Genomic DNA, 288,358 nt, shown 5'->3' on the forward strand with positions numbered 1-288,358 from the left:
GGGCTGTGAGACAGCACTGTTTTCATGGCCCTCATATGTGGCATTTCTCACCCTTTCCTGAATCTGAGCAACGTTTGAGAATGAAGACTAATTCATAATGGCATCTCAGCCAGCTGCTGGTGGCTGCCACCTTGATTCAGAGCAGCATCTCTAGTCACACTTGACACCAGAGGGGAAGGAGAAAGCAGACAAAATTGCAAACCTGTGTTCCCTGTTGAAAATTACAGTTTAGCACTTAGACTGAACTGTTTTGGCTTTAGGACTGCTTAGTTTATATTTTATGCTCTTAATTGTTGAACCAGCAGTTCAGCATTTTAGTCTCCTCTGCAGTTTTCACATCCCTTGTGTCAGGAAGGATATCACCCAGCCAAGTGCCCACTGGCACAGGCACTGCAAGTGTCCAAAATGCCAGTTGCAATTAGGCATTGCTGTTATGAAGACCCACTGTTTGTGCATGGTGAGAAGATCTGTGGAAGCCTGCTGATCTCAGCACTGAGCAAGACACTTGTCTTTCCTCAGATACTCACACAATCAACAAATGGAGGCACACAGCACAGAGTTCCAGCGTGTGGATTTAAACACTGTATGACCCTTTTGTGCATCCATCCACTGCTTACAGAGAGCACAGAGAAGAACTAACTGCACTTCTGTCCTCAGATTTCTCTCCAAAAATCATGATTTACTGAGGGCTTTCTTGACTGTTCTGTTATCCCTCTATTACCCATCATACTCAACTTCCAGGACAGAATTTCTTTACATTTCCTTGAAAACCCAACACGTCCACCCAGCAGAGCAAACACAGCCAAGAAGAGAGTGCACTGGGTCTTAATGTCTCTTGTAAGAGTCATAGCTGACAGATGTTGCATGTTTGTGTACCGTAGTGATGGACAAAAGTGAGTGGTGTATTTTAACATGTTTGGCCTGTAAGCTCTAAACTGATCAGGGACTGAGGCAACGAGCCCACCCATTCCAGTGTCTACTACTGTTCATATTCATTTATCTTGAGTTTGCAGCACCAGCAGTTAAAGTTGCCAGCATTTTACTTGCAAAGCAAGCACATTTGATCTGAAGTCTTTGTAATGCAATACAAAACCATGCCTCTTTCAGTTGCTTTTGCTGTAGAATGGCCCAGGAGGCCCCTGCTCTGTTCCTCAGGGGTTTTATGGGACTCAGTTACCACCTCGGGTAGCTTAACTTATCTGGTTGTGATAGGCAGCTAACAGTACTTCATCCTATGCAAACAGAAGGTTTTTCTCCTTGCAGCAGAGCAAACAGGTTAGATGGTGCAGATTTGCTTCCTTCAGGGATGAAGGGGACAGAAGGCTGGAGCAATAAAATCCATTATATATATCTTTTTGTATCTCCTTGTCATGAACTTCTAAGAAAAGGAACTAAGAGGATCACTACCGAGAAGAGCACTATAATTGTAGCTGCTGAGCACCGCATGTAGAAAATTGCCAAGGCAACCAATCATTCCACAGCAAGGGCAGAGGTAGTTGAGTTAAGATGAGGTTGTTACAAACCCCTGCTGTGCATAATCATATAGTAAGCAACATTTTTAAAAGGCTCTTGTAAAAAATAGGGCAGAGGGAAAAAGAAAAAGAGGAAATTAATTTCTCTTGTTCCGCTTGCTCTCTGATTGAGGTACAAGAGCAAATTATATGCATGTCCTGCACCTGAGGACACAGAGGGCTGGCAGGGAAAAGCTAGCTGCTTTCTTCACAAATTCAATGTAGAAACTGTGACAGGTAAGGCAGTGAGCTAGGTTTATCTGGAAAAGACACAGTTTAGTTTCCAATGTGTTTTTAAATGAAGTCTGTGGACAAAAGTGCTCTTTAATGCAGATGCTTAAGTCTTTGCTTTTTAAAAGATTAAATTTGCAGGGGTTTGTTTGAAGTCAACAAGGTTTTTTATGAACAAGATTTATTGATGTATGAGATTTTCAGATCGAAACCCTAAGAGTTAAAGGGTTATGTCCACAGTACCCCTCCATCAGCAGCAAACTTGCCCTAGCTTCCCCCATCCCACTACTGCTAGCTACTTGTCTGAGCTGCTAGAAATTGGCTGTCAGTGCAATGATTCAAATAATTTCTTCTTGCTCTAAGTAATCTTTACAGGCAGCTGTTTCAGTCTATACTGCTGCACCACAAAGAGTTAACCAGCATAACTGAAAGCAGCACACAGGGCCATGACTAGGAACCCCAAAGTCAGATTCAGCCCAAAAAAACTTTGCCATAATACTTTACTGAACTTGTCACTTCTAATCCTAGACACTGTTTCCCTCCAGTGACCTTCCACTTAAACAGGGAATAATGATTGCTTCACAAATGGCTGTTTCTGTTGGTTCACTCCTTTCCTGTTTTGAGTCATGTTCAATTGCTGGCTCCTTTGCTGAATTGTTTGCAAACCAGACTGGTAGCATTCTAGACCCACTTGTGCAGATTCCAATTTCTACAAGTTCAAATGACCTGCATTTTCTATAGTTAGATCTGCATCCATCAGATTTTTCCACTCAAGAAAGAAAATACCACCCAAAAAAAAATTTCAACTCCTACTGATGCAACACACAAGTTGCTGAGTGGCACTTACTGCTTGTTTCCTCTACATAGGCATCGTGGTTTAACCCCACAGGCAGCTAAAACAACCACACAGACATTTGCTTGCTCCCCTGTCCTGCTGGGGAGAGAATTGAAAAGAAAAAGGCAAAGCTTGTGACTGAAGCCAAAGACAGAAGAGGGAACGAATATTATTGACGACAAGAGAATATACAAAACAAATGCACAGCACAATTGCTTACCACACAAACCCAATGCTCAGCTAGCTCCTGAGCCACCTGCCTCCTGGCCAACCCCCCCCCCCCCCCCAGTTATATACCAAGCATGACATCATATGGTATGGTATATCCCTTTGGGCAGTTTGGGTCAGCGTCCCTGGCTGTGTTCACTCACAGCTTCTTGGGCACTCCCCACCCACTCATTGGCAGGCCAGTGTGAGACTCTGAAAAGACCTCAACTACTTGGCAACAAGTAGAAACAGCACATTACCAACACTATTCACATCCTAAATCCAAGCCACAGCTCTGTATCAGCTGCTAGGATGAGAATTAACTCTATACTAGCTAAACCCAGGACAAAAGGACACAGAGCATCACCCCCACAGTCTAATATCAAAGACAGTACTTGGCAGCACCAAAGGGAGGAGACTCAGAGTGGAACTGCATTTCTCATCCTGGCAGTGATACCTGATATACACTGCACAAGTCAATTCTCCATTCATTTCTCTGCCCATTTCTTGCTTACTAAGGACTGTTGGTGGTATCAAAATGGTGACTTTACAGGGGAAGGGGTCACATACACAGACAAACTCCCACCAGCCCCACTAGAATGCTCCCATATCCAGGGGTTTAGCATGCATAGAACAGTGTTTTTCCTTTACATTTGCAGAAAACAGAATTGCCACGTGTGTTTTCCTTACCATTAGCCAACTGTATTTTGCACACAGGTCCTTCTCACACAGCCCATTTTCTTGGTGTACTGCCCCTGCCTGTTAAAGTCCAGACAGTTATCCCTGTGAAACAAAAATGTGAGGATCACAGGCATCAGAAGGAAGATGCACCTATGATCGCCCTACAGTGATACTGTTTGTGTTGCATACTTCAGCTGCAGCCACAGCAGTGATTGATTTAAATAAAAGCCTAAGCATTTTCCAAGGATGGTGTTTCTGGACCAATAACCTGTGCCTCCAACACCATCCATGGCATGGTATTTGACAAATTCAACAATTTAAATTGTCCTCAGGAAACCTCAGTTTGTACAAGATGGTCACCCTCTCAGGGCCTTTGGTGTTGCTCTTCTGTGAGTTGAACTAACTCTTTACAGAGAACGAGGGAGGACTTTCTGCTGCTGCTTCTAAGTAGTCTTCCCTATGGTGTTAGGCTGAAGGTTCCTCCTTGATGCTATAGTAAAGCTAAGTCAGAGTGTAGGACACCAATGTACTTTGTGGAACACCAGTCAAGTTTTCTTTTGACTAAAGTGTGCTGAGAAGAGCTAAGACAAGAAAAGTCTTACTTGAGACCACTAAGCATTGGAAAGGACAAAAAGCTGTGACACATCAGAGTACAGCTCAGGCAGATGCACAGCCTGGTACAAAGCAGAGGTACAGCTATTTTTAAGCTCATTGTCTGACTATGTGTCTATGACCTGAAATGAAACAACTGATTAAGTATACTCTAAAAAACTGAATGTAAAACCTTGTGGAGAAACAGATGCTGGTTGAAAAGCCACACTTGAGCAGCATCCTATCACCTGTGTCTGAAATTTTGCCTTAGAATAGTCTTGCAGTATCATATGTAATAAAGCCTATACAAATCTTCACTGAACTGGCATTTAGTGGAGCTGATTAGCATCCATAGAGGTATCTAGTGTCAGACTAACCACAGAGTTTTCCTGCTCAGCCACATTACAGCTGAACAGAGTATCACTTGGCCAGACATTTCTTTTACTGAAATTAGACTTCATCTCATTCTTAAGCTTTGTTGCAATTATAAGCCAAGTAAAAACTGTCAGCAACTGAGAGAAGTTCTTCAGTTAATAGAGGGTCCTTGAGGAAATGACCAACCATAAGATACCAAAGTTATGGATGGCTCTCATATGTAATATTCTGAACCTCTGCAAGTATATTCAGTTGTTTTGTAGTTTAAATTCCATTTTAATATTGATATTTTTAAGCCACCAACCCTTTAAGATCTTAAAAGTGAACTGCCTGTCTTTTCATTGCCATATTCTATTCACCTCTTTTACCTACCTTTATTTTCATAAAAAATGGGTCCCTATTTCACTGCTATTCCACTCTTCCTTTAAAAAAGGAAAATCTTTCCTGTTTTCTAGATCCCCTTCAGCCTGCATTGCCCCATCTTTGCCATAAAGAATTTAGGTGTGGGTTTGGTGCAAAAGGATGCTTTTATGTTGAGGCAGACAACTGCAGTTCAGGGTATTTAGGCTCTGCCCACAGGGCTTTTCAGTTTGCTGTGTATGTGGCAAGTCATTACTTGACTTCTGTGGCCTTGCTAAGAAAGATAAGGATAATGCCTCACTATTTCAAGGCCATGCAAAACTAGTGCACTGCTTTTGAAACCATGCTGAAACAGTCTCTTTTCCTTCAAACAGAAGGTGCAGTGAAGGCAGTGGTTTGTTATTGTTATCTATTTACCCAATCTCATCTAGTTTTTACATGGTTTTGCCCTGTGGTTATTTATGTTGAATAGGTAGGAATACTGGAAATATGATTATATGCTGTGAAGTAAATTGCTCTTATTTGCTGGTTTGTCCATAAAAGCTTCCCAGAGGAGCTCAAAGGTAATTTTGGCTATGGAAGAGTTTTACACACCAGTGAAAATTTTATCCTTTTTGCTGTCCTCATTGCTACCCCAAGGTGTCCACCTCTTCTCAGCTAGGTTAGTGAGTAGGCCAGCTGAGGTGACACAGCTAGCTTACCTAGTTATAGCTAATTCTTATACAAGTTGCACTTACAAGTTCATCTGTACAAGCAAACTCAGAGCCTGGCAAGATCCAGCTTTGAGATACAGCTCTCCTCGCTTGAAGGTGATTGCAGCCAAGTTCCCTTCCAGTTTGACTTGGGCACATAAGTCATCCAGTTGGTGCTGCTTGGGCTCTTCTGAAACCAAGCCAGAGACCAGTTGGCTGTTTTCTGGCAGGTTTTTGCCTTTACAAAAAAAAAAAAAAAAAAAAGAGGTAGGCCACCTCTACTTTATCACTGTGCTCTGCTTTACCCAGATTTCAATACTAATTGTGCCTGAGTATGCACAAGAAGCAAGAACTGTCTTGAACAAAACTGTAGAACTCTTGTCTAGTTCTACAGGCTTTACAACCCCAACCATGCACACACACACTTCTGTCAGCCCAAAGTGCATAGTAATGGGTTGGACTGAGAGGACAAAACTCTGCTGAACATCTGGTATTACGGCTTTGCTTTGGCTCAGAGAAGTCAGGGGTAGTCATCCTCTTGAGGCTGAACACAACATTCCCACTGCAGAGAGCAAGGAGTGGGAGACAAACCAAGGGGTTCTACACACCAGCACAGTGAATCCAGCCAATTCCAGAGGGAGAGTCTCATGTTTATACCAGTGAAGTTTTGCCATGAAATGAGAACTTATTTCCCTTCCCTTATGTTTGAAACAATGCAGATGGGGCTTCAGCGTATCAGGCCCAAGATGTTACAAGCCTGTCTCCTATTTCTCACCTGAAAGCCATGCATTCTGACGTCTCTCAGGTCAGCCTTTATCTCCCCAAATACATTGTAGGAGCAAAAAAGTTATTGAACTCCAGGGAGAAACCAGTTCCTTTTCTGAGCGATTTTGTTCCCTTTCCCAGTCCCTGTGAATGTCACCATATCTGCTGTCTGCTGAGCAGGAAATGCATTATTAAAGCAGTTTCTCCTCCATAAACTACTTCGCATCTGACTGTTTCATTATAAATCCATAGCCACAAAGTCAGGCCACCTTGGGATAACCCAACATGAAATCTGACCTGATGAAAGTGGTTCATGCCTCCCGGCCTGCATTGCAACCTGTGAGAAAGGCTTTTATTATTTATTCAAAACCCGTTTAAATCCCTCTTTTTCTGAAACAACCATTTTAAAAATATTAAAACACCACAGCTAAGCTGGGAGATTAAACAAGTTTAAACCTTATCATCGCAGGTGGGATATTAGTTCCAATAAAATGAGGAGAGATGGCAGGCTGCATGGTAACTGGAGCCCCTTCTACTCAGTAACTAATCACCGAGAAAGCATTTGGTGAAGGAGGGGGAGAGGGGATGAGGGAGTGAGACAAGCAATGCATCCAAGCTCCTGGCAACCCTAACTGTTTACCATGGTGATGCACAAAAGGAAGAATGCCATGCAGAGTAGCAGACCTGGATCTGTCCCCGTAACACTTGCCCTAGATTCAAGTGCTTTGGGAAGCTGAAAATGACCTTCAGATATTTTTTCTCTTGTGTGATGCTGCAGCCGGACAACACTGTTCCAAAGCTGTCAAAAGGCTATAGAATATTTACCTACATGCCTTCCCTTGCACATTTTTCCTTTAAATGTTTAGCTATCAACTCCTCTCTACCAGATCTCCACTCTTGTACTTGCAGTATTTAAAGGGAGCCACAGTGTTTGTGCGTTTAATTAATCTATAATTCTGGGTTGATAATTGAATTAAAAACCATCAAACTCCAGGGTTGGGGGGGATTAATTTTTAATTTTTGTTTTCTTCTCATAAGAGCAAGATTTGCTAATAGTCCATTTCTGTTCTAAGGCACCATGCCTTCAGTTTTCCAGACAAGAGCAGGTTACAAGAATGACTGCAATGTCCCACAACTGGATCAACCCTCACCTTCTTCCCCCAGGGTGCCCTACAGACAGAGGCTTTTATCTAGGCCTGTGATGCAGGAGGACTTCAAATGGAGCTACAGAAGACAGCTGGGTGAGTCCCAGCAAGCAGACTGGCCACTTTTAACTCTGAGGCACATACATACTGAACAGAAGAATCCTGCACTGCCTAACAATATGGTAGAAGCAGAGAGTCTTGTCAGTAGATACTTGACCATCTGAGTGGAGAGGGAATCATTTACACCAAGAGGAACTGCATTGGTTCCTTGCAAATATTAACCTCCTTTTGTCACCAGCATTGAAACCTATGTCCTTGGTCAATTTTTAGGGCATCTTCCCACACACACTTGTAATGGAGAAAATGCAATATAAAAAAAAAAACAAAACCAGTGCAAGCAAGGTTTTGAACAGTCCTGAGCAAGGGGCAGTAGTCACTCAGTATTTCAGGAATTCAAGTGCACTCTGATCATGAGAAGGAAAATTCTAATGTGAAAAACTTAGTATGATGTAAAGCAGCTGAAGACAAAAAAAGGTCTTGGAACCACAACACTACACTTGTCCCTCATTGTTGATTCTGAAAATTTTTTCAAGCAGAAACTAACACTCTCCATACTCCCTGTCTGTCTCCCCCTCTTCCCACTCCCCCATTCAGGCAGTTGTCCAAAAGAGAAGGAAAGTTCTGACAGTTGGAAGCTGGCTAATTTGGGCTGGACAGCTTTCATCTGGTCATTGTTGATGAAAGCTCTGGACATATATTAGCTTGTTTTAAACACAAGCCTGTTTTAACAGAAGAATTTGTGCTCTTACCATGTATCACATACTTAGTTCCTTAGGCAGGCAGTGTGATTTGTATAAATCCAAATCATTAAATAGCCCTTGGCCACTGCTTAAAGTGAGGCAAGTACCTGCCTGAGTTACATGCTTAAATTCTTAAGGGAAGAAACAAGGGGGGCAAAGTTAGTAGAATCTCAGAGCACTAAAGCACCAGCAGAGCTCCAAGGAGAACTGCTAGATGTTGTATACAGAAATACTTAGGGGAAGCAATCAGTAAAGAAGGCACTTTGATATCTCAGCAGGGCCACCAGTGGGTGTCAAGGACTGTAATGCATTGGTAGAGATTGATGGGCAAAGTCATATATAACCTTGCTGGGTTGCTTGAGACAGGAACAAGGGACAGAACAGCATTAACAGTGCTGCAGATCAGGAATGGACAAGGTGTGCAACCAGCTATCAGGGTGTATATGAGCATGAATAGCTGCTGTCCATGTTGCCCAGCCACTGGTGATATTTGATTGGGCTTTTCTTTTGTTTGGTTGTTTTTTTCTGTTGGGGTTTTAGTAGTTTGTTGTTTGGGGTTTTTTAAATTTCTCTTCTTCTGTGTCTAGCCTCTGCAACCTGGGATGTTTCCTTCTTCTGAGAGTGAAAGAGGTAGTTCAGGCACATTCAGTGTTACTATACAGTTTAAGCAGGAGATAATCATCACTTCACTACATTTGCCTGTTCCCCTATACCAGCAGGGTATGATTGCTGTTTGGGATGTAAAACACGTTCAAAGCTTGATGCTAAAATATTCATTGTCTACATCACTGTGATGCCTGCATCAGAGAAGCATATGGAAAGACATGTATGATTACAAGTCAGCACCCTAGATTAGCCACGGGTGCCCACTTTGCACTTAGAAAACGCCACAAGACTGGCCAGTCCTGACACTGCCGTACTGCACACTGCATTTAAGTACAACATTAATGAATCTATAGCGACAAACACAAGTGCTGCACAGATTTCTGTAAGTCAAATGGCACTCCTGACACCTGAAAGTCAACAGATTGACTGCCATGGCCCACGAGATGCCCAACGCCACCTTCCCATGGCCCAGCCCAACGAGTCCACAACCACCATGTCTTCAGTGACAGCATTCTAAGTTTGTGTAAAACAGATCGTTATCAGATCTTCCATATGCAAAATTTCAACCCTTTTCCAGGGTGAAACTGACAGAAGCCCCTCTATTCCGGCAGGCCCGATGCCGCAGGGAAAGCGTCTGGCGGGGGCAGCAGCCAGGCCCCCACCCGCGGCCCTGCCGGGAGCGCCAACGGCTTCGGGAGCGCAAATGAAAGGTTTGCGTGACGACCCTGGGCCGGCCGCTGTCCGGGCCTGGTAGGACACCCCCGGTTGCCGCCTGGCTGCAGCATTTGGAATTCAGCCGTCCCAATGGTTTTCAGAAACCCGTTCTGCCAGCGCGGGCAGGAGGCACCCCTGAGGTGGGCGCTGAGGCCCCTGTGAGGCCGCGGCAGCCGCAGCCGCCGGCCGGCCCCGCCCCGCTCCCTGGCGCTCTCCAGCCTTGGGCTGCGGCGACACCTCCCGGGCGCTGCCGGGAGCGACCCAGGCCGGGCGGCTGGCAGACGGGCGGCACGGCACGGCTGCCTTCCCTCCACCGCGGCGAGCTCTTGTCCCGTACTCAAATACACCATCTATAAAGACCCTTCGGGGTTTAGAAGGGAACGCGGGGCCCAGGAACTTCATCCCTTCCCGCCATGTTTTATCCAGCCTTGAGAGACACAGACCAGGCAGGACTAGCAGGTGGGGTCTGCATTCCACACCAGTGTTGTTTGTAGGAAAAGGCACTGTGTAAGGTCTTTTCTAAGCAAAACAGCTGAAATCTAACTGCTAAGATAGTGGGAAAGAACACTTGAACTACAGTAATGAAGAGCCCTGTTGCTTCTTGACACAGTGCAGAATTGTCAAAGGCCCAGGACACGTGTCTGTCAATGAGCACAGGCAGCTCTCAGGAGCTGATCACCAATACAAACAACTACACACACACACACACGAAGCTGTTAAACCCCAGTTCAGCCCAAAGACTCTCCCAAGTTATGCAAAGTTTTTGTTCTGGTTACAACCTTAGAAAGATGATGTAGGAGAACTTTAGATGCTGTTGGGGGCTTGCTTAAGCTCCAAACACTCTTTTGTAGTGATTGGGTAAGTTATTTCCCCATCAGCCCTGTCACATTCCCCTTACTCATCTGTTAAATTCTCAGTGTAAGACCCCTGTCAAAGGAAGAACTTAAAACAGGCTGAGCAGCAAGGAAGAGCACAAAGCATCTGTACCTTCCTAGCAATGACTTAAGCTTCACTTAGCAAAAGCAAATGCCTTCTATACCCCCAAGCCACACACCACCAGTGGGACTAGAATTCTCTGTCCAAGTCTACCACACAGAACAGCCTGGTGATTACTGTGGCTCAGAAGCATCAGTGCTAGCTGATCCTGAGGGAGCTTAAATGTTTGTACACCAATGTGGATCCAAGGCTGCATAAGTAGCCTGCTAAGCTGCCTCTGTAAACAAGTCCTGGAATTTCACACTGGCTTCAACTCTGAAGTTGTGGCAAAATTGGATACTGACAAGAGGAAACAGAATTGACTTCATGCCACTGCAGAGACCCTTTCTGTCATAACTTCTCATATCTCCTCAGCACCACATTGCATGCAGTAATAGTTCTTGCTACTCTTCAGGGAAACATGTGGCTGTACCCTTATATTCTGATATACAATAAGCAGACTAAGGCTTCTTAATTCAAGATGAAGTGGGATTCTAAAGTGGTTTGTAAACTTGGACACATACTGTCAGTTACTACATAAAGAAGAGCACACCACCACTGGCTGTGGAACAGTTCTCCAGTTACTCACGTTAACAAACACTCCTTTCCAATGGAAAGGTATAATTGCAATGGTGTTCCTAGATGCTTGCTTTCAGTCTCAGCCCTTGTCTGTAAGGGTTTTCTTCCCCTACTGAGCAGGGTGGCACAGATAGCTTAACAGAAGAACAGTATTACAGTTTCTCTGAGGCCTCTTTACAATCCTACAGGCTTTTGACACATTCCTGAGGAAGCACAAGGCCTCATCTAGTGAATGGTTCGGATAAATATCAGCCTGGCAGCTAAAGATGGAGCAAGAGATGAATATAGAACTGGCTCAAGCTTTCTGGAACCTCTTTGCAGTCTTCAGCCTCCTCCCCTGGTTCCCATCTCCTTTGGAAAATAAACAGCTCTGATTGTTGTGCACTTGAGATTATGAAAACATCAAGTCCATTAGTATTTGGCAAAGTGCTCTCTCATTTCCTTCTGATGTAATAATTGAGAGAAGGGGAGCAGAGACTGCAAAGATAGCACAAGGCATGAGTTAATGACCTTCTCGCATGTATGTGTGGGCTCTTTTATAGCGAGCCTTTTCCAACCCCCATCTCGCCTCCACTCATACTGTTTCAGCTGAAACACTGCTTCAATGTGGCTTTTATTATTTGATCTGATGTCCCTTGGCCAGCCTTCAGAGGCAGCTGAATGGCAGGCAGGTGTGGGGGTCTGGGAGACAAAAAGCAAATGGAGCCAGTGCTTCAGCAGGCCTATTGCACATGGTCATCCAAGCTTCAGTCACAAGTGGCAAACCTCACTGTTGCTGAGTTCTTGTTGCTGGCTTTGGTTTCTGTTACACAGTTAAGTCAAGAGGGGGGAGTATGTCCTGCTTCCCTTTTGGGGGGAGATTCTTTAAAAGACTGAAGGCCTGATAAAAATCAGAATAGGGATAAAATGAGTTAATGTAGAAAGGGATCAACTGTTGAAAATTAACTAAGGCCAGTGGTTGCTACTCTACAAAGTATTGGACTGGCCACCCACTTACTTGGTTGTCAGATCTGTGGCTTGGCTTTAGATATCTAGAGCCAAATTAAAGTAACAAACTCCACAGAAGGGTATAGTGTTCCCTACTGGCTTTCTAGAAGCTTTACTTTTGTCTTTTGAGTTGCTTCTAAAAGCCTCTTAGAGACATGTAGCTTTTCCAGTTAGCATAACTGGAACCTAAGCCAAAAAACTTCATCTCATTAAAAAATTCATTTGGCACCTCAAGTTCAGGGAAAATAAAGATTACTTCTTTGCAGGGGTCTTCAGATGAGTGCCCCACCTTGAAGTAGCAAGTTACTAGGCTTCCTAAGCCAAAAGATGGTGGGGTAGTAGGTACTCCTCCTCTACCACACTGAAACCCAATTCTTCCTTGTACCCAGTGTTCTGTTCCCACCGGATTCACAGCAGGAAGGACCCCAGAAAGACAAAGCATGAGCAGGGTAACAGGTAGATTGCAGTGAGGGACTCCCTCCTGTGGATAAGGGGATCTGTCAGGGGCAACAGTAGTGCCAGAAGGCAAGTCACATATTTCCTTGGTGCCTAGAGAAGGAGACCTTCCCCTTTTCCCCCCAAACAAGGGTATGCATACACTTCTTCCATTGGTATCCAAGAGTGTTTTAGCAGGACAGTTAAGCAAGTTTTTTTGACCTATCCCAAGTCTCAGCAGGGTTTGGGCTGCTCATTTTTTTGCCACAGAGGCACCCTGGGCTTGCACTTCCCAGAGCAAACCACATATCCTTTGTGCAGCAGCATTAGAAGACTGGCAGAGGGAATCAGTTTTACCCTCTTTCACCTCCACTTCCTAAAAGGAACCAACAAATGGATTACAGGATTGATCTGTCCCAGAAGAGACATGATTTTTGAAAGGCCCTTAGAAAGGGCCCCCAGCTGATTTCAAGGCTGCATAACAGGACTTTCCTGCCAACCCAATACCCCCTTGTATTTTGTCATGAAAGTTTCGGTATCATAGAAAAATGGTCTTTTTTCCAGACTAGCTGCAAGTACAGTTTCCCTCTTCCCTGCACATTTCCTCCCCCATATTTTATACATGCAAAGGCACATGCCTTCTTACTCCTTTCTGACATACTTACATGGCTTCAGTTTTGATTTCATTGATTGCACAAGCCAGTGTCTGCAAAGCTGCCTTAAGTAAGTTGAATCAGTTGGGAATTCAAGGTGATTACACTTTTCTCCTTCAGATACATTGTTTTAGTTAAAAGCCACTCTGGCTGCTCCATAACAAAACCAGACACAGTGGGCCCCATTGTCCGACTCTTGGCCAAGGTAGCATGTATGGATTAAGTGATGAATTGCAAAGAGGGCCTAAAAGCCAAGCTGTAACTTCACAAAAAGGCCATTAAAAGTGAGTGCTGTCAGTAAAGTGCCCATTTAGAATGGCTTTTATGACCCTTGGTCTTCCAAAGACATACACGAGCCACAAATCGTTCAGTCTCCCAGACTCTTGCTGCCCAAGAGGCAGGAGAAGCCTTCTGCAAAGTGACAGATTCTCATCTTAACTTGGCTGGGAGAGCTGCTTGCTGTGGGGATGGTGGTTATAACACCAGGACTACCTACTCCCAGCAAAATCTTGGTTCTGGTCAGAGACAAGCAATGAGTCTTTAACAGCACAAAAGCTTCAAGATGGAGAAAAAAATGTGTGTGGGGAGGCAGATGGAAAGAAAAAAATAAAAATCAAAGCCCACACTTTTCTGCCTTTTCCCCTCCCAAACTTCACCCCATCAACTCTGCATAAGATCTAGCCATGTCTCCTTTTCTACATCATTTATATGGTTCTCAGTGAATCTATAAAAGCATTTTAGAATGCCAAGTCCTTCACATATTTCTGGTTATTAGAGGGGAGGTGCTTGGCACTTGAAAGCAAGGTAGGACTACAAAATAGATGTCAAGTAGGACAGAAGAATTCCTGTCATGCAACTTATGGTTGGTCTCTCTCACTCCTGTCATTAAGAGCATCACCAGTTCTTCAGCGAGTACTTCTTGGGAGGAAGATTTTTACTGGATTGAAATTTCAGTCCATTAAAGATGAAAAACAACTATTTATCCCCAGAGCTAATTCTTACAGGTGAAGGTAAGAAAGAGAAAGGACAGGAAAGGGGACCCAGGAGTGTAGGCCTGTGAATCCAAGTTTAGGTCACCACCACAGATTAGTCTTTCCAGATGTCCTGAGCAACTCTCAGCAAGTCAGCTCATTTTCTGTGCCTCAGTTTCTTTTAGCAAGAGGTTGAGGTTATTGCTGGAAAATGCCAGCCAGGCACTTCAGTCCTGACCTTAGATTTCTTTCAGGACCTTGAATTAAAGTGGCTGTGATTGCAGAGTGCTCGTCATGTCAAGGGTAGATTGCCATTGTGTGATCCAAGACATTTCCTTGTCTTTAGGGGTCCAGTCAAGGGACCTGATTGTTTTTCCATATGGAAGTTAGAGTAATATCTGCTTTTGATTGTAAAAGCAAAATATAGACAACATAAAACATTTCTCAAGTTCCTTCTGGAGGAATATAAGGAGCTACTACAGAGAGAGATTTCTCTTTTGTAGAGAAATCCAACACAGCTTAAAACCTGACCACACTGGCAGTCAAATTCAAACCTAACTGCACAGAGAATCACAACCCAGCTGGGACAAGCATGTGCCCTACACAAGGCAGAAACCCACGAGCCTGCTCCCTGCACTCTCATTTCAATAGCCCCAGCACACAGCCCCTGTCAGCCCTTATTTTTCACCTGAGCTGGAAAAGAAGAGAATTTGCAAGTCTAAGGGGTGAGGACCACTCCCCAGGAGTAGTGACACACTGTATGCCCTCCCTACCATTCCTGGAGCCTTTCCTTTTATGCTTTGGATAAACACACAGGAGCAGCAGTCACAATCCCAGACAGAAAGCCCAAAACCACTTCTAAGTAACAGCATTCAAGCACAAGGGTAGGCAGCTGGTAAAGGGAAGGCTTCTTGTCACTTTGGGGAGGGAGCAGTATGGCATTTATGGCAGCTGAGCAGAGCATGGGGGATTCACTACTAACAGAGGTGAAGAAGAGCATAGGAAGAGCAGAGCATGTCAAGGATATGCGTGATGTTACTTAGGCAGGAACCTAGAGAGAGACCAGTCAGCAAATCAGATTACTTAGCACAGGGTAGTGTAGCACTCCAGCTTTGGTTTTAGTCTCAACTCCTCCATCAGAATTCAGGGAAAAGTTTTCAGAATGACTATGTTTATCAATGCAGGAGATTCTCAATTACTTTTAACAACATGGGGGGCACAGGAACTGTTTGCTTCCATGTATTCATGAGCAAAGGCAGCTTCTGTAAGCTCACACGAGCTTAAGGCTTGCCCTTCAGACAACATTTTACATCAGAAAGATTCAAGTAGCAGTCCAAACCAAACCAGTCTCTTAACCAAAAAACAACAAGCTATTAGCAACCAGGTGTATGTTTATAATCCTTGCATGGCTCCACGTGAGAAAGCAAGCCTGCTACATTTTTGTCTGGCACATGTCCTTCCAAATAAACAAAAACATCCCAACCAAATCACTGCACAGGACAGCAGAAAAAATACCAACACACATGGAAAGTTTCATCAGCACAAAAGTATTCTTACCTTACAGGCTGCTGTAGCTGGAAACCTATTCTGGAGATTAGCAACAGCTCCTTAAACATGAACTGCTTAGAAACCCCAAACAATTTAAAAAAAAAAAAAAACCCAAAACTGAAAAAAGATACCCCAGAGCCTAACCCCCAAGGCCCACAGAGCCAGGAAAGGCAGAGGACAGCTGCGTGCATTTATATAGGTCTGTGTGTACCTGAAAGGCTGAATGGGATTGATCAGCAAGAGAAACAGATGGTAATTTAGGATTGGCTGGCAGCAGAGACAGGTGAAAACACTGAATGTAGCAAGTCCTTTAACAAGAAGATAATTGAAATGGGTTGAGCCTTGCCTGGATGGGGGTGTTTTACTATAACAACATATTTACACATTGTCAACAGTACAGGATTTCTCAGAAAAACTCAGACTGCTGTGTCTGCTCAGGCAGGCGTGCTGGCTACTTCCAGATTTGGTTGGTAGGATGGAGGCTGTTTCAGAAAGTTTAATCACTTAATTCAAAGGCATTTCATCTCTATCTGCTCCTTCTGCCCATTCGAGGGTAATGGGACTTACTACAGCTGTCTGTAACAGATGATAAAAAGTTCAGGACACAGATGGTTTTATTCTCCCATATCAGTTTATTTTTTAATTGCTAGAAGAGAAACTCAGTTTATGCTGCATTCTTTGTACTTAAATCATTCCTGGCTGTATAGATCTCATCTAGGGCTTGTTGATTAAATTTTCATAGTGTCATAGATACTTCTTTGAACTTCCAGGGCTTTCTCAGTTCAGGATATTTCACTAGAATTTTACTCTGTAAAAAAAAATCGAGTTGTGGGAAGACTTCTGAGGGAACCAGAAATACCTTTTTGCTTTTCTGTATAAATGCAGCGTTCTTCAAAGTTGACACTAAGGCATTTTGAACATCCCAAAACAATAGGGGAATTCTGAGTTTCTTTCACTGAAAGTTTCCAAAGGGATTGGAGGAGGAAGCAAGTTTGTTCCCCTTCAGGACAAGATCAGACTTTGAAAGCCTCTTACATAATGGGACCTCCACCTCTCATATGGCTTTATATGTACCCCAATATAATTTCAATTACTGCTACCTTTTTAGGCATGTGCAGAATGGGGATGTCTACATAGCTTATGTGGAAGACAAAAAATAGCTCCAAGTGTGGTATCAAAACACCCTTCTCTTTCGTGTCTCCCTTTTCCCTCTGCCTCAAGTAGTCAAATTTCATTACCTATTCTTCATCTTGAGAAGCAGAAGAGATCACATGTACTGTAATAGGACACTGTAGCACCAGTCCAAGACCTTCACCCAATCCTTGTTCTCTTCTGTGGAAAATTAAAGGTTTTAATTTCAATACTCAAAGCACCTTCCAAGAGTATATTCCACTCCAGCAATTTGAACCTGCTGTGTTTGCTATGGCATGCAAATAAGGGCTGCTCTGTAGTATAGTCCATGCTTGGCTATTATGTAGATACACTGGTGTCTTCAGCTTGATAGCAGAGATTCTGAACAGTGTCACGGCAGTGATTTGGGCTGTGGATATGGTGTGATTACCTGGAGTTGAAGACAAGCTTGTAAAGCACACACACACACACACACACACACACACACACACACACACATACACACACACACACACACACACACAGCTCAGCTGGCAACACATAATGAGTGTGAGTAGGTTTTCCTGATCTGCAGGCTCACCTTTGGGCTGCACGTACAGTAATGGCATAGACTGTCTAGAAGCTGAATTGTGCCCGAGTTTCAGTGCATGCTGCATTAGGAATTACAGAAGGTGAAGAAGTGACTAAACCTAATCCTGTTCCTGTCAAGCTTTAGAAAACCAGTTCACAGAGCAGCAGATTCATTACAAATATTTTGATCACTCCCTGAAAGAAAACCACGTGGCTGCTCTGAAAGGAGCAGTTTGTTGACTTCTGCACGATGCTTTGAAATCTGTAATTTGGTGGACTTGAGAAATGTTAGGGGATGGTGGCCTGAAATACAGAGAGTTCTACAACCCAGAGCACGTGAAGCCTACCCAGAGACTGGGGCATCAGGTGCCTTGGATAGCTGAAGTGACCGGTGGGTTGTCACTTTGGGATCAGTAGCTGAGAGCTGTTTCTTGGGTAGCTGCATTTTATTGTGAAATATATCCCCTGCTTTCTGCAGCTGTTGACTGAACTTACTGTTTCAGACATCAAGGAAGGGAAGGGTTTTGAGGATATTTCATTCTCCACAGCACCAGCTCCTCCTCTAGCGCTGCTGTTCTGCCCCAGCTGGCTTTGCTGACATCCCCTTACTTGGACCTGTGTTGGCCCTTAAAATTTTAATTCCTGCTTGGGTCAAGGTGTAATTCTGAGCTGTAGAAAGAAAAGAAAACAACCTCTCATTTGACTTTTGACTGAGAAGAATAGCCAAGGCTGTGTGCTGTAACCAGCCAGGGCAAATCCTAGCAGTTTGATTGCACTTCCTTGCTCCAATGCGGTTGTTTCCACACAAGCGCTCCCCTCCGCACCACCCACCCGGACATGGATGCTTCCCCTTAGCCCTAACGAAACCAGTCCTCTTGGCACAGTGCCTGTGTTTGGGGCTTCACTTTGACATGTCATAGCCTCACACGTTGCTGTGAAGGTGTTGGAAAGGCACCACAGCCTCTCTCAGAGCGGTGCTTTTTAAACTTTCCACTGATTAGGGGCCTTTTAGCACTCAGCTGGCTTTTCCTAATGGATTTTTCCTTTTCAGTGAGCCTATTTTTTTTAAGCAGGCGTCGCCAAAGTAAACAGCTGTGGATGGCTATTTGGAAAGCCAGGGAGAGAAGAAAGGGGCAGAGAATCAGAACTGGTCCAAATGTGTCCAGACAAGCATTATGTATCAGTTGATGTGTGTTGAGGGCCAAATGCTGCCAGGGTGAAAATCGCTAGGAAAGGGAGACCACTTGTTGAGAGGCAGGCACGACAGACAACTGCAAGGTCTTCTTTTGGAGCAAAGACACCATGCCTGGGTCCTTGAGCCTTTGGGGGAGCAGGGTGTGAGCTTGCCAATAATCAGCTCCTTTCTGATTTATTTCCAAAGTCTTGAAGTCAGAGGAGGCATTTGAGTAATTCAGACCTTACAGAGTTCAGGCACATCAGTCCCTTGCTGCTCTGAGGCAGATAATTTAAACTTTACCAGCTTGCTGCGTGGGAACCTATCAGGCACTATCAGTAAAGAAACTCCCTCTGTGCTGGTGGGAGGAACCCCCCTGTCACTCTTTGGAGATGTTCAGAACTTGGTCCAGGTGACTGAGGAAAACTGCCCAGTGGCTGTGTTCCTGGCTGGAGAAGTGCTCACTCTTGTGTGGGCCTAACACACTGCACATGTCTGGTTTGAGTGTAACACTTCCATGGCCTTCTTTCTTTTCTATCAGTCAGGCAGGGCATGGAGCTCTGAAAAAAGTTGGCCTAGTTTTTGCAGTTCCTCCTCTGATTCCTTGACACAATGTAAAAGAGAGAAAAAGCAGACCTTTTGTAGATGAAGATCCTCCTTCCCTGTCCCATCTCTGTACTGATCTGGTCCTTAGTCCAGCCAGCAGCTGGATGCCTGATCTCCTGTTGCCTGCTCAGATTAATCTCAAGAGTTCACACTTTGATCCTTCAGCTGGTATTTGCTCCTTGCTGGAAGCTTCAGCTTGGTTTCACAATGCAAAACAGTAAAGGTTCACCTGGCTCGTTGTGGTCACAGATCAGCAAGCTGCCTTTGCCCCATGTTATTCTCCTCCCCAGCCTCTCCACCAGCCAGAGCATAATTCATGGATAGAGAGTTTGGGCTACAGACAGCTGGACGTGACTGGAAGTCTCAGAAGTAGCCCAGTGCTACTTTTTATTCATGGAAATGCCTACAGTGACTGAGATCTTTTGCATGTTACATCCTACTTTATCTTACATCCTAAGTTTGTATCCTGGTTCAGACACAACTCACTTCTATGTGTTTGGCATGAGCTTTTGAAATGTTTTGTTGTGTTACTATGAATTCCATCTGACATTTCAGTGGGTGGTTGCTCAACATCATGGTGTCTTTCTGTAAGTCTTTGCAAGAAGTTCTAGTTTCCATTGTCCTGCATAATCTTATACAACCTTACTCTATTGACTGAAGGTTGCAGACTGATGCTCTGCATTCCTCTGTCTGAGGCTCCTTCTCTTACAATGGACCACAGATCTAGACAGGTGTATCATTATCAGGATGATTGTTACACAGATGAGGAGTAACAAGGCCAACAGTTTGCCCAGTATCACACACCAGTTCTGGAAGAGTTTAGATTTTTCCTCCCTATCCTTTTAGCATGCTTTTTAAAATCCTAGTGGATCACAGCTGCACAGGAGCTTGGAACAGCAGTTCCATTCCGTGGCTGCTTGGCCTCAGGCTAGCAGGGTTATGCATTAATGCTTATTGCCGGTGCCCCTCACCTCCATAGGTACCACAGGCTGCCTCCTGCTTGCCTTCTTCATTGATTTGATGGTAATGTCTGTGAAACTCTATTTCCAAGCTGTATAAAAGAAGGAAAACCTAATTTCTGAGTTGCTCATTTCAGTGAGGGGTTTTGCTTTCAGGTTTTCCTTTGCAATGGCATTGGATAGAAATTTTTTTCCATTCTTATTTTTTAAGGAAAAGGGAGTGCAGACTGAAGAGGGGCCTTGGGTCTTACACCAAGGTGCTTAGAAAGAACGTAAGGTGACAAGTGTCAAAAGCAACAAGAAAATAATTGTGGTGGAGGGCCCTACAGATTAGAGTCTTGCAAATGTAGCAGAGGCCACCCTCAGTCCCACTGCTTCATCAGGAAGCTGCAGACTGCACCAAAGGGTTTGTGTTGCCTGTAAGAACAGAGGGATGAACTCTTGAGTTCCCCTACTAACCTAACAAAAGTTACTCTGGGAAAATGAAGCCACAGTTGGTAGAATGGGGCCTCTTCCTACACACCAGTATTCTCAGGTTAGTTGTTGAAACATTTTAACTCAGCTTCTTCCTTCTCTAATTCACCTTTCTCTGTTGTTTGTCTGTGACCCCCGTGCTCTCTCTGCTCCTGACTGGGATTGTTTAGGGATGGAAGGTTCCCCCCTCCCCATGCAAAAATGTACTTGTGGAAAGAGTACTGTGTGTTCACTTGCATAGGCTTATAGGAAGAATGATTCTTTCAAGCAGAAGCAACATCTCACTAGCTTAAAAGGCCCAACATCAAAAAACAAGTCAGCAACATAACGTGCTAGGAAAAGGGCAAACACGCCAGGGGGGAACCCTCTCATGCCACTGCTAGCAGCAAAGAAGGGGTGTCCTGTCTCCCGCTGTCCTGTGGCAAGGAGAACAACATGGATCTTGATGAGACAGGCCCTCTCTGAAGCATGTGTTGTTTTCCACTTGGACTCCCTGCTAGTTATGTCTAAAGTCACCCTGAGCCCGGGCTCCAGCGCTGGCCGTGCCGTGTCCCCACTCTGGTTTCTTTTCTCTCTCCTGCCCGTTGCTGGACAATCCAGCTGTGCACTAGTGTGTGTCATTGCAGCACAACGCCTTCCCCACACGCTCCCGGCTTCTGATGGGGAAAGAGCTACAAGGGCAATTACTTGTAACAGCGAAAGGCTGCGCGGCCCCGCAGCCAGGAGGGCTGCTCACAGCACCTTTCTTTTAGCACTTCCACGGCCCATTACGCTGCTGGGATTAACGGCCTCCCTGCCCTGCCGCGCACACCTTACCCCATCGCCTGCTTCTCGCCGCTTTTCCTCAGGCGCCGATGGAACGGCCACCAAAACTCATTACAAGCAGGGGTGGAGCGCTTTGACCAGCGACCCCGGCCCTGTTCGCGTGGTTGACCTTTAATGCCGGCGCTGGGTGCCGGGCGCAGGGTGCCGGGGGTGTTCCCAGCCGCTGGCCGGGGGCGCGGGGCTGCATTCGCCGTCAGAGCCTGACCCCTGCTGGAAGCCCAGGGGCATGGCGGCGGCGGCAGCGCAGCAGGCTCGGCACAGCCGGGCCGGGGCCGGGAGCTGACCCAGAGCCCCTCGGCGCCAAAAGGCCAACTGCAACATTTAAAAACAATGTGAAAACTTTAAAACATGTTTCCTCTCATGCGCGGGGTCAGGTGCTACAGACCGGCGGGGACCTGTGAGGTTCTTGTGCTTCAGTCCTGTTCCATTTTTAAGTGGGACTCTGCTGCTGGGCACGTTGGCAGGGAGTGCTCAGAAGCCTCCAGGTAGTGGTGATGTGTTTGGGAATGCGGTTTGTCCCTAGAGTTATGCCAGCCTGACTTTTTCAGAACGGCACAATATTGAACTAGAAAGCCAAGAGAGCGTCAGGCTGGTAGGACTTCTTTCCAGGTGCACCTGATGTATGGTATAAGGGAAACGAATGCCATTTGTGAAGGACCTGGCAGAGTCTGGGCGCTGTGTGCAGGTTCTGTAGAGGAAGCAGGGGTAACCCCTGAATTCCAGCAGGTGTTGCCCTTGTTGTTGGAAGACTATGAAAGAAAGATTATTGTGCTAAGACTCTGTTGTAAGCTCTAGCAGTTAGCGTGGACATGCTGGCTTTCTGGAAGGGGCCTGGCCGTGAAGCATTGTTTGGGTCTGGTTTTTAATGGTGTCATAATTTTGAAAGGCCTTAAGCAGCTCTAACAGGCCAAAAAGCGAATGCTGATGCAGATAAATAAGCTTATATAAGGTATTTTGTACGTGCTTTCAGCATGTCTGCAGTGCCAGCTGGCTGACAAGCCCCAGTCGAGAACCAGGGTGAAAGCTGCTGTGCTGAGTGATGTGGGAATGGGAGTCCCAACGCTGACTTGGGTGGGCTCCTCGGTACGGTGGATCTGTCAGTGGCAGCTCAGGGCAGTCTGCTCAGAGGTGGCCTCGCACACACGTTGGTGTCATCTCATTTTGGGTGTTTGAAGAGTAATATTTCAGAGTTCATGAAAACAGCACCAAGGATTCTACATGCCCTGGAAAGCCCTGTGGGACTGCTGCTTTGGCACCTGTGGGGGGAACAGTCTGTTCAGCATCATACCAAGTCTTGCTGACATAAACATTTGGTAGCATTAAGGTTCTGATCCCTTGCTAGCAGTGCCAGAATTGCTATAGGCTCCTGCTGTTCCCTGCCTGGGCAGGGCTGGGAGAAGCTGAGAACTGGGATGAAGTGACAGCTGCTGGAATTTAAGACCTTGTGTGTGGCTTTGCACACCCAGTCAGTAAAGCTCCCCTTCATCTTCCCAGTAGCCAAATGGGAATCACATCGCAGCAGGGCTGGATTGCCATCTGCCCTGAGGAACCAGCAAGGGATCCTTCTGCTAATGAAGTGCAAAGATAACAGCATCTTCATAGAGTTTGCCCTTTGCTTTGTTTCTCTGGACCAGTGAGCCCTTGCAGAATTCCACCCCCCCACCCCCCCACCCCCCCCATCCCCAAGCTCTGTAAGGACCCACTCATCTTGGGCTTGATCCAGATTCCACCAAAGCTGGTGCAGAGTCTCCACCTGGACCATGTAGATTTTTACCAATTGTTAAGATGGAGCTGGAAAGGGTGGGTAGGTAGAGGCCAAACAGTTCTGTCCCTCCTCAGAAAAACCTCCGCTCATGTTTCAGATCTGATCCCTGAAATGTCCCTCCATTAGGGACACACAGGAGCAAAGCAAGACAAGGAATTAGTTCCCCACTTCCCATGGGCAGGGAGGTGTCCAGCCATCCCAGCAATGCTCCATCATGTGCATCAACATTAGTTAAAGTTTTAAGGTTCAGTTTCAAAATAGGGAAGTGGAAGCAGCACAATGTTTTGACAGCCTTGCTTTGTTGTCAGAGACCAAAAGACTTCTCATTTTAGGATCTCAGGGCTGTTTCTGTTTCCTCTAGAAATGGTGAGATACTGACCGCACAGCTGGGGTTGACTTTCACAGCTTCAGATGCTTTCAATGTACTTACACTGTTTTCAGGTGGATGATTTGCCAAAAATAGAAACAGCATTTGGAAAAAGAAAAGCAGTTTAACAGCAGCCCTGAGTTTTAAAACCCAATTTCTTCATTGGTCTTAAAGAGACCATTCACCACGGTCTTCATAAATATTCCATTGCTACAAACCAACTGAGATTTTAGTGTTTGCATTCACCTTTTCCTTACAGTCCTCTTGGAACAGAATAGTTACCTGCTAGTTTTACCAAAATATATGCATATATGCAAATATACTGCTCTGCCATAATGCCATCAGCTTGTAGGACTCCAAATGGAAAGCTGAAGTGTAACTATTCTATAAGAACAGAGTGAACATCAAGAGAGAAGCTTGAACTCTTTGGGACTGTTTTTGTAACTGGAATCCCAAGTGGCCAACTAAGCAGCCATGAAACTGATGGCAATCCCTTGATACTGTCACAGGAGCTGGAGGCAAACGTGGGCCCTGTCTCTTCAAGGAAAAGGAGTTCTTGTAGGACACTTCACAAGAGAGTGAGCTACAGATGTTGGGTCTTTTCGGGTCTGTGGAAACCCTCGTCTCATTTTGACAGGCAGCACTGCTGATGACAGAAGGCTCCCACCAACAGCACAGGCAACCCACAGCTGATGGTGTAGTTGCAGCTGGAAGGAAAGGATGGGCAGGTTGTAGTTTGCTTTGATTTGTTTCTTGTTCAAGAGTAAAGCAAGGGCTGTGGTATTTAAAATACACCAAGGTGGGTCACAGGTTTGTCATTTCTTTAAGCTCAGATATTACATTACCTGAGGATTCTCAGTGTTCCAGAACTACTCTTACATGAGATGAATGCAAAATAGACCCTGGGCTTTGTAAGGTGTCACACTGTGGAAGGGCTCAAGGTCAGGTTGTTAATTCATCCTGTCTCTGTTCAGACGTGAACCTGCTCCGTACTGAACACTTGCTTTGGAAGGGACCTTCTGGCGCCTCTGTCCAACCAAGCTCCTGGCTCAAGCAGGTGTAGTTTGACCAGGCTGCTCGAGGACGTGTCCAGTCAGCTTCACCTCCCCCAGGATGGCGACTGTACAGCTGCTCTGAGCAGCCCGAAGTGGCAGATCTGGTTTTGTCATCCTCTCATCCAGAGCTGACTTCAGTTACCCCAGGGGAGGAGGCCACCAGCCTGGCATGCCACTGGAACCTCTTGCTACAGACTGTGTACAGAGACAAGTGTATACAGAGACATCCCATCTGTCCCTGCCAGGCTCCTGTGATTGCAGTTGGGAAGGGAGAGCAACCACAGCTCACGTGTCCCCCCCTCAGCCCAGGTCACTTCCACCCACCCCCCAGCAGAACTTTCACACGTTCATCTCGCCATCTACACGAGTGTTGCTGGATCCTCCCTCTCAGCAGACAGGACTTGAAGTAGGACTCTTCTCCTTGGCTTTGATGGCAGTTTAGGGAAGCCCCTGTTGCAGAGTGAGCCCTTCTACGTTCCCCTGCACCTCGTTACTCTGAGAGCAGCCCGGCCAAGCTGAGGCTTCAGCAGCACATCGAGACTCAGGGACAGCAGCGCTGCCCGTCTCAAAAGAAACTGAACTTTAATTAATGAGCCTTTAAATTGACTTCAGTTCCATTCCCATCCCATGCACTCTATACCTAGTAATGCCAGCCTGCCTTCACAGCAATGCTTGTAAGAAAAACGCTCATAAAAATAAAACTCCACCAACAGTTTCAGTAATTCAATAATTTATTCATCTAAAAAAGTGTGTAAAAGTATATAGCTCTCATCCACAAGGTATATATGAATGACATTTAAAATGGAGGTCTTTATTATTATTGTTTCTTTTTATCAAAGTCTTTTTTTAGTGTATTGTACCAGCGATATACTGTAGATTTAAAATGAACTTCACATTTTTTTTTTGTTTTCTTTCAAATTGTCAGCTATATATAAAAGAAGCTCACTGCAAAATGCTCAGAGAAAAAAAAAAAACAAACCAAAAACAAAAAACCAAAAAGAAATTCAGAACTCCCCAGAAATGTACAGCTTTTACATTTAAAAAAGGTTCTGAAATATACATACAAGCATGCTGGACATTCCCCGCCCTCCCTCTCCCTTTAGCTCAAACAACTGTAATAATAATTCTGATTTAGGCATGAATTTCCAAAGTTAGAAATTAAAAAAAAAAATAAAATAACTTTCTTCACTCTGTAGGAAAGCCAGGGCTTGTACATTTCAGATTAATTCAGTAAAAAACTCACAAGTAAAATAATGCATATTTAAGGGAAATATTATACAGAACTTTTCACACTGAAGTACATAAGATTTTTCTTTAAAATCTATTGCCATTCATTTATTTTGCACAAAAACGTATAAATATGTCACCAGCTTCTCTTAACTTAAAAAAATTAAATAAAAGACACCAGATGAAAACTACTCCTTGCTGCCCTTTTTTTATTTTAAATTTTTGCTTAGAACCAGGTTTCTGGGGAAGAAACGCCCCTGGATAAAAACAGCCCATTTAAAAAGAACAAACAAAATAATAATCCAAAGTTCAGATGAATCCTGGGAACAAATAACCCCCAAATGGTAAAAGATTACAAACGTCTACTTTACATTTTTTTCCTCCCCAAGTTAAATTTTTTTATACAAGTTTACAATCTTCATCTTTTTATGCTCTTCAAAAGGCCTTGAGAATTTTTCTTTTCTGATTAAGAAAAAATAGTACTGCAATATTTTTAAAGTCAATTTTACACTGTACACATTAGATACAAATGGTTTGCTATCAGATTTTTTTTTTAACCTATACATTGCAAAGAGGAAACCCACGTGGGGGGCTTGGTGCAGAGAGCGAAATAATCCATTTACAGGTTCCTTCTCTGACTTCACCTTCTCATTACACAAGCAATTCTTTTTTTTTTTTATTTATTTTATATAATTTGTTTTAAATGTTACATTATCTCAAGAAAAATACTTTTTAAAATCATAGAATTTCATTTTTTTAACCAGAACATGAAAGTCTTTTGGAAGAACTTTAAAATTGGTAGGTTTTTTTTTTTTTTCCACAGATAGATAACTAGGTCACACAGCCTGATCAAAGTGCCCGACCCCTCGCATAAGGCAGTCCCTGCCTGCTGCACAGTGCAACAACAAACATTAGGAAACGGGGTTTAAATATAAACCCCTTGAAGCCTGGAATGGAGGAGTCATAAAAATACTTCAATTAGCCATTAACCTTTAAAATGGCAATCATTTTACTACACAAAGTAACTTTTCCACCACAGTGGTATAACTTCAAGTACTAATTTAATGATAGAATTTTTAAAAATTATTTCTTTGAAATAATATTCCTATAGTCAGAAAAAATACACCAGATTTGTAACTGATTTAGTGTAAACAAAAACCATATTTTTTGGATATGTACATGGACGAGTCTGCCCGGAATTACAGGGCGACTTGGGTCTCAGTAAATAGCTTTCTAGCATCACTAAATTTACTGGAAATATATTTCAATCATAGCTCTACAATAGATTAATTTGCCACTTGCCATTTGCCCTTACACTGGGCTTTAAAGTATTTTTCCTCCCTACCTCTCACTCACTCTCTTCCATTAGGTAGTGTTATCCTTCATTAAACACTGGCCGGTCCTCGCTTTAACCAGGCTAAATGCAGGTGAGAGTTCCTTAACTCCAAGCACATCCTTACCAGAACACGCTCCTTCCCAGCTTGGCCTCTGATTGTTAGTAGCTTCACTTTTCATTTCTAGGTCAGAAGAGCGAGAGGTATGTAGATAAATAACCCTACAGTGGAACGGAGCTGGATTTTGAAGATATTCTACTGTTCCTGGTCCTTTATAATTTAATCCCTCCCCTCCCCAAACCTAAAAATAAATAAAGTATCTCCAGACCATTCATATCTACATGGACAGGTAACAAATGCATGCATTCATCCCAATCCACTCTGACAGGAACTCCAGGTAGACAGAAAACTCCAATATTTATACGAGACTACAACTGCGTGGGGTTCGTGGGGATTTTTCTCCTGCAACGTCCCAGTTCACGACGATCGAACGACAACGGAAGTTTTGGAGAACCCAAACTGGTCACTACACGGTGTTTTCACTTGCAGGGCTGAAGCTGCTCTCGGTTGGTTGTCAGAGTTCCTAATGCAAAAAGATCCTGTAGTCTTCCTTAAAAAAATAAAATATTAAAAAAAATAATCACACTGACCAGTAGTTACTGGGCCACCAAACTAACACTGGCTTGAGGTTACTCCGTGTTCACTGTTCTTGGATGTTCCCAGATTTTGGACTGAAGCTGCCAGAGATGTTAATGGGTAGTTTAGTTTTGAACACTGCAGAATTCACATGTGCTTTTGGAGGAACAGAAGCACAGCACAGGACTGGTCTGAAGAGAAGCGAAACTGTGATCTTTGCAGACTGTGGCACGTTTCTCAGGTTGAGGGGAGAAGAAGCCAGAAGAACAAGTGCTTTTCTATCTATTACAGTATATTCATGATGGCATTGTACAACTGAGTGAGCACCACGAAATGGACAGGAAGGCAGGAGCTGCGATCCTGAGTGGCAGGGTTACACGTAAGCCAGGACAGTGCATTGTACTGCTCCAAAACGAACCTGTGGGGGAGAAAAGCAGAGAGACATGAAACCGGGTTTGCTTACTCCTTCTCGCCTTTTCTAGACACTTTAGTTAAACTTCTCCTTGGTTTCTCCTGGAGACACAGTGTCATGAGCACTGCCTGGCTGTGTTAACACTGGTGGTGTTGGCAAAGCAGGAGACTCACTGAAAAGGGACCGGGGGAAAGCACCTATTTTTAGTTTTAACATGTTTGAACTTGAATGGAGCCACCTGAATGTGGGCCCTCCCCAACTCACAGTAGACATGAATCATAAGTTAGGTTGGAGGGAACCTTGCACTCAAAGCCTTGCATCTTGAACACCACTACAGATGGAGGTTCCACAGCCTCTCTGTGCCACAATCTGGTCACACTTTTTGTGAGATCTGTATCCAATTAGAATTTCTCATGCTGTAACTCGTGTCTGTTGTATCTTGCTCTTTCCCTGTGCAAGTCTGACTCCAAGTCAGCAGCACCTCAAGACAGCTGTGATAGCTCAGTCCTCTAAGATGATGCACATTCAGATCATCTGGAGTAATACAACCACCACTGATTTTCTCAGGTTCTACTTGGGGAAGGGCATGTTTGTGCTCTGCTGTGCTCCACCCTGTATGCTGCCTCATAAACCAGATCTTTTTTCAGTCCCCAACAGGTGGGATGGAGCCAAAGAGTCCTCTAGTTATCTGTACAACACAATACTCAACCTTGTATTCATTCCAGAGAACATCTCCTTTATATCCCAGTTCCTAAGATACTGCCATTAGGAGAGTTTCTTTTATCTCCGACTACCAATCGCATTGGTTTGGTGAGTAAAACCAATTATTGACTCAGTCCAGATTGGACCATCAGCTAAAGAGCACAATCTTTGGGGGACAAACCGAGGTGTCCCCTTGGTAAGGCAAAGCTGTTTCTAAGCCTCTGTCACATAGTTTTGCATATGGTAAACTAGTGAAGTGACCCTCAAAGTCCTGCTCTCTGGTGGTGGAAGTAGCAGCTGTAGTAAGAGATGTGAGACACATGCGTGGGGCAATGCAGAGTTACAAGCTGTTGAGAGACCCAAGAAGCAGTTTTGCAGGAGGAAAAGGTCCCTCTGAAATTTCAGAGCTCAGTCCCCAGAGCCCAAGGGAGGAAATGCCAAACCTGAAAGGCGTTACCTCAAGACATCTGATGTAGTTTTAGAGTCAAGGGGGTGAGGGACTCGCTGAGAATTTCTGGCGGGTAGAAGCTCATCTGTCTGCGCCACAGAGATATGGTGATGTAACGAGGCCTGTGTGAGCAAAGGAAGCACAAGTTAACTCCTCACATAGCAAGTACTTCTCAGGATTCACAGTGACCAAACACACTCTGAATTGTCTCAGGGCAGCACGGGAAGTTGACAGTTCTTTGTAGGACCTGCCATTACCACATGTATTCCCGAGCTCCATGATTGTATTTGTGAATGAACTGCCTTCTCCTCCTGACTGGGATCCAGGCTCTTTAAACGGAATGTTGGATTCTGTTCTCAGTGAGGCACAGGATGTGTCAGTGGTTCCCTTCAGACTCTGCCCACAGGAGACCCACCAGAGATCCCCGCACAGAGGTGGGGTGTCCAGCCAGAGCAGCTCTGGCCTGCTCTCTGCTGGTAGCTTTCTCCACCCCTCTCCTCTTTCTTCCCGAGCAGGGCTGGAGCATCAGTTTACACAGGAGCAGGAAAGGGATTACATATTGATCGTGTGCTGGGGGCAGAGCAACCACGTAAGCCTTTCAAGTGGGCAGCCGGATACACCGCACTGCCTGTCGAGGCAAAACCTCTAATTGATACTCCTCCTATTATGGCTTGCACATTAGAGGTGAAAAACTTGAGCTCAGGAATCCCTAATCCAAAGGTGGTGAAGATGACTTGCATCGCTACGCCTCGCATGCCATACAGGTTCCCTAATTGCAGCGCCGAGCGGCACAAAGGAGACAGCACCAGCCGCTCGCTGCACGCGGAGCAAGTTCCTGCACGAACCCAGCCCCGCGCGCCTGTTACAAACTGTCCAAACCCAACCTGCGGGTTCCAAGCCAAATGAAACGTTTCGTTCAGCCTAGATCTGAGAGAGCAATTGTGTTGGGCTGGGGGAGGCGGTGTGGGGAAGGGTGGCGGCTCCTCTCTAGTGCAGATCTAGTATAAGCTTAGGGAAGGAATTCTCCAAGTTGCCTGGAGCTCTGCTGACTGTTTTTACTGCTGGAACTGAAGCATAGTCTTTGGATTACTCATTCACCAGAATAAAAGTAGCTTTAAGTTTAGCACAGAACTTCATCTCTAGCTCCAAACCCAGGGTGGTTTGTTTTTTGTATTTTAAGATCTCCATTCTATGGGTTTAAAGGAGGGAAATCAATCCATGAGGAGTGCAGAGGGTAAGGAATAAGGTCCAGGACTTTGCCTGCCATGCTGACTGCAAGGCGGTCACAATCTTTTTGATTAATTCAAATAAGCCCCAGACACTCCACAGGATCAGGAACCCATGGGCTGTACAGGCCTCTGGCAAGCCCGTGGGTCCTGGCATGCAAGGGATCAGGCTCACTCACACCACAGACTCCCCTGTGTAGCTGGTACAACTAGGGAATAGCAAATGCCCAATCTGAAGGTGCTACTCTCCTCTCCTGCCTCATGCTGAGTGGAAACAAAAACCGGGGGCACTTCTGTAAGACCAGCTACAGCACTGATGGTTCTGTATTTAGAAGGTGCCAAACCATTCCTTTTTCAGGTCAGGGCTTCAGCAAAAAAATAAAACCCAATTACATTTGAATAGCCAGCTATCTTAAGTATTTAACCTAAAATTGGAGTTCCCTTTCCAGTACTGTCACAGTTGTGGTAACATACAATGCCAACATTTTCAAAGAAAATTCACAAACAGGGTGGCAGTTCTCCCTGCCCTGTGAATGGATACCAGGACAGACCTTCAGGAAGAGGGGACACTGGTTTTGTGCCTGAGGACAGGATGACCAGAACCACTGGGGAAGATTCTCAGCTTTGGCAGTTGATACGAAGTACCCAAGAGCAAGAGGCTGCTGCTTCAGTTCCTCAGGGGCTTCTCTGGAAAGGAGACGTTCCCCTTGGCTCTGCAAGAAGAGTTGAGAAGGCAGGTTTGTTGCTTTATGTCGTTACATCCCACTCCAGTAACACTCATTTTGCTTCCCAATTACTCAGTCTTTAATCCTGTTCTGCTTTGTTATTAATGAGCTACCTTTCAGCCATTAATGAATCTTGGTCAAAGCTGTCTAAGCCTTTCCTTTTTTCCCCTGAAGTTGGGTTCTCCAGGCTCGTGGTCCCGAATTACTTCAGATTCCCAAACATCAGTGTTCATTTCCTACATCTAACCGAGTACATGTGGAACTTGATGCTACAGAGCAACTCAGAGGTACTGGGCTCTGGCTCTGGCTACAACACAGCTGCTTATGTGCATGCAGAAGGCAGATGGGTGTTTAGTTAACTTGAAAAAGCCTCACAGGCATTTCCTGTATCAAACCCCACAGTTTGCACTGCAGACCCCCCTGACTTCGGCCAGTGGAAGACCAGAGTATCTGCATCTTGGTACAGTCAGTGTTTGCTACTTACAGCTTAGAAAGAACCGCTGTCCTTGCTATTCCTCGCTATGGACACATGGACAGAAGATACTACACTTAGTATTTGTACCACCAAGTGGTGAAGGGTGGGGAAAAGGAAGCAGCTGTTCTGCTTTGCAATTTCTATCACTTATTCATTCATTTCTATGCTGTGTTTCTGCAGGATGAGTTACTCATATTCTTATGTATGGACCAAATTGTTACTGGGAGAGGAGAGAGTTAAACAATGAGGAACCAGCTGTAAAACAAATTTCACCAGGCCCAGAGCTGCTGCCTGCAGCAGGTATGTTTGTGATTTCATTTCTGTGACAAAAACCTACATCAACTGTCTGCACTGAGGCTGATGGATAGGAGTGCTTGGTGTGAGCTCACTTACCTCATCCTGTGTGTGCATGTAGAGACAGACAGAGAGCTATGTGTATCCTTATCCACCATGAACCGCATTCCCAAACCCACCAGGGTCTCCTCAGCTACCAGAGAGGGTGACTGCCCTTCCATTCCAGAGAGCATTCCTATGCTAAATGCATTTGGGGTTTTTTTTGGAAACACCCTGCATTATTTTGCCTTTTTATTTCGTAGAGGAAAAACCTATATGATGCTTGTGAATTGTTTTATCTTGAAACTTATCCCAGAAGAACCGGGTAACGGTTCACTTAATCCATAAACATCTTAAGTCAACAGATTGAAAAAAAAAGTACAAAGTAAAAGATTCCACTGCAGAGAAACTGGCTTAAATCACAATGCCTTCCCTGCCAGCCCTTGAAGCAGGTCCTTCTCCAAGAGCAATATCTTGATCAGGAATCAAGGAAAGTTAAACACTCCATAAAGCTGGGAGAAGGTTGCAGCTCACCTGGCTGTGGGCACTCAGAGAGCCTAACGGCAAACCTTGGCAGTGGAGCAATCGGGAGTTACACTGCTAAACTGCAGCAATCAATTACGGTTACACGGACGAAGGCCTGACCTTCCCCGACCCACAAGGTAATGATCACACGCTGTTGCTTTTTTAAAACCAAAAATTACACATCAATTACTAGGCCATTGTTAATGGTTAAACTGAATTACTCTGACAGGTTCATCTAGAAAAGGCTTGCTCGGGTCTCTAAGCTCTTTGGTCGTTGACCTTTCAGTGCTGCTCTTAAGCCCCTTGGATGGAGTTCCAATGTGAGCAGGTTCTGTAAGCGTGTTTCTGAGAGTGGTACAGAATGGAGTCTGCTGAGTGAACTCAAGAAGAGAAACTGCACTGAGTGTGGTTGTGATCTACAGCTGGAGGGTTTGGTAGCAGAATTTAGAACCAGTCTGAAATAACCAAGCGACAGCCGTGTGCAACCCTTTGCAAAGTGGGCTGGGGTATTACCCCAAGGTAAGGTGCTTGTGTACTGAGGTCACAATAGACACCATTAGCACTTCTGTGGCTGACAGTTTATTTTCACTCACAGACAGGCCAGTGAAGCATTCTGGCAGAGGCTACAAGGAAAATACAGGCAGGACTTTTTCCTTCCATGTGGTGAAACTACCAGCGCTTCATTCAGCATTTTCAGGGAGTGAGAATTCTTGTCATAAGAACCCTTCCTTACACAGAGAAAACCACACTGCTTTGTTACAGGGGCTGAAGTAGCACCCTTCAGGGCCAAATCTTAGGTGTAGCTGTGCCTCCTCTGAGCAGCTATCCTGTTCTTCCTTTGAACCAGATTTGTAGTTTCCCTGGAATCTGTGTCAAGCCCCCAGTGACAATCACAGATCCAGATTACAGATCACTAAACCAGAACTTGTAAGTGCATTGGGTTTTCTGTTTCTCATGTAAAAGTTAGCCTGGTAGAGAAGTAATGTGCTACTTCTTTATATGCACTGTTTCTAGAATAAAACTTCTCCACAGGAAATGGTTCAGTGTCAAACATCTATATACTTGTGATGGAGACCGTTCTCAGTGTGCAGCTACGTCTCGTACACAACTGAAGGTGTGAGGAAAAGAATTCCACCAACACAATCCAAAGTATGCCAAAGCAGATTGAAAAAATACCTTGAATTACCAAAAATAATTTGCCTTTTAACTAATCACTGGTGTTGGAACCAACTTTATAAAAGCCACTTCAAACAAAATAACTTAGAAACACTATGTGCTCTGGGCTAATTTTTACTAAGAAAACAATATTTGCATAAACATCCAGCACCTGTGGAGTTCCTATGAGTAGGGTTTTCTTATTTGGAGAGTTACCGCCCTTCTTGCCTCTCCTAGAAATTCATGTGAACAGAGCTGCCCAGTCTTCCCCTATCTCAAAGGCTTGTCACATTCCATACGATTTTCCAGAAAAAAAATCTGGATAAGTACAGATTAAATTTATATGGGGTCATTAGATACAGCTCTGCTACACAGAAACAAAGCTGCTCTCTCCTCCTCTCCCTATTATCTTGCACACTAACAATTAGTTTCAGAGATGTCAAGAGTCAAGGCAGAAGCATCTTCTGCAACCATGTTTAACCAGCACCTTCTGTTTTACCATTAACTTCTGCTTGCTGCTGACCTAATTATGCTTGATAATCTACAGGGAAAAAACCACTTTGTTGGAGGATTTGGGTCTTCTGTGTGTTTATTTTAAGTCACATACGCCCTGAAGTGCTGCAGCCTTACCCTGCTATGCTGGAAGTGAGATCCCACTCCAATGCCAGATGGTGACCCAGGGGAAGGAACTGGGGAGGAATTTGGTGAAGAGTGAAGATTCCCTGTTATTAAAATCCTGATGTCATTGTCCATGTCATCTGGGAATGGGAGGTCAAACATGTCATCTGAAAAGGAAAAGAAATTATTTCCAATGTTCTGTACTCAATTTTGTCAAGAATTTCTTGTAATTTATTACCATTCCCTTTATTCTAAATCCTTTTTTTAAAATACTCTTGAGACCAATGGAAGTGGAGACAAACACTTTACTGCTTAATCCTTCTTCATACCTTTACCTGCAACTGCACAGACTGGAAAGGGAAAGCTGGGAGACATCTATCAACCTCGTGAATTTGAACAGTGGTGACGGAGCGAACACAAATCCTGTCACACCAGCTTACTGAAACCCCAACTGAACTTTGTAACAGAAAAAATGACACCTCTCTGCAGCGGGTCACAGACATCCAGTAACAAATGCCTGAAATACAGGAAACGAACCCACGGCTGTTGCCCTCGGCAGGTGCTGCTCCTCAGGCTTCCCAGCGCTACACGCCAGCGCCTGGCACATCAGGGAGCTGCAAAGCAACGGCTCCCAGAACTGGTAAGGGCAGCAGGGCCTGTTCCGTGCGCACACAACGTGACTGTTCCAAACCCTGCGCCAGGATGTCCTACAACACAGCTCGTAATACTTCGCTTTCATCTCAGAAATTAAATACAGTTGTGTTATCCTAACTCCCTGTTATCCTAACTCCCTGTTTTACTTTGGGTGGTGCTACCGTGTGGGGAGGGTATGAGGATACAGTGAAAACGTGTTTGCATTCTGTGAGGAGTACCTGCCGTTACTCAGTCATTTGAAACACGGGCTATGATACCACGAGTAGTTTATGTGATGGAAAGCTAAGGTGTTATGAACAGAGCAAAAATGTACAAGCATCACAGAGTGGGTTATTGGGTTTCTCCCTTATCCAGATTTCTCATCAGGCAAATATGTTTAAACATTATAATGACATGTAAAGTACATTTTTGGGGACAGAAGGGACAGAGGGCTCTCTGCATTAACTGCACTGATTAGAATTGAAGCCTTGTTTATACTAAAACACATAGAGCCCTAAATAAGAACTGCATTGCTACATATTGTAAGGAATAGTTTATCTTGAAAAAGAAGAATTTACTTTGCATGAAAATAGAAAGGATGCGTGTCCCCTGAGCTCATTTCCTAGTGCTGAAATAGGCAGGTGGTTGTTTTCCTTCATCTCACGAAGAGGAACACTGCCTTGCAAGAGCCATGAATTAACTTAGTTTATTAACTTCTGTCCTACAACCTCAGTAAACAAAACAGAACTAATGTCATGCTCTGCTTCGCCCCCAGAGCATAAATGGGATGGCTAATAGCATAGGAAGCAGTTTAATCATTAAGTAGAACAGAGTTAAGAAAATTAAATTTAACACCATTTTGGAAAGCGCCAGTTCTTGTACCTGATTCTAATTAGCATCTGAAGCACTAAAGGGCAGGTTAATGCAGGTTAAATATTTGTCAGCACAGCATTCAGCCAGGATTCTGGGGCCTTGAAAGGACAGCTGCTTAAGTGTTAGGAGGGGTAACTTCCCTTTGGTGAGGCCCTGAAATTCCAGGAGGAACAGATCAAAGCAGCCTCTTTCATTACAAATAGTGGGCCTTTCTTCCGTGCTGTACCCTAACGTCCCTCTTCATGAAACACTTCTAACGTAAATGTTTGTAGTTGCTCTCATTTTAAATCACTGTACAATTATTTTGTAAGGATCAATGGCAAAAGAGTTCAGAAAATACTTATTTAATGTAAAGTATTAATGGCAGTTTGCTGACACCAGTTAAATGTGCTCGAGAAAGCTCACTGCCAACAGAAAGAACCCGCGGGTCGGGTTCTGCTGCTCTGCAGGAAGATTAAACTTCTAAACCCAGTGACTGTATCCTCACAGGCTGGTGTGGGGTCCGTGGGAGAACACTGGTCCACCTGGGGTTTCACTCGTGAGTGGAACAGCCCCGCTGACGTTCTGAACAGGCGGCTGCACGCTCGCAAGACCTCGCCTCTCACACTAGGCATGTGCTTACTCACCATTAGTAGGGCTGAATCCATCCTCATTGGGGTAGTTTGCTGGTGCTACCTGGATAGTAGCAGAGGTTGGGAAAACCAGGATGTGTGTACAGGAGGCATCCTGAGGGGTGTTCAGCTGAGAGGACTGCAGGTTGAGCGCAGTACTCCGGCCAAACACGGATCCCATAGTGACGGCATCTTTCAGAACAGAAGCAAGGGCAGAGACATTAATTTGCATCATCTTCCAAATATATGCACTGTGTTCAATTAAATTTCTGCTCATCTAATCTGGGTTTGCAAGCTAATACACGTGTTTAAAGGTTCTTATCTTAAAAAGAATAAATTACTAGAAGAGCTTGAAATTAAGATCACAAGTTGTACAGATAATGTTTAGCAATGTGAATTCCCATGCGGTGCCCCACCTTTCCTTTCATTCTGCTGCCCCTTTATCAAAGATTTACTTGTTAAACGAGCAAGTTAAATTGATTTTTGACACACATGTCTATAATTATGCAATATAACCCACTGTGCTTGACATGAAAAAAGCATAACTTGCCATCTATTTTCTCATGTTCCAAAAGCTCTGTTTTGAAAATTATTCCATTTGATGATTAATTTTCAAGCTCGTTTAATTCTGCTACATGTAGTAATCTTTTATTTCTAAACTAAACCCCAGAGTAGAGTAGTTTGTAAAGATGTGTCACCTCGTACGCGCTTAGGTAACACAACACAGAAAGGGAACCCCAACAGTTCGTTTTACTTCAGCTTAACTCATCGGTCTGCAGCTTGCAGCAGCACTCCGTACAGAACGTAAGCATGCCACAAGGCAAGTGGGTTTATCCTAGCTCCCATTTACACAGACTCTACTCTTCCACACTGCACTCTACAGTGCCTGCAGTCCTTGCACCAGAGTGCCCATATCACATGTCAGCTGATGAGAACTGCTCTGCCTCAGTCATGGGTACAGTCACTAGTCTGCCAGTGATCTCCCCAAACTAATGTGCTTATGTGAGAAGTACGACAGAAGAGGAGCTTCACTGGCAGTTAAACAGTTGGATAAAACTTACCTGGCATCACAACAAATGACCCCTGTGGCTCCATGGCGACTAAGCAGGCACTGAGGATAGAGGGAGAGTCTGCAGATGAGATGCCGCACATGCGGCACACCTCCTTCAGTTGTTTGCTGATTGTCTGCAGGGAACATTCCCCAAGGAGGATACTCCAGTCTGAAAGGAAGAGTATCATGAGGGTTCTGACAGAGCCAGCACTTGTGTGAACACAGAAAAATATTGGTAATGCTTGGCCTTTCTTTAATGTTGCTTTTCTGGGCTGCTTCCCCAGGGATACAAGGTGGATGGGAGCTGCAAACTGGTGGTCAAGCAGTTACTGCAGAGGATTTGATTCCGTGGCAGCCTGTTGCTTTTCCCATGAGCTACCTGCTTTTCTCTGACAAAGTGACGTGTTTCTTTAAGAATGAGCCTGTCATTCTGCCTGTCAGATAGCAGAGGTACTTATCTGACCTGAAACAGGGCAGCGTGCAAGGATTCTTTTATTAAGATTTGTAAAAGGTGTTTGATTTGCACACGGATGGTTTCCTGAGCTGCACTGATTCTGATTTGAAGGACTGCTGCTTATCCCACAAACACAAGCAGAGACACTCCAATTCCCACGCAGAGAAATGTGGTTGATCTTTGCTGTGAATAAAATGCACTAACAATGCATAATTTCACATGCAAATTTCAGTGGAGGTGCAGCTAGACATTCCAGAAACTACTTTTATGACATTATGTGTCCAAACAGAGGAAGGCAGTTGTGATGAAATCCTTAATCCATGTAACTCCTGTGTTGCCTGTAGGGGCAACAGCTCGTCCCAGCAAGTATGCTATGGCAGACGGTGTTTAATTACTGCCTCTTCCTTCCCTGCCACGGGTACTTCTCTGTGCTTTCAGGCTGAATTGTCACTTATCACACACCATTTTCAACTTTTTTCCCATCTCATCAAACACAGAATCTCTGTCGGTAAGCAGCAAGGCAGGACAAGCACTCATGAAATAACCTCACCCTCCTGCCTAATTTACTTTCACACCCTGTCTCAGGAGATGGGAGAAGACTGACAGCACCCTCTCAGAATCCCCTTTTCTCCCAGACAAAACCTGAACTGTGGCCACAGCCGTTAGAGGTGGGAGATGCCGAACACGGATGTATGTACATTAGTGAGAGGAACGCCTGCTGAGGGAAGGGAGGCAGTCCCTCCCTCTCTCCCTTGCCTGCAGGGCTGGGGATCTAGACTTAACACACTCCTGATCTCCTGCCTGCTTCCTGTGCAGAGCACCCAGGAGGGCTGAATCTGGAGGGCTCTGCAGGCTGTGCCTTACTGCTGATTCACAGGGGCTATTGGGTAGGTGGGTGTGCTACAAGAAAAGAAGGAAATTTCTTGTTTAGTAACTTTTTTTGCAAGAATGTTTCTATGTTTGCATTTAGGAATAAGAACTGAATCATGTTTCTATTCCTGTGACAGACCCTTTTCTAGCATGTGGTGAAACCCATGGCTTCCACTTGGCAGTACACTGTGCAAACACTTGTTAATCTACACATAGACAAGACACCCAGTGTACAAACAAGAGAACTGCTTATGCAAATCCATTCAAAATCCAGGGCCAGGGTAGGACTGTCACTCTCCATTTCCTGGTCTTGAAGGCTTGTGACCAGTTCTGTAAGTCATCCTGCCTCATACACTGAGGCCACATTTTCACTGCAGAACAGTGACAGCACTGACATTTCCTACCTTTCAACTCCCCGTGACCTAGGCGTCCGAGCCGCCCGATTACAACTCTCCAAGGCAGTGATGTCATCTGTACAATACCAATGCACCATTCCCACAGCTTCTGCAGACCAATTTTACGTGCAGACACCTTGCTCCTCCTTGTCCTGGAGGTTAAGGAAAGAAGAAAAACAAACTAAGAAGAGAATCAAGGACAATATTCAGATTTTTATCCTGTAATTATTTTGCTGCTCACCCTCTACAGCAGTTCTTACCGCTCTGTGGAGTGCCCCACCTTTTACTACTGAGCAGCAGCACAAGTATGTGTCTGCTTTCAGTCCTGTCACTGCAGGGGCAGGCAAGAGGTGTCAGTAGGCTGAGCAATGAGCAGTTGTTCTTAAGGTAGGGTTTGCAGGTAGGGTTTGCAAATCATGTGTAGCACAGTAACTTTTTTCCTCTGCAGTTTCTAAGTTATCAGTAAGTGCAAATTGAAATGTTCCCCCTGTTACATTAACATGATCCCATCACAGAAAGTATCATAGAAGGGATATGCAGGGAAGTGATGAGAGCAAGGGATGAGCACCCCAGTCCAAGGCACGGTGTGAGGAGGAAAGGTTCCTACCTGTTGGGTAAATCGATATTAACTATGCAGGTCTCCAGCAGCTCCCCGTGGAGGTCGGTGCAGGACGCCAGAAGCCAGCGCTGATCATGAGACAAACAGTATCCAACAAAAAGCACGTTGTACTTCTGACTGGCCTCTCCAAACGTCTCTCCCAGCTCTGTCTGTTTGTCTTTGATGGGTGCCAGTATGAAAGGAGGCGAGTATAGCTGGATTGGGCTGGGCCTCTGCAACACAGTCAGTGCAGTCATCAGCAGGTATGTCAAAACTACGTAATGCAAGGCACCCAGACTGGCAGAAGAGTCTGAGTTGGAAACAGTAACTAAATTCAAGGCATTCACAGTCAAGGGAGCTTCTGGGAAAGGGGTGGTTCTAGACCATTCATTCTGCTAGTTAAAAGACATGCACTTCCAAAATTGTCTCAAGATTTCTTTTTGTATCCAAGGGAACCAAGGTCTGAAAACAGCTTTTGGCCAGAGCGAGACCCATCTCTGAAGGAGTCAGGAGTTCAGGCCCATCATTCTGCACAGCCTTTTGCTGGATGGCACCTCCTCACCTCCACTTAGTCACCATGAACAGCACAATCTGATGCGAGCTCACATCAGGGTGGCACAGCTCACACTTCACAGACAGTTTCTATCTAGGCATTAGGTGTAATATACTTCACAAAGATCAGTCATGATGTCAGAAATTCTTTAAGTCTTACAGTTCACAAGTTAATTTCAGACATACTTTGAGTTTTAATCAGAACTGAATTAATCCATCAGTTTGGCTGTACATGTCATAGTGCTGCACTTTAAGAAACAAACTGCCCCTCAGCCTGCAGAAGACCAACGTGTAAAGGCTGTAAGACCTCAACAAGATCTCAACATAGATCTCATTCAACACCATTTAACAATAAGCAAATGAATATTCTAAGTAGCCCATGTGCAGTCCTCCTGCACAGTCTGACAGCAGTATGTTATTAAATCCATCTGTCATTTAAAAAAAAAAAAACATTAAAAAACCAAAATCACAGGAGGCTGAGACTGGAAGGGACCTCTCATCACCTCGTCCCATCCTCCTGCTCAAAGCACAGCCAATTAGATCAGGTTGTGCATCTGAACATCTCCATCACTGGACACACTGGGTAACATCTCCAGTGAGGGACACGTTCAGTCTGCCTGGACAACCAGTTCTGGTGTTTGCTCACTCCTACAGTAAAACAATTTCCTTGTGGTTTTTTCATTGAAACAGAATTCTTAGTATTTTGGCTTGCACCCACTGCCTCTTTGTCCCATCACTTTATCCCACCATGGCTCCATCTCCTTTACTCCCTCCCACCAGGTCCTGACACACACTTGTCAGAGCCCTCCTGGCCCGAGAGTGCTCTCGGCACCTCCTCAGGTGTCAGATGCTTCCATCCCTCACTCATCTCTGCAACCCTTCCCTGGATTTGCTCTGTGTCTCCTGTGCTGCAGAGGCCAGAGCCAGACACAGCACGTCCCAGGTGAGGCCTCACCAGTGCTTAGGAATGGAGAATCATCCCCTATCGCCCGAGTGGCAGCACCCTTCCCAACGCAGCCTCTCTCAGCTGTGAGGCCACGCTGCTGCTCAGGTTCAACAGGGCCAACCACACCTCCAGCTGCTTTTGAGATGCTCAGCCCCAAACCCATCTTTGCTTTCTAACCCCTCTCTGAAAGAAAAACATGATGGGCCTGACAAGACGTGCTCAGCAGCTCAGAAATGGTCAGGGTGGTTTCTGCATTTCTCAGGCAAAGTTTGGAAGTTGCACCACAAGCATGTGTAGAATGGGAAAAGGAGACACCTGATTAATTAAGCATGCTGGATGCAAGCTGCTCACGAAAACATCTGCCCCCTTTTTGGTGCCTTTTGTGTCTTCAGGAAATTAAACATGAAATGCAAAGTGCAAGTTAATCAGCTTAGAGGAATATTAAGTTACGGTGTTTTCTTAGAGACATTAAGGGAGACATAAGGGCTGCTGTTTATGTCACTTTCTAGAAGTTTCCACCCTGGCAACAGTGCAGGAACACTAATTCAAAGGGGAGTGGGAGCAGGGGGGAGATGCTTACAGAGATCTTGCAAGTCTACTGCTCTTCCCCTTACACCTAAATAGTCTCAAGTATGACTGTTGTAGCTTGCTGCAAATCCATCCTGCTGAACAGACACCTGATGGAAGCACCAGGAAGGAATGTGAAGGGGATGCCGGGGGTTATACCGCGTTTAGAAACTTCCAGTGAGAGCTTATGGTGTTATGTGAGTAAGAAAGTGTGCCAATGGCTGGCTGGGTTTATGATGATTTTAAACCCTAACAAGCATGCCTTTATCCCAAGGTAAGGGTTTAGGCATTTATTTGGTCCACTAAATCTAAATAAAACAGTCATTGTTATCTTTCAAAGAACGAAAAACATTCATGGAAAGTAAGATGGATTATTCTTCTTTTGAAATCCCTGAAGTTCCAGCAACAGGGCTTGAATATTTATAGCTTAAAAAACCAGATGAAAGATAAGCCCACTGAAATAGGGGGAATTCTCCATTACCTCAGGGAATTAATATATCATCTCTAATTAGGCACAGGAACTTATTTCATATATATGCATATATATATAGGTATATAAATAAAGGTTGGTCGCAATCACTTTCATGTAGGTGTACTATAGACTGAAACTACAGAATGTCACAGAATCCCAAGTAACGACAGATGCTTTCTTCTCTTTCCACACTGAACTTTAACTTAACCTTTTACTTTATGACTCAAAACTAGGAGCTTAAAATGCTTTGAAAGCAAGCAGTCTGACATTTTTCTTACTATTTTTCATTGAGTATTAGCTCACCTTTTCCCATCACACGGTCATTTTCTTCTATACTCTCAAGAAAAACTCCTCAAAGTATTTTCTCTACTCTATTTTGACATTTGAGAAAAGTGGGTACAGTTTTTGAGCAGGCTTTCCTTTTCTTTCACCAATACTAACCTCAGGGTTTTTGAGGGTCATCTCGATGCTGGCAGCGGGCCCGAAGCCTGTGAGCGACTTGATGTGGATCTGTGTGGGCAGTGGCCTCCTGCACTGGCAGTACACTGAAAATGCCAACGACTTCAAGTGCTGAATGTAGAAAACCTGCTCATCCTTCATTGTCTGCAGCATGTACTGGCAAGGCACAATCTAGATAATTCATGCAAACAAGAGAACATGACTGAGAGCCTTCGAAGAGCTGTTTGTTAATATCCAACCAGATTCACGCGCTCATTAGTCCATCAGCAGCCATGACAACCTGATGTCTATCCAGGTATTGGCATTGCAGTACCTGGAGTATGAAGCTGACACAGCCAGCGACCATGTTCCCTGATTCCGTTGCAATGATCTATTTAGGGCTGCAAAACCTCTCAGAGAGCAAAGGCTCCTACTGTCCAATACAATGGACACAGGGCAACAACAACCCAAGAGTTCCAGAACACCTCGATGACAGTGGGACAGAAACTCTACATGAATTCTGCTTTCTGTGACACAAACCTCACTGAATGTGAAACCCAGTGTACTGCACAAAGGAACAGATTTGCTTCCTTGTCACCTTGTTTTTCTGAAGTCCACTTTCTCATTCTGCAGTTTGGGAAGGACATATAATCAGTTACATTACAACATCCTTCAAGGTGTACCACAAGTAGTAACTACCAGCAGCTTTTAAAAGCAACACCTTAAAACTCTGGGGTAGTTTTACTTTGAATTTTTTAATCCTCGGTCCAAAACCCAAACACCCAGTCAGACACCTCTCTCTTCCTGACATTTCATTGGCAGGCAGGCTCTCCTATATCATCTCAGTGCTCTGAACCTTGTGCTGAGGCAGGTTTGGGTTTGTAGTTTGTGGTTGGAATTAGTGCGTGCGCTGTTCACGTGGGAATCAGCACTAAGGAGTGAGAGAGCAGAAGATTCTACTGTCATGATTTACATGGTGGCTTCTCCCTCTCAGTCTAGTCAATGGGAAGCTCAGCAGCTCAGTGTCTGTACCATGCACCAGAACTACAGCATGATTTGCCAGTGAGGTGTGATTGGTGGGTAAGACCCATCTGCGCAACAACAGGAAGAAACACCACAGCATTCCTTCAAAACAAGCCAAGTGTGAGCCAAATAATCTTTTCAGTTCAAATCCTTTGAAAAATCAGAATTAAATCTCCATAAGCTCCATTTTTTTTAGCGTCCTACACGTGGCTGTGGAAAACATTGTCTCTTCTTCTGAACAGTGAGATCTCTGGAGCACAAACCATGGATACAGGACATTCACTTTGTATCAAATGCTATGAGACCCAACAAGATTCTCCTAACAAATACTTCCAGTAGTAATAAAACTTCAGTGTCACAAAACGTAACAACTCTGGTTTTTGCTTGAGCCATTGGAACTCTGGTAGCACTTCTAACTTAGTAGATGTGACCACTTGTTTTTAAAAGGCAACTTCTTTGTCCAAGAATTGTAGAAGCTGGGCTTTTTTGCCCTATCTATGAAGTGTAATCAATCTGTAAGTGTTTGGAATGGATTTATTTTGAAATAACTGTATGTTTGTGTGTGGTGTGGGCCAGCCTGAGAACCCTGTGCTGGCAAGCTATCCCCTTACCCTCTGCTTAGAGAAAACTGCCTGCTATTTTGACTGAAACTGGCAAAGCACCAGGTATTTGGGGAAAATAAACAGTACTCAAAGAGCTGGGAAGCCCCGAGTTGTCTCCTGCAGACAAAGACACAGTGTCACCTGGCAGTTTACACAGACACTGTGGTATCAGTGGCTATTTTATCTTCAGTATCTGCAGGCCCACATTCATTACACCGCCTGCAGCCCACCGTGGTATGAAGCTGTGACTCTGATTTCCAGTTCACCCCCAAGCCCGGAGCATCTTGGTGACAGCCTCCCCCATCGTTTCAGGGAAAAGGGAGGTCAGGATTACCAGAAGTGACCAGTGTTTGCTCTGCCAGTTTGAGACACTGTCACAACTTCTAATTATTATTTTTTTAAAGCCATTTAAATTAAAATGCTCTTAAGCCATGTGGACTATACAGGAGTAAGTCTACAGAAATCACTTCTGTTGTATGTCTTGCACACCTACACAGTTTGTAAGCTCTGCTTGCTCACCTACACACAGTTTGTAAGCTCTGCCCTCCCGTCCTCCCCTGCTTATTCAGACAGAGGCACTGGAGAGAGGGGGCGGCACGGCGAAACGCCGGAGTCTGGGCGAGAGGCCAAGCTCTGCTTCTGTCTACACAAATTCAATTCTTAAGTAATTCCGCAGTAAGTAACTATTATTACATGCCAAGTTACATGGTAAATTATTTTTAAGCAGCAGATAATAACAACACAATAGTTAAATTATGCATTAAATGTCTGGTTTTGCATACTTCTTTTGGATTAAAAAATATAAATCAGGGAGAATATAAAAAGCAAACAACTCTGCATGTAAAGTAATCACAGGAGCAACTGGACATTTTTGGTGATGGCAACCCAACTGCAACTTAAATAATTAAAGTCCCCCCTCAGGAAGCACCCTGCGTATGTGACTGCTGGAACTGTGCAACAGACACTGGCTGCCTCAGATGGATTTCCTCATCAAAACTGAAGCAAGTGAGTTTCTAATACACAGCCTTGTACTGCCAACAAAGTAATGTGCAAACATCACCTAAATTGTCTGTATTATCTTCCATGTTGTATCCTTTAATAGAGCATTCATATGATACTGTGATAGAATGACTCTCCACTGTGAAGATAAGTGAGGGAGGCAGAATTACCTGGAGAATGAAAGAATTCCTCATGTTCTCAGGCAAGTTATCCAACATTTCTGTGTAGCATCTCATCAAACTTAACAGCCAGAAGTTGGTGGAGGCAGATTCTTCATCTGCAGTGTAGGTGAACGGATCCACCATGTAGATGACGACTGCTGGAGGATAGGCATTGCTGTCTGCAGACTCTGGTTCCGTGGGAATCCCTATTCTCTCCCTCTCTGTAACACTAGAGACACACACGAGTTAGTGTCAATTGTGTCCCATTTCATGAGCGAGGCAGCGAGAGCAGCGACGCAGCCCATCCCACACTGCCCCCCACAGTAGGGTGGGGAGAGAATCGAAAAGGGAAAACTCATGGGTTGAAATGACAACAGTTTAGTGGGACAGAAAAGGAAGGGAATTATATAATGGTAATAGAATAGAAATACAAAAATATACATATAATGTATGTGAATGTAACGATAGAAGAATATACAAGCCAAGTGACACACAGCTAAGCTGTTCATCACCTGAAGGCAGCAGGGCGGGATGAGGAGCTCTAAGTCCTCAACTGCTCAGTAACAACTGAAAACATCAGCGTGTAATCAACACTATTCCCATCCTAAAGCCAAACCACAGCACTATACCAGCTGCTAGGATGGAAATTAACTCTATCCCAGCCACACCGGGCCAAACTGGTAGTAACTGTTTTTCTGTAAGGTTTTGCAAGGCTGAAGCAGGGGAGGGGAAAAGGGGAGTATGAACTGACTCTTACGCTCAGCAGCAAACCTAAACCAAACACGACAACAGTGAGTGTGGAGACACGACTTCTCACAGCAGCTCTTAAACCAAAATACCTTCCAAGATACCATGAAGTCTAAGATAATCTCATTAGTGCAATCAGAAATGATTACACCCAAGGCATGTGGAAAGGCCAGTTTACGAGCTGTGTGAGTTTTCTTTTTATACATGTGCTGGCCCAGGTTTTGGTGCTGTTCGGCTTTTCTTTTGGGAGAGGTGGAAGGGATAGAGAAGGAACTGGGAACTGGGGAAACGTGGCGAAGTGATATCCCTGGAGACTGAAGCGCTCTGTTTAGCTACTGAAAAGGTTCCAGTGGTAATGGAAAGAGCAACTAAATATTTTTACTTGGTAAAACACTTCTCCATGCCTCGACCACAAATGGGAGGCTCAACATCTGCAAGTGATGACAAGCAGCTCGGAATGACACTGTCAGAAGCCATGCTGCAGTCGATGAAACAGTATTCTGCATAGATCCAGTGGACAGCTGTCTTAAGGACAACCCTCACTACAGCAGGATGTGGGCTTTTCACTTAGGATACAGGAACTCCATAACATATATCACGACTATTAGCAATATGCATTATTATCAGACTAATGAAAACCATCTTCTGTCAGGCAGTTATTTATATAAGATGTTAAAAAACACCCCTTCCCTCATTTTTGTTTCATGACTATTTATAAAATGAAGTCTTTACAAAAGTTTAAAATCACAGCAATCCAATCTAATCCTGTTTCCTGTCCTCACAGCTTTCCTGCTTGCAAAACAACACTTCCAATGCAAGCAAATCAGAAAAGAAAATAATCTACAGATTGTGTTTGGTATCTGTGAACATTCTGGGCGTGATGGAGTCACCTGGGTTGAGGCGCTCGGTGCCGCGGGAGGGATCCTGTGCTACCTGACACCGGGGACCAAGCTCACAGGTATGGCCCAGAACCTTGGAGACACCTCGTGTTTGTCCCATATGGCAATGGTGGGGTGTCCTAAGGCATCTCAAACCGAACCACAGCACCCGTGTTTGTGCAGATGAAACAAGCTTTGTTTCTTGTAATGGAAAAGGGGAAGGTTTGTTCTTTCCAGCTCCCCTTTACCCATAACTGCTACAGCAAATAAAAACGATTCCTGCTCCCTGTACAGCTGGTCAGTAGAACTGCACACAGCAGAGCCCTCTCCTTCTGAGGACCTGTGTAAGGCTTTAAGGTTATGAGTTGCATAAAAGCAGAACAGTGGATCCAATTAGAACTACTCTGAGTCACCAGAGCACTGAAGTAACTTACCCTTCCTGTCCCTCCTGCTGCTGCTGTGGTAAGTTTTGACCTGATTCTGTGTCTCCTCCAGGACCTGTGCTTCCTTGCGAGCGGTCTGCTGCGCTTCCCCCAGCACTGGTGTTCTGTCCTGAACCGATGTTCCCACTAAACCCCGGAGTAGAGGTGGTGGTCATCTGGTTAGCACTGGGCGTTGCAGAAGATGCTGAGAGCTGTGGCACAGAGGATGCAGAGGATGAACTGCTACTTCCTGCTGGAAGGCTGGTGGTCCCTCCGCCGGGTGTGGAGTTAAAGGAGTTGCCTGTTGGTGGTGCCCCAGCAGCTGAGAGACATGTTGAATTTGAGGGTACAGGTCCAGTGTTCCCAGGTACTGTCTGTGGCTGGTTGGCTGGCGCTGGGGTTTGGTACTTCGGTGGTAGCAGTAGGCTGCTGTCAAGCTGCAGAGTGGCTAAGTAAGGTGCTGAAATAGCGGATAAAGAGGAAAGAGATTAATGACAGTCTGTCAGATCAAAGGGAACTGCATTAACCATAGAGCCATATGATATTTTCTGCGCTTTTAGAATATTCTGAGAGTATACAAAGGCTAAGTGACTATAATCTCCATTATAAATATTTACTTTGGAATCCATTCTTCAGGGTTTCAGTTCTAACTGATATGAATCAAGTGCCTTTAAAAACAGGACTGACTTTGCAGAGCTTTGTGAAGCCAAGTGGGTACTGACATGTCATTACCTCTGGCTAGATTGTGTTGCGATAACAGTTTTCTGTAGTGTTCAGCTTTGCAATTTACTACAGGTTATCTCTGTCTGACTGAAAACCTAAAAGCCCTATTTATTTGAGCTACAATAATGGCAAACTTAGATTATTTCTGCTCCTCAATGTCAGAAAAAGAGGTATCACAGTGATTATTTTCAAGTAACCAATTAATAAACCCCAAGTAAATCGCTATTTATTCTTTGACTAGTGCCAGGGGTAGTAAATTGCAGCAGGGGCAGCTTCCAGGTGCCTCAGGTGGGAATTGAACAGCTCAATTCCTTGACTGGCTGTGCTCACGGAGCATACTCTGCATGTCAGCCTGGTGTGTGCATGTCATGTAGTGCTGGAGTAACTCCTCCCTCCCTGTTACCTGGTAAATTCAAACTCAAAGCAGACTGAATGAGCAAGAGGGTCACTGGAGAGAGCTGAGTCCCAGCCTGTCCTGCCAAACCTGGCTCAAAGGGCGGGATGAGCACTCACCAGGCTGTGGAAATGCACAGCTAACTCTGATACCTGCTTCCACTTTTTCCTGAAACTAGATCAGCAGCTCTCAAAGCCGACCTAAGAACCATCACACCTTGTTCAGAGCAAGGCAATCCAACACCTTTCAAGAAACCACTTAAAAGTTCCTGGCCATGTTTAAACAAAACCCAGTTTGCACATTTCAGCTCAAGCCGAAACATTTCCATGGCTGGTGGTTCATGATCACCACCTGTCCCAGTGATCATCAGATGTATTTCCAGGGACGTTTTTGATAGGTCTGTGCCTTGTGCTAGGATCCCATTTCTGTCACATCCACAATACATGTTAAGCTGCCTCTGGATCCACTCTGGAATGTAACAGCCATGTCTCTCCCCAGGGTGAGCCCAGACCAGCGAACTTTGTACCTTCTGTCCTCTCGGATTCTACACTCCTGAAACAGGCACACCTGACATGATGCTATAAAGGAACAAATGTGGCAGGTTGCCATAACAAAACAAGACAAAGCTTTCAAAATGCGTCACTGTTTCAGGATGAAAATTGGCCTACAGGAGTGCCAGAGGAGTCCATGCCTTCAGGGAATGGGGTTCCAAGTATCCACTTGAGGCCCAGGCACCAAGGACACTGATACTTTCTACTTTTCACCTGTGTTCATTCATTCTTCCTCTGCAGAGTTTTAGTGAACTCATCTCTCATACAAATAAACGTTATGCTTGAAGGTGCCATGGACATCGTTCTGTCACACTGGCACGATGGTGCAGTAAGCAGCATGTAAACTAGATCAACTTATATGTTCAGTCTTGTGTGGAACATCTTTGGGACATACAAACATCTTGTACCAAGTGGACTTTTCTAAAAAGATAAGTATTGGTTTTTGAATCTCTGACATGATCACCAGACTGTTAAACTGGCAAACTCCACTTGGAAGGATTAAGGAATTGAGATAAAGCCTCATCACACCTTTTTTAGTCTTACGCAGTTCATCGTTTGTTAAGAAAAGGCTCCCTGATGGCACCTACTGCAGATAACCTCTGAGCTACCTCCAGAGGGCAAGAGAGCCTTGCCAGTGCCATGGTAGTTGACTTACCTAGGTGATGCCGGCAAACTTGCGCGTAAAGTTTGAGTCTGGAATGATTGTCGCACTCCTCGGTGCCCCAGGGCTGGGTAAACCATTCGCTCACGAGCTCATCTGTTAGCTTCTGTGCCACAGTCTTCCCCACCCGCATGATGCCATCACGTAACACTTTGCAGATTGGTTTGTGCTGGCCAAGTCTACACATCTGGTGGGGAAAGAAGAAATGCTTGTAACTACCTGCCAGGCACCGCAGAAAGCTACACAGGCTGGTGTGCAGCACAAACCCTTTGCTACCAGCACACACCTGGTGGCCTCTTAGTGTAAACCCAAAAGGTTATGTTTACCTGTTGAAATGCACATACAGCACATGTAAAGTTACAGAGAAATCTTATGTATTCAGTAGTACACAATGTGCACATTAAAAAAAAAAAAAGTAAATGGGTTTTCTCTCCAGCCCAGCAATTACAAGAAAGCAACAGCTTCTATAATATACTCCTTGCTCTTTAGGCTTGGTTGGGCATTAGGTTGCATTAATACTCTCATTGTAAAGCAAGAGAACCTGTACTGGAGAGAGCAGATGGCAACAAATACCCCAAAATGCAGAGAATCACAGTGTAACCCAACTAAATGGCAGCTGGGACTCTGCCCAAAGTCCTCAAAATGCAAGACAGCCTTATTGAAATAGTTGTTACTTTTAACAACATGGATGGCTCCCAATGAACATGCAGTAGAGCAGAAGCGACACTTAAAAAGAAATAATTGTGTGGTTCCTCTTTCCAACCTCGTATACAGCACTCAAGTCCCTGAAGAAAGTTTTGGCTCCATCGAGCAAGGCCTCATTTTCTGGACACACCACGATATAGGCGACATCCCGATGGCCCCCGTATGGGTCTAGCAACAGCCTCTCCCAGAATGGCAAGGAGAATGGAGAGATTGTCAGGAAGTCCTTGTCATAACCCACTAGTAAAGTCGGGATCGGAAGAGGCTCAGGAGATTCCTCAGAGCCTTCAGAGAGAAAAAGAGAAAGAAAAAACATGTTAAAATATCTGGTTTCACTGCAGGGGGGTCTCTGATGTAGCAGGAAGTGGGCTCTTTTAGGGGAATACTGGAAATAACTAATCCCTTGCCAAGCCGAGTTTCCTCGAAGTGTGACCATAGCATGGTAACACACACTGAGGCTGTATTGTGCCTGATAAACTGTGTTCTCCCACAGCCTTTTTGCTTGGAAAAAATATTTAATAAAAGAGAAGAAAGATTTATATTGTACTTAAGAAATGTCATAAAATCACTCAGCCAAAGTAGAGGGAGCTGATCCAAGCACCATTTAAACTTTCCTAGAAAGTTGCAATAAAACATCTTTCTGTGTACTGTAAAGACATGTAATGCTCTTTCTGAGGCTTCATCTCGTGGTTTTACTTTGTCATAACCATAACCACATCTCATGAGTTCCTCCTCAACCAAAAGTAGTAACACGAACACGTAAAATCTGATTTTACAGTTCTTCACCTACCTCGGGCTAGGGGTGCAAAATTACTCAGTACAACGGTCAGGCAAACAGCTTCCCAGGTAGAAAATACTGGGAAAGCTCATTCTAAGAGCTGCCTCCTGCTCCTCTCCAGAGGAGGGGCTCCAGTGTCACGGCTGAGAGGATTACCACCCAGTTTAACGTGGCACCTCTCAGATGCTTCTCGCTAGAAGAAATACTGTTCAAAGTTTCCAGCAAAAATACAGCCAGTAGCTTCTGCAGGCTGTAATCCAGCTTTATTAAAAAGCCATCACTGAGTAAAAGTTACTGAATCTGTCTCAAAGGCTCTGCTACTTGCTGTACAGTAATTTTGGGTTTATTCTCTGGTAAAAATTGGGAAATCCTAACTGAAATGCTGGAAGAATGATTAGATTAGAAGTACTCCTCCTGGAGCACAGTAGCTTTGGGCAGGAATTGTAGTTCCTGCAAGCTGCCCCAGCCCCAAAGTAAAGCAGCAATGTATTAAATATCAACAGAGGGAAAATAAAGCACGATGGAACTGGATTAAAAAACCCCCAAAACTAAGCAAGACTGGATCAGTTAAGACAAAACAAATTGCAGGTGAGAAATGTGCATCGAAAGGCCAGTCATTATTTTGCACATGTGCACATACAGAATCTGTGTTGGAATTTGTATTTTCCAGAAGTGTCACTTTTAACCATTAGATATGTAAAGTGAAACTTCTTATTAAGACTGTGGGAAAACCTTAGAACAAGCAAACCTCTTTGCACAGAAAACATACCCCCTTCTGCACATTTGGGTAGCTTGGAAAGCCCCTTTCCCACTATGACTCGGTACAACTTTAACAGCTTCCTCTCTTCCTGTTATTTATCACCACAAGTTTCAGTACAAGCCAAAATGCAGACGCAGACAGGGAGCTGGATCCTCACCCAGCGTTTCTGCACCCTGTAAATACTCATCAATCTGGAAAGGTAAAACCTCCCCTGCAGTATTCAAGCGTGTGCTTCAACTGCCTTTTAACCCACACGTTCATCCTAACTGTTGGCAGGTAACACAATACGTACCGTAGGTTCCCCGTCCTGCCATCTTATGGAACTGCTGCCAGGTGAGTGGTCCCTGCACATGCTGGATGTTCTCCCAGGTCCTTCCAGTTCGCTTCTTCTGGATAGCATCCTGGAGAAAGGGCTGGAGCGACAGCAGCATGCGCACAACATCCTGGGAGGAGAGCATGCTGATATCCAATACTGCAAATGAAAAGGAGCATCGGTCATTGTCAGTGAGGAAAAGGAAGAGTTATTTAGAGGTAGCAACCTTTTTTTGTGGATTGTTCCTTTGCATTGCTCTTCACAATGTGAACACTGTGTACATCTTTAATTAGCTTAATAACATTCAGTGTGGCACTTCATGAAAGCACTGCTGAAATGAAGCTGTTGGCAGTCCTTTTCACATACCTTTCAATGTTGCTGGTGCCCAGCTCAGTTCGTAAGAAGTCACAGCATGCTCAGCACATAAATAGGTAATATTTCATTACAGAAGCACTTTTGTTTTTTTTCTTTCATACAGAGCAGTTCTTTTCTACTGACTGCTTATCCCCTTCTCCAAAAAAGGGGGCCATAATTCTGCCTTCCCCCCAACACCTAAATTTGGTTTCCACCTCTGCTTCAGATTTCTTAAGTTCTACAGACCACAATTTAGACCACGAAGTCTAAGGACAACCAGATTACTGGCACTTCAGGTGTAATTACAAAGCTTTCTGAAATCTACTTTACTTCTAGGGTAGCTTCATGTCTATCACATCCCACGTAAAGACTAGGTGGCTCAAAACTGTCAAGTTTCAAATTTATAGAGGTGTCACAACAATTCAAAGGGAAGGAAAAACCTGCTCTGACCCATACCGTTGCTGTGAGGCCAAGAATGAACAGTGGCACTTCTTACGAGGGCTTCGTCCACTTTCCCACCAGTGGGGTTGTCCACGTACTGCCTGCCTTGCTCAAGGGCATTGAAGCACTCTATCCAGGAGTCGTTGCTGTCCGCCTGCAGCCTGTCGTAACTCCAGTTCGTACACGGGAGCGTCTGACGATTATTGGAGGACATGTAATCCAAGCAGCTCAGAGATGTGAAAGGCTGTGTGTGCTGATTCTGGAGGAGGAGGAGGAGGCTCATTGGAGGTTCCTGTGTCCTTCTAGCTCCCTCTCCCATCTGAGAGATCAAGTTGCTTTGACATATCATCAGTCGTCTTTCTGCAGCTTGGCCAATGTCTGAGGTCTTGCCAAAAATATCCAGCTCGTCCTCAATGAAGAGCCCGGAGTTGTAACCTAATTTGCGGTTCATAATAGCGCTAAAGCCACAGGTGCAACGGTACTGATCCTCATTAGATGAGTCTGGGATGTACAACCCCACATCCGCACCTTTAATATTCATGTTACAGGCGCATATACAACAGCTGTCAAAGTTACGGTCTTTGAAGATGTTCAACACAGAGTCAGAGAGAATCAAGGTGACGTACAGGCTGTGGGCTTCAGGGATGGGCTGGACAGTGGCTGGCTCCACAGAATTAAGCGGTCGTGTTGTAGAAGGGGTAGAAGCAGGTGAACCTTGATCTGTGCTGTCGTATTTTACAGATCCTTGACCGCTTGCGGTACCCCCACCTCTAGGAGTCCTTGGGGTCCTGGGCGTGCGTGGGGTAGGGACAGAGAAGCGGGGAGTTGCTGGTGACGGCAGAACTCCTGCTCCACTGTTGCTGGCTGGAGCAGTACTATTTAGCGTCACTGGTGTATTCATCTGAGGAGTGTTCATCTGAAGATAGTCTTGGTCAGCCAAACTCCCAACACTAGGCACATTGCTACAAGAAAGAAGTGGAAAACAGTCAAACACCATCACAAACTGGTTGGCTGTGAAGACTGGTTTTGTCAAAACTTCTTTATAAATGAAAGGGGATGAAAGGATCCACAGTAACTGCAGACACACATTCTCTCTAACCTCCTACTCATGTCTCTCAATTAAAATCGCAGTTCTCATAATGAACACCACTGTTTCTTATCAGTGCAACAAACAGGTATCAGCTCAGGCAATTAGCCCTATTGAAGAGCATTCCCATGGCCTAAAACTCAAATGTTTTTGAGAAAAATCTCAAGATAAATTATGAAGTTAAGATTTGAGGATATATGGAACTCTTTCAGAGAAAGAACTGCAGTTGTTGTTTTAAACACAGCTATCTAAGAAGAGATACATTAGTGGAAATGGAGACAATCATTCTGGGCCATAGGAATCTATTTGAGAAGTCTACACTTCAAACAGCTGTCAGAAGCCATGCATCTGGTGCTCATCTGACACTGCCTGGTGGTGGCATGCAACCGATAGCAGCATTTCAGATTCTGGAACTGCAAATACTCATTTAGGACTCCAGAGCCTACAGCACAATATGACACAGTCCGTTACAAACTCTTGGGCCAGTAAAGCCAAGAATCCTTGCTTTGAGCCATCTCCTGTCATAACTGTTTTGTTTTTTTTTTTAACTCTATTTTTGCATTTTCTGCTAAATTCAAGTGACCAAAGCACAGTTTGTACATTCCCCTGAGATCGATCTTCTCTTTGGAATGACTCATATCACGAAACAAGTAATATGGGGCTAATCAAAAGGGTAAGATCTTTGCTTTGCTTTTCTCTTTCCAAGTTGCTAATAAGCCGCTCGCTTTTCTTGAAATGTGTTAATTACCTATCAGGGTGAGGAAAGAGCGTAAGGACTCAGTGAGTCTCTGGATAAAGGAGGGGAAACACGTTTTTTCCTGTTCTTACTGCACAGTTCATGTGGGGTTTAAAAGGAATACTATTTTACTGCTCACATATCATTAGTGACTTGAAAAGGAAAATAGCGAAGACCTGATTCCTTAGAATCATTTCCTTACCTTGAACTGATGTATGTTCAACTCAAAGCAAGAGAGGAAAAAAAAAAATGAACAAAGGTTTGCAGGAGTTCTGAATCTGAAGCATACTGAATGCCTCAGACTAATAAGAAAAGGTGACCTAGAAACCTTGATTGGCAATCACCACTCTGTCGGAAGCCTGCAGTAATAATCTTCACTCTAATTGGATTATATTGGAAATGAAAGGGGTTTTTTCCCCAACAAATACCTGAAATTAATAACCGGCTCAGGCCTGGTGAATCAGTTACTTCTAAGAAAAAAACTGAGAATTAAATTGCTCCCGAGGCACTATCAAGGGTTTACAATTTCTTTTTTGCAATTCTTTTGAGAACACTGAAGGATCCTTTGGAGCTGGAAAAGCACTGATTTAAAGGATTTACAGACTGATTTAAAGATACAGGCTACTTCCTCTAGAAATGAATGGAGTGCAGCAGGAGACCTCTGTACTGTTATTATGCCTTTTAAGAGGTTTTATGAATTTAATTTCTTGATAGCTTTCAAAATCTCCAGTAAAGAATTTCTTCCATAAACACTGCTAATTTCTGAGAACCGAGTAAGGAATACAAGCTTTTAAATTTAATGGCAATCTCTGCTGATAGGCTGCAGCACTCTCATACCTGGCATCTTTTCTATCAGCATTTAGAAAGGGGAGGATAGCAAACATCTGATTGGCATCTGTCCAAGTAGCAGCTCTGTATGTGACCCATTTGGGTGAAATCACAAGAGCTCAGTGGAGCTAACATAAGCACATGGGGAAGAGAGCTGTCACAGGCTTACTCCAAACCTGAAGAGCCCTCAGAAGGCAAGCAGGTATCACCAGGCGCAGCTAGGTCAGGCCGAAGCTCACACCTGAGGGATGCCTAGCTGTAGGCTAGAGAACTGGGCACTGCAGTGGAAGGACGGAGCCATGAGAAGTTAAGTGCATTCATTTCATTCCCTAACACTTCTGTTCACAATTAATTCAAGTACTTCATGTTACTGCTCTTTCAGAAGCACTGAGAGTACAGCCGGACACGCACTGTAACAGCACCCACTTCCAAAGGCTGGTTTGAATTCAAACGTTCCTGCTAACAGAACTTTTTTGATCTCAGACAATGACATATTTAAAAGGTTTACAAGACATTTGCAGGTTATTTTATGGTTCTGGTGTGTAGTAAAGCACTGTTAATATATGCAAACATTTTCATTAAAGACCTATTTTAGGTATGGGCAGGAGCAACTACTTTCCGACAGGACTGTACTTACTTGTAGCCATCTCTAATGAAAGTGGCTGCAGGCGGCAAAGGAAGTTGTTCAATTTTAGGAGGAACAGCCCAAGAAGGCCTGAAAATGCAGGCATCTGGTATCTTCAGAGGTAGGAGGCACTGACTTGGCAGTATCTTCAGCGGAGCAAATATGGAGGAGCCCACGAAAGGTTGAAATGATGGAACTTTGTGCACGTACGAAAAATCCTGTAAGATCCAAGCGACATCGTTTACAACAGCATGGTACAGCTGTGCTTTATAGGATTTATTTTTAATTAAAACCTATTGTACTGTTTGAACACTCTACAGCTGCATTTGTTTCCAAAACTACGTATATTTATTCATTCTACAAAGCATTCAAGAACAGTTCCTTCAAGGAAACTCAGCTGAGGCTCCCTGTTACAGCGATGTGATGAAACTTTAATGTCAGTAGATTTCACAAATAGATCAGACTCGTTTAAGACAAGCTATGTCTGAAAAGCAAGGGGTGTACAATGACATTTTCATACCACCCTAACTTTAAGCACCTAATTTAGGCACTTAAAAGATGGATCTTAGCAAGACTTCCATACTGGCAATGGAGTGAGAGGCCGATTCACAGTGTGAAGAATCCTTACATGCCTTAAAACAGCCTCTCTGAAGAACCCCCACCATGGGGGGTAATATAATACAAGCAATGAGAGTGGACTCTTCACACATGCCAAATATTAAAGATAAATACAGAATCAAATATAAATGTAGAGGCAATCTTTTAAACTTAATATTAAATACGTAGTCCAGTCACACTGGATTTTGATTGACTTGTCATGTTTGTTTGCAGAGAATGATGACAAGAACTTCAGCCAGAGTTTCTGCAGCTATTCCAAGTTTCTCTCAGAAGAAAAAGAGCCTTTTGAGGCACTACTGCAAAGTAAAGATCAGTATTAAAATAGCAAAAGCGGTCTCTCTCAGAGTATCAGTATTTAACATCTCATTAGATCTTTGCATTTTGTCCCTTGCGCCTTGTAAAGCGTTGAGAGATGAGATGTGTGGATTCCTATCTTCAGCCGCTGAATGCTCAGCACGAGAAATCTACTTCCATGTTCTCCAAATGATTAGCGATGGTTTAGGTGCCTGTTTTCCCCACTGGTGTGTATGAGCAGGTGTGACACACTTATAAGCAAGTAGATTGCGCTGTTGGAGATGTTATCAGGCAGAATTAAAGTATGTATTTTAATACTCCTAAAATGGTTGTGAGGGAGATTAAAATAGCTTCAGTATCAATGATGCCCTAGAATCTGTTCCCACTCAAAAACTTCCAGCCTAACATATTCCATTACAGATTTTCCTTTCTGGGCCCAAATTATCCTAGTCTGAGGCAAAGACTTTATGGCACAAATGGAAGAAAAAACCCAGCAAGGTCCATGGCAAGGCAACGTCTTACAAACCTGACAGAAAACTTACTTCAAGCTTCTGCAATAGTGTAAAAATTGGCAGATACAGGGACTGTGCAAGGCGAGTGGACAGCTGTACTTCAGTGAAGCCTCTAAGACGCCTTTTCTTATCATGCCTTCAAGTCACGAAGTCAGGACAGAAGGAAGAGGAGACCTTGCAGTAACAAAGCCAGCTTGCTATCTATGCCTAGCTCTCCAGGCAGGTGCCTGTCTTCACGAGGGCACACTGATAACTAACTCCCTTACACTTCCGCAAGGTCTCTTTCTCAATAGAGTTGTTTGCAAAAGCTCTCCACCAGCTCAGCCCCTTCACAGGCATCGGCTTCACAGAATCACAGAATCACAGAATTGTCTTGCTTGGAAGGGACCCTTTTTAGATTACCAAGTCCAAACAACCTGCCATCCACTACTCTCAGGACCACATCTAACCATCGTTTAAATGCCTCCAAGGATGAAGACTCCACTACTTCCCTGGGCAGCCCGTTCCAAGGACAAACAACCACCCTGGGAAGAAGTTTTTCCTAACATCCCATCTAAACCTCCCCTGGGGTAAAACTTGACGCCATTTCCTCTTGTCCTGTCACTTGTCACTAGAGAGAAAAAGTCAGCCCCCGCCTCTCCACAACCTCCTTTCAGGTACTTGTAGAGAGCTATTAGGTCCCCCATCAACGTCCTCTTCTTCAGACTAAGCAACCCCAGGTCCTTCAGCTGCTCCTCCTAACAGTTACTCTGAGTCCCCTCACCAGCCTCGTCGCCCTCCTCTGGACATGCTCCAGCACAAGGTCTTTTCTTAGAGAGGGGCCCAAACCTGAACACAGGAGTCAGAGTGGGGCCCCACCAGCACTCAGGACAGGGGGACAATGACTTCTCTAGTCCTGCTCACCACACTATTCTTAATCCAGGCCAGGATGCTCTTGGCCTTCTTGGCCACCTGGGCACACTGCTGGTTCACATCCAGCCGGCTGTCAGTAAACACCCCCAGATCCTTCTCTTGCAGGCAGCTGCCCAGCCACTCTTCCCCAGGCCTGTAGTGCTGCTTGGGGTTATTATGACCCAAACGCAAGACCTGGCACTTGGCTTCATTGAACCTCATGCCATTGGCCTTGGCCCATCAATCCAGATGCCTCTGGAGAGCCTTCCTACCCTAAAGCAGATCAGCACTCCCACCTAACTTAGTGCTGTCTATGAACTTACTGAGGGTGCACTTGATCACCTCATCCAGGTCATTAATAATGCTATTAAAGAGAACTAGGCCCAGTACAGAGCCCTGAGAACACCTGTGGTAACTGGCTACCAACTGGACTTAACTTCTTTCAGCACCACTCTCTGGGCCCAGCCATCCAGCCAGTTGTTTACCCAGCAGAGAATACACCTGTCCAAGCCAAGAGCAGCCAGTTTCTCTAGGACAGTGCTGTAGGAAACAGTGTCAAAAGCTTTGCTCAAATCCAGATAGACATCCACAGCCTTTCCCTCATCCACTAAGTGGGTCATTTTGTCAGGTTGGTCAAGCAGGACCTGCCATTCATTTGCAGCCCAGTGAGTTGGTAGCTCCCGTTTCTGACTTGATGCACTTGATAATGATAGGGAGACATAATCCCTCAATGTGACAAGCTGTCTTCCCTCCCCCAGGGACAGTGGCTTCCTCCTCTCCCAGGGACCAAACTGAATGCTCTTACAGAGAACATCACCCTCCAGCTTGCCTGTGCTTTACTTTCCCTCTGCCTAAGGAATACTATTGTTGTCATGCAGGAAAATGTACCAATCCATAGCCAAATCCTTTTTGCCACGATAAATGTTTATATCTATAGGACTCTCACGCTGATATATAGTCACTTTGTGTCCATGCAACTGCCAGCGCTGTATCTTTCTGTGTACAGCTCACTCAGCAATGCAGATGTGTAAAAACAAGCCTTCAGTTACTTCCAATATCCACAGGAGCACAAAACAAAGGGAAGGAGGTGGTGCTGGGGGGAGAAACGCCTGCTCAAACTGAAGGAAAACCAGGCTGTGGCTTATTAGGGACAGGGTGGGCCTGGAGGAGAAGAATCAGGCTGTAAAATCAAGGGTTGGGGACTACCAGGAAGACAGAGTAATAGTGTGTGCCTCCCCTTTTATTGCCTGTCTATAAATGAGCTTGCTGCAGAACAAGGCAATGTGTATTTCTGCATGGAAATGTGCATTTCTAAATAAAAAACCCCCTCAGGCTATATGCATGGAAATATGGTAACAGCAACTTCTGACAGAAGTGACAACAACTGCCCTGAGGAGTCAAGTAATGCAGAATACACACAAGCAGGCAGAATGGTCTTATCCTACCTCTCCACCTGAGCTAAAGATGGATCAATGGAATACAAACCAATGTACGCCAGGTGCTTATGTTACGTCCTTTTATGTGATGCTATGGAAAAATGGATACATCTTGACATGTAAAGTCGGGGAGGAGCGACTTGTACCCAGCAGCAGAGTCCCCATTAAAAATAGTTCGTTACTCAGATACACTATAGGACTCGATATAGGAGTAACTATGTGACATTACCTGACCTGTGTTATACAGAAAGTCAGATAAGAATGGTCCCATCTGGCCTTAAAACTTGTGAAGTAACATCAGCTGAAGAAGAAACAGAGCAAGTTCAACCCCTGGGCTTTCTCAGAGATTTTCAACCCTAACCAAAAAAGGCAACATTTCAGAGAGAAAAAGGCAGCCTTCTGCATGCACGATTTTATCCTAGCTGCACCCCCAGAGACTGGCAGCAAGGAGTGGCTATACATAAAAGGTGCTACAGAAAAATTATCTGAAGAAATAAATCATTTAACAGCTACTTAATCACAAGTATGGTGGCTTTTTTCATATATGTACATTTTTTCTGTTAGGCATAGGGCTCATTTCACAAACAATACTCTTTGTTTTGTGAGAACACCCAAAAACATTACAAATGTAAAATTACAAGATGAAAAATACCTACAGGTCAAATCAGGGAAACAATTAAAAGCTCTTTTACTAGAGGTGATATTTTTTTCCAACTAAAGACCGATATGTACTTTAGGTGGGTCTGGTTCCCGTTTGTTAAAGCAGTCTGCTACACACACTGCAATACACATCACTTCTTTATAAAAATCCAAACACAGAGATGAGGTTAAAAGAATACCACCTCTTTGGCTTGTTACCTTAATTTCTTCAGGTTTAGGGCTACCTAATCCATCTTCCACCTCCATTTTAAACTCAGCAAGCTGCGTTGGAACCATGTTGACCATGGGACTTTCCATCATTCCCAAGGTAGTCACAGTCTCTGAACTGATTCCATCTTTATAATTCATTACCGGGGAGAAGGCAGGGTGTTGTTCTAAAGAAGGTGGTGTTGGAAACATCCTTTGGAGATCTGCCACAGCTAAAGATGATGAAATAATGCACTGTTAATCATGAAAATACAAAATCTCAAGGAAATCCAATAATCAATGCAAAGTTCACTGCAGCAACTGTTACTAAGGAGATACAGAGTAGTTTCTTCCCTTTTTAGAGCTGATGCCAAACCCTAAAATGGGAAGCTTTTAGAATCAGTGTGCACTTAGCTGCATTTTTCCACTGACACACAGTCCTTGTAGTCTCATTTGGTCCATAGCGACGTAACTCCTGAAGACAGGCTACTGTTGTTAACACAAACACAGGCGATTTTGCTTAAGAATCAGACTGCTGGGCAGCCAAAGTGACCAGAGTCAGAGGAAGCCACAACATTGTAATAATAATTTTGTATTACAAGACATTAAGCCAGGAAAATTGCTACATTACTTCTCGATAGATGAATGTAATGTTATCCCACATCATACATTCTCCTCTTTAAATAAAAAAGAAACAAAATCTCCCAAGATAAACGTTTAATAAAGTGTAATGTGGCCAAACAAAAATCAGAATAAAGCCCCATATTTTCTCCCCAGCTGTGTACTTTTTCCTTCCAGCTACCAGCTTCTATATTTCTTTTGCTTAAAATTCAGAATATGTGCTATCTTTTCCTGACTGGAACAAGGACAGGTACTCTCTTGGACACAGCCATCATTCTGGGTGAACTCACTGCTGAAACACCCAAAATAGAGTAGGGCAGATTCCACCTGTGTCTCTTCTAAAATGCCTTTGCTGACAGTTTAAACACCTGATCTCATTGCCACCCCTACACATCCATCCACCCCCATTGATGGGATGCCAGGACACGCTTGTGCACAGAGATTTCTGTAGCCTGAGGAGGATGTCAGATTCCTAAGCAAACACAGAGGGAGTTCCTAGGTGAACCCTGCCTTGTGGAGATCCACACTGGTGGCACACAGTGCAAACTCACTGAAACAGACACAAAATGGTTTGCAGTGTCTGAGTGCTTACACCAAGAGCACATCTTTGAAGGATGCAGCAGCCTCAAGATGTGTCTCCGTTCTGCCTTAACAAAGACAAAACCTGAAGTTTGTTCTTTTCTGCAGGGAGAGGGGACAGCTGGGGTATTTAATTCTTTAGACAAAGTGAAACAACTCGAGTAGGTGAAGCCCTCTCAGAGTGGCATTCTGCTGGTAACAACAGCCAAGGCTGAACCCAAAGTCTTTCACAGCCTGGAGTAGTAGAGTAAATAACAAGCAATGAATTATTCCCACTCAGCTGTTTGGTTTCTCCTTTCTCAGTCTTTGAATTAAAAGGCCTGAGTCTTGGCCTGGTACAGAATAAATTAATGCTGAAAACAGGTTGAGTGGAATGGAAAAAACTCTTTTCCATCCAATGCTAATATGAAATACGATCTTCAGGATGGCAGCAGGACCAGCTACTGCTTCTGCTTTTCAAGGAAGAGACTTGTGCTTTGGAAAGTGGAGAACAGGGAGCAAGGGAGGAAGGTTAAAGCAAAACTTAGTCCGTCAGGCTGTATTATGATGTACAAGGCACTTCAGTTCCCTCCAGACACGGTGTTGCCTCGACAGCTGGTGCCAAGGGGACAGCTACAAAGCAGACGTGGAGCACAGCTACTGAACTTATTTCAGACAGCTCTCTAGTATATCATTTTCTCACATTCAAGCTCATCCACAGTTAGCAAAATTCTGCAGTGCAGATTAATAAAGAAGTTTAATTACAAAAAATCCCCCAACCCTACAGCAACAGGCTAACTATCATCATTCACTTTCATGTGTGTCATGCTTGAAAAAGCTTTGCATATTTTAAAAAGCTATGGATCAACTAAACCTGTCAAAATCCAATCTCTGTGTACTTCAGGCTTCCACATTTGAGTAAATCAGCACAGCTTTTATGGGTCCATAAAACTCTGACTCATCTCCTTCAGCCTGGGTTTTTTGGTTTTTTTTTTAGTTCTCCTCAGTTTGTTCTCATTACCAGCTAAAAGTTAATGAGAAGGCATTAAAAGAATGATTTGCAGAGAGATTTGATTTCTGCTTATAGTGGCCACAAAAATCAAACATTCTTCCTCCTCACCACTAAGTAATTTGTAATTCATAATTCGAACTGTTAGTATTATACCAAAACTTCTCACCTTCCTCCTCTCACACATACATACACACATTCCTCTTTCATCTCAAGAGAAATGCCACCTCTATAAATAATGCAAGGAAGCCCATATGTCTCAGAGAGTAAAAGTTATCATTCCCAATAGTTGTTGGCACAGTCCTTACAAAAAAGCCCTATTGTTTTAATCTGCATTTCATGCACTTTCAGCATACTAAATCTCATTTCAAGGTTTCCTGCACTCCCACAGCCTTTCTTGTACTTGTGTAGAGCCTGCACAAGCATCGTACCTACTACAACCCTCTGTAAAAGGTTTGCAACGTGTCTTGTTAGGACCTGGTTCCCCAATTATAATCACACACTTCCACCTCTCAAGCAAACCCTGAATCTTTCATACACACAATGCAATTTTCTTCCAAGACACCATGATGGCCACCTGGTAAGTCCCAGCTTCAGATTCTTTTAGAAGAATGATTTATACTTAAAGAAGGATATGATAATGGTGTGGCTGAGATTAAATACTGAATTGAGAAGAAAGGGATAGCTTCTAAATGAAGATCTGTAACAAATCCCTCCCATAGTTCCAATCTAAACCAATAATGCCAAAGGAAGAGCATCTCGAATCTCAGTGGGCACATTAAAAATGTATGTCTGTATCACCATTTACTGTTTTCATTAAAATCTGCTTATCCTCTTTTAATACTGGCACCTGGTAATTACAGAACAAAATAAACACACTTCCTATTGGCCCTGATTTTTCACACCTGTGACATCATGATAAGCCTTCTACAAAAAGGGAGTACAGTAGCTGTAAGGACATTTTAATCATCAACAAAGCGTGAATCAGTTGTTGCTACTTACTTGGTGGGTAAGGTACTGCTGTTCTACCATCCTTCCCCACAGGGCGCTCCTCAGACCCTACTGTGGGCATTTTTGATGACCGAAGAGCTGGTGATACAGCCTACGACCAGAACAATCACACACCGTATTAAAAAACACACAAAATATTAGAAATCATAAGCTACTAAAAATGCTGAAAACTCTCTGCATGAGAGTTCACAAGAAAGGGAAAAGGGGTGCTTTTCTACTCTCCAACCACTCCCCCCACGGACTCTGGATTTCTTTTGCCTCCCATTCAACGTAAACCAAAAGTGCCTGAAATATTTGCCTGTGTGTATACCCCACCCCCAGATACAGACACATATAAGCATATGTAGCTGTGCACACACCAATGTTCATGAAAATGTGATGATAAACACTGAGCTTGAAATGAATGTGGCTGCTCTATTGGCTCCCATGCCAGACTGCACTAAGGTAATGAGAACATGACACCCAGAGCAAGAATGTCATAAACTGAGAAGCACAGGGGACAGCTCGACACGCGCACGTTTTAAGCCAGGAGGAACATTAGGTCTGTCCAGGCCACCTCACAGAAAAAGGCAATCTTTTATCTTGACAGAATAGCCCTCCAGTAGATTTACATGATAACTGTAACATCATAAGGGCAGTTTATCCCTTGGCAAGAGCCACAGAACAGGAGAAGTGGTAAATAAACTGGTGTGCTTGAAAAGTACTGCCAAGAACCACACATTAAACTTTTAAACCCTATTATGTGCTCTCAGTCAGTTTAGGATCACCTTCTGTATCACTACGGCTACATTAAATTAAGCTTAAAACCAGCAGTTATTCAAATCTTTGCTTTTCCATGGGTCTTGATTTTTTTTTCCCTGGTAATTGATGTAAATCTCCTTTTCCTTTGGCATTTCCTAATATTAAGCAAGTTTTCCTCTTGCATTGAAATAAACTGCTTTTAGGGATACAGACACGCTTCAGAGACTTGCTGAAACTCAGTACAGCTGAATTTGTATTTCTTTGGGCAGCTTCTCAGACAAAGTAAAAGACCAAATCACCAGTTAATGAAACCAGAATCTTTTCCCTAACTCTGAAACACACACAAAATGCTGACAAAGCTAAGGACACCAACCCAGATATAATGTATACCTTGCTTCGCCTGGGGGAGTGTTCCTGTAGCCTGCCTACGCAATGCCCAATTCGAGGCAGCTGTATACAGGTTCCCCTGATGACTGACACTGTCAGACAACACAAGTCTGATGTCACCTAACTCCTGTTCTAGTAGTCCTGACCGATAAGCAGTGATGAAACCTCTCTTTGTTGGATCTCCTGAAAGGATGTCTCTCTTTGCTAGCCATTCTTCCTAGTTAAAACCCAAACCTGATTACCTGGAAACTCCCTCTCCTATCTGTTCAGGCTAATCACTTCCCATTAGGATTCCATCCTCCTACAAAGACTTACACCAAGCTCATCTTCATCTGAATTATCAAAGATATTATCTAGATCGTGAAGCGATGGAGCCAGATCCGTCACCTGTGTGAGGCTACTGGAGCCTACTCGGCCTGCAGCATTGTCTTGCCGGGTATCTATCAAAAAGAAAGGGAAAAACACATGAAAAATGGGTGCAAAGTAAAGAGACACAAAATCAGCTTTTGCCAATTTTACTTCTCCCTCTAAAGATGAGACAAGCAAGAATCACCAAGGCCCCTTTTCTATGACCCAGCCTAGAAATAACCTCGCAGTCAAGTTTTAAGCAAGCACTGAAGGTAAGTTCAATTAATTAATTAATTAATGTGGAACCTGCTCCACATTAATATTATAGATAATGAAATGAAACATGTTATCATAAAAAGGACAAGCAGTATCATGTTTTGTCCATGTCAGAAGCTGTCTGTAGCTCTCGGGTACAGTCAAATACTCAGTATGTGATTTTTCCTTTCAGATTTATTGCACAGCTTTAGGTATTGCTGCTTTGCAGAGCAAATTCAAGAGTTTTTACTCACCAGCCTTTGGAGCAGAACTGAAAATAGACATGGCATCTTTTCCATCAGGAACTGGTGTAGAATGACCTGTTGTGGGGACTTCCTTGGTACCAATTCCATCTTCTGACTGTACAAAAAATCCAAGAGTTTTGGATTTTAATGGGTATTAATTTAAGCTATGTAAGAATAACTGTTTTCCTTTGTCAAGCCAAACTCAGAGCTCTTGATTGAATGCTTTGAGAAGCATATAACATTTTAAGAAAAGAAAAGAACATATTTGTCTGCTCTTTATCTGTGCATTAGGAAAAGCATGAAGTAACACTGCCTATGACTTAGAAAGGGTTCCATACACGTAGTTAACCTGAGGGCCAGTACAGATGATTAGCCACCTCCATTTCTCAAAAAAACACATCCTCTGGAATTTTAAGCTGGTGGCTACCCCCAGGAAGAACAAAGAAGGGAGTGGCCAGATGGGGAAGGAGCTTCACAATAGGGAAGATGCATAAAAAGAATCATGCACAGAGGGCAGGTGACACCCAAAGAAGGGCAATCTTCAGGTAATCAATTTGTTTTCTTTCCCATGCAGAAGGACTCTACAGCAATGTTCACCCCAACGCAGCGGCTCTGCCGCAGATCCTCTCAGCAAAAGGCTGTACTAATTTTGCCCAAGGGAACTAAACCAGAGTTGGGCTGGATAGATCTGAGATTTGCACAGAGCTGATATATCAAACTGGAGCCCAGTAAATTCTTTCATCTCTACAAGCGAATAAATAAAAGGCTCAGAACATTTTAGTTCTTAGCTTAAATCTGGAACCTGCTGCTGGTCAAACTGAATATATGTAAACAGGAAGGATTCATTGCAACAGCAGTGTTTTCATACAGGTTCAGAGGGATGCCAGCAAATGCCAGGTCAGAAATACCATAATGAAAAAAAGTCTTTTCCTGAGAGCCACTGCGGGAGAGAAACACATAATCCCTCTGATTGGGACCTGCAGAAAGGTTTGTGTCTTCCTGAGAGCTGTAGAGCAAATACTCTGCTACAGTACTGCAAGTGCAAAAAGCAGGGTTAGGATTTAGGCCCTGGATTTACATCTTACCTTGTTCTTCTTCAAAGGATCTTTCTCAGCCCCCAGCTTGCATTTTTTATTGCCAGTGAAGCTGTACTTTATATCGCCATCTTCAAACGTGTAAGGATCACTAGCGTCTCCCAAGCCTTCTCCAGGCTGTTGTATTAGAGGCAACGGGTCAAGATAGTTCAGTGCCTGCACTGGCTTCTGCTCTTCCAAAATTTTAAACCTTTTATTAGGTTGTGCTAAGAGCCTGAAAGTAAAAAGATGCAAGGAAACAAAGCCATCAGAAACAAAGTGAACATACTCTTTACAGCAAAGAAAAATAACAGCTCTTAAGATCTGTAGCCGTCACCCACAAATACAGCCCACGTCCCACTCCATCCTCCTTGATCTAGCAGAAATGGTTTTTCCTCAAACAAAGGATGCATTTGCCTACATTTAGCATTAAACATCTTCCTGCACAAAGAACTTCTACTTGGAAACAATGAAAAAAGAATTAATCTTGTCACTGTCTAAATCAAAACATTCTGAAGTACATGGAACCTTTCTAGCCAAGCAAGCTGCAATGCAACTACTAAAATCAATGTTGTCATAGCTCAAAAATTAATTCTCAATTAATTTTAGCTTATACATTTTCATTAGCTCCTCTCTTTGGTACATTTTTTTCTATGCATTGTCAAAACACAGAAGTAACTTTCAGGCTGACATAAAATTAATTCAAATGCTCATGCTAATGTTAAATGTTTGGTCCCAACCCAGAGGGGCTGAAGCAACCAGTAAAGCTTCTGTCCATTTCAAAGACCCCACAGTGGGTTTACAAAAAGAAAGGCAGTTGCTGCTTATAGCCAGTGTGGTACAGCACTGTTTGAAACCCATGCAATTGGACAAGCCACACAAAAATGCCTCTACAGTGCCATAAAGAGACGCATTTCTGTAGCTGCAAGGTTGCATAACTAAACACAGATTTTCTTTTTTCATGACCAAAAGCTATAAGCTTAATAAAACTTTAAGATTTGCCTAAATTACTGTCATACAGGTGAAAAAGATTTTTCAGTTTTTATCAAGTTCATCAGGAAGCCAGATCCAAAAAAAACAAGGCATACAACCACAGCACATTCCTGTCCCAGTATTTAATGTTATCTCCACATTACTGACGTTACACTTCTTGTCGATTCAGCTGCAAACACTGGCCATGCTTATCATTTAATACAACTGCCACTCGATTTGCACTCGTACCTTTTCAGTGCAGTGCTGTCCGAGTTGATTTCCATCTTGGCATCGTATCTCTCGCAGGGAAGATCTGGAGGCCTGAACTCTGGATCGTCACTTGACGGGACACTGTAGGTCCTCCACATATCTAGTGACTCATTGTTCTGAATTAACCCACAGTATAATGCTGTCTCACTGACCTCGGCCATCAGAGGTAACCTCTGTCCAACGAGGACTGTCCTATCATCTAAGCTGGGCAAGGGCTGAAGCTCCAGCCCGCTGCCATAGAGTGCTGGGTTTACCGGGACGGAAGGCGGGTCCAGGTTCTCTGCTTCCTGACCTCTGGGCTGGGGACTAAGTGTGGGAGGCAGAGGGGAAGTAGGGGAATGGGGTGAATCCATAGGATTCATATTAATTTGCTTGCTTGGATTTCTAGCAGGTATGGATAGCGGCTTCTCGTATTTTCTGGAATTAGGGACTTCTAAAGAGGGTTCCATTCCTGCTAATCCCAGTTTCTGCCCTGACGTGTCCTGCTCCATGCATAGCTCTTCGCTCACAGAGGGCCGATGGTGAAATGGCATCATAGGCCTTTTTTGCAGTTTATCTCCTTTTTCCTGTCTCTCTGTCGTTTTGTGCTTTGAAGAGGCGGGAGGTGGCAACGATGAAGATGATGATGTTCCCACGCTGAATCCTGGCTGATTTATCGTTGGGGGACGGCTGGAGCCAGCAGCACAACGCTGTTTGAAAACCTTGTGCCTGAAATCAGAGGCAGAAACAAGTCACTGCATGGTCTGTACGGTTATCAGATCTAGTGGGGGAAAAACCAACCCGAACTCAAACAGCACTGGGAAATCTCGTCTATCCCTGATCTTTTAACAGCTTCTGGAATGCAGTTTCTCCAACCTAGAAAATGGAAGACAGTCTCCAGAAAACAGCATTTGAAGGAAAAAGCTAATGTTTCTAAAAGCTTAATACTGCCCATATGGCAGGTAAGAGAACAAAAAAATCCAAGCTACTGTTGTTTTCGTTACCCTAAAGAATGATGACAGCTTTTCAAAAGAAATGACTGCTGTGCAGCTACACCACTACTCCTGCACCCTCCTCACCCTCTGTTACAACAGATACAGGTCAGAGTTGGTTTAGTTACATTCACAGACACGATACGTGGCAGGATGCTTCTATGGCAGGTAAGGAAAAATAGCCACAACTCTAGTCCAAAACCAAACACCACCACACACACACAAAAAGAAATGAGAGAAAAAGCAACTACTAACTGATGAAGAAACCAGGAATAAATATTTTAAAATATCCAAGGAAAAAAAAATGCACCAACATACAACCTTATTACCAGCTTCATATCTTAACATGGCTTTTTTCAATTTTATCCAGTACCTGCAAGATCAGGAAGCACAGGACTGGATTGCAGTATTGCAGGCATCAGCGAACACTGGTTTCATCACACAACTGATGGCCTCCAAGGGAGGGACATCAAGCTCTGTCCATATTTTTGTTGGCCTTGCTTGTTGTTTGGGTTTTTTGTTTAGTTGTTTGTTTGGTTTGGGTTTTTTTTTTTAAGCTGTGCAGAAATTGGAGGACACATTGTGCCATTGGTATTTCAAGTTAAATACCACTGAAAAATAGGTCCCTCCATCTCTGTTCTTGCTTATAAACAGTAGCATCTAGGACAGAAGCACATTTCAAAACGTACAGCAAGCTTCTTATTCAGAAAGGTGAACTCCATTATTGCAAGTAAAGGGGACTAGTAGACTGAAGAAAGATTCTGCTTTTATGAGCTAGCTCTGAAAAGATCTGAGTTCTGCAGCACACAGGGGCTGCCAAACAGGACAAATACCATTTCTGGCCCTTGCGACATCTCTTCCCCGTAACCACCGGCGCTGTGTGCCATTGTCCTGCTTGCTCTGTGGGATTTGCTGTTAGCAGGACACGCTGCAAATTCTCTGCCGCAGCAGATGGTCCTTAGCTGCAATCACCCATAATGTGGAGCTAATGCCCTAGTAACTGAAGATTTGCCTTAAGCATGTTCTTGTGAAATTTCATTGCCTTAATTCTCCATCACTCACCTTATTTTAAGGGACCATGGAAAATTATTTTAGACAGTCTGTTGTGCAGCACACAAGTTGGGGCTATAGAAGATTGGATTTGATGCCGAGTACCAGGCAACCCTTCAAGATTCCATATTTAAGATCGCAACTTGACATTTATACTCTCGTTTATACAAAACACAGAATGGGCACAGTAATGACTAAACCAATATCTAGATGACAGTAGCTCTCTGGTTTCTGCAGCCATACAGAAAATTTTTATTGCTCTTTGAAATCAGTACTGCCTTCACTTAAAGATGTTTTCATTCCCCAGTTGCTGTGTTTACTAACTCCAGCACGATGCAGCTTTCACTGGAGGCATTAAGAGACAGTGTGAGATTGCAAATGCAGCTGAACAGTTCCACAGAGTCAGGTTTCTGTTGTCCAATATTGATGCCCTGTGCTTTCTAGGCAAGGCTGGACCTCAGTTCTCCATAGGAAACATCTGCCATCCTGACAAAACACGTCTGTTCTGCACTCCTGAGTGAGTACACAAGCAACATATAAATTGGGGGTAAAGGCAAGGCTGTGCAAGAGCAACACTTTCACTTTGGCTAGGGCACAGGGTTTCCAAGCAGAAAACCACTCTGCCCTCTGTATGATGCACAATTCTTCTGCATCCCTTTGTCTCTCCTAAATTCACAAAGAAGAACTGGCTTCATGAGAAGTCAAACACAAAAGTTAGGAGGACACAATCTTGCTTCACTCAATTTTGGACAACAGAAATTTCTAATCAACAACTGTTCAGAGACTCTTGAGAACACTACATCCCTAAATTTCTCTGTACAGCTAAATCTACACAGCAAGCTCATTTAAGGAGCTGGTTTGACAATATATTAATTTAACTATTATTAACAACAGCATTTCCTTGAGTTTGCCTTGCTGTTAAAAGCAAAAAGAAAACCAAGCTATACCTCAGCCAGCTGAAAAGCAGAGAATCATTGCAGCCACATCACTGGCTGCTGTGTAGACTAGTATTTTGGCAAAGACCCCTACTGCAGTTGGTGTGGGGGCCATGGGGGTGTGGAAGGCAGGAAAAATAAATACCAAAGGGGTTAACATAGCTCAATCAGCATTTCTGTTTGATCGTACAAATGACATTTACATCTGTGCATACTTAAGGAATAACTCCTTTAAATCATGAAAACCTCTCTACTAATCTTATCAGTAGATGACCTTAGGAATTAAAAATTTCAGTAGCAGCTGTTTCACAGGACTATTTCACTGGAAACTGCTTTCTAGCCCTGTAAAAGCTCTCTGATATTGTACAAATGGTAAGCAGAATTGGTGGTGCTGGTTTGCCTTTCCCGAGTGAGCACCTGAAGATGACAGATAATTTAATAAACTCTTCAAAGTGCTTTTATAAATGAGGTGTGATTTCTTTCGATCAGCTGACAGTGATCACCATGCTGCAAAGGTTTTATATTCTCTTGGGTGTTTTTTGGTGTCTGGCAAGTCACAGCAGATCGACTGGAGGTACATGAAGTAAAGTCACTCTTAGGGATATTTCTGCTCTTCCTTCAAGCAGAGAAAACAGCACTATCCCTCAGTCAGGATACTCTGAGACTTCGGCAGCTTCTGCCCCTCTTCATGCAGGTCTTACCTCTCCAAACTTCAAAGCTCCTGTTTCTGGAAAGCCTACAGGATGAGCTCATTACAAACCAGAAATGTTTGAGTGATTCTAGTCTAGGATCCTTTTTCCACTCGAGTCGAGTACTGCATCTGACAGCGGGATCAGATGCATATTAATCACCTGAATAGGTGTGATGATCACAGTTCTGATATTAGAGTTTCCTCTTCTCTCAACTAAACATCATTCCTTTTTCTAAGTGTACCTCTGTCTGAATTAACAGCACTCTTCTGCTACAACAAACACTTACTCTCTTCAAAGCTCACCTGGAACAAGAACAACTGACTCTTTGGACTGGATCCACAAAATCCCAAGAAACAGTGTTGTCAGGAACTTCCTCTTCCAAATTTGCAGCTGTAATCTGATTCCTCCTGAAGAAGATAACATTATTTTTGTAGCTACCAGCTTTTGTAAAACAAATTTTTAATAAAGCATATGCATAAATCCACATATGTTCCCCTCAAGTAAATTACTTCCCTCTACTTCACCTCTGACACAGAACTCTATATTTAATACATATAGTTCCCTCTACTACTCCTTAAAACGTGCAGTTTGAGTTATGTGGGAGGATGGTACCAGCTCTACATCAGATAGCTCTGTCTGGAGTTTGAGCACAAGAAGTAAGGGGCAAGCAACTTAAACTGAATCTAGAAATTCTTATGACATACCCAAAGAGGAAATTGCATGAAAATAATAAAAAAATAAGATCTCAGGGCCCATCACGCTACAAATATACTATAAATTTCCAGTAATAAAGGCCTCTGATACTAACAACATTAACTTACCATATCCTTGTCGACTGGAATTTTAGTCCAACACATACAATGTTTTACAAATATCACCCTTCCAGATCTAAATATCAAACACACACTATTTGTTCTTCAGCCACCCTACTTCCAGTTTAATAACAACTGCAGATAGAAACTGCAAGCAATAGATCTGAAAGTAACCAGCTGGAGGCACAGCTGAAGGTTGGATTTGTAACCTCAAAGTTCCAGTTAGGATACACACAACTGCAAATACAATGCTAAACATTAGAGGAGTTTTCAGGTGAACACAGTTAGAAATTTTCTTTGATAATGCTGTTCTGCATAATTAGCTTCAATTAGTGGACAAAAGATTCTGTGAGGAACAGCGTTATCTAAGGCAAAACTATACAATTGTAACTATATATTATGTATTATTAATAAACAAATCCATGAGGACTACTGCCTTACTTGGACTGTGACCTGTTGAGAATGCATTCCTTCCAGACACGGTGAACCATATGATTGTGAAATTTTGGAGTAATCTTGCCTGATTTCTTTGGACTGTGTATACTGACTGTCCCCTCCTGCGCAGCTGGATGGCTGATACTGCTCTGAGAGCATCCGCTTTCTCCTGCAATATAAATTAAGGTTTAATGTTATAGCCATCCTAATGTTCACGCTTGATACACTTCCCTGAAAAGACTTTCCCCCTTAAAAGGCTGCTGACTACACAAATGTTCACATCCTCTAGTAAAGGCTTAAAGCATCACTGCAAAACACCGACTAATCTGCATTTGAAGGCAGCCCTTACCTTTTGGGTAACGAAGAGGGTGACACCAGGTACATTTGCAATACCTCAGATGAGAGAACATTCCTAACTCCCATGTACATGGAGGCAGTTTAGATAGTGCCCTGCAGCCTTGTATTGAATCATTATGAAATAGTGCAGATAGAGGTTTTTCCCAATTATCCTGGAAGTTAAACTTGAATTTATAGAGTCTTCGGTGAGTTGCTTTAAAGACTTAATTCTTTATAATATGGATGGTTCTAAAAGCATCTATTAAGAGAGCAAATAATCTGTGTAGATTATTTCAAAGTGAGAATCAGTCCTTTATACTCAAGATAAAGCCTCACTGAAGAAATGAATACATCAGTGCAATGCTATTTCTTTATGATACACTTGAATTGAAATATCAGAATCAAAACCTGCTTTGGTAAAATTGAGTACAGTTGAGATGTATACTACTAAGTCAACTGTTCAACAGCTGATCAGTGGTATGTACTATTACTGTAATATCTGAGGTTCCCTGTAATACTGTACGATCACTATGACTCCAACATGTCAATAGCCCAAAAACTCTGATTTATGTTCTGCACTTCCTTCCTTTCTGTCTGCGACACAGAAGCCCTACCAGCTCTTGGATCAGCAGATGTTTCTACTATGAAATACATTTTTATTTTAGATGAACTGAAGCCAGTCACCTTTACAAACACAGGCTGGAACAGTAGAGGGAGCTTTAGGCTCGTTTGGCCTGGGTACTGAGTAACACTGCTCTGCTCTGGATGGAAAAGTAAGTAAGATTATGCTGCATTTTAACAAGGTCAAATCAGTGTACAGAACACTTCGTCCTTCTGCCTGACGCAATTTAAGAAGCCTTAAGTATGAAAAGCTGAAAGGATTCACTGCTATCCATCACTGCGTCTAACAAGGTAATTCAGCAGATTTCTATTAGGTGACTTTCAAAATACAACTTTTAAAATTGTGCACAAGCTGCCGAACTCTGGGTCATCTTTGGTTCTTCACACTTAAAATTTTTTTGCTCCCATTAGATCTTCCCTGATTTTCTTTTTGTAAGGAATTCAAAATTAGAAAAAAGAGGCAGTGAAGCCATAAATCCCTAGACATGCTGAGGTCTGTGGCACTGGCTTTCAAATGTTCTACAACATTGCGAACTTGACAGATGATCAAATAAACAGATCACAGCATCAGAGTTAGTAAATCTGTCCTTGGGGGAGAGGAAGGGATGTGTGTATGTAAACAAACATAATACACACACACACACACACATATATATTGCATGCATCAATAGCAGGACAGCTACAACTGCCAGGGGAAAAAAAAAGAAAAAAGATGGAAAAATATGGATCAGAGGTATGGGAGGGTAAATAAGGAGCTACCAGAGCTTTCAAGTTACTTTTGAGTGCACTGATTATTGTTTTACAGATTCCTTCACATTTTTCACTATACAGGGCAGCAACACATGGCATAACATGAAACACAACTTTTTGGCAGGCAAAACCATTTTGTTCTCATACACTGACACTAATTTTTATCCATGAAATCACTGGCCAAAACACTGGAGCATACACAATTAACTATGCCAGGTAGTGGGACAGACACTGGAGGACACCACCAGCCACAGCCCAGAGGTCACTCCATAGTCCCTGTGGTGCAGTGTGCTTCTACGTGTGAGTAGCACCATTCCTTAAGTCCAGTAGTAATCTGTTTCATTACATACTTCACACGTAATCATCAACAACATGGTGGAAAGAGACCTGAAGAAATCACACAGTCCATCCCCTGCTTCCAAGCTGGATCCATATATGTGACAAGCCTGTTCTTTATAAACACACAAACACCACCCAACAAACCCCCAGAGCCCAAGGTATGCACCCACCTCTGCTAAGGGAAGCACTGCAGCTTCCCACTGGATAATTTATTCTAACATTTCATTATCTTTCCTCAGAGGAAGTTTTTCCTCATATTTAACCTAGTTTTGCTTGCTCCAGTTTAGGTTTATTACATACTGGTTGCAGACAAAAGATTATTCTTTTCTTCCTTTTATGTCTCTGAAGGCTGTCTCTCCTTCAAATTTCCCTTCTCTAGACTAAACAACCTCAATTCTTTCCATCTTTTCCAGCAGGTCCTGTTTGCAAAAATCTATAATTAGTCTCACTGCACCCTCTGGACTGCATCCAATTTGTCCACAGCTTTAAGTGTTCAAAACTGGACATGGGACTACAACCACATTTTTACTAGCATGGGAGAACTGAAGCATTATTCACGTGCCTCAGACCAATCCAGTTTATGTATGCCCTTTGCTGATTCTGAACTGCAGGACATACTGTTTTTTCCAATCCATTTCTCCACCTTTTCAAGTTCTTTTAAACCAGCATTTGGTATGACAGAAGGTAAAGGAGTCCTTCCATTGTTCACTCATATGATTTCATATTGCCTTCAAACAATAGCAGAGATCAAACAGAAAGTGTGACTGCCAGTCTGGACAATATGAACACTTTTTAGGCATTAATAGTTTATCCATAGTCTAAAACAGAATGCCCTTGTAATATTGTACAAGTTTAACAACAGCATGCTAAAATGCCACCAATTCTCTGTTGTTTACAAGTTGACATTCTTCTCAATACATTATTTAGAAGTTGAAGGTCTTGCTTTGGTTAGTTAAAATAAAGTAGCAAGTAACTTAAGTTAGTTAAAATCACTTAAAATAGGCTTTTTGCTTATTTTAACTACCAGCTGCTTTGAACAACACTGTTCAAAGTGGATTTAAATCTTGCTTCCTATATTATTAGAAGTAAATACAAAACACTGTTATTGTCTTCATATACAGGCACTGTATATGGACAAGTGAATCCAGACAAGTATTTCCATGGAAATGAAGCCAATGATGATTAGGTTTTTTTGGCTTTGCATCAAGATTGGTCCTCTTGGTGTGACAGAACTATCTAATAAAGGCTGCAATAGCTTGGTAGCTCCTCAGACCTCGGTCTGGGTATAACAAGGATTATTTATCCCCATCTGGATGTAGAGTGTCTCATAAACTTGTAGGAACTTCATGTCTTCCACACTTCCATTGCTGTGAAATTTTGTAAACTCCAGTCAACAAGTTCAAAAACAGTGCAAGCTGAAGCAGGAGAAGGTTGCCTGGCGGTAAGTGGTCTGTAATGGTTTTGCTGATGTGACTCAAGTCAGAAAATCTTCTGTGAACTGAGAACTCAGTTCCAAATAAGAGTCATTTGCAAAGTATAAAACATGCCAGTACTTGTGAAATTATTATTAATAAAGGTTACAAGCAGAGGCTGAGAAACCTGGGGCGGGAGTCTTAGCAATACATACAAATACTTGACTAGGAGAACAGAGAGGATAACCAGCAATATCCAGTGAAAGGATACAAGGTGATGGGCATAAATTGAAATACAGGAAATCCCTTTTAAGGATAACCAGAGATAAGGAATTTCTGTCCTTGGAGATATTCAAACTCTGACTCAAGAACGTCCTGAGCAACCTGCTCTACCTGCCCCTGCTCTGAGCAGAATGGTTGGCTTAGACAATCTCTGGAGGTTCCTTCTGACCTCAGCTGTCTTCTAATTCTGTTAGTGACTGGCAAGTCTGCAAAGAGCAAGTTCAGAAGACAATATACCAAGGAAAAAAATCATTAGTTGTAAACATGCTTTCAAAAACATTTTTGACCAAAAAAAATAATCAATGAATTTCTTTCTGAGGTATCAGATTTTTTTTTAACTTTCTTATTATTTTAGAAGTTTGCACTCAAACAGACATTTGACTCCTTCATCCCTTAGTTCTCATTTGAAATTGCAGTCCTGAATTTGTTACAGCATAATGACACTGAGAACAATTAACATTAAGGTCTTGTCTATACGCCAGATCATGAAAGGTTATAGATGCTTATTTTCATTTCTGAGGAACAACAGGACAAACATACTCATTTCAAGAAAGTCAGATATTAAGGATCTAGTATCTCACATACCAAGCATTTGGATGACTTCTCTGATTAGAATTACTGTGGATCCAAATACTTGAAAGAAGCATGCTCTATCCAGACAAAACACGTAACTCTCTTGCAAATACTAAGCAGCACTCCGTTTGCCATCTGCAGACGATGCAAGCCTATCTCAGAACTCATTTGGAAAGCCCAGCAGTTCCAGAGACTTCTGCATTTCTTTTGAATGGCCCTTAATTAAAACCCAACTGTGCTGGGCAAAAAGAGTAGCTAGCATCCGCAAATGTTTATTATACCAACATGAATGCCTAGTTAAGTGCTGTATTTCCAGCTTTTTACAAAAAGGGCCCCATACTCTTCTGTGTTCACTTGTACTCTTGTATCACAATGAATCAACACCCTTCTCCCGGCCCCAACACACAAAAAACAACACTCGATAAACACGGGAGAAATCTGTCTCAACAGTGACAGCATGTAGCCTCTCAGGGATTCTCTTTACTGCCCACAGATAATGCAGCTATAGAAAAAGAAGCTTCACTGAATTCACGAAGTTTTGTTTACAGATGTGTCTTCTCTAGGGGCTTCCATTTACCTCAGACCTACAGAAACAGTCATCTTCTAAATGTCAGTCTATCGCCCGTCTTCAATCTGCTACTGTCCCCATGCTTACCCTCACTTATCATGAGCTATGGAAAAACAAATGCCTGATTCCAGCCTCCAGCCTCTTTTTCTTGCTTACCCATAACAGCCTGCTCTGGAGAAGTGGGTGGAGTGAGTGGCATCCCACAGGTACTAGCAGGATCCTTCACGCTTCCGAGCCCCTGCTGTCCCACATTTATATGGCCTCCGGTAGTGGCAGCGTTCTGTGACACAGGGATGTCACTCTGGGAGATGAGAACAAAGGCTGAAGGATATACCATCCTTACCCCACCTGCAAAGACACGGGAAAAGTCTTAAATGTACCTGATAATATTCAGCAGCCCTGGCTACTTCGACCTGTCTTCAGTGTCAATTAGACAAAGCTTATTATCTGAAATACAACGAGCTGAGGAATTTAACTTATACACATCTAACCCTCTATAACCAGTACAGAGCTGAAACAAGTAGCTTGACACTGTGAATAATAGCATGTGGGATACAGGGAGTAGAGAAGCTTGAGGCAAGATAGCTAGTCAGATGTTCCAGTGTCAAGAGAGCTACAAGAGAAGATAGGAAAATTATAATGGCTGGTTCTGATTAATTAGATTTTTTTAATTTTATTTTTAAATCATGTGGAGGAAAATAGTCCTTTGGGCAGAATACTGAAACTCACCAACAATGACTTCAACTGCCACAGGGAAATCGTTGTCATATCCCAACTCTTCTTCCTCTTTCATGCCTTCTTTTTTCTTCAGCACCATAGGGTAAAAATACTGCCATTCCTCCATCAATTTACGAGTTGCCGGGTCTGACATCTTATATGACTGGCCCGTGAGTGTACCATTTAAACCATAAGGACTCACCAAAACTGCAAAGTAAGAAAGCAAAGTAAGAAACAACAGTCCCTACAGTATGTGTATGTCAGCTATGGACGAGCCAGGCTCTGCCTTGAGTCACTGTTCCATTCACACCTTACAGAGGACAGCTACTGAAGAACCAGGTATGGGTGTGAATTTAGAGCTAGGATGTGCTTTACGAGCTTATTGAGCTAAAGCTGGGCCTTTCTGCAGATTAGTTTAACAATTTCCACAATGGACTAATCTAAGTGCACTAAACCAGCCCTCATCATGGCAAAGGGATGACCACACATGGAAGAAATACAAGCTAAATACTCAACAGGGCTTTTACCAGGAAGATACGGTACTAGAGACTCCTCAGCATTAAAAAGGACAGAGGTAACAATAGAGGAAGACCAGTCATGACAAATAAGAAGAACTAGTTGCTCAACAACAGGTATTTCCATTCAGACTCAATTTTGCTTTTAGTCATATTTGATTTGAGAGAGTAATGAATTTAGCTGACTGAAATTAAACCTTTTATGATTTAAGTGTTAGAGCCTTGGTCAAAACTTTACATTTGAAAACAAAATGTTTTTCAATAAAGCTTCCATAAATTAATGTCTTTATAAATGCTCATTTTATAAGCCTCTGGGTGTCTCTTTACTGTATGTTTAACTTCATAACTGCTTCTTGCTTTAATTGCTTTGAAATTGTAATTTCAGACTGTAGTAAAGACAGAATAACTCAATGACTCCTATACCCTTAGTTTTTCTGATGTAGAGTATTGCACCAGAATTGCATCATGAATTTATTAAGCCATTAATTTATTTCTGTGAAACCCAAATTTCTTACACTGGCAAATAAACAGTCACAGAAACTGTTTTTCATTGCTTCTGATACATTTTTACATACACTCCCACCCCCCCCCTTTTAAAAATAAAAGTTGACAATCTATGAATGAAAAGTATTCCTGACTTAGATAAGCTCAGTGTCAGAGTTACAGATCTGAGCCCACTGACCTAGACACCATGTAAGAAAATCAAATCAGACCACTCAACAAATCATTTTTTAAAAAATGGTTCATTTCTTTATTTGCTATATGCATGTACCTTTAAAACCAACGGTAATGGATAGAAAGCTCTGGAAAATTCCCACACCATATACATGGCTGGCTATAGTGTTCAAGTCCTATCAACATTTTCCCTTTTGTCCACAGCTGCCTGCACAGAAATGTAACCTGTCTGAAGAGTTGCTTAACCTTACTTTATTTCCCCTCTGAAGGTGAACATCAATGACCAGGAGCCCTGTTCCTGCTGCACAGGAGGGAGGTCAAGCACACAGACACCCAAACCCAGCTCCCTTACCTTGGAACGGTGACGGTGAGGACTGGGCCATATGGATATGCTCTTCGTTGATAAGGTAGATTGGCTGGTGTTGAGCAATCTCCACGCTTGTGCACACATTGCTTTCCCCATGGAGAAAGAATGTGAAGGCACACGACAAATGTTCACTGGAAGAGGAAGGAGACAAACAAGAAACAGACTTATTAGCATGTTAATGAGCTCACAGGATGTAGTGATTCCATAGCCTTAAAGGCTAGATATATACTCTTCTGTTTTGCCACCTGTGTTCATAACAGACTGATAACAATATAGGACAGAATGACCTGCCACTAGACAACTATTTGACAACATTGACAACTACCTCAAATATTTGTTTTCCTACTTATTTCCATTAGTGAGAACATTATAAATAAATTGGATTTTAACCAGGATTTAAGCAGTAAAATCAGAAGTCTTCAGAAATTCTTCAAAATTCAGTCTGCAATGGGTTCTGGATAAAAAGGAATGAAAAAGGAACGAGAAAGATATTTACCTAACACCTCAAGAGAACCTTCACTGAAAAAAATAAATCTACATGACTATTACAAAAGGTTGACAATGGTCTAAGATGAACCATGGGATTGCCACAAACTTTATTTGTAATGATATTTAAAGTTCCCACTTTATTCCACCCATTGAAAGACCTCCTACCATAGCTTAAATATTTGCTTAAATATTCCTTACCATAGAGCCACCAAAAAACCCCAAACAAAACCAAACCAATCCCATTTTATGCTTTTTATCATCAGTTTAATCAACTAAAAACGCAGAGCCCTGAAGTGGTAACTGTGCAGGAATTTTTCTGTCCACTACAATAGCAGTGTAGAGTTTTATGGCTGTTGGCTTTGGCACTGGGCCAGCCATAATATAACCAGTATTTTAAAGACAGCCCTTAACCACCTTCACCAAAAAGAAACAACACAGGCAACTATAACCATTTCACTTTACTACTTGAGTAAACAAACTGTACTACTGCCCGCTGCTTTTAAACAAAGGCACTGATGCTCTAGAGTAGGAAGCTGTTCAATCTCACTCAGTCTCTGAAGGATTCTACACATCATGGAGAACCATTTTCATCCTGTACTACAAGTTACCCTTCTGTGAGTCTCAAATACTACCACAAAAAAAACCCAAAAAAAGGGTGGGCTGAGAAAAATCTGAGGCGAAAAGGTGATTTAAATGACACATGGCAACTAACCCTCCTTGGTGTTGTCACCCTGTATTCAGAAGTACTTTGTAGTAATAATTTCATTCCATGAAATAAAACGTTACATTAGATTCCCTTTTCCATAAGGGAAAGAGATTTCACTATCATCAGTGTTGCAGAAGTAAACTGGTCATTAATCTGCATGGGGGGAAAGAGGGAAGGAATGGGACATGGGACAAAAGGGGTCACAGATGCCAGGTTCTCTCTATCCAGCTCTCTTGCCCCAAGACGAAAAACAAATCAGTTCATGTAAAAAAACCCCAAACAACCCTGAACAATGGATTTCTGTACATACCAGAAATAAAAAATATAGAAGCAAAGCCTGGTTATTTGATCAAACACCATTAGTCTCCTCCCACAGGATGATATCCCTTACTATCAAAAAGGTCTCAGTAAATAAAAAACCCATGAGAAATGTGGTCTAAGATCAAGCAGGGATAATCTCTGCAAAGAGTTCAGCATGCAGCAGGTCAGCCTTTCTGAAGCAGAGAGCAAAGCTGTTTGTAAAGTAGTCATTTTCAACTCCTGTCTTTAGGATATTACACACAAATCCTCCTGATTCTGCAAGCTTCCTACAGCGTTTGACTGTGAAAGTTGCTTGTCTTCTATTGAACTGACAAAAAAAATAGCCTTCTGGGACCACACAGGGACTCTTTCAAGTCTCTGGCAAACGGGGCTGGCATGAACAAATCACCTACAATCTTATGCAACATTCACAACTGCCCGTAAGCACCGACAGAATAAGGAACAGCAAAATCAGAGTTTAAAAGGCAAATGTTTTTGCAGGGCAGAGAATTCCTGCCACTAACTTTTTCAGCTGAGAATCTCCTCATACCAAAATTAATCATCAAGTTCTGAAAATAAAATAGCCTGGGATTAAAAGGGTATAGAAGTAATTACAGGAAGAGGGATACACAAGTACAGCATTAGCCCAATTTACTTTCCTCCACATATGACAGGTTAAAGAATAATAATACGCATGAATATTACTTCTCATGACAAGCCATAAATACTTCATTCTGGAAAGATGGATCATTTCGAGCACTGGATCCAAAGTAAATCAGGCTCCACTATGGAAAGTGAACCAACAAATCTCAGTCACTCGAGCACCCCACACAGCTGACAAGTCCTTCTGGTAGGAAGCTCTCTGCTGAGTAAGCAAGCCTCCAGCCTCCTGTGCATGGCCAGCAGTAAGCCTGCTTTCTGCTCCCGGCCCCAAGTCTTCCTCCTGGGGTGGTCTTACAGTGCTTTGCAAGAGAAGAAACACTTACATAAATTTATGTTCCCTCTGGTACAAGTCATTGCTCTAAGCTCAGCTTTCAAGACCAAAAATAATAAAGATCAAGGCCTGGGGACTTCCTATGCTGCTAATAAGCTTCTGGCACATTCCAAATAAAATGTTAACTTTAGTAGCAAATCTGAATTTTATTTCAAGCAGATAGTGTCAGCACACTCAGCGATGTATTCAGGGTGCACTCAGCCTCCTGACAGTCTTGCCTGAGTGCATCTCACACAGTTCCTTAAATACCAAGCTGCACAAACCGCTCTCGCTACGAATGTGAGACAGAGCTACACACAACATTCAAGTAGTAGAAAACTTACCGAACTAAAACCTGTCAGCCCTCAGAAGCAGGCTGAGCACAGAGGTTTTGCTTTCACCACCCAGTTAGCAATAGCTCCACAGTGTACATCGAGACCTACATACTTCAAACTAAAGCTCTCTAACACAGAAATTCAGGTCCTCAACATGGTCTGCCAACAGTGTTTTATCAACATCCAGCTTTCATAACAGATCTACTCCTCTTTGTGCTAACGAAGGCACCATAAAAGAGCTAAGCACAACATGCAGATCAGACTCAGCTCTCTAAAAATGGTGAGCACCACAGCCAGCCTGAGATTTTTTGTTTTATTGACATTTATTCCAACCTAGTTCAGGAACAGAAGCTGACAGGCTTTTGGGAATCTTCTACTATCTCTTCAGGTTTTTGAACTTCCCCATTCCTGTACTCATTCTCAGCTCCCTACCATCAAACTTCCAGATGTGAAATGGCTTCCCCTACTCTACAGAGTCTGCTGGAATACTTTGAGCTTCAATTTACACCTGTGCAGAACAAGCACAACAATAGAAGTACCACCAGTGTTGAGTAGCTGCTTTATACGTTCACTTTGCACATCCTGATGGATTGCACAACAAAACTAGCTTCAGAGACATGTTTTTGAGCCCATACTGCTACCCAGAGGGTGGGAAGAAGGGACAAAGTCTCTGGGTGAGTGTGAAAGCAAGGTGACTGTCCTGAGCAAGTCACCAGACATTTCTGATCCTTATCAGGGGAGTACAAGATGCCAAACACTCCTCAGCAACAGCTCCTCGGACTGAAGCACCTAATGCATTAAAATACAAAATTGGAGATTTTTAAAACTATTTATGCCTTGGGTGTTGTACAAAGTGGAATTGCTGTAGCCATGAACTTACTACATGACATACTTCAGGATTAATTCAGCTACCTGACATTTAGGGTTGGTGGTTTATATTTCTTTCCTTTCCCTGGGTTTGTTTTTGGTTTTGCCAGGCACACAAACAGTGCCACCAGAGGCAGCAGTAGCTGCAGCATTTTTCCATCAGAAAAATTCCAACACAAACTTACTTAAGGCTTCTTCTTTTCATCCTGTTTTATAAAAATTAGAAACATCTAAGTGAGATGTAAATCACTAATGGTACTCTCATCATGCTACAGGAATTGTCTCTTCTCAGGAACCTTTCTTCCCACTACAGGTGACTGCTGGCTGCCTCAGGATGTATGTCACCTTCCCAAACAGAATATATATACATGTTATTTCCAATTACAATTGCATCAAGGCTGAGGTCTCAAAAATGCTGAGCCCTGTGGTCACAAGCCAGCAGGGACACTTAAGCATACACTTGGAAGAATATTTCTACTGTATTTACTGAGAGAGACTTAAGTGCTCAAATTAAAATATTTGTTTAAATAAAAGGTTTCCTTAATAGAAATACAAAAAAAAGCAAATCACTCCCCCATTACACAGTGACAAATATTCTGTGCCATTTCCCTTAATTTTATTTTGAATCTGCTCTTGGTATTTTGATTCCTTTAGAAGCATGGGAATTGATAGAGAAATGCTGCCCCTCCTCCAGGAAACAGCAATGTCATGTAATCGTCTGGAACAAAAGATCTCTGTCCTTGTCCTAAGCACTGCAGGTTTGTTTTCCATCCTGAACACAGAAAATCTTCAAATAAAGAGTATTTATATTAATCAAACTTTCAATTTGGCACCTAATCACCTGTAACGGGCAACAACTGTCTTTCAGATATTTCCTCTGGGATCTTTATTACTTTTAAAAAACCCTGAGATGCTTAAAACTCTATCTGAATACCCTGTCAATGGAATATACCCTGACTTGGCTGGCCCTGTGTGGAACCAGGAGTTGGACCTGATGATCCTTACAGGTCCCTTGCACTCAGGAGATTCTGGGATTCTATGTCCCACAGTCTTTGAGTGTTAATCCCACTGTTACTATAAATCACTTAAATAACATTACAGTACATTCACTTATATATACAAGTCAGATGAGGATTAAGAAAGCATGACTACATTTAAACTACACAACACTGGCAGAGAAAGAACATCTGATTTACATATATTTTCCCTTTATTATCAAGTTTATATAAATACCCAATGAAACCGTGCTGGTCTGCATTTAAAGAGATTGGTTCCATTTAAATAGTCTCAATGAAAAAATGCTGAGGCACTGCAATTCATAACTGAGTTCTGAATGTATGTACTGAACGTACGTCTGGCAAACTGTACCTCAACTGATTGCTAAACACCTCATTTTGGATGACAAATGTGGAAATTGGTTACTTCAGGAAAAATAATTTTAAAAACCAATAACAATTCCTTTGGGACTGGGGGAAACACCAAGAAGAATCTACTGAAAAACTTAAAAGAATATAACTTTTTTTTCATTATTAGAGGGACATTCAAAAATCAGTTTTATGCTATGAATCAGATCATTATTATTCTAATGACTTGGAATCATTCACTGAGCGGTGCTTACTCACTCTGAAGATGACTTGCTGCTCTGCCACATACAGTTTCTAAACAGGGATTTGTCCCAAACACTCCAACACACCCAGTAAGTGCAACGGAAACAGCTGACAAGACTGACAGTGAGGGTTACTTAGATTGTGGAAAAAAATGGAGAATCCTGGATTGGTAAACATCTGCCCTGTTTTAAGAAGAATCTCAAGGATGAGAATGTTTCACATATTTCTGTACAGACGAGCTGGTGCTCCCTTCCCTGCTGCAACCTCTCATTTCTCCCTCCAGTTTCTAAGCGATTGTCCATAAAGCCACCGACTGGGTACAATTAATTACATTTTATAACCAATAAATTGTATTGCTGTTCTAATTCCTCTCAAAATTAGGGTTGGGATCTGCAAACCCTCAACTCACCGTTACCTCAAAATAGCTTTACCTACTCTGATCTCAGCAACGAGGCAGCAGTAAACCCTGTGCGTCAGGGCAACAGTCATGCCAATGAGACTGATCACCTGTTGGAGATGAACTATAGAAACAGGGCATGAAAAGGCTCTGCAGAGATTTGGGATGTAAGAGTGAGCTGAGAGCATAGTAAAATAATTTCCTTCAAATTTGTCTAGAGCCATAAGACAGTTGGTCAGAGTGATGGTCTGGACAGGAGGTGGCAGCACCTGGACACACCTACAGCCAGCAACACGCCTGAACAGGTGAGAGCGAGCCAACAGCCTGGTATGAAAACTACCTCTTCTTCCTAACTTGCAAACAGACATCCTCAGTGAAGCTGGAATTTGAACAAGGTCCTACAAACCCACACACTGGGTGTAATGGGAGGAGAGAAGGAAAGGCCTTCTGCTATAACTGTAGACAAGTCAGAACTTCTGCTCCAATGGCCTGTGTATTGTCCTTAAATGAAACAAACGACACATCCTCACAGTGCCCAGATCTCCAGTATGTTCCTCTAAGACATACAATGGGCCAATTTAGGAACCATGGTGACCTGACAGGCAGCTCTGTTAGTAAAGAAAGCTTCTTCACATATACTGTAAGAGCAAAAGAGGACCTGGAACCACAGCAATAAAGACCAGGACAGATTTTTCTGGCCTTTAGGGGAAATAGCATGTTCATACAGTTAAACGTCTTCATCCCCAAAAGAGAGACAGTCCACACTGGTTTACTGGAAACAGGCCTTGGCTGTGCTCTCCCCAGAACCAATCCTGGGCATCATCGCCTTGGAAGCATTCTAGCTGCCACTGCTCAAAGCCAAGCGGGGAGCATGCAACAGTAAAGCAGCCTGGATGATGGCACATGGATTCCTGAGATCATGACCAGTCTGGTCTACTAAGCAGTGAGGTACAGTCTGAGAGGCAAAACATTTCTGTGGCCTTTCTCACGCTCACAAGTACCTTGGAACATGCTCTCTGCCTGCTGGATGACTTTGAATGTTGCCCAAGCTGAAATAAGATACAGTTATTCACAAGTACAACTTCAGTAGTTTGCAACACACATTTAAGAAACACGGTAGCAACAGTTTATTGCAGAAACCACAACTAAACCAAACAAGGAAAGCATTTCCAGACATGAGACACTTCCAGAGTTTTCTGGATACAACAGCCTTCCAACAAATGGGAGGCAGCACCCAGCTGGCTGCATTTCTGTCCTAGATGGGAATCTCACATTGCCGGTTGCTCTGCGCCGTGGCCTCAGATGCAGGCCTCCATTCAAGTATGGGAAGCAGCACCCCAGAGCCTGTTTTGTGTTCTCTAACGCCACTGGCAGTCAGAGACTTGCAGTAACCAAGGGACGCTTTATTAGCCGGAGAGAGGGGGTGGCACTGTCCTGCAGCAGCCCCCTCAGCAGAAGCCTGTCTGAAGGCTACTGAAGACCCAGCCGTGTGTTGCTGCCACTTCACTGTATCATAGGACTTGAAAGGACACACGCCGCTGTCTCATGAACAAGGGAAACCTGGTTATACGGGGGAAACAATCTGCGCTTCTGTAGCCATTGTTGCACAAGGTCCCAAATTTTGCATGGCAGACAGTAAGAATGCAGGAGACCCAGTTGTAGATTCAATCATATTGCTTTGGCAATCCCTCCTTTTCTTTGTCTTTAGTTGTGTCTTCACCCTCCTGTAGCCCCAAAAAAGGGGGCAGAGTCCAGCAGTTCCAGGTGTTTTTCACTGCCTCTATTTGGTAAGTTAATGTCTCATCTGTCTCACATATTCTGTTGGATTTTTTTTTGTATGTATGAAATGTGTGCACAGAACCTTGATATAAATATTAATTACCTTTGGTGTTTTTCCAGTGGTGGAGTAAAGTACTAAGATAACAGTTTCACAATGCAGCAAGCATTTAGATAACATTATCTAAACACTTTCTGTGTTACAGACTTATTATCTCAACACTTCTTCAGTTGTCACCAACAAAACCTCTTGCCAAGGCTAATACACGCCTCACTATCGAGACTCTCTCCCTGATCCCATCTCTAACAACCTTCTATTCTTTTCTCTGTATAAATGTATGCACAAGATGACCTGCTAGCCTGGAGGGATACCAGAGTTTATACTTCAAATGGATACATCAATCTGCTGCATGACAGGGCTAACAGCAGTAAGAACACCTCCAACAAGTCAAGGGGAAACTGCTGCACATCGCATTAACTAACACTTTGAGGAGTAATTACACTGCGGTCTCTGGATGTACAAGACCTACTTCCAGCCTTTGCTGGAGGAAAGGTCACACACGATGTACCTAACCTTTACAAGAACACAGTACAAACTGCTCTGCATTTTCTGCCCCGGCTGGTTATCAGGTCTTAGATAAAGACAGTTCCATGTTTGGGTTTTTTTAAATGACCTTAATAAAGACAGAATGGACTACAGATGAAACAATGTAACAGGGCTTACACTCTCCTAAGTAAATTACACTGTAATGATGCTCAAGCTTAGGAGGAGAGAAGTTTTTGTTTTGGGAAAGAAGATCATTGAGCTTTTGCTGCGTAACTTGTACAGGAAAGATCATGTTCTACAATAACAGCCACCTCGCTCTTTCCCTGGAACCTACACCCATATAGCAATAAGTATATTTTTATAATACATTAAAAGAGTGTTTAATATTTAGTTTGGTTTTTATTAGTGGATTATTTTAAATGTAGGAGTAGCTCTTAAAGATGAAGGAATTCCTGGACTGGTGATGGTTACTAAAGAAGTAATCCAAGCTGACACAACATCCATTAACAGCTGAATTAAGCAGTAGGCTGCCATGACCACTGCTATGCATTTCCTTTCTCCATGTCCAGGGACAAATCCTGCTCCTCCCATCAGTCAATACCAGATGCAACATGGAGTAGGAAGGCAGGCTGAATGCCCCTGGACCAAGGATAAGGTTTATCCTCGTGCCATGTGTGTGGAAATGTGGGACGATGACAGATGGCATGAAAAGGTTGGTCAATACATCTGCTACTATAAAATTTAACTGTTTAACTGGTTCAAATCAAAGTATGGCAATACAGGTATTTTTTAGTCAATACTTCATGCCTAGAAGCACAACCCATTCAAAACAACATCACATGATTCCTGCTCTGCAAATGGGACGTGATTGGTCTCTGTAACAAGATGCCACCCGCAGATCAAACTGCGGGAATCCAAACAGTACCACTAAATATGTGAAGACTGTGTGCATCTTCCTACTAATAATTAAAATTCATGGACATTTAAGGTACTTCAGGTTAGCAAATAAGACTACCTGCAGATGAGATGATTAGATAAAGGGAGAAACAGTTCCTCTCTAATAAAAATTCAGATCACTTAAAAATTAAGATTCGCTGAATTAAGATTTTTAAGTTTTTACTAAATTTAATCAATACCAGATAAAACTGACACACAAAAAAAGAGAGAGGTCTCATGGAACTATGAAATCACAGCCAACATCCTTCCCTTAGCAGCAGGTAAGTGATGCAGTCAGCATTTTACAGCAATGTATAGCTTGAGGCACTAATGATTATTGAATGCTTTTTTTTTTAACATTTGTGCTACACTCCAGAATAGTGCTGATTTAGAGCTACAACTACTTTGAATTATTTAAAATGTCAGTACCACAAAATGATTCTGCAAGTTTGTCATATTCATTGTGAACAGAAATTCATTGTGATAGGTCCCCGGATCCTGTCCCATTTATGAAATACAAGTTATGGTGACCATATTTCGATTGTAAGACAGGATACAAGCTTTACAATAAAAGTATAGTACAAAATCCAACATGAAGGTTTGTAAAGGTACATTCGGGTAAATGCTGAAACACACACATTTTCACTGGAAATTCTGTGTCTTTAGACATATGTCCTTAACAAAACCAGGAACTTGATCATATCTGTACCAGCACTACCAGTTATGCTAAAAAACTGTAGCACCAGCTGGCAGTAACTACAAGATGAACTGGAGTTAATTAGAAATTGGTCACAATGGATACAACCTTTCTTGCTTCAGCACACTCACAAAACCAGTATCAGGAGAAATGGTATAGAAAACTTCTAGAATCACTGCAGTTCCCCCCCTCCTGACATCTCTCTCCTTGTCTAAATCACTGCATTTTCACACAGAGCTTGAAATGGAATCCGTTGGAAAATTCCTTTCCAGAGAGGATCTAATACTCTTTAAAACAGGAATGCAGCCAGATAAGAACATCTATTCAAAGTGACACATAACTCACGGCACATGAATTAGTTACATGTTAAGCTACATGTGGCATCTCCTGAAAAGCCCTCTTTTTGTGCTGTTAGCCTTAGCATTTTATTAAACACCATATAGGCATAAAATCACCTCAGAACTGTCATAAGCACTTGTGCTCTGGAGATCAGGACTGAAAAAAATCCTTTTGAATATTAATAACCCAAAACTCAAGAACAAGCCAGACTAACACTGATGGAGGTTCGCCAACCAACTCTTCCATTTCCCAGCCTAAGGCACAAACTGACCTTTTCTTAGCAGCTCAGTACTGCAAAGTTTAAACCCTGGGTCTCCGTAAATTTAAACTTCCCTGGTAATTTTGTCACAGATAATACAGCTATCAATTACTCTGTCACACAAAGTGAGCTGTATTCGAATCACTGCCTGGCACGGTTGCGTAAGGATTCACCTGTGGGTCACGGACACACGTATTGCTGAAGCTTTGGAAAAAGGAGGCTTCCCCTTACCCACCCAAAGATGTTTTCAGCAGTCATCAAGTGGGTAAAAATACCATCCTTTCCATTAATATATGTGTCATGCTGCTCTAGACATAGCAGCTGTTGCGTGCTGGCTACTGCCGGGCTAGTGAAATGTCTAATACCAGGCATCTATTCTGCCAGCTGTGGCATCTGTGCTCTGCCCAACATCTTAACCATGAGGGCAGAGTCCTGCTTCCCCTTTGGAAAAAAGGGCAAGGGACACGTTGAGAAGTTCAACATCTGATACACGACAGGCACTAGCAGGTATCGAACTGGTCGGGCCATGCAGTCTGGATGAGGAAAATAAGAGGCCTTTTTTCAAGTTAAGGTAGCAGAGTTTTCAATACTGCAGCCTAACAGCACTGTTCTTATGCTAAGTCCGTCATGTTCAGCTTATAAACAGAAAGAGTATTTTACACACAGATAGGTAAGAATCTCAAATCACATTTGCATTAGGAGCTTCATTTTCATACATTACTACTACTCTAGAAGTAAAGCCGTGAGTCACGAGCAATCAGTCCCTCAGTAACTGTGTTAGGCCATTCTGTAACGTGTCCTTGTGGCACAGATTCACTCAAAGCCACAAGGAAGTTTGTCACCACATCTTTGCTTTGTATCCTACTAGATTCAAACCTGCCCATTTTCAAAAGACCATTAACATGGGGTAACACAGAATTTCTTTCACAACACCAAAAATCACCTAAATCCTGTCTTGATGGTGATGTCACAATGTGCTCTCGAAGTTAAAAATTTAAGACATATGATAACCTGTTTTGCCTTAAAATGGCTTTGATCTGAACAGCAGTTTGGTAGAAATGGTTACTCTCAAGGCAAACCGTGAAGCAGATAAGCATTACTGTATGCATTTTTGTAGGGTTACTGCCTAACTACGCATGCAAAGTCTCAATTACCACATTATTTGTTTATATAAGTGCGACCTTCCTCCTACAAACAACATCACTCTGGAGTTTTCTCAGGAACTGACTGGACATTTTGGCCGTGTGGGCACACCTAGCTGACACCACCACAGTATGTTCAAACAAAGCTACAGGGGCCTAAAAAGTAAAGGAAAATGAGAACAAAACCAGCTGTCACCACTCAAAAGCAACCCTAACTAAAAGGTATAAAGTACAAGGCGAAATAATACTGAATGTTCTCAGATGGCTAACAGGACGAGGAGAGAAAGGGAAGCATAGTCAAGATGCTGCCACTTCAACATTCCTGTTCACATCGTGTTTAAATACAGGAAGTGGTTGTGTGCAGCTTTACAAGTATTTAAACGAAACTCATCAAGGATTTTACAATTGTTGAGCTTAGATCCTAAAAATGGGGCTCAAAAATGAAACCTGACCTCTCATAAATATATTTCTTATAATAATGGAAATTAATTTACTAATAAGCATGGAGCCATCTTTGTCATTGCTGTCTCACTAACAGGAGAAGCTCTGGCAGAGCAGTATCAATCCATAGTCATTCACAAGTTACAATTAATTTGCTGCATCTCCATTTAAATTACTTTTCCGCTCAGTCACAAAGATGCTCTCTAGATACACATGCAGGCTCTGTCACCACAGTTAAGATACCAGACCACAAATCCACAGCATACTTTTGACGTATAAGTTACAAAAATAAAACCACAGCATATCAAATGCCACTCCTCCTCTTAGCAAGGCCACTGAACACACGCTTATTTTTGCTGTCTGCTAATGTAGGTTAATGCATCCTTCTTCCCTTCGCCCCACGAAAGCTGAATGCTATTATCCAAAGTAGCATTATATTAGATTAAGGCCATTCAGAAAGGATATTCTTGAAAAAATACAGCAAAGTGAAGGGGAAGCACAGACATAAGCCTATACTTTGTTGTCATTAAGTTCACCGAAGATGAAATTACATTTATCAGTTGCGTTCACAAAGCAAGTGCGTCACCAGGGGCAAACGTGGATACTTATTTTCTTCAACACAGAGAAAAAAGAAGGAAGAATATTATTCTCAAAATCTGAAAACCGTTGCTGCAGTTTTGATTTGGGCTTTCAAATAGTTGTGGAACCACGGGCACCCCGAGGGAAAAGTAGAAGTAATAAAATTATGTCATGAGGTTGATGTCATAGATTCACACAACCTTAAAAAACCTGGTCATCAGGTATGAAACCTGTGTACCCATTGTCCAATATGAGCCAATTTTTAGTTGCTCTTGCAGGTAACGTTAAGCAGTGGGAGCTCTCCAGTGAAGAAGCAGCCACGCTCTCAGAACACATGAACTAGGTAACTTCTGACCACCTTAGACTAATATAAAAATGGCACCTGGGAACAAGATTTGCCAGTGCTGGAATGAAGACTTGATTCCCCTCTACATTCGTTTCTCCCCCAACACCAATTTTCTGGTACCTTTTCAGGATTATAAACCCCCTATTTGAATTACAGAACATGAAGAAACATGAACCTTGATGGAGAGCTTTAATATTCCTCAGACTTGCAGATAAAGTTAAATTTGGCAGGATGACAGCACTAGTGTAAAAGGAATGTCTTCTTTGTCCCCTAAAATGAAAAAAACACCTCACCTATACCTTGACTGAACTAAAAAAAACACTCAAACACAAAAATAATGCCCCACACCGCATGGCACAGCATCTAAAACTCTCTACATGTCTCTGTACTGCAACTGCACACCTTGCTCACATAACTAGGACCAAGTGTATGATATCCCCACACTTCAATTCAAGTGCTCAAGGTACAGCTTGTTACACAGAATGGACCCAAATTTTTAAGAGGGGCCTGAATCTTGTCAATTTTACAACATGGTTTCAGGGCAAATTTCTTATCCTTTGGTGTATTGTCTGTAAAAGAAACTACAAAAGATGTAAATACCTACTAATACATGTTTAAATTTGTGCTGTGAGCCTGCCACCAGCTGTCCTTTAGGAGGATGGCTGCACAAAATTATTTCACACACGTCCATTATGCAGCATGATCACAATTCACAGAATAAATTTTATGATCCAAAACAATATTAAGCAACATGTAGAAAATATTAAAGCCATGAAAAATGCATTAATTTATTCATTGCTATGCTGTTGTGATCTTTCCACATTCAGAGTACAGTTTAATTGACTAGTTTAGAGACCAATTAATCCCTTTACATTTAAGTCAATCACCGATTCCTCTCCAAATAATTTAGCTTCTACATGCTTACTCCCATTTGATGTCCCTGGAGAGTGAATGCAGTTGAAACAGGTGGCACACAAATCACATTTAGTAATAGAGAAAGAACTGCATTAGCAGGGATATGAAGTATTAAAAATAAAGACTCACAATTCAGTCAACCATATTCACTCTATTCTCTAGAGCTCCAGCTCCCAATCACATCCTCAATGTTTTCTTTTTTGAGAATGACAATTGCAGGTCCCAGATAATTATTTTCATTTTCATTAGCTTCTAGTCCTCATCTACCTACCTCTCCTCTCTTCTCTCAATATAGTTCTACAGGTTTTTCTCTCTGTCATCTTAGTCTCAGCTTTTCTATTCTTTGTTTATGTAAAATTAGTGCTAAATTGACCTGAATTAATTCTGCAAGATAATGTCTTGTTTACTCTCTCATTTCCTGACTCAAAAGCCAAAAACTTCAGATCCTGTAATCTCCACGTTCTTTCTAGATCACTCCTCTGCATTCAGGGCTTCATTTCTTCTTGCCAAGCACACGTATGTACTTTAACAAACATGTTCTCCCTGTTATCGCATCGCATTGCTTTCCTACAACTACAGCTTCCTTTCTTTGTGAGGTACTGGAAAACAATTTGACATCAAAGATAGGGAGAGCTGGACCTATCAGCCAAGGAAATAATTACTCTGATGTGTAATGCAGGTATCCGACATCACCCCAAACCAGCAAACTCCAGCAACACAATCTGGGGGGGGAGAAAGGGAGAGGGAGTTTTGGGCATATTGAAAGCACTCACAGTCTCACCTACAGTAGAACTGCATTGGATGTTTTACTTTCCCACAAAACAACACACTGGAGGGTATCAGAATGAACAGGAGATTTAGCTATTTAAGGGAAAAAGCAAATTTCACAATGAATCATGGGTTTCACCATTTCTATAAGCTGCCTGAGCAAACAAGACGTTTAAAAAGAAAAACAGCTTTGTTGCATTTTTAACATTTACATACACATATAATCAGCAAATTATCTGAAAGCGAAGGGAAGTATGTTCCAAGAACACAATTCAAGAAAATCACAAGAAGGAAAAAATTATATTCTCTCATACTAAATGCAAGCTTTCTTGTTTTCAGCTCCACCAAATGATTTTATAATATAAATGATTTCCTCCCTAAATTTTCTCTTGAATTAAGAACAAGTTTCGGTCTGAAACTGCTGTTAAAATTAAAAAAATACCAACTAATAGAAAAAAAATCCCAACCCTCCTCCACACACAACAACATGTTTGCGGTGACAGGTACCCTACAGAAATGCCTGGCATACCAGTGTGTGCCTTTGTGGGGCTGAAACTGCCAATGCTGCTGCCAGCACGCTTCCCCAGAAAGCAAGCTTTCCTAACAGCACCCATTCAGCTGGGACAGTGAAACCAAGTGACCACCAGAGAAAGGAAAAACAGTGTCATTTATTCATCTTTAATCTTCAGGTGCCATAGGCTGTCACTGCTTTTCTCCACGCTGAGCCATGAGACCCTTGTGTGAGCCCTGCACAGGCTCTTTACCCCGGTGCCAGTGCCTATATCGCCATCCATACTGCTGACTCAGGAGCTCTGCCAGTTCAAACAATTCCTTGGGCAGGAATGTGCTGCAGCCACCAGTTCTGCACTGAATTCTCACCCACGTAGAGAGAGGAAACAGTTGAAGCTTTCGGCTGGTTCTGCAGCGCTATTGTGATGGTAGATGTTTGTGTGCAAGTGAGAAATGAGGCCGTTCAAAATGACTGTGATCCAGAAATGGAAACAAAACGACAGAAATTACTCTAAGACCTGTCTTGGTGTGTTAATTACTGTGCAGCAAAAGCACATACTGCTCCATGTGTATGGGCCTCACGTGCAGAGATCTACACGGATGCCATTCGTTGCTGCAGTGGACAATGCAAACCCCCATGTAAGTAGCACACAAGGAAGAGAGACACAGTTTGCCCTGATCTTCAAATCAGCAGATCAAACACTGAAAGGGAATCCACATGAAAAGAAAAGCAGAGCTCTATAAACTGTGCACGCAAGCTATCCTAAAGTCAATTACCCACACTTACACATACCTCTGAGTGTTTGGATTGTACAAGGTTCACAAAACTTTGCTGAAAAGCCCTAAGACTTCATTATTTCTAACAGGTTACTGAGCTTTGGTAGGATTTTCCTCAAGGTCAGAAACATTCTCTTCATGCTTTCAATTAAATACTGTTAAATTCTGACTGAATTATAGGGTGAAGCAAAAATAAATAACCACTTCCCAATAGTGGTTCCTCCTCCCTCTGCCCGGTAACTTGACAGCCTGCCAAAATTTCTGAACATTTAAACTCAAATCCATGCTACAGCTCTCACCATCACCATCCTGCTCCTGAAGAATCCAGAAACAGAGTAAACACAGGTGCTACCAGTAAACGTGGGAGAAGGGAAGTGAGTGAGACTGAAATCACAGAGATATCCTTTAGTATAGCCTGCAGCCAAGTTTTTTCAGTCTAGCTTATAGAAAACATCTCAGACTGTAAGTAATAAAATAGCACCAAAAGCAAATGAGTTGTACATCCATTTCCACTACTCTAGTTTTAAGCTTCTCACTTTGCAGGTCACATGAAGCAATGCCTTGTTAGCTATTAAGCACAAACTCCATTTTATAAAAAGAAAAATCTTCACTACCAAGGAATCAACTTCCACAGATCCACATTGCCCCCTGAAAGAACCTATCGTAGCTTTGCTTCATGCAACGTTGGCTGTCTAGAGGTACCTCCTCCATCAGTGGCTGGCATGTCATGTTTATGCTATGGGGACCTGCTCTTCCACTGTGGCTCAGAATGAGCAAGGCAGCTCAGAATGTATTTCTTTGTTGGTGGTTCAGAATTCCTGACACTCTTCCCAGCACCTTTATTACCAACGGAAAAGACCAGGTGCTGCTGTACCTAGTGGACAGTTAGAAACATCCCCAGCTACAGAAAGGAAGGGTCACAGATCAGCCCCACCAGGATATTTGCACACTGTATCAGCAAGAGCCTCTGTTGCCTCTTCAGGCTTTGGTCTCTGTATTGACACATCTTTCCCTCTGTGGCACAGACAACTATTTTATGCAAAGTGCAACCTCCCCCAGTACTCAGTTTGCCCTCTAGAACTATCTCTCAAGCCTGAGCTGTTTGGATCCACCAAATCACAGCAGTTTCAGCATATATCCTGTTCTGGTATCCCTCTGCTCCAACTGGAAGAGCTAACAGCAGAAAACAGAAAGTTCTCTGGAACACTGAACTGCTCATTTTTTCAGCCCTGGCATCTGAAAACAGAGTCCTCACAATGTTGTGTTTACATGCCCTACAGAGGGGGGAGTCACTTCCTTTTGAAAATATTCTGGTAAATGTTGGGATTGTTCACCAGCCTGATTTCTATCAGGAAACACGAGAAGGTCTGGGAAGATGCAAGTACAATAGGCTGCGTAATCTCAGCGCTGTTCCCACAGAGATGTCAGGCTTCCATCGCACACTTCAATAGCTGTCTACACACAGACCTTTATTGAGCTCCTTTGTTTTAGCACAATCAAATCCTGCATGAGATACATTCAACTGTTCTAGAAAAAAGGAGACATAAATACATGTGAGCAGACGAGCAGAGAGGCAAGTCAGCGAAGGTTATCATGTGTGGTGTTCTGTGCGGAACAGGTTGGTAATATTATGACTGAAAATGAATGAAGAGTAAAGAACATGCAAATTATATCACTTTTTCCTTTAGGGCATATGATTTCCTCAATACGCAGGCTACCCACCCAATTTAGCTCTCAGGAAAACACATGCTGCCTTTGTTGATGCTTAGTGACCTATTAAAAAATTCCACTGCAAATGGAGACTGTTTTCAGGTGTTACAGAAGCTCCCCAGGATCAGAGATGCCGTTATTTACAGATGGCCACAGATGCGTTGCCCAGAAAGGTACTACTGAGTTCCTCCATTCTGCCTTTAAAACTTTCCTGCCCTCACTGTCATGGACCTGCTGGAACCAGCCTGTGGAAATGTCTGTATCAAAAGGATGGCGAAAAGGTCAAGACCACACTTGCATTTTATTCCAGATTTTAAGTCTAAGATGTCAGAGGCAATTGCTTGCACAAATCGGGTACAGAATGGAGGCACACGATGCTGTTCCAAAATGCCTGTAAATTCACTCTATTTCCAACTTGAGGGGCAAAAAAGGCAGTGCTGCCCTAGTGACATCACACCTGCATCTTTACTACTTAAACCCTGTTACCATAGCAACTGCTACGGTCTCAGTGTCACTCTACATAATCACTAACTGGAAATGGAGTGTAGCACAACCCAAACAACTAAATACTTGAGAGAGAGAATGAGACAAAGTCTTATTGCACAAGTCCTAAAACAAAGGCCTGAGTGCTTTTGTTTTGTTACCATGGCCTTACACATACCTCCCAGTAAGCCCAATTTTAGAGACTGTGAGTGTTTGTGATCACATCCTACGCTAGATGAAGAGCAGAACGGGTGCAGATGGATGCAGCTTTATTTTTAGGCAGGGTGTATACTGTTCCTTTGAGAAAATCCAAAGCTTGGGAAGCAGTACTACTGATAAGAGCTCACTGTGGTGCCGTGCTGTGCAGCCTGGGGAAAATCTAAAATCCTCCTCGAGGCTTTGACCTAGAATTTCCTGAGAAATGTATTATTTTTCCCTTTTTTTTCATGACAGATGAGAAATACCTAAGACTATACTGAGTACATACATACACAACCCTGGGGAACATTTAGTCCAGAGGTGTAACCAGCAAGTAGAAAACATTCAAGAAACTCTACCAGCATCTTTTGTTTTCGCTCATGAAGTGACTCAGATATTAAATAAGAAATCTAAATATGTGCTTTAATTTTTAAGCACGTCATTTTACAACTGACACATAAAAGTAAGTGTATTTACTGAGGCTAAAATTGTGGGAACACTTTACTCTAGGTGTTTCTGAGAATCGCGCTACCAGTATTTGTCTTCTATAGTCAATTAGAAGACAATTAAAAAACTCCTCTTTTTATGTTCTAGTTTTACCAAAACATTAATAATAACAGTATTTGCTTCACAGAGACTTGGCTTTATTTTCCTTTTGAAAAATAACTATTGGGAAGATACAACAGAACTGTAAGCTTCGATATGGCCAAGAGAACAAGAATGCTTAAAGGCTGTAAGCATCACTCTTAAAAGAGAGGGGTTTTGCTTAGCACCAATATTTAGTGTTGAGGTTTTAAAGGAATTAATCAGAAAGAGCAGATTCTTCTGGGACTCCAGCTGAGAAGAAAACTCTTAATGGGTCTGGGATTTTTGTTGGGTTATTTTTTTGTTTGTTTGTTTGTGGTTGGTTTGTTGGGTTTTTTGAGAGGAGGTGGGTTGGGTTGTTGGAGGGTTTTCTGAGACCTTGACTCTAAGCTTAGCCTGGCAGACTTCAACTGCTTGAAGCCCCAAACCTCTCTTCCCACTTGTCATCTTTACTGTTAACCTTGTCAGAACAAATCCAACAGATCTGGTGTTTCTTAACATTTCTCTGTGCATGTGAGAAATACAGAACTCTCTTGGTACAGAAAAAAGTCTCAAGACCTAATCGTTCACAGTTACATGGTCAAACCTGGAGTACAAGTTAAATTTACATTGTGCAGAGGTCCAGTGCTCTTAAAATTTCTTAATATAATAATTTTAATTTATGTATTAAATCCAAAGCAGAGATAGACACTATCAGGCTTAAATACCTTTAATTTCTGGATGGAAATGTAAAATATTATTCCATTTTTCATGTTATGCCACAACAGACTCTTCTCACTGTCAGAATTTCATTCTCCATGAAGACCACCATCACCTCTTCAGGCCAAGGGACTCTCTCAACCACTCTCCTAAACGGGCCAAAGCCTGCCTGCCCAAAGTCCAAGGCTTCCACCTCCTCCTGTGTGTGCCCATGCTGCGTGCATCGGTGTAGATGCACTTCAGCTGAGCTACTTTTTGGGGAGCAGCCCTAATTCCATTCCTGTGTGACCACTCACATAGGAGCTTCCATGGTTTCTAGCACATCAATAACCCTGGGTCTCTGCTGTTGCTCAGTCCTTCATCCCCTACTATCCCATCCAGTGAGATGGCAAACCACAGGACCTCGATAACACACTTGTCCCTCAAACACTGGTGTGCCGCCCCCAGATTTTATTCCTTTTCCCCTTCAAAACTCATTTAAAGCTCTTTCAATGAGTCCTGCTGACTCCTGTGCAAAGATCCTTTCCCCCCCAAGCCAGGCATTACCCGTCTGCTTCCAGCAGGCCCAGTGTCATGCAAACCCACCCGTGACGAACCTCCCCAACAATCTGCCTGTGAATTCATCACAGGGTAATACTGGGAGGCATGGCTGTGGGTAACAACTTCAGGTATGAATAGTATGAATTCTGATTCAAAGCCAGTCTACTGTTTACTGGTAATGTATTTGTAAAGAAAATCCTGTGAGTACTTTCCGGCCAAGAGCAGAAAACATGTCAGAAGCTATGAAAGACTGAGCTGTGTTCCTGCTGAGAACTCTGCTTGTTAGATGCAGCATTCATACGTTTATGTCTTATTTTATTACTAATAGGAACAGACAAAAGTAAGCACACCCCTGTAACAGTGCCTTCCTCTTCGGCAGAGGAGACAAACTAAACAATCCCACTGTAGTGCTGCTTCAGTCACTGAAGGAAGTACCTATCTGTACTTTAAATAACACTGGAGGAAAAGAAACTCAAACTGCTCTTAAAATAACACTATAGCCCTAGTAAACCCATCACTAGTTTAAATAAAAGTTTCTGAATGTGCTACATCAGTTTTCAGCAGTAAAATACCTACACAGAGTTGAGAACTGCCACTTCGAACTATTAGTGCTTTGCAACTTCCTATCCACTGTAATAAATACACAGAATGGAAACATAAGGAAAAACAATACTACTAGAGATTAAGAGAAGCTAGAAGCCAATCAGTTTAAAGAAATCCCCTGAGCAACTGGCTTCAGGAATGTTTTCTGATAAGCTACATACCCTGTTCCAGTGAAGAAGAAAAAATTTAAGCCTATGCCATTATTGGACAGTTCAAGACAATTAGTACAACTTTGCTCCGAGAAGGTAAAATAAATCTAAGGCTCTAAAACTGCTCATTAAGCTAAGGCACTGCTGTGAGTGACTAAGCAAACAACCAAAATGGAGAAAACGTTTTGTTATTTCCTCTTATACTCAAATCAAAAAGCAGATGCAGAAAATCATCCTTCGGTTCCTTCCGCACATTACATTCAGGTAGTCGAACTGCACAAAGGCCAAAATAGCCACAGGAGTGTAGGAATTCCTTTAAGATATGGCAAACGCTGCAGAGAGGAATGCAGACAAGCAATAAACAACTTCACACAAGATTTGCTTCAACTTCATTCCCACTGCAGTATTAGCTGCCACTTCTGACAAGCTGACAAGACCAGTACAGGTCTCTCAGATACCCATGCTCTTGGTACTTAATGGAGACTTAAGTTTTGGGGAAAAAATAATAATCCATTTCCTCATGAGCACTGGCCAAAATCAATCAAGCCTCTGGAATTTTACTCTGTTAGGATTTAACTTAAGGTATTTATTAGTTCCTGTGATAAAATGGTATTTGCTAGCACTGTACGGTTTCATCTGATTTGGTACTCTCTTTTTGGAGTAAACATGAACAGAACTACACGTCCAGCCCCGCGGGGTATCCAAGGGCTGCTGACAAACACCAACGTCCCAGACCCACCCAGTGCACAAGAGGGGAATCGGCTCTTCCTGCACGCACAGCACAGCCCTGCGATTACTTGCAGACGGGCATTGCACCCTTGTAACAACTCTTACCAGTCTTTTTTCATTAGGGCTGGATTCCATGAGAATCCAATCTCTACACATGAAAGAGAGACTACTGAACACATGAATGTAAGAAAGAATGAATTCAAAGAATTTTTGCAAAACAGAAGACTGGCACTTTAAAGAGAGAAATAAGAGAGCCTTGAAGGGTGCAGACAACACCACAATTAAAAGCCTGGAGCGGGCAAAGGAAATGGAGTTATGTTCTCATCGCAACATCACAACTTTCGGTGAAAGACAATCACTCAGATTTAAGCACACAGCCTAACCCAACTGCATCTACGTCTCTTGACAAAATGAAGGTTGTTAAACAACTTCCTAAACCCCACTGAGAATTCAAATGGAGGGAAAAAAAATAACAACCAAGGAGCAGAGCATTTATGATCTTGAGGAGGCACAAGATCATACACCATGTCCTACCTCCTCACCAAAGCCCAAATAATCTGCAGCATCAGTCCAGCAGTTTGAGGGCCTGAAATTTTATTCTGCTTCAACCAGCAGCAACACAATCCAATTGGAACTGCTCAAACTTCAAAAGGGAAAAAGTGCCCTTTCCCCCATGTCAAACACAAAAAGCTCTGGCTAAATCTAAAAGAGACGCCAGTGTTTCTTTCCTGGTCCTTCGATGGCCTGAAAAGTGCCTGCATTTATTATGCATTCTGTAGACAATATTTTTCCTCAGAATACAGAATTTTAGGCAATCCTTCTGTAAAAATTAAGAGCAAAATTAACATTCAAAGTGTTAGGGTTTTGTAACAGTGGCCACTAATACAAGTGACAGAAGTTGTGAACATTTTCTGTTTAGACCGCCAGCAACTTGCAATGAGTGCTGGTAATGAGATGATTGTCTCTGTCGACATGTACACATTACACAGGAATCTCTAACATTGTGTAAAGTGCTGCACATTTGTATTATATATATATATACTTCAACAAATTACATTCAGAGAATGAAACATTTCAATTACAAAAATGAAATGTTTGTGGATATATAGATATATAAAAAGTATTTTTTGCCAAACAAGTAGCTTCAAAGCGAGAGCTGCATCAAAAACCCTGTGTGAATGGACTCCTGCTACTGTCTAAGTGTGAGAGGTTGGCAGCTGTGTGATGGCTACCAACCACCAACTAAATATTGCCCATAACCTTCTAGAAGGAAATTTTAGTACACAGTGACAGAACATGATGTTCTTAATTCAATCACACAACTAGTCCTCCACCAAGCTTAAGGGGAAGATGTTTTTTCTGGTACTCATAACAGTATCTTGAAAAGAGCAAGGAGAATTAGAACCTGCTCATCTCAGTGAAGAAATCTAGTCAGTTCTCCTGACCCATTTCATTGATTTGTTCTGTGAAAAAAAGACCAAGGGAACAAATGTGATTACTTATATTAAGCTGAAAAGAGTACAGAACACCCAGAGATGATTTTCAGGTGTAAAAACCTTAATGAAACATAGCCGACACTTCAAAACATTGATGGCATAAAGAGGAAAGCTCAAATCCCCTCCAGTCCTCACAGACATAACCATGCTGGCAACATCCCCGCTGGAAACGAACCTGTATGAGCCAAGAGTTCCCTTTTGCTAGTACAGTTTCTCCAGAACTGCTTTAAGTGATCTGAATACAATAATTCTTACAAATTTAAGCTGCACCGGCTTGGGGGGTTATTTCTTCACAAACTCTTAGTAAAGAAAGACTTCTCAGTAGCTGCAGCTGTTGAGATACCACAGTCGACATTAAGAGGTGGGAATGGTGAGGTACACTTATTGAAAATCCATCTTTTTCACCGCCCCGTCGTCGGGGCTGCTGAGAACAAGGCAAAACCCTGTCTGCAAAAGTACACAAATAGTGATCGTAGAGAGTACATGGAACTGCAAGAATAAGGTCATCTAAGAGAAATAACACACCCATAACTGACTGCAAAATACTGCATCTGTCTGGGCTTCAGGAAGAGGGTAACATCTCTTAGCAGTACCAAATGACTGGAGTAAGACATGTACTGATTTAAAGAAATGACCAGTACTGGAATGACTGGCAATGACAAGAACAGTGCCTCACTGCAAGTACCAGCTAGTACTGTAACTAACTGCTGATGAGTACGTACAAACTACTGCACAGCTCTGGTGGGGTACGTATATGCACCACAGCTGCTCTCAAAGAATTAAACCATATGAAACTCATTACAGACTAGAATCTGTACCCTTCTCTTTTTTCTTAAGCAAACAATACCAAGATTCTTAACGTACCTAAAAACACGTGTCTCATGAGGAATTGCAGTTAACTATGTTTTTCCTTGCAATTTGTTCTTCTATAACATAACAAAGACTGATGGTAAGTAGTGCAATACTGATCCAAGCTAGCCCTAGAATTCCCATTTCCGAACCTCTCTTCATAAACCAGAAAGGATTTCAATTTGCCAGCAGCCACGAGAATTCAAAGGAGCAGAGGGGGGAAAAAAGCACTTCAGATAGTTACTGAATTTTATTACATGTGGAAGTTTGAAAGAAATCTAAATCCAGGAAAACTATTTCCAAACAGACACAGCCTGGCTTTGTTAGAACTATGCAGATTTAATACCAAGGCAAGACACCACCGTCAAATAGCTTTAGCAGGTTCTGTTTTCCTTGTGTTAGGATCAATTCATGAGTTCAGTATGAGAGAAGACTTCCTTCAGGGTTGAAAGGGTAATTTAGTTTCTATGGTCCATTAATTTCTTGGCTTCCTTCCCCAGTCTGCTCATTAGTGTGAAGTGCGGTGATGAGTTTCAGAACATGGAAGTTGAAACAGCATCTACAAAATTCCTTCACACAATGACTGCAAAACATCTATCAGAATTAACATAGCTCTGAAATGTTTTGACCTAGAATTCATACTGGTGGTGTGCATCAATAACCATTTTTACCTTTAAAAATGACACAAAGCCAGTTAATTACATTATTCCTGGCTTCTCACAGTTGGTTATTCATCAGCATTTAAGCCAACAGCCTCCAAACAGACAAACTAGTTTTACTTCAGCTGAGTTAGGAACAGATGGAGAAGATTCATTACCTTCAATCACAAGGTTAAACAGATAATTATGAAAAAACCCTTCAAGTCTTGGATATTACCTGACCCTATTAATGTTGCAGAGTAACACACTGCTGAGTTTAGGAATAAGAAGAATTATTGGAAGAAAAAAACCTCAAAAAACCCCAAACCAGATTTCTCTATGATTTCTCTCCTTCTAAAAGCACAGACGGCAACCACTGAGCTGAAGAAACCAAATCTGGCACAATGGAGGCACATACAAGCCATAAGCCTGGGTGCACGTTCTAGAATCCTAGGATGAGGTACTACTCTGTAGCAGTATGAGCTAGGTTTCAACACCATGATCTGACCCTTTTGTTCCAGAGGGCAGGATGGAGAAAGCCTTGCAGTTGGTTCTGTCAGCCTACTGATGACAACTTTATGCTGCATCTTTATATACTTTATCTGTAACACCCAAGTAAGAGCCAACCCTTCTCCTATGAAAATAAGCAGCCTGGGTTAGAAAAGGGTAGCAGCATCAAAGCATGAGGAGCAGTCAGAAAGAGATTTAGGATTACCAGTCATGCACTCCCACCCTTTACCTCAGGGCAGGGTCATTCTTTTTCTTTTTCAAACCAACAGCAAAGAATGGTATAAACCCGAGGAATGAGTAATTCTTCTGTTAGTGGCCACCTCCAATCTCAGCATTTTAAGTGGATTCTCAGCAGAATAAAGGAAAAAATTAAGTACAACCAGGCATGAATCTAAAAAAAATTGAATTCAACCACTTCCTGGGATGTGGCTGGCTTGACACTCAAGGAGAGAATATAGCTTCAGAAACTCCTGTGATCCAAGACAGAGCAGGATGTCCTGCAAGACGTACCATTTCTAACTCAAGGCACCTGGCTGGGTGGCAAGGCCTGCCACACACTGCAGAAGAAAGTTCTGTTGCTTGAAGAGAAACAGAATTGTGACCACTACTGCTGCCCCTCTAGCCCATTTGGAGTACTGTGTCCAGCTCTGGAGTTCCTAACGTGAGGAGGACATGGAACTGTTTGAACAGGTCCAGAGGAGGCCACAAAGATCACTACAGAGCTGAAGCACCTCTCTGAAGACAGACTGAGACCTCTGGGCTTTTTGAGCCTGGAGAAGACTCCAGGGAGATCTTACAGCAACTTCCAGTGACTGAAGGGGCCTATGAGGAAGCTGGGGAGGGACCTTTTAGAAGGACAAGGAGTGATAGGATAAGGGAGAATGGTTTTAAATTGGAGCAGGGTGGGTTTAGATTGGATATCAGGAAGAAGATATTAGGTGTTCAAGGCCAGGTTGGATGGGGCCTTGAGCAGCCTGGGCTGGTGAGAGGTGTCCCTGCCATGGCAGGGGGTGGGATTTGACGGGACTAAGGTCCTTTCCAACCCTGACCATTCTGTGATTCTATGACTTTCTGTTGGGAAAGCTTTCTACGACAAGCTCCTCGTGACAGATGGGGTAAAAAATTATATCAGCAAGCACATCTTGCCAGAATCCAGCACCACCACTAACAGAACTAAGCCCCAGCTACTGAGCATGGCCATAATTCACTGAATGAGCTATTAAACATAGCAAGAGTCAGCTAGGAAAAGCCAGAGAGCGTATTGCAAAGTTAGAGAACAGAATAATGTTCCTGTGAATTTTGCCTTGATCTTAGTTTTTCAGTCCCAGGCATATCAGTACAGAGATAATCCTAGTGGGTGTTATGCTGCTGCTTGGAGCTGGTCAAATTGCCATCAATTCCAGAGATCAGCCCTGTGTGACAGTTCTCCTACATGGCTTCAGCTATTTCCTCTTGTGACATTTTAGACATGGTAAGGTGGTTGCTGGGCTTTAATTGATGAACCCAGCACAATGGGATTATGAATTAATAAATAATACTATAGTATTCCTGCTTTTGAAAATGCAGATACAAACTATGAAGTCCACATTAGAATAATTTATTTCAGTGGAAAAGAATCAGACTGCCCACATTCCTTTCTTACAACAGCACTGTCCCGGTATTAAAATGACCTGGATGGAACAGCTCAGCTAACATTTTTCAGCCTTTAGCAAATGTTTTCAAACTGCTTCTGTTGAAAGGCAAAATTTTAATCAAAAAGATTTTGTAAGAATTCTTAAAATACTACTAGCTACTATGAAGACAGTCAGAGCAAGTGGCAAACAAGAAAAACCTAAATATTGACTTAAATTGTAAGTTACCCAGCCACAAAGTTCACATCTAAAATTAGGCTCCTAAAAATATTGACTATGGCTTTGAAGTGCTTCTTGAAATGCAAGCTATATTGTGTTCATTCTGCCAACCAAATCATTCCAGAAAGTCTTATTTTAATTAGAAAATAATAACATAACAGCGATGAGGCAATCGTGGTATTTCTGAGCACACATACAGATATACATACTTCCCCCCTCAACATATCAACCATCTCAAATAATCACCTGTACAAACTCTAAAGGTGATACAAGGAGGAGGAAGCAGCTAGCTCCTTCTTCCTGAGTAAATATAGCCAAACATACAGTGGTTCCAAAGAACTCAATGTTGCCTTGGGAAATTCTTAAGATTTTATAGGCACATGACCAGTATATAATTAATGAATTAATCACAAAAACATGTGAATAATAAGTATCTAGCACAAGATAGTAGAGCTGGAACATGTAGAATGAACACACAATTCTTGCTTTCACGTGTGTTGACACAGCCAGAGAGGTTTCCTTAACACAGGTTGAGGATCTCTGAACTGCTTCACACGTGGGCAGGCCAGGAGAGGCTTCGGCAGCTCATATGCCAGTCAGGCCCTTACAGCGTATCGTACAATCCTGTATTCCAAACATAGCTGACACCCACTTTAGGAAGCAGTCCAAAAAAGTTGCTCAATTTCAAATGGAGAATTTGATTCCACTGAAGTATCCCTGGCAGGCTGTCTGCCTGGGAAAAGAATCTCTTTGAAGCTGCTCATGGGTTTGGAATGTACAAATGAAGGCTGCATCCTAATTCAGCCAGACAAGGAAGTAAGGACATAACTTTAATCAATCATGTGGTTACAATGGCTTCAGTGGAATGTGATATTCTGAAATTATGTGCGGCTCAAGTGTTTTTTAAATAAGAAGTTGAAGTAATCAAACTGCAGATGAGGGAGTCAGAGTACTATTAAAACCAGCATGCATCATCTAAGATACCTCTTACATGATGTTGTAACTGAAACATTCAAATCACATTTCTTATCTCATTATTTGCCCTGGTTCACACCACACTACACCTTTGCCTTCTATAATACAGATGTGTTTCGAGTTTATGCCCCCTGTGAGACATTCACCCACAAAACCATGTTTCCTGACCATTACTCTCATCATTTCACTTTCATTTCCTATGAGGCCTACCTCACCATAGCACAGTAAAATTAACTTATCTTTTATTTGTACCTAACTCATACGAAAGAAAAGTGACTGATCAGTGGTTCCATATTCTTTTGCTCTATCGTTTTTAATTTTTTTAGGACGGGATGAGGGCTTGTGTGTTTGGATTTCAGTTGTTTTAATAACATCAATTTACAGGACATACTAGTACAGTAGGCCAGTGGTTGGCGTTTTCCAGCACCAACACAAGTAAGTGAAATTTAATTCCTGAAACATACCCTTATAAGGTTTTATAATCTCAGTGGAACTAATAGTGAAGTGCTTACCACATCTTGATCTTTAAGCGATGCCATTTGGCTTCAGAATTAATTCTAACTGACGTTATTTAGGTTTTTACAGACATTTCTGTAGAAAAAAAATGTTTATTCAACTACAAAATAGAAGAACAGCTCTATAGATGCATTTCTGGTTTTCTCTAGAAATATCTTAACATTATTTTCCTTACCAAAAAAAATCTAGCTATAAAGAACAGCGGCAGCACGTCTCTATGTATAGCTATGTACAGATGATGTCATGTGCGTGTATATGCTGGAATGGTCCTGCAGGCAGGGGCTGGGCATCTTGCAGGCATTGTATTTTTGTACCATTCCTCCAGTTTATTTCAGTGTAAGGGGCCTCTAAACTAATAAACAAACAAAGCAAAAAACCCACGGGGTTGTTAAAAAGATAATCACATGCAGATGTGTCATCTCTATTAAGGCAGAACTTTAGCATAATTTGATCAGTGCCATTCTTTGGTACATCGAAGGGGCTGTCTAGTAGTTAGAAAAGCCATCATCATAGGAAATCCCTTCTACTTCTTTGACAATACAGATAAAAAGCTTCTCAGATAGGGTCAGGCTTGCATGGTCAGCAAAAAAGAAAGTAAAAACAGCTTTCCACTCCCACTTCTCCTGGGAAGGCTGAATATTAGGCTATTAGGTAGTCAGATATATTATTTTATAGCTAGCAAAGCCCCTGGGTAATAAAGAATGAGTGCAACTGCCACAGGCAGCTTTACAGGAAATTGTGTGAAACAATGACAGATGCTCCAGAATTGTTTCAAAACAAAGCAAGCCAGGAAGAGCAGTGTGTCAGCTGAGGGTTTTTTGCTCGTGAACTGTATTCTCTGAGCATGCTGACAGCAACTACGTGCGGAAAAATTCTATTTTGAGACTATGTGCACATATGCACACACACCACCATCTGAATGCAAAGTTAAATAATTCTATCCATACCTAAAAATTTTAACAAATGCCCGTTTCTACTGCCATTCTCAGAAAGAGTTGGAAAAGCCATCCTCATTTAACAGAAACGGCTTGAGAATCTGACTATGAAGGAAAGCCAACAGGAGCAAGTGACAAAATTAAAGCTTTCATGTAAAGCGTCCAAATAACAAAGTTTAAGTCCTTTTTCAAAAAACGCTCGAGCACTTAAAAGTACTAAATCTCACAAGCCCCTGAACACAGGATATACATCACCAACTAACTCTGGAGCTACATTTTAAAAGCAATTGGTTGCTGTAAGACAGAAAAAGGCACCAAGCAGGATCCTAAGGAAACAAATACTGCCCAATTCCAACCGAAATAAACACAAAGTAGGTGCCTAAACATGCCTGAAAACCCAACAAGCAGCTACCTGCATATTAAATCACAGAGATGCTATTAACTGTCCCCCCAAAACAAGTTTCTCAAGATTCTCAACTACAATGAAAAATCACCGTATGGATTTAAGAACAGAATAGAGATGAGTCTTTTACACAGTTCAGTTGGCAATCTGCTTGCTTTTGGCACAATGACATTGATCTTATTATTTTCCAGTGCCATCTGATTGTTTAATAAATACAGCTCTCTCTGATCTTTTCGTTGTTTTGTGTGCGTATCTAACCACATCTTTTTCTTGCTTAATATGCGTTTACATTTCCAGTGTACTTTTTGCTATGAAAGGCTTTAATCTATCTATTTGCCTTGATACACTACCAATGTGGTATTTAAAAACTCATTTGACCGGCTTTTATAGAGACCTTTATAAAAAGTAATAAATGTTTAAAAGCTTAACAGTAAAATCACATCAATAAAGCCAGCTCAGTACTCTTCAAAACAAAGCTGTGCAATTGCAGTATGCATCTGCAAAGTGTAAAGACAGGTGAAATGACTGTAACGTTGCCAACTGCATAAGCACAGGGTTTCAGTTGGGATTCTAAGTTTTTATTAATGTTTATAGAAAACATCGTTATTTTCAGAAAACTTTGGTCCAGATTATTTCTTCAAATTATAAATGTTGTCATTTAAGGAGTAATGCTTAACACCCTTACAAAAGCTCTGAGATTTTTAGAGCACAAACTAACTCTATCTCAGAAGTTCTTGAAACATGGCACAGTAAAGAAAGAACAGTATCCTCCTCCTGGCTCCAAAGGTGCAGGCAGCCAAGGATTCTTACTTTGATCTCTTGAGTTTTTGCATCAAGGAAATTTTATGCCCAGCTTTATTAAAGCAGTCCACAGCAAAACAGGGAGTGGAAAAAACCCCAACACACCTGCTAGTAGTAGACAGGTCATATGAGCGTGTAAGTAATACAGAGCACGCTGTCAGAAAGCAGGAAGGCATCATGCCAGGCTAAAATAACACAAGGCTATATTTAATTTTTTGTTGCTGTTGATTGCACCGTACCAGAAATAGATTCTAAAATAAGTATGGAGGTTCGGTGAAGAGTTTATGGGTCCATCTGTTCTCCAGGAGAGTTGGCTTTTTCTGTAATACCGCACACACAACAAAGCTGCAGTACATGAATCTGTTCGTTAATACGTACTCAAAAGAACTTTCATAAAAAATACACCATAAAACAAAGTCAGCCCAGTCTCCAAACAGTCCTTCAGAATACTCAACATGAACAAAACTCACCAAACTAACATTCTTATTCCCAGATCTCTGTGATGACAGTGGATTGTAAAAGGATCAACTAGCTTGTTTTTCAACTCAAAGTACATCATCTCCACTCACAGGAAACAGTCAAATTTGGAACATTAAATACATTTTTCTTTTATACTCTTGAACTAGACATACAAAATGAATCTTCAAAGATCATAAAGGCTACATAAAGGGATAAAGAAACACAGCTGGCGTTACCAGCGTGTGTGTTACATGACTGTGAACATCCATGTTTTTGCAAGAATAGTGACCTTAAGAAAAGTAAACTGCAAAAGAAAATGCTGCTATACTGCTCACCATAGTACATATTAAGAGACCTTTCACTATAACAGAAGGGAGATTTAGTCCCATTAACAGTATTAGTGTTATCTCATGTAAATAAAATTAAAACGTGATGCACGAGGTGGGAGAATGGATAATTAAACCCACTGGCCAGTGGAATTTCTCAATCAACTGTTCCACAATATTTAATTCCTCCATTTAGAGGAGCTTTTTCTATGGTAAGATATTTATTTCTCTCTTGATTTTTATGATTAATACAATAGAGGTCCTTCAGCTCTGGATTAAACCATATTAAACAGGTCTGTGTGGGTAGCTTATACATTGCTCCAGCTTACTTTAATTAGTTCTTTTAGTTCTCTCATTTATACAAACACTACAGCTACTTAAGTACCTCTCCTGAGATCACTTAGCCTCCTTTGATTTCTTCGCAGTATTGAGACACAGTCCTTGACTTAACTTTGCATTTAAAAGAAATGTCACAATTATTAAGGCTAAATAATGAGAATGAGAAGAAGAGGGAAAACAGCATGATATTAAATTCTATTTCTATGATACTGAAAAAATAAGAAAATTGGAACTCAAGGCAAAAGAACTGCAGTGCAGCTTCACATGAGTTAGTGACTGGATAGAGGGAAAAAAATACACAAATGAAATTCAGTATAAATAGACAGAAAGGTGCAGGAGGGGAAAAAAAATCAAATTAATTCTTTCTTTGGGATTCTGGTTTTGAACGAGGTATTGCTGGCCAGTAAAGAACTTCTTCAATTTACAGAAAATATTTCTACAGAGAGACATCAGTTCAGAAATAACAAAAAAGTCCCAAATAAAAAAACCACAACGACGTTCAGAATTTGGAAAGGGGTGCAGAGCAAACAGCAGATACCACTGCAACAGCCCACAAATCCATGAAGTATTCCTATAAAACCAGGTGCCACTCTGAATCCCCTCACTCTAAAGGAACAACAGCTGAAATGAGAGATGGTGCAGAAGGAGGTAACAAGAAAGGTAAGGAGCATCAAATGGCTTCTATACCACGAGCAGCTTAATACATAAGGAGTCTTCACTGTGAAAGAGATGAATTTAACAGGGAGAGACCAGGTATGTACTAAAATAAACACCAAAGGATATAGTTACACTCTCTTCTTGATATAAGACGACCTAACACTACACTAATGAGTAAAGAAATTAAAATAAAACTCCTGGACTTTTCTCCATCCGTTGCCTAGATGAGCTATGGTATTAATTACCAACCAGTATTTGTGCATGCTGAAATTCTGTATGGGTTCAAACTCAATTAAACTCACAAAAGAAAAATTCATCAACAACTGTTAAACACAAAAATATGTCAAGTTGTATTGCCAAAACCAGCAGGAAGCTGACCGAGTGTACAGAAAAATAACTGTATTCTTGGCATGAACTTCCAGCCTTCCCTAAGCTGTTCCCCTTTCCACCACTGCTGGAGACAATTTTTACGTTAAGGGATTATTTAAGAAGAGTTTCTGGGTATATTTCTTTTTTAAGAAACTAGAAGCACTTAATAGCAGACAGCTTCCGGAAGCTTCCTGGGTGACTACATTACACTGCTTTTTGTCTTACTCCAATAAATGGCACGTCTGTCTCCTGGCTGTGTCCAAAGCAGGGTCTAAATCTCTTCAGAAAACATTTCAGTTTCTTCCTAAACAAATTCTTTTTCTTAGAATTGGGTGGGACAGTAATTAATTTCTCTATATGTCCCCATGTTGGGGAACATTTCTTCAAAACATCATGTGATAAATGTGGATTAAGCAACATTATATTTGCACACACAGTCGTGTTTCTACATAATCTGGAGACACGTAAAAAGATTGTTCCCTACATTAGACATCCAATTCCATAAATCAGACTGTTGATTTCCTCAAGAAGGAGGAGGGGGGGGGAAGGAAAAGGTATTTTTATGTTCTTCCTTCGGATCTTCTCCATCAGCTTTCCAGTCAACAGATGGAAATTATATAATTAAATGTACTATCATCATCATCCAAAACCCACTTGCATTTCTCCATGTCTTTAACAGCTGGTAACATGAAGAGATTAAAAAAAAGAAATAAGATCCCTCAAGTAATTTTTGCAGCTTGCTTTCCTCAAAGGGGACAGAAAATGCCCTTCTCTGGTGGGAAATTCAATCTATCCCTGAATTACCATCTTGTCCTTCTAAAAGTCTTCACCCAACCTTCCTGTCTTGACTGCAGACACAATAGGCATTAGGATTAGTATCTCACCCTCCTATGTGAGATCATGAATTTTGAACCACTTTTTGGAAGGCCTTGATTGATTCAAATATACACCTACGAGGTGGTGGCTCCCACTCCTTATGGAATGCCTTCCCTCCCCCCCAGGGAGGAAGTTCCAAAAGAAAAATTGTCACCATGATATTCAGAATGATAAAAAAAGAAAGTTAGGGGAGGATGATTGTTCTCAATGGGAGTTTGAATTTTCCCAACTATTTTGGTACCTAGCAATGTGTTGCTGAACTTAAAAGATGGTAATCATTGCAGAATAAACCTTAAGGAAACTGCTTTTCAGTCCAAATCTGAGCTGGTTCTCAGAAACCTGCAACATGAACAACATGCCAAGGAGCAAGGATGGAGATAAAAGGTGAAGCCTACTCATGTAGGAAGAGAATATCTTGCAAGTCACACACAGAAGTTCACATGGAGACTGCTAAATCCCACGATGCATGAGGAATGATTGGGTTTTCTCTCATAGATCACCAAGGATCAAAAGGCACTGCCACACAAGTGATCTGAGATCAGAGCATAATTCATCTGCAATTCCCTGGACAGATGAACCCTGACCAAAATATTGACTGAACTAATTCTGCACAGCCACAGTTTCAGGATTTAGAGTGCCTTTTCCCCAGGAAATGTAAACTCTTTGTAACAGACATAAGGTTGTCCAAAAGCCGTGCTCTGAATCTTCCTGAAGAACAGTATCCACATCCAAGGGCCACAATGGCAGAACTGCAGAGGTTGAATGACAAGAAAGCAGCTCAGCCCGCATGTTTTGCCGCAGAGGCAAGCCACGGTTCGCTCCCCGGCTGCAATGACAAAGCGCGATGTCAGTAGATGGCAGTATGAAGCATATTATTGGTAAAGAAGATTAGTTTGTCAACACTGGAAGAGATGAGCTCTTTGCTGGGCACCTGGAATAAAGGTCTGCTCCCTCGTAATGACCGAGCCTTACCCTCCTTAGCAGGGTGAAGGCAAAAAGCAGTCTGGCTCACTACGACCACTTTTTCTGTTTACTGATATTTCAGAAAGAAAGCTTAACATAAATAAAACGTCTGCTACAACTGACAGCGTGAAGAAGAGGACCTACACCCTAAGTCAGACACCGCAAGACAGCCGATCTAGTCAGCTCAGACCCCAACACTGCAAGTGGCCCCAGGATTCTTTTTTCAAAATTTTATCCAGCACTTGCTCACTTGCCCAGGATTCCTCAACTTCCTAAGTGCATTTTTATACGTCAGAACATATAGTCACTTCTCCTAAACTAGGAGCACTTGAAAGCTGCCCAGCATTTGTGATTGAGAAATGACCACTCCACACGCGCTCTTCACCCTGCCTCAGGCTTACACCACATACAACTTGTCTGAAGTTCAGACTAAAGGAACAGAGTGTACTACACAACAGCGGGCAGGACAGGAGCCTTTTACCTGAGGCTTTGCTCCTAAATGACAAAATTCCTCAACAAATGACCTTAAAATCTCAGTTTGAGGGAGATATGCAGGCAACTGATCCCTGATCCCACATCTGTTGCCAGACCCTCAGCCTCTACACCTATCCTGTACCACTCTCTTCCATGAAAAAGCAAGATTCTTCCAAGACTACAAATAAAAGCCTATTCACCAGTCAGTACTTCTTGCTACCATGCTCTCAGAGAAAGTATCCAAGAGTAACAAACTGTGGCTTCTTGATACACTTTTACTAATCGAACTCTGTACTACCACACAACTGCTCTATATTGCAGGTCCTCCCATTCTAGACAGGTTTAGAAATGAGTATCACTGAGCTCAGAACAAGAATTTGGTGATTAAATAGGAGAAAAGAACACACACACACCAGAAGCAAACAAGGGAGAAAGGTGAGAAGCAGCAACTCAAAAACCTCAGCAAGCATTACTCCTGTACTTTCAACAAAGGACTGGAGCCATACCTTCACATTTATTTTGCTTTACTCTGTTGCCAAGTAAATTGAAGCTAAAAGAGTTCATTAGTGATGATACATCTTAAGATGTATCCACTCTGTAATTACTGTTCATCAGCAGATTGGTCCCCTGCAATGTTCATTTTAGTCATGAAAAGGATGGCCACAGCTCACTGGGTCATTATTAGAAGAAAGAGCATAGGTTTGGTTGTATTACTAGTCCTACATAGAGTAATTGTTTATATATAGCCTAATTGAGACTACATACAACAGACCAAATGTTCATTCAAGTTCCCCATTTTCTAAACTAGCAGTAAATCAGTATCAAAAGACAAACTACTTCACAAGTGTGGTATGATCCTGAATCTGAAAATTTAAGATGACAAAATACTGAAAACATTTAAAGACCAATTCCACTTTCTCTTTTGGCTATGGTTCCAGCCAATTCTCTTTTAAAATAGTATGTCAGTCACAGAACAGTCAATTCCTATCACAACGCCTAACGATTTCTTAAGCAACCTGATTGCACAATGTTTGATGGATAGCGCCGCGTTGCACAAAGACGACATTATTTTGCAATATTTTTAAATACTTGTTCTACAGACTACCAAGATACACTGAACACTGTGCTGGCACACTACCTGCTACAGCTCACATTCAACGGGGCTCACGAAAGGTACTCGCACCCAAATCTGGCAAGAGAAAGACAAAAGCTGGGAACGAAAGATCTGGGGCGTGGAAGAGAAAAGAGAGTCCAAAATAGTTATTTCAACCAGCTAAAATGAACAAGATTACAGAAGTGGCTTTAATACCTTAAGGTCTGCTAGAAGGCTAGATTAAGCAAGAATGAAATGGTTCCATACTGGCTGGAAGAGAAAAAAACCAATCAATCAAATATACTGTAGTACGACTCCATTTTAGTCCAAGTCTTCAGAAAATAAGGGTTAGCAAAACATTAAGTGAACATAAGTCTCAGAAAACAGACTTTCAGTATAAATAACCTTGGTAACGTGGTTCTGAAACACAGTTGTGTTTCAAGATTAAGTTATTTTAAAGAGGTATAAAAGTGTCAGAAAAATAAATGAAAAAGGTATTATTGTTGACTGAAATAATTCAGTGGAATTGCATTTAACTCAAGTTTTCTTTCCTATTTCTGGAGAGAGATCGAAGAAATTTTTTGCTTTAGGCACCCATTTTGTTTGGGAATACAAGGAAGTGTATTTACTTCTGAACTGGACTCAAAACAAATCCTACAGTGGCACTGTTTTAGAGAACTCCAAAGACCACATGCTGTCTGCAAGGATTTTAAATCAGTTCAAGCACAAAATCCATCTCGATTTGCAGAAATTCAAGGAGGAGGAGGTTCTTGCAGCGCAGTAAGCAGAGCTATAGCTGTAACTACAATTAGAGTTGCAACAGATTTAAGTATTCAAAACCAAGGCCCTCTAAATATCTACAAAAGCCCTTAAGTCAATTCATTACTGATACAGTAAGTGACAACACTTGTGTTTGGCAGAGAGTACAACTGGGAGTCCTGACAAATCTAATTAAGAGCACATCAGGGGCACTCAGTTTATCCTTTACATACAGTGCCAATAGTGAGTGTATAATGAGAAAAGGAGCTTAAACATTAGTGGGACTTCACTAATTGGTCACCAAGTCCTGATTAAGCTAGGCTTCATATATAATTATTGAAGTTCAAGTGTCTAACACAAGTGTATCAAAAAAACATTTAACAAAACATACTGTCACTTTGCAAACACATAACTACAAATAAGGCACAAAAAAGAAAAGAAACAGAAAAACACAACTAGGATTTTCTTGAACTACTTGCCATTTGTATACCCAAAATACTTCAACCATTTAAATAACTATCTTTTAAAAAAATTACAAAAGTGAAAAATAACAGTGTCTCAGTTACATCAAATAATGCAAATATTTGGCATGTAAGAAGGCATTCCAGTAACCTCATGTATGTAAATATTTGTACATACACTAGATGCTGCCAGCAAATAATAACTGCCAGAGAAGGTTTTACAAAATCCAGAAGTTAAAGATTACAAGAGTGGCTTAATATATTTGTTCATTCCCATTCATTAAATCAGTAAAAGGATCCTGAACTTCTTAACTCTAGAGATAGCTGGTCTGCATTATAAACTGGAATCCACAAAAGTAAATGCCATGTTCCCTGAAAATGGTGAAAGACACAACCTGAACTGTGTAACTGGCTGCACATGGAAACACACATTTCCCAAACACACACATCCCATAGATCCTGGCTTCCTCAAAATCCTCAAGGAAATGGTAGCTATAAACACACACTGAAAACAGATGGATTCAGAGTGTTTCGGAAGGAAAAAGGCAACCTAAAGTCTCAAAATCCAAGCCATGAAAGCCCCATGATGCTCTTTGACAGCAGCTTGAGTACTTCTAGTGGCTTAAGTTCAGCACAGGCTAACAAGCAGTGAGGCAGATGGCATTTTTCTGTACTCAGGACAGAAAGGTCTGAGAATTCATTTCAAACTGGTAAATGTTGGTCAGTAGTATCTTCCTTCTGTGTTGGAAGCTCCCTAGGAGCCAACCAACTGGAGCTCACAAACATCCCTTTACAAGATTCTGTCATGCCTGATCACCAACCTCTGCCAACTCTGCTGCACACCCTCCTGCCTCACACTGTCCTGCCCACCGTTTGGAATTCCCATAGGAGACCAGGGACCCACAATCCACACTGCAGCTGCCAGAGCACACAGACAGTCCAAAACACACGCTGCAAATACCACAACAGATTGCATTAGCAGCAGCTTGGTCTTGACATCATGCTGTATCCATACAGACAGGCCACTGCAGCAGCATAACCCCTGCTATCACGACAAGGGTTTACTTGCAAAGAAGGAATTTCAAACTCACGCCTACCACCAAAAGACAAAATATGAGAGAAGTGACCAACCAATGGCACACCTATCAACATCCTCATGTTTTAATTGGCTCAGTTCCATGCGTTCAGCAAACAGCTGTGTAATATACTCCACAGCATCCTTTGAATTAGCTGAAGTGGGGATATGCAGCATCTGAGAAGCATCGCTCCACGGGCGTCTTACCAACGACACCACACAGGGAACCCTTCTGTTGTTCAGGGGACTCTGCCTAGATTGGCAAGTGTCAGGGAATGTGAAGAACCGCTGCTCTGCTGCTGTCCGCAGGAAAGGAAGATGAAGAGGTTGGGCCATTATCGTGAAGACATTAGTCCTCAGTGGTAGCTGCTACAAGTATGCCAATGCAGCTTCCCCTTCCATGTACTGAAGGGCATGTAGCTACGTACCATAATGCAGAGCTGTGCGGGGGTAACGCAATCTGGGTCATATACTGAATACATTCAATGAAAATTTTACAGTATGCTCTGTGAGAGTTCTTATCATTTTTTTAGAAATATACTGGTTTATTATGTTCATCACTGAATGAAAAACATCAGACAATTGAATGCAGTATGCTGCTTAATCTATAGCTCATCTAGGAAGTTACTGTGGTAGTAAAGCATGTAAACATTAAGACCTTCAGTCCAAAACGCTTTTTTTCCCCTCAACAGTGAGCTAGCATTTTCAATCAAGTATTTTAGATATAAGATTCTTGGACACAAGCAAAATAACCCAGGACTACCAAAAGCACATATCCCCAGCAGCAAATGGTAATTAATTACAATGGTAGCGCTTGAATAGTGTTCTCCCAAATCATCTTAATAGTATCCTAAAGTAATCCTAAGCCATTAATAATGTCACACTGTCTTTTGTCTACAAAACATTAAAAAAAATCTATTTATTAATGTTATTAGATGAATATATTGGAATTATATTATTTTAAAATATATTTACAAATATAGGCAAACTGATATAAGCCACACCAGCTTTTCTTAAAAATGCGTGGGAATACCCATCTTCGATAATCTTTATTTTTGTATCTACTCTTCCTCCTAAAACATGAATGCAGATCGTATTCTGTTGGGTACCCCACCCAATATTTCAGAGGAGATAAGAATTAAGTCAACTTTAGTACACACAAGATTATCAATGAAAAAAAAAATTCCAAATAAAACAACCCCACAACACTAAATCAAAACAACCAACACTGGGCTTGGTGTATTATTTTACTGAAACCCTGAGTAAGACTAAGTAACAACTCCCGAAAAGATGAACCTAATGTTCCAAAGTTTATATGTCAAAAAGAAAAAAATAATCATTGTCTGGGGACTAAGCCTCTCATACTGAAGTAGAATAGCTTATTTTTTACAAGGGCAGGAAGAATTATAGAAAAATACACAGTATTTTTTTTACATTTAAGCCATTTATAACCAGCTTAACAAAGCTGATCAATTGAAAACAATCTGGCTTTCTCCCTCCCCCAATTTCCTACTACACACCAAGAAAATAATCACTAAAATAATTAGCAAAGATTCTTGCATGAGAGTCATAAATTGTTTTGCCAGTAACACGTTGAACATTTTCTGGTGGTCCTTTCCAAAACCAACAAAACCCCCATACAAAGCTGGGAAGGCGATTCTGAACAGAGGGAAGATGAGTTTTCACCACGCAGTGGAAGGTGCTATCAATGCCTTGTATCACAAAATTCTAAGCTCCAAACGTACTCATCCCCTTTAGGGAGCTGTGCAGACAAACAAGCAAGGCTGCTGTTCTCCAGCAGTAGCGGGTAAATACACTTTAGACATGCACAATAAAACATGAAGAATTATTTAGGAAGTGACACATAAAATTAAGATACAAAAAAGATACTTAGGAAAGAAACCCCACAAGTTCTGCATTATATTCCCTCTCAAAAGCCTCTCATTCCCACTGTAAGCAAAACAAAACGGAGAAGGATCTGTGTGTAACTCCCTCTGCTGTTCCCTCACTCCTCCTGAAAAGACTAGAAGAGCCCATCTTGCATATGGCTCCTCAGACTGCCTCGGAAGGTCATCTATTGTTCTTAGACTAACTAGGTCACCGCCACTGCCATGCTCCACTTCATCTCTGACTTCATTCTAAAATCACAGACCTCCCCGCCCTTCTCCTTTAATGCCATTCACAAAAATCACAGGCCCTGAATGAATTTACTCCTGGAAAGCCAGCCACGTGAGTTTTAACTCCTACCCTGTTTGTTTAAACTCAGTCCAAGACCTTTTAGTATATTCCCAAAATGAAGTCAGTAACTCAGGATGTTGGAAATTGGAGATGATGTTTTGCAACAAGTGTAAAATCAGCCTTTGGAACCATTTGTATTTCTTTGCCAAAACCATACCTGCTTGGTTTTTTTCTACTCAAGGTGGTGGTGGGGGGTGTGTGTGTATCTATCTATGTAACTATCTCTTTCCCTATTCAAGGAGAACAGTGCATACATTTCCAACTGGGATTTCCTGTTCCCACACTTCAACCTAATCCTGTGCACACCCGCAGCTTATTTCTAGTATTTTATATATTAACATGGGTTTAGCTACTATTTTTTAAAAATACCTTTTTTTGTTATGAAGGGATTACCCACAGTGCTAAAATACTTGAACACTCTCACCTGGTCCATTATTCCTGCAACTGCTCCTTATTGCTTTATCTATAGCAGCTGCTCAGAGAAAGAGTTTCACAAAGAATGTATCTGTAATTAATGTGAAGCACTTAATATGTGTAAAAATAGCTTTTTGTGCTATACTGAGAAAGAAACTTTAAACAATTAAATAAACTACTTAGTCCCCAGGGCCTCCTGCTATTTGCTGCTTCTGTCTGCAGTTGACTACCATCAACTGTTGCAGTCTTTACTGCCATTGTGATCAGTAGGATTAGTTGACTCCAACAATGCATTTATAGCAGAAAAATGAACCTGAAGCAACACAAACCCTACCTCAAATTAGGCCATTTGCATTATTGCTAAACAAATGCTCGTGAAATGGTATATGACCACAGGAGCTGTGGCAATATGTTATAAAAAAAGCAAACAAACCAACAACAAACATTTTCTTCTTGCCATCAAGAGCTTATCCTTCAACCCTAAAATTCTTAATAAAAACATCAGTTTTGTATACAAGAAAACTTCAAATACCATTTAAGTTCCATGTGAATTCAATTTTTGTAACATGTTCCAAAGCAGATCTATTTATAAGCATACTGTACCTATATTTACAAATGGAATTAGATTACCTCACTTTACAAATGATTCACTGTACCCACATGTAAATAAGACACAGGACTTTTCTAAATTAGCAATACCTCCTGTGCCAGTGCTGCTGCTGTTTTTGACAGACACCAATTATTGTATATGATGCTTCAAATTTTAAATTGATACACACTAGGAATAGGCATCAGACGCACACATAGATTTAACCTCAGCACTAAGGCTGCAGAAAAGTTAATAAAACAATTAGCTTTTGCTGAGCTGTCTCCTTTTTCCAAAGCTGGAAAAGACACCACTTATGTCACTTCAGGGAATTAATCTCACAGAAAATTAAACTAGATTTTGGTGAGATCAGAAAAGCAGCAGAGAAAACACAAGGGAGAACAGTGGTTACATACAACCAGGACAGAGAAAGGTATGGAAAAACCTGAACCTTTCAATGGCTTCTGGCCATTAGATCAATGTGAAATTAAAGATTACACATACACAGTCTAAGTCTACTCAGCTAGAAAGAGTAAATAGCAAAAAAAAGAGAGATATATTCATGCTAAGTTAGTGCTTTCTGTGTTTAGAAATGAGACAAATCTGTGCTTAATTACTGTGCTATGTCTTAAAGACAATTCCTGTTCGGAAGTACCTGGTTAACACAAAGTCTGTGACAGAATGAAACCAACCACTCATAGTATGAGACTAACTGAGGTAAGACATTTCTGTTGTGAGACAGTGCAGCGAGGTAGAGATGAGAAGGAGACAGTACATGTGATACCAGAATGATTTCCACCTGTACCTACAGCTGCCATCAGACACACTGCTGTGACTGCAGCTAGGCTGGATGAAGAAGTTGCCACCCCACTTCATCTCCACTTGCTCATTACCTTCAAATCTTCCAGCATAACTGCATGTTTAGTCACTTCCTAACCCAGTTCTGTCAAAATGATTCGCGTTAGAAAATCTGTGTTTCAGCTTAACTCAGATTATTTTTGACAGAACTTGTTTAGCGGATGACTATAAATGCAAGTACCAGAAGATCTGAGAACATTGTAACCTTTAGAGCTAGGAGAGGAAATAGCAGCGAGCAAGTGGAGACGGCTAGCCCTTTCCATGGTTATCTTGCTGCAAGAGAAGCGCGTTAATCAGACACAGGTCTGATTTGTCAGCCTGCCTCTTCGGTGCAAGCTGTGTATCAGGACTGGCATCTTTAAATCAAATAAATAAGGAAATCCATACACTACTTATTTTACTGCTTAAAATGTCAGGTCAGGGTTAAGTGTCCAGAAATTCAAATCATTTGTTATAACTACCTGGAATTCTGTTGTATAATGAGAGAAACAGGCAGACACTAGTCAAAAGGTATTTTAAAAAGGATATTTCTGCAGAGTTCAGGGATAAATACTAACCTCACCTTCTTATCTTAAATTATCATAACAAGACCAGAAAAATTACTTAATTGCTTTCTACTTACTAGTGACATGAACAAACAGTGCCTATGTTCTTGTTACATGGAAAAACTACCACCAAAACACAGCATCAAATTGCCATCAAGTAATATACAACACTAAGAAGAATAGCACTTGATATATAGATCACCTTACCTTTTATTAACAGGCTTCTCATCTTTGTCATAGGGTCTTATGAACCATTTTCCGATTCTTACGAAGTTTTTATCCATCAAACACCTAGAAAATAATTACAACAACAATTACTAGTTACACCTTAATATGTAATTAAAAGTAGTCTTTGAATCCAGTCAATCTAAGGGCTTAAGCAGCTGAACTTCCGTAACACTGAAATCAAGTTCATAGCTTTTGAGTTTCATGGAAGTTTGCTGCCTTCTCTTTTCCCATACTAGTCATAGAGAATCACTGCTTAATCTCATGCTGCTGTCACTGATGCTGATCTTCACATATGCATCTTCCCCCCATCTCTGACAGAATCTTTTCCACTCCACGCTACTCTTCGCTGAGGGATCCATCATTCTATTTTTCAAACTCCTCGAACAAAGACAATTCATAGCACTGATTCTCTTCTATACAGCATTCCTCTGAGACATCATGTTAAAGAACAGGCACTCCTGTATATTGGCATGTAAATGGCATAGTGTAGTATATGAATGACATAAAATGGTATTAACCAAATATTCACAATGAACCGTTTTCCCTTCACACGATCCACAGCATGGTTTCAGATTTTGAAGCTTCCATAATTATCGTTACCCTCCCAGAAAACATCACTCCAACATACTCCCACATCACTGAACTGAAAACAGGGTTTCCCATGTTCTGTGGTCCCTCTAGAAACTCTAGTATATTCCGTGGCTGTAAAAAAGCTAACAGTGAGGACACAAAGGGATCAATAACCCATTTCGGTTGACAAGTTCAGGGGGGCTTGGTGCCTTTCTAAGTCCACCTGTACAGATGAATGATACTGGTACTATGCCAACACTGTTTATGTATGCTCCATACATTAAACACACAGTTGAACATACTGCCCAAGTGTTCACGTATACAAATTTGCTATGAAGTAATACTTTTCATCAAGGTAAATATTACATTTCAGAAATTCTGAAATTAGTTGCTAGTGGTTTATTTGCCACTACAAGCAATATATGAGGTTTCCCTATACATTTCATGTCTAAGCAGTATTTCTTGATTTAGATGGAAGAACTATACTTCTACATTCTTCAAAGTTCTCCAATAGTTTACTTCTACAGCAGTTGTCCAAGCCTAGCCAAAATATTTATATATATAAAAAAATTTGAAATCACACAAAACCTTCTGGGAAAGTACATTCTGCAGGGTTTAGAAAAAAAAAGTGTGATCTACATTTTAAAAGCATACCTAGAGGACACAGATAGGAAATGGACAACAGACAATGTAGATAATAATACGCTTCTAATTCTGTATAAACTTGGCAGGGTTTTCCAAAGTTAAAGCCAGTAAAAATAAAATTCTAGCAGGCCTTTCTCAAAGCAAAAAAGAATCCATCTCAGAACATACCAATATCTTAAACTGCATATGAAAGCTAAACTAGCAGAAATCTTAAGACACTGCTCTTGTACTGGTGGGAAAAAACAAAAGTATGCTTCAGTGACTGTTTCCCCAGGAAATATTTGCTATCAGAGAAAGTCTGTCAGTGTCAGCGCACTTTATACAAACAAAAGGAAGTCTGTGAAGTTATACATCAGATCCCTAAAGAAAATAATCTGTACTAACAAAAACCACAATAAACTCTCCCCCACCACACACTTTAATGCCACATCATCATGTCTCATAACAGCAGGTTTAACTGTCTCAAACTAATGCTACTTTCCTAGGGAAAAAAAAGTCTTCATGGGTAGACTTGCCCTTAAAAATCAACCGACCCTCACAGGCTAAACTAAATCATGGGTTATTTAAGGCATAATCCCACATGAAATGGGAAACATGACCGCAGAAGCACGGATCTCAAAGATTCAGCCGAGTGAACAGTTAACGACACTACTGCATTATTTTTGCTGTATAAGCACTCAATGTAACTAGTCTTTAACAGTAAGCTGTAACAATGAACTTGCATTAAAAAAAAAAAAGAAAAGCTGGTCATAAAACCCCAAGAGTGTACACTTAAAGCAGTTATTTAATCATGTGAAAAAGGACATAAAATACTCTGATCTCCTTGGCTCATTTCTCTAGTTAAGGCTGAGTGATATTCTCTTCCCAAGCAGTACAGCTGTTAGAGCATTTCACTGCCACTTGACCTCTCATATTTCTGATTTTACTATGAAAAAAAGGGCCTGAGAAGGGCACACTAATGATTATGAAACAATACCATAATATTTTGAGTATTATTCCCTCAGATCTTTGAACATTTTCTAAATTGCCAATTAACAAACTCCCAATCGCTAATTTGGGTACTGAGGGCAAAAAAAGAACCACATAACTAGCTGTGTCAACACCCTTTCTCTCCCTTCCCAGGGTTAACTTAAAACAAACCCCTTCTTTCTAGTCACAACTTACCAGATTTTCACTGCAGGTTTCACTTAGTCCCTCCTACCTCCTCAGTGAGGTGAGTGGCAGAGGAGGAGGTCTGGGCTACCTACACTACCCTGTTTCCCGCCATTTTCTTCCTGCCGCCATTTTCTTCCTGTCACCATTTTCTTCCTGCTACCACGGTTTTCCATGCCCCTTCAGAGGTTGCCACTTTCTTCCTTGTGCAGGGCTGAGCCCCACTGGCTGGTGGGACATCCCTTTGTGTCAGGGCCAGCTGGAAGGAAGTGGCTGGAGGCCTACTCTCCCCCGCTGTCCCTTTCCCACTGAGGCTCCTTCATGGAGCTCAAGTGCCCAAGCCCTCAGGAGTCAGACTGACCCAATGGCCTTGCTGGGAAAAGGGCACCCTGAGGGAAAACATGGTTTCTGAGAGAAGCCTATCTGTCCTTCACTAATGGCAAAATCCAACAAAAACAACAAAAAAACCCCCACAAAATTTTAAGCACAGGCAGCAGCTCTGTCACCTCCCGAGAAGATCCAAAAGAAACATTAGAATTTCTTTTTTTATTAACCAAGCTTGTCCTATAATGGGTCTTTAATGGAGTTATTTCTCTTTTTAATAAAGCCTACACAGCTACTGCTATTATTTTAAATGAAATAATAATTTTAATTTAGGATTTGGAAAGGCAAAAAACACCTCCCCCCCCCAAAATGTGTAATTTAAAATAAACTCAGCTATAATGCTGTAAAAATGGAGTAGCTAAGATATTTGGTAAACTATCACCCTGAGTGACACGACAACTGTTCCATCCCAGTACTGGCAAAGCCCAGCTGTCCCGGCAGACATGCCTCTTGGACCTAAAGAGAAGGTTGTGGCATTGCCCAGCCCTGGAGCACGGCCACAGTTGGAGCCAGCCCCACGGTGCTGCTGGGACACGGCAGGACGCTGGTCTCCAGGGCAGTAGGCCCAGGCCACGGCACCAGTCAGACCTGCTTACAGCAGAGCAGTGGAGGCTTTTGGCAAACACCCGGTGTGTGCTGACCAGTGTTTCCATGATTGAAAAGAGAGCTCTGAAGTCTTTTTGCTCATACAGAGTAATTCTAACTCTGCCAACTGATTTCAATCGGGTTATTTTATAAAGATAATAAAAAATTTATTTCATAAGCTAAAAATCATCCAACGAATAAAAATACCCACTAGAAGTCATGTAAAATTATTTTTCACTTACACACTGTAGAGCTACAAAAGAACCAGTGAAGATTCCAGACTGGGGATTTCACCTCTGTACTTTTATGCACTCTAAGCAGTTTACTGTTTATGTAAAAATCCCTTAAAGAGACCGACGAGATAGAAAATGGGAAACACAAGAACTAGTCCCTGTGGCTGTGAACATGCCATTCAGACTTCACTTGTAGGAGCTACAGACAGGCAGCTAACTGTCAAGGGGCCTGTTACTGCACTCTTGGAAACATAACCACAAATATAATGCAAACCTGAGCACCTACATCAAAGCAAACAGAATACTAAATGAGACAAAAGTATTTTCAATTAGCTTATTTTCTGAAAGAACAAATATTCAATGTTACATTCTGCAAAATTACTGTAACAACAGTACAGAAGAGGTGCATTATATTTTGTTATCATCATTATTACAGGTTCAGAAAAACTGTGAATAGCCTAACCACACTCAATTCCGAGATCTCCAAAACTGTAAAAAGAACAACTGAATTACAATATGGGAACACAATGACAACCTGAAGAACTGCAGTAACATACAAGGCATAAAATGCAATACTCCAAGATACCAGATCATACACTGAAGGTCTAGTAACAAGATAATCTCCAGTAAATTTAAGAGTTGCTAGCTGGCTTAAGATGAAAAAGGTGTATGCATGTGTATTAACGAAGCACACAATAGCTTTGCTGTCAGTCATTATATATATGACAAAGCAACAGTAGGAGACATTAGGCCTGTCAGAGCCAGGAACTCGTAAACTTCACCCCAAATACTGTACACGAGTTTAATCAAATTGCAACATGCATGTAACTGGGACGATTGGAAAAACAGATTGAAGAGCTTTAAACATTATCTGTTAACCTCATCAAAGGGGCTGGGGGTCAGGAACAATTATTCCCTGTAAGCATTACAAGAAGGTAAAACCTTTTTTTTCCTCCTTTTGAAATAGCTCCCAAAGAAGAATGCAAGCAACAATTCCCACTGACATTATTCTTTGTGTGAGCATTTAATTAGTCTGCACTGCATTTTATGTTACATTACCACAGTCAATGTCTTAAGAGATCCATCTCTATCCTGCGTCTCCTACACTACAGTTCCACCCGTAAAAAAATATGATTTAAGACCACTAATAATATAACTGGTCTGAAAGTATCCTGTGTTATTTTAAATATCATAATGAAATATTTGAGTGCAATAGAGTTTTTCTTACCTTTCCAGGAGATTATGAATTGCTTTGAAGAGCAGGGTCCTACACTCATAGGAAAGTCCGTTCTCCCACAATCCTTCTTCCACCACTACAAAACCATAAAATGACAAGATGTTCAGAACAGGGAAATGCAAACGTTTATACAAAACAGAACTCCATTAGCTTTAATTTTCAACAGTAGCATGTTTCATGAAAGCGTTTCAACAACTACCTATATTCCCAATGTAGCTTTAATCTTTGCTCGCTGAAGACATCAACTTTGAACTTAAACAAAAAGACAACACAAAAGCATAAAAGCAAATGCATTTGTTCATAGCATTCAATATTAAAGCATAAGGGTGAGGAACTCATCACTCTTTGCCATGAATACTGAGAAGGCAGATGCAGATAATCAAGAAACAAAGTGAATCATTAAAGGTGTAAAATCAATTTACATAACTGAAACATTAAACAAGTATCCTGAACCTCTCACTCTCCCATTCAAGTGAAATTCCTCCCTTTTACTATGGCAGCTTCAGCAACACGCAGCAAATATAGAAAACATGCAGCATTTTGAAATGACAAAATAAAACTGTAAATGGAGTAACAAACTGCAGAGATTTTAGATAATTTAAAAAAATAATCTATTAATCTCTGATGTGAAGTGCAGCATGAACTAGTCACCCAAATGAGCACCCGGAGGATATACACACCTCAAAAATATCTGCTGTCCTTATTCCACTTGGTTTGGATGCTCAAACTACCAAAAGCAAAACTATTTTGGGTATGCCTGTACCAGATTCTAAATCTTATTCAGCCAGAAGATGCAATCTCAGCTGCAGGGTAAAACCAGATGATTAACTAACATGTCAAGGAATAAGAATTTGTTAATTGTCTGAGTTCTGTCATGTCAGTTTAACAGGAATACTCTGTAGATCTTAGAAATGCAGACATAAAATTCTCCAGCATGTTAAGAACTGAATCCTTAACACCCCTCCTTGGCCAATTTAGAGGATGAAACCTTCCAACAGCATGTCTATCATGCAGAGATTATTATCTAAGTATAGTTTACTCTACAAGCTTGTTTAAAGTAAAGCTTCTAAAGAGTTTCTGCTGTGAGAAAAATACTAATATTGCCAGCAGTCTTCAACTACAGCTTCAAAGCCTCAAAACCCAGCATTGTTCGCTATTCCGCTGCTTCTCCCAGTAACCCCAAGTCAAACAACCTCAAACAAGTGGAGGCACATTTTTTGAATGTGTAATGTTGTGATATGCTAATATTGGTAACAGAGCCTCTCTCCTTTTACAGGATGAAAAAGGCAGGGCTTCACTGCCCAAATCACCTTATCCAAAAGCACAGTTACTTCCTCAGAAGAACGAAAAGGCAGATTTGTGCTTTTGGGCACAAGCACGAGCCAAGTATCTTTCCCTGTAAAACCATTAAGGGCCCCTTCGATGCTTGCAAAACCTTCCTGAGTATGTAATGTGCCAGAGCTGTTTACTAGATAGAAGGTCACACAGCCTCAGAATCTGTGTATAAAGCAGTATTTAGGAAGTTCAGCATCTCTGTGCAATTTCAGAACTACATGTGAATGGATTCTGTACCACTCAGTAATGCAGGACCAGTATAGTCCTGCACTGACAAACTACACCATTCTCCAATACATGGGCAGTTCTGGATTACAGGATGAGAGAGATCACTCCTGAGTTCACCCCCATGAAAACTCCCCATCTAAATAAAAATTCTATTTTTTTTTTTGGTCAAAAGAAATCATCTGTTATGCAGCACTGAGTGAGCTCTTCCCATGTTTCACCCTAATACTACCCAAGCATCTGTGCCAGAAGCCAGCACTCTAGGGCCAGTAAAAACTTCAGGCAAAATGGGAGAGACAAGAACTTATTCCATGACTTTACAGGGAGCTTCTCACCACCAGTTCTCATGTTCTCAATCCTAACTGACTGTCCTCTCCTACTCCCAAGAGTGTTCAGCAAATGCCCACTTCAATAGCAGCTCGTACCATCCCTCCAAACTACTTACTACAAGCCTTATTTTGCCCCTGACACCAGAACAAAGATCCGATCGCAGAGCTTTACGTGGTTTATAAGGGAAACCAATTCCAACTCTACCAAGCATGAGCATTGATTCCAGCAGGGACTTGTGGATTCTTTTGCCCTGTGCCAGGCACAGCTCCTCTTCAGGCTATGTGGTCCCATCACTCTCACACCCAAACAGGACACATGTCTACCCAGGCCTGGAGTGACACAAAGGCTTTGTGCATCCCAGAAGGGACTGAAAATGTGGGAATGGAACCAGACAGCATTCCCCATCTCTACACAGCAACACAGCTGTACTAGTGGCTATCCTGCACTTGGGAGAAGGGTACGTATTCCACAGCCTGGGAAAAGCAGGGAAAAGCCAAGTTAACCTTGCGGCAGAGGTCCCTCAGGTCAAGCCTGCCAATGAGATCAGACAGGCTGAGGAGTAGCAGCTGAGTGGGATGAGGAAAAGGGGAAAGACTGAAGTGGTATCATCCCTCAATAACCTCATTTTTTCAATTTTTTTTTTATTATTACACAGCATTCACAAATTCTATGTGAAATGAAAATAAAGTTATTATTAAATTTACCCCAGGTATGTCAGAAGACATCTTCATAACCTCTTTCAGATAATAAATAGTGCCTTTGATTCCTAGATATATTAATGCACTATAATTACCATAATTACTTCTGATATTTCTTCATACTACTAAAGCTGTTCATCTCACATTGAAGAGTAGGTACATATCTAAGCTACAGTAAAAATGGGGAGTATGGAGAAATTCAGACTACAGCATTTCACTTCCCTTGACTTTGGCTCCCTGACTGTGTCCAAAAAAGAGCTTCAACAACTGGAGTAAGTCACAACTTCAAGATGCAAATGGTGAGCAGTAAGAAAGCTTGGCAGAACCCTGGGGATTAGAGGGTCCCTGTAAATTGTAAAGTTCCTCACACCGTAACAACGCCACCAGACTTTGGATTTTGAAGAATACTTTAAATTGCTGTATCCTGTCCTGATGGTACTTTCTGTCACTCAAGTTAAAATTTCTCTTTAGAGGCAACAAATACGACATGATACAAGAGCTGTGAAAGCCATCTTTGAAAAGCAAACTCCTAGGGGAAGGACCGAGACTGAATTTTAGGAAAAGGAGGAACAGGATAGAACAGGTAACTAACTTTTCTTCCATGGAAGTCAGAGGAGACAAGAGTATTGCTGCAATGCAGCCAGGACAAAAGCTGGATACCTCTTCCCAGGATGGGGTAGACAAAGCCACCAGTAATCAGAGTGGCTGTTGGTGACCATCCTGTTCTGAGGAGAGTGTCAGGCCAGGTGACCTCCACAGTCCAAACTCCTCCTCACCTGTGGGACCCATCAGATTTACTCATCTGCTACTCTGATAGGATTTATCTAAGCATCTAGATCTCTCTGCATGTATATATACACACACTTCTCTGTAGATGCTAACTACCTTATCTAAGCATGAGTACATTCCTGAGTAGCCACAGGTGACAACTGGGAGTAGCAGGTACTTCCTTGTGAAACAGGCAGTCCATCCCTCCTTGCTGTGTGTCCCACAGGAGAGGGATAACCTCACCACATTTCTCACCAAAATAAGCAGCTACTAAGCGTGGTTTATTGTTGGTTTGTTGTTTTTTTCTAAATGAAAAATCATCTCTCAAAATAAACAAGTAAGTCTATTAATATTCTGCCTCTAAAAATCTGTAGTCTTGGGGGAAAAAAAAGAAAATCAAGAAGATAAAGTCACCTCATCTCTTCTAGTAACTGTAATTCCATCAACTGCTCACGTGAAATAGTTTAACTGCCCTTACTATATCATTCTCAACACAAGTTCTTCACTGTGCTCTGTCCCTACTGGAATTAAAGAAGCGTATGGGACCAACAAGAAGTGGGAAATTTTTGGTATCTTTCAAAAGGAAAAACCCCTCAACTTGAGACAGTCAGTTTTGTACAGAACATTCTACTCGTTTATCTGGAGAGTTGTCATTGTTTCATGTAAGAGTTCAGAAAGTGAATGTATAAATAGTCATTAAAATTGTCATGGAAAGTTAATAAAGCACCAGAGAGATGTTTTAACAGCTACAATGGTGTAAAAAAAAAAAAAATTAAATAAAACCCATCAATCTGTTTAAGCTGACAGGAGTGCAGTAAAAATACATGTCTCTGGTCCAGCTGAGTCCCATCAGGTGACACAAAAGTGTGTCCAGGAGTAAGCTAAAACCCCTTTTGGTTACACCACCTGAAGAAACCCACAACACAGTGTTCTCTCTCTTCCATGGAGAGAGTATTATCAGCAGATAACCCAAAAAGCAACAAGGGCGCGTGACATGTAACAGCTAACGATGGAGGGGCTAAATCCCACTGCTGGCACCCCTACAGAACGGGAACAGATCAACAGCTTTCACACACCGAGGTTTTAAATGTCTGTTATTACCTTGTTTTCATAAACTCAAAACCTGAGTAGAGCATTTGTACTCATTTGATTTACCCTCACAGACTGGGTGTTAAAAGAACTAAAGGCAACTACAGTAATTTAGACTTACATGGAAAATTTATAATTTAAACATACATTAATGAGCAGCTCAGTGGGCTTGGGGGTCTTTTTTTTATTTTCAAGTCAGAGATATTAAGGTCTTACAAGTGGCCAATGTTTTTTTATTGAGCCAGACGTGGTCTCAAAAAACGAAAAAAAAAAAAAAATTTTAAATGAACCATTATAAAAATTTCAAGGAGAGGAGTCACGGCAGAATATCAAAGCAAGTACTTCAATAATTTTAGGTCTCCCAGCAGAGATACCGGGAAGATAATAAGATCTCTGTTCTGCTTCAGTGACCAAACTGACATATTTTACTTAAAAGAAATATCGGAAGGAAGGGCAGAAAGCGAGCTGAGACTGTCGGCGTTGCAGAGATAGTTACACCTTTAAGAAATTCAGCCACCCACATTTTAATAATTCAGGTCACACTGCCTTATGCAGTTTAAAAGTAGAATTAGTTTCAAAGAATACATATTTCCTCAGAGCTATGTTACATATTTCCTTTTAATGTATCGTATTGCAGCAACAGCTGAAATGAACGTCTAGACATCAAAACCAGGCTCTGTTCCCACCTACTGCTTTTTTACCTCGGGCATCACAACTAATGAAACCTATTATCCAGAACACTGACTTCGGTTACCGCATTGGCCACTGCAAATATGAAAAAACACTCTGGGACAGGACCGGTTATTCAGCCATTAAAATTACTGAAAATCAATTTCTTGCTGCACGCTGCAGAAATACTGAGAGATTAAAGCAGGACACATGGGACAAGGAGATTACTTGGAGGGGAGATTACGATGTCAAACTGCTACGGAGGGGGAGTTACTCAGAGCAGTATATGCTCCCTCCTACTCTTTGATATCCAGTCTCCTCGCTGCCATGAAATATGAAGAATGTGGGGCTTTTTCCCCCTGTAGACACAGTTTTGAAAAACACACGGCCAAATAACTCCAGCAAAATCAGAAATTCAATTACTAAATGCAAGCATTTAATTTTTCATTTTAATTTTTATTAACTGTGCCCTTAAAACAATATTTCAAAGACAAAGTAGCGTTTTGAAGCATCATTTCTTCTAAAAAATTGAGTTAAAGGAGTAACAAAGCAATGCAATGGTACATTAATTCTGAAAAACTATATTATACCCATAAAAATCCAATTAAATGCAATGCTACTGATCGATCATTGTTATACTGCCATTGATCACCTTGTAAAATCTGCGTTTGAAGTCATTAGTGATTAAATTGACTTATTACTAAATCAGATTCAACCCACTTAGAGATCTAATTTCCTTGCCCCGGTTATGATTGTAGGGAAATTGTACTGCTTACTCGCACAGTACCGAGAATTCATCTTGGCCTCCCCCATCTCCCAAGTCAACTCATGGGCCAAAAAGGAGGCGATGCAGAGGGAGCTCTCACCAGCACGGGCCCTTTGTGCGAAGCTCTGCCAACGGGCGCCCTGCGCGCACAGCAGCGGTTACAATCAGCGCCCTACCAAGGGAGCCGGAACGGCACGAGCTCCGCACCGCGCGCTCCCGGGGAAATGGGAATATTAATGAGGACGATGGCTGAAGATTGCAGTTCAGACCCGACCCCCGTTTGCATTTCAATGGGCGGCAATTTTCTATGTAAGCACGAACCGCTTCCGAGCCGAGTTGACTATGAAACTAAAATCGCTGCACTCCAGAAAAAAGATAAATAAAACCTTCAAAGGCAGCAGCTGTTGAATATCGCAGGAATACCACAGCGCTTTAATTGTTGAGCATTGAAACAGAAATTAGCATAATAGCTATTTATTGAAAAACAGATGGTAGGTAACTATCTGCACTTAGATTATGTTAGCACTACTTAAAGTATTACTTTTACCACTTCCTCACTCCTGGTAGGTACAAAATTGTGGTTTAAAAAAAAAAAAAATAAATACAGTAAATGTTACATTCCCTCCCTCCTCCCATCCCCTACTCTCACATTCCTCCACTCCCACACTGTCCCTCCTGCCTTTCCGCTGCAGCGCACCACAACGCGGCTCTCACAGTGCGAATCCCTGGGCACCACGGCACAACATTCCAAAGGGCACTGGGAAGAAAGCGGTCACGCAAAGTATGTCATCGCTTCTGGTTCTTCAGAAGTTCACTTCAAAATGTTCCAAAAATCTAACTTCTCCAAAGCCAAAATTATTATCTATCAAGTCAGAAATGTTTGTACTGTGTAATTATAGTTCAATTCTGCTTTCGATGTAGGAATGCAGAGTGAGCTATGCCAGAGCGCTGAGCAGCTCGCTCCAGAGCCATAAGCATTCCAAATAAAATAGTTAAGGTTGCTGGGCGGTTTTTGCTTTGAATGCTTTTTACAGCCACCCGCTCCGTCCCAAGTAACAGTAAAATGAATATAAATATGGCCCGATTTTTATGCGGTTTATACGGCTTCCTAAAGCACAGCGGGAAGTTGTTGGCAGTGTGAAACCGGCTCTCGTGCCCCAAACCATCCCCCTCCAACCTCTGATTTGCACTGTTCATCTGTCCCACCATGTATTCACCTTAAGTTTTATCTTCAAGCTACTTTGTATTTCTCTGCAGAGGTATTTCCTACAAATGAAAAGCATTAACCTGACTGGTGTGGAAACGGACCAACGCTTGGAGAGATTCTCACCATCTTCCTCTGACGTGCCCAGGGCCAAGGACACCACTAAGACAGAAGTACTTCCCTAGGCATTTACTCCTGGGAGTTCCCAGCATTTCCTTCTTTCCACACTTCTGGGATTTTCACTTCCAATACGCCTTGTTTCACCTCTTCAACTCTTTAGCACAAGGTCATTAAAAAATAATTTCTCACAGAGGAATGTAAAAGTAACACCCTAAAAACTTGAAGGAAACTAACTTTCAGAGTATTACTATGCTTCCTAATCCCAGAAGACAATCTCTACCTCCAAACTTGATTTGCTCTCTTCATCCCCATTTCAGATTTCCAGGTTTTCTTCATTTCCTCCCGTTTTCACTCACCTTCCCAGCCATCCAGCCCCTGCAGCCCTCAGTCTACACATCAGCTGCAAACCCTCACCTCTGCCTCTTCATCTTTCTAGGTTCAAAGACAACAAACACACTGAGCTACATCTGCATCAGCAAGACCTTCCTCTCTGCAGTGCTAACACAATGTGAACTTTTATTTCTCTTCTCTAAAAACATTGGTTTTCCATCAAAAGCACATGGAGCATATTTCTCATTTCTCCATTTCCCACCATTGAGGGGCTCTGTTGGAGGCAAGAGAATTTATGGCGAGGGCTGCAAGGCTCTTCCAAGAGAAATTAAAGCAACTTTGGCCATGGCCAGAGGAACACAAGGCTTGTTCTTAGGAAAAATACAGTTCATATTAATCCATATTTGGAAAGTGAAAGGAACCAAAAGTCCTTTGTCATTTATGAACTATGCAAGACGTCATTCTTGAGATACAGACAGATCATTTTGGAAAGGGGGACTGGGATGCTTTGCTCCCTTTTCTTGAACACAGGTTTGTCTTAAATTAAAACACTCAGAGTTCAAGACAGATGATTCCATTTTGCTTACAAGCCAAGTCCCTGAAAAGCCAGCCCCTCACCGCCCAACCAGCTGGGCCGTGTTCCTGCGCCGGCCCAGTCAGTAATCCCTGCAGCTGGAGGGGAAAGCAGGGCACTCAGCAGCGGTCCCTCCCTACTCCCCAGTCGGCATTTCCACGCTCCTACCATCATCCTAAAGAGCATTTTACAGGAGGCTTAGCCCTGGCTAAGGGCACTCTGCAGCGTGACCGAGAGAACAGGGAAACACGATTCATTAGACATGCCTGGAGTGCTAACAATGGGACCGCTTCGCGCTGCCTTTCACTGCGTACATCTTGCGGAGGCTAATGCATTCGCGTTACACAACGAGCACATTTACAGACAGGAGAAAAAATATCATCATCTTTAAGACAGACGGCTTTTTTTATTATTATTTGCTGCTTTACAATATGCTTGCAGGATGCCACAGCTTTTAACCGATACGTTAAGATGACAAATGCAGGAAAGAGAACATCTCCGACCCATCCAAAGACACATTTATAGGGAATTCAAGGGCGTGCTGCTGCCCAGTCTCTCCCTGATCATGGCTACCTTCCTTCTGCCCAGCCAGGCTGCACATCTTTGCACTAATAATACTTCCATCTCAGCTGCATGCTTATTTAGCCAAGTAAATATTCAGTTTTCCATTAGCTAAAATCTGGGTTTACTCTTCTGCATAAATTAAGAACTGGGCTAATTTTTCCTCAGTTCACATGTCCTCTTGGTACCACGTCATGACTTACAGCCTCCAGACTGCTGGTTTGTGTTATTTGAAACAACAGCTTTGCTCACAAAGTCTTCTTTGCCTTGACTTGCCCGTAACACTCCACTGTGAGAACACCAGATTTTGGTTTGACTAAGGAACAGCGGGAAATACTTGTAGAGCAGCCTCCTGTTTTAAATGTACACCAAGTACCACAAACTCGTAACGGCCAAAGGTTGTAAGTGTGAACTCCAGCTCCGTTATACATGGGGCATGTTAGGTAAGTCCCTGCCTATTACTGTTTGAAAACTAGAAAGGGCTGAGCAAACACGTTTGTTTCTAATTTATACATCACTCAAAAACAGTGTTCTAGAGTGTATTTTACCACTTGTTTTCCTACTGCCCTACCAGAACCCACCGTAGTATTTTACACAGGAGTGAACTACAGAACCGACCTGCACTTTGTTTACTTGAAAACTTGCCAAAGCAAAAGGTGAAGCAATTTCAAAAACCCCAAAACCCCACCCACTGATCACCAAACATGCAAACAGAAACTAATAGCAACAGGCAAACCCATGTTTTTGCTATTGCTGTGAATTTTCTGTGCAGCAAAGCCGTCAGCTGAAACGTTGATGCATTCGTGATGCAGAGGGTCAGGCTTCAGGAATAACCCAACCTCACTCCAAAAATGTTTGTGGTCAGACTCGATGTTGTAAACCAAGTACCCTGTTTTCAAAAGGAACAGTGTGCTTCCAGCCTCACAGTTCTACTACTATGTCTTGAAAAACGAATTAATATCTAAACATCAGATGCAGTTTCAAGAACAGCAGAAGGGGTTGAACCGAGGCCTCTTGTTAAGGATGTGACAGCACACATCATTTCCCTCATACACCCATCTTTTTGGAGAGAGCAGTAGGTTTTCAAAACCACAGGCACAGGATAAAAGGCTCAAAGAGACTTCAAAGCCCAGACAACCATGTTTTTGTCGGTTTTGTTTGTTCTCTACCGGCTCCCCAAGAAGCACGCCAAAGAACTCTGCTCTTTGCGAGCAAACATTTACTGCAGTTGGCCGCTATTTAAACCAAAGTAAAAGCAAAATAACAGCTTTCGGGCATGTATTGAGTCCTGCCAGCAAAGCGGCCTGAGATCCAGGCGGCAGAGCGTCCGGCAGGTTTCTATAGATCATGTTTGACACGCTCCATCCGAGAGCCGGCAGAGGGAGCAGCACGGAGCCAGGTCCTGCCGCCTTCCCGGAGGATCTGGTTTTCAGATTAAGGAAAAGGATGCGAGATCATACATGCTAAAAATACAACTTGGGAGGGGGTGGGGAGGAGGGAAACAACCACATTCAATAATAAACATAGTAGAAGTAGGATGATTCTGAGTAGGAACAGTTTAATGGCTAGTTTTAAAATGAAGCCCTCTGTATGAAACAGCTTTAAAAGCGAAGTAACATCCTTGAAAAATCACAGAGTCCAAGTGCCCCGCACCAAATCCGTAAAACGAGCCCTTGAGAAAGGCTAAAGATGATCTTTGACAGTCCCCATAGCCATCGCTTCCACTGTCTGTACAAACACTCACATGTTTTCAGGCATCTTTGATTGTTAACTGTTTCACACACTCATCTTTCAGGGAAAGCCTCCACAGCTGAGTTTTTCTGCTCACACTTAGCCCGGCAGGTGTAAGGACCAGGACTGGCTGACATAGAGATGCCTTTTTACAACGCTGAGCTTCACTAGCGCTACTTATTAGGACAATTGCTACATTGGTGGCACCTTTCAACACAGGAAACTTCCAACTAGAAAATTAATCCAGGTAGATGCACTCAGGGTATTCCTCCCCCTTCAGAGAGTCAGCAAAACACAGCTTAGAGCAGCCCAGCACAGAGCCATCTGTATGGCTGACCAGCCACAACAAGAGGGACAAACAGCACTTCCCCAAGCATACTAAGAGCTCCCAACTGATTAACAAACCCTCTCCCTCCCAACCCTGATCTACTCCAATTGCCCTTTCCTACAGATGCTCTTCCTGCTGGACACAGAAAATACTTACTTGTAAGAAGGTATTTTTTAATTCTTATTTATAAACTAGAAGGTATTACAAGGGAAAACAAAAACACTGAAGATGGCACAACATGGTGTAGAGCACTGTGGATGGAAAAAAACAAATTACTGCAGACTGGAGAGCCGTTCGTGGGGATATGTGAATCCCTGGAATTATGCACAATAGTGAACCAATATAGTGACTGTGACCAAACATGCACCTTTTCTCTAGACACTAAGGCTGAATATAAACAGTGATTTAATATTTGAAGCCAGCCCTGTCCTGCAGAGATCCCTCTTCTCTAAAGGTCTCCTCCACGGGAGCTACTGCAAACAGAAGACAGAACCAAGAACAACTGCCCAGACAATGAGCAGGCACCATGAGGAACTGCCCAGGAAGAAACGATACCATTCTAGTCAGCAAAAAACATGATGCAACTTCTGACTCGCACTTGTACTTGGAAGCCCTTCTAAAGATTGGCATCAGAAAATTGGGGAAAACACATCCATGAAAAAATTTCCCCTTCACAGGCATCTCCTGACAGTTATTTCATGTCAGTGTTTCAGTAGGAGCCATCTCCCTCCTCAGTGCTAATTCTGCAATGCAAATGTAATATGTTGTTCACGTTACAGCCTGTTGCCATGGATATTAATGTGATGTCATAAATTGTTACATCTTCATTGCAGAAACAAAATGAAAGGGCTTGTAAAGCAGGAGAATAATAAGAACTCCTCTAAGAAAGCATATTTAAGAATAAGCAACTGCTGTACAAATCAAACAGTGGAAAAAAGACATAAATTGATATTTTAAGTTAGCATTGTTGACTGTTGCTTTAAATCAGAACTACCTAAAAGATTAAAAAATGCCTACTTAATTTTACTCTTCAATTTCACTGGATGGTCCCCTGCACAGCAGAGCCTCCACAGTAGAAGGTGTAACCCCCACTTGCAGAATTTAGCTTTCCACCTTGGTTGAAAATATCTTTCTTCTTTCTGAACTCTCACCTTAAATATCAGGCAGTGGCCAGCAATGCCTTCAGGACTCTTCTCCTCCTTTTCCTTTTAATCCAGCTCCTTTTTGACTCACCAATGACATTTATTGTGGAACATGGGCCACGTCACAAGTACAGTGACTCAAAGCACTTCATTTCTTAAAACCCATGTTTGTGGCTCGCCCTTCCAAAACCCTGATCTACACTCTTTCTAAAGTTTTGCTCTCCGAGGACTTCAGCAATAAACAGTGACAAAATCTGCCTTTGCCTTATTAAAACGGTAGTTAAGACTATGATAAATTAATCTACTTTAGCCATAAGATATACACAGAGAGTGAAGGAAAGAATAATTTAGCTTAGAGAAAAGTATAATATGGTAAAAAAGCACAGCCAACATTCACAGCCAATTTACATGGTGTAGAATGAAGGGAGTCCAGGACTGCTCTCATTCTCCGTTAGTCGCCTTTAATCTTCTCCCCAAACAGTTTAGCTTTTCTGAAAGTGGATTTAATTAAGTCGAAAGACACACAGCAACTGGGGAAGGAAGGGCCATTTCTGCCTACGCAGACCTGCCAGGCGATGACCTGCTGATGAATTGGAGCATCCACCCACCACTGGAATCAACCCAAAGCCATTTCCTGCCATCCCAGCCACCACGACACCAAAGATCCACCCAACAGTGGAAGCAGCACTTTGGGAAGGAGAACTTTCATGCCAACCCCACTTCTGTGACACACTCTGACCTTCTTGGAAACCGAGTCACTCTTCCCCAACTTCTGAGTATGGGCCGATGTTTCTGAGGTCTGGTGGCACTTGCACCCAAGTCAGCTAGTTCAATCCTAACTCCTCTGCTTACAGTGGTACGGGATGTGTTCCCTCTCTTTGCAAACTCACCCAGATTGCATGGGAAATGGAAAACACCCAACCCCTGCACTCCAACTGGCCACTGGATTTATATTACCACAACTTCAGACAAGAGAATAGATCTTACCTTCCACAACCTGAGATTATTTTCCCTGGTTTCTCCTGTGGCTTCCACATCCCCATTCAATCTAATGAGGAGTCTTAACCTTTTCCTCAGTCTCTCGCTCCTTAGCTCCCCGCTGTGATTCATTAAACACTGTTGTTTCTCTGCCCACCCCATCTGGGGGGAAGGAGTGTGCAGAAAGAGGAGAAGCATGTAGATGTGTGTGTGTATGTATAGACACGCACACATAAAAGAAGTGCTTGCCATTCCCATCTCTCTGAAACTCAAATGCAGCTGAAAAGCTGAACAAATAGAAAATAAAAATAGTTTCTTGATGTCTTTTAGAAGGAGCTATTCTGTAAAGGCAGCTTCACCAGCCTTCTGAAGACATTCTGACTTTAACCTGTTCAATTCACTTGCTTCTTAGATCTGCTACTACTCACGCAACATGCAATGAACACTCCCAAGCCAGCAGAAATCACCATCCCTCACAGCAAGCTGTGTTTCCTGGCCATGTTTGCCTCAGCTTACACTCCACAGCAGGTGCAGATGTGCACCAGGTGGCTTGGAGGAAGCTGAACAACTGTTTCAAAGGGGCCACCTATGCACAGTGTTCCTGCTTCAATCTTTAATTCAGAAAACCAGCCACAAACCCACGTCATCCTGGGTTGATGTTGTCTTCTGGGTATCAGAAACAAGACAGGGGAAAAGTGCGATAGGCAGGAACATAACTGGGAATAAGGGGGCAGATCGTGGTGTCTCATCCACCTCCTGCCAGCTGGCAGCTCTATGGATAAAGCCAGGGAGAGGTTAAGAGCAAAGGCAACTCAGAGTAAGGACAACTTTGCCCCACACATGGATTTGTTTCTGAAGCATAACCCAAAGGAAACAAGTGCACCAGCAGGAACTCGGCCATGTAGCCAAGCTCTCAACAGCTAGGTAACAGCTGCTATACCAGGAATAATATTAAGGATTTCTCTTCCTTGAAGGATGTTCCTCCTATAATTCTCCATATTTAAGAAAGTCCAGGTTCAAAGGAAAGTGAAGACAAGAACTACAGGACGGCCTCAAACACACCATGATGAAGCACTAAAACCATCCAGTGGAGCGCAACACGAGCAAGAGCAGCTCAGGCACTTAAGGAATGTCTGTAGGATGCAGCATGGAGTGCAGAGATCCCTGGGCTGGCAGAGGTCTGCTCTGTCAATCCACACACAGCAGGACCATGCACTCAGGAGCTGGCATCTAGCAGTGCTTTAGACAAATGCACTCAAGGACAGTGCTACGCACACACAGCCACAAAGCTTCTTTCTAGACTCAGAACTGTTTCTGTGCATCTAGCCCAGGGGGTTGCTGTACATGAGAACACAAAATGCTATTTCTGGGGAAAACATAAAACAAAACCTGAACGATTTTGTTTAAAGATGCACTCCTGTTTCAAACTCACCTATACAAAGGTTACACTTCAGTCTACTTAGTGTTTCCCTAACAACCACCAGGTATCGATGCACCCTAAGAGAAAGACCTTCGCTGTCAAGCAGAAGGACCTACGCACAGAACTCTTTGCGGAGACTTAATTGAAATCAGAGCTGACACTGTGATCCCAGCAGTCCTGGCACGCCCTAAGCCGCAGCTCTGCTCTGGCTGACCATGCAGCCCACGTCGCTGTGCATTAGCCTCACACCACAGCTGCGCAGCGGGGAAGGGTTTCGTCCTTTTGCGCTTGCCTTCGGCCACAGCCTCCCCCCTCCTGTACATCCAAGGAGCCCCACTGGACACTCCGGAATTTAACAGGGAAATTCAGGATACTGATGGGGAATCTGAGGGATTGTTAGCAGACGGGGAGGGGAGAAGGAATCTGTTGTCAGGCTGGTTTAACTGACATTAAGCTACTGTAACAGACATCATAATTTTCCCTTTCTGTCAACAATTTTAATGTCAAAAACGAAGCGCACACACAGTCACATAGCCAAAAGACTGCCTGCAAGAGCTGTAAGCAAAAATAAGCTTCCATGTATGATAAATCTTCCCATTCAGAACGCCTACAACCATACACAAACTCTCACCTACTTACAACAGAAGCAGAAAAGCCATACTTAATTGACTTTGTCATGCCAGAGATGTAAAAAGCAACTCTTAACTACTGCAAACCACATACACACTCCTACATTGCTAAATAAAAATCACAGCGCTCGAGTTTAAACTGCAAATTAACAATGAAAAAATCCCCATCTGAAATATCACATCAAGTTGGCAGCCCTGCTCAGCTTGATCTCTCTTGGCCAGAGAATTTCACTAGCTTGTAACATTTAACTGTAATCTGACAGCAAATGAGGCTTCCAACTGAAAACTACTACAAGGCTGGGTTTCGCTTCCTTCCCCCCACCTCCAAGAGGATATAAACCAACTGGAAATACAGCCTATTGGAAACTTAATAAATTCTGTAGGTCTTTATAGTGATAAAAGGGACTTATCAAACATAACCAACAAATCAATGCTTGATGTTACTGACAATTCATTTGTTTTCTCTTCCTCTTACCTCCCTGTTTATCTGGTACCCCACACAGCCATAAGAGACCTCTGTCTTTAAGCACAGGGCATTACAATTTCTCCAGATATTATTTTCCTGGTGTAAACCCCCAGATACAATACATTTACATTCCTACAAAAATATCTAGGTTGTTTAAAGAGGGCAGCAAATAGGGAGGTAATCCCAGTCGAATAACTCTAGATGTAATTGAGCATCCATCTTAAGCTCTCTTACATAAAAATCATCCCCTGTATCAATCGTTATGCTCCTTCCTTTCTGATCGCAGCTTTTTATACAGCTCTATCTCCTGACTCAGCTGTACCTGACCATCATCCATGACCCACTGGCCGTGCACCTGCTGGAATCAGCTTTAAGCACAGTCATGGAAGCAATTGTTTCCCATACACCTCAATTTGCAAACACATGAAGATCACCCTCACGCTCTGTGGTACCACATGAGGAGCAAAACATACCTTAACTGCACAAATACTAACCAACGTCTACGTTCTGTGGTGCTTTTCTCCCCCTTATTTGCTACACCAAAGCATCAGCACATTGGAATTTTCATTATGGGGTTTCTCTCTAACGAGTATCAGAGGAGATGTAACGCCTGAAGTCACTGCACCACCTCGGTTTCAGTTAAAAATATAGAGGTTAAATGCTAGCAGCAGTGACCTTAATCTCCATCGCCACAGAAGTGGTGGGCTTTGCCTGTGACTTCAGAAAGGAATAAAAACTAGGTTAGTGGAGGTAATTCTGGAAAATTATCGATGTTTTTCATCTGTGCAAGATTTAAATCAATCAAGTTATGGAAGATCAGCAGAACCTTGTCAGGAAAGGCATAAAGATCCTACCTTCAAGCATGAAAAATCATTTCACCACAATGGACAATCTTTTCTCAAGACAGACCAGCAAGCGCCAGACAAATTGTTTAACAAGTAGTTCATTTCCACTAGGATATCTTTCAGTTTAAAGCAAGAGATTCATATCCCAGTGAGAAAACAAGCTTGATAAAGTTGCGTTTGATGCCTAAAATTCTCCTAATTCCCAACAAATTCCCAATGAATTGTCAGCAAATCTGTGAGGCGATAGATCCCCCATGTTCTCACTACTGTCACTTCTCACATTTCACAAGAACCGTTCTGAACGGCTTTTCTTCTGACAAGACGTCACCAGTGGAACGCTGGATTTATTCTGTGTTCCAAAAGAAGAACCTAGCCCCCCCCTCAGCCGCCACGCGGCCTCTATGTGTTTGAAAATGCCTTTTAACATGACATCAGGCACAAACTGGGCCAGAAGACATGAAAATGTCAGCAGTGGCAGAAGGCGTCTCTCAGCCTCAGTACTGGTGGCACCAGCGGCTCCACTGCACATACACGCCAGCCTTGGACGCTGCACTCACACCAAATCTTCACTGTGCTGGAAACACTAAGAGCCTAATTACACCATGAACCAACAGCTTTTCCTTACTCCAGCTGTTAGATAAAGTCCTGTTCTGTACGCTCAGCCAAGGGCGCTGTAAGTCTAGAACACCAGTGTATGGAGAGTGACATCAGAAAGGCTTTAAAAGTACAACCATCATACAAGATGAGGAACAGGTCCAGTCCTCTTCAATGTCTTTATCACTGGCCTCAATGAAGGGATCGAATGTTCCCTCAGTCAGTTTGTGGACTACACTAAGCTGGGAGGAAGTGTGGATCTGCCTGAGGGTAGGGAGGCTCTTCAGAGGGAACTGGACAGGCTGGATCCAGGGGGACCAAGGGATGAGGTTTAACATCACCAAGGGCAGAGTCCTACACATGGGACAGAACAACCCCATGCAGAGCTACAGGCCGGGGGCAGAGCGGCTGGAGAGCTGCTGGCAGAGAGGGACCTGGGGGTGTTGGCTGACAGCTGACTGACCATGAGCCAGCAGTGTACCCGGGGGACAGGAAGGCCAACGGCATCCTGGCTTGTGTCAGTCCCAGGGTGGCCAGCAGGGCCAGGGCAGGGATTGTGCCCCTGTACTCAGCACCAGTAAGGCCACAACTCGAGTGCTGTGTCCAGTTTTGGGCCCACACTACAAGAAGGGCATCAAGGTCCTGAAGCGAATCCAGAGAAGGGCAGCCAGGCTGGGGAAGGGGCTGGAGGGCAAATCCTCTGAGGAGCAGCTGAGGGAGCTGGGGGTGTTCAGCCTGGAGAAGAGGAGGCTGAGGGGAGACCTTATCACCACCTACACTGACCTGACAGGAGGGTGCGGAGAGGTGGGGGTTGGTCTCTTCAGCCAGGAGACAGGAGATGGGACAAGGGGCAATGGCCTCCAGCTGGGCCAGGGTAGGGTAAGATCAGATGTTAGGGAAAGGTTCTTCCCTAAAAGGGTTATGGGGCACTGGAACAGGCTGCCCAGGGAGAGGGATGAGTCACTGACCCTGGGTGTGTTTAACAGATGGGCAGGTGAGTTGCTCAGGGATATGGGTTAGTAGGGGTGGATATGGTTTGACTCAATGATCTCAAAGGTCTTTTCCAACCTAGGGATTCTGTGATATATATGAATGGTAGCACTGCAAGACTAGAGGAAGACATTAATGAGATACAGGTAGATTGCATCACCACCTTGGTCATCTGAGACAGACACCACCACCACCCCCCATCCCAAATCTCAGCATCAGGAACCCAGGTTCACATCTCACAGCTGAAGTTCCATCCAGGAGAGCACACAGTGTCACCCTGTCTGTTCACAGCAGACACTGCTCTCCAACACTGAGCAAGTGACGAAATTAAAAGTGCTGGAGAGATTAAGGAAAGTGGCTTTGAACCGACTGCTTGCTTAATTCTCAGCAGCTCCTGTTTACCAGAAGTGGTGATTTCAAAACAAGAGTGACTCCTTCCCTTAAGACGCTCAGCCCAATCCTGTCCACAGGGCAGCAGCAGCAGCATTTCTGAGATGACTGACCCCCTTCCAAGCCATTATGAAGTGATACAGTAAATGGGAACAGGATTTAAGAACCTGCTCAAGTGCCAGGACAGGATTCCCGATAGTCTCTGCTGAATGTCCGGGGAGAAAGCATAGGTTACAGAAACACAGGAGATGCTGCAGTGTGCAAACAAGTAGATGTAAATGAGCTAATTTTGGTAAAAGTCACAGAGGCTTAACTGAAAGGGAAAAATGAATTAACATTTCATTTGGCTCATTATTAAACTACAGATTAAGAAAGAGAAGTGGAAGTGACAGGCATAAGCCTGCAGCAGTTCAACAAATGTACATTTTTATCACAGGAAGATGTGCATGTATCTCTGTGTGTCTGTGTATATATAAATATATATATATATATATATATAAAGGGTCTCCTATTCTTCACCCCCCTTTAAAAACACTACATCAATTTTCAAGTAAATTCATTATTGCAGAAAACACTCGTGAGAGCTCCACAGCCACTTTTAAAGAACCCCCCCCTATCAGCACTATGAACTGATAACCCTTTGGAACGATCCCTCCCAACCTCAGAGAGGTTCATGTCAAACAAGCGCACACTAAAACCCCGCAACGCAGCCAGGCTGCTGGCGGAGCTGTTAATTCAGCCCTGGCTGGCTGCCCGGTGGAGACCAGAATACATTTTAATCCAAACAACAGAATGGGAAGGAGGAACCTCAAAAGCAATTTCAAATCTATCAAGATTGAAATATTACCTGAATGCAGTAACAACATTTTCACTTTGGGAGTTCTGCCAAAACCCAAACAGTTACCCCACAGCCAATATTGCTCTTGGTGCGTTATTTTTAACCAAGAAGCCCCTGTACACACCTACTTTATCTATACTAGCTGACTCCAACAGCTAGAAACACAAGGTAGTATAGGGGATGTGACGTCTGCAAGACCCAGGAGCACACAGCAGAAGGATCCCACCACAGCATGCTGACAAGAACCACCCTGCCATGATGTTATTCAGCCAAGAAGGTACTGGGATGGGATATTCTCCTCCTGCCTGGCCTTGGCATGACCCAAGAATTGCCCTCATGGAGCACAGTCCTGCTTTCTGCCTCACCTATTTCAGGCTTCGAGAGTCTCCAAAAAAGCTGAGGAAATGTTGATGTTGTGAAGTCTGGGCACCTGTAATAGCTCAGTGAAGAGTCAGGGAGAAACTTTCACACCTCTTTGATATTCCTTTAAATCTACAAAAACTGCCACTTACACCAACTCAGCACCAGAAGCCAAGCAGTAAATAGGAGAGTCACTAAAAGAAAAAAACAATTAAAAGTTAAAACAACAGGAGCCAAAAGACCAGAGACTGCTGGCACCCCAAAGAGGGAGCAGCACAGGTCACACAGCCCAGCAGCACAGCCACGAGGTGCTCTGTGCAAGGGGGTCACACAGCAAGGAACCAAAAGGCACTGGAGATGATGTTTGCCAGGTACAATTCCTATTTGCCTCTCCCAGTTTAGTTCAGTTGAACTGGTTGCCATTCATGATAGCTGAATTACTCAGCAGGAACAAAGGAAAAAAAAAAACCCCACACCAAAAACAACCCCCAAATCAGAGAGAAGAGGTTTGGGAGGAGTGTGCTGTCGTAGGGGTGCACATTCATCTTCTCTTGACTATTTGAGAGGTTTTGCTGTTCATGGATCAGTTATTTATAGCTCATCTGGGCAGCATCCACATCTTTAATTCCGTAACAGCTTCCCTTGCCTTTTGAATTAAAAACTGAACTTTACTCCAGCTGATTCTCAAGGGGAAAGCATTAAATGTGCCACATCCTGTTCTTTGTTTCAAAGCAGCAGTGTGAAATAACGTGAAGCAGCGCAGCCCCCGTGATTACTGCATATTTCATTAAGACTCCAACACTCTTTGTCCCACTTAAAGGCTGACTCCATGCTTTTGGCCATATGGAGTTAGTTAAGTAGGCCCCGCGACTCAGAAAACTCTGCAACACACAGACTGTCAGACAGCCCTCAGTATTGTGATTATTAAGCTCCCACTCTTTAAAACCATACCCAGGAATGTCACTAAGCCCTGATTTTTCCAAATTTAGTACGAGACACAACTGATAATACAAGTGGGACTCACCACAAGTAACGGAGGAGAGGTGCAGGAGCTGGGCTTAGTTTTGCACGTCATTTTTGGCAGGTTTGGAGAAATGTACTACCTCAAAGTGAGAGAGCAGCCATCCTTTCTGGAGCCAAACAACACAGCTCATAGGTGAGACACAGTTGTGACAGGTCACCTCACCCATGAGCTGCTGCGAACTTCAGATCTTTCTGTTTGTCTTCTGCCTAGAACTTTCAAACAATTCCCTTTCCCCTGCATCCCTTTTTGGCTCTGTAACAGGGACAAATGTTAAGTCACAGATGAATTCGTGACCAAAAAATTTTCATCTGCCCAACGGCTCCATTCCCACAGCTGTGAAGAAGCCCCAGGGCCAGGCCAGTGCCACTGGTACAGCGCTCCAGCCACAGACAGCAACGTCACCTTCTCCCGCTCTCAACAGATGCACAGCACTGCAAAACTTCATTTTAACTGCCCAGAGATATTTGATTAATTAGCTAATGTTTGTACATTGGGAAAGGAAGACACTGTTAATAATGTCATCTCTACTGAGGATTACATCTAAGCCTATAATGGCCTCTTGCAAAGCAATCCTTTCACCGTGCTCGTGCCACCCAGACCCAGGAGCGGCTCCTGGCTGCCCTGAGGAGAGCCTGGCCGTGCTGTGCTCACTCAGACCTCAGCCCCGGGACACCACATGACGTCTCTCAGCAGACGTCAGCAGAAAGAGGTCGTGCTTGAACCAAGGGAATCTTTTTGAGGTCTCTGGCCAGGGTAATTGTGTAAACCATCCTGCCTTTAATCAGGACACACTGAAACCACTCCTCAGCACCCTTCCCAAAACACAGACAGCAAGGTAGTGGCTGCTGAACTTTGCAGTCAAGAGTTTGCTAGTTACAGCATACAGAGCAAAACATAGCCTAGATGACAAAAAGAATTGACAGAAAACATCAGGAAAAGCCAAAGCCCACCTTCACCAATATTTTTCACTTCTTACCCCGAATCTCTTTTTCTCTCAACCCACATCAGTCCCCTCAGCTTGCCCCAGGTACTGACAGATGCACCAGCTCCAGCCATCCTATTCCCAAGCCTCTACTATTAAACGCTCCAGTACATTGGATGCATTTATGTTCATCCTAAGGGCTTTTAACCCCAAAGTAAAAGTTCCATCTGGCTGCACAAGAGGAAGCAGGCTTTAAGGGGACAGAGAGTGAAGGGAAGGAACAAGGGACAAACACAGAAGGCGATTTTCCCAGGGCTCCGCTCCCTCCCTTCTCCCTCATAAGCACCCCACTTCAGCATCCCATTGTCATCCCAGGGGTACGCCTTGCCCAAACCTTCCCACCTCCTCAGTAACCCTCACCCAGACCCTGGGGAGTCAGAGGAGCAGCAGGAAGGAAAAAAAACTCTCTCAGTACATCAGTAACCCAAATACAGAAACCTCTGGACTGGAGCTGCATCCAGCAGGAGAAAACCACCACCTGGAACTGCCCATGCACCAGCAGTTGGGATGAATAGGATTTTTTAATCTCATTAATTTCAGGGTAAATGACAACACTTCTGAGAAATGACCATTCTAACCTCCCAGCAGAGTACTGCCGCACAGATCAATCAGCACACCCAACGCAGCAAAATGCAGTAACTCTGACTGAGGAACAGCCCCATTTCAGAGGTTAAAACAAGAGAATGTGATTATTTAACCATGGAGGATTTCTGCACCGTCCTCACTCTGGCAGGTGGTTGGTAATATTAACAGAGGCTAATTAAAAATCTTGGGCTTAGGTATTTTTCTAACCAGCAAGCCTCGCATTTCTTCTATCTTGTTTATTCAGGCCAGACAATCTATAAAAGCAAGAAGTCTGAAGGCTTCATTTTTAAATAGAGATTTTATTTTTAATTTAATGAGTATGCTGTCTGGTAAAATGGATTTTGTGCTGAACTCCCCTTTAAAAGATGGGTGAGAAGGAACAGAAGTGACATTTTCCAAGCAGCAGTTCAACCCAGCTCATTTTCAGAGAAGCGGGTGGGATTTTTCTTTTTTATTTATTTCACTCTGTTCAGCTTCTTCAAAGTGTCTGAAGAGGAGAAAGTTCCCCAAAATTATTCAATAAAATCAAATTAATCAAGAATTATAATGACATATGTCAGGTAATTTAATACCATCTAATTTATATCAGCATATATTCTCCTTTAAGTAAGTTCCCTGAAAGGGGCTCAGTGATTTTCTATTACTTGATGGCTTATTATAGTCCCAATGTTACAATGGATATTTAAAAGCAAAAGTAAAGAATTTTATGCAGAAAACCAACACTTACAGCATATGCAAAAGCTAGTTCAAGAGCAAGCACAGAATTAGCTATACAGATATTTTTTCAAGTTTGACAGCTAAGCCTTCTGCGCTTGTCATGCATATGCCACATTAGAAAAAATAATATTCTTATGTAGTACCGAACACATGTTTATTTAATGGCATCTGCCCAGAGGGATGATATATTTTCTAGTTAGCATTCACAGAACTGTTCCTCTCAAACCAATTCACGTTTGAAATATCTAGGTTAAGACTAATCTGGAATGGTTTCATTTCTGAAAAACAAGACCTTGTTAACTCTGAGAATCTGAAATCAGGGTGGGGTTTTTTTACATGGCTGCGTTTACTATGCAGCAAAATATCCACATCTGAAAAGAGCAAGAGTCAAATAAATAAATAAATTCAAAATTAATATTAAAACATTTAAGAACAAAAAAACTGTATCAAAAAAATAAGTGGGAAATCTTACTCTGTCCACTCACCCAAACCCACCTTGGCTCCTTGATCTCTGACTTTATAACCTGGAGCCACAAGGAATTAGTTGCTTCAAATGAAAACATTTGTGGTTGGTTTTGCCTTGCATTTGTGGAAGGGGTTTTGTATGGTTTGGGTTTGGGGGGTTTTCTTTAGGTGGGGGGGTTGTGGGTTTTTGTGGTTGTGGTGGGGTTTTTTTAATAAACCAACAGGAAATGTACTACTTATGGCTACTGCTTAGGTAAAAGGAAGGAACCAAGATGCAGAAAACAAAGCTCATACAAGCCTTATTCCCTTAAAAGATACAAAAAAATATGAGAGGAAGCAATGGATAAGGCTCTAAAAATAACTCAAAATGAGAAATCCTGTCTTTTATTCCTTTTCCTCTTGTTCACAAAGTGATGGCTTTAAGTACCTTAATATTTTGTCTCAGCACCACCATCCACAGAGACCAAACACTACGAATATATTCATCTCAGAAAGAAGAAAAAAAAACAAACAAGCAAAACCCCAGCCTTTTATATCTCTGAGCAAAGGGCCTGCTGGCACTAAGGACATGATGAGATCAACCAAGGGAGCCAAACATTTCTGTACAATACATCACCAGTTATTTCAAGCTTTGGATGGAAATAAAATTCAAATAAACCCTAATACAAATGAGAGGATTCAGGTCTCCTTCCCATTCAGGGTTTATTGTTTTTTTAGAACTACTTATGACAGAGAAAGAACAACAGTTACTCTCTTACAGAAATACCATACAACACGCCCTACCGTCAGACAGAGTGACTGACACTTACTGTACTAAATCCCTTCCATGAAGTTCAGCACACCCTAAACCCTGCTACACTCCAGCTCTGCCCCCTGGCACATCAGACAGAAGCCAGTGCTCCAGGGATGCCTACAGGTGAACGGTGGCCATTCCTGCCCCAGGTCTCTTCCACAGGCAACTGAAAACAAAACAAACCAAACCAAAAGCCAAACAAACAAAAAAACCCTACAAAAAAAACCCCAAAACAACAACAATAACAACAACAAAAAGGAAGAATTAAAGAAAAACAACTCCAGAAACTCCAGACAGCTCCTGGATCAGGACTGAGAAACACATTCCTAGTGAGCAGAAACCACACACATGTTTATGTGCGCACACACCCCCGTGCAGTAACGGCCTCTGTGTGCCTGAATGATACCGTACGCTGTACGCCTTGCTGGAAGTGTGGACTAGACTTTGCTCTTGATTTAATCTGCAGAGCTGCTAATATTATGGCTGAAAATTTCAGAGCTGTGTATAAGCTCCACAGAGAAGGAAAAGTGACCGTGACCTGCTTACTCAGCACTTCAGGGAAGAGCTCAGAGGCGCTCACCAGCCAGGACCCACTGCTGCGCTTGGGACAGCTAGGCAGCATCCAGCACCCCAGGGATGCAGCTGCTGCTCCCATGCTGGTACCCAAAGACCCTGTCTTGATGCTTAAAATCCCATATTTATTCCAAGACCTCCCAGAATTTCACCTCATATATTTTAACGAGCCAAGTCCAAGATCTTTTTCCACAGACACTGTGATTGGGCAGCAGGTGAAGCACTGAAGCGCGTTTCGGGCACAGCATCAGGAAAACCACAGTGCAGTTTCCGCCTCAGCTTTGTGTGTGCACCTCAATCTCCGCTCTTCTTGCTTTAGATGCTGCTACACCGAAGGCCCTCAGGGTATTTCAAGGTCTACAACTTCACAGCTCAGTATCCATGTCACAACACTGGCTGACGATGTGTTCTTTCACTGTGCGTGACATAAGCTCCCCAGCACCTTACAGCCTTACCCCCTCATTCTCCTTCACCTTTCCCTCCCTCTTGCAGAACTATGATGGTTAGGTTAGATGTTAGAAAGAAATTCTTTACTCTTGAGGGTGGAGAAGCCCTCAGAGAGGTTGTGGTGCCCAAAGAGGCTGTGGAAGTCCCATCCCTGGCAGGTGTTCAAAGCCACGCTGGATGAAGCTTTGGGCACCCTGATCTAGTTGAGGGTGTCTGTCCCTGCCTATGGCACTGGTGTTGAATTAGGTGGGCTTTGAGGTCTCTTCCAACCCAAAGCAGTCTATGGTTCTTTGGTTCACATGAACATGAGCCTGAAACCCCAACTGGAAGCACCTTCTAGAGGCAAGGGCACCTAGCATTTCCAGTTTCACTTGGAGTGCAGGCTTAATGGGAAATAATCTTCTGGAGATAAATAAATTGTGTAATTAATTACTGTTTAGGCAGAATTTCAGCAATAGACATTAGTGTGCATTAGGGTTCACAAGCTGTGAACGTGTCCCTGTCTAAACCATCGATCAGGCTCCACACGTAGCACACAGAGTAATTCCAAACACAAACCCAGGCTTCTGTATAGCTGAAGGGCTTAGAACAGCCTGCACAGATATCCAGGATGGTGCAATCCTGTTTCGGTTGCAAAAAGCCACATTGCATAAATAACTTCTCTTCAGAGCAGCCAGAGAGGCCTAAAAAAGGGCCTTTCCCCTTGTGACAATTTTTAGTGCTCTGCAGGAGCCACCTTCATGTTTCTACTGGGAGGAGAAGCAACCAGCCTGCCTGCCTCTTGCTCGGCTGCTCTGTCTGTGTCCCAGAAAACAGGGCACAGGGCGCAGAGGTTGCTTCCATCACAGCGATTAAAGCTAAAAGCTCTTGTTTGATAAAGGAATATCACAACTTTGGGACAATTCTTTGTCCCTTTACCAATATTAGGCAGGAGCTTTTTGGGTGTCTGTTGGGATTTGCATTATTTTATATCTTTTTACTGCTAATGTAGAGATAAATGTATTATGAGCTGTAAGATACAGAGGGAGTTTCAGACACTATCTGAAGCAGAGACATTTGTCATCCATTAGGTAATCTTTCAGAGGTTTTCAGGGATGAAAGCAACAATAAGCCAGCAAATAAATGGGGATTTCATTCCTTACCCTCTGTGAGTTCACTACTGAAAACACTCAGTGTGAGAAAGTCTATTCGACAAGAAGTATGGACAACCTGAACACACACAGCTATCCATCCTCATATGCCTTCAGCAACAACCACAAACTGTGATTAATTTACACTAATTTGTAGTTTAGGGAAGGAAGACACTCATAAAATAATGTTCCTCTTGTTACTAAAAATAGGACAGTGGAGAACATACAGCGATGGCAGACAGCATCTGAGGTACTAGATCACAACTGTGTGCAAACAAAGGGTAAATTTACAAAGACTATGACTGTTTTTACCATTCTCCCACCCCACATGGGAAGTGTCAGTGCTGCAGCTACTGCCCATCACTTTGTAAAACGTAACCACACTCTACACCCTGGTTTCCCCTCTGCAACCATGTGTTTTCTTTCCTGAACTTTAGGAGGTTCCTTGTTTAAAATGAAGCAGCACACTGTACCTCCTCCAACATGCAAACATGACAAGTTATTAGAGGTACAGATTTGTCTTTTTAACATGGCAACATGCCTTGGCAGCTGGGCTTTTTCATTTGTTCAAATCCATCTCCTGGAAGGAGGAAAAATTCTCCAACGCTTTACTAAGTCTTTGTATTTTTTTCTGACTGTCTCATTTGCTGACAAATAAAACAGAATTTCTACTTGTTAAGACTCCGCCTGCTGCAGTCTCCCATCTCAAGGGCCAGGCCGATTTTGATATTAAAGATCATTCAGAAGCACCCGGCACACCCAAGAGCTTAACCAAGCCTTGGCAGCCCTTAGCTGGTGGATGCTCCTTCCTGGGGAGCAAAAGGAAACTTTTAAAATTTCATTACTGCTTCCTTGCATTTTGCCATCACAATAACTGCATTCTCTTAAATTGCCTTTTAATCTACAGCTGCAACACCAAAACAAGTGGAATATCCATAAGCTCAGATGCAGTTCATCAGCTGCAGATGAACTTACCTCTTGAATTCCATAATGATGTAGAAGGGTCTTATCCTTCCATCCAACCAGTACATTTAATTATTAAATAATTTTCAGGTGCTTCATTTTGGTGTTTGTCAGGAAAACATCACGCCAAAGACCACTCAACTCTTGTCCCCAGCAATACACCTAGCTGTTACCAACTGGAGAGCCTTAAGTGAGTTTCAGGTGATGTGAAACTAGAGCTCAAGTGTTTATATCTTTACCCTTTCAGTCATGCTGCAACCCAGAGCTATCATTTATACAGGCACATCCTATCCAAGTTAGTTATAAATTTATAGGCTATACCTGTATTATTTTGAGGTTTTGACATTGTATTTACTTTGAGTTTTCTACTTCTTATCTTAACTCATTACATTCTTTATATCCTTATCTGTAATCAAGAGAAGACATACTATAGACACTACCCATGGGTCATAAAACAAAGTCCAACATAGAGTAGGTCTCTATCTGCTGAAGAAACATTCCCTACATATCTCCTCTAAAGCTCACCTGGAGATGAGATAAATGAAATAAATCATCCCCACTATCTCATGCTGCTGTCACATCCGGAATCCTTCTAACTGAGAGGCTGAGAGGCATTTATCACCCAAACTTCACTCTTCAGTGTTTGAGCAGAGTCCACATGGCTGCTCTACAGCTCTGCTGAAAACCCAATCCCAGGAAAAAGGCAAAGTGCAACAGAGGGAGAAAGAGAAGCGATCTAAGCCCTCCTATCAATCCCATGTGTGCTCACTGTGATCTCTGCTTTGGGGTGGAAAGCCCACTTCAACCCCCGTTCTGACTGCCACCTTCAAGTGGTTCTTGGAAGTCGATCAGCACTAAGAATAAAGGGATGGGAGGTGGGGGTAGGGGGTTGTTTTGCTTGTTTGTGGTTGGGTTTGGTAGATCAGCATGTTAACAATTCTGAATGTTTCAGGACCGTGCAGAGCTGTTCAGGGGGTCACACCAACAAAACAATGTCAGCTTTTCATGAATTTTTTTACCTAACTATAAAATAATCTAACTTGAAGTCAAATGCACTATACCTCTGTAAAGTATACAGACCTTTAACTTCATTTTTTAAAAGTTTATATGTTTATTAGTAACAATATTTCAAATATGAAGTCCTTCAATTACCTTCAGAAGGACGAGGAAGATGTGAAACACAGCGGCCCCTGACAGGACGGGGGTGTCTTGTTTTTAACTTGTGAGGAAGCACATGAAAAGGAGGAGACACACCACAGCTCCTCCTGGAAGCTGGCTAACAATGAAATCCAACATCTCTTTTGTTTCACATCTTCTGCTGTACCCAGTAACCCATTCCTGTGTCCTCCAAGGCACAAAAGGACGTACAGCTAGCCACAGATTTTAACAAAACATTTCCTAAACCATTTTATCTCCTTATCCTAGTGATACCAATCCAAACATGAACCCACCTTTATCTACACGCTGCACCCCTAGAAAGCACACAGTCTGCCAGAATCACTACTAGGCACAGCACCTTCACACGATTTCAGTCACCCAAAAACACACCAGGGGTACATCCTCAGGCCAGATCCCTGCACTGAGCTGGACTCCAACAGCAAGACACACCTCCAGGTTTTCTTCTGTGCAACAATGATCCAGACACTTCCCCAGGTTTCTGTATGGCTCCATTCCAAAGCCTGTTCTGCTCATAGCTTCAGTTTTCCTCACCCAACTTCTCTGATGGCTTCTCTAAAATAATCCCATGAGGCCCTAATCTTGCTTTTGCAACTCCAGTGTTACTTCATGGGAAACCTTTCACCTTGCTTGGTGTAACTTTTGCTCAGCCTTTCCAAACCCTTTGTGGTTTGGGTAGCTGCAACACCCAGCTTCATTAATGCATAAATATGGTTTTATTTAATCTTCCCTCCACTGCAGCTGTGGGGCTGCTATTCCACAGCTCCAGCCCCACTCCTTACTGACTTCAGTAACTCAGACACAAAGCTGCAAGCCCAGTAACCACGCTGCAGCCAGCCAACCCTTTCTCCTTATGTACTCAATAATCTGGCTGAAAACAAGGAACCACAAGTTCTGGCCCACAGAAATTAAACCAAAAATGTGGTTCAACACAAAGCTGGGACCTGACTTTGTGTGTTACGCTTGCGCTTTCGTGGCTGACACAGGATGAACTGGCCTTCTGAGATAAGACAGGTTAAATCCCATTTGGGCCTAATTAGCAACTTCCCCCCCAGCAGGCTTCGGGCTCAGAGTTCAAAATCGCCCAATGGACCTTTAGATGATGATAGTTTGGAGCAAATATTTTCCTAAAACAGGAAGCAGATAACATGCTAAAATAGCTTGATTATAGCACACAAATTATTCTCTCTCTCTTACCGACTTCCCCTGATTCTCTGAAGCGTAATTTCTAGGTGGAGAACGGATTGCTCGGCATGTCAGGCACCCAGGACCTCACCCAGGTAGATGCCTCAGCACCACCAGGAGAGCACACCCTCATTAAGAATACGGTCCTCTCAAAATAACTATCTTATTATCTGAAGATAATCCCCAGAAAGCCACAGAATATTCTGATGTTCAAATCATGGTACCGAAGCGGAAGGCAGCGTGTAGTTAGGAGCAGCTACAGCCTAGGTACTCGCAGAGAAAGAAATCTAACAATGACATATACCCCTGTCAGGCTGATGATCAGGTAGAATCCCTAGGACAACCCCAGAATTGGTCATGCATTTAGTTTGGGGTCTGCAAACACCCAGAGTCTTTTGATTTTGATGCATTTTGGTGTAAACTCAAACAGAAAGCAAGTCTGGCCCTAAGAGAGGGGAGGAATCAATCATGAGAGGACAGAGCATGGCAAGTGCTGTGCTCTTCTCTGAAGGCTGTATTACAGAACAGCAGTGCCATGAGCTGTGCAGGACACACACCGGGCGCGGAGCACAACGCATCACCACCAGTGAACGTTCAACCGGCTCTAAAGAGCCAAGTGGATGTTTCTGTTCAGGGATCTTGAACCTCTTCAAGACTGAAATGCTACAGTAAGAACAGTTCTACCTCAGAACACAGACTGAAATAAAAGGGAGAAGTTCTCACAACACAGAAGCCGCGTGGCACAGAGAGCGCTAAGTAGAGAAATTTCACTCATAATATTCATTTGCTTGTTATGTCCCATCCCTTCAGGCCAACCATAAAACAGGCAGCTTCTCCCTGCAGACAAGACCTGCATCTCCCCCTGTTCTGGCCCATGTAAGTCCTCAAGTGAGGCGCTGCCTTCCAAAAATACTTTAAGCAAAGGAATCAGAGTAATTTTGACTGAAAACTCAAGGCCAACTGGTGTAACTCCCAGTCACTCCAGGGCCAAATCCAAAGTTAGGTACTGCTGCTCCCAGACAAGTCTGGAGCATCTCCAGGAATGAAGATTCCACCACTGCTCTGGAGCACATGTTCCAGTGTTAGACCATCCTTATCAGAAAAAATAATCAATCTGACACCTAATAGAAATTTCCTCTTATTTGTGTAACTTGTTTCTCTTGGTTTCAATTTTTCTTGGGCATAGACAGTCTGCACATCCTCCTGCAGAGCTGCCCAGCAGCTGGCAAGGACCCAGCATCAGGTCCTCCTTTCACCTTCTCCTGTTCAGATTGCAGAGACCACAGCCACACACTACAGGATGTGCTCTGGCCACCTTCCACTGGACTCACCCCATCTGAGGAGCCCAAAATTGAACACAGGACCCTGAACGCAGTCTCACCAGAGCCTGACAGGAAGGAATAATCCCTTTCCAGAGCAGCAGGCAATTACCCACAAGGGCACTGCTACTGATTCATGTTCACCTTAAGCTTGTTGCTCTCCAGGACCCCGGATCGTTTTCTGCAAAGCTGCTTTGTTGGCCCCATGCTTGTTAATGGCTAATGCACCACATCATTCCATCCCAGGAGCACCATTTTACATCAAATCTATCAAAAACCAGTGTTGTTAACCTAGAATGGTTGGTGATTCAAAGTCCAATTGGCATTCTAGGTTAGCCACACTAGTTGCTATTTGAGTAGTTTTGATCTCTGTAGTGAGGATCAAAAATACTGGCTGCTAGGCTCCAGGCCTATATAGCAAACAGAAGTTTGTCTAAGAAGAGTCCAGAAGATGGCACTGAAATCAGAACATTCATTCAAAGTACTCTAAATCCTTTTGCCCCTGTTGAGTCACTCCATGGTCTTTCCAGCTTTTTAAACCAGCCAAGAACAGAATTGTCCAGTAAGAAGACAAATATTCCTTTTAAAAGACACAAACATATTCCATATGATGCTACTGCAACAAACAAATCTCCTTCCACCATACAGAAAGTTATATATGCTAATATATGCTAACGGTTCAGTAAGCTAATCCTCAGAGCTGAAAACCTGTTTCAAGAAGAGGTAAACTTCAAAACATTCATCAAAAACAGCTTTCCATTGAAATACATATTCATTTTCCTCCCAGACCCAGCACACCACATTGCAGAGGGGCTCAAGAGAAAGCTGAACAGAGTGCATCCATTTGCCCACAACTGATGGACAAGGTGGGCTCGTTAAGGAGAAACCCTCTTCTCCTGGGAGCTAAAGAGCACACTGGCTGCACCGATCCAGAGCGCACTGCCAGTCCTCCTGGTTTTGCAGGGAAAGCTGGGTGGTTTGAGTCTCCCCAAGGTTCTTTTCAAAACCAACACTTTAGTGTTTTAAAGATCCCTTTTTTTTTACTCTCTCTTTATTAACAGATGGTAAATACAAATTATGAGTGACAATATTTAGATTATTCTATATTGTATAGAGTAGAATATTAGATCCTACCCTGGTAAGAAAACCGCTGGTGTGAAATCCATCCCCACACACAATTTTTGAACATGTTGTGCTCAAAGAAGCACAAAGAGGAAGGACCTGGCATTCTGTGTGTGTGTGAATGCACACACGGTGCCTGGGATTCCAGCCCTGCACGTGGCCCGGCGCTGCACACGCGGGTTTCAGAGCCGCCTCCTCATCACACAGGTTGCGTGGAAATGAGTAACTGTCATATAAAATCTGGAATCTGTTACCGATCCAACTGTTCTACTTAATCAAAAGCAAAGAGACTCCTAAGAGCTCTCTTGCTACTTCTGACAGCCAATTTCCCAAAGAAAGAGCAACTGTGCTAACAGATCTTAATAATTCACAGGGCCTGGAGAGCTTTTGCTGGGGGAAAAAAAAAGGGGGGGGGGGAGGGAAGGAGGGAGGGAGGCTTTTCTTTTTGACAAAACCCAGCAAATGGCCTCTTGAAAACAGCAAGAAAGGAGTCTGCCCTGCCTACATGCAAGTCTGCGAGCAGGAGAGTGCCAACAACAGCGCCGCATTGCTCATTCAGCCCGTGTATTTAATAGCTTTTTCATGCCTGGGATGATGTACAACACCGCTGCCTCCCGTGTATTCCCTTTCACGCGGAATGCTTACCTTACACAAGTACACCATCTCAGGCGGCTGCAGCAACCTTTTATGGATGTTGCCGTTCAATATATGACCTTGTTAGAAATCGTTAAAGGAACTACTGCTACCACAGCCAATTAATCTGAATTTAAGGAGAAAGGAGGACAAAAAAAAAAAAAAGTCTGGCAAGAGCTTTATTTTCTCTCAATTGGAGTAGAAGTGCATACTATAATTTGTGTAGGTTCTGGGAACACCTCCCGTAATGAGAAATCACCGTCGCTTAATTCCTGAAAGAATAACCAATGCAAACAGCTCAAACAGAAAATGATGGAACATCACGACTGCCAGCTAGAGCTTTCATAGCTGGTTAATTGAAATTTGCAGAGGAAATTTTCTATAAAATGAAATGAGCTTTTTCTTACAGAATCGTGGACAAATTCTTCAGATATTTGAAGTATAGGTCTGAAGAAGTGTTCAGCTTTTTTCTCCACTATATTAAAAGCACATGTGACTGCAGAAGAAAGGAAAGCCTAACTTGGAAGAGGAAAAAAAAAAAAGAAATCTGCAAGATCCATTAGAACACCACAGATCTGGAAGTGGCATTCACTTCCCAAGGTGACACAGCTGCTCAGAGCAATCTAAAAAGTCTCCAAGCAATCTGATAACAAGATCATTTCATATCGAAGTTATTTTTCTATTCTAGCCACTTTTAAACCCCCACAGCCCTCATGTTTCTGGCTGTGGCTGTGCGTCCGTGCAGTTGTGCCAGAGGTCACCGTCCTCTGCTGCTTCTCACAATTAGAGGCATGAGAACGAAGCCTGGCCCAGACCCGCCAGCGGGGCACCCACGCACGCGCTTCCTACTCACTGCACCACATCACCACAGCCTAACGCTGCTGAGCACCCAGAGTGTACACATGTTACTACTGTGGGTTTGCTACCTGAAGTGAACTACACACCTGGTGTTGCAATGGGCTTTCTGCATGTGCAGCACTAACAGAACTAGGAAAGCACCCTCGCCCCTTGCTCCCAGTGACGAGGGGCTCCTCCAGTCCCAGTGCTCAAACTGGTGGCTCCAAACTGACTTATTAACAGAGCAGTGAACAGATTCACTCGCTCCCCATTCACTGTCCCACAGACTGTGGGGATATTCCTCACTCGCCCCAATTCCCCGAGTAGCTGGGGAGGAAAGAGCTCGTGGACCAGGCCTCCCGACAGGAAACGGTTACAGAGCAGCAGATGCAGGCTGGCTGAGAGAAGGCACATTCTCTGCCAGAAATAACTCTTCCGAGCTCAAACACTTCAAACAATAACATTTTTACTTTTTTTTTTTTTCCTTTTTTTAAGCCCTGCCTAAAGAAAAAAAATAAGTACAAAGAGGGTTGGAAAGGCTGGTATGTTTGTATGGCAGGATAAGCTGCAACACAACCAAACCAACAACAGTGAAGAAAGAGTCCTTCTTTGAAAAAGTAATCAGAAAGTTTTGGAAGGAAAAGAAAAAAAAATAGGTTAAAAGAGCTTTATCCCAAAATCCACAGACAGCAAACAATTTGTATAGTTGTTTTATGGCACACAGTAATGATGAACAATAAGAGCCTAATAATAATAATAACAATAACAACAACAGCAGAAACATACTAAATGAGGAAACTAAGGATGGCTGAAAGTCCATTCTATACATTGAAGGGTTTGTTTTCTCCAATCACAACTCGATGTAAACCCTGACATGTCACTGTTTGTTTGCTGGCACTTCCATCCATTCTGTTTTCTTTTGCTTCTTTCACTAGAGAAAGAGAAGAGCTTTGTTTGGAGCCCATAACTCATGAATGAATAAATGAACATCTCCGTGGCCTTACGCTGTGTATGGCACTCCAAGCATTTCCTTTGTCATTCTCTCTAAGGGCACAAACAGAAGAAGGTGGAAGGCGGTTACAGAAGAGGGTTTACTGGAAGGAACGGCTCTTCCACTGAAGAGCTGCCTGCCGCAGCTTTACCCTGAAGAACAGCACAGTATGATAGCTAAAACAGTAGAATCATTTTCATCGGTCCTACATGACAGAGCTGAGGCAAATTAGTTTGATGTGCATATTAAAACCTCATCAGTTAAACTCCAAATCTGTAGAAGTGGATGGGATTGACAAAGGACATCTCAAACAGGAAAACCCGGAGCTTCAGCAGGTTCATTAGTACCCTGCTATTAACCCACTGGATTTCACAGATGTCATAGTACTTAACAGTTTTAAGCTTTCAAGGAAGAAATATTTAAACCAATAATTACACATAGAACAAGGACTGCTAAGTACGCTGTACTCCACAGTCGCTGCTACTTGAGAAATTAATTACCTGCATTCCGGGGCTCGCTGGAGAAGAAACTCAACCCTGACTGATCCAAATACATATTCCCTGAAACTGTCAGCCTGTGCCTGAGAGAGAGGAAGGTGAGCCTTGATTGCAAAGCACCGCGAGGCGTCCCTCACTGCCAAGGTCTCTGTATGGGAATTCAAGTTGCTTCTTCCAGGAGTTCAGCCCCCCTGATCACAGAACAAGGACCAGCAAACTGGAGAGCTGACCTGGCAACCAACCCCCCACAAAGGCTCTGCTCCAGACAGGCAAAAAGGAAGCCTTCTGTGCACAAAGCCAGGAGAATGTCTAGATGCTGTACAATTCATCAACTACTTTATCTGTCGTCTTCTATGGCATGGACAGAAAGGGTACACAAGGGAAATGCAGAGCTTCCAACACTCCCACATCAAACCACAGACTCATTAAGGTTGGAAAAGACCTCCAAGATCATCTCATCCAACTGTCCCCCTACCACCCACATTAGTCACTAATCCACATCCCTAAGTGCCTCAATCCAACCTTTCCTTGAACACCCTGAGGAATGGGGACTCCACCACCTCCCTGGGCACCACATTCCAATGCCCAACTCCTTTCTTGGAGAAGAAATTTCTCCTAGTCCTGCCCTCAAACAAGAGAGGTATTAACCATTTTCATACCTGCTTGCAGCTCATTTTGAACCAGGAAGAGTGAATACTCATGTCACAACTGCCTATTTTGTCAGGGAGACAATGACAGTTCTCAAACTGTGACCCATGAAAGCTTGAGCCAAAGCAGAAGTGAAACAGCCTCCAACCAAAGGCATGGCTGTGGAAGTGGCACATGTGCCCATCGCCTGCCCATTCCCACTCACCCAGTCCACGAGTAGTAACTGCACCCAGTCTTGGAGTGGGCATAACCCAAGAGCAAACAGTTTGGTAGATGCACCTATAAAAAGGCTTTTTATCAGGAGAATGTTAAAGCTAGAGAAAAACATTACTGTGCAGCAATGTACCTTGTGCACTAAGCAGCACCTGAAATACAGAGTTTAAATAAAAACGAAATAATTATGTTGTACTTTCACATGATTATTAATAAATTATTATTATAGGCTTGAAGAGATTTTTGAGGTTCATTTCTCAAAGCAGTTCATGGAATTCAGACTCTGTTTCCACTGAACTGCAATTCACAGGCAGCTGCTTGCTCTGGACACCATTAACATTCCAGCTTGAGCTTATTCCTCGATGGTTTCGTGGGGAGTTCTGTCAAAAACCTACTACACAACACAGTTACAGAGTTTCTTCAACCCACACCGTTATTTCCAAACACCCTGTGGAAGGTACAAACTTGCAACAGAAGCAGCCAAGGATGCCTGAATTAGTGCAGCCACCGCTGTACGGCAGCAGAGATCGATCCCATTTTGGCAAGAAAGTCTTTGAAATGCTGTGGCTGTTCCAATAAAGTGTATTTTTACAAGATCCAAATAAAGAGCCTCTGTAACCTGAGGGGCTTAAATAGAAACAGCAACACTGGAGCACTGCAAAACCTTTAGTAACCACCCCAGACCTCTCCTAAGGCAAGGCACAGACACTTGGAGCTGCTACAACTCAACACACAGCAGTTGAGTCCCATCATTGGGGACCTTATTGCAGCCTTCCAGTCCCTGAAGGGAACATACAAACAGGAGGGGAATCAACTTTTAAAAGGGTAGACACTGGCAGGACAAGGGGGAATGGATTAAAACTAAAGGAAGGAAGGTTTAGATTAGATACTAGGGTGAAGTTTTTTACAGAGAGAGTGGTGAGGGGCTGGAACAGGCTGCCCAGAGAGGGGGTGGATGCCTCATCCCTGGGGGTGTTCAAGGCGGGGTTGGATGGGGCCCTGAACAACCTTGTGTATCTCCAGGCCTGGAGGCTGGTGGCCCTGCCTGTGGCAGGGGGGTTGGAGCTCTGTGACCCTTGATGTCCCTTCCAACCCAGACCACTCTGTGATTCTATGATTTGGTTATCAGCACACAAACACACACCGAACACTCCAGTCTCCTCCTCACACTTAATGCCACCACAAACACATCCCACTTGCTGCTCAGCACACAGGATTTTCAAGAGTGCTTGAACACCACAATTACTGCACCTCACTCCTGCTTATACAACCAGTGCTATTGATTCTGCTCCTAAAAGCAGCAGGTTTTATCCTTACTTTCACCTCATTCCCCTTTCCTGAAGCACTAAGGAAGCACAGCTCCTGCACAGCCAGCACGTTTGATTTAAAAGCACCCACTGACAGGTAATGCTGCTAATAACGACAGCCACTCGAATGAAACACTTCATGCCATACCTTAAAACTCTCACATTCCGAGCCCATAAAGGCAGGGAAAAGTCAGATAATTAAACAGCTTCACTATAAAACCCAAGTCCCATCTGGCTGGAGTTCATTTTCCTAACGGCGGGATCATCATCACGATACTTGACTTTTCGTAGGGATAAATGGGATGGAAATCTGGCCTTGTTCCCTCCCAGCCTCTGGAAACGGGCTTGTTCTCCATCCGGAGACCCGCGTTGGCTGACAGCGCCGCTGAGCTAAGAGCTGCAGGGCAGGAGGGCTGGGGTACATAGTACCTCTGTTTTTTTGGTCACTTATCAAAACCTACCCAGAAAGAAGGAATTTTGGCTTCTTGTGTTTCACAAATCCCTGCCTGCATTATTTGATCACAAACAAATCCAACAAAACCTACTCACAGTATGCTTTTAACAGCTCATTTTATCCTGATTTACATTTTAAAGCGTCCACCTACACATGACCAGTATCTGCTAACTCTGAACGATGATTCAACTGTTTTAATCAAGTCCACGCCTGTTCAAACTCATCTCTTCAATTCCAACACTGAGCAAGGCTTAAAAAATTCCTAGTAAATTGTATCACTGTATTTATTAAAGGTAACCCGCTCCAATTTCTTTCCACAAACATTATTCAGTCAACAGCTGGAGAATACACAGGCACCTTTGAGACAAATGATGCTTCTAGAAACACTTTCCTCTCGTTAACCCTACACCTACACAACTTCAGATTAATCTGTGATGTCCCAACGGCTGGTAAAACTTAACTAAGTGTTACTGATGGAGTTCTGCAGTGTGAAGCGTGGCAGGTACCCTGCTCCAATTTTGTGTGCTCTTCTATATTACCATGTCTTAGTTTTTAGGCTGTCATCCCATACCCCCACCTGAATGCACAGCTGTCTGAACACCATCTCAAACAAGTGACCCAGAGACAAGCGCTGGACACTGATGTGATCCATACAGACCTGTACACGAGCATTATTTTTTCAACCACTGTTCTATACAAATATTACCTACCACAGTTTTAACTTCTGTAAGAACATCCTGAAAGCTGATCAGGGATTTTGCTTCAGAGCCACAAAACATTTACAGAAGCTGAGGAGAGAGAGGGTCAGATCCAACAGTGACACTGCACCACTTCTGCACTCATTACACAAACTGAGCAACTTGGAACACAAACCGTACAATGGTTCAGTATGTGGCCTCTGAAAACCTACCTGGGAAGTAACACTGGACTCACCTTTACCCCCAGGATTTTTCTGCAGCTCAGTGATGGCAGCCCAGTTTCAGAGTTTCATGGAACTGTGACAGGGATCTCAGTAAGTGTAGCTGCAGATCCTGCTCTCCAGGCCAGGAAAGCAGCTCACCATACTCACAATCCTTCAGAAATGCTGACCAGACAACATTAGCTCAACTCAACACACTAAAACCAAAGGAACAGCTCCCAAAGGAATGAGCTGCCACGGCCACATTACACAGGTTCTAACTCTGCAGGACACCCAGGGCAGCTCCCCTGAGGAACCTGCACCTCAGCCAGCAGCGTTCTATCTCATCAGACTCTGCTGAAGCCCCACACTGCCACTGCAGGAGCACAGAACGGAATGTGCTCCACAGGGAAAGGCTCCTGTGTGTTCTGAAGAACACACGTTTGTGCAGCAACAAAATGAGAGGCAGGATGCCCACCATGGAAGAGCCGGATCCATCTCAGGTTTGTCACCCCAAGCTGCAGAAACCCTACTGCACGGTTCAGGCTAGTTGAAGACTGACATCAAAACAACATGATTGACATTAAAGGGGGGGATTAAAATGAGTACATTTGCTTTAACCTTCAATCACCTTTGGAACAGAAGGCACTTAGGGCATTTCCCCAGAGAAGGTACAGCAGGAAAGCCAGGCTTTCCCCAGGCTGTTCTCCCCCAGTGATGGGATTCACCCCTCCGTAACACTGACTGTCCCACATCAGCAGAACCCCTGTGTTATTCTGAAACCAGCCAGGAGCTCCAAAGGCTTAAAAATCAAATGACCACTTCAAAAAATAAAAAAAAAAAAGGTCTATCTGCTGCCTAGATCTCCTACCTCCCTAGAAAGCCTCCTGGCATCCTCCAGCCTTGTGATGACAAGTCTTTCTGGCACGGAGGCCAAATGCAGATCATTGCCTCCAACACCAGCCCAAACACACATTAATATTAAGCTCTGCGTTAGTATTACTACTGCAAATATATAAAAAGCTTCATTAAATATGATTTCAGTTCAAGTGTCTCTAGAAGAGTAGCAAACTTATTAGCACAGCACTCTCCGAAGTCAGACAGGGGATACGAGATCCACAGCAGAGATGCTCCAAGTCTGAAAGGGTTTTAGGAAGAGCAGAGAGGCAGGAGCTCTGCTTTCACCCTGGACTGAATCACCCCTAAATGTGACTGCACACCCAAGCTGCTGAAGGTTTTGCAAATTCTTGAAAAACTCAAGTGGAAAGGGGACTAGGGGGAAAACACACAAGTGTATTTTGTTTTCACAAACAAGACAGATTTTTAGCTTGGGAACTCAAAAATACAAAGATTACCTCTGAGTTTATTTATGATCTCAAATGACTGGAATGAAGAAATATATCATTCCTTAAAGATATTCTGCTTTATTGATTGTTAAAAGATGTCCTATCAAAAACAAAAACCCCAAAAAACTCCACACCAACACCTCTGTGTGCACAAAGGCTGACTTGGGAAAGGTTAAAAGGTTTTTTTTGCATCAAAATATTTGACTCATGGTGGTGTCTAGGAATGCCTTGTCACAACAAAAATATCATGAGACAATGCCATTCTGTAAGAGGAAAACAACATTTCCGTAATTAATTTGACAATAAATGATGCTTTTTTAATGTGACTTTCTAAACTATGCAGATATTTATAAACTTGTATATTGTCTGAAGCACCGAGCCTCAGGCCTGCGTGGAGATGCGCCCAACACGACTGAGCTGCAGGAAAAGCATCATGTTTCAAGGCATCAACAAGGAATCACCTTCGTGGCCTTTCAGTAACCTAAAAGTGCTCACACAGCTTTGATACACAGATTTTATTACGCTATCTAAACCCACATCTGGGCCAGAATAAAAAAAATAAAAGGAAGGAAAAGCCAAATCACTGCCCTGGTTACAATGGAAGCCGTTCAAAGCCGGCGCCCACCTCATTATGCATACAAATAAACCTGCCCAGCCCGGCCAGGGAAGGAGTTCCATATGTTTGCACTTATATTCTCTCTACTGAAGAGATCCCATTAAATCGAACAATTGCTTACTGTCTGCAGGGTAAGTCCTTGAACAGGTGTGGTGATCAAATCCTGTTTTCACCTTTCTTGCCGTTGGACAAAGCGTTCCAAACTTCAGTAATTTCATTTCAAACTGTAAGCCAGTCACCCCAAGTCAGTCACCGTACTCACTCTGAGCTAATAAAGGGATTCCTCAGGGTACTTCAGCCACGACTTTCTGTAACTTATTTCTGTAATAGTTTGAAAGCAGAGACACTTGGAAGACCTACTGATAAGCAGGTAATAAATACTTATTCAATAAATACAGCTTCATAAAACATTAACATAACACTCCCTGGACCATTTTAGAATAGCCTTTATATCCAGGGCATCCCTTGAGTTGAATTTCCAATGAGTGTGTTCACGTCAAGAAATGGTTATTTGCTTTCATCTAGCAGTGCCTTTTGGACGAGATGCATTCCAGAACTTAAGAGTTTACAGCACCAGCATCCCACAGATTTGGAGGGGAAAAAAGACAACCCCAAGTCTAGCAGCAGGTCACCCAGAATGGGCAGCTCCTGGTCCATACAGCTGCTGTCCTCCTCCCTCACAGGTGCTGCTCTTCCCAAGGGCTCTGACAGTGCCCGGTGGAAGCCAGATAAGTTACAGTTCTGAGCTGTGTTTCAATTTGTAAAATAACAATGAAAAGGAGGCAATTTAGAAGTATTTTCCCCTTCCCCATGTCCCCTAAATGCATGGTCATCTAGTTCTGGCAGTGGTGAGAATGCTTGCAAATCACACCAGTGCCTCCCTGGTCCCACTGCTGTCAGTGCCTTACACTGAGCAAAGCCCTTTAATCCCTTTTGTTAATTCCTTCTGAAAAAAGAATTGTTACATCTAACCCAGGAATCATTTAGATTACAGAAGTAACTCTTCAGTGCAATTCTAGAAACTATTATTCAGCACAGACTGTTCTAATTCTGCATCGGTAGGGTGCCTAACACCATCCCAGGGGCTTTACTACAGGAGTAGAACTTGCAAGTGTTAACAGAACATAAGCGACAACATTATTTTTACCATTTTAAGTAGCAAGTTCTGGTACAATGTTTTTCCTTATATAGTATCTCTGGATTTACACATCACAGTGTACCTAGAAGTTACCTCCAACTATGAATAAGATTAAGAACATCTACTTCTGGCACCTAATGGGTTTCTTACTTAATTCTTTTTCTTTTTTTCATTTCTTAATTAATAGATAAAATCCAGGAGCCCTCAGAGACTAGCAAGTGCCAACAGCCATAGGAAGCCCATGGAGACGGCCGTTCCGCACAGAGTAAGTTCTCATGCCCTTTCAAGTGGGAGAGAGAATGGAGATAAGGGAGCACCCAACAGATCCAGATTACTTGCCAAAAGTTCCCAAGCAGTAGATAAGTGCGCTCAGCTTTTAATATGTAAGACAAATACAGTGATTATATAACCCAGTGGTTACTACAGATTATACTGGAGATGCAGATAAAGACGCTGCCATTTCAGTTTGGGCTCACTTCAAGAGGGCTGCCGCTTCCTCCATGGAAAAGAACAAAGGATGTGGACTCTCCCTGCACGGAACAGGTACTGCTTACCTCAGGTAGAGAATGGTAGCAGTTGGGTGAGCTTGGATTAACCACAGAGCAGCAGCCCCTGCCACTCCACAGCCCAGACCTGGGATCTGCAAGTACACAAACACAAGCCTCTCACACGACACCAGGCTTGCTCCACGGCAGCATTTCACTGCTGCTCCATCACGCTGAAGGTCAGCAGCCTCAGCAATGCCAGAAATGCAACCAACTAATGGCTCTGTAACCCTGGGGTTCCGAATAAAAACCAGGCAGTTCCAGGGGAAAGAAGGTGCCCCAACAAAACCCACTCATCCTTTCTATTCTTGCATCCAAGACAGAGAAACAAACCCCAGCCCCCTGGTGATGAACGTTGCCCTGTAACTTGCCCAATTCAGAGGGGACATTTGCCTTCCCAAACCAAAGTGCTGAAATAAAGTGGGTCCGTCAGGACTATCTACAGACTCAGTAAGCTAAATAATTTAAGATGTTGGTCTCGCTTAACACAAATAAGCCCCCTAAAGTGACTAAACACCACAATGCATCACTCTCGCTCATCATCTTCCACTCAGCTTTTTTCTAGTCACAGTATTTCTTACTTTAACCAAATAAACATATCCTCAAAGTAGAGTGAAATATTTTTACAGCTGAGAGAGATCTTCCCTCACTGAATGTGTGAGTTGAACGGGGAAAACAAATAAGCAGTTGAAAAAAAAAGACAGAAGAAAAGCATCAACCATTATTGAATTTGGTCAGTAGCACCAGTGTCCAACAGCATCCCAACACCATACATTTAATCCATACAAACAATCTACAAAAGCAATCCATGTGTAAGCATTATATGCTCAAATTCCTGAGATAACATGTATAAATTTCGTTTTGGAGTGTATCTCCTCCTAGAGAAGTGAAAACCTGTAAGCTCTGGTTAAGCAAAACTAAACCTGAAGTCACCAGAGCTGGTTTTCCAATGCTATGACCTGGTTTCACCAGCACTGGAAAGCACAGCCCAGGCTAGCAGGAGAGTGAGCACTGGGAGGGTCTGCCCAGGACAGCACTGTACCCTGGGCAAGGCAAGCGAGAGGGAACAGCAGCCTGAGAAAAACATGGATTTCAGAAAAAGAAATTCCAAGTAATTCAAGGACTGGGAAGACTTTGTAAAGAAGTTCAGAGGGACGATAAAACCAAAGGAAAGAAACGCTCATCAGGGTGGGGACCGCTGCCAGTTCTCATTCTCCTGCCTCGAGACCGCAGTCCCACCAGAGAGTACTGACACAGTATTTACTAGCAACCCAGACAAACAGCAGCAGCTCTGACCCGCTCCTCACAGCAACAGACGTGCCTGAAGCACAGTGGCCATCGGACAGGATGAGGAGCCGCTCACACGGCAGGGAATCCACCAGAAGAGCTGGATGGATCCGCTGGAAAACCAATTAACCTAACGGTACTTTAACCTGAGAGGGGGCAATATTTATGCTGCCCTTGGAAGTTCTTTTCATTTCAGAAGTGTCCAGAAAGGCTGGCGATGCTGAAACACACAACTGAAAAGACCAGTGGGAACACATCGGGGCTTTTACAGCCACCTGGTTCTCACTGTAAATCATCACCTGCCAGGCTCAAGGCTTGAAAGCAACTTCTCAGACAATACCCAACCATCATGTCTCGTGGTGCAGGATGAGGAAACATCCAACAGTCTGCTCCATAAAAGTGGAAATATTTTAATCCTCAGGTTCTGGCTGTTGACTGAAGCAAATTTCAAGTGAGCTTTGAAAGCGCCATTCAGGGATGGCCAATAATTTTATTATGGAAAATATACTGAAGTCCCAAACTCCTTCTCCATCAGCTTAATCCTCACACATGAGCACAGAGCACGATTTACCCACAGTACTTTGAATAACAGAGAACACAGAATAACACAGCAGGAGAACTTGGACTGAGCCAAACACTTTCATCTAATGAAACCAAAAGGTAAAGGAAATTGGTTTTCAGTATTACAGCTTTCTGAAAAATCCACTTCTTAAAAAGATAATTTTTGGGCTTCAACAACAGGGCTTTTCCTTTCTAAAAAATAAAAACTATTTTTTCCTCCTTCTCTGAAGAGAAGATTACTTGCACTGCCCCAGGCAGAGAGATCTTTAATCAGCTCATGAGGAGATAGGGCTCTTCTGACTGCAAAGTGTATTTTGAAAGTCTAATGGTATTTGGGCAATTCAGAATTTTAAGCAGCTGGATCTGTATTTTAAGTTTATTTATGAATGCTTCGTGCCTGTTCTCATTGAGGCAAGTATAACTAAGAACAATAATAAGGCCAAAAATAACTTAAACGAGCTAATTGCTCAGCTCTGTCTGTTGACATGAGTTCAGCAAGAGATGGTAAAGATAATCTGATTAAGATGTAACACCAATGATGGATTCATGGAAATCTCAAAGGCAGAACAACAAAGGGCCAGTTTCACATGATCTCACAAGAGGCACCGGACAGTAAGTTCCAGAAGCACTAAGGGGGCAAAGCTGAGGAAAGATGAGGGTTCTGAAACACCTACGTGGAAATGTTGATCTTCAACCAGGCTGAGCCTCTGCAGATGAGGCTGGGCCACCAAGAAGAAACAAGTGCTGCAGAAACACAAACCCCACCGCAGCATCAGAAGCAAACCCCAAACAGACTTTTCTATGAAATATATTTATACTAAAAAATGCTAAAAACTGAACTTCTGAAAATGCTTCAGTAATGGCTAAAACCAGGCTTTTTATTTCTGTAATAAATGCTCAAGAAACCATAGCTCAGAATTTCAGAGGGGAAACAGGAAGAAAGGCCACTACTCATTTTGCTTCTTAATTTATATTCTCATACTGAAGTGATTTTCTGTAACTTAGATGAACGTGAATAGTTACCAGAGAAGTACACCTACTATTCTTAATTTTCTAAAATCTAACGATGAAAGGAAGGATTATGCCATAAAACATTTGGGGTTTTTTTTCCACAGAGACACTGAAAATTCTGGGTAATGACAGCCTCCACATCACCCTCGACCCTTCTCAGTGTCAAACCTCCTCTGAAGTGGTACACAAAAAGCTTTTTTAATTATTTCATTGTTTTCAATCACAACTTTTCATAGAGTAGATATGGAGAAGGGAGCACACCCTTAATAATGGGCACTGCCTGAGAGAGTTTTCCTTTCCACCTGACAGCACTGTGCCCCGGGAACAATCAGGTGGGCTGGAAAATTTTTCCTCTAGCAAGTCACATTCGTATCCCAGAATCACAGAATCCCAGGAGTTGGAAGGGACCTCGAGAGCTCATCGGGTCCAACCCCCCTGCCAGAGCAGCCCCCCAGCTCATATTGCACAGGTCGGCGTCCAGACGGGGCTGGAATCTCTCCAGAGAAGGAGACTCCACACCCCCTGGGCAGCCTGTCCCAGGGCTCCCTCGCCCCCACTGGGGAAAAGCTCTTCCACATGTTGGTGTGGAACTTCTTGTGCTCCAACTTGCAGCCATTGCCCCTTGTGCTGTCTCCACAGACACTGAAAAGGGGCTGGCCATTCCCCCTGCATCCCATACTTAAGACACTTATAAACATTAATAAGGTCCCCCCTTAGTCTTCTTCTGTGTCCCCCCTTAGTCTTCTTCTACTGTGTCTGTACTGGTCAGACAATTACTGGCAATTACTCCCCCTTATTATTATAAGCATCAGAGTCTCCAGGCTTCAACAATAGGAAAAAACCCCACGTCACCCTTTAAGGAATTAAGATGTTTAGGGTTTGGACTTAGCCACTGTGTAACAAAGCAGGAATAAAGCCAAAGTTCCTGCAGATCTTGGACTTTTCCTCCTGGGTGTCAGGGATATCATGATACTGAAGAGAACGGTGCTATTCCAGTATCTCAGGTTTTTACCAATATCTTTAATTTCTTTTCTCTTTTTCATTCTTTATCTTTTTTAATTAGAACACACAGCGCCCCCCTCCCCCCCCTTAAGTGAACGAGTTAACTGCAGGCAGCAAAAGCTAGATGGGCAATGAATGGCCAAACTGCTAGATCTGCTTCATGGGGAATTTTTATTTGACCCCAGGAATGCTTGTTGCTCAAGCAGACTAAACAGATTGGATTCATTCCTGTGTGCTAGGATTGGGATGCACAGATCTAAGCCAGGCTGGCAAGGTTTAATAACAGCTCACAGGCAGCGTTACACAGCCACAGTCGCCTGGGTTGTCCCGGCCCCGTGCTCCAGCCCAGCCCAGCCTGCCAGGAGCAAAGTCCAAGCATCTCTAAGGAAAGGGAAATTATGCTGAACACCAACGACTGGGGATTCCTTTGCAACAAAGGGCTGTTGCTCAAGCAGAATTATTGAGGTCTATTATTCAAAAGCCGTACCAGAAACTTTCATCCAGCATAAAGCCTCCTGTTGTTTTGTGTCAGTAACAGGCTGCCTGACCCTCTTCCAACTTTCTCTGATAGGTATCCCAATGCAGGCCCGTCTGATAGCAGTGTCTGCAGGAAGGGGCAGTCACAGATAAAGCTGGAGCAATCTGTTTGCCTGGAGACAAAACTTATTTCCTTCTCCAGCCCCGAGTTACTTTCGTGCCACCTGGTTTCGATAAGCTGCTCCAGTTCTGCTGCTACAGTTTGAACAGCTGCACCTTGAAGATGAAGGGCCGAGGCCAGGAATAGTTAATAACTTTCTTAAATGGAAACACTGTTGAATCATTCATTTTCCTCACAACAGATTGCGCAAAGCCTCCTCAGTGTCTAAATCTAACCAACCTTTTAACTAGAAATAGTAATCCTTGCCGAGATTTTCCCAGCCTGGCACTAGATTCTCTTAGAAGTGTCCGTCTGGCTTCCAGCCATCGCTGCAAAAGGCATTTATGAAAGCCAAATTTTGAGAGCCAGGGTAAGGGGCAGGTTGAAAAGTCAAGACAACCACTGGAATCTGTGTAGGTTTTACCTATAAAGCACCAGGCTCTTCTCCTTTCCCTGTTTCAGCAACATCATTTGTTCTCCTCACATCTTCTTTCCTCTCCAGCCTTTGACTTCAACACTGATTCTCTACATCAAAAGCCTCTTCTCTATCGGCTTTCCTAGCTACAACTTTCTTTACCATCTCTCCAATAATGCCTTCAGTGTCTCATACTAGATGCCATTCAATTTATCTATCAGATCAGAAGAGGAAAGTAAACAATTAGTGTATTCTTTGATATTTCTTCACCAATTCAATTATTACATGCCAAATGAGACACTTGTAGACTGGTAGTGCTAAGACAGGGCTGCAAGAAACACATACATTTAAAAAGCACAGCTGGCAAAATCTCATGGCAAAATAGGTGTAGATTAGCCTGAGGTATTTCCTAAGTCACTCACATGAATATATAATAAAAATACCTGTAGGATAACAGATTTTGTGTCACATCTTTAACTTAAATTCTAGCCAAGTGAAGAGGCACAAACCAACTAAAGAATTACCAACCTAGTAAGTAAGTGTGAAGACATGTTAGGTGATAGAGCTGCCTCTATTTAAAAACAGGGGCAAACATAGGAAAAACACCTGCATTTTCCTGGTGGATTTGGTTGCAAACAACCTCTGTCCATGTCAGTTGTATTTAGCAGGGGAAGGAAGCTTGAAACAAGACTTACAGGCGACATTTCCTATGAGATTATTGAAATTTTGGTTAGAAGTGGCAGTTCCCACCTTGTATGAAATGAATTCACCTCTCTAGGTTTTCCTCAGTTTTGTCTTCTCTACTTTCAGCCCTTTAAAACTTCACGCCCTCAACTTACAAGTTGCATCATTCAAATCATATGTTAAGCAAGAAGGCAAAACACAGCATTCCTTCCCCAAAACTGGTGCTCAACCAGTTTTTCAGTTCCTCTCCTCCCATTTCAACCCAGCCAGTTCCACAGCCCAGTTCAACAGACACCTATCAAATATTTTTGCTATCGCAAAGCAACAAGCAGCCTCGGGGCAGAACCTTCTCTTGCCTACAGAAGCATCTGCAACTTAGACCACCTTGGAGCAGGGGGACCCCAGCAAAATCTATGAGCAGTATGCTCAAAGAGGAGTTGGTTACACCAGCGAGTTCAGGTGGGGAACACCTCACCCAGATGCTGTTAATGGCAGCAATTACTGGGGCTTCAAGAGGTAGGGCTGATGGAGTGGCAGGCACAGAACAAGCAAGGACTTGAGTACAACGGAACAGCCTCTGGCTAAGGAATGTGGTGGAGTTTGAGACTGCTGGAACTAGGGAGATGAACTGGAAGACACTCCACTATATTCTCCTCTCTTCTTGCACTCTTTCCCCGGGTGTCTGCTAGGTCCTTATTGGTTACAGGATTGTAAAACATCTTTAATCCTGCCTAATTCTGTCAGATCCCTAAATAACTCCCCCCCCCCCCGCACCTGTGGGATCAAGTACTTTGTCTCAGGATAAGTTTGACTGTGCAGCCACCCAAACATGAAACCAAGAAGCCTCAGCAAGGGCTTGTCCCCTTTCTGCTGCTTCTAGCTCAGGCAGAGCCCTAGGGTGAGTACCTAAGCTACAGGTATGTCTATGCCCACCTGGTACTGTGCCCCCTCAACTGAGCCTGAGCCACTGATGCAGGTTTCGGGCTGGCTTCATCACTATGGACTTGTCTGGCGGTCAGGACCAGTGGCTGGTCACCACCTCACAGCCCAACTGTTACTCCCGAGCACGTGCTGTGATTGATGCTGTGACCTCAGCAAGGCTGCTGCCTCTCCTCCTGTGATGGACTGCTCCCAGCCTGTCTGAGGGAGCAGAAACATTTCCAGAGATATTCCTATTCTAGTTCTTTACTCTTTTCTTATAGACCAAGAAAAATAAAACAGTGAGGTGGATTAATGTGAAATTATGCAGGCATTTTACAGAGCACAACGACAACAAAACTGACAATTCTCCACAGCAAGAACACTATTAGCAGTCACAGTAACACCCATGAAGGAAAAAATCTATTCCTTAAAACAAGGGATAAATTTAATATGAAACCTCTCCAGCTTGAGGTGGAAGCAATAAATCAAAACAATTCACCTCTAGATTCCTCACATGCACTTTTTTTAAATGGTAATTATTTTCTTCCTTGCTATTCCAATGCTGGCACAAAAGAAGTTTAAGCTGAATTTCATCCAATCTTAAAAAACAAATGTTAGCTGTAGTTTAAAATAGTTGGGATTGTTTACTCCTCCTTGGTTCTACATGCCAATTCAAATACTGAAAAAATGATGGAAGCTGCACTGCTGCCAAAACGCGCCTCACGACGGCCGCGTCACGATGCACAGTGCAGAGAAACACCATGATCACTGCTGGGCCATACAGGGTGAGAGGGGTAATTAGTGAACTCTGAGGACGTTCTGGATTCACATCCTCTCCCCTCCATCTGTGCACCTTAATAGAATTAAGTACTCGTTAAATGGGAATGGCCCTGTGCATCTTCATGAGGATGGCAATTTGCTAATTGAATTTGAAGCACACAAGATGCTGAGTATCCTGTTCAAATGCTGGTTCTCAGGTATATATTATGTATATGTATTCGTTTGAATACATGCACATGCTCATCTGTTACCCCAAGTAACTATAAAAGATCAGCCAGAGGGCTTCTGGCCCCCCAAATATAAGCATTTAAGCCACGAGCTAGAAAGCTCAGCAGTTCCAGAGAGGAAACATTTCCCTGATCCCACAGTAAACACCATCACTGATTGAAACACCTGACTTTAGAATGAAAGCCTTTTTTAAAGTTGAAAAAACATTGTGGAGTGCAAACTTTGGCACAAAACTCCTCTTTCACTAGAGCCTACCACTACTGCAAAGCAGAGAGCACGATGTGCTCCATCCACTCTGCCCTGCAGCACACGCTCCACCATGAATTCTTCAGTCAGAGGGCAACTCTCAGGCAGCAGCAAGAAGTGTCTGGGGAAAAAGCAAGCAAGCCAAGAAAAACCAAAATAACCCCACCACCACCACACCACTACTACTACCCACATGTGAAATGTCACCTTTGTTTAGCCCTTGATGCCAAACTCCTGCCAAGAGGTTTAGGAAAAGGCCCAGGGTCCGCAGGAGCAGCTCACATCCAGAGAGTCCAACTCGGGGTGGGGGGAATAAAATCAGCAAACCTGACTCACAGAACTTTCCTTGTACTTCATTTTCAGCAAGCTGTGCTTGTTTCATGAAGCTTTCATGGGATTTAAGTTAAACATACAGCACCAAAATGAGAGTTACAATTTTTAATAGCCTCTCTCCCTGCTAGTAAATGCACTCAACACGTGTGTGCTGACCAAAATCACACGAGAATAACTTCTGTCAAATGCTGCTCAACAGCACACATCAGAGCCAAGCAGATCAAGCAATAAAGATCAAGTTCTTTGTGTAGCAAAGCCAACGTACTGCAATTTCGGTCTGGCAGGTGTTTGTTCTTCATTTGGGGTGCCAGAAGGGGTGCCACAGGGCAATAGCTAACTCCTGCTGCTGAACTCATTAAGATCACAGATGATATTTAGATACTGAATGAGTTGTCACAGACCCAACAAGGTATTTGGGCAGCACAGAGCAAGGTGTACACAAGACACAAAGATCTCACCACAAAAGAATCCACGCTGAGCTAAGGGGACAGTTTTGGTTTAGGAAAATTTAGATGAACCACTCCAAACAGATAAGCTTTCTACAGAGGAGATGCTCATTCACCAAGATCATGGCAAGCAAAAACCCTTGCACATATTGAATGGTCTGATTGATCATAACACGAGTTCTGCAGAACATCTCCCAGCATCATCTATTAGATGACCGCAGGCATAAATATGCTGCATATTCCTAAGAACATCATCTGATCGTTTCCTCCGCGGTTCTGACTCTGATCATCTCCCACATCGTGATCTCAACTCGCTACACGGAAGCCACAACTGCTGGCTTTGCCTTCTGAAGTTCAGGTGAATAAGTTCAGCCCGAAGTTCTAGGTACCTCCTACCCAACAGGGGAGGTACTCACTTGGAGAGGCCGGTGACTGACACTGCAGAACAGCGGCGGTTACGAGTAAACCATCGCGGCAATAAAACCGTTAGCGTAAGGATGTACTTAAGAACATCAGAGACAGCACTTCTGCTTTTATAGGTAAGAAAGCTCAAATGATACACAGCAATAGGCAGCACTCCAGTGCGTTTATAAAAGCCCTTCGTGAGTGTCAGGCAAGGCAACAGGAATCAGAAAACACCTTCAGCCGAGTACGACTGCCTGCACCTCCTGCAACTGCAGGAACCATCTGCTGCTCGTTGCCTCTGTATTTCCACAACACTATCCAGAATTACCACGTTCAGAGAAAGCAAACATGGAGAGGGGGAAAAACACACCCAAAACCCCCTCAAAAAAAGGATTATTTACAGCAGTTCTGTGGTCTCCCTTTTACTCTGATGCTCTATTTAAATATTCTGGCTGCTCTACCAGCCCAGTGAAACTGCCTTTTGTAGGCTGAACACAAAAAGCAAATGGGAGAAAAATTCAGCATTTCTCCCCTCTCAGCCAGAACTCACTGAAGAGAAAACAGTGTTTAAGCAAAGGCCGGGAGAGAGCTAATTACCAAGCACACAGCTGCTCATACCTGGCGTAAAGCAGAGGAAAAAAATACCATACTATGAGTCACCAAACACAGCTCCTAAATCGGGAAAAACCCGTACAAAAATAAACTTCCACGAAGGAGGGACTAGCTCTGGAGAAAAGTACAATGCAGATAAAAAGATCATCATTTCAGAACGAAAAAACCCTTCACAGTTTGAAAAGAAGTTGGGTTTTTTTTCTTGCAAGGCGACTACTAAATATGTATCTAGTTTAAACAGCCTCTCTTCCTGTGGTTTGCTGCGGCTGAATAAGCGGAGACCTTCGACCAGGTTCTTTTTGTCTGCCAGACACTGAAAAGGGACAGGGCTCGTTTCTACCCAACTTCAGAAATCCTTTCTCCGCTGTGTTCCCATTGGTGCCTCTCTCCATACCCCTTCACCACCAGATCCCTGCTCTGTGACCCAGCCAGCGACTGCCCCAGCTTCATGTCAGGCTCTAAACAGGCAGAACTTCCCGGGGCTGCGGGCACACTCACAGCATACGAACGTACAAGTGCTTGTGCCTTGGCACAACAGCACATCTTGCAAAGCTCTATCTGTATCACTTCACACCCATTTTAGGAGTCTCAATTCTCAGTAGCAAGTTGGCAGAATTGACAGTAAAAACATCCCCAGTTTTGCTTCCTCACAGAACACATCACTTGGAATCTTTAACCTGCACCTTCATTATTAACTTTATAGTTTCCCTTCATTCTGCTGGAGTCACTCACAGACTCTCAGGTAGCATTGGAACTGAATTAGGGTGGCCTTAAAGTTGAAGATACTTCATGTAAAAAAGATGGGAGCTGAAAATGATGGCAGGTGTGATAGCTGGTGGTGAGCTGGTACTGCCTGCTGAGGGCTTCTGTTGGGGGTGTGTGGTCTGTTTAGGTTCCATATTTTTTTAACTAGTTGTCCTAAGACAGAGTAAGTTCCCAAACAGCTACAGAACCACTGCTGCTGCCAACACATCCCCTTCCTGAGCCTCAGTAATGCAGAGCTGAATTCCCTTCCATTCTAGCAGATACTGTTATCCAAACACAAAGCCTGGAAATTAAAAACTCTTCCTGAGGAGAAATGCATTGGCTTCAAAACCTGATCCCATGCAGCAGTCTCATTGTAAGATGCAAAATATTCCCAACACATGTCAAGAAACGCCAGAGGAAAGTCCCCTTTACACTCAAATTGCCAGATCCCCTTTACACTACTGCAAGCTGCTTCTCGCTTGTACTCCCACATTTCTTCCCTCCTAAGAGGAATTACTAGAGTTTTGCTTCAGGTTCATTTTAAAAGGAAGTCATTAGATTTGCAATTAACATTCCAAAGAATTGCTTGTTTAACCTTCTCCCACCACTAATCATTTACCCAGTGACAAAGGGAGTTCAGTTGTTTCACAAGACTCTGAGTCCACGCACGACAAGCGCACGAGGAGAACTGCCGAGGGGAGCAGCAGATTCACAGGCTCCCAGGGTTTAGTGTGCATGGAGAAGAGGGACATGTTTCATGGGAAGTCTGACAAGTTTCCAGCTTTCAAACTCGCCTCATATTTCCAGATCTTGCAATTCCAATCCAAATTTGTTCAGCTCAAAAAGAAAAGGTTCTTTTCCATACTTTCTTCCCTTGATGTCTGGAGATCATCAGCACAAAACAAGCTCTTTCCCCCATTGCTCTCAAACCCCTTGTTTACACAGCATCACAGCACACCACAACTCCAGCACAGGCAGCAGGAGACTGATGCTTACAGGAGAAGCAAAACAACAATAAAACAAGCAAACAAAAGAGAGAGGAGAGACATGAACCACACAGCACATCACTTAGTGCTGCTACAGACACCAGCAGATTGACAGAAATAATTATTTATGCTCAGTTGCAGTGTAATTCTTACTTCATCTCTGCTGTGTTCCACAATGTTTTCTTAGGAAGTTTAATCAAATTTTCCAGAAGCTCATTAGATACTTAAATAATGACATGCACACTTAATTTGTTAAAAAGAAACAGACTGGATTAAGGTTGCCTCGTTTGTTAAGCATTAAGCAATTAGATCTTCCTTGTCATTAAAACGGGGATAAACAGGTTGCTCATTTCGGGTGTAAACTGGAACACACCCTCCTGTGCCTTTTACCCACCAACATGGTTCTTCCAAAGGGACATGAGGAGATGGTGGCTACCAGAAAAGGGTTAGAATCACAGAGTCATGGAATGTGTTGGGTTGGAAGGGACCTTTAAAGGTCCTCTGAAGTCCAAACCCCTGCAGTGAGCAGGGACACCTTCACTAGATCAGGTCGCTCAGAGACCCATCAAGCCCAACCTTGAATGTCTCCAGGGATGGGACCCTCCACCACCTCACTTGCAAGGTTGCCCAGAGATCTACCTCAGAGGGAAGAATTTTTTCCTAATATCCAACCTGTATCTTTTTCTAGTTTAAAACCATCATCCTATTGCTCCATGCGCTCTGAAACAGTTCCTGGAAGGACGCTATAATGCCCCCCCTTGCAGCCTTCTCTTCTCCAGGCTGAACCAGCCCAGCTCCCTCAGCCTCTCTTCACAGGAGAGATGTTGCAGCCCTTGGATCATTTCTGTGGCCTCCTCTAAACACACTCCAACAGGTCCATGTCCTTCCTGTGCTGAGGTTTCCAGAGCTGGACACAGTATTCCAAGTGAGGTCTCACCAGAGCACAGGCACAGAATCTCCTCTTTATCTGCTGGCCACACTTCTTGTGGCCTTCTGGGCTGCAGATGCTCATTGGTGGCTCATGTCCAACTTCTCATCCAAATGACTCCTTAGTTACTTTCAGGCTCAGCAATGGTGGGTGTGCCACAAGCAGCTCCCTCTCTCCTGCTGCCTGGAGGGGCTGACCCAGTACACGACCCCCCCAGCTTCCACTGGCACCAGGTTCAGCTTTAAAGACCAAAAAAGGGACAAAGGCACCTACTGGTCCCCTGGAATATCAAAGCTTAGGTTAAGATGGACACAGAAAACCAAGGGAGGGAAAGGGTTAAAAAATATTTTCAAGTAAATAAAAATTACAGAGCTAAACTTCATTGAAGGAGAAGGACAGCAAGCACAGAATCAGCACGCTGACAGCAGCAGCTACCTGACCCTCACACACCTCCACACCTCTCCTCAGCCTTCTAAAGCCCAGAAGAAACAACAGCTATCCTGTGTGAAGACAAAGTGGCTGCAGCTGTCACAGAGCCACCGGTTCAGTCTGATAGCAACTGTGGACTTGATTTCCTCCGGAGCACCGGAATCAGCAGGGGATTCTGGTTAGCACAGAGCAGAGAGTGCTGCAAAGGTGGTGAAACCAAGTGCAGGGAACTTGCACACACACAGAGAAGCAGCACCTGAAAAGGAGAAATTACACATGACTTTGCCCTCCTGTAATGATTGAGTAGGTATTTCCTAGGACTGAATTCACCTAGAACCTTCTCAGCAACCACCAAACAAAAAACCTAAGGCCCTGGCTCCACTCCTGGTCTCTCCTGCTGGGGTTTTGTGACACTACAGCTTTTGCAAGTTGAGCTCTTTACACTCATACAGCTGAAGGGTGGAAGTGTGACACACTGTGCTGGGAGCACTCTCAGACTGCTGACACAAGCCTACGGTGGATGTACTCTAGACAGTCGTGACCCGAACGTCTCTTAGGTGGTTCCCAGCTATCGTGAAGTACAACCATTGTCACACAGGAGCTTCCCTCCCAACTCCCCGTTACTCAGCACTAGGGAGACCACCCTGGGAGTAGAGAGCCCAGTGCTGGGCTCCCCAGTACAAGGCAGCCATGGACAAGCCAGACTGATTCCAGCAAAGGGCTGTGATGATGATTAAGCGACAGGAGTAGGTGTCACACCAGGAGAGGCTGGGAGAGCTGGGACTTGTAGCTCTGAGAAGAGAAGCCTCAGGGGCATCTTTCATTGCATATAGTTATCTGATGGGAAGGAGTAAAGAGGATGGAGCCAGACTTGCAGTGTGATCCAGTGATAGGACAAGAGGGAACGGGCACAAATTGAAATCAAAAAAGAAACCTTTTGACTGTAAGGCTGACTGAACACAGGCTCCCAGGCAGGTGGTGAAGTTTCTACCCACAGTGATAGTCAAAACCCAATGGGACACCATTCTGGGCCACCTGCTCTACTCAACGCTGCTTCAAGCAGGAGGTTTGGACTAGATGCCCAGAGGTCCCTTCCAACCTCAACTATTCTATAATTCTATAATAATTTATCTTTCTAAAACATTAAACCTAGCAGCTAAAATGTAAAGGGAAAGACAATCATCAGAGAAAGGGCAGTAAGGCTTTTTGCTCCTCCTCAGAGCCCTGTTTTAATTACTGAATCTCAAAGTCTCAGGGTGGGAGCTCTGAACATGTAACATTCCAGGTATTTAAAATGCTGCTTAATATGCATCTTTACAACTTTCAAGCCAAACCTTCAGTGTTGCATTTGACTCCTATAAAGAGCCAATTCTAAAAGGTAATGAGATGCTTTAAGGAGTAGGCAAGCATCTAGAGGTTCTGAGAGGTGTCCTAAACATCTGGCTTCTCTTGTAGATAAGATGACTAGAAATCAAAAATCACTGCTGCACTAACAAAGGTGTAGTGCTGTATAAGAATGGCAAGGGCGGTTGGGCTCTGCTTTCTTTCTCCCAAAAATCCCAGAGGCTATCCATTACATTATGTCTAGTGAACACAAGGAGGAGTAAATTGGGTCATCTGTAGCCCAACCAAAAATAAGAAGGATGCAATTAAAGCGATAAAGCAAATTAAAGATTTCGCCCTCCTCTTCCAACACAATTACAAATCTGCATACAGATTGCTCAGAAGTTCTCATCCTTGACTGTAAACTGGCTCTCACAATGAACAAAGTGGTAGTTTCTCTCCAAAATGGTAGTTTCTCCATTCTGTTCCTCCTTAGCCTGTACTGCTATGCAGTAACTACATAAAGAGCAAGCATCGCTTCCCTCGACTGACTTCAGAGACAGCTGGAACAAAGACAGACATACACTACCAGGTCACGTCAGGAATGGTGACATGAAGCCTAAAATTTAGAATATACAAATCCCACTGCATAGCAAACAGGCCAGCTGATCCTGGTTATAAGTTAATTCACCCCAGATAATTCACAAAACACAGTTTCAAGAGACACTCAGCATGCCGTGTGTTCAGAGCATTTAACATTAAAGAGAGAGCCACAGAAAAGAAACCTGCAAGCCTGTTGCTTACAGGGTAGAACTCCAGAGATCGTTTGTACAGAGGTTGAGCTTGGGAAGGTTTACACCTTCACACTGCTTTACAGTTCCTCAAACTGTTCACTGAAGTTGCTGTTTCCATCAGTGTTGTGACCCCTGTCACTTGGAGCACAACAACAACAACAGGCGTGCTAAAGCCAGGGTACACAGCCAGGAAGAAAACAAGGCAAAGCTTCCAAAGAACAGGACTACTTGTGAAATCAGAAAACACCTGTACAAATACTTTTTTTGAAGGAAAGAAAAAAACCAAAAGAAAACATTTTCAAGTGCAGAATAAGTGCCCGAAGCCATACAAATAAAACCAAAACAGGCTAGAAAGAACCAAGCTCAAATGTGCTTCCCTCACCTAACAAAAGGGTTGGTTGGTTGGTTTGTTATCTACACTGGTCCTTCCTAGAACAACAGTTGAAGACAAATATTTAGTATTACTCAAAAGCAACAGTCGCTGTTTAAAGCTGCTCTGCACAGGGAACAGCTCTGTTACCCAGCCCGTGTTTACAACAAAAACGTGCTTTTTCTATCAGACAATTTGTGCTAACTCTGCACCACTGACAGTTCAGTACACTCTGTACCACGGCCCTTGCCAGAAATTCAGCGCTCCCAAAGCTTTTCCTATTTGTTAACCATTTCTTTCAAAATAAAAGAACTAATCACAGTATTTCCACATTCTCTTTACAAATATTTAACAAGAAATCGTTTTGCTTAACAAAAACACAAGGAAAGACTAAAGTAAATATAATAACAGCAGAAGAATTTGAACTATATAAATCATATAAATTGATGTTTTCACTTAAATCCAGAACAGTGTTAAGCCAACCATTACCACATCACTTACGAGAATAAATTCAAGTGAAATCCAAGAGTCTGTAGTAAAGGCTTCTTGTCTTTTCCCCACTCTATTTCCACGGCCCTTTTACAGTTTAATTCAGTAAGGGTGGTCATCTGTTTTTTTATTAAACAAATAGCAATGAAATGCTAGTATATTTACTGGCTTTAAAAGAGGAGGGTAGCTGATTCTATGGTTTAATAAACAGGCTGAGAGCACAGGCACTCCCTCAAGCACAAGCCCAACACCAGCATTTAGAGTAGGCAGAATCACAGAATCTCCAGGTTGGAAAAGATCAGAGTCCAACTCTACTAACCCACATCCCTGAGCACCTCATCTCCCATGTTTTAAACACACCCAGGGTTGGTGACTCAACCCACTCCCTGGGCAGCCTGTGCCAGGCCCTGACAACTCTTTCAGTGAAGAATTCTTTCTTAACATCTGCTCTGACCCTGCCCTGGAGCAGCTGGAGCCCATTGCCCCTTGTCCCATCTCCTGTCCCCTGGCTTGAAGAGACCATCACCCACCTCTCTGCACCCTCCTGGCAGGGCAGTGTAGGGGGTGATAAGGTCTCCCCTCAGCCTCCTCTTCTCCAGGCTGAACACCCCCAGCTCCCTCACCTGCTCCTTGGAAGGTTGGCTGCTCTCTAGCCCCTTCCCCAGCCTGGTTGCCCTTCTCTGGACACATTCCAGGGCCTCAATGTCCTTCTTATGGTGAGGGCCCCAAAACTGGACACAGCACTCGAGTTGCAGCCTCACCAGTGCCCAGTACAGGGGCACAATCCCTGCCCTGGCCCTGCTGGCCACCCTGGGTCTGACACAAGCCAGGATGCCATGGAGGGAAACAGCAATGACCCACACACCTTCAGTGGCTGCCTCCTCTCACCACACCTGACTCCCATCATTTGTGTGCAGCTTCCCAACCTTTGGCAGCCTCCACCAAGGACACCACAAGCCGATGCCGCAGCCGACCCCTGGAGCACGTACACGATGGATTCACAGCACCCTGGCTGCATGAGGTTTGCTGCACACATGAACAGACCACCTGCTCTTGCACACAAAGTCCAAGATTCAGTGAATCTCTTGCACGTTTGAGCCAACACACGAGGCACAAATCCACAGGCACAACAAATGGGGTCTCTTAAGGGAAAGCACCACCAGGACCTGATGCCACCCCCACAGCTCACCTGCTGCAGACCAGTAACAAGTTATCACAACAGTAGTAAGAAGGGTAAATACCTGGTGACTCTGAACACCTACAGTACACCATATGGCCCTGCCAGCTCTGGTACAAGCAAACCAGATTCCTTCAGCAGCACCAGCCACCAGATCTCTGTTCCACACATGTGCTGAAACTCACCCCAGCCCCAAAAGGGGGAAAGCCCCCAAAAGGGGGCTGAACTGAAGGGTCACTGTTTAAATTAATCCCAAGTTGTGCATGGTGAGGCCTTCTGGTCCAGCTGAAGCCCCAAACTTCATGCAGGTACATTCTACAAGCCAGTTACTTTCATCTACTGAACTGCTTTTATTTCACTCACTAACATAGATACCACCTCCAAAAAACAAATTAATCTACTTCCATGAAAACCGGGTGATGTTCTTTCTGCTGTGCCCCAGCACCTCTTTTGTGTCTCACCCTCCTCACTTGGACACTGCCCAGGGCAGCCAAGCTCCCTGCAAAGCCTCTGTTAAATAAACTATCACTACATAAACACAGCTACGCTTCCACAGCACGTACGTTCCTGAAAACTCCCTGTAATCACTGCCCAGCTGCAGCACCAAACAGAAGCTACAACTGAAGTTGTGGTACAAGGCAGGAAAAGTTTTCTGACTTTAGAGCCTCAGGGTGTTTTTATTTGACTGCAAAATTCCCTATTTCTGACATGACAGGGATTTGCAATTGCAAATGCTGAACGTGCTACAGCCTGAGACAGTACCTACCAAGTGTTCCTCTACACATGGACAACCACCGTGAAGAAAGCTTGAGGCTTTGTACTCCAAATGCACACTGTTTTCTTTTGTAATACATTTATACAAGATATCTTCACTCCTTCAATTTCCTGCAAGCTCTATCTACTCAAAGGCTGTTTAAAAGCTCTAGTTTCTAGGATTTTCTAAAATTTTTTAAAAAAATTTAGACTCTCAGCCCAGATGTGGCATCAAAAGCACACAGTGGGGTATCTTCCTACAGCATTACTTTCAGAGGTCTTTGTGTCATCATCCAACATTCTTCAGCACATGAGGATTAGCATGAAGACCTAGCTGTGAGCAGTGTGAGCAACAGAAAAGGTCAGTGGATTTCTGCTATTTTTAAACAATTCCACAAGAGCTCTCCTTTTCCCAATTCATCCCTACTACCAGACTACAAAGGGATAAGCAAGCAAGCCTTAGCCTTCATCCATCATTGCACTGCCTCCTTGTTTATCACAACAGATAAAAGCAACCATGGACCAGAACTCCCTCCTCCTCAGTCTCACATCCTGGATTAACCTCCCAAGTTAAAGTGCTGTGGGCTGTGTGGCCAGGGGGGAACGCTAAATACAAAACCAGGCACCTTGGCTTGGCTTGGGTACCTTGGATTCCTGGTTACAATCAGCTCAGCAGCTCAAGATCCCAAAGCAGGAGTCACCACTAATGTCTTCGGCCACAGTAATCTACAGGAGAATTTGCAAACCACTGTAAATACCCAGGAAAGATCCAGTATAAAGGTATCACAGATTCAACACCCAGGCAGAGCTTCTCCATCCCACTAAGAAACCAAGATTCCATTTGTTTTGCAAACTGGTTAATGTTCCTCCAGAGACCAGAACAAGCAGACACTGGAAAAGCTGTCCCTTTCCAGCAATGGTCCTGCCAGTTACTTGCTCTTACACCACGACTGCTGAGTAGGTGCAAAGCTGATACAAGTATCACAAAAAGCCTTTTAATACACAGTACAGGTAACAAGAAAAAAAGGGGTCTAGGATACAGTCCTCCATCATTCCAAAACGGGTCCTTTTCAGTGGCTACCTGGGATTAACCAGCCCCGGTTCCACAGAGCTCACACACACTGTGCTGTCACATGTAAGCTGCAAATGCCAGAAAAGAAACAGACCTGCTGACAGCATCACTTTAAGACAGGAGCAGAAGGCAAACACTACAGCTCTGTCTCATATGGAGCAGCACTAACACCAATCCACAGCAGTTTGTTCCAGCGTGAGATTACGAGACAGCACAATAGTACATAAACCTTCTTATATGCAGATCACTTCAAAATCAACTGCCAGAGAGCCCTGCTCCACAGCTAGTGCCAGTTATCACTCTGAATGGATGAAAACCTTCACTTCCCCACACCAACGTTTAGAATAAACAAGCAGGAGGAAGCAAACAGAACCATTCATGAAAGCCATCACATAAACTCTCAAAACAAGACTTATTGTAAAGTAGTTGTAAAGATAAAATTGAATGTATGAACACAGCAAGTGTAAAAGAATGAAGGTGGCTGATGATATCACATAGCAAACACCTGATGACTTCATTAAACACAAAAGCTTCCTTTTCCATAAAAAATGATCCACGACCAGCAGCCAAGTTAATACTTTAAAACCAATAAATCAGAGAGAGATTGAGCTAACAAAAGCCTAGTGAAAGTCTTAACCATTGCAGGACAGGGGCAGGGGTTTTTTACAAAGCAGCAGCAAAACCTGAAGCTGCTCCTGATGCAGCCAAAGCATAAGTGTCAATACTGAACGTGATCAATCCAAATCCCACTATCTGGGACAGGAGCTGAAGAGTCACTACGACACTGCCTCAGGTTACAGATCTGTTACTTCTGCTTTAAAACGCTCTGCACTGTTCTCTTAAAATTTCCATACTGCAGGCTGAGACCTGCTTTTCCCCAGCCCCGTTCCCAAGGGGAGACTCTCAGCCCATTAGTTACATAAACTACTTCTATAGTCTTACTCACCTCAGTAGGTCATCTAAATATATGCACCGAGACTCAGAACCTGCAGTGCAATCAAAGCACTTTTTCTAGAACAGAAGAGCTGACAATTTATAGGCTTTCAGCTTTGCATGCTTTTATCGGGCTAGTTAGTTGAAAGAAAATGCACACATAATTACTTAATCCCATTAAAACAAAGACAAATGACAGTACAAAACTACAGAGCTCAGCAGTTTGGGCAATGAAAGATTCTGAACCAACGTCGTAATGAATCACGCGGCCTTATCAGTGTGCAGCTCCTTCCACATCCCTCTGCTAGTTCAGCTAAATCAGCATCATGGCTCTTGTATATACCATTCAGCTATATAAAATGGTATCTTTAATAATGAATAGCTGCCATAGATTTCCAATGTATGAGCAATCCAAGGTCTCTACTTTTCCAGCAAAGTGATTATACGTCAATTAAACCCAGCAATGAAATTCAGATGAAAATACTGAAATTCAGTTGCTGCTTCCTGATACTTGGGGAGGGACAGGGAGGACAAGGAGGAGGCCTGCAGAGACAGCAAGTGCTAAGGTTCTAGACACTGCTCAGGAGAGGCAGAGGAGGTTTTGCAAAGGTTTGTCTGGGTTTGGTTGGTTGGGCTTTAAACCCCCATCTACCATGGGCCTCCCACAGACCGTGTGCTTTGGCCTGTTTTGAATTGACAAACTTATGTTAAAAGACAAAGTGTAAACGGTTCTCAGTTCCTGACAAGGGAATGAACAAGGGAACAAACGCCTTAGCTAGCAGATATTGACAGGTTTGCTGCTAAACTTAGAGATTAGGGGGAAGTTTTACAGAGAGAGTGGTAACAGGCTACCCAGAGAGGGGGTGGATGCACCATCCCTGGTGATGTTCAAGGCCAGGTTGGATGGGGCCCTAGAAAACCTTGTGTAGCTCCAGGCCTGGAGGTTGGTGACATTCAGGAGTACCACTGGAAAGGGCAGGATTTCTGGTTAAGCCTTTCATCATCCTATCACCACCCAGCCCAGTCCCAGCACAGCCATCGCTTAAACAGAGCGCACAACACTCAAATACAGAAGCTGTACCTGCTTTACAATCACACAGCTCATTACCATGGTACTATCAGATGCAGCATCCTTCTGATAGAGGGGAGACAAAAACCCCCCACACACAGTTCCCCCTCATTTGATTTAGCAGAGTCCAGGGAATTCTGTTGACATACATGGCAAAACATTGCATGGAATAAGTTTTATTGAAAACAGAAGGAGCCAAGAGACTTAACTTCCATTCCCCAATTGGGTAGCCAACCCTCCAGCACCATAAACATGTAAGACTAAGCCCTCCTGTTCCCCCTGCAGACACAATAACAATTTTCATACTTCCCACCTCTTTAGAGAGCATTAAAAAAACACAGGAAATTCTTAAAGCCCTTGAAGTAAAACAAAAGACCCAACACAAAACCCACTGTACAATGACACTTTCATCACCTATGAGCTAAAGTTTCCCTTGGCTGTAAAAAAGGTCATACTTCAGTTTCAGAAAAGACAGAGCATCTAAACTGTCATGAGTTATAAATTCCTTGAAAAATGGAGATGCATATTTATTTCTTGGAGTTCTTCTTAGAAACCTCACCTTCTGCTCCTTCTTCTGAGCCCACATTTTTTTAATACACACCCCTTAGTACAGGATCTTACAGTTGTCTCCAGAGAGGTGAGGTGATAACTTTGCCTGGTTACTTGTTGGTACCCACCCACCCGTTCCTTACACAATCTGCACCATTTCCACTCTACCCCTCTGTCCCACAGCAAAAACTGCTCAATAGACTTGTGGAAACCCCGGGACAGATGGCAAATAGGGTGCCAGCAGGAAACACAACTAAGGGCTTCAAAAGTCTTTCAGCAAAAACAGCAATTTTCAGGGAATTTTCAGATCTCTTCCATGCAGAGGCAGGGACTTCAAGCCATAGAATGGCCCATTAAGGGGATGCCTCAGTTTAACCCTGCCAGGTCACTGAAGTAGCAGTGGACTCGTTTTAAGACAGATTTTGGAGGGTAAAAGGCAGAAGCAAGCCAAGGGCTGCTCCAGTCCTCACCATCAGCTGTAAAGAGACTGTAAGAGTGACTTAGCTGGGGTGCAGGCTGGCCTGAGACAAGAGGACAGAGACAACCAAAGGGAGTTTTCATGACTGAAGTCAGTGCTGTGACACCGACAAGCCGAGCGCAAGAGGCTCCGTGTCAGTCACACTCACACTGCTCAGTTAAAGTGGAAATAATTCAAAGTGCTGGTTAGATCAACAAGAATGCAAAGAGCATTTCAGCAGTGAGCCCAGCCTCCAGTGCATGCTTCTCCTTCCAACTACTCAACGTTAAGGACTGAAAAAAATCAATTTAACACTGTTCCACTGGATGTTCAAACTCTAGTTGGCATTAAATGAGTGACTGTAACACACAGTTGCTCACTGGTGTTGGTCTGGTGGGGTTTTTTTTTCAAAACAGAGAACTAATGTTTAACTAAGAGCAAGCCTCCACCCTTTTCCTACTGCAGCCCACAATTCCCAAGGGCAAAGAGCAAAGGTAAGAACTCAATCTCACTCTTGAGCCATCCTGTGTAGCACAGCTCGACAGCTTTCCACTCACTCCTCCTAATTCTATGCAAGAGTATGTTTTTGTTTGCATATTTATGGCCTGCTGTTTCCCAAACGACATATTACAACCTCGGTGTGCCCTGTAGTTTCAAATAAACATCAGGAAACAGACTTCATGTTTCCAAACCTTCCTTCTCCATGTACCATATCACTGCTTACACTTCATGGCTGACCACTGGCACACAGAACCATACATCAGATCTCACTCAGAGCTGCCACACGTGCACCTCTCTAGGCATCCAACCTACTTGTGATGCCAGTTACTGCCAACTCCATGGATACTTAAGAGCACAAGTATAATTAAGTCCACTTAAAAATGAAACTAGTCTCCATGCTGAAGTGTGAAAATTTCTTATCAAGACATATTACCTTTCATAAGAGCATTCAAACAAAGTAACTTCTATGCAGTGAAAGACATCCCTCTAAGGAAACCTCTGGGTTAACTGTGGAAGAGCCAGGTTTCTAGGTTTTCTATTCACAACCCAGTAGCATGTGTATGTCACTGAAAGTTCATTAATCACTCGGTATTTGCCATGACCAAACCTCCACTGTATGCAAGTGTTGTTATTATTTTTGAAGGTGACATTTTATCTATATTTAAACCTGAAATTTAGCCCTAGATCTTACCCTGTGTTCTTACCATTACTCAGTAAACGAAGATACAAACATCAGTAACGAGCTCCATAAACACAGATTTCACTTCCAGCTAACTTAGATTTACTTCACAGAGCTAAGAGAGTTCATTTCACTGGGAAAAGAAAAAAAAAAGCTTCCCTGCAGCAAACAACATCAACTACTGCGATGATATTGCCCAACACATCGCTGGAAAATAAATTCTGCTGATTGGATTTTTTCATTTTCCTCCCTCAAGCAGCACTTTTAAAAATACAATCTTTTAATGATTGTTTAATTTTCATATAACTAGAATATAAATCCTTTACATACTGCTTTGCTGCAGCTGCAGTATAATGTCTCATTTTTCATGGAAAAAACCTAATTACGTGGTTCACTGAGTTGCCTGTGGTAACACATCAATTTTATTTACATTCAAAAGTTGGACTTCAGTTTGGTCTCAACACTCTACTTAATTCCAAGCACATTTTACACAATAGTTCTCTCTGATTCATTAGTAATACCTCACTCCAGCTTGTATTTGAAAAGGACTCTGACCTATTCTGATCCTGGTTGGGATTTCCAGCCCTTTGGGTGCAGTATCACATCAGTAGCACCAACTCCTTAGCACCCTTAAATGCATATGGTTTGCTCTGAAGTCCACAATCAGGCTGCAGAAGAGACAATGAACTGGCACAGCAGAACACAAATATCCACGTTTCAGAACTCTGTTGTGTTCAGTTATCTACAAGAACACAACAGAAAAAAAACAACAGCTATTAAAACAGCTGTTAGCAATAGCTAATAAAACATAAAGATTAATTACTCAACATTTCAACTCTTTCAATTGAACTAAGCCTAGAGTGTGAAAGCAGGAAGACAAAAAGGAAGAAGTACAGTGCTCAGCAGAGGATTTCTTGGCTTCACCTTCCACCACTGTCTTTCCTTCCAATTCTTTTCAGAAAGCAATTTGCTGCAACTAGCAGTAAAGCCTCCACATTCCCAAATATTGAAAATTATCATTCTCAGGAGATGGAAAAAAATACTTTAGTTACTTTTTAGACTTGGCTATTGCAGACTGTAGCAAGGGGGAAAAACAGCGTGTCAGAAGGGTACATCACTGATGGACTAGAAGGGATAATGAATTCCTGAAGGCTGTATGTATTCATCCAAGAGCGCTCTGAACACTGAGATTCCCTGCTAAGGTTGAGAGAAAAGCTGCCCAACAGAAGAAGAATTAAGGAAGAGGTAAGTGCAATCCCACTTCTAACTGGGAGACACAGATTAAGTTTTATTTAAAAATCCTCCAAACTCATACCCTTGTCATCTAGAAGCACCAAGCAGTGTTGAGGTAAACACAGGGAAGAACTGGGGGTGGTGGGAAGAATGTTTATTTTAAAGAGAACACAAATATAATAAAAGGAAGACATCTTGCCCAGACACAATACGGCTCTTGTCAACTGCATGTGTATAAAAGGAGTTGGCATTTTCCCATGAAGCAATTCCTTAATCCCAAATGATGGCATAATAACCTCATTTAATATGCCTCCTTAAAAGAAGAAGTTTATTTTGTCTAAGCTAAACTTCAACTGGCAATCACCGGCCACCAATTAACAGTGTCAGCTGTAAGGGTCACAGAACAATTCTGCAGGCTGAGAAAGCCTGGGCTCACTTCTAAATCCCATCTTCTCTCCAAAAGAATGTAAAAGTTTAACTTTGTTTTCATCTCTTTGGAAATAATTTATGCCAGGCAATTAAGAAAATGCAAATGACTTCATCTTATTGAAAGTAATCAACCCAGAAGCAGACTTTTCAGTAAGTTAATATTCCAATAAAGTCTTCTGTCATATGAACCTACTTGCTAATTCCACTCTTAACTCAAGAGCCGGTAATTAACCATTTTCAGATTTAACTTCAAATTATTAATAAGTGGTACTCAGCTGCTTGATATTCGCCGTTCTCTCTCAAGTGAAAGCCTTCAGAAATCTTCCTCCCAGTTCAGCTCCTGTGAGACTCCTTTTCTTCCTCATCCACAAACTGTTTTCCCATACATTAGCTGGTCTTGCTCCAGACAATGCCAAGCACGACAACACTTACTGGCTTTATGTATTGCAGAGATGTAAAGCAAACTGCTGTTCCACGCCTGCACACCCTCCCACTAAGCTCCCCAAAGCAGGAAACAAGGAGAGAACCTCTGGGTAGCGTCGAGATAGTTTCAGAGCAGGACACAACATTCCCTTCCCTCCCACTTTCATGCTCTTAGAATAGAAGGAAAGGTTTCAGACCACTTCCATTAAAAACAACCTATTAATTTGTATACCCATTCCACTGGAAGGGGTGCTTACTCTTTACGCTTCACACACTTCAGGTGGGTTTTGACAGACAGGAACATCCTCTCATTCAATAATTAACAGATCTCATCTCTCCCAAAAGAGTTTCCAATTCCTTACAACTACAGCAAATCAAACATAGCACCTTGAAGGAACCTTAAACAGTCTACGTTGAATTGAAACACAACAGAGATTTCTCAGTGCTCCTTCATTCTCTTTTACACAAGTGAAACAACAAAAAAAAATATATCTTTTTTTATCCCAAAACTCAATTCTTCTGTTATTTTTCTTCAAATCCTTAATAAATGCTGAAAAGCACAATCTACTCAAAACTCACAGGTTAAACATCTACTTAGAGGAGTTAACTGATAAAATATTTAATACACGAGCCTCAAGACCTCACTGAGCTGTAATAAAAACTCCTAAGTTGAGCTTTGGCAAGTCAATTCTTCTGGGGAAGCACCCTGAAAGCAGCGCTGCCACACTCGGTTCCCCGCAGGTGACAGTCTGCCCATCAGCATTTGCAGGTAGAGAAACAAGAGGAGAAATTAAATCCGGGCCACAACTATACAGTCTGACACAGACACCCTGCAAAAAGCTTTTCCTGCAGTTAAACATCTTTTCCTCTCCACATTAATCAGCACTTGGGGATTCCAACCGTGCCGGCCCAGTATGCCAAGAATTCATAAACAGGAATGGACTCAAGCTCCGTGTTCTTCCTGTCACGGACCAAATCTGAATTAAGTTTTGAAACTTACCAAGCTGTGAATATCCTGAACAACAATCCTACAGGAAAGATCTACCTAATGAATACAAGATCATCTATTCTTCACAAGAGCTTTCATTAAAAACCTTTGTACAATATTGGATGTAGAACATCAGGATATTGGGATTGTTTGGGGGGGGGGGAGGAAGCAGCTCCAGCAATTAAGGGATCAAGCACTATACACCAAACAAAGGCTTTGGCTCAAAAGAACTCCACCTGCAGAACAACCTTATCCTTCTGTACACCAGTTTTCATTCACAAAGTCACAGGGGAACAACTCTCAATCTGATCTACTTAAGGGGAAAAACATCTCTAAGTGACTTTTAAGTGAGGGCAAGTCAAGAGTTAACCACAACTTCACCGGCAGCTCAAGGATGATTGTCCCAAGTGTAGCAAAATGCTAAAATTCTATTTGGTTCCTCTCCACAAGCTTTGTTAAGCTTCTGTTTTGAACCTCTGTGATGAAGCACCTGTCACAGTGCAGGGGTTTCACTTCTCTGCCATGCGGTGCTCGGGCCAGCAGCAACGGCTGCAGGGTACAGATGTGTGTCTGGGCTTTCTCACTGATGCCTGAAGTTCCTCATATTCATCTGTCTTGTCTCCACAGAGGAACACACGTGATGGCAATCCCAAAGACCTAGCAGAACCAGTATTTTAAGGCAAACAAGTCAACAGTTCTTCAAATTTAAGTGCAGCCCTCTCTCAGATGCTTGGGATCTTCCTTACTTGTTTCCAAGGTGCTGTCTAACATTCTGATGTCTTCCAGAGTCCCCCTCCAGGGTCAGGACTACATCCTCAGTAGCAACACACATCAGACGGCCAACATCATTCCTGGTAATTCAAATATTCTGTGCCACAGGTGCAAGAAAGCTGAATACATCCCAGAACTCAATATGCAGATGACAAATTTACAGACAAAACTGTCATGGCAAAAAGGTTGTTTAAAGTGTCAGGCATAAGTATTCTTTGCAAAAGCAAAGGTGGCAACTCAGGAACAGCTCTCACCTGCTTACGATTTACATGGAATACACAGGGTACATGGAGGGAAGGTGGGGTAAAGAAAAAACCCAGGAGTCAAGTAAGGCTTCTCTCTGCTGCTCCAGATGGTGTTTGGTCACCAAATGCAAATCAGATCCCTGCAACTTGCAAATCTACAACTTTCCTGTCAAGAGACCTGCCAACAGTAAGCTACTACCTCCTCTCCATTCCACTTCTTCTGCAGAATTTCCTACAAAATGGGGTTTATGTGGAAAGGTACAGCAGCCCTAACACCTGCCAAACCTCTTCAGGCAGGAATATCGTTAAGTAGTATTTACCCTGTGTCGTGATTTAGCCCCAGCCAGCAGCTACACACCACACGGCCAGGGGGGATGGGGAGCAGAATAGGAAGGAAGAGGTCCAGCTTGTGTCCTTGAGCTAAGGACAGTTTACTGGGACAGCAAAGGGAGAGGAAAACAACAACAGAATATACCCAGCAGGTGATACCCAGCCAGCACTGTTTGCTCACAGCCCAGAACCTGACACCCAGCCCCTTCCAGAGCAGAGATTCCTCCTCCTGGCTGCCCCCCAACCCCACCCTAGTTATACCCGAGTGTGATGCCATATGGTACGGAACAGCCCTCTGGGTCAGCTGTCCTGGCTGTGTCCCCTCCCAGCTTCTTCTACCCCAGCCAAAAGCCCAAACAAACACCTTGAGGAAACAACACTTCCACAAACTGAAACACTCAACTTTTTCAAGCTTGCTTTCTCACCCCCCCCACCCCCTCAGTGGCTCCACAGCAATCAGCTTCTTTCACTTGGGACAGAAAAAAGATCTTGTCTGTCTTCAGCTGTAAAATCCAATCACAAGAAACCCCAGAACACGCTGAGGCTGGCAGGAAGGAGGAGTGTAGAAGTATGTGCAAGAGACAGACCTAAGAGATCCACAGCTGTCTAGCTAATCCGACTACTGAAGTGATCTATAGCAGTTCTGCAAACAATTGTTTTTACTTAATCTCCCATGACAGCACTTAATTATCTACACAGTTTTGGAAAGCTACTACCTAATCAAGAGTTCTAGTATCTCATGTTTATAACCACTGAGTTGTTTTCCCTATGACTATTGGCTATTCTTCTGTTAAAGGCAGATTTTTGCTTCCAAACTCATCTATCCTGAAGGCTATAAAGATAAGGCACCCCACACAGTTCATCTGCAAAAGCTTAAAAAGTGTTTTGGAAAGAAAAGTTTGGGTCTGGACTTCTCATTTTAGTAAACATCAATCAAGAGCTGAGGGACACTGCTGTTTAGGAAAACCACTAATTCCAAGTTAGACTTCAATGAATAAAAGATAAAAAGTTAAAAAAAAAATTGTGGCAACTTTCACTTATTACCTTAATGAAATTTTTTTCTTTTAAAGCAAAAATTCCAGGCAGGAAATGAGAAACCCCAAACATTGTAAGCAATTTCCTACTTGGTAAGAATTCACCATCTTATTAGCAGTCCTGCTAATAGTCGTGCTTCCTGAAGCACCCATCTGTCCTTTGAGAAATCTGAAGATGTTTCAGATAGACTCTAGTCTTCCACCTGGATTTACAGTGTCAGGGTTCTGGGACTTGTGCTCTTGTGTGTACAAAGACAGAACACCTACTCCATTGGCTGAAGGGTAAGTTACTGAGCACAGTGACAATCCAGCCCTGGAACAGGGCTTCAGGCCAGCACAGCCTATTGCACAGCTCGGTTATACCAAACCCAACAGGCTGCTATGGTGGCTCAGCTGACAGGCAAACGAGTCACCATGCTTCAGTACCAACTCTTGTGTTTGCCCACATACAAAGCCTTTTGTATTTTCAGGAGCATGTAAAAATCAGGGAACTAATTTAAACAAGCAAATACTTCAGCACTGTGCCATGCTTATACAAGACAATGCTTATACAATACAATAAAAAGCAAAATAACCTTATTTCTTCTGCATGAAACGTTGCCCAGCATCCTCATCCTGTTTCAAGGGATCCATGTATACAAATGCCTTGCTCTGGCAGAATCTGATGCTCAATATTTTGTCAATGCTGATGTTTGATGCTAAACTATTACTGAGGAGAGCAAGACAGCTCCATCAGCAGTAAAAGTTATAATACCTTTACAATTACATCCCTTTATTAACTGAGAAGTCCCTACAGGCGTTTCAGTGTGCTTTCACTATAGAGCATGGAAAGCCATCACTGGGTGATTTACACACATCACAAAGAACTCAAAAGCCTGCAGTGTGAAGGAGCAGAAAAGGAGATTAGTTCCCACACCCTCGTAGGGTCCTGACAGCTAGCATGAGTGTATTGCTGCTTCTCCTGTCCATTACCAGGTGCTTCATTCCCCTAAACGAGTTATGCATAGTCATCCCTTCATCTCCAAACTCAACGTGCATCCCTTCACATCCCTCTGCACATCCTTTTTGCTTCAGACACTAAATTGGAGCGAGCATCACAGGTAAGGACCACTCAGTGACAGTGTTGGTGTACCAGGGCAGGCAGAGCTGCCCTGCCGTCAGGCTGTTCAGCATCAACGTGATGCTGGTTGCCCTGGACACCTGAACAGTGCTCTTGCAGACAATTTTCAGATTTAATTCCACCTAAAAACTATTGCACTGAAGGCTTCAGCCCAGATGCTTCATGAAATTTTGGACCTGGAAAAAGCCATGTGGGATCAATGGCCTCTTTGCTGTACTCTGTCCCATGTACACTCCAGCAGGTTCAGCTATTCATACATTTCAGAGTTCCACCATACCCTTATGCCTGGAAGCAGGAATATACTGTTGTGACCAAGATGTTAGATCTAAACAAACTGCATCAACATACAACAGAAACAGCAGCTCTCACCTGCAACTCCCCTCAAATAAAAAGACACTTTAGTCCCATATTGAACTATTAAATAAACCCCATTTCGCAAAGAGAAACGCATGTATTATTAAAGCTTTGCTGGGTGAGTAGAAATATTACCCATGCCTTCATTCAAAACAGGTGCCTGATGAAAAATTCATGTGTGTGGAATGGCTTGGTGTGTGGAATGGCTTGGTGCAGCACTTCCCAGCCACCTCGTTAATTCTACATGCTCACACAGCTACCTGCACGAAACAGGCCCAACGATACGCTGGGTTCTGTACCTGTGATTTCACAGGCTGTGGTACCCAATGAGCAGCCTGGCATTCATGGAAGTGTGAAGTTTGCTGCAGTCTGAAGATGGATGGTTAGAACAGGGTGACAAATTGGAAAATGAATACAGCACAGCCCAGGACCAAACCAGTGGGAGGCAGAGGTGGGGAGAGGAAGGACAACCAAAGCCCACCTGATAAACACAACAGTCTATATATCCAAACTGGCACACAAATTTCTTCACTAAGTAACCAGAAGGGCAGCAGGAAGAAAATTTATTGCAAAAAAACAAGCAATTGATGTTTATATTATTAATTTGGAGGTTTTCAGTAATTACTATTATTATTCCATGCCTGGTGAACTTCAGTTGTGTTCCTCCAAGACAAAACAGGTAGACCAGAGATAAAATTCATGTAGCCTAATAAAACACCTTTTACAAGTGTAGTTTCAGGCAAACCAGGTCTACACATGGCAATAGTACACCACTGAAAAGAAATTAATATAGAGTGGGTACAGTCAAAGCCAAAAGGGATAACAACAGATATTTAGGTTTGTTCTATCACTTTAAGGCTACACATTCTGGAGACCCTGAGGACAATCCATGTTGCATAAAGCTTATAATCACATAAATTTATCATTGTCACCTTTGTCCTACCTTCTCCTTCCTTCCATTACATTGACTTGTTGCAACTTGCTTCCATTTAGACCCAAATCCTGTAGCATGACCAACATGGCAAGTTCTGACCTTGCAGATTTACCCATGGTGCCATGGAATTTACCTGGCTCTATGGCACAGGTGTTCTATTCCACAGACTATTACTTTAGGCCAGAGGATAATTTTTTTATTATCATCCTTTGCACCGGAATTTACTTTACTTTTACAGCATACCTGAGATTTGACACAAATCTAAGTAATTATCTCACATATAGGTCTCCTAAGTTGGTTTTAAAATTTAATTTTGCCTTTTACCTGCAGATGACTTGCAGAGAAAAGGTAAATTTACAACCTTTTTTTTTTTTTTCTCCCTTTAGGTCTTAAAACACAAGTTGTGACAAAACCACACACGGTGGCAAGTCAAAGCCTTTAATGACAAAGCCCCTTTTTGCTGGAAGAAACATAAATGAATCAAGAAGCAAAGAAAGAGTGTAACTTACTGTGCAGCTCACGATGGATCACGTCTACAAGGTTTGGCTCGTCTCCCCACCAGAATATCCACAGTTCCTTACAATCCGGTTTGACGTCCCGGCGCCACACACAAAGCAAATTGGCCTGCAAGCAGCGGATGAAGCTGAGCAGGATTGGATCATCCTGGGCTGGGGCTGAAATGATAGGGCCACAGTCCCCATGACCTTCAAAATTGTACCTACGCCATTTGATGCCTGTGAGTTCAGCCTACAAAGGGGGAAAAAAAAGAAAAAGCACTGTTAGATCATTGTTTTCAAGATTTTGTTATATTCATAGTACTAGCTTGGTTTATTTTCATTGTTTAATTCCCATAGTTTAGCTCTAAGCAGCCAAAGTTAAAACTCCTCCTGTTTCCATATTTCCTTCTTTTTCTCCCAAGGAAAAAAAATATTAGAACCTGCACTGAATAAACCCAGCTTATCCCTGCATTTGGGTTTTTCACCACAACCTGACTCATTTCCAGCAGAATCATTCGTTTCTAAACTTACTGTTATCTTCTTGTAATCTCAAAACGGATGGAAAAACAAAGAGGGAAAGGGAATGAGGTCCATTCCCTACATGCTGTTTGGTGGTCAAGCGAGTTTGGGTGAGACCAAAAGTTGACCTCTTGAAAAGTTACAAACAGAAAGTACTACAGGACATGAGAAACCAAGTGACTTAGTGAAAATGGTGCAATAGGATTTCATTTTGGGATGATACAAGTTTACCACACACACTTTTTATTTCGCTCACATGAACAAAAGGGAGACACAGAAAGTTGCTGTTTACTCTCCTGAGCAAACAGAATTCTCTTATTAACCATCAGATAAGAACAGAAAGAGCAGGAAAATGGTTATCCAGGCTTTTAGGAAATATTTTCTTCTACAGAAGTTGAAAAACCTGAAGGAGTGTAGGCATCCTGCTGCACAGCAGTGGGAACAAACAGCTGCCAGGGAAGAAGCCACCAAAGCACTCAGGCACAAAGGAGCTGGCAGGTGGAACCAGGTCAGCAGAGCAAAGGTTCGCTTTGCCCCCCCTTCTACCTTTAACAGCAGACACTCTCAGCTGTCACATTCAGTCTCCCTTCTTCTCCAGAAGTGTCCAGATTTCTACCTTTTTATCTACTTCTGTGCACCTGCTCATCACCCTCGTCCTTTCCCCTCCCCAGCCTGCTGCCTGGTTTCCCCTCCCACTTCTCCTCCGCTCCCAGTTTGCCCTGTCCCAGTTTGCCAGACAGCTGCTGCTGGGTACCCCTTTCCCTCTACCTTCCCACCCTTGGCCTCTTGCCCAGGTCACAAGGCCAGGGGAACCCTCCTCTGACTTTTAATCTAGCGGGTGGAGGCATCATTCTCAAGCAAGGAAGCAGCACCTATATACTGTGTTCACAGCGGGCTCCTGTTCTAGTTTCTGCTCCGTGTTACCACATGCTCACTCCTTCACTGGCAGTATCCACACCTGACGAGTGGTCTGAAGTGGTGGCACAGGAAAAGCCAGCTGGGCTGGAAACACTCAAATGCAGCATCGACACCTTGGACAGGAGAAGGAGCTGCAGGATCGTGAAGAGGAAAGACACTGCAGGAGAACACGATCCCTAGGAACAACCCCCCCCCCCCCCCCCCCCCCACACACACACCTCACAAGTAATAAATTAACTGGTATCTACACAGTAAACACTCCTTTCACTGGACAATGCCTATAGATAATACCAAGAAAAAGGGTGGCATTTTACCCCTAAAGAAAATGGGAGACTTGCAGATCCCATATTCCTCCCATTCTCCTCATCTGTACAAAGCCATTTAACCCAGTGGCTCACACTGCTCCTCCAGAGCCCTCCTGCACATCTCCCTTTTCATCCCCATGAGCTCAGTTCATTTCAAATTTAAACACCAACGTTTCCTTTCCTTACCCACAATAACTGGAACTTGGCTGCTACTTGTCCAAGAGCAGGCTAGCTAACTGCTGGGGAGCTAAAGGTCACCAACCACACAAGCAAAAAAGGCTGGTATTTCTTTGATCCTATCAATGTATCCTCGAGAAGAGCTTCACCCCATTCTGCCTGTATGCTGCCTGGCACAGCAGGGTTCTGGCCCAGGACTAAAGCGCCCGTGACTGAGCCTCGAGGACTATTTCCCCAAACACCGACTCCCCACATCGCCTATTTAATTCTCCTCCGAAGAGGCCTCAGCGGGCACGCAGAGACACAGTGGCTGACTCCCTCCAGAAAGAGGGGGAAGTCTGACAAAACACTGAGCAGCAGTGAAAATGCTTTTGCTTTTCTTGTGCCCCTAAACCACCTGCCACTGTCAGCTCCACACCGCAGAAGCGATGCTACCATCCTGTACAGGGACAGCAGGGTACTGATGGTGCTGAAGTCGCAGAGGGTGCTGCATTGTCCCTGCAGAACACTTCCTACAGCCAGCAACGCTGTCAGCCATGCACAGCACTGGGCAGCTATGGAAGAGCAAGGCTGATGAGAGAGTCAAGCCTGGCTGAGATGCACAGCATATATACCACGTTCCCGGCACAACGGAGGACACAGAGTGTGGGAGGAAGAGGCAAAAGGGAAGGACAAAATTATTTTTTCACAGTAGGGTGCTGTGTGGCACTGGAATACCTCACACATTATGTAAGAGAAATTACTTACACATGCTCCTCCAAAACACCTCCATCTGTTCTACATGGATCTTTGCTAGAGCTTGGAAAAGGATCGTGCGGTTTCTGAAATAGCCTCAAACACAACTACAAAGCACAGAACACCAGAGAGGAGCGCCAGCATAGCCAACCAAGGGAAAAATCATCAAGTTGAATGTTTATGTCATAATCTACTAGTCACAGAGAACACTGAGGACGACAAAAACGAACACAAAAAGCCCCAATGGAACAAAAAAGGTTACTCAACAGCACCACTCACTTGGCCAACGCAGCCCTAACTAGAGATCAGACAAGTCCTGCAGCCTTCTGGCAGCTCAGAGCTATCAACCCGCAACACCTCGTTCTAGTACAGATTAAATAGAGTCAGGAGAAGCACAGAGAAACCAGCTGAGCAGCAATTTCATTCTACACTAACAAACATCTGGAGCATCTAAGTCTATAAATGGGGGAACGATGGACTACTAGAGCTAACCAGGATCACCAGTGACCACTCACATAGAAAGCGACCCCTGAGAACAGCAAAGGACAAGTACTGGGGGGTTTTGACTTACTAGCAGCATAAAATGACTTCTGGATGTGTCTGCTTCTATTTTGGTAGGTAGGAATCAATACTAACCTCTCAGAACCTGTAGATTTTGTTCCCAAATCCAGAAGTAATACACAAGAGAGGACTGTGCCAGGACCACAGACACACATTCCGTGCCCCTACGGACCTTCTGTGTAAGGTGTCTATCACACAATGGGGAGAACACCTGCATCCACATGGATGTTTGTTAAATTCATTTCTTTAAACAAAAAAGCACTGCTAGTTTTAAGAGTCCTCCACCTGTAGCAGGTTCTCTACAAACAAGACAGCTGATGGCCTGTGTTTCTGGAGATGGTATTAAAGAGCCAAATGTTGTTTCATTTATGCTGAATCAGCAGTGAAGAGAAGCTGCTACCAAAACAGTAGCCGCTGCCTCATCCCCAGCCACGCATCCCCATTAGATCCCATCACCATGCAATCACTGGCTGAACGGACTCAGCTCACCAATGTAAAGATGAGACACAAACAGGTTGATCAGATCAGCGTGCTGACAGCTCACCCCACAGCCACATTACCACCTGCCCAGAGAGAGGAGCAGGAGAACCCACAGCCAAGAGCAGCAGTGGAGCAGCATCTCCCCTTTCAGCTGCAGCTCCCATCAGATAAAACAGAACATGAAACTGCACACAGAGCCTGTTGTTAACGTGCACCTTAAACCAACACAAGCAAGCACCGGTGCCAAAAGCAGCACTGGACTGGCCTGCCTTCCCTGCATTAGTCCTCTGCTCCTCACTTTACCACCGCACAGTAGTTTGTTGTTTGAGTTTTCTTCTCTACTCAGACCAGCCCCCATACCTGATTCATAAACAGCCACAGAGATGCGTGTGCCAGTCAGGCAGAGGACAGCAAAGCAGGTCAGGGAGGGCAGAGCTGCTCCTTTTAGCAGGGCTGCTGGTTTTAAAGCAGCTGGAGGTACTCACGGAGATGGAAACCGAGATTGCCAACCTGGGGACAGAGCTGGGAATGTGGAACAAAGCAGAAGCCTTGCCAGGTGATGTAATCTATTGTGCTCCTTGCCTCTTTTCCCACATGGGTAGTATTGGTTGCTACAATGTTCTTAACACTAAAAAGCCTGACAAAAAAAAGGAACTTACAAATACTTACTATTAACCAACATCACTAGTAAATCATGCATTATGCATGAGACCATTGGGTTATAAAGGAGCATATGTTTTGTGCTGTGAAGGGTTCAACTTCCCAGATAAGAGGGGTTTGATATTTATTTTTATTTTTTCCCCCCTAAATTCAGTTACCTTCACTTGGACACAGAGTAAATTTTAAGATGCCTGTTCTAAATACCCTGGGCAAAGCCTGCAGGAAACAGAGTAATCAGATCTCTATGTCAAACAGTAACATCCAAAATCTTTACTAACCATCAATTTTTTACAGTGAAATTCCCAAGACACAGAGAGATCTGTCTCTGCACACCCAAAAATGGCTATCAGGGTAGAAGAGTGCATTCAAACCCAAAATTCCACCTAGGCATCCAAACACACCCAGAGCAAACTGAAGAAACAGCCCTTTGAAAAGGGGTGCAGACACAGGTTTCCTTCCTCCCAGGCAACTGCCCCAACCATTGCATTCTGCAGAGCAAAACGGCTTCCAGAAGAATTAACTAAGAGCACTGAAACCTCCCATGTCCCCATCACACATCAGCAAGCAGAAGGGATGGAGAAAGCGAATTAGCCCTTTCTCTTGCAACCATTAGTCCGCTGCCCTACCCAGACACCATCCATCCATCTGCAAGAGCAGAGGCTGTAGCCATTTTAACTCCAGGACAGCATTATCTGTGCAGGGATAAAAACCTGAGCTCTGATTTACACACACACAGAGTAACAGACAGGCAGGCAGAGTCTTCTGCTGATCTCAGCTCCATTCAGATCGGCAGAGTTTAGGCTGCTAAAAATCACAATTCCCCAGTAACATTTCACACTGCACAACTTGATCCTGGCGTGCTACCAGCAACCCTAAAGATTTAATTAGGGCTGTGTAGCCGCCATGACTGTTTTCCCCTTCCACAGTCCTCACAGATGGAACACAAACAAAACTCATCTTCCAGCTCCTTTTTTTTTCCCCTCCTCCATCAGATGCTTTTTGGACTCCATGTGTCATACAGGAAACGGACAGGCCAATTCTATATTAACTTCTCCAGAAGATTTGAGCAGTTCCACCCATTTTAACACACAGAACCCCTCTGGAGACACTATACAAGAACACAGACACAGCAGAAACAGAACAAAGGCATCAGAAGTTTGAGAAATTCTTGGGATTTGGCCACACCAAGTGTAAAGCAGAGTTAGTTCTGCATTATTGTACCTCTCTGCATTACAAACAATGGCTGAAATTACATAGCAACATGTTTCACATAGTATAGCAAGGGGAGAGAATCTAAGGCTGATTCAGGCCTCAGATTGTAGAAGATCAGCACCTACTACCTTCAAAATAGGAAGGATATAGGTGAAAAGGAGGCAAAAATCTACAGAAAAAGCTTGAAGGGTCTTATGAGCAAAGGGGCTAGATATCTGTCCCACAGAGGATGCCCTCAGCTCCAACCCCGACCTTCTCCACAGCCCTGTTCACATCATGTTATCTTTCACAGTCCTCCCACCTGAAACAACACAAGACCAGAGCAATAACCAAGTATAAAGATATTTCCCACCTGCCTGTCCATAAGGTGCTACTCAGACAAATTTGGGTCTGTAACGAGTTTCTCCCATTCACTTAAGCAGCAGGTGATGTAAAAACCAAGCCCAAGCCTCACCACATCACTGAAGTCAGGCACTCCTATAAACCAGTTTCAGTTAACCAAGGGGAATATAAAAGCAAAAAAGCTTTCATCATATGCCCTCTAACCCAGGGGAAGATGTTATGCTGCCCAGGGTACCTTAAAACACTCTATTTACCAGCCTCTGAAGTTTGGCGCAATCTAAACAATTCCTCTCATCTAGGTTTTTTATTTGCCCCTACGTAGGGGACTGAAGTTACTGAGTGTCTTTAGCCTGCAATTTATGCTTCAAATTGGAACATAAAAAATGTAAATGCCATATATATTGCCAGTTTTATTAGAGTCTCATCTTAGAGAGCTTCATTCAAGTAAGTAGCTATTCTGAAGCCACTAGAGACTCATACTAAGGACTACTCACAGGAGTAAAAATCTGCATAAGAAAGCCCTTAGTTCATAGTCCAAGAATTTAAACTGTAGTTAAAGGTGTCATGGGAATTACACCACCATTTTAATTAAATGCTATAAGATCTTGCAGACAGATTCAAGATTAGCACCATCTGTTTTGGTTGCAGTGTTTCATTTCACTACATCATCCTCACACAGCAACAAAATATCATTTCACACCCTGCTCGAGCCATTTAAATACCAGATAAAAATTATGTCCTCTTGATACACCTCACTGGAAAGGAAGGACAAAAGGACGGAGACAGGAGGACTGAAAAGTGCTCTGTGCCAACACACGCTTACGGGGAGGTGAACACACCGGCTGACACCAACTCCTGCCCCCCCTCCCACTGAAATCAAATATTTAGTAACATCTGCCAAGTTTCTGCCCAGTGAAGTGTGGGGGGGTGTGTAGACACAGGGATGGGACAGGACAGGGATGGACAATAACAACACAGGGAGGACAGGACACAACACAAACCAACCCATCAAGGAACAGAGGGGAGTCCTTAAATAAAAGAAGTTAATTCCTTCCCAGCTATACATTATTTCTCCACTCTGGGAATGATTCCTGTTTGGGTAACAAAACTTCCTCCAGCCAGCCAGAAGCAGCAGCACCTGTACACAGACAGCAGACACTCTCTTATCTTTTACTCCCAGGTCTGTAACTCTCTTGGCTTAAAAACCCCAAACAAACCACCCATCTCAGCCCTGTGTAGCTTCCTGAAATCAGATCATTTTCTGAACTACATAGTAACATTCCCCTCTTTAGCCTATCCATTTTAAATAGCTAACTAATAGGAATGGCTTGTGTTCCCTTCCCTCAGGGCCTATGGCTTCTGCCCTGTAAGAAGGGAGGAAGCACATGGCAGTGAGGAGCCTTATCCTGCACTGAGCCCAGCTCCAGCACGTTTCTCTTAGGCAAAGCGACTGGCAGACAAGCCACACAGCAACAGCATAAAGTTCTTCAAACTTTTTCATACTTTCAATTCAAGAATGGAAAAATATCAGCACATTAGAAGAAACATCTAATTCTGAAACAGGCCTCAAGGCCAACAGAAAACCCGTGCCATGCTTAGTGCTTCCAGGAGCTGAAGGATGAGCTGAGCATCACTCCTCTAAACACACAACCAATGAGCAGCGGAATGCTGTGTCTGACCTTACTCCTTTCCTTGTGCAAGCACAGAGCCAAGCAGCCAGGCGAAGGACAGCCACTAGCAACCTTCTTATAAAGAAAGATGAAAAAATTACCTTTTTTTTTTGGTCATTTGCTCTTAAAAGCAGCAAGACACTGAGCACACTACTGCATGCAGCACGCGTGCCCGAAAGGGTTTTCTGCTGGATAAATCTCTTCAGACCACGCTGCCCTCCTCCCTCATACCCCCTGGAACAGATTATCTAAGTGCAACTACTTCAGAGCTGTTTGTGACAAGCAACAGCACCAGGGCATTTGTATGTCATCTTTTATCTTTGCTGGGCCCCAGTGAAGGATTTAGCTGCAAAGAAAATCCTATTATCTGAGAGCTTCCTGATGGACTCCACTACCTGGGGACACTGGAGATACTACGGCATAGTATCAAGGACCAGAAAACCAAGATGCTCCTAGAAGAGAGGCCACCATTATTAAGAGCTAATAGTACCAGCTGTCATACCTAAATGTAAACAGTACTGCCAGAAATTAAATATCTCCCCCCCCCAAAATGTCAGCATCCTTCTCCCTCTGTGGCAGAGGAGGTTGTTGAAATGAAACAAGAGTCAGACACGTCGCAAAAGGACTCCGAGATGGCAACTCAGTACCACATTTCACAGTGGAAAATAGAAAAGGGCTCTGATATTAATGCTTCAATTTCAGCAGTTTGGCAGATGCAGAAGCTGCCAACAAAGAAATTCTGATTGGCAAGCATAAAAAGAGGAGTAATTCAATGGCAGGGCTCAGACTGCTGATATGTATCCCAACAGGCACAGAATTCCAGGGCTAAATACTAAAACAAAAGACTGAAAAAAACACAGCAGAAGGAAAGTGAGCACACACTGACATAATGAGAGAGAAATGGGATCTGCCTAGAGTCCTGCAAAAACAGGTTGGCAAAACCAAACAGAATGTTGCAAATCCTTATGGAAGAAACAGAGGATGACACAGAAGGTGTTAGGGCAGCATGATGCAGGTGTAGGTCTGCACCTTCATCACTAACAGCAGTTCTGGTCCCCCCCCCCCATGGAAAAGGTGAGAAAACTGAAAAATTAGAAAAAAGTTCAAAAAGCAGATATTCCACCCAACAAAAAGCATTCAAGGATTAAGACAGTTCAGTCTAAAAGAGAGAAATTACAACGAGCTCCAGAGAACAGCTGCTGGTTGTGTCTTCCAGTCACCAACTTCCATTAGCAGAATGCAGGCTCAAGCTGAAATGAGGTGGCTGAACTTGTTGTGTTGGGACAAAAACTTGGGTACTAGTTTAGAAATTGTCCATTAAATATCTACCTAGTTGAAGAAACCTTCCAACCCACTATGTCTAGAGTCTGGGAGATGATTCCAGGGAAGTATTACCATGTCCTTGGCTAGGTCGTATTTCCTTCTCCAGGTAAGTGCTCATGTTTATGGCCATGGACCCTCCTGGCATCTCTGAAATTTTATCAGCACTTGAGGAACAGCTTTAATGTTCACCCTCAAACCAGCCAACAGACCTGCCATCCTCAAGTCAGACCATCAATAAAACAGTAATAGTCACTCAGGACCAACTCCAGGAACTCTTACACCATCTAATTATTAAAAAAATAAAGAAGGAAACGTTGGAGAAGACATTTGGGTTGCATCAAAACCTTTCTACTTCAGTGAACAGCTTTGGTTAGCAAGTCTCCAGTCCCTTAAGTGACATAGCAGATCTCAGTATGCTGCTCCAAACTGACTGGCACCTGGCTCCTCACCTCCCTTCTGCTGTAAAGGCTGGAACTAAGTTCAGACAGAGATCACAGGATGCTTTGGGCTGGAAGGGACCTTAAATATCACCAAGATCCAACCCCCTGCCGTGGGCAGGGACACCTCTCACCAGCCCAGGCTGCTCAAGGCCCCATCCAACCTGGTCCTGAACACCTCCAGGGAAGGGGCAGCCACCACCTTCCTGGGCACCCTGTGCCAAGGCCTCACCACCTTCACAGTGAGAATTCCTTCCTAATATCCAATCTAAACTCTTCCAATTTAAAACCATTCCCCATCACCCTATCGCTCCCTGCCCTTCTAAAAGGCCCCTCCCCAGATGTGGACAGATAACACACAAAGCATGGCTGGAAGCCAGAGGGATGAGATTTAGGCATTACTTGGAAAGATGCTGTCAACTCAAAACTATTCAAGATAGGAAAACGTATGGAAACTGGGAGACGACAGGAACATCTTCACAGGTCAGCACACCACTGAAGCTCACACAGGCACATGTGTGGAGCAAAAACCAGTGATGTACAGTACAGACACACTGGGTTAGTCTCACCACCATGCACAAGAAGGGGAAACGGAAAAGCCAATGCAAACAGAAAAATAAGTAGGACCTACCCCTGCACTTGGGGAACATCCCTACCCAATGAAGCCCAGGCAGGCAAAAGTGCTTAAAACCTAGACATGGTGGGGTTTAACTTGGTTTAAGCTTTTTTAGAGGGAAGAGAGGAAGGAGAGGAATGAAGCTGACTGTCCATCAGTGTAGGCTGTGTAATGCCTGGAAGCAAAATGCCATCTCTAAGACAAAAGACCAAAGGAATGGAATACATCCATTTTAACAAGCCATACGTTTAGGCAGGGAGCTGCCCCAGAGGTCAGGGCACAGGCTCTACTCCACACAGCACCCAAAGCACCTCTGAGTTCCCAAACACTTAAGCTCATTTCTTTACAGAAGGGAATCGATTACACTTCAACTTCTGAGTAGACAGCTGAGAATGGACAACAGAATGAAAGCTACCACTGCCCACAGTGTGCAAAAGCAAGCAAACAGAGGGGCCACTTGCTAGGCAAAGGATCTCATCCTCACTGGAAGACAGGGGGAATGATTGGGCCTGCAAGCCCCCTTTAAACACACAGAATTAAAACTAAGTCACTGCCAATTTTCCAAATTTAAAAATCCCCTCTTCTAGAAAAGTGGCCCAGCACGTGAGTAAAGGGGGACAAATTTATAAGCAATTCTGGAAGTAACTGAAGGGATCCTCTCACCCCAAGTTTTAACTGAAGGAGGAAGGAAACCTCAAACATCAGAGGCATACAATGGACTGTCAGATGTTTCCCAAAACAAGTAACTTGACATATGGGCAGAAAAAAAAACAGAAGGGAGAGGACTGGAGGAAGTAACAACCCCAGCAGAGCAAACTTTGGCATATTGAGTTGAAGGGCGCAGTTTTTCTTCCCTCATACAAAAAAATTCTTCCCTGTACTCAAGCACTCAGTACTAGAGCATTTCTGTCAGCCACATCTGAGCAGAACTTAGTGAACACCAACAACTCCTCATTTTACATACGTCCATCACTGGCCCCCAAAGCGAACCTGCCTGCCTCAAACAGCCCCAGCCCTGGGTGAGGAGGGGAGCAGCAGTGCAGCGGCACCTCTGTAACATCCACAGTGTCTTGACCAGTGACATCAAACACAGCTCAAACAGTGAGGCAGTCTGCCAAAGCCCTTTAACTCTTCACAAAACCACCACCTCAAGAGCTCTTTCAGAGGAATCTTCCTTTCTATAGAAAGAAGTAAATAAATCCACTACATGACTGGTCATGTAGATGCATTTCGCCAGCTTTCTCACTCATTCCTGCAAAGACAAGACTCCAGCAGCTCCTGCCAGAAGGGGATTATGGAAATTCACAGAGAACACACAGCAAAATCTCAGTAAAATTAAAATTTACAAAAATTAAATAGCCAGAAACACCAGGCTAAAAATGTAACTAGCAAGTTCCGAAAAAGTAATTTAACCAGTTCCCTTGTTCTGTCAGAGAAAGTATTTTTCTATGAAAATAGTCGACTTGGTCACTATTAGATGCTCCTGGCAACCACTTTATACCCCAAGGAGAACTGCTTACAAATTGGGTAATATTGTGGACGTACATGAAGAAGTGAGACCTTCAAAAACCCGGCACAAAGAGATTGCAGACACACCAGGCTAGACTTGAAAACTTCCCAATAAACCAGAGACTCCAGTAAGAAAAGGAGTCATGGTTTTATACGGTAACAAACCAAGACATTTGGAAAGTTTATGTCTCCTAGCTGTTAGCTATAAATGCATCATTACCAAAAAACAGAAGGCTGTCAGTAGGTACAGAAGAGATTTCCACTGCATTTTGGCTTCAATCCCCTATTCTCACAAACTATTTTATTTTACTTTATGGGCAAATACAGAGCTACAATAGGCAACAACAGGGCCCTGACCACAGCATAGCTCTTTTAAAGCTAAAAGATGAATTAAATAAAGTTAAATTCCCTTCTCTGAGACATGGATTGTGGTTATACAGCCACTTTGATCTCACCTCAATCCAGGCCACTGCCAAAATTTGGTGGGGAGAGAGAGAGAGAGGAACAAGGGGTTCTGAGAGCTGGTTGGGGAGGGAGAAGAGGGAGAAGTTTTTTGCTTGGTCTGTTCCCTCATCCAGGCTAAAATGTGACCTTATGAATCCATCTGGGATCACCCAGGCATGGAAGAGGGAGAAAAACATGGAAGAGGGAGAAAAATGGGGGGGGGGGGGGGAGTGAGTGTGGAGAAACCTGCACTTTTTCCTGTGGAAAGCTTATTTTTCTTTTCATAAAGCAGAACAGTGCACTACATTGTACTACTGGCTAAGTACAAGAAAGCAGCCACAAGCTCCTCATGAGAAGTGACACAGAAGTGTGTCATATCTCATACTGAAAATTAATTTGAGTAGATTTTTCTCCATTTTCCTAAGCTGATTAAATGCATTCCTTAGCACAGAGGCTGGGTCTTTGTGTATATTTGAGCTCATCTGTGTTAGTCGCATAAATGTAAATATTGCCTCAGGGGCACATTATACCCCAGCAACACGCAATAAAATTTCCTGTCTCAGAGAAACAAGGGAGCAAACGCCTCCGAAAAGCTCAAGTCCCATTTCCATCCACACTGCTGCAGTCCTGCTCAGGACAGCAGACTGACCCACGCCTGGCTTGGCGAGAAGCAGCACTCTTAACAGACTCAGGTAGGGAGCGAGAGTCAGGATTTATCAACATTACTCAAAATTCACAGCACAAGCCAAGGGAAAGACTGCTTAAGCCTTCTACACTTGTGAGGTACTAAAACCCCAGTATTTTACTTGGTAAGACGATGCCTAAGAAGCCTCTGGATAAGTTAAACTCACTACATGGCATCAAAGTGGTTTGTGTCTGGACGTCACTCCCACTTCCCAGTACAGCGATCGCAGGTCTGCGTGCGGAGCTGATGCACAGCGGGGGCCGACACAAGCTGTCACTCCCCCCACCACAAGCCTGTCAGCCCCTGGTACGCGCTTCACAACGGCGTCTGGAGGGAAGCTACCACCACCTTCTAGTAATGGCCTGATGGTCGGTTAGAGCAGAGTGTTTTTATTAGCTGGTTTCTCTTTGAAACTACCAGTTGATGTTGTTGGAGGTTAAAATGGAACGCGGTATGAAACAAGGAGGATGTGTAGTGTACACATTTAAATACACACTCCACATAAACCAATGGCTGTTGGGCTACCTGGGCTGGTGGAGGGTGACCCTGCCCACCGCAGGGCTTGGAACCTGGGGCTGTGAGGTCCCTTCCGACCCACACCAGCCTGGGGTTCTATGAAACCTTCTGGATTTGATTTGGAATCTTCTGTTGAAAACACTTGTGCACTTTTAAAACAGGCAAGACAACACTAAAACGAGCTTGCTTCTCACTACAGCACTATTCTTTCCATATTATTTGTGTTACTATGGCACCAACAAGTTGCAAATCCCACTGTGCTAGACTGCGCACAAAACAAGCCCGCTACTCACCCACAGACCAGTAAATACCACAGACCTGAGAGAACACAAAACTGAACTTGCCAGCTCTGAAGGCAACAGTCTGAAAAGATCAACAACCTATTCCATATCATTAGCTTGTCTGTAGGATCCCAGAAACGAGTTTAGGAACAACAATGTAGTAGGTCTGTGGAAATCAGTGGTAACCTTCAGCAAGTACAAAGGAACAACCAGGAAAAAAGCCACCTCGTTTCTGTGATGATCCTGGTGTACGCTGGAGCCAACAGTCAGGGAGGCACGGAACAAAAAGGCAGAGACTAAACAGGGCTCAAGGCTTTGGAAGTGAATGCATGGCAACTCTGAGGAGACGCAATAGCAAGGGAAGGCAAGAAGGAAGAGAGGTGAAACACAGCCCCGGTCACAGGAGGCGAGAGAACCTGTAGCGGCATTCTTGATGTGAGCAAGGATGGCTCAGTCAAACACAGTAAGAGGATGCTGCCATACTAAGGATGTAATAGCAAAGGCTGGGTGCAACTCCCTGTAGCAATCAAGGAAGAGTGGAGACAACAGGGTGAGCATTCTCAGCCAGTAAACAGAACGCTTCAAATACACACATTTGGCTTACTATGAGGTGTAACATCCTGGTAACACTGATGGGGGGTTACGTATTTAAAAAGCAGTGCATTTGCACGTACTCTTTGCCAAGGTGTAACACGTCTGAAAACTTATAAGAGATTTAAAAAATGAAAACAAAATCCATAAAAATTCCTTCTTCATCAAGTGAGCAAAGTTAATTCAATGAACACAGTTAGCAGATCTCTCACACGGGCACCACAATGGTTCTTCCCCTGAAGGTCAGAAAGTTCAGTTTCTTTCTTTCATTCTTCAAAAGAGTGACATTGTCAAGAAAGAAAATAATACAATAAAGGTCTACATACAGGATTAAAGAGTTCCTTCTTCTGTCTCTCTCACCTGATGAAGAGCTCTCAGAATCAGAAGGGGAAAAGAATTTAAGTTTTCATTTACTTGGGGGGGGGTGCTAAGAAGTGGGGCTATGATGTAGGTACTGCACTAGTCATGTAGAAAAATCCAGAAATACGTATTACAGCAAGTGAAGAGCAGGGTTCTTAAGATGTAGTTACCTAGAATTTTTACTTTTTTTAATACATCAGCTTAATATTTGAATATTAATATTTTAATATTTCTTAATCACACTGGTGTTCACAACAGCCGCCTCACCACAGGGCTTGCGTTGTGACCCAAATCAGAACACAGCCCTTGGAGGAGCATTCACAGACCCAGTGTACATGAACCTTCAGAAGATAATCAGGATTTTAAGGAAGCCTCACTCAGCCGTTCCTCAGCAGCTAGCTAACGCCTGCACACATGGTTTTCTCTGCACAACATTCCCACGAGGTTGGTTACCTAACAAGGGCTCACTAACCCCACTCCCCAAGCTGGGTAAGCTAACGGGATGCTGCTCCATCCCAATCTCTTTGTAAATCCAGGTCTATTTTCTTCAAACTTCATGTCCTCATAGGTACTGTTAAACTGTCGAACACTCTGACAGGACGCAATAAAAGCCCAGTGATTTAAAACCTGGAATAATCTTTCATTAGCTGGAAGTGAGCAAGCTCTCTCATGCCGCTTTCCGACTTGTATCTTGTTATCTAACAGAATTCAAGAGAAAGAAAGCTAAAGAATTAAATACTTTCTGAAAACTTGAGAGATTAATTCCGTTTCTGAAGTATAAAGACATGTAAATTTTGTGTAGGTGTGAATTTCAACCAAGCAAGACATCTACTATGCAGTGATGTAACATCCTGCATGCCAAAGCAGCAGCCTACTGCTCGGAGCACCGCATTTATGATAATACAGTAAACACAAACGACTCCTGGCTAATGTACTACTACTTAAGGATCTGGTTGGGCAATCAACCCTTTACTATGAAGTCCTTCGCTGACAATTACACAACACTTAAGAGTACCTCACCGGCAGCCCCTGCATTCTTCACTTCCCGATGCCACGAAAAGCCTTTAAGAAAATAATTGAAATGCCAGCTTGGATTTCCTTGATTCCTTTCAGTTTCATTCTGAAAACGGCAACAAAACCCAAGGATTCCTTGGAAGGCAACAACTTCTGTTCCTGTTCAGAGACTGAAGAAAAAGTAGCAGCAGCAATGACCTTTACAGTTTGTACATCTGCTCCGACATTCAGCAGAGCAAAGTCAGGATTCTGCTAACTGGACCTTTCTGGCAGCAGGTTCTGTGAGAACACGTTTGAACAAGCTCTCACGGCTTCTCCCACACCAGCTTCTAAAAAGTCTTCTAAAAATAGGTCCCACTTTCCAAGAACGCAATTGTGTCTTTTCCAGGCTGAAGACTCCTACTCCAGCAGCATCTAATCTGTCACCACATGAAAGCTACTCCAGATTTCAGGTCATCACCGACACCCTTTGCTGTTCTCTCTTTCCAGCTCCAGCATAGGAAACGTCATGTAACTTCGTCCCAATTCTCAGACACCGACTTGTGCCTTTTGATCAACAGATCAGTTGAGAAAACACCTTCATCCTTCATCCAAGCCCCCCCCCACCGCATGATTAACCCTTACTCACAGGAAAAGTCAAATTAATTTCAGTAAGGCGACTTTTATGATTAAGGATTATTCACAGGAAGACCTTTTGCTAGCTGGGTCTGAAGTCTTAATACAAAGCGTACTACCTCGGACCATTCTGTCTCTAAATAGTTATTAGACGATGCTTAATTAGTATTTAAATACACTGGCCCTTAACAATTGCATATTAAATACTGTTTTGATAAACAGGCATTCTTTTTCAGGCACAGCAGCAAACATTTTGACTACTGCAAACACAGAGTTTGGGTAATTTCTTCTACTGCTGTGCTGGAAACAGCAATTTCAGACAGAAAGTGTAGTTTTAATAAGCAAGTGTATTAATCTGCTGTGTACACCAGTATAAACAAGTGTACCTCTGAAGTGTATTCTGATGACAGCTATGCAAAGTGGCCCTTATCTCACTAAGAAATGCTTTACGTTTACAGTTAAATTCTAGGTTTCTTGGGTGGGTGGGGGATGTTTGCCTGACAGCACAGAAACATTAACCCATTTCCTAGCACAGCACTGGATTCTGGCTTTGTTACAGGGCAGCACAGGGTTCAGACAGCAGCCCCGCACCTCACCGACTCCAGGGGGTGACTCCTCTCACGAACCCCAACTGCGCAAGGCCAAGGTCACACTCAGCATCTGGATGGTCAAAGTGAACTTTAAAGCCCTGAGTAAGTCTGTGCCTTCCCCTCACGTGAAGTATTTTGAGCTGAGAACACTAAGGACCTCGACACCTCCCCAGGCATCACTGATAAAAGGAGAATCAGATACTGAAATCTTTGGGGAAAATGTTTTCTGCAAAGAAATTCAGGAGAAAGAGCAGTGCAGAACACCCCTCTAAAGACTGTAAATACTCCAGAGAAAAATAAGCTGTAATCACAAACTGCTAAACCAACCTGAACACACTACAGCACCCAGAGCACTGGCTGCTCTGGGGTGGGGAGTCAGAGCTCCTCATAAATCAAACCAAACCTCTCCAGAAGGAATAGCACTTAAACAGAGTCACAGAGATTGTAACTGTTTCAGTAACTCTCCAGTCAATATCATTTCTTCAGGGTTCAGGCCCGGGGATAGAAAAAAATTCACTGAGAGTTTCCAACAGCAGAATCAGTTCCCAAACCATCTCTGGAACCCCCCTCGCTCCCGCAGAGCGAACGCGCGCCCATCGCTTGGACACGGGTTCGTTCTGCTGCACCGAAAGAGGAAACGATCAGCAGAAGTTTCTCCAATTAACAATGCAGTAACTCCTGCAGCCAGAGCACTTCACGAATTTGGAAATGAATATGAGAATTTGACATGAAAGGGTCAATGGTACCACCAGTATTTCCTTTCTCAGCATCTTAACTGGTGCATAAATGCTAACAAATACCAACGCAAGTTAAAATTCATCATCCTAATAGTCAGCGTGGGTTTGCACGCATTCTCTACTAACAAAATACTACTTTATTGGATTATTTTTTTGCATGCAGAAGCACTAAACAATAAAAACATTACAGACACATAGCACCCCACATTGCAGGTATGGATAGCTCCCATAAAATTACAGGGGAAATTAAAGGGTTGCACGTTACACTCATTGTTAGTACTAGACCCACCTGCAGAAGAATTTCACTGAACTTATTTCAGTGACATTACGCATCCATTTAAAATTCAACATTTCCCTTTTGGGGGCTGAGGGGGTATTGGGGGAAGAGACCAAACCACAGCAGCTATGAAATAACTTCACCGTATAATTTCAGCTAATTGCACGCCAGCAGTTCTTTGTACCAGTGGCAGGTTCGCAGCTGCAGGAGAAGCCGTGCTTCTCAAAAAGCTGCTTCTCAATTCCCCTTTAACAGACAGGGCTTCACAGCCAGCGCTCGGCAAAGGACCAACCGTGCCCTGCTCTGGCCACCAGGTACAACTGTCCCTCCTCTTGCTCACAGCTTCATTCATCTCACTGGGTAAGAGCAGCGTGTTCAACATCACCCTAACAGTTCTACAGCCTGCCACATTCAGCACCGCTGGGTGTTTATAAATGCCACAAAAGGCTACCAAGCTTTACCAAAGAGAAGCATAGATACAGCCTTATAAAAATAAATCAATAAAAAGCCAAAGTAAGAATCACATGTATCCTCACGACAGAGTCGCTGGGCTGGCTTCCTAGCAGTGTAAGAGACTACAGCTCTTGTCCCAGATTCTTAAACAGTATGAGCAAAATAAAACCCAAGCACAGATATATTAATAAAAAGAGGCAGAATAATGTACCTTGAGCAATAAAAGGTAAAAAAGAACAATTCATTTTCTTCTTTCCTCTTAATTCCTACAGGACAGGTCACCATAACTTCTTCCTTTCCATCACAAAAAAGACAACACATGCACCCACCTCCAATTCTGGCAGAGCTCTGACACGGGGAGGAGGTATCTACCCTAAACCCCCTCATACACACTGTCCCCAAACTTGCATTACAAGTTATCGCTTCAACTGTGCCATAGTGTGGACTAAGAAAAGTCCCCCTGTTCCTCCGACGTTATCCCCGGCAGCATTAGAAGGTTCTTGATGGTCAAACAGCCATCTCTCCCCCTCGGCTCTAGCCCAGGCAGGAGGGATAACGTCCCTGGATGCGCCGGGTCAAGTACAGCGAGGCATTTCCAAGCGACTTTCCCTGACACAGAAGCAAACTATCTTCTTGCTTTAAATGACAAACCCGCAGGTAGCCCAAACCTGACACGGTCACTCCTGCGCCACCAAACCACGCAGCACCAGTAGGAAGCTGGCAATTCCCGGGCAGATGGGCAGGCAGCATCTCTGCAAACCAGCTACGCCGCACGCGACGCTTTCAGCCGCCGCTGCTCCTCAGAGAAGTCAAAAAAGAATCAAAAACCAACCAAAACCCCAAAAGGTTTGGGGTTGGTTTGGGTTTTTTTGGGGGTTTTTTTAAGCTCTTGGCCCCGAGCAGGATGCAGGCGAAGAGGAGCCCACGCCGTAACAACAGCTGACACCAGAGCCCGAGTCCCGCAGACAATCGGGCGGCATGCCCGCTGCTGCTGCTGCTGCTGAAATGGCGTTTGTCATTGTGAGAGGAGAGAAAAGCCCCTCGGTTCGGCAGGCACAAAGCACGCCGGGCCCGGAGCGCCCAGGGCGGCGGGAGCTGCTCGCCAGGCGCTGGCAGCGCGGGGGACCTGCGGCCGGCAGCGCCAGGCACACGCTCGCAGCCAGCCACGCTACGGAGCAAAATAAACACGGGGAGCCGGGCCGGGGGAGGGGCCAGCGGAGGAGCAGCCCCGCGGGCCCCGACTATAAAGCCCCTGGCAGCTGCACCCGACCGGCAAACTCGCTGCGCGGCGGAGCGCCCGGTTACGCCGCGACCGCCGTGTCGTCGCCGCCACCCCCCCTCATCCCCTTCCCCCCGCCTCCTCCTTCCCGCCCCCGGGCACTCACCAGCGAGAAGAGGTTCGAGTGACAGTCCTCCAGGCTGGCCCCGTTCGCCACCCAGTTCGCCGCTGCAGTCATGATCCTCGGCGAGCCCGGCCGCTAGAGCGGGGCATGTCTGAGGAGACGGGCCCGGCGGGGGCGGGGAAGCAGCGGGCGCTCCTCGGCGCGGCCCGCGCCTCCGCTGGCCGGGGCGGCAGCCGCGGTCCGGCCCCTCGCCGCGGGCGGCCCGCGCGGAGCGGGGGAGCGCGGCCGGCAGGGGGCGCGCGCCGCGGGCGGGCGGCGGTGAAGGTGGGGGGGGGCGGCCCGGGCGCCGGGCGGGCGCCGAGAGCGGCGCGATCCTCTCCGCCCGGCCCCGGCCGGGTAATCCTCAAGCCGCGCGGGCCGCTCCGGCGGGGCCCCTCTCCGGGGGGGGGACGTCTCGGTCCGAGCCCCTCAGCGCGCGGCGGGGCGGAGGGTGCGGGGGGGAAGCCTCCTCCGGTCCTCCGGGCCGCCTCAGCACCGCCGGGGCGAAGAGAAGAAGAAGAAGGGGGGGGGGCCTCGGGGCCCTCCTTCCGCGTCCAGGTCTGGCCCCCCCCCGGCCGGGGCACACGTTACGGCGAAGGGCGAGGAGAGGGGAGGGTCTCCTCCCGCGGCCCGGCGGCGGCCCCTGCGGGACGCGGGCCGGGAGGGGCGGGGGAGGGTCCGGGTCTCGGCCCCGGGCAGTGGCGGCGGCGGCGGGCGGGGGGCGCTGTCTCGCGTGCCGGCGGAGGCCGTGTCCCCTCCCCTCCCCGCCCGGCCGCCCCTCGCTGCTGCCGCCGCTGGCTGTGGGTGGATGGTGTTTTCCTCCTCCTGCTGTTGCCGCCGCCGCCGCCTTGTTTACGCTCCGTGCGGGGCTCCCGGTGCTGCGGGCGGCGGGCGGCAGCCCCGGCCCGGTGAGGGAGCGCCGTCCCTGCCCGTCCTCGCCCCCCTCTTCCTGGCGCTGCCCGCCCAGCGGCCCCGCTCACCCGCTCCTCCTCACACACTCGCCTCTGCCTCTCTCCACTCTGACAGCAATGGCGGCCGCCAGGCGCAGCTCGCCTCGCCATTGGCCGCCGCCGCCCCACGTGACGCGCGCCGGAGGGCGGGGGCCCGGCGCTGGGGCTGTCCCCGTCCCCTCCCTCCGCCGCCGCGGCGCCCGCCGGGCCGCTGGGGGCGCCAGGGAGCGGGGCGAGGGCGCGGCAGGGCCGGGGGGGGAGAGGCCGCGGCTGCCGGGCTGCCCGCGCCGGGGAGCGGCTCCCGCCCCCCGCCCCCTGGGACGGGAGTAACTTTGGCGAGGCCGGCGCTGCCGGTGCGTGGCCCGGGCGCTTCGCCGCGCCTGCGCTGGGCACTCTCCGGCGCTCCCCGCCTCGGCCCGGCGTCCCAGCGCCCCCAGCGCAGGGCCGCTCGCCGCCAGAACACTGCACTTCGCAGCGCTTGTGTGGGGCGGGGGCAGCGGCGGAGCCGGCGGCCGTGCCCGGACGCCGCTCCCGTCACCTGCGGCTCCCCGCTGCGCCGCCGCCCGGCACGGCCGGTCCCGCCGCGGCACCGGAGAATCCTCAGCGTGGCTGAAAACCGGCCACAGACCGCAGAGCGTCCGGTGTCCCCCGGGCCGCGGCGTGCCCCGGAGCCCCCCTCCCAAAGCCCAGCTCAGCCCCCAGCTCCGCACCTCGAACCAATGCCCTCACGGCCGGGGCAGCGCGGGTCCCGCTCCGCCGGGAGCAGCCCCGGGCAGCCGGGGGGAGCGCTTATTTTTGGTGAAAGGAACCGAAAATGCAGGAGTGAAATAAATGAAACGCGTTCCTGCGGTAGTGGAGCTCGGGAGGAGGCAGGACGGGTTCCGGACGCACGAACAGTCTGTGGAAAACCTTTAGTCGCTGGCGGTGCCGGCCCTCCGGCTCCGACCCGCCGGACCGGGCTCTGCCTGCGCGGACCGAAGCCGCCCGCCCGGGTTTCCCGCCTACGGGCGCGTTCCGCAGGTGACACGAAGCGCATCCCGCTGCTTCGAAGGGGGGGGCGGGGGGAGAGGCTGTCCGGCGGCCCCGCACAAGGTGTCACACGGAAACGCAGCACTTCGTCAGTGACCTGAGTCGGTGGCAAAAGTCCCCCCCAACCCTGCTCAGCGGCAGCTTTCCTTACCGAGATTTTAATCTTACTCAGGAGTCTTTTTTTTGCAATTTACTTCTCTTGGTAATAAATTAAGATTAGCATCTGTTCTAATGAGTGAATGGAGTTTTGTTTGGACTTACCTCATGGTAACCGATGTAACACAAACAAGCTTCAGCCCAATTACGCACGCGGAGTGGCGGCTAAAACTGAGGCCAAAAGAAAACCTCCACCGTGACCAGCGTTCGTAGCACGTGCACTCGTGGTCTGACAAGTGTGATGCCTCGTGCCCTGTTCCCTTCACCCTCACACCGACCGGGACCTCTGGCTTGCAAAGACTGGGCCTTGTATTCCTTCAGTTCACCAAGGAAATGATGCCAGAGCGGCACGAAGATGTTACAAAAGCCCCGAATCAGGGAGAGGTGAAGCTGATGAACCAGCTAAACACCAGAGTCTCACTAACTGCTTGCTGCAGCCTGGCAATCCAGAAGCAGGGCAGTACTCTGGTGGGTATTACCACCCTTTCTCTTGGCAACAGGTCTTAGGAACAGGGAGTGTGATCTGACACTTGTAAATACAAGTCACCAAACCCCACATCCTTCGGCATTAGAACAGTACCAACCCTCATACCTCCACAGCAGCATCACCTGCCCATCCCATCACTGAATGGCACGTAGGGTACAACGAACCCTTCAATGAAGCATCCATTCTCCTTCTGGGATAAAAGAACATCTCTTACCATGAAAAATTGATTTTCTTATTATAAAAATATTTTGAAATTGAGACTCACATTATTGTGTATCCCAGAGAAAGCTAACAATACTGTGCAGAATGAGACACTGCAGAAGTCATGTTTCTTCCATATGCTGCTTACCCTCCAAATGGTATTCCCAGTTGTCAGCATTCCTCTTCTGGATCTTCCAAGGAGAGATGACTTATTATGCTTCATTTTCTCCTGAAAACGTGGGGTCTGACACATGATTCAGATCCATTTTCATGGCAAGAAATGTTAAGACGCTCACTGTGCCGCTCTGGCCATTTTTGCAGGATTCTCATGAAGGTTAACTACTCTTTCCATTAAAAATCTGTTAGTATAATTAAATTACCTGTAACAGGTTAATGTTCTGAAGGTGAGGGGTTGCTGCTTGCATTTGTGAAAGGTCAAACATGGTGACCCCATCCCTGCACTGCAAAGTTCACTTTGGCCTTAGGCTGAAAAAAGTGAGCCTCCCTTTAAGTACTTTCCCAGCTACTTGACTTCGTATCGTGTTCAGTGATCATGGACAAGAGAAGTCACCACAGCCTAAGCAATCGCCTCGCAGTACCGCTCTGGGAAAGCTCCCTGGCTGACTTCTGCCTTACACCAGAGATTGTTCCACTTAGAGGTCTCACACACAAGTGACACTCACTCACGTGTAATTATCCCGGGCGGTATGTGGTGGAACATGTTTCCCAACTCGGGGTATTCAAGTTTTATTCCCTGTTTTCTTTTACTTCTTTTTAATAATTGATCAGTGAACGTGAACAATAACACTGGGGTTTCTGGTTTAACAAAATAACCTGTAGTAGCAAAGTACAGGAACTTCTTAATTAATTCGGCCAGTGTATTAATCTGCAAGCAGCAGGACCAAACCTCCAAAGCAGCAAGGGGTTTCCAGGCTCCTGGAGATGAGCTGGGTCATGCTTAGCATGCAGAGCTGGTAAGCACTCTGGGAAGGAGCCAGTTACCTACCCTTGCAAAATTACTCCGAATAGTGATAGGCAAGCTTCTTATACTCTAGACCAAGTCATCCAGAGCTTACAGCAATGATCCAACCTGTTCTTCCAGGAGGACGGCTCTGCAGTTCCACGGGCTTTGTCTTCACCAGCAGGTGTTGCCTCTGCTTCAAACTAAACATGGAGGAAGAGACAAAGGTGTCAGGAGGCTAAAGCAAAGCTGGAATGTCAAGCAGTTGCCTGGGTTTATTTTATCTCGAAGTATGGCCATTGTGCTGTGCTTTCAAGTACCTCCAACTCAAGAGAATATTTCCTTGAGGAATACAACTGGCTTGAGCACTTGAGTCAGGCCGGGTCTCCCAGCTCTGGGTATGGAGAGTTTGGCCCTTCTGGTACCAGCAGCTGGAGTTCAGCCAAGTTTTGTCAGCATCAGAAAGAAGCTCTTTGGTATTTCATGTCAAAGATAACCCATTTCCAGGTAAAACACATTTTTCCACATCCTTGATTTAGACATTAAGGGTGTTCAGCAGCCCAAATTCCAGGTAATGATTGCCTTGTGTCTAATTTAATCAAGTGTCATTTTACTGCTTTCTAAATTTCCCTCTCCGGTTGCCTACAACACTCGGTGATGGAAGGGCTGGAGTGGGGGAGAATGACAGGAGACCCAAATTATGATTATTACACATGCAAATGGTCCTTAACTATTCCACACAACAAAAAGCTACAAGGAAAATAATTTTCTTTCCCCCTTCCCTTGAGTTGCTCTTAAATAATTTCTAGTCATTAGTAATTTCATTGCTGATTACTAAAACTGGAGGAATTTTACAAGTTCTTTTTCCATGATTTAGAGTTTGTTACTGGACTTTCTTGCAATATGATGCAGATGAACAGCCTGATTCCAGAGATGTTTCCAGTGTTCTCACTGTCTGCTCTTTACAAGGTTGCATTAATTCCTTAAGTGTTTCTTAATTCATCCAGTAATGACAATTTTTTGTTCAAGTGTTTATACATAAGAACCTGTGATTATTTTGGTTTTGAAACAAAAACCTTTACTTACACAAATCAAAGACTTAAGAGGGGAAAAAAAACCCAAACTAATTCTCCTGCATGAAGCAATTAAGAACATCTGATTTTAACATTAAAAATATTTTTAAATTCACTCATTCAATCCATACTAAATGGTTTTGTGGGGTTTGTTTGGGTTCGTTTGGGTTTTTTAAACACTGATACAGGTTGCCTGTTGACTAAAATTTTAATGTATTAAGATGCAGGTCTGGCCACATTCATAAGTTTGTTTATCCCTGGGAAAGACAAAAGTTACGTGAGTTTTAAAACAGGCTAGTGATGTTCTGAAGGGATAGGCACTTGGATTGAAGAGCAAAACAAATACCTAAGTTCAAGATTTGTTTGTAGAGAACTCATTCGTGAGGCCACCCGTTAGAACCCTGCTAGTGATTAGCCAGTGGTCTGTGGGCTTGTCACCCTTGCTCACCATCATTATCAATAAACACCACTAGATAGATCCAGGTACTCTGTCTGCAACCATCCCTATGTATAGAAACAGCTATAGGAACCAAGTGTGTTTTTAATAACATGGGTTATTTTCTAGCACACAAAGGCAAGTGGAACGCACCCCGTAGGCCTCCAGACCGTCCCAAGTGATGCTCTCAGATTTTCCCAGCGCTGCCACTCTCCGTAGCTAAGCATTGTCCTTTGGCAGTCAGCACAGCAGGGACAGTCTGCTGGGACTTCACAGGGATTCTCTTCTGGCTACTGCCAGACGTGATGCTCTGACCCCACGGTGGTTGTACTGCAGGGATTTTGCAAATGCCTTTCACAAATAAAGAGCTTCCCTTGACTCGATCTGTCGTCGTCACTGGGACTATTTACGTGGACAAGTTTCTCACAAGGCAAAACTGTTTCAGGGTCAAAAATGGGGAGGGAAGGGGTGTCAGGAAAGCACACACTGCAGAGGCCAGTGTTTCAACATACCTCTTGAGAGCTGTAAACATGAAAATTCCCTGGAAATGGTTTTATTTCCTCCCAGGAATACTACACTAACAGTGGTGTGGCTCCTGTGAAGGTCTGAGCGGTTTGAGGAAAGATGAATGACCTGGAAAGCCGATTTTGGGAAGTGTTTCCACCTACAAGATAATGTTGATAGGAATCTGCAGTCTTGTAGAGGACTCAGATTAGCTGAAGGCCGTATCATTAGGAATGTGAAAGAGGAAAAGTTTGAGTTAATAGGTAAATTATAATGACAAGAACAAGACATTCCAGCTTACTCTGCTGAAGCTGATGTAAAGCCGTACGTGGAGTTAAAAGAAAGAGCTCCTATTTTTTATCAAAAATAGATTATCTTAGTACCTCCTTGTTCTCTGGATTGTAAAAGAAAGAAGAGAGGCAGGGAAGGAAGCTGTGGCAGGCAAGAGGAGCCTAGAAAAGGCCTTTTACTGTCTAGAAAGAGAAAAGGTCATCTCTTGCTGTTCGGGATGAAGGAGCAGCAGGAGTTGAGTGAGAGCAGCGAAGAGTGGTATGAACAGAGGAACGCACACTGAAGGGAAGGAAGGCACCAAAGGCACTGGACTAGTTACAAAGGGTAATACTAGTAGCACGGTGCTTTTACTGGTGATGGAAGTGTGAGGGAGTCTGTCTGTCTGGAGTTCAAATTGCCAGCATCTAGTTCAAGAAAAGACAAGGACGGGCTCTAGAAATGCAGCTTTGGATGGAAGGATAAAAGCAGGGAGCAGAGAAGGAGATTGATTGATTTCTCTTCTACATCATGGTGATATTTAGATGGCATTTCAGGTAGGGATGAAACAAATAGGGAAATGAAAACAGCTGCTTTCAAGAAAATGTAACACTAAAAATAAAAGTAGTTAAAAATAGTAATAGATAAGATTAAACAATAAAGCTTTAGGCAGTCCAGCTGGATGGTGGAAGGGCCATGGCAGTGCTAGGAAGCCTTCACTATTTAAATAAAAGAGAGAACTCTCTAGGTGTCGGGGGGGGGGGGGGCTTTGAGAACTTACAGTATAAGCGAGATAAGTTTCGGGATAAAGCAAGCAGGGCAGCAAGATCTTGTGAAGGCAACTTCCAAAGGAAGACAAAGGACCCTGTTTATTTTCGGTCGGAGGTAAGGAGCAGCTCTGTGCATCAGCATGCCCTGCTGGGTTCTGTGAGACGTGGTTGTAAACGCTCATTTGAATATTCCCCAGATCCAAAGCAAATGAGCTATTTGGCAAAACAGAGAGAAGCAAATGACAGCTGAAACTATTCAGGAATAAAAGGGGAACATGATTTAGGCAGAGCAAAATGGCAAATACTTTTTAATTGTAAATTATTTTTGCACTCAAAAGAGGAAAGAATTGTGATGTTGGCTAGATACCTCACATTATGAATAAACATACCTGAGTTTCTAAAGGATTTAATAATCTAACATGAAGCTCCTACTAGCCCTCTAGGCAGAGGATGGGCCTGTTGGGTCACGGTTTCATACCATCAAAGAGATAGATTTCATCTTTCAGATGTTGTTGTGCTCGCTTGGTAAGAATTCATCTTATTAAAAGGTGTTAAATAAGATACGGGATAAAAATACTACAAGAGGAAAAAATGAAAAGATTTAAGGCTAAAAGGCAAAGCAAATATGGAAATAACATTTGGCAGACACATTCTGAGAACAAACCTCCAAGTTTGTTTATTTATTGGGATGGATTTTAGGGTAACTCTGGATGGGTGATGCAGCTTGATGTGCTCTGACCTCGGAAGCCGGCAGTCAGGCAACACCCGGCGCTGCACATGTGGAATGTGCAGCTTTTGGCATGGGAGCTCAAATACTAAAATTGGCCCATAAAGCCGAGTAGAGTTTTCAGTGTTTAAGGATCTTATTTTGTCTGGATTAAAGTCCTCTTCCCCTTTGGCATCAGAAGGTGTTTATGGCTGTAAAAACAAGAATTGCAAAATATTGCCCTGAAATATATAAGGACTTCTCCTGCCAAGCTGAGGAGGTTTGCTTTGCAGCTTAAAATTAACACATCTGCCAGGGACAGTATGGTCTTTCTAGACAAAGTGCAGTAAAAGTATGGGCAAAGGGCAAATTAAGTATATATCTCCAATTTTGTTGGGTTTTTTTTGTTCTAAAAATCACTTTGCTTTACTGTGGTGGGAAAAGAGAAGATAAAGGTTTTGTTGTAAGGCCTAAGAAAGCTGCAGGTTTTTAAAGACATGCTCGAGTTCTGTTAAAAAAGATGACTAAAAGCTCTGGCTGATGGTCTGTGATCGCTGACCATGTTAGATCCTGGACTAATGTCATTCGCTTTGCCTTCTGTTACCTTCCAATTCTTATCCCTTCAAATATTCACTCTTTCTTTTCTGGAGTCATTGTTCCTCTTGCTGCAAACTTTGCAATTTCCAAGCCATGGTTTGAAGTTCATCTCCTGAAGTTCCCTCTGCAAAGGGAAGCATTGTGAAGAAACTAAAAAGACCAAAACCAACCCCACAATAGACTTGAATTTAAAATGTGCTGTTAGGAAACGTGTCAGAAAAAGGAGTGGATAACTTTCTGTTACAGGTTGTTTTGATTTATTCTGATGACATGGAATTATACTGGGGGCCTGATCCTGCAGATAGAAGCAAATAAAAGCTCTGTGAGAGCTGACTTGAACACATCCTTATAATTGTCTGGCTCTGGACTGAACTTTGGTGTAAACACCTTCACACGCTGTTGGAAGAAAGAAAACCAGGATCCTGCAGAAGGCAGAAGAACAGAGTACCCACACTGTCAAAGCCTTGGCTAGAGCATTGCTGTGTGGATGTACGAAGCAGGTAGCACAGTTTAGCTCTACTAAACTCTTTCTTGACGACAGCTTGAGAACATCAGGCTTTTAGCAACCAGTGTGCAGAGTCTTTGTAAAGGATCGTTTCTAATACGTCATCACACATGTACCCATCTCTCATGTGCAGGTCCTCACAGGAGCTATAGATTCTGAATTGCCAATTTTTCCTCTCCTCATTCCTGCAGATTTATTTCTCTCATCATTAAAAGTATCTTATTGTAGCACTCCCATGTTTTGTACTTCTATTTCTCAGGGGTTAAAAATCTATGATGGCACAGAGAATGAAACATGACACATGCTTTGGATCTGAAGAGGGTGTGCAACTGCTCCTGCTGCATCCCGAACAAAACGAGCGGTCGCTGAGCATTTATGAGATGAAGAGAAGCCAGTAGCTGCCACTGTCGTGGGCTTCATTTAAAGGGAGATCAAGGTTCAGGCTCCTATCTCTCAAAATAACTCAAGTTAAGACCGAAGAAGCTACCCGGGCACAGGTGTACTGACAAACCCACCAAGGCCGTGCCCCCGCGTCACACACAGCGCAGTGTTTGTGATCACTTCTGTATTATTCACAGGTTATGCCTGCTCCCCCTTTTGCTTCCTCCCACCCCATTCCGTACTGGGAGTCTGAACAACTAGTGAGGACCCACCGGAGGCTCATCAGCAATAACGAGACTGAATAAGAAGCATTCTGGTTTACACTCAGTTACCACTCTGACCTCATTAAGGCCCTTTTGTTCTGGAACCTCAGCATCAGGACTTCCCTTTGGCCACAAAGCTGTCAAGTTCACTTACAGCTCAGTCAGGAGAAATGTGAATCAAAGCAAATAGTAAGCTGTAGCTGAATTCTGCCTTTAAAACACAGACAAACTGTATTTTTATCGGAAACAAAACATATGAAAGGTGAAGCTTGGTCTGTGAAAGAGCCGACCATTAAAATAATTTACTGGATATCTTTGATGTTCATTTTCTTCAGTTGTAAGCATTCAGTGATCCATCAGCTGCAGATAAATGTTGTGCTGAAAGCTTGTCCAGAAATTACGAGAAGGAATAAAGGAATTAGAGGCATAAGGCTTCCATAGATGCCCTGTGCTGACATCCCTGTTTCCAAGCTCTCTTAAATGAAACAACTCATTTCCCTGAGATTTTCAGGTTTCACAAGCCCTCATTTAAAAAGGAATTACAGAGCAAATCCTATTTTACTACCACTCCTACTACCAAAAATGTAAAATATTAGCCATGTAAGAAATTATAGTCATATATAATAAAATGTTTCAACTGCTTTTAATTTAATCAACGGCTTGCTTGATTGCTCAAGAAACTAGCCATGGCTTGAAATGTTTGTTTAAAGGGAACCTATCTTGCAGACTGCCAGGCACACTTAGAGGTATCTGTTCATCCTTCTGTTTTCCTGCAGTCCGGGGAATTTTGCTTTTTTGGATTTTTCTGACACTCATTTCAGGAAGAAACTGAAATTGGTGTTTTTTCTTGATACATAAGTAAGAGAATTACAGGGAGAGATGTATTGCTTTCCTGCGGGGAGCCTGAAGCCACTTGGCCTCATTGAAGGCCATACAACGTAACTAACACCCGTCTCTCAACTCAGTTGACAATTTTTGCTGAAATCCTTTGACTGAGATTTTACACAGAAGAGCAACTAACACTGCAGCAGCCCAGCCAGATGGAAAGAGTCACAATGACCTGGTTACAGCCGGCGCACGCTTTCTGGTCCAAACCCAGGGGCTGTCCTTGTCGTCTCATGCCTCACCTGCCGCCGTCCCCTCGCACCAAGAGGCAGTAGTTCATTTTAGCAACTGTATTTTCTGATCCTGTTGTAGTCTCATCAGGGATGACCTTCAGCTTTCTGGCACAGGGACCTAACTTGGGCAAAGATCAGCTCCACTGACTTAAACAAACCCTTCTGCTCCTGTTAGGAAACAAGGAGTGTTTGTACTCTCTATTTCACATTTGCTGAGGGTTTATGGATACAAACAGGTTCTGAAATGGGGTGGGGGGTTCAGCCAGAAATACCGTGAATGCTGCTAACAGAGATTTTCTGAAATGACTGACACTGCTACGAGACACAGCACACTGCAGTGGCTGAATTCTGTCCTGTAACTCCAAGCCAATACTATTTGACAAAACACATTTGGTGTTCCAAATTTGTATGTGGAAGAAACATTTTTGGGTAAGAATCTAAACTAAACTGATAGCTGTGTATTTGAGAACAATGAGAAACTTCCCAGTAATAATGCTGCCAATGCTCGAGTTTGGCCTCTGACTGTCAGCCCAGTATGGCAGACTGTACAGATGCACCTCCATCATCAGTCTGTTGTTGTTTCCCATTATGCATCTTTACTAAGAGTCAATAGGATGCAGTGTAACACCAGGATGCAGGCTGAGCACATTCCCTGTCTACTGTTTGGCATTGTAATTACCCGCAACTGAGGAGTTAGTCGCACTGCTCACATACATTTGTGATACCTGCCAAAAGGGGAGTCTGCCTTTCCTTTTTCTCAGTGTGCAATATTATGATCACTTATCAAAATATTAAAGACTTGGAAGATACCAAATCTGAGGACAGGAATTAGGAGCATGAGAGCTGGTTGACATTCCTGGCATTATCCTCAGTTCACTGGGTGGTTTTAGGCACGGCCATTGGCTTCTGGATGACTGTCTAGAATACAGGTCAAATACTTTAGATAATACTCACAGATTTGAAGTGAAGGATTACATTATTATGATAAAAAGTTACTCTGGAATCTATTTTTGAAGTTATGATACAATTTATGAACCAAAATCCAAGTTGTAATTTTGGAGCAGGAGCCAACTTTCATCGATTTCCCCAGACTGTGTCTCCAGTGTCACACTCGCTGCAGTCACAGGCTAATACTTGAGGTCAAATTCTCTAATCACACGAGCTGCCTGGATGCTGGTGTGTGCTTTGGCTCCAGCCTGGGGTTAACCAGGTATCTTCCTACCATAGACGTTCTGGCACAAGGTAGGAAGCAGTGCCCAAATTCTGCCTCTCAGGAAACTGGGGTACAGTTCCCTGGAGGTGCTGGCCCCTGAGCACATCAAGGCCAACAGAGTTCCTTTAAATCCAGTTTTCAAATACAATATGAGCTGATGTTCCACCTCATTTAACGAGAACCCACTTCTTAATACATGTATTATCTCACTGCAGAGGTTTTGGGTTCTAGTTAAACAAAGCACAGCAGCCCAAGGTAAAAGCACTGCACGTCTCAGACACAGTGTTTGCTCAACAGCATTCCTCCAGATGGACTTCTGAGAGCTGTGCTCAGTTAGCCAGGCAGTGCAGAAACAGCTCCTGAGGTGTGCGATCTGGACCATTCCTGTCTCTTGTAATTACTTCTACTCTGAGATCTTTGCCAAATTCTTCCCAGTGGACATATGGTCTCAGCAGGTAGGAACAGGCCAAAAGAGCTTTTCCTGCACTGACGTCAGTGGGGTGAGTGTGACTGAATTCAGCTCCCGTGAAAATTAAATAGTACCTGAGTACTGCCCTTTCCTCTTCCAAGAGAGCAGGAGCTTGGCCTAGTTACTTCTACTTCTTCTTCAGGAAGCTTCTTACTTTTCCTTCCAAACAGAAAGTGGCTTTGCAGTTAATTAGAAGATAATACCAGTCAGCTTCTGCTAATTATTTGTATTTTTGCTTAACGCTTATAAATCTACTTGTTCAGGTATTATTACAAGCTAATATTTGTCTTGTAAGACGCATTAGTCATTACAATTAGCAAGTAGAAATAGATTAGTCATGCGCAAACAATCTCGTAAATGAAGTATTTACAACCCCTTTGGGGATGGAGAGGAAGGTAATTTGAGCCCTTTATGATTATCAAGGGAAACCTGACTTGTCTCTTCAATTCACGTTGTTGTTTCAGGATTTCTTTTTGGGCAAAGTAACTGGATGTGGGCTTCCTTTAAAGTCCAGCAGCCCCCCCCCAGAAGCTGTACTAGGGATTTAATGAAAACCATCAGGTGTTACCTTTTCCTAAGACTCCTGGTCTGCATTGCTCAAATAAGCATCGCTTTTCTCTGTCACAGACCTTTTTCAGGGAGCACATCTGCTTCTCCTGCAGTGGGAAGAAGCCTTCCTTTCACATGTCTGAATGGAGATGTTTTGTCTGAGCAGCGAACAAGGACATTTATCTGCAGACTTAGGGCTTCTATGACCCCTCACTGAGAAAGGAAGCCTGAAGATTACAAAACTGGATGGAAGACTGGGATGTCACCATAATCTCAGTGAACGTGTCACCAGCGGCGTGCAGCAGATCAAGCAGCTCCCTGCACGACTGCACTCAAAGCAGGTCCGAGCAATGATCAGATGCTTCCAGACGTACCCTCCAAAACGTAAAGAAGAAAAGGTTATGCAATGAGCTGATCAAAAATGTTGGTCCTCAAGTTTGCTCAGAGGAATTGCAAAAGGGAAGGGCCTGAGGAAATCCAGGATGAGGTGGGGTATTGATTTTTATACCATTTTCCAGTAGCTTTTTTTTATGTCATTTCTACATAATTTTTCTTCCTGTTCCTTTCCAATTTGGTGACACAAAAAAACCTCACTCTGTGTGTGTGTGTGTGAAATCTCCTAAAAAGTCACTTTTGTAATAATTAGGCTAAGCCAATACATAAGGCCATTCAATAAAAACCCCAAAACACCCTGAGTCATTTCACAGAAGTAAATTTAAGCACTGCAGTGATGTAATACATTGCCCACTGCTCCGTCCCGTGGAGCACAGGGAGGTGACTGACTGCAGCAAGTCACTCCATTCCCAGCCCCACTTTCTTTTCTCTCTTTGCCATCCTTCATTTCTTCTAATATTTGCAATGAAAAACCAAACAACTCCCAGTTCTTCCTCAAGGAAACATTTTCATGGAATCCTAGCATCTCCTGAGTTGGAAGGGATCTATCAGGACAACCGAGCCCAGCTCCTGGCTCCACACAGGCCCAGCCAAGCCAGAGCAGGGCACTGAGCACATTGTCCAGACTCTTCTTGACCTCAGCCCAGCTCAGGACTGTGACCCCTTCCCTGGGGAGGCTGTGCCAGTGCCCAACCCCCACTCAGTACAGAACCTCTTCCTAACATCCAACGTAAATCTCCCCTGTCACAGCTTCATGCCGTTCCCTCTGTTCTGTCCCTGGTCCCCAAAGAGAGGGGAGAGATCAGCACCCGCCCCTTCACTGTCCCTCAGCAGGAAGCCACAGACCACCATGAGGTCTCCCCTCGGCCTCCTCTTCTCCAGGCTGAACAAACCCAGGGACTTCAGCCTCTCCTCATAAGCCTTCCCTTTCAGACCCTTCCCCACCCTGGGTGCCCTTCTCTGGACACTCTCCAGTAGTTTTGTGTCCCTCTTGTCCTCTGGCACCTAAAACTACACCCAGTGCTTGAGGTGAGGTACTCAAGGTTAGTTTTCTCCTACTAAAGAAGTTGTCAGGCTTCCTGAAGGAAGCTGAGGAAGAAGGAGTATTTGTTGCTGTGTTTAGCACGCTTACAGAAATGGGTCACATATTGTTTCTGAAAGAAATGGATCACCAGCATGCAGCATCCCCCCCAACTCATCCTGGTCTCTCTCCCTCCACCCCCGTACACAGCGCTTGAAGCATTCCAATATCCGTGCCAAATTCCCTCACAAATACTTTAATTCTTTACGTGCATGTCTCATTCCATCTGTTCCACATGCTCTTTATGCCATTTACATTCATTGGCAGAGCCTGTGAGATGACACCACACATTATAAATTTGCCATGTTTTAAAGCAGCTTCGGTACCTCGTCAGGGGAGCGCGGAGGAGCTCGAGCTCTGGGGGTTTCTCCTGGAGACCTGCGTTGATTCAGCTACAGGGCATGTGAGTGTCACTGGCAGTGACAGTAAGGCTGGGGCTGTGATATGTGACATTGTGCCTTCAGGTTCAGAAGGGCAAAAGGCCACCCTCCACAGGGTCCAGAGAGTGCCCTTGTGCCCAAATAACCAGCATGGAAAAGGTAAATGTGACATAGAGGAGGAATAAAGGGCCGTGGTGCTGGGTGGGAAAGGGGATGCTCAGGCACTGGCACTGGTATGGCTTGCGAAGCAAACACTCCCTGCCTGGCCCTTCACAACAGCAGCAGCACACCACAAAACGAGCCCACACACTGAGAGGCTTTGGGCTTCACCCCTGGGAGAGGTGCAGTTTGGTTCGGGGTTTTGCAGCACGGTCATCCCAGCCCTGAGCCCCTTTCCGAACGCACAGCACAGCCATCACCACGTCTGCTGGACACAGACTTAACAGCACTTCCTAGGGTAAGAACAGGGGGACAAATCCTTTCCACGTTTCATACAGGGACATTTGTATGACAAAAGCCCAGATCAGACGTGAGTTTGGCCACATGCCCTAAACTCCTTGAACAAATTATATGAAGGCCTCAAGCCATAAAATTTCAATTATGTTCTAAGTGCCGGACACCAAAGGTTCACTTTCACCCCCACAAGAGTACCTCAGATAACAGAAAAGTGCTTAGAGGACACGTGTGAGTCCAAGGGAGGGTCAGCTAAAAAGCCCCACAGAACCTGAAGCTGGGGCAGGGCGTGCCAGTGCAAGACAGCCCAATGGCACCCCAGTGACCCAGGGTATTGCCTACACCTTGTACACAAGGAGTAAGAGATCCTGCAGTTACAGTAGCAAGTCAGAGTGCTAGAAATCAATGTTAGAAGTATCCATTTCTCAGACCATTATGCAATATAATGACTTTACTACTATTATTAAGATATTGTGTAAATACATACTATATTTCATCAGAGGTCAGTCAACAATTCTAACCTTCCCTTTTCCCAGAGCAAGACAGCACAGCTTTGCTTTACCTGGCAAAGCAGATTTCTCAATCTTTACCTGTTCATTTTTTCACATTCCTTTCTGCATCTAATTTTTCCTGTTTAGCTTGTGTGCTCTACCCAATACCCTGTTATCTTCTACCCCATCTCTCTCTTTCTTCCCTGTCTGTTATTACTACATTGTCTTTAATGTCTCCCCGCTCCCCTTTGTTGCCAAGCTATACTTTTCAACCGCTGTGAAAAGGCTTGATTCATACAGCTCATTGTTTCTCCTGCAAAGGGATCATCATCTAAAATAACCTGCATGTGCTTGAGCAAAAGCAGCGAGGGAAAGACTGCCATCCCCTGCTCGCTCTCACGGTTTGAAGCCTCGTAGGCTACTGCATAGCAAATGAGAAACTAGAGTGATAAACAGCTGCTCCTGCCTTCAATGGGGAGGGAACTTGAGATAGTCTCTAGCCTGGCATTGGATTTTTGGTCCAGGCATTTTCATGCTGGGGAAAAATAAAAGCTAGATTTACCATTATCCAAATGCTCCGTCCTTTATACACCTGCCAAGTCGACCTGGAATAATATGTCTTTGATTCCTGACCACTTCATACCTTTCTGTTACAAAGGAGAGAAAGATCAAGAGCTTGATGTGATGGCATGAATTCCACATCATGTTTAGTGGGTTTGGTCTAAGCCTGAGAGCTATCAGAGGTGTTAATCCGTCAGGAAGAGAATGGAGGGGTAGAGTTGCAGTGGGTTTAGGCTGCTGCATCATCCTGTCCAAAGGAAGGCACTGTTCTCCCACACTGGTGTGCGGCACAAAGGCTCATGAAGTTTGGTTTCTCAGCAAGTCAACCACAGAAGATAACATGCTACTCCCAGCTCAGGCAGTGGAAAAGCAAAACAAGGGGTATGTATGAAGTCTCTTCCTTCAGTAAGGCTGTGTACCAGTTTGTCCTCAGACACAAACTGCTGACCTTCACAGCCACCTTTGCTCACCGCCAACAGAACCAGATCCCTGGCCAAGAACCCCCTCCTCAGGGTTAGACACCTACGGCCATCCTTTTACAAAATGGGCTCATAAAGTGCTGGGGTAATAGCCCCTTTTAATACAGTAACAGGGAAGTGGGAGACATCTGCCTAAGGAGCTTCAAACCCAAATCTCCCATGAAAATGACCTAACTACTAAATTACAGGGTGCTTTAGGTGGAGTGTCCTCCACCCATCCTTTGATGATAGTCCAGTGTGTAGCAGAGTGAAAGATACACTGGGCAAAAGAGAAGAACTATTAAAGCCTAATGATTAAGGCACAGACTTATTTTGCCTTGTTTTACCACTTACTGCTTTACCCAGTGACATCCCATAAGGCACGCTCTTTGATCCACAGAACCACTAAAACTTCAGTGAATGGGCTCATCTCATAAGCTTAATTTACCCACAAGTTAATTTCCCTTCTGATGTCATTATTTCACCTTTTAGATTTTCTTCTCTTTTTTAGGTGCTTACTGTCTTTGCTAATTACTCCATTATCTTTACATTTGAACATGTCACCCTCAGTATGTCCTGTGTGTGTAATGGTGCGGAGAAGGAAATCATGTCATCAGGTCATTCAGTGTATCCTTGTGGGGAAGAAAAACAGGAGGATGAGATACAATAAATGATCAAACTCAGTAAAACCATTCAGGTACCTAAGTCCTGCTAATTCCCTTTCATCAAGTCAGATTTACTCATTTTGCATTTTGTCTCCTTTCCAGGCAGATTTGAAATTTTTGCTTCTTCAGATCATGAAGTGTCCCAGAACCACATGTTCCGGTTGATGGGTCCTCATCCTACTTTAGTGACCTTATATCTGGGAGTCAGTACCACCTGAGAATGACAATTCTGAGCAGTATTTCCTGCTCTCCCTCGAGGCTGCCAGGCATACATGCAACCAGAGAAAGGCAGGTGAGAAAAGTTCCTAAGACAAATGTGTCCACAAACCCACAGTCAATACAGACAGACTGTCCCCAGTGCGAGTGTGACGACGTTGGAACAAAGCTCATGCTTTTGTTCAAGTGCTCAAAGCTTTTTTAAAGAAAAAAAAAAACAAAAACTTGATTTTAAAAGTTGCACATCCTTCTCAAAACAATTCTAATTAAGTAGGAAATAAAATCACTACCCAAATAACTCAGAATTCATCAGTGGTTTTGTTTTACAGGGGAGATGCCACAAGCAAGGACACTGGAAGTAACAAGAGCGGTTATCTTCAGCTCAGGGTAGAGTTCAGCATCTCCTGTGGTTTAGGTATAAAAAAAGTCTTCTAAATGGGTGTTGGGGAACTGGCCTTGCACACAGTATGTAGAGGAGAAACAAGAGTAGTCAGTTAAGAGAGGAAGAGAAGCTGCAGCGTGGGGAAGATGCAGTATGTATTCATGTTAAGCACCAGCCACGCAGGGAATTGAATAAAATAATTCTGAGTAGTAATCCCAGTGGGACTGGGGCCAAAAGGGTGAAAGGAAGGGAACACATTTCAGTTGTGATTCAAGAAGTCCTGGAATCCTTCCTGACCCGCTGGGTCGGAATTTCTGACTCGACACCCTGCTTTGACTCAGAATAGGAAACTGAATCCTAACTGCAGGTTTCTTTTTATAGAGCAAACTTTATTGCCAACTTCCTCTGGAGCACAAGTTTATTCCTCACAGTCTTTAAGCAGTACACCAATCACAAGACACAAGTGCAAGAAAACATGATCTCTGTTCCCCAAACATAACACAGCCTTTATCCAAAAAGCAAACAAGAGGACTAAAGCTTGTCTTTATTACCCATCTCAGTAAATACAGTATGCACTGATGGGTTTTAAAAGCAGCTGGCTAATCTTTCTCCTCCTCCTTCTTCCCTTTTAAACTTGGCCAACGTGAAAGGATAGCGATATGGTCCAAGAAATGCTTGCCAGGATTAGAGGCTAAATGGGAGATTTCTTGTGTAATGCAGTAACAGGCAGGGGATGGGCAAACATGTTCTGGTAGAGACACCGACCACAAGGATTTTCACGACATTTATTGCACAGGAGATACACTGCAGTACCAGACAGGACAACTCTGAGCCAGTGTGGGGCCACTGGAACCAGTAACTTTGCAAACCTCAGAAAAGATGCTCTGAGATATGTTCTAGCTTGGTGTTGGTTACACCTTAGAAAGGGAAAGGTTTTAAATAACTGTGTTCCCTTTTGTATCATTTTGTAACTGAAAAGGGCAATTTGATATTTTCAGCATTTCCACTGAATGGACAAGACTGATACTGCATTTTAAAGATACCTACAAATCATGTAAGCAAAGCAATACCTCTCAGAACATTAAGGTTGAGACAACACCTCCTCTTTTAAAAAATCCACTTCACAACATTGACCCCACTGTATCCTATCTACAGTTTTGTGAGGGAATGATAAATGCCAGAACAAGTGATATTAATTAATCTTTCAACTTACTTCTTACTGGGGCTTCTCTTTGAGTCTAGGAAGAGGGCAAAGTCAGCAGGCAGGTTCCAGCTCTGGGCACCCAGGTTGGGTTTGAAGTGGTCACAGCCCTGAGCTGGGCCGAGGGCAGGAAGCATCTGGACGATGCGCTCAGTGCCCTGCTCTGGCTTGGCTGGGCCTGTGTGGGGCCAGGGGCTGGACTCCATGGGCCTGATGGGTCCCCTCCAGCTCAGATTCTGTGATTCTACAAATGAAATACAAGTATTAACTGACTTGACCAAGGTTATGAAAACACCACAGAGAAACAACCAAGCACAGAAACCATGGATCCAAGTCACTCACCGAAAGCCCTTCTATCCCACCCAAGAAATTTCAAAATAACACCCTATAAAGATGAAAATTCCAGGCAAAGGGGAGCACAATGCTGTACTGTAAACTTTCTGTTCTATAAAGGAAATTAATTTTAAGTAGTCAGCCAGAAATTTTAAGTAGAAAGCCAGTAATTAGATGCAAAGAAAGTCTTCCTATTCTTTCTATATATATATAAAAAAATCTATGGGTTTATAATACCTGTTTTCCAGAAAGATTTTTATTCTCCTTAAGCCCATCCAGTGTAATCACAGTGTGACACCGCCCTTGTTGCCGTTGGGTGAAAGAATCCTCTATCACACCCTTAAACTCAGGTTAACGCATCCATTTTATAGTTCACTTTACCTCGTGCTTGGATCTGAGGAGATGGAAAGCTCACGTGCATGGCCTCAATGAAACCAAGAGACTAAAGTGTGCCAGACCCACAGGAGAGCGAGATCTTATTGGATAAATGCAAGAAACTGCACTGGGCAACTCTTGGGAGCACCAGTGCACTACATGGACATGGCCCTTTCTTCTGGTGGCACCGTGTGAAGAGTCTGAGTGTTGTGGCTTTGTCTCATGAGCTCCCCTGAACAGATTCAGTCCTTGCAGGAGGAGAAATGGCATTTCAAAACTATTAGAACTCCATTTTCAAGAATGACTGATGTGTCCAAGGCCTGGTTACTTCAGGAGGACTGATAGGTGCTCAGCTCTTGTCTTAATAAAAAGTATTTTGTTAAAATTTCACCCTGTATCTTTAATTTTCTGCCACATCTGGCATGAAAATCTAAACTAGGTGACCGTCTTCTCCCCCCTCTTTTTCTCAAATATAGTGGTTTAGGGAGGAGAAAAAGAATAGATTTGAAGATGGCTGAATAAATATTGTGGTTCTTTATTTGCCTTTTCACACTTTCTTAGGCATGGACACACATACATGAATATATTGTATGGCTCTACAGACAAAAAACAACAGAAAAATTCAAAACAGATCTAGGTGAGATTCGGTGGGTTATTTCAATTAATATTCACCACTGCTATTTTGTTAGATTTACTCATTCTAATTAGCAGTGATTTAAAGAGAAAATCCTGCTTGCATTGCCTCAAGGCACACAGAAACAGCAATTGGTACTGGCTTTAACACATCCTTCCTACACAGGGGAAGGAACCTTCCCTGTACACACACTGAAAGGCTTCAGAGCCACTTCATCCTGAGGGTCTCCTCCCTGTAGAATTTTTGCACATTATCTTAAGGAGGTGACAGAAGGGATGGGTAGGAGGACAGTGGTAGTTAGATACACCAGCCAACTACTCCTGCGTAGCTGCTAATGGAAGGAGACACGGATATCTTTAAGGCAGCACTGTAGGGAAATCAATTCCTCCCACGTGCTGGTAACAGCCCTGTGTGTAGCCTCGGCTGCAATGGTTTGGTTTGGATGGCAAATCTGAGCTGGTTGGGTTTTGCAGAGTTATCACCTCTTGTTTGAGTCGGAAAACAGAAACTCATCACAGAACTGTGCCAACCTTCACCAAAATACCACCTTCTCCACCAGCCCACAGCCTGCTCACAGCGATACCCAGAGCATTTGCTGATCGGGTAAGAACCATCTTAAAACGGCTGCAGCCACCACGACTTCAGTCTTTGTCTAGATTTTTGGTCCTGGGCATCTAAGGTAAAACAGGGCAATATTCTTCCCCGTGGCCTGTTCTGTGCTGTCTGAAAGGAGCCCGTGCATGGAGCTCCATAGACGTCAGGGGAAGTTTTATGCATGAAATGAATGCAGAAAGGCACTGGAAATCTGCTCTGCGGCGAAGGCATCTGCATTGCAGATTGGAGAGGAAAATTTTGCCCTAAGTGCCAAATCTCATCTTCTAAGAACAAAACTATTTTTGTTTTATACAACCACAGAAAATGATCATTTGGGTAATACAGAACTGAGCAGTAGAAAAGTTGGGGGTGGGGGGGGGTTAAAAGTCACCTTCCTGCCCTTTTAATAGTGAATATTTAGAATTACTTTTTCAAACCATTGCTGTTCCCACACCCATGTGTAAGACTGCGAGTAACAACATCAGGCACCTGTATTTATTTACTTGCTGATTTTTAAAAACAACTTGGGAAACTTAAACTGATATCCAGGGCTGACCATTCACTGCTGGGAACAGATGGTACTCAACAGAGTTCACAGAGATTTCACTTGGACAGGAACAGAGCACAGCCACAGCAGCATGGCAACATGGCACAGCAGTTTGGAAGGAGAAGAAGAAAAGAACACCATGTAGAACTGAATCATTGAAATTGCAGGTAAGAATTTAGATGAGGGTAAGTACACTCTCCCTCTCTCAAATTTTGGGATGAATTTCAGATTTAATACATTCGGTCAAGACTGTCACAGAGGCCATGGGATGTTTCGTTCCATCTTTATGGCAACCTCTGGTATTTGAAAAATGAGCGATGGGAAAATAAAAAGCTTCTTTGTTCTTCTATTCATGCACTAGACAAGGGGTTTTCCTTCTGTCCCCTCTGCCACCCCCCTTAATGATAAATCCAACATGCAATTTTCTGCCATTTCAAAGCCCAGTTTAAGTATAGGTTTAACAAGCGCTTACAAACAGTAGGTACATTTACTGATGCACCTGATGATCTGAGAAAGTATAGTGGAAGCTTTGTGCTACATTTCAGCTGGAAATGGGTTTCTTCACCAGGAATATGTTTTGTAGCTGTGACTTAGAATGAAGAGTGTGGTGATGGAGCAGTAAAACAGACAGGTTTGGCAGTGTCAATGACTGCAGGACTCAAAAAGAACTTGCTTTGGCAGACAAACGACTATTTAAAATGGAATCTACTGAGTCCAGACAAGAAGCTTTAGCTTCAGCTGTGATATCAAGCAGCCTCTGAGAGGAGTGCTATAGGACAGCCTGGGTTTGCTACACAAGACCGCACTTCAAGTGCTCCTGCCACTCGTTTTACAACGGTTTGGACATGGTGATGGGTTTAACCTGCAGCCATGGTCAGTGATAACATTCACATATTTGTAAAACCCTGTACGGGAGCAACCACCTATGAACAACCTCCCCCTGACCTCAAGAAGTCTTCCCAGACTTTCAGTTGAGTCTGTGAATTGCAACTTATTCTGGGATGTATTCAGCAAACCAGTGGATCCACAAAGACCCAAGCAAGACAAAGAATTTTCCTTCATCCCAATAGTGCTTTTCACCGTCGGGCTTTCCTCCGTTGCTCTACGTGTACTCCAAGTAGCTGCTCCTCCCCACAGCCCCTGTATTAATCCAGTCTCTGTTGGCTTGGATGAAGTAGATAATGACTTCATCTGAGATGTGATGTTACAGTAAATGAAGTTTTGCCCTGACATCAAAAGCATTTTAGGGAAAGGGCATGGTATTAATTATTACCTGTAAACAATCCATCCTTTCCCCTGAAAAAAAAGGGGTTTTAAAAGTGCTCAGTGCCCAGTTTCCCAAGATGGGATCCTGTAAGGCTTTCTGCTCATCATCACTCTTCCTGTGACCGTCCCTGCTGCACATACCATAAACTGCCAATTAACGAACAAATGAATAAGACCCACCTATCACCAGGCACGGGCTGTACTCTTCTCTCCAGAGAAACAATTACCTCACTATCTGCTTCAGAAAATGAAAACAAGAAAAAAAATGCACTCTTCCTGACATACTTGTTTTGAACACTGTGTGCATTTCTTCCCCCCCTGTATCAATACACTTAGATCATGTTCTTTTTTCATCAGGTTACAGTACATTTCACTCTGTCAGCATGATATAATTTGCAACAGAGGTGATATATCTCCCCTGCTGAAATAAAGGATCTTCTCATACTACTTAACAAAGCTCTGATTCTAATCACATTCATCACTATTTGGTCCTGAAACTTGATGGAATATTTACATTAAGCAAAACAAAGTGATCTGAATAGACAACTGGAAAGGGGGGAAAAAAGCTTTAAAGATTAAGAAACTATCTATAAACTCAGAAGAGAACTTGGTAGGGCTTTAATGTCACCAGTTCAACTCTTTACTTATAGTAATCCCTCTTCCAAAGATTTACCAAGGAAAAAAGGTTTGCAAGACATGGTAAAATGACGTAAGAAATACTTACACAGGATTTTGTATCACTCTCTCATTTGGTCCAGGAATGATAGATGCATTAAATGAATCGTGATTCATGAACAAGGCACTGAATAAGGAGGTGTGGGGGACTGACTCTTCTTTCAGTTAATACCAATTAGTGTTTTGAATGGGCTCACTGTGTGCCTTTCTTCCATAGCCATAGTCACATTTTACAGCCAAGATAATGTGGGGAGTGTTTTCTAGCAAACCATGGCTGTGTTTGCAAAAGCTGGTGGCTGTAATTGATACCTGCATTTTGTAAGAAAAGTGAATGAGAATGACCACACTTATCACCTGTATGCATACTTGTGAATTAACTCTGACAATACTGTAAAACAGTTCTGAAGTTCTTTACAAGCACCAGTTATATTATGGGGTAGGGAGTATTGTCCTCATTTCACATGCACAGAATTTGAAGAGCAGAGCCATACAAGGACTCTGCAGCAGTGACAGAAGTTGTATTATCTAGGAAGAGAGCTCAAAGAAGAGAGAGTGAAGAGAGAGAGAGATGTAAAGCCTGAATGCTATGGATAAAATAGATGAAATGTTATTATTTGCTCTTCCTCACCTTACAAGGATCAGGAAGCCACAGTGAAGAGGTCTGGTAAATTCCTTTAAAAACAGACAAACCAAGTATTTTTCTTCATAAGTGAAACTGTGGAATTCATTGATGCAGGATGTAGTAGAGGCAGTAGGATCTGAAAGGGCCTAAACAATTCCATGGGGGACTGATGCCCCGATAGTTATTAAACACGGTGGTTTGTATGTGTCCCTCGTGTGAGTGTGCACCAGGAACTACCAACTGCAAGGAGCCAGGAGGGTGTAAGAGCAGAATCTTGTCCTACACACAGCCTGCAGACAGCTCGAGCTTCCCCAGCCTGACAGTTACTGGGTTTATATCATTCAGGTGCCACACATACACAGAAGCCACATGAGCAGCCCCGAGTTTTAAGGAGAGGTTCTACTCTGAGTGGGAGTACAGAGATAATGATGGATACAAATCCCTATATCAGAAGGAGCTCTAGACTCCAAATCCAGCCCACAGCATGGCTCTGGATTCTGTGTCCTGGCCCTCGGGCAGGAGCAGCGAAAATGCCACAGGAATAATCTGAAATGTAACCACTTTGAAAATAATCGTCTTTCTATTCACTGTTTCTAACCCCAAATTAATCTTAAACCTGCCCCCCATCCAGTCAGACTTTTCTCATTTTTCCCCTTATCCTGAGTCCAGATTGTTAGAGTGGGGAAAAAAACAACCATCACAGACCTGGGCAGAAGCTCAGATAGATTTCCAGTGTGTAGAACTCACACAACTGAATAGAGAGACCTAGCAAGTTTTTTCACCCTATGCTCTGCTCTGAACTTCATTCTTCAGAGGAGGAAGACGCCAGGTTCCAGGGAAGCAGCACATTTTATTGAGCCCAGCTGATGGCTATGTCCCACTTAAGAGAAACCCTCCTTCCAGCAGCCCCTCAGAGAGAATACATCATGTCCAGCACTCGGGCAGAAGAAACTCTCCGACTGCAATCCCCAGCGCACTCTGAACTTTCAACCCCGTCGTATACTCTGATTACTGGAACCAGCAGGATTATTTCCACGACCTACTTTCTAGTACATTCTCCTGCTGCAGAGTGATATGACCCAAGTGCTACTCGACGCTGTCGTTTTAACGTGGCAGGAAATGTTCAAGTGCCCCATTAAAACTTGCGTGCGCTGGAGCGGTGCTCACGAGCTCCGTACAGATGCACGACTGTTATTTCCAATGAAACAGCCAGTAAAAGGCACGTTCTCTGCTGCTGGAAGGTCCCAAGACATTGCAGTAAACAGTTTTTTACGTAGTTCTCTGCTCCTCAGACTCATCAACCCTGAAGTCGGAAAAGAGAACAAAGCCAAACAGAATTTTCCTCGTGGCTTTATTAATTAAGCAGCTGTTCCTGTGGGATTAGTATGCGTCTGTCCTTCTCCTGAGGCAAATGTGTGTTCTGCCCTTGATGAATGGCAAGGTATTGTCTGTATCACATGCAACTGCCAGAGTAATGACTACCTCTAGCTCAAGATACCTGCTGTCCTGCCTGGTTGGGAGACGAACTCTAATCCTTCCCATTGTCTGTGGATACAGGTTTTTACCTTTAAGCAGTCCTCAAATTGCCCTGGACTCTTCAGTTCATCATTTCAGACACCTCAAAGGCTCTAATGCCTGAAGGAGTGGTGCTGTTCACTGCGGTCCTGCCTTTGGCACCGCACAGGTATGAAACTGGTCTGTTTGCTGCTCGGAAGGCTGAGCTTACCCGGTAAGACAGGTAGGCGTTTCACCCTTCTGAGTTGCTTTATTTCTGCTGGCCTCAGCTCTTGAATTCCTTTCACAAACCAGACTGTAAATAATAGATTGTGTCAAAATTTCCAGAGAAAGACTACAGAAGCCTCTTCTGATTCAGACAAAGACTGCAGGCACTTTACAACATAACCCACTGCCACATATGATGCGGGCTACAAAACAGAGCGTGCCTGTCTCGGTGCCACCGGGTAAGCGTGATGCTCGAGTCAGCAGGACCCCTGCTGAAATTAGTGGAGTGACGTTGGCAGAATGAAGAGAAGCTCAGCCACGCGCTGCTTTGATTACATAATGCCAGCAGAGGATTTCTCTCAGTATAGCCACAGCTTTATTATCTACTGTAACAGGTCTGTCGAAATCTTTAGGTCAGGCAGGCAGGAGCTGCCCCAGCAGAGCTAAGCATTGCCATCTGACTGGCAGGTTTGAACTGGTGTCTCTTCCATTTTAAGTGTCTTTTCGTTACCAGAACAGTCAAGTTTTTCCTTGTAATTCTCAGTATAGTTCTAATTAGTGTCTGAACAGTTTCCATCTAGCAGCTTATCTCCATTACTGCTGCTTGACAGGGCTGTAAAGGTAGAAATAAACCCCGTAGCAGGAGGTCTACTGCCTTCATAGCCTCAACAACTAACAAAAACCAAATCCCGAGCACCAGGGCTGGCCAGAGAGTCCCTGTGCAGGGACACCTTCTCACTGGGTGCAGCGTCCAGTCACACAAATTTTATCTTGGTTTATGTGATGTCTCTTTTTCCCCCAGAAGTTTCTCCAGTCTCTGGTACTACACAGTCCCCGCAGCTCCTGCCAGACCGGCCTTTGCAGTCCCTCTCATCCCATCCTGAATCCCCACCATCATCCTTCAGCCCCCTCTTTTCCCCCCTCTGCTGCTGCTGCAGTGTATCCCACAGGGAACGCCACACACATTCAGGCCCTGCAATTCCCATCCCTCCACTGCCACAACCTCTCTCCATCTCTCTGACCCTCAGAACCAAAAAAGCCCCACGTAGCTCTTCACATGAGAATAAATAATCTTAGCATCTTTAGAAATGGCAAATGTCATGTGGAAATGCCCAAAAGAATAATTGCATGTATATTTAAAATAACACTATAAATGATTAAAATAGTTGGCCTTGTCCATGGGCAGCAGCTTTTTGTCCCTTCATGTTTTAAGTTGAACAATAGCTTGAGGCACTACAGAGTTATGTAAAAGTTGAAAACATTGTATGGAATATTCCTCAAGAGAAGCAAAGAAGCAAAACCAAACTATAGAGGGAGGCACTGAATAAGGCAAACATCTTGGGGTAAAGTAAAAAATTACTACTGAGTGAAATTCATCCCCTAGTTTACACTGAGCTTTCTGTACCATTCAAGCACAAGGACAGGAAATTCATAGCACCTTCTGCAGGTACAAAGCAATCCTAACACACTTACCCCAAAGAACAGGTGAGAAAGCTTTTGGGCTGGCAATGTCCTGAAGATAAATTTCCCAAGCATTGCCCAAACCAGCAAATGAAATCGTTGGGGAATAACCCTGGAGCACGATGCTGGTTTAAGCTCAAAGATTTGAACGTTTGCAGAGTGGGCAGGAAAAAGCCCTGGCTCATGTCCACAGTTGCTCTGTCTGAAGCAAGTTAGGGCCTTGGCAGAGCCCTGCTGAACTCCCTGGCACAGTACTGAGAAGAACTACCCCAGTGAGATTCTGCAGAAACACTGGTGTATCAGCAAGAACTGGGTGAGTTGAGGTCCTGGTTCTGGCCAGGCCAGAGTTAACCTCCCCAAGCATCAGCACAGGTGAGCTGAGTCAGCCTGGGCTGTTTCCTCACCACCTACAGACTGAGCTGGAGTCATCCACACAAACACTAACACAGGGAAGGGTGAAACAACAGCCAGAAAGTGAAACTAACCTAAACAGCATTAGGCAACACTGTAAACAGTTTAGAGCACTTCTATCAACCCCAAGGAAACACAATAGCAGGTTCTGTTTGTTCTTCACTGGTAAATCTCTCTACTGTAGAATCCACAAACACTCTTCAAAGATCCCCAGCCCTGAGCAGTCTAGGTGGCACCCAGCCAGCATCACTCACTCTGCAGGAGGCCTAGCTGGAGACATATTTGGAACTAGTCTTGACTGACAGACATCCTTCTCCATCCTTCTCTGTATAAGGTAAGGATACATTTACCTGTGTGTTGTTTTTAAAAAGCTGCTCTCATTAGTGTTATGGAGGAAAACTAAATGTACAGATTATCAATAAGCCATTGAAAATAAGGTAGTGTAACTGAATCGGCTGTGCTTCAGGCTTTTCCTAACACAAAGGGAAATACTAAAGGGGCTGGTTTATTGTCATGCAGAAAACACTAGAATCAGCCACCAGCTTTGGGTCTGCCTTGTTCTTCCTCTAATACATCAGAGAAAAGGATTCCCATAGATGTTTTCTGGAGGCAGAGCATGGTCTGAGCACAGACCCCCAAACTACAGGAGAGTGGAGAGGCTGCCTTAGCATGGAGAAGTGCCTGCTGGAGCTCTATTGCTTAGGACAAGATGGTGGATTGCCATTCCTGAAGGTCTTACCTCTCTAACCCTGCTTTTCAACCCCCTCCACCACCAAACACCATCCAATATCCAAGGCTGCTCCCTTGTTTGTGAAGCAGGTGACAAGTAAAAAAAGTTCTTGTAGAGTTGTCTTTGGGATTCTTTATTCTCCACCACAACATTAATATTCTCAGGACCCAGAACCTGGAAAATCTGTCCTGAATTAAGTGTGTTGAGGTTTGAATGATTTTAAAACACTCACTCCCTATAGATATATAGATATATTGCAGCATTTAAATTTTATGCTATATACAATTAATTTGTGCTATAAGTTCATTGAATGCTTCAAAAAACACGTGACTGTTGGGCTTTCTTCTTTTCCAGCTACAGCTTAACCCAGACATAGCGATCCCTGCATAAAGGGATATGAAATGTTCAGAGTCGGGGGGGTGTCGTGCACCTGATGGTAAGAGAACCCTCGAAATCACAGTGCAGAGAGACTGCTGTTCAGAAATCTGTCATGGGTCCAGAACCAGTGCTCAGAGGAAAAATCTGCCAAGCAGGAGTGGGTAGAGGAAACTGGTGAAGGAGGAACTCAGAGCTGCATTACCAAATTCTGGAGTGACATAACAAGTCCTTTTAATTTCAGTAAAACAGCCATGAAATCCATCTCCTTGAAACTCACTTCCCTTTGCTGGGCTGTAAATAAACTTCTCCTTCAGTGACAAGATTTTCCTTACTGAGTATGAAGGGCTAATGTATTCCTTCTGCTCACCACTAGAGAGGTGTTTTCTTTCTCAGCATGATCTCTGTATGCTGAGAATCATTCCCAGGGTTGGGGAACTCAAGAGAGGGAGATCCAAGACAAGGATGGCAGGGTACAGAAAGCCACACACATCTCTCAGTGCCCAGAGCAACTATTAGAGGAGAACTTCATAATCAGCTAACAGTCTCAGGTGGATTGGGTTTTCTATGTATGTTGCTACTTTTAAGCCTGAAAACGTTATTAGGAGACTGGCCTACAGAGAGCAAGGGAACACCTGGGCCAAATTCTTATCCAGCACCCAAACAACAGGATCTGGGGAAAGAAAAAAAAAAGGTAATAAAACCCCTAAACAAACATAGTTTCCCTTTATCTTATTCCATTCCTCTGGGAACAGGTCACTCATCCTGAAGTTACCTTCTCTAAGCTGCTGACACTGGGCTTTTTCTTCTCTTACTTGATCTACCGACATTTTCATCAGTCAAGAGAAGTTAATTTATCCACCTTGAATTTACTTTCTCTCAGAGCCAGTCATTCCAGCAGGCATAGCTCAGGTGAGGTACTACTGCCCACACTGCTATTGGGCTGCTGTGACCTCAGGCGAGTTATTTAACCTCCGAATGTCTCCATTTGTGAGCCTGGTGAGGGGTGATGAAATCTAGTTAATGATAATATACTTTCTAAAAAAGTTATTAAAGACTTTGCAATTACTGGGTAAAGACTTCAACACGATTCCACCTCTTACCAGATATTCAAAGTAGCTTTTGTCCAAGGTTGGTGCCCAGCCACTTTTGAAGTGACAAGTTAATTTTCTCAGCAGAACAACACCTTCCGCACATCTCAGCTGTGTGTCCTCCTTTCCCAGACACTTTCCTTTTCTGCATTTATTTCTAAAGCTCAGTGAAATACACATTTCTGGATGCTTTAGCCAGGCAGCACTTGCTTCTAGGTCAACAACCATGATAGCTTATTTGAAGTGGGAATAAAAGAAAGGATCGGTGTATTTAATATTTTAATGTAACAGTACTCCATTCATTCCTTCTTGCCAATCATTCACCTTCAAGAATCATCTCTGATTCCACTTGCTCTTGTGTAATGCTCAAATTACCAACAGCTGATCAAATAGCACAGTTTCTAAGCAGTGACCTCAAATTCTTGGAGAACCACAGAAGACACAAAAATGTGACCTGACCTGCTTAACCCCGTCTGACCTTCCTTGCCACGAAGTCTGACCTGACCTCGCTCCTTTTATTCCTCCCTACACACTTTAATAGAATCCACCAGAGGAAAGCAGTGGGGGAAGGAGTCAGTCTGCCTTAATGTCTTATTTCAGAGAAGTGTTTCCCTAACTAAACATTATAACTCTGAGCAGTGATTTCCAAATTGCTGGAACATTACCTCCCACCATGCCACTGTAATTAGGTCTTCACTTGGTACATATTCAAGAGTACTCTTGAGCCACCATACCTCTGCCAGCAGCACCTTAGAGCAAACAGAACACCCTTCTGAGTAAGAAAGTCTTGATATTGCAGCAAATGTCCTTATTCTGTAGATAAGGGTGTTTGGTGATTTTATCCATCAGTCTGACAGGCACTACCACTCTGCTTAGATTTGTTGGGAGCTGATGGGGAGGCTTCAAGTCCTCACATTTTGCTGCTATATAATCCTCCTCATAACATAATAATAAATAATCTTAAAGAGCTGAAAGGGCAAACTATCCCTTGTAAGAAAGAGCCAGGATGAGCAATAACCACACCACTGGATTTTAGCCAGTGACTCCTCATCACTTACTCCCCTCACTGCTTCAAAAGCACAGAGATACTTCTGCCTTTCCAGGAGACCTGTATCTGCAGGCAAGCCTGAAGACTCAGAGACGTAACAGATGTCTCCCTCCCCTTTAAATTTTTTGCTTTTCTCTCCACTTACATAATGCTAATTAATTTGGGCTGAAGATAGCTGAAACCTCTCTTATTTCTTGCTTCCACAGCATACATTCCAGACTTGTGGCGCTCATAAGCAGTCTGATCAGCACTAAGCTGTACATTCCTGCCAAATTCAGAGTGCTATTTTAACTAAACCCAATGTCTCCCCTTGCCCCCATGATATGAAATATCCCTGCTTTTGAATGGATGTAGCATAGCATAATCATTTACACTGAGGTACGTGTTGTTTTCCAGAATATACATCCAAAAGCATTTCCCAATTACTATAAAAAAGTCTTCTGTCTTCCCAAAGAGAAAAGACCATAAAAATTAGGCACACACAGAAGGGAAATAAAAGGACTGAAACGGAAGGAACATAAGCCAAGGAGATCCTATGTATGGAAATTCAGTTACATGCTGCAGTTCTACCAAAGGGTGGAGAGGAACTCAGGGGAATATCAAAACATTTAATCTGGAAAAAAAATAAATGGGTTATCTCATGCCACAGTGCTGATCTGGAAATCAGGATGATTCTGTAATTTTGGCATCACATGATGTGTGGGATGAGTTGGCAACATGAAGCTCTAGCAGTCTTCAGGCTCAGCTGGCATGAGAAAGGCCATGTCTGATTGGCAAAAAGATGCTAAAAATCCAAGCACACCAACCAGAGACTCCTGCAGACCTAGAAGAGCAAAGCTGGACTGAAGGAATCCAGCAGCCAAAGCCACAGTCTGCAGCATGAAAAGCCACGTGAGTCTGTAGCTGCCCTCCTGAAGGGACATTTGGAACCTAATCTAGCTGTCCCAGCAGATTTGGGAGTAGACTTTAAGAAAATGAGAAAGCAAACCAGCTAAAGAAAACAGTCCTGCTGTAGTGTGGTGCACTCCAACTCCCAAGACTTTCACAAAATTTTATCTCAATAGTTCAATGATGAAAAAGAAAACAGTTATGGCATAGGGCTGGATACCTCATTTTGATTCCTAACACCCACAGCATCATGTTTGTCTTGCAACATTTCTTAGCCCAAGTTAATCGACATATCCCTGCTATTAGCAAGAGTCTGGACATCTGTTTGATTGCTGAACTCGTACATGGTGCTTCCTTTGCTCCATTCTGCCTGCTTGTTTCATATTCTAAATCCTCCAAGGCAGATTGCCATTTGTTGTTTGGAAGGCACATGGCACAGAAATAACTACTCCTGCCATTGCTGCCACATCTCTGTGACTTGATTCTTTAGCTTTTCATCACTAGGGGAAAAAAAAAAACAACCCTGGATCATGTAACATATTTTATATATTCAAACTAAAAAATTAGATTCCCTGGTCTCAGCCTAGCTCTCTCTTGTGCACATTATGAAACAGCCCAGCCTGGTGAAAGACAGAGTCTTGCTCAAGAGAAGACCTGAGGTGGAAACCTGAACTGGAAACCAAATCTGGAAAAGAAGCTGTAACAACTCTGATGTGCTATGCACCGACATCACCACACAGAGAAACCAGCACAGTCAACTCTTCCTCAGGTCCTGCCAAGAGCCGGTGCTGTCCATTCCTCACCTTACTGTAGGAACACACAAAGTAATACCTGTTATTATTATTATTTGTATTGAGGGCTATCCTCAATCACCCACCAGGTAATGAAAGAGTTCCAGAATTTCCTTCATGCTGCCCATGTTTTCTCCTCCTTTTGGGATATCCTTTAATGAGTCTGAGAATGTACAAGTCCGATTGAGTGTTTGGCACGAGAAGCAGCCTCAGGCAGCAGATTACCTCCAGCCAAGCCCTGAGCCTGCTGCTCTCAGCTTGCTCCTGCTGAGCAGGGATGCAGGAGGAGCAGCCTGGGAGGGGAGCACAGGGGTAGCTGCTGTGCGGCGAAGAGCCGCTCCTGGACTGCGTAAGACAGAGCAGAGGTTTAATGAGTTCTGATGGTTAAACAGAACTGCCTGATGAAGAGAACACATCTTACTGCCAAAGCAGAAGGAAGACATGGAGAAACTGCAGAGAGGAACCTGTAAAGAAGTGGCAGAAGTACACAGAGCAATAAACTGACACCGATGGTATTTCCCTCAGTCCGACAGGCATTGCTTCATGCTGTGTTGCTTGGTCCCTCTTCACACCCAGATTCCCAGTGTTTACACCCCTCTTTCCTTTCCTGTTAATTGTGCTGTCCTACCTCTGATTCCCTTCCAGAGATCTAAGTGACAAAACCTTCACAAACAAGCCCGAGTTCTGCAGCAGTAGCTTTCTTTCCTCACTGTATCTGTAACCTTTTGACTTGTCATCACTGCATGTTCCTTTGGACACAGAGTACCTACTAGTTTGATTTCACACACTGGGCCCAATTTTGAACTGCTTGGGCCCCTTCATTATAATGACAAGTATGTTTGATTCATTAAGTCCATTTTCAGCACTTCAATTGTTAACACAGGGAAATCCTGTTTGAAATTTCAGGAAAACAACTTGGCTATCCTCAACCATACATCTGCCTACTTTGATTGCTCTTAGTCCTACTTCCCTACTTTTATACTCTGCCTGCTAAATACACTTTCTAAAAGCAAAAGTTATAGCATTATTTCCTGAAAATATTTGCTTTCTCAGCTTCAGTACTTTCCTTGGCACATTATTATCTTCTGTGGAAAGTATTTTTTCCCATTTACTCTTGGTTTCCGAAACTACAAACCCCCCCTTTCCTCCATTTCTCTTTATTGTGTCAAATCCAGCCTAAGTCTCAGCTTTCCAGGGTGGGATTAATTTGTCCCAACCCAGACATATAAACCAGGATGATACCAGACAGACATCTAAGTTACATGAGTTGACTCTGCCTTTGGAATTGCTCTCTAGACTCCCCAGACTGCTGGGGGAGCCCAGACATCATTCAAGACGGATGTGAAGCACCTGGATGACAAAGCATTTGCCTCCTCAGCAGCCCAAGAACAGGATGTTGCTAATGCCAGCCACCAGTGAACAGGGAGACCATGAGCCCTGTCCCTTTTCGGATGCTCATGTCCCAAATTCAGAGACAGAGCTAAAGAAAGGCACTGCCAGGCCCTGTAACCTTTTCTTCTGGACAGGGTCCTCTAGCCATTTTTTATTTACCTATTTTTGTTATGAAGCAGAGATGACTTATAATAATAGTGTTCAGTAGTTCTGACAGGTTGTACTCACCTGCCACAGAGCAGCCTGTCTGTGCTGTAGCTCTGTGCAATAAGAAATCAAGATTTTTTCAGCTGGAAAGGGACAGTCTGTTTGTGTATCCTGCTCCTGGACACACACCTGGAAGAAGGAGCTCTGGGCTCTGATCCCTGCTTCCAGGACTGTTCTCCAAGTTCACATTAATCAGTGAGTGAATAAAATCTATTATCATATCTAGCCCTAAGGAACAAATTCACACAGCCTGTATTTCACTGGCTTGCCGGTACTTACTGATCCTTAGGCTATCTTTTGACAGCTGTTCACTCAGAGCCTCCAGCTTTTTTGAATCTCCTCACAAGTACTTGGCTCTTCACACTAAATAGACAAGGGGGCTGAAATGAAAGTTACACTGTCTGAATCATTAAGTGATTTGGCCTCAAAACCCAGTAGACAACCTCCCTCTGCAGGAATGGTGTCCAGAGCTGGCATCAGGGGCACCGTTACACCTTTCTAATAACGCTGGGAGAAAACCATTCCTGGTTTGGGGGCATTATTAGCCTTGCCTCAAAGGAGCAGGCATGCCCTCAGACTGCAGGCAAGGATACTGTGGGAGAAGAGGAGGATACATTTTCTCTCTCCCTCGATGCTCGTATTTCACCCACTGTGTTTACACACACACACACACAGAGCAGGGGGGACTGTACCACTGCGCTACAGTCCGTTCCAGAGGGAAAGTGGTAGTTGCACAAAGTTGTCATACAACTGATAAAGCTGGTGAGGATAATGAGAGGAGGGCACTTGCTGTACCTGAATCTCCAGAGGGAATCTCAGCAGGCAAAATCTAACAACTTACCATGGGCTGGAACCTGGCCAGCTACCAAATTGCTCACCCCTTGCTGAAGGTGCTAATACACAATGGGAGGTCAGAGCTACAGGCTTAAGTCTCACTAGAACCACCCCCCCCCCAGTGCTTTCAGCTGCACAAGACCCTCTAACACACCAGTGAGAAGTGGAGCTTATCCGGTCCCATCACACATTTCCTAATGCTCTGGCTTTGCCACTGTAGGTCCCACACTGAAGCAGCACAGGCTGCTGGCACCAGCTGAGTTTGGATCCACCCTTCTCAGGCTCCGGCCGTGTTTCCAGCGCAGGGGTAAAGACTCAAAGACGCTGCAACATTCAGCGCCGGTTTGTCAGGAGGGATACGCCGTCCCGAATCCACCCCGCACAGATCAGATGAATCATTACAGAAAAGGGCTTGAGGCAGTTCACAAAGAATCCAGTGCGTAAGGCTTTGTTCCAAGATGAAATTTCCTCCTTGCCATAGCTCATAAATAACTTTTAAACATTAAGCAAATAAATTTGCCATCTTTTCTCGTCACACAGAACCAGTTTTTCTCTGGGCTCAGCTCACACCACAAAAGCCTTGGGTTTGTTCTGGTTCTCCTCCTGAAAGAGGAGAGGGATATAGAACTTTTCAGATTATTATATGCCTCACTTGTTCTGAGCCTGGAGTTACCCTGGCACCGCAGGATTTTTGATCTCTGGGACAGGTCCCTGGGCAGGCTGATGGGCGCTGCTCCCCTCAGCACTGTGAGAGGAGACCCTCAACCCACCAGTAATAACCCAACAGCTATTACAAAGGCATCGAGGCAGACGTACGTGATACATGCTTCCTGAATGGCTGAGCACCTGGATGTATCAGAGCTGGGAACTGATCCCAGGTCACACAGCAGCCAGACCATCCTCCTCCCACAAAGCACTTTACTGTATACTCACAAAATAAATTTTAAAAAATGAATAATTAAAACGCAAAACATGTCTTAGAGTTTAACAGCTATGAGGAAGAATGTTCAGCCACAAAATGTACGTTTTTAATAATTAATTGCTGCTTTATTTAGAACAGAAGCAACTGTCTTAGATCAAAATTAAATCCTTGTAAATGAGTTCCTTGGAAATGGCCACTCAAAAAAGTGGGATAAGAGCTTAATCACAAAAAGGAGAAGAAAAGAATAGAGTCCTATAAAGCCTAACCTGAACAGAACTGGAAGAAGGCTTTTTTTAAAGAAACATATAAAACTTTCCTCCAAGTTCCCTCTATTGGATGTGACCCTCCCAGATTTACCCCACTTGCCATGCTGCTGTTTCCACTGCCCTGATGAAATGTCCCTGAGCAGGCAGGCAGCACTGCGGGCAGGTTTCCCTGCCAGGAGCACCCCTCACGACTACCCTGCCTCCCAGCGTCCCTTCCCCTCCCTCCCCACTGCTCACACAGCCACACCACCATCACCACCAGTAATTTTTGCTGTCTGCTACAGAGAGAAACCAGAGCCAGAAGGCAGCAGAACCTGGCAGCGTAACGTCCCGCAGCACAGGAAGCTGAAGGGGGGAATGGGGTAGGGTACACAATAAATAGCCCAGAAAAAGGAAGGAAACTTGTTTTTTCTTGATTACTTTCTGATACATTAATAGAACCTGTTCCCTTCATTTACTCCTGAGAAAAGTAGCATCTCAGCCATGCTTTGCAATGCAGTTGCCATAATGCTGTGTTGGTGCATGGGGCCAAGACAGTGAAAACATGCCCCAAAAAAACAAAGAAAAAAGAAACAAAATAAAGGCTGATCTTGCTTTATAGTTCCCAAACTGCACAATTACAAAGGAGGAATGAACAGCAACATCTACGATCTTGTAGCATCAACTTATTTTTTATAACAACCTGTAGCACAGCTGCAAATTTTCAGTGTCTATTTCTGGGCACTGTAACGTTTTAGTTTCTGAGAGCTTTGGTGGAAGCACACTGAGCTTTTGGAGCAAGGATTGCTGCAAACTAACAGGAGATGGACACTTGGTGCTCTCACCTGGCCATGTGGGGCTTTCGCACTGCAGTCTCTACAGAACTAGAATTGAAAATATATTCTGGAATAAATTTATTCTTTGAGCGCCTCAAAATTAAAAGGAAAGACTAAAAATTCAAATTTTCACTTTCAGGAGCCACCTGGGATCAATTCTCTCACTCACGAGCTTGGAAATGGCTGGTGACCTTCACACTAAAGGACGTTAAGGCAGGAGAGGAGTCACAAAGTGGGATTTATAGTATGGTCTGGGGAGATCTTTTTCAAATGGCAGTTTAATGTAAGCATTCATTGCAATAGTTTTATGGTATTTTTGAGTAATTTTATTTGCTTAACCAATATTCAAAATCTAATTTTGAGGTGTGTTTCCCACTCTATTTTCAATTATCTTGTACTTATCACTGCACATCATTTGCTGCAGCCTTGAAACCAATTCAAAAGTCAATATTGATGGCAATAAAGCGAAAAAGGATTGAAAAAATAAAAATACCCCTCAGCAAGGGAAAATTTAAGGCCTATAATATGTTGGTGCCTTAAAGTAAAAAAACCCCAACAAACCAAAACAAACCAAACAACAAAACCAACTACTTCCTCTGTTGCTCTTTCTCAAGAGCAGCTCAGTCGCTGATATAAAAGGCATGTTGCAAATCAAGCTCAAGCTGCACATGACAGACGTGGGACTGGAATAACAAGCATATCGCAGCCCAAGATTCAGATATAAAAGCAGACGCTGTATGAGAACCATCGTTTGGGATGATAAGGAATGAAATATGTTTGCAGAAGTGCAGGCAGCGTTGCATGCAGAATTAAGACTTGAAAAGGGAGAATTCCAGAGCTCCAGCCGAGCCAGCAGAACGGCGTGAGGACTGGAAGTGTGCCGCAGCCGTCCTGTTTCGCCAGCTAACAGTAAATATGGTAAACCCTAATCCCTTGTTTTGACTGGTCACCTCCTTGGTGGCAGTTGTAAAAGAAGAGGCAGGACTGGTTGCAAAGGGGAGGAGTTTTACTTATGAGATAATTCTGCTCATGAGAAATAAATTAGAAACATTTGGAAAATAGGGTGTGTAAGTTATTACTGCCTGAGGGCAGCAGGAAATTATGAGAATAATAGTGTATGCATGTCTTTGCTATTATTTACCTTGGCATTCAATAAGCCATGTGTAGTTGCCAAAGCAACTTCCCCATCACAAGGTACAAAAGCTACATGTACATTGTTTCTCCTCACAGACAGAGAGACACCCCCACAAACTCCCCAAAAGACTTGAAATATCAGAGCAATTTTTATAAGGAACCCTGGAAGCAGCCAGGCTCAGGAGGAGTATTCCTTTTTTGAAGTAAATAATTAAGGGATCCCGTTGGCTGGAAAAAATGTTCCCTTCAGATCCCATCCTGAATCCTGTGAAGGTGCTTTAGCAGGAGCCTGAGCGTGGCTGTGGTACCTCAGGAAATCTGCATTATCAACTACTCTGTCAGCAAACGTATTCCAGCTGTACTTGTCACAAGTGAATCCTGCACTGGATACTGAATCCTCAGTGAGTCAGATTTCAGCTTGGATGGCCTCTGGTATCCCCTGCTTTCAGACAGCACTGACCTAAGCGTTTTCAAAGTCCAAACTGAAAAAACACTGAAAATCTTAAAGAGGATAAAACCAGCAGTCTGGCTGGGGACAGAATGAAACTGAGCAGCCTGGGATTGACGCTCTATTTCAGGCACCAAGGGACCTCACACCTTCATTAAAGGTCAACGGATGGTTATTAACTTGATATAGTCACCAAAAGTTACAGGTAAGAAAAACATCCTGATGTAGACAGGAGGCCCTTCCCAAACTTAGAAGATTCCCATACAACACCATCAGCTTTCTTTCCATAGTGGGGAACCTTGGGGGTGTGCCCTCAGACTGCTTTGGCAGGACAATGCAGAGGAACTTTGGGAAAAAAGGCAAAACCAAGGAAAGATGAAAAATGAAGTGAGATGCCACAGAGGACAAAAGGAAAGAGCCAGTTGCTAAGAAATGGAACGGAGTCTTCCACGTACTCATTGTATGGGGGGTGAGGTGGTCTTAGGAAAAGAGATGGCCTTGAGCTGTTAATGGGGATCGTGCCTCTGGATCGAATCTGTGACAATGCTCGGAGGGTGTACAGCACAATGCCAAAGGAGACCAACAATCACAGAGCTGCAGCCACTCCAGTTGTTTAACATTTACTGAATTGTGGGGTAACACTAATGGCAAGCACACCCAGCAGATGTTTAGGAAAGAGCAGCACAAGATTAGAGCTCCACAACCTGAAATGAGATTAATTGTAAGCCCCTCTGCAGCGTGCTGAATGGGAAGAAGGAATGCCAGGGCATGTTATGAAACAGAAGTTCCCAAATCCTAGAGACCAGTTTGGGTTGGAAGGGACCTCAAAGCCCCTCTAGTTTCAAGCCCTGCTATGGGCAGGGACGCCTTCCACCAGCACAGGTAGCCCAGAGTAGGTCCTTGGGGTTCCAGCAAGTGCCACCAGTGCTGCAGAGGAAAGGCTGTACATGTGGCCTCCTGGGAAACATGCACCATCACCATAAAGCCAGGATGAAACAGAGACAGTGGGAATTTATATCCAACAGACAAAAATTTCTTCCTTCTCACTTATAAAGAACACCACAGAGCAAGGTTATCCTCAGAGTCACATCATTTATTCTAACAAAAACATTTTGATTCTAAAAAGAAAAAAGGACACAGTGTTAAGGAGAGAGAGAGTCCAGTGGAAGAGATAAATCAGTTATTGCCACAATTTTTCATTAATTATTCTCTCATACACAGCAAAGCTCCCTTTCTCTAGACTCTCTGAACTTTATTCTCTCTGTTGTGTTTGACCTTAGGATCATAAAGTAGTTTAGAAAAATTAGCCAGTCAGGAAGCAGCCGGAGGACAATAATACAAATAAATGACTTGGGGTTTTTTGGTTTGGGTTTTGTTTTTGTTTGTTGTGTTGTGGGGTTGGGTTGTTTTGTTGAAAACAATGGTGAATTTTGTCCCGAGTGTTCATGATGTGTGGCATTTGGGTTTTTGTTTTCCTTGTTGCCTACCACAAGAGCTGTTGCATGTGGGTGAGTGCTAGTGCTTTGTCCACTCTCAAGATTTTGTAATGAATCTCAGTTTTATAATGTTTTCTTAAAGCCCTTGTTTCTGTGGCTACATGACTGTCTGGAACCTTTGTTTTAGGAAAATAAAAAGTAAGTTTCTTAGATTTTTCCTGTTGTGCAGAACAGTGGGAAAAGCAAAAACAAAAGAACTGTAGTTTCATTAATCCCATGAGGTTTTTAAAATATTTTTTTAATGTCCTTGCCATAATCCAGTTTAAAATGTATCATTCAAGAAGCAGACATAATAATAAGTAACATAGGTGGCCAAATGAAATGCAACACAAAAACAAAGTAATATTTCACTAAATATGCCACTGAATGGAGAGCAATACCCAATGGCAGGAATCAGTCCTCAAGGAAGAGACAAACCTGCAAGAAGCAATTCTGTAAGCTGAGGAGACTTCTGGAGTCACTCTCTGGCAGCTTCACCTCCTGTAAGAAATACTGAGCCCAAACAACAATCACTGACTTTGGCTCCGTGGAACTGAGCACTCAAACCCTTCAGTTTGGTCTGTGAGCATGTGAATTGGGTGCCACAAAGGTGACCTCAAACATTCATGAAGTCTCACCTTCCTCTTCCAAAGAGGTAGGATCTCTTTCCTGATGGACTGTGCTCTTTACATACGTACCAAGAGCTGTCAGATAGGAAGAATAAAAAGGAGATACCACAGACATCTTTCTCCTTCGCCTGCAGAAAGGCGCGCAGCCTCGTGGGCCTGCATAAGAGTCCCTTTGCCATAGATAAACCAATCAGTGACTTTGTTTCTTTCCTTCTAAAGACATTAAATATTGACCAGAGAGGATTCCCATCATGTTCCTAGAGCAGAGTTCTGAGATCTTCTCAGAGGGATATTTGGGCACCAAGACTACAGACTCACTATCGAGAATGAGTGTTTTCCTTGTACCAGGCACCTCCTCCTGAGCTCCTCCCAGAAAAGGCTCATAAAAGGTGGCAGCAGAGGATTTTACTAACAAAATCTCCTGCCCTTTTACATCGGTTGAGCTGATGTTCCCCTGAGCTGCTTCTGTGCATTTCCAGCAAAACCGATGCTCCCATTTCCCAGTCTGAATACCCGGTATAACCAGACCGGGGTTGGCAGCCAGAGGTTTGCAAAGGCAGTTGGAAGAGGCCTCTCGTTAATGCTCTTGTTCCATCGATATTTAAGGATGCCTCCAGGCACATGGAGTTTTTGAACAGGTCATTTTCACGCTGGGTTGAGGGTAGGGGTGAGCGGATGGGAGCTCTGAGAGAAGCCCAGAGGCACCACGTGCAGCGTCCGTGGCCCCGCTGATCCATGCAACGTACCTGCTTGCATTTCCAGTCTGTGCTGATACAGATAATAAAGAATCATGTCAGAAAAGCAGAAAAAAAGATGGCTCACTTTTAAATTTACAGCCCAACAACAGGCTTGTTAAACAGAGGCAGTTTTGAAGTAAAGTCAAGTCGACAGGCTCTCTGTGAAGGAGCCGAGTAGCAGGAACCTGACGTGCAGCCGGCTCTTCCCAAGCTGGAGGAACCCCGTGCTGCTCCCGCGCTCCCAGGGAAAAATTACCCTCCTTGCACTGTGCAAAATTGATGAAAATGCTGCAGGGGACTGGGGCTACCAGCTGAGAACCACTCAGGAGTGCTATTTACTGACAGAAAGGGGACATTTTTCTGCCTCTAACCTGCAACTAAGGAGACGCGCAGGGCTGCTGGAAGGGCCATGCGTGTAGAAATGGCAGCACAAGAGGAGGGAGCCCAAGATCAACTGTTAAGCTCTTTGTACATAGGACGAGTGAAGGAGTTTACCTGCCAGCACAGCTCCTGTTAAAAGCAAGCGAGGAAGGAACAGCCAATGTAAAAACCAGGCTTGATGCTCACCTCACATGGCTGTTGCACCTTTATGAGGCAATTGCAGGGTTATCCCTGTTTAAATCAAGAGATCAAGACTGGTATCTCAGCGGGGACAGTTGTGGGAGAGCTCTGGCAGGCTGAGGGCAGTATTCAGCACACAAGAGCAGGCCAGGCCTGCAATTTTTTATTTCTCTTGCACACATCACAAAGATTTTGAGCAGATCCCTTGAAAATGCCCACAAAGGGAAGGATCCATTATTTAGCAGAGTTAGGGACTAAGGCAAAAATCTCATGATGCCCACTGGGTTGGACGGAACGTAAAGCAAGCAGCTGCAGCCAAAGCTGAATCTCCAAAGCATTATGGCTGGGAGGGGTTTCTATGGCTGGGAGGGGTTTCTGTCACTCACTTTCTCCTTTACCCCTCTCCACACTGAAAGACCTGTCTTTTTCCTCTCCTTATTTTAGAGTAGTATTCAGTGATCATATATATTACAGAGTAGCAGACAGAAGCGAGGAGTAGGCAGGAGCTGGCAAGCTTCCCACTGTCTTCTGCTTTGATTCATGTTCCTGTACCCTGACCTGGAAATCCTAGTGCTTATTCCCCTTTTGCAGAAGAGAAGCAGTAAGATAGGGAAGAAAATGTCAAAATTAATTTTACCCAAATTAAATCAAAGGAAAGACTTTCTCTGTACTGCCCTTGTGTTTTCCTCCCTATGCCATCCTGATTATGCTCATGGGGGAAAAATTATTAGTTTGAATGTGTAAAAGCCAGATCATGGTGAAGAATTTAAGGTGGAGCAAGCAGAACAAATTCCTTTTCAAACCAGTACAGAATACATCAGATTACAGCAACCAAGATGGTGATAACCCAGATGTATGCAAACATCACTCTTGTTTGGTGGGTTTTTTTTTTGCTGGTCTTGCAGTTTTTTGTTTGGTTTGGCTTTTTTTCCCCATAAATATGAGCTCCAGGAGTAAAGAAATTCCATACCAATTTTCCCTGTCAATTAGGAGAAAATATATAGAAATATCTAGAAGAAATATATAGAAAAGTCTGGCAAACTGAATTCTAAAGGCCATCCAGCAAGTAAAAGGAATCTAGAACAATCTCTTTCTTTCTGGGACCCAATTTATGACTTTTTTACACTTTGAACAGTCCTGAGTCATAGAAACAAATGGAGTTGGAGTTCTTCCTCTCCTGTAAAAATCTGGCTTATAAATCAGTATGAAGGAGTGCAACTGTGATGTTCTAGGTTTTTTTGTGGAAGGTCCTGGCTAACATGCTCAGCACTTCCCAGAAGTCATTCCTACATGCAAACAGGATTTGTAAAACTCTTTCTATTTCTATGCACACTGAAATCAAGCTCTCAGCTGAGAATCTAGGAACACCGAAGTGCAGTCACTATTAACGTATTTTAATTCTCTTTCCAGCTCTAAGACTAAGATAACATGATATCAACAACTACCACCACCACCACTAGAAACCATGTGGCCAAATATCCATGCACTATCAAGGAAAGTGCTGTAAAATTGAATACTGTTTTTCTCATAGAAACAATAGCATTAGGAGGTAATATTTTAGACTGGGTCACCATGAAATTTCATAGGACTAATGAGAACAAAAAGCTCAACTTGAAAACAATGTCAGCACTGCTTTTCTGTAAGAATTCCTTTGTTTCCTCACCCCGTATGAACTACTACATATGGCAGAACCTCCCCATGCTCTGACAGGATTCCTGTCTTCAGCACTGCTTCAGCCCATGAATCCATTGTGTCCCATCTCTCTCTCCATGTCTCAGGGCTGTAGCAGGCCTTAATCTTTTATTCTTGCACCCACATTCATAGTGGTTCTCTTCTCTCTAACCAAAAATCCAACAGAGGTTCCAAGGGATGCATATTAATGATTAAAAAGAAACAAATACAACCTTCCCTTCTCAAAAGAACCAAATAATTACGCTTGTGCTAGCCGTGAAGAAAGAGGAAATGACAGCCAGCCACGGGGCACAGAGTGCTTGAACCACCCCAGCTGCTCTCTACTGCTAAGATGAAAGTTTTAAAATCTTTCCCTTTATAGAAAAAAGCAAAAGCAAAATGGCATGCAGCCATGGGCTGAGAACTGCTGCCCCACCCCAGAGATGAAAAGCAGGAACATTTACCTCCAGTTTCCTTCTTCATAAGACTAACTTTTGTGGGGAAGGGAGGGAATTTAAAATGAAAGTTCCCTGAGGTTGTCCCAGGTAAGCAAAAACGACCAGAACTTGCTGTGTCTACTGATGTTGATGTGAAGCTGGGGGCAGGCATAGGGCTGCTCACAGTGTGAGCTATCGGGATGAACCGATGCACTGGCATGGGAGTACTTCTTGTTTCTCCTGTTTCTCATCTTTACATTTGAGCCTGACATTTAAACCACAGCCACTTCTGGCTACATCCTGCAAGTAATTTTGTACAATAGGAGCACATTAATAGATCAAAGCATACACTAAATGAAGCCCTGGAGTTTTGCTTTGGACTACATGTAGCCCGGTTCCATGGACTGAGTATCCCTACTGTATATTTGGTTCAGGTGTATCTATGCGACCAATCACTGGTTTGGATCTTTATATTCCAAGGGGGAAGCTGTGGTGCTCCTAAAGCAGGTCTCCAAACCAAACCACTAATTCAGGTAAAACCTCTTTCGGAGGAAAAGTAATCACTGATGCAGGGGCTCAGGCAAGTGGTATTCTGATAAAGGTTCGTTGTAATACCTACAGCCATTGCAGTGAATACCAGCAGCTCTGTATCTTCTGACATGTAACTATCCTTAATCTACTTAAGTCCCCCACAAACCTTTTCCCAAACACAGAAAAGCCTCAGATTACATACGATGGGAAGATGGATAACTTGTGGTAAGCCTGTGCCTGAACAAATCATATCCCCTTCCTGAACATGCCATATCCTTTCCCTGAATAAGAAGAAACAGAACTATCTAAAATAATATTTGGTGGTGTTCTCTTGCTGTGCATATAGGGTGTGAGAGCTCCAAAACATGACAGTCCAGGCTGCGGTTGATAACTATCTGGTTTAGGCATCTGTACCCCCACAAGTGTGGATGTGACACACTAAGCTGGCATAAAAGCAGTGAATATCCATTGTAAGGATCACAAGACATAGAGACAGAGCAGATTTATAGTTCTTATTCCATTAATACTGGTGGATCAAGGAGCTTCCTCTGCTTCTACATCATAACTGACCTGATCCCAATTTTCCCAGGGCTCCCAATGCAGCAGTGCCTGCCCAAATCCTACCACAGTCAGTGCCTTTAGTCCCTGAAAACGATGAGTAACTGCCCCGTGGCAATACAAAGAGCTAACCTACACACATACTTAGGGAGGTGCCAAAGACCAAATCCCACCCTGTGACCCACTCAGCAAAGGTGCCAGGCCCATGAAAAAACTGGTACCACTTGGACTGAGTCTTCCCTGGACAAACGTGCAAGACATTCCTGGGGGTCTGCAAGCTGAAATCCTTCCCTGGCAAAATCTCCTTTTGAGGTCTGCAAGACGTCCTCTATGAGGAGAGAAGATTTAGGCCCATTACAATTTTTCACCATAAGAATATAAAGAAAAAAGTGATTATGTTATGATACCTGCCTCTAAGTGCATCCACCACTGGCTAGAGAGTAAAACCTATGTAGTTCTCACTATCTGAGTGAACCTTTAGGATTTTGTACTGCTTAACAGTCTCCCTCCAGTAGCAGCTCTCAAAACACCGAAGGGCAATGGTCTGGTTTTAACACTGGCCTTGCCTAACTGTCTGTACTTGTCAGACATCCCCCACTTGGATGAAATGAGATGAGATCCTAGATAAGAGCCTCTCAGAACAACTCCTTTCCACTGGCCCTTGTTTGCTGCCTACAGATCTGCCCTCAGCAAAAATCTTTTCAGTATTTCTCCTGTCCAACCAAATCAGACAGTTCAGTGCACTCTTTTTATCCTTCCACACGGGCAGTGGGGAAGGGCTGAGAGAGCAAAGGAATGAGAATACTTCCTTCTGTTGTGTACACTGAAACCAAGAGGGAAGAGGGGATGTTCTGCTACTCTATGTAATTTTATTTAAATCCCTTCATAAAGCTCAGCTATTTTCCACAGCTAATTTAAGAGCTTCTTTTCCACCTATAAGAAACTCCCACCTACTGTAACAAGCTATTTCTGGTGCATCCTAGTATTCTGCACAACATGCTCCTCAGGCCTGAACTCCATTTCCTCACTGACACTACCCACTAGTACACAAAAAAAGAATCCTGTTTCTTCAGGGCAGACATCTACTGCTACACCTTTTTTTTCCTAAGAAAATCCCAAACACGTTTCTTTCATGTTTTCTTCATTTGCTGATTAACAACTAACTACTCCTCCTCCCATATATCAGCCTATGTATTCCTTGCATGTTGTACGTCAGGGTGAGCCTGGAAATTCCTCCAGGCAGGCATCTGCTTAACCTACGGGGTCTAAAAAAATGTAGATTGGGTCAGACTGATTTTTTTTCAGCTGAGGGGGAGTCAGGCAGAAAGAAAGAAAATAATCATAAGATAAAGGGGGAAAGGCAAACAAAGAACAGTGGAATGGAGGGAATAAAGGAGAAATAAAAAGAAAAGGATTGCTGTAGAGTGGGAACAGAGAGTGAGCTAATATATTTGATGAAAATGCAACATTAGCAAGCACAGTATGATTTGACAAGTGTGAACAAGCCCACACCAATGTTAAAAAGCACTACATCTGGCAATGTGTCAATGTTTAAGCAGCACTTTCCTTCTCTTCCCATGCTGGGATTCTGCATCCTTGATATCCCCTCAGATCCACTTCTAAGCTGCTTAGGTCTACAGGAATGTAGAGGTGGATTGGACAGAGAACAGATATAAATCGGTAGTAATTACAGCTACTATCATTCTCTCCCTCCCCAGGTTACCTCGTTACAAAAGAAAAGATCAGCAAAACACTGCAAAATGCTGATATCCACCCAAACACAGGCGAGCGTTTCAAACAGAAATGTTGGGGTTAACCATATGGCGTTTAACCTACCTATCCCCTTGTGTATATTACTTTTACTCTAGCAAATATATGGCAATGAGATCACTTGTCTCTTGGAACACAGCAACAGCTCTGGGGCACTCAATTCGGCAGCTGCAGAATCTTAACTAGAGCAGGATACATATGTGAAAGGAATTTTTAAAATTTCCTCTTAACAACTTTCTTTGGGAACCCATGTTGATATTTTTCTTCAGGAAAACTCGCCTGTCCCCACTTACTCTACGATAAACTCCCTCTGCTGACACACACAGCAGGGCTCACGGTGATATTAGCAGTGTGCACACACAACAAACACACTCCATATTTTGATACTCTGCTACATGTTAACAGTTTTTAGTAGGTTTATCCCCCGATGTTTGAACTTTTTCCTACCTTTTAACTATGCTGGATCGCAGTGTTTTGTTCTTTTTCAACCTGTGGGTCCACTGGAGGCCCACGGGTCTCACCCTCATATCGCAGGACAAACTACAGCACTCCATGTTTACTAATATAAAGTACCAAATCTCTCATGCCCAGTGATATTTGAGCTACAATGGAAGAAAAATCTGAGTCCTCAAGACTTCATTCTGCATGAACTGCATTCAGTATTTTACAGTGTCAATTTAAAATAACCAACACCACACAATACAAACTTCCTGCTACTTCTCAAGCTTTCGGTTCTGCAGAGCTCCCGTGAGCAGATTGTTGTTGCTTCTCATATGTTAAAGCATTTGGAAACTATCAGTCATTTGGAGGGGGGAGGCAGGAGAGGAAAATCCTGAGATTTTGCATGCAGGGACAAATTCAGCCCCGGATTAACAGGTGCAACTGCTGTTGTTTTTGCCAGATTTATTCTTGCTTCTAGAAGGACAGAGCTGAAAAATCACGGGCCCAATAAAACAGATTTGTCATCCAGATAAAAATAGTTTCTTTATACTCTGCACTCCATGTCCTGTGCTGCTGAGGAACTCTTCAAAATTCTTTTGTTTTTGACAATAAAATGGTTCCCATGGAAACACCATCTGATGTCACAGAAACAACACGTGTGAGGTCATAAATCCTTCAGAGGAAAAAAATAAAATAACAAAGGCATCCTAAAACTTTACATATCTGTGATTCAAAGTTAATATTGGCCTCTTCGTTCTGTAAGACTTAGGTTTGCTCTCTTTCCTTCCCCCCCCCCCAAATATTTTATTTAAAAAAAAAAACAAAAAAACAACAAACCAAAAAGTGGAAAGATTTGTCCCAGGAATTTCCTGTTGGCTGTTGTCCAGAAAACAGAGAATACCAGCAATAATGTGAACAATGCAAGTTCTCCTAGGCCTGCTTCGAGCAAGCTTCCAAATCCCTCTATAACTTGGCTGAAATATGACAGTGCTTTGGAGAGGTTACTGGGCTCCGTAGCCAGAGGTTTGTACAGAAACATTCCAGTTCCTCTCCTGCTCCTTCCCTCTTCTCTAGGCTCCAAGTCACAGGAATCCAACAGTTCATGTTATTGAAATAAACATCCTACTACCACACAGTGAGGAATACTTTAAACAGCTTGCTTTGCAAGGAACAACTACAAGCTTGCGTCTGCTATGTGATGAAATGCAGGACGTTGCCAGTGTAGGTGAGTAGATGAGATGAGATTTATGTCAGTGGTCAGTTCCAGGCATTTCAAAAGGAAGAGCCAAGAAAACCTCCCTGCAGGAAGCAGGGAGCTGTGAAATAACCCACTTACTGGTTTTATTCCTGATCAGTGGTCAACATGCCTTTCCAAAGCAGCACGCCAGCAGCCGTATGTACACACACACCCCCCATGCATGCACGTGGGCTCACACTGGACTTTTTCTGGTGTACATCTTGCTGTAACCTCACTGTTTTCCTCTGGTAACTGTTGTCTTTTACTCATTGCACCTGAAGAATCAGGCATCTATTAATTGTTTCTTAGTGTTTCAATAAGGAATTAGCCAGCCCATCAAGAATCTGCCCTACAAGTCAGAGTGAAACATCAGCAGAGTTTCAAGTCATGTAAATAAGATGTTAAGAGTTTTTCATACACTTTGTATGTTAGTGTATATTTAAGAGTATAGGTGTGTTTTTCACAGCTTCCATCCAAGGACCTTAAAATAGTGTTAAATTGGTTTCTCATTTAGACTGCTGGTTTATGAGGTGATGTGAAGGACATACTACAGCAAGAGATAGGATATATTCAAGCTCCTGAGCATGGCATGGCACCAAGAATAATCAAACAATACCTTATTGTCAAGTCCAAACATCCAAAATGTATGAGTCAGGAACTTGAAAAGACACTTGCTTACATTAGAGGCTGTATTAAAAACAATACTCTCTAATTTATTTTTTCCCAGCCTTAACAGTGCACTGAGTTGCTCAGTTCAAGCTTTTCCCCCAGCTGAGAAAACTCGGAGCGTGCCCTTTATGTAATGAAAGTGATTTCACATATTTGCATTACTTCAGGAGCTAGAACTTTCTGAAAATACAACAACTATCCTGAGACTCAATAAAAATCATGAGAGTTGGCAGCACTGTGTTTAGGACAGGAAGCAATGAGCGGCAACGCTTTCGCTCAAAACTCCAGGGATAGGTAGAACATAATTACTAAAATATGAATTTACACCAGGCTGTGCTGAGCCACGCTCTCCTGGAGAAGGAAGAAAGAAAGTCTCCTATGACCAGAAGAGGCAGAAGTTGCCAGGTATGTAATCCATCATTACCCACAAATGCCCCGTACTTCAGTGACTCATGAAGCTGTGCTGAAGCTACAGGTCAGACCTGGCTTCAGGAACATTTTTGACACCACCTTGGCTTTCTGCAATGTTTGGCATTCGTCTGAACACACTGACTCAGGCAGGGTGCCTTTGGAGATACCAGGATCACAGCACAAACCCCGTGGCTCTTACACTAGTGGGGTGTAACCAGTACTGTGATGTACTCCAGTGGGCTGCCAATAGCGGCTGGTGCAGGCACTACTCCTCACCACCCATCCCCTTAGTAACTGGGAGTTCAAGGAACTCTACTCCAGCATTATGCCTACAGGTACAGATCACTTTTCTGTACCAACTAAGCACAGTCAGACGGTGAAAAGGAATGGTGGGGAAGCACTTGGATGTGTAGCTCAAAGTGCTCTGTCTGGGGAGTAGAATTTCAGGCAGGGCTGCTGCCATCCTCTGTATGTTGGCAGAAGAGGGTAATTACCAGTGATGACCTAAGAGTGCTATATATACTTATACCACATACGTGGTCATGGAAACCACCACAAAAACTGCTGTTTTCAAAATCATGATATAAATTTCAAACTATTATATAAAGTGGCTTTATACTTCACTGCTAGGGTGCACTAGCCTCTTTCTATACCATTCACAGCATAGTTACTATAGTAACTAATGCATCACAAAAGAGGGAAGACGCTAAAAAGAAGCTAAAAAAAACCCACCCCAACCTTAAGAATGATAAGGACCAAAGAAATTAAATGTCTTTATAAAACCCAAAAAACACAATGTGAAGACTGCACACACAGTTTTATGGCCATTGTTTGGAACTACCAGCAGGCACCATCTCACTCAGGATGTTGTCACTGAAATTCCTGGGAATTTTTTAGCCCAACAGTTCTGTGGCACCTAGCACTGCAGTAGCTGAGCATACCTAGACCTCATGAAATACAGATTTTATTCCCTTCATCAATGTGCAGAACTTCATAGAGAACGTCCTCCATCCTCCAATTAATACTACAAAGCTTTCAATTCCATGACAATTTCTATAGCTTGCATCAGGCAGAACGATCATCTTTGGGAGGAGAGATGAGTTTCTGAAAACTGTGAACTTTAAAACTTTGCATTTTCAAGTTTCATGCACAAAGCATGAAACTTTGGTTTTAGCAGAGGAGTGTGGGAGTGATCAACACACAAAGTAGTTGAAACTGTTACATAATATTACATACTAAAGAGAAGGAACTTCAACAGGAGATAAGGCTCTCTAAAGTCAGGGATAAAAAAGTTTTATGCATCACTTTACCTGTGTGCATGTGTATATTCATACAGTGCAAAGCCTGATTTTCCTTTATCTACCACATGCAAATCTTCATGTAAAATAACTGTATCAGCACCATATTCACTCCTGTTGCTGTTCAGCTACACAATGCAAACTAGCTGTGGTACAGTAAAACTAGCTACAAAAACTGAAATTCAAGAGCTTCAACTCATTCTACATTCCATTGCTTAAGGATATTCCTGATAAAGCCTATAGCTCTCTCTGTGTGTCAGCAGTTCTCCTTCCTCAACCTTCTTTGGTGTTGTCTTCTTAATAGGAAAGTTATTGTCTGCTATTTTTCGGTCCAAATATTATCCTGTTCTCTGGTGTCTCCACGGTGCTGTCAGGAAAAGCCTCTCTCCCCATCAGATACTGGTTAGTCATTTAAAGGGTGCTTCCTGCTGCTGATGTTTCCCAAACACTTTTAAGAGAATGTGAAAAGCAGTAAAAATGGTTTCTGCTAAATGTCCCAGGGCTGGATAGGTTTAGACATCAGCCATTCAAAGGCTCTGGCAGCTGGTCAAAAGTCACACGTCAGCCACAACCAGCTAACCTGTTTGGCTCAAAAGCAGGCAAAGAATACAAGGGAAAATAAGTTTAATAATAAAAACCTAGCAAATCACTTGGAAATTTTCTAGGACTTCCTTTCATTTTGCAAATATTTTGCAAACCTAAAATAAACAATGGAAGTTCAAAATTAAAAGTTTTGCCACTGGTTATGGTGGTTGGCTGTGACAAATGAGGCAACACTGAAGCTCAGCTTCAGCGTCCTTCAGGTACCAGAACCTCCCATCACACTAACCACTGAGCTAATGGCTACATAAATCCGTCTTGGACAACTGGTAAGGAAAGAGTTGCACAGAAACATAACTCATATCCCCTTGTTCCCTCCTTTATCTGGAACCTCAGTGGTAGATTTCAGAATTTTAGAAAGAAAGAAGGAAAGAAATTGAATTTCCTAATCAGCCAAACTACATCATATAAAAAGCATCTAACAAAAAGCTCTAAGCTTTTCCCAGTGAACCTGAATTGACAAGTTCACCTGTATTTCTCATTCCTTTTGATTTTTTCTTCTTTCCTTCAACACACAGAAAAGATAGCACATACTCTTCAGACAGTCTAATATTTTTTTAATCAAAAGGAAATTAAAGAAGAGGCGATGATGTACATTCCTTCTGGGGAAAGGAGAAGCCTCATTCCTATCCTGTCTTAAAATAGCCTGATTGAACTACAATATTTGCATTACAATTCTGGGTCAGCTGCACCCTGGGATTATGCGTGCAGATCAGAGGGTTGTTTAGTTTTTATTTTCAGCCTTGTAGATTTTTCACATTATATCCATTCTGCTGCACATTCCTCCTGATGTTATATATCGATGCAGTTTGGAACTATTGGAGAGATTTACTCCCTGGATAGCTGGAGCAGGAAACAAGGCCTATGGCAGTTTTATTCACTGGAAATGGAAACCTTTGCTGCAGAGTATCAGGTGTCAAAGTAGACAGAAGAGCTTTTGGTTCTTTTCAAACATTGATTCAGATTCTGATAGTCTGTGCTTTTGTATCAAGCCATAGCACTCCTCCCTATAGTACTCTGGATTTTACCTGGAGTGTATATATAGAACGAGGACCAAGTCAATGCATGTGAGGTGTCATCTGGTAAAACCTCTTCACTGTCAACTACAGCTGAACAAACATCCCCTACAGCTCAGCAGAAGATTCAAATTAATTTCACTTTCTGCACATATTGTATGTCAAATTCTTGAGCGCATTTTTACCAGAATAATTTGCAAACTTAATTCTTGATCTGCTGATGGGTCCTGGTGGACAGTTCATACAGACAGTTCAGGCTGAGCCACTCAGTTACACAGAGGAGGTGGTTTGCATTTCTGGCAGCAGCGGCAACGCTAAGTAATGCAGAGATCTTGCAAAGGCCCGTGTAGCCAGAGCTGCATTTCATACTCTGCTCACTCTACCAGTTTGTGTGTAAGAAACAGAGCACTTGTTGATCACAAAGGGGAATTTCAAGTATTAATTAAAGCTATTTAAAATCATTTGCTGAAAGGCGTTACAAGAATATCAAATATTATTATGTGCCATGTACTGAAACAGTGAACAAATCCACACAATTACAAAAACAAGAGATGGCAGAGACTATCTAGTCTCTAATCCTGATCAGTGCAGCAATAAGTGTATTCTAAGAACGTTATTCAGACTTAGTCAGCAGCTGTACTTCTATCACATTTCTTAGAAATGTGCTCCTCTGTACACTGACTCACAGTCAAGAACAAATTTCATCATCTCATTTTACCTTGAGAAATTACTCTCCTTTGTATCATCTTTAATGGTTTATCCCCAGAGTTTTTTTCCGTAAGGTTTTTCACTGCATGTTCTGGATTTTATTTCGCAGCCTCACAGCATTTGTGACTTTCTGAACCACCACAGATTACCAGAGCATTTGTCTTTACGTTTCTCCCACAAGCTGTACATAAAAAAACCCCTTTGATTTGCCTCCCTAAATCAAACCACCAGATTTCATCTTTGGGTTTGATGCCGACATGAATTTCCCCTACTTTGTAAAAATCTTTCCTATGCTTGTACTTACACACAGACCACGATGCACACATTTTCAGGAGGAAATCACTGGACAGGATCTGACTGGAGCAAAGGAAAAAGAAAACAATCTTTTCTAGAAGGCTCCAATGTTCCTGACTCTGTATCACTGAAAACGATGTTTCCTTTTTGTTAGATAGTTTATCCTCACACATCGTTGTCATTTCAAAGTGAACCTGCTGGTGGATTCATCTTTCTGTTTTGAGACGTGAAGACAGTAGGACTCATTTTGGTATTAATAATCTTCCTATTCATTAACATAAGAAATGGTCTAGGACAAGGCCAAGCAGCTGATGAAATGCAATTGCTTTCATGGTTGATTAATAATACATGTGCATGTCCTATTATTTTTGTTATTCCTTTATTATTGTTACTGATACACTGCTACATGGGAACCTCATCCTCTGATTTCTATATGTCCTGGTTTGGGTCAGGATGGAGTTAACTGCATTTGTAGCAGCGGATGGGATGCTGTGTTTGGGTGTTAAAATGGGAGCAGTGCTGGTAACACCCTGATGGTTTTAGTTGAGTCAAAGCAGTCAAGGACTTTCTCAGCTCTTCACATTTCTCTATTCATGAGAAAGGAGGGGACGAAGCCAGTTCAGGTGACCCAAACTGGCCAAAGAGAGTATTCCATGCCAATTACGTCCTGCTCAGTATAAGGGGGGCTGATGGGAGGAGGAGCGGGGCGGCTCCAGGACGCGTGGTTTTTGGGGGACAGTGAGGTTCCGGGACGGCTCTGGGTGGCACGGCCTGAGCTGTGGGTTGGGTGAGAAACTGCATTGTGTATCGACAGTTCCATAGATTTTTTGCTCTAAAGTCCTGTCAGCATTGTTCTATTTTATCTTTCTGCTATTTTAGTAAACTATCCTTATCCCAACCCACAGGCTTTTGGTTTCTTGGTTTTGGGTTGTTATTTGCCCCGTTCTTTTCCCTTCTCTTGCCTCACCGGCCCCCTCCTCTTCTTCACCTCCTTTTTTCCTTTAAAGAGCAGGCAGCTGCATGGACCTCAGCTCTCAGCCGGGGTAAAACACTATACCAGTGCAAACTATGTCATGCAGAGTGGGGGAAAAGGACCACTATTCCAGTTTCATGTCTATGGAAGAGACTTGAGACACCAGAACATGACACACATTCCAATAGGACATACACCAAACTGACTGAAAGCTGGCTTTCAAATGCAACAATTTACAAAGCTCTCCTCCTCACCCTGCTTGTCTTTGCTTTGAGTGTCTTCCTGATACATACATTACATGTTCTACAGGAACAGAAAAGATTGCTTGGGGTTTTTTTTAAAGCTACTTATATATGTGTATGGGGGACCTCACTGCAGCCTTCCAGTACCCGAAGGGAACATACAGACAGGAGGGGAATCAACTTTTTAAAAGGGTAGACACTGGCAGGACAAGGGGGATGGATTAAAACTAAAGGAAGGAAGGTTTAGATTAGATATTAGGGGGAAGTTTTTTACAGAGGGAGTGGTGAGGTGCTGGAACAGGCTGCCTAGAGAGGTGGTGGATGCCTCATCCCTGGAGGTGTTCAAGGCCAGGTTGCATGGGGCCCTGAGCAACCTTGTGTAGCTCCAGGCCTGGAGGTTGGTGTCCCTGCCTGTGGCAGGGGTGTTGGAGCTCTATGATCCTTGGAGTCCCTTCCAACCCATGCCTTTCTATGATTCTATGATTCTATGTACACAAAACAATTTTCTTTTCCACTTCCCTTGTCCCCTTCTCTCTGTCTCTTTCACACTCATAGACACAGCAGAGACCTGGGATGGAAAAGCCACAGTTACCTCCTCAGCAGAAAACAGTAACAGCATTTCATGTATATTAATGAAGATGCATTAAACATCTTTCCCTGGGACTGAGCAAAACAGTGTTTGAAACCCATAAGTTACTGAGGGGGAGTGAAGGGGGGGAGAGAGAGAAACGTTATAGAAATAAACACAACAACAGTCTGAACAAGCCAAGGGCAACACACAGATTTTTCACCTTCACACTGGCATCTGTAACAGAGAGAACACATCAGAAGTCTCATCAGGTTCTATGTGGTGACTATGAATACGATACTCTTGAGCACTTTTTTATGGTTTAATTTTGTTTAATGTTATTGTTGCTAATATCCACTTAGAAGCATGGAATTAAAATGTTTTTTGTTACCACTATCATATTTTTCAGTTTGGCAGACTGATTCTTAGGTTCTAATGGGACTTGAAAGGCATGTGCAGGTTTTTTGTGCACAAGGCTTTACCTCAGTGGCTCAGTTCAGCGTTGCCCAAGGGGGTTTAGCTGTTAACTTTAACTCCCTCTGCTGGCTCCCAGACATCAGAGCAGAAGATAGGATTTTGTCTAGGTCCTACAAAAATGAAATGTGCTCACCATTGCTTTTATATAAAAATAACAGCTGCATTTAAAGGAAACTCCTGACACACAGAGCAGTTCTGGATATGCTGTGGTTATGCATTTTGCAAGTTTGAACACTTTAGTCTCTCTCGGCTTCCCAAGTCCCTCTTGAAGGGTTCTGACCAGCCATGGAGACAGCCAAAGCCTCGAAGCCAAACCGAGTCAACCAGTTTGATGTTTTCATTGCCAGATTCAAACTAGATGTCATAATGTGAGATCTCACACCATTAGACTTTTACAAGAAAAAGAGTACGTTTGGCAAGGCTATCAGCCAAGGAAGATCCTTTGGAGAAAATCAGCTGCATTTAAAATTTTAGAGAGATAAGGACAAAAGATGGATGATGAGCAAAGCAATTGTGTGGAAGGAGGAGAGCAATTAATCCCCTGAATAGCAAGGGGAGCTTAAATTGAAAGATTCAGTCGTGCAGTCCTACAAAAAATGTTGCCAACAGCAAACATGATTCCTGGTGATAATACAGCGCTCTCAGCCCATCATTCATGGCTCTTTTTTTCTGTAATAATTGTGGAATTAGTGCATATAAAAACCAAGGATACTCTCAACCGTTTTGCAGCATTATGCAAGAACAACCTCACTACCTGCATGTAAAACACAAAGGTCTTTTTCAGCCTTACAGCTGGCCCTTCTGCTCTTCCATCCCCACAGTTGACACAGCTGACAAGTTTATCTATCTTAACAGTACTCTCCCTAGCTCAGCAATAATTGCTGACAAGTATCTCTCTCCGCTTTCAAAACAAGCTGAACACTGGGTTTTCTGCAAAATCATGTCTGGAGTGATCAAAGGATCCTGCACTCACCCTGAATCTGGGTTTATTTCTGCTCTGCCTCATGACCCTCCACAGATCTGCCATCTCCAACAGCAAGCCCAATTCCACCAGCGCTGCCTGCACAGGAGTCTGGGAATCCACTGGCATGACTACGCAAGAAGTGCTGACCAGTAGGTCCCCTTCTAATGAAACCTTCCTAATACTGTGAAGACACCAACAGCCTTCTACAGAGTCAGGACAGTATCAGCAACACCAAAATAAAATACTTGGGATCAAGAGATCTGAGCATAAACCTGTTACAATGTTCATGCAGTGTCTACGGCAAAAGGTACAGGCAACCTGGTGAATAAGAGAAAAGAGAAAGCTCAAAAGGAATCAATTAACACCTTCTCATCACTGAAAACCCACATCTGTTCCTCCTAGGTGGTCTGTTTCCGAGTGGCAGTATGCAGAGACAGTGAAAGTAGAAATTGTTATGTCACGTTGAAAGAGCGTTCACTGCCAGCTCCAACAATCAATAACAACAGAAAAGCTCCCAGCAGCTACGAAACCTGAGCGCCACGAAGAGATGTCTAGAGACAAAGGTTATGATAATGACAAATAGACTTAATGCATTCTGTTCAGAACAAAGCAAATCCAGGCCTGACACACATGTTGAAGGGGGGTATAAAGCATCACTGAAAGACTACAGAGATATAAAATGAAAAATAAATTATTTTAAGGAGTCTTTGAAATTTCTTTTTGTTTTTCAGCTCCCTAGCAGACACCATCAGAAGCCAGCTTCCCTTGGGATTTCTGATGCTTCTCTGGGAAAGTCTAGAATATATTTTGGACTTGAAGAAAGCAACTATAATTTGACTACAGGTGTCTCAGCGATAATCTGACAGACAACCATGCGCAGTGAACTCCTACATACAGCCAGGAATGTTCTGAAAATGGCCCACCAGTGTTGATCCCTGGTTTGAGTGGCTTTAGAGGATAGACATGTGTGCAGTAAGAGCATGGTTTAGGAATGTTACTGACTTCCCTAATATTCATGTCACATGGCAGGTCAGTGTCCACTGACTGCAGTGGCTGCTCCTACAAGGTGACCTCCGGCTCTTGTGACGTGGAAGTAACACGATCTCTGCAAAAGTGCACAGCACAGCTGAGAAAGTCATTAGACAGACAGGACTGCAACTAACAAAAATGAGGAGCTTTTCCTTTAATATATTAAACAAAGCCCCTTTTAGGGCAAAAAAAAAAATACTAAGCTACCTCCCAGATGAATCAAATGTCACATGGGACCCTACAGGTGTCTAAATAGGTACCAAGAGTCTATCATTTTTATGGGCCAAACATAAACCCATGGCTCATACATTCTTCAGATCCCAGGGCTTATAACACTGACAGCCATGCATTAAGAAATAAATTGTACATAAAAGGAAATGCAATTAAGCCCACCACTGCTTTACATATCAACTTCACTCAACAAGTGCTGAGCAGAGTGCAACCCGAACTACCTGGCATATACCAGCAATCTAACACGTTCGAATGGATGATACTTCACTGAAGACTACTGCCAGACTCCCGTGTGTTGGCAGGAGGCTGGGAAAGACTTGCTCAGCATTTACTTTGGCTTCACAGGAACCATGCAGAAGCACGTGCCAACGTGGGAACAGGCCAAACTTGCAACCTGAGTGGTTTAGAAACAGCCCCTTCTAAATTTCAGTCATCTTAATCTCAGTGAGTGGTGCTTTGGATTCCAGGTTGGAGCGAGAACTCTCTGTGTCTAAATGGACAGATACACAGGAATAAGAAAGATGCACAAAAAGAAACTTTCCTGCTGTTCACTCTCTCTGTTGAAGGTAGAGGATAGAAATGGGGCAGAAAAAATTACACACCACAAGCCCAGGACTTTGCCCAAAGGTATAACCTAGTATAACATCATGGGATCACGGCCTGAAAGCATCTTGTCATCTAGTCCTTCTCCCTGCTCTGCAGCAAGATCAATTTGTCCTTACACAAATTCTCCTAAAATCCTTCAACTTCCCTAAGAAATCCATCTCAGTGCTTTATTACCATTATCAAGAAGACCCTGGTAATTACAGACCTGTCAGTCTCACCTCACTGCCTGTTAAAATTATGGAGAAAATCATACTGGGAGTTATTGAAAAACACCTAAAGGACAACGCAGGCATTGGTCACAGCCAGCACAGGTTCAGGAGGAAGGTCCTGTCTACCCAACCTGATTTCCTTCTACAACAAGGTCACCCAGCTGGCTGACTAAAGGAAACCAGTTGATGTTGGGTTTTTTTATTTCAGCAAGGCTTTTGATACTGTATCTCTCAGTATCTTGCTGGACAAAATGTCCTGCATACAACTAGACAAAGCCATAATGCGCTGGGTGGGCAATTGGCTGAAGGGTTGGGCCCAGAGGGTGATAGCAAATGGGGTTATATCTGGCTGGTGGCCAGTCACTAGTGGGGTTCCCCAGGGCTCCAGTGAGGTGCAGTTCTTTTTAATATTTTCATAAATGACCTGGACACAGGAATTGAGGGTGTCTTAAGTAAATTTGCAGATGGCGCCAAGTTGGGAGAAGCTGTTGACTCCATCAAGGGTGGAGAAGCCTTACAGAGAGACCTGGACAGATCAGAGAGCTGGGCAATCACCAACAACATGAAGTTTAACAAGGGCAAGTGCTGGATCCTGCCCCTGTGAAGGGACAATGCTGGCTGCACATCCGGCCTGGGGGATCAGACCCTGGATGCCAGCCATGCTGAGAGGGACCGGGGCGTCTTGATCAACAGCAAGTAAACCACAATCCAGCAGTGTGCCCAGGCAGCCAGGACAGCCTGGGATGCATCAAGCACAGCACGACCAGCCAGTCCAGGGAGGGGACTGTCCCACTCTGCACTGCGCTGAGGCAGCCTCACCTCCAGTACTCAGTGCAGTCTTGGGCATCACAGGACAAGAGGGACACAAAACTATTGGAGAGTGTCCCAAGGAGGGCACCGATGATGGGGAAGGGTCTGGAGGGGAGGTCTTACAAGGAGAGGCTGAAGTCCCTGGGTTTGTTTAGTCTGGAGAAGAGGAGGCTGAGGGCAGACCTCATAGCTATTTGTGGCTTCCTGACAAGGGGGAACAAACTGTCAGGCACCGATCCCCTCTCTTTGGTGACCAGGGATAGAACCCAAGAGAACAGCATGAAGCTGCGCCAGGGGAGGTTTAGACTGGGTCTCACGAAGAGGTTCTGTACTGAGAGGGGGTCAGGCACTGGCACAGGCTCCCCAGCAAAGGGGTCACAACCCCAATTGGAGCGAGGTCAGGAAGTGTCTGGATGATGCACTCTGTGCCATGTTCTGACTTGGCAGTGCCTCTGTGGAGCCACGAGTTGGACTCCATGATCCTTATGGGTCCCTTCCAACTCAGAACATTCTGTGATTCTATGATCATTAGAAAAGGTTTCCTAGAGTCTTGTCTGAGGCTTCCTTGCCCAACTGCAGACTCCTTTTTTTTCTTTTTCTACCCATCATGAATTGAAGAAATTGACCCTTTCCCTCTTTACATCAGCTTTCTCAAAGACAAACAACAGGTCCCTTTTATAGTTACATGAAGAATTATATTTCTGCTTTTGCTTCAGGACCAACACTATTTGCAGATTCTCTCTTGAGTTACTGAGTTATAAATCTCTGCTAGTAATCTGAACATTCAGGTATCCTCCTTGTCTCACCCTAGAACAAACTCCATCTGCTCAAGATCATTAAGTTCTCTACAAATCTTATTTGTCAAACTGAATCCCGTGCAGGACGCAGGAGGCCTTACTGGGAAAGAAGGAGGAATTGACACCTCTCAGCCCTGAGAAGCAAATTCACCATTATCCCTTGCAGAGCTGGAGTTCAGTGCAGCTAAAGCTGTTTATGGTACTGCAATTTTGATCCCTCCTGTTCAGCTCTTCCCTCAGCCACCTGCCAAAGTGGTGCTGGGATGTAGGCTTGTCCAGAATTCTGCAGTTTGCCACAAATAAACTGGACATGAACTGACAGATCCTGCCTCTTCTCTTTGATGGAAAAGGTCATACACCACAGCCCTTGTGAAGACCCAGGAGCCAGCCTCAGATCTGTTACCACACAGTGTAAAGTCAACAGAGCAGATGAAACGTGGACAGCTAAGAAATACTTTCTCAGTTCCAAGCTCCATTTATTCAGCCATCACAACCACTGCATGTTGTTCTAGTAGAAAAAACTCTAATGAGGAAGATATTTCAGTTAATCATAGAATCACGGAATTGTCTTGGTTGGTAGGGACCCTTTAGATCATCAAGTCCCACCATCACCCCTAACCTGCCATCCACTACTAAGCCACATCCCTAAACACCACATCTAACTGTCTTTTAAATGCCCCCAGGGATTTAAAGCCTTAGGACTCCACAACTTCCCTGGGCAGCCCATTCCAAGGACTAACCACCACCCTGGGAAGAAGTTGTTCCTAACATCCCATCTAAACCTCCCCTGGGGTAACTTGACGCCATTTCCTCTTGTCCTGTCACTTGTCACTAGAGAGAAAAGGTCAGCCCCTGCCTCTCCACAACCTTCTTTCAAGTAGTTGCAGAGGTCCCTCCTCAACCTTCTCTTCTCCAGGCTAAACAACCCCAGGTCCCTCAGCTGCTCCTCCTAACAATTACTCTCCAGTCCCCTCACCAGCCTTGTCACCCTTCTCTGGGCATGCACCGGGACCTCAAGGTCTTTTCTGTAGCAAGGGGCCCAAACCTGAACGCAGGAGTCAAGGTGGGGCCCCACCAGCACTGAGGACAGGGGGACAATGACTTCTCTAGTCCTCCTCTGGTAGGACTACCACTCTGCTTTTTCAATAGTACATTTGTGGTGGACTCAAGTTAGAAATGCTCAGTGTAAGGATTTTTTCTGATATAGGTATGAAACATAATATAATACTACAGGCCCCACAAATCAGAAATGAGAAACAGGACTGCAGTGGTTGGCAGTAGATCTGGCCCATAACTATAACTGAAAAGACATGCAAAGTTGTGAGGACCAAATCAGAGTGTCTCAAGAAAAGCCCAAACCCACATTTTCAGGCTAACCACTCTGTTCTAGTACTTCAAGTGAATTCCTCTAATCATCAGCATTACTGAAATAGACACTAACATTTTAGAGCCACACCAGAGTAATAAAGGGTTAACATTTAAAAGTTTAAGTGTTTGCTAATAATCAGGAGGACATTGGTATTTTCAATCTGAAAGAAAATTTAAGGCAGGGATTACCTCTTCAATCTGCTCAAAGGAAAATAAAAATAACAGTAATCTTGATGAAATAAAAAAAGCCTTGTTTCTCCACAGGGATCCTTGAACAGCAGAGCATTTGAGTGCAATGGAAGGGAAGCCAGCACTTGGCTTGTAGTGCATTAGTGCTCTATCACCTCTGCTGCCAAAGTGAACCATTACTTACTAAATGTGCTCTCCAGACAGGCCCCTTCTGGGACCACGTACCCATCACTTTCTGAAGGGTAGTTTGGAGGATTCTTCCCTTTTTGTTGGGCAGTCCCTTGGGTTTCCAAACCTCATGCATAATGGATACGATCTTAATGGAGACTGGCTGCCTAAGCACTGCTTGCTGAGCCACTCAGCTCACGACAGCCATTGCTGCTCTGTGCTTTCTGCTTTTCTTTCCATCCTGTGCATGCCAATTAAGACTCAAATTTGATTTCTGCTCTGTCTCTATGAACCCCATTAAAACCCAATTCTGCTTATTGCCAAAAACTTTCTTTAAAAGAAACTGCTTTCCATCTAAGCGTTCTCCCAGATTCCGAGGCAGCTCAGTCTCCAACTACCTGACACATTGCCAGCCCCTGCCACTCAGACTGGTTCCCCAGTTCGTACTGGGAGCCTCCAGCTCACTGTCACCTCCTTGGTGCTTTGCAGCCTGCCTCCGTTTTGTCCATCTTTGCCTTGCCTCATCAAAAGTGTCAATTCTTGTACATAAATGCTCTCAAATTACATCTCTACTGTGAGCACAATACCAGAATATTCTCTGTAGTACTGGCCACACAGGCAGTCGAGCTAATGGTGGTCTCTGCAAATGCACCAGTAATTTAACATTAGACAGAAAAGAAACGTGCTTGTAAGATATCTGTCAGTACCAACAGGCAATTCATATCCAATAATTTCTTAATGAAGAGTCTCCCAGATCATAACAAAGCCTCGTGGCTACATCCTAATCTTTTTTAGTTAATAAACTTGGGATATTTTATGAAGACTGTGGAACATCACTGTTGTTACAGATGTAAAAGAAAGTGAATGGGTTCATGTTTTCTCTTACAGAAAAGAAAGGGGCCAAAGAGAAATATTTTTCTTCTGGAACACAAATAATCTGTTTTCTACGACTCCTTGGAAAAGAAAAGAAATAGCTTCAAGAGGGTGCAGTAAGACTCTTCTTCACATCCTGTCCTGATTATAGCTGTTAAAAACAGAAAGCTGTTGTTTTGAAAATAATGTCAGTGTAGCTTGATAATAGACAACAAAATAGTCTTCCTTCCATGAACAGAAGATCTCCTTTCTCCTTGCTGGTTAGCCATCCCTGCTATCTACTACAAGTGGATATGAAAACTCTTCCCATTAAAAGGCAGTACACTTTCACAAACAATTGGAAACAGGGGATACTTCAGATCTGGAGGGGACTCCACAATGACAGAACTATCTCTGAAATAAGGCATTATGAGTAATACTTGAACTCCATCTAGTACATTGATGCTGAGGCTGTTTCAAAAGACAATGAGGGCTGACATGGACATGAACATTTCTCTCCCCAGAGAGGCTCTGGTGGGAAAAGGCTGCTTCCTATTGAAGCTGGAAGAACCAAGAGCTTCATACAGTCATCTCCAATGGAAGTGGTTTTGTTGACATATTACCTGCTGGTTTGGTTGGACATTGGAACGGGTTGCTCAGGAAGGTGCTGGAGTCAGCATTCCTCAGGGTGTTTAGGGAAAGGTTGGATGAGGTATTTAGGGACATCTTTAGTAAGTAATACAGGTGGTAGGGACATGGTTGGACTTTTCCAACCTTACTGATGCCTTGATGCTGATGGGTATATTTTATCTGTGATGTTCTCAGCACAGTAAAGTGTGTGCAGAAACCCATAACATGCTGCTTGCTTTCTCATGAGTTCTCACTTGTAGATTCTACATCAAGGGATTTCCCTTTTCATCATCTCCATATAAGGCCAGCAGTAGAAACATTTCAGGCAGTTATACAGAAATGATGCTCAGCCTTTCCTGAGCTGCTCTGGTTTTCTTGTCTGGAACCTTTCCACTAAGAAGGAACAGAGTCAGACTAATATGACTAAGAAGCCACAACGGAGATATAGGAAGTAATTAAAACTTACTTTGTAGTTAGAAATAATGAACTCTTTAGAGCAAGAATATGCTCTTTGGAGCAAGAATATGCCTGGCAAGAATTGCAGCGGGCCTGTGTAAGCTCTATAAACGAGCAGCATATACATGCCACAGCTAGCAAACATGGTGGTGTTTTATAAAGGGCACATACAAAGTAGTAGCATAATGAACTGTAAAACCAGATGATAAATCATATTTTTCATTCAACCCTGGCCACTGCACCTGTATTCTGTACACTAACCCCTCGCCAAGGATCTACCCTGTTCCAGACTCCAGGAACAGTTTGAAAAAGAGTTTCTACTTAAAATATAGAATGGAAAGAAGTGCCAGAAGAGTGTTTTCCTTTCCTTTCTCCTCTTCTTGTTACACAGGTCCAAAGTGCAGGATGGATAGTAGTTAAAAGTCTGTGCTTTAGTACTCAAGGACTGGGTATGGACTGGGTAAACCAACTGTCCCACCGGTGCCAAGCCTGGGGAAAGGCATAATTCCTGAGAAAGGAGAAACAGAGCAATCACAGAGCACTTCCCTTTAGCCACAGGTTCCAGCTAAGCAAAACTTCCTGCTCACATAAGGACTGAAAAACAGAGGGCTGCTGCTTTTTCCACCTATGAACAACAAAACTTGGTTTTAACTGTGGCTGCAGCCTCTGGGCATCAGCAAAGTTCAACTGAGTTCAAAAGAGGATAGGAAGCCATATTTACTTTGGGGAAATCCTGAGTAAAAATAACATGCTTGTGTGCTCTGTAACACATGCACAGTGTGCTTAACATATCTGGGATGTGTAAGATCTCTGTAGCTTGCTTGCAGCAGTACCCACTGTTCTGACCAGGCTACTGGAGTGCTTTGAAATCCAGGCAAATGGATAAAATCCTCAGATACCACCCAAATAATATACTCTTGGAGGGGAAAAAAAGAAAACACACACATCTGGTTGTCTTCAGATGAGGAGTTACGCCTTAGCTTAGGCAAGGTTAAATACAGTAGTCCAATTTTCCTCAGAATAATACAATTTTTTCTTCCTTATTTCCCTCTATTGGCCACCACTGCTTCTTTGGAACTGATTGGAATAAGCATTATCTGTATGGTAAGATATGCTGGGATAGCCGGACCATTGGAATTGTACCTCTGTGGGTAGGTAGGACAGTAGATTTCTATGTGAAGAAGGCCAGGAAGATTGGCTCCATCACCCAGCCTAACAAAAACACAGGTAACTCACTCTGGTCTCTAGATCTGGTAGCAAAGACAGTCTCTTCCAGTGGTACCTTCTTTTTAAAAACCTTAAGGAACACAATGTCCTCCTGGTCTACACCCATGACCACCAACACCACAGAGTCAATCAATTTCTAATGAACTGTACAATATTGCTTTCAAGGTCTGATGAATTTTTAGGTACCATTCTTATGATCAAACATAAAACCACTTTAGAAAGCATGTACATTCTTCACACCTCTGTGTATTATTCCATGGCACGATGGGTGGTTGACATTGGAATTAAGAGGTTGACAGAAGAGAAGAGTTGTTTAGCACAGTTTGCACTGGGTTGGGAAGTTCTGTAGGCACAAAAGGCAAACAGTAATGTCAAGCAGATGGCTAAAAACAGGAACCAAAGCAGAAAGGAAAAAAGAAGTTGCTTGAGCAACACACACACATTTGCAAGGTCTCACTGGCAAACCAGGACAATGAGTCTTTTGTACAAGTGAAATAAATTATACAACATGGAGCCGTATCACTCTGCACGCAAAACTGCATTAAATGAATTGACTGATTAATAAATCAGACATCTCAAGATTGACTTCAAACTGCCCAGGAACTCTTACTGCTGTATTATCCTTCAGATGTACCCATGAATGACACAGTATTGTCTTAAGTGGTCAGAATGGTATCTTATCACATGTGAACATCGTCAGCCCTTTACAGCAAAGAGCCAGAGCAGATTCTTTTTTTAGCTTAAATATTCAGAGCCCTTGCTTTTGGAACAGGACAGTTTGAATTCTATCTCCAGTTAACCACAAAGCCCCAAGTGACTATAAAATGCAGTAGTGACATCTGTACACTTTCAGAGGCCACAGATTGTTTCCATTTTCTAATTACTACATCTCATTACAATGAAGAAAAATCAGTTATTTTTTTGAGCCACAGATGCAAAAGGAAGATCTTGTGGTTAAAGGATTCACAGAATCCAGAGGCTGGGATTTTTTTCTCCTTCCAACTCTGTTGCAGATTTCCAGTGCAATAACACTTTCTTCCACTGAGCCTTGTAAGACCCAACAAGCTATATGTGTTCATAAAGCATTTTGAGGTCCTAATTTAAATGCCTCATACTGTCACAATAAATACCTTCCAAGCAGAATTTGTATTATCACAGATTAGAAAGTTTGTGAAGAAGAGATATTAAATGTATTTGGCGTGGCTGATTTTTGGGTTAATTTATTTTTAGAACATTAGACAATTAGGGGATACCACACAGTATTTAAATCTCCCAAAATGTAATGCATGATTAAATCATGGTTATGTGGAAAAAGTCTGTCTTTCTGTCTGTCTTTGGTTCCTGCATCTCTGCTAACCTCCCAACCTTTCTAAGGCGTCCAGGAAGCAATTAAATTTCACCCATTGATTCAGCCAGAAAATAAACGCCACTGGTACACACCATAATGGTTTTCAACCCAGTGCCACACACTACTGAAGTAACTGCATTTAGATTTGACCCAGCAATAAACTGGTGGCTGATATTGACAGGAACCTGCAATTCTTCACCAACATTTAGACCGCAGCATCTTCTTCGGAAACACTGAGTTTCATGAGAATACTTTACAACAGTTGGCACGATAAGGCACGCATACTTGTGTCCAAAAATATGCACTCTGGGTGTGGTATGAGGAACAAGGTCAAGGGACATGTGCCTTCAAGCCTAGGTACGAGCTGGAAAGTACTCTCATGGTGCAGGAGTACTCACCCAGTCAGACAGCAC

The 288,358-nt window shown here is 43.4% G+C and overlaps 1 protein-coding gene and 1 long non-coding RNA gene across 2 annotated transcripts; both read right to left on the reverse strand.

Moving 5' to 3' along the window:
- Window positions 1–16,437: 16,437 nt before the first annotated feature.
- On the reverse strand, window positions 16,438–21,509 carry LOC311198227. The gene is made up of 3 exons (XR_014617689.1): window positions 21,392–21,509; window positions 16,900–16,993; window positions 16,438–16,469 (listed from the first exon to the last, which is right to left on the reverse strand). It is a non-coding gene; the product is annotated as an uncharacterized lncRNA (long non-coding RNA).
- A 6,537-nt stretch (window positions 21,510–28,046) lies between these two features.
- Window positions 28,047–221,336, reverse strand: MED13L (mediator complex subunit 13L; the record flags this gene model as incomplete). The annotated part of the gene is made up of 31 exons (XM_084271900.1): window positions 28,047–28,202; window positions 29,356–29,468; window positions 31,124–31,285; window positions 34,416–34,570; window positions 36,536–36,712; window positions 37,582–37,740; window positions 39,300–39,442; window positions 39,898–40,121; window positions 42,867–43,055; window positions 45,658–45,877; window positions 47,708–48,155; window positions 50,019–50,211; window positions 50,788–51,011; window positions 52,557–52,736; window positions 53,388–54,334; window positions 56,661–56,866; window positions 61,258–61,478; window positions 64,436–64,535; window positions 65,888–66,012; window positions 66,430–66,535; window positions 67,506–67,728; window positions 68,715–69,443; window positions 72,686–72,790; window positions 73,637–73,799; window positions 78,668–78,859; window positions 79,241–79,435; window positions 80,771–80,916; window positions 123,860–123,943; window positions 128,678–128,762; window positions 201,865–202,102; window positions 221,265–221,336. 31 exons carry the CDS (start codon window positions 221,334–221,336, stop codon window positions 28,070–28,072), a joined length of 6,657 nt encoding a protein of 2,218 aa, XP_084128026.1. The 3' UTR covers window positions 28,047–28,069.
- Window positions 221,337–288,358: the final 67,022 nt, after the last annotated feature.

The sequence above is a fragment of the Gallinula chloropus genome (assembly GCF_964237585.1).
Source record: "Gallinula chloropus genome assembly, chromosome: 17".
NCBI lineage: Eukaryota > Metazoa > Chordata > Aves > Gruiformes > Rallidae > Gallinula > Gallinula chloropus.